At 43.1% G+C, this 288,358-nt stretch overlaps 1 protein-coding gene across 1 annotated transcript; it reads right to left on the reverse strand.

Moving 5' to 3' along the window:
- Positions 20,985 to 225,065, reverse strand: CLNK (cytokine dependent hematopoietic cell linker). The gene is made up of 19 exons (XM_018049927.1): positions 224,902 to 225,065; positions 209,145 to 209,197; positions 134,079 to 134,150; positions 119,547 to 119,575; positions 107,805 to 107,842; positions 102,588 to 102,729; positions 100,281 to 100,378; positions 91,315 to 91,357; positions 74,245 to 74,270; positions 74,018 to 74,037; positions 72,040 to 72,150; positions 64,668 to 64,695; positions 56,548 to 56,566; positions 54,285 to 54,366; positions 50,174 to 50,214; positions 42,793 to 42,926; positions 37,424 to 37,501; positions 32,763 to 32,918; positions 20,985 to 21,760 (listed from the first exon to the last, which is right to left on the reverse strand). Exons 1-19 carry the CDS (start codon positions 224,950 to 224,952, stop codon positions 21,614 to 21,616), a joined length of 1,368 nt encoding a protein of 455 aa, XP_017905416.1. The 5' UTR covers positions 224,953 to 225,065; the 3' UTR covers positions 20,985 to 21,613.

The following is a 288,358-nucleotide window of genomic DNA, read 5'->3' on the forward strand; positions in this document are numbered from 1 at the left end:
ATTATAGGTATCTGTGGAAAGTTAATAAAATGACATCATGTTTTATTTACTGATTAAAAAGATGATAAAACCATTAGTACATAAAAGATGCTCAATGTGTTATTTTAGTTTATTGTTAAAGAAGAATGCTATTTATTTTTCTACATACAAACTTCAATTTTGGCTATTGTTTTAAATGTGATTGTTATAAGGAATATGGGTAATGTATATTTTAACTTCAGTTTCAAAATGAAGTTGAGTTTCTCCAAATTCATAATAACAACTCTGTAAAAATGCTAAGTGTGTTTGGCAGAAGAGACTGGATGGTAGGGTGGGGAGGGAGAGCAAGCATTTTAGGTTTTAGAGTTTTTTTTTTTTTTTTTTAAGAGACAATAGGGGATTTACATCATGTGCAGATTTGAAAAGAGATTCAGAAAGTGAAAAATGGTGATTACTTGCAAATATCATGAGACATTGCCGAGAGGTGTTGCTGACAGTAAATTGAGGAAATAGATAACACCATATTTTTTGTTTTTTGACCACACCGCATGGCATGTAGGATCTTAGTTCCCCAACCAGGTATTGAACCCAGGTCCCCTACAGTGGAAGAGCAGAATCTTAACCACTAGACTACCAGGGAAGTCCTTTTTTCCGTTTTTGTTATCAATCAAGATAGTGTTCCCATTTTTCCTGGTTACCTTCTAGCCTTGTCCACGTACATATTTAGTTTTACACATTTGCTGTTATAGAATTTTCTACTTTACTCTTTGTCTTGCACAATACCAGAGTTTTGTTTTGTTTTGTTTTTTGATGCCAGAGAATTTCTTATGTTATAGTCTCTTTCTTCCTCATCTGTCTCAAAACCATCTCTCCTTTCTCAAACATGTTCCTATCTCACCTCTAACAGATCTTAATAACTTCTAGTGCATTCTTATATAACCATACTATGAAAAGATAGTCAGATACATGCTGTGGGATGTAGTTGTTTTATAGACATAGAATAATTCTATTCATTTCTCTGCAAGAGTTTTGATCCCTTACAATCTATAATAAATATTCTAGTAGAAAAATTGATGCAGTGCTAAAGCAATCTTTTAAATAGTTGCATAATACTCCACAGCCTAGATACACTTCAGTTAATCTACCATTCTTTGATTAATGAATTTTATTTTATTTTTGTTTTGTTACTTGGCAGCAGTGTTTCAATAAATACCCTTTATACTTTCTACTTGGGTAAATACACTTTTCATTTTCTAAAATCTAATTGTATAGGATAAATTACCAGAACTTGAACTGGTGAATAAAAGGATACATATATTTTTAATTTAACAATTTACCAAATTAATTTTCAAAAATATTGGCAGTAATTCCAGTGGCTATTGTTTTAACAATTTATAGAATCTCCAGCTTGTCCCATTCACCCCCGGCTCATCCCTCCAACTAGCACCGTAACATTCTTCTGCACTTTTTGCCACCTGTTGGCAAAATGTTAGGTCACTGTTAGCTTTAATTAGAATGTCCCTGATAACTGTGAAGTTGAACTTCTTTTTAATGTATCTATGTGCATCAGAATTTCTCCTTTTATAAAATGACTATTTTAAATCCCTTGACTATTTTTAGGTGGGCTATTTGTCCTTGTATTGTTAATTTATGGGAACTATAATATTAACATATTTATATAGAATATATACACAGGAATTATTTATCTGATTGATGTGCTTCAAAAAAATTTTTTTGCAGTCTATTCCTTGTTGTCTGACTTTGCTTATTGTCTTTTTGTTATATTTAAAATATTTGCATAGTGAAATGTTTCTTCATTTCCTTTTTTTTTTTTTTTTTTTGAGTTTTACACAGAGGCTCCCCAGCACAACCCTGTCATAAATGCCAAGGATGTGCAAATATTTTCACAGGTTTTCTTCTAAATAGTTATTGTTATATATTTTTATATTTAAGTATTTTAATCCTCATGAAAATTCTTTACTTTTTATGTAGGTAAAAGGAAGAATCTACCTTTCCTCCCTGTTTGACTGGCATTGTTCTAGCAATCTTTATGTAAACAAACCACCCTTTTCCCACCAACTTGTAATACCATCCTTATCACATCTCAATTTTCCTATGTATGAGCTTCTAACTTGTTTTAGTTACAATGGCTTTATGTTTTTAGAAAACCTGGTAAAGCAAGATTGCCTCCTCACTCCCTCCCCACTACTTTTTTTTTTTCCTGCTAGAGTTTTCTTGGATATTCTTTGAGATTTATCATCTATATGAAATGTATCCTCCCTCCCCCCGCCCCTTTTTTTTTTTTTTTGCTGGTCCTAAGTGATATAGAATTGGACTGATTTGATCAATCATCTTCTTTTTTTTGTTTTTTCTTTTTTTTTTTTTTTAGTTATCCTCTTTTTGTTTATTTTTAATTGAAGGATAATTACAATATTGTGTTGGTTTCTCCATACATCAACATGAGTCAGCCATAGGTATAAATGTGTCCCCTACCGCTTGAGCCTCCCTCCCACTTCTTCTCACCCCTCTAGGTCAGCATCCTCTTTAAGGACTGGTGCATCAGCATCCTGATGGCTTGCTCTTCCCAGCACTGCCAGGAAGTAACCATCAGGACATGCTTGATGCAGGGCTGAGACAAAGGAACTGCTGGGGCAGCAGGGAGGGCATGGTGTGAAATTAGCTGTCGTCTGACATCCGTTGGATCATCAAAAAGCAAGAGAGTTCCAGAAAAGCATCTGTTGCTACTGCTAAGTCGCTTCAATAGTGTCCAACTCTGTGCCACTCCATAGACGGCAGCCCACCAGGCTCCCCCATCCCTGGGATTCTCCAGGCGAGAACACTGGAGTGGGTTGCCATTTCCTTCTCCAATGCATGAAAGGAAAAGTGAGAGTGAAGTCACTCAGTCGTGTCTGACTCTTCGCGACCCCATGGACTGCAGCCTACCAGGCTCCTCCATCCATGGGATTTTCCAGGCAAGAGTACTGGAGTGGGTCACCATTTCCTTCTCCAACAACAAACTCTGGAAAATTCTTAAGGAGAAGGGAATACCACCTGACCTGCCTCTTGAGAAACCTATATGCAGGTCAGGAAGCAACAGTTAGAACTGGACATGGAACAACAGCCTGGTTCCAAATAGGGAAAGGAGTATGTCAAGGCTGTATATTGTCACCCTGCTTATTTAACTTCTATGCAGAGTACATCTTGAGAAACAGTGGGCTGGAATAAGCACAAGCTGGAATCAAGATTGCCGGGAGAAATATCAATAACCTCAGAAATGCGGATGACACCACCTTTATGGCAGAAAGTGAAGAACTAAAGAGCCTCTTGATGAAAGTGAAAGAGGAGAGTGAAAAAAGTTGGCTTAAAGCCAACTTCAGAAAACTAAGATCATGGCATCCGGTCCCATCACTTCATGGCAAATAGATGGAGAAACAGTGGAAACAGTGACAGTCTTTATTTTTGGGGGGCTCCAAAATCACTGCAGATGGTAACTGCAGCCATGAATTAAAAGACGCTTGCTCCTTGGAAGAAAAGTTATGACCAACTTAGAAAGCATATTAAAAAGCAGAGACATTACTTTGCCAACAGAAGTCCGTCTAGTCAAAGCTATGGTTTTTCACTTTCACCCAGAGGCTCTTTAGTAAGTTTTTTAAAATGTAGGTTATTATTGTTTGCTTTTCAATGTCACATATTTAACATGTACATGCAACATCCTTGATTCATACTTTTATTTTTTATATGTACCCATGAACAATACATGGCATTATTTTATGAACTCTCAAAACTTACTGAAATATTATATGCTTGTCTTTGAGACCCATTGACATTGAAAGATAACACGTAGCTCTTTCCTCTTCAGAGCTGCATAGTGTTCTGCCAAGGGGACATAATATTTTGCTAATATAAATAATACTAAAGAGAACATCTTCATGCATATCTTTTTGTGTACATCTCATCCCAAGTGTGCAAGCATTTTGCAAGGAGGTGCCTGAGATGTGGAGCTGCTGGTTTGCTGGTTGTCCTCTCACCCAGCCTCCCTCCTTGTGTGGCCGCTCGGTCCTGAGATGCTGATCCCTGTGGACTGCACTGCCTAGTGCCTTCTCACTGGGTATGGCCAACGGGGGTGCTGGCAGGAGGCTAGAGGGCGGCACAGAGGGGTCTGGATAGTCTCCCTCTTGCTTCAGTGTTGCATGTCCTAGCAGTTGCCCCACTTTTCAGTGACTGCAGCTCCCCCTCCTCTGTCCCAGCAATGACAACTCCCCCCTCTGTTTCCTCATCCAAACGGCCCTATGCAAAGTAGCAGATTCCCAGTATTGCTGGTTTCTGAGTATCTCAACATCCGTTATCTCCTTCAAGCTGTCCATTCCTATTCTTTCCACGAAGAGCTCTTGGTTTGAACATTTGGCTCAAGTTCTATTTCCTGTAATGACCAAGCCAATGACTTATTGGCTTCATAGGACATGCTTATCTTAAAAAAATTAATGTTTGCTTTGGATGCTTCCCTGGTGGCTCAGACAGTAAAGAGTCTGCCTGCAATGCAGGAGGCCCCGGGTTCAAACCCTGGGTCAGGAAGATTTCCTGGAAAAGAAATGGCAACCCCCTCCAGTATTCTTGCCTGGAAAAATCCCATGGACAGAGGAGCATGGTGGGCTCTACAGCCCATGGGGTCACTAAGAGTCAGACAGTTCTCAGCTTTAAAAAGTTTTGCTTTAACAATGTTTGCTTTAAAAAGTTCCTCAGTCTTGGAAAATGAAATAGTACTAAAAATTTATGATGGAAAACAACAATCACCTTCCTTTTTCTTTATCTCCATCTAATTTGGATCTTCAGAGGCAACTTTCCTCAACTGTTCTTATTTCTCTGTTGACTCAGTGTGGAGCATCTTTTCTTGCATTTATATATCTTTTATATATTTATATATCTTATATATATATATATCTTTATATATCTTTCTTATTTTGTGAATTGTTTATACAAGTCTTTTTAAAATTGATTTTTATAAGTTCTTTATATTTCTTGGATATGAAATATGTGTCAAATATATGTTCAATATTTCCTCCCAACCTGAGATTTGCCTCTTCTTTTATTTTGTTCTGGTAAAATTAATAATTCAAGGAAAAAATACTTTTGCTTTCACTCTGTGACAGTTTCAAGCCTAAATATCTGTTTTTAATTTTTAAAAACATTTATTTATTGAAATACAGTTTATTTATAATGTTGTATTAGTTTCAGTTGTAGAGCAAAGCGATTCAGTTATATATTTATACATATATACCTATTCTTTTACATTCTCTTCCATTGTAGGTTATTACATGTTATTAAGTAGAATTCTCTGTGCTGTATAATAGGTAAAGTTTGATTATCTATTTTATATATAATAATGTGTATGTTTTAGTCTCAAGCTCCTAATTTATCCCTCCCCACCTTCCCTTTGACAATGGTAAGTTTGTCTTCTGTGTCTGTAAGTCTATTTCTGTTTCATGAATAAATTCATTTGTATAATTTTTTTCTTTTAGACTTCACATATAAGAGCTATCATATGATGCTTGTCTTTCTCCGCCTGACTTACTTAGTGTGATTATCTCCATGTCCATCCATGTTGTTACAAGTGGCATTCTTCCTTTCTTTCTTTTTATACCCTACCTCTTCTTTGTCTATTCATCTGTCAGTGAGCACTTAAGTTGCTTCCATGTCTTGGCTATTGTAAATCGTGCTGCAATGAACTTGGGTGCATATATCCTTTCAAATTATGTTTTCTCCAGATATATACTCAGGAGTTACAGGATCGTATGATAGTTCTATTTTTATTATTTTAAGGAAACTCCCACCTTTTATTTTCTTAACAGTCTCTCTTAAAGAGCAGAAAGTTTTGATTATGATAAAATCTAACTAATATTTTATTGGAATCCAGTTTATTAAGACTTTTCCTTTATGGCTGTTTGCTTTTCGTATCACAGCCAAGAATCATTGCCTACCCAAGGTAAAAAGGATATTATTGCTTTCTTTTAGCAGTTTTATAGTTTTAGCTTTTGCGTTTATATCTGTGATTCATTTCTATTGTTTTTGTTTTGTTTTATATGGTTTGAGATTTTTTCTTTTTTTCTTTTGTATGGATATGGGTATCTAGTATTTCCAGCAACGTTTATGGAAAGAACTGGTCTTTTCTCAGTGAATGACTTTAGTGCTTTGCCAGAAATCAATTGACCATACAAGTGAGACTGTTTATGGGTTTTGGGTTTGATTTAATTGATTGATTGATCTATCTTCATGGCAATACTGCACTGCTCTAGTTACTGTAGCTTTAATGTAATGTCTTGAAATCAAGTAGTGTAAGTCCTTCAGTTTGCTTCTTCTCTTTTGAGACTATTTTAGTTAGGTTTAATTCTTTGCAGTTTTATGTGAATTTAAACTTTTTAATGATATCTGTTTATCTGGGCTGTGCTGGGTCTTTTGTTGCCGCACGGGCTTTTTCTCTAGTTGTGGCGAGTGGGAGCTGCTCCTTAGTTACGGCGTGTGGGCTTTTCCCTGGGGTGGCCCCTCTTATTGCAGATCACAGGTTCAGGAGGATGCGCACTTCAGTAGCTGCAGCTCATGGGCTCAGCAGCCGCAGCGCCTGGGCTCTAGAGCACCGGCTCAGTAGCTGTAGTGCACAGGCTTCGCTGCTTCATGGCACGTGGGGTCGTCCCACTTGAGGGGTTGAACCTGTGTTTCCTGCACTGGCAGGTGGATTCATTACCGCTGAGCCACCAGGGAAGCTCCTCGTATGAATTTTAGAATTACATTTTCAACTTCTACGGAGCTCTGCTAGGCTTTTTATATAGATATGGGGGAGAGTGATGTGTTAACAGTATAGTCTTCTAGTCCGCGAATATGGCACCTCTCTCCATTTATTTAGGTCTTCTTTAATTTCTCTCAGCAATTATTTTAGTTTTTAGTGGATATATACTGTATATTTTTATTTAACTTTATTGTTAAATATATTAATACTATTCAAAATGGAATTAAAATTTGTTTTCCAACCAAAAGTTTATATGATATAGAAATACAATTACTTTTTGTAGAGACCTTCTATCCTTTGGTATTGCTAAAGTTGTTATTCTGGTAGTTTGTTTTATAGATCTTAGGTTTTTTTGAAATATAGGAACATGTTATCTTTGAATAAAGACAATTTTACTGTCTCCTTTCTTATCTCTATGCCTTGTATATATTATTTTTTCTTGTCTTATTACACATTTAGGTTCTAGCTAGAACCTCCAGTACAATGATGAAAAGAAGTTGTAAAAGTACATATCTTTACCTATTTCTGATTTTAGTGTCAACATATTTGAGATAACACACAGATCAGGTTATCAAAGCAGACATACCAAATCAGAAATGTTAAAAAGTATTAAGCTTTATTAATAAATTAAAGGCTGTGCAAAGTCACTTCAGTCATGTCCACCTCTTTGCAATTCCATAGACTGTCGCCTGCCAGACTCCTCTATCCATGGGATTTCCCAGACAAGAATACTGGAGTGGGTTGCCATTTCTAGAAGTAGTCAAATTACAAGAATGAAGCAAGAACAGATTCAGAAACGTTGACAGAATTCTCTAGGTCTTTTCTTGCCATACCAGATTTTCTCCTATGTTTTTTAAAGTAATAAGTGCCCTTCACGTTACTTACACATAAGTGAGCCATTTAAGTTGCAAAACATTTGCAAATACTTTTTCCCATTCTGTGGATTATCTTTTTATTTTGTTTATGGTTTCTTTTGCTGTGCAAATTGTTTTTTGCCCCCTTTGTTTCTTCTTCTTTTGTTTTTTTGGCCTTATAGTTTATGGGATCCTAATTAAGTAAAATCGCTCAGTCGTGTCTGACTCTTTGCGACTCCATGGACTGTAGCCTACCAGGCTCTTCCCTCCATGGGACTCTCCAGGCAAGAGTACTGGAGTGGGTTGCCATTTACCTTCTCCAGGGGATCTTCCCAACCCAGGGATCGAACCCAGGTCTACCGCATTCCAGGCAGACGCTTTAACCTCTGAGCCACCAGAGAAGCCCTATGGGATCCTAGTTCCCTGATAAAGGGATTAAACCTGGGCCCTTGACGATGAAAGCATGGAGTCCTAACCACTGGACCACCAGGACATTCTCTGCTGTGCAAAAGCTTTTAAATTTAACTGTGGGAGACTCAGATTCAATTGTGGAGTTGCAAAGAGTCAGGCATGACTGAGTGACTAATACTCTTCTTTAACTGAAGGATTTTGGCTCAAGTGGTAAAGAACCTGTCTTGAAGGATTTTGGCTCAAGTGGTAAAGAACTTGCCTACAGATACAGGAGATGCAGGCTCAATCCCTGGGTCGCGAAGATCCCCTGGAGGAGGTAATGGCAATGACTCTAGTATTCTTGTCTGGAAAATTCCATGGACAGAGGAGCCTGGTGGACTATGGTCCATTGGGTCACAAAGAGTCAGACATGACTGAGCATGCATGCACACAGTAGTTTAATTATGAATTGTGGTGAATTGTTTCCAAATACTTTTTGTGCAGTTGTTGATATGATCAAGTAATTTTCTCACTTAATTTGTTAATGTGGCAAATTATATTGGTTTTCAAATATTGCATCAGCATTGCATTCCTAGGGTAAATCCTACTGATTCATGAGATACTTACCATTATATCTATCTATTTATCTAGCTATATGTCAATTTTGTTAATCGTTTTTTTGTCACACATTTTGTCAATTGTTTTTTCATTTATTTAAAATTGTGATAAATGCACATAACATAAAATTCACTATCATAACTACTTTTAAATATACAGTACAGTGATGTAACTATTAACACATTTTTGTGCAACAGATATCTAGAACTTTTTCATCTTGCAAAACTGAAAGTCTGTACTCATTAAAAATCAGCTCCTCAGCTCCTGGTAACCGCATTCTACTTTTTGTTTCTATGTATTTGACTACTTTAGATATATTTCTTACCAGTGGGATCATGAATTATTTTATTTGTATTTTTTTGACTGGCTTATTTCACTTAGCATTAAGTTCTCAAGATTCATCCATGTCATACAGTGTGACAGAATTTCATGACTTTAATAAAGCTGAATAATATTCCATTGTATGGATATACCACATTTTCTTTATCTCTTCATTTACTGATGGGCATTTAGATTACTTCCACCTCTTGACTATTGTATACAGTGCTGCAATGAATATGGATGTGCAAATATCTCTTCAAGGTCCTGTTTTCAATTATTTTGTGTCTATACCAAGAAATGAGTTTGCTGGATCATATGTGTGCTCAGTGCCTCAGTTTGCAACCCTATGGATTGTCACCCTCCAGACTCCTCTGTCCATGGAATTTTTCAGGCAAGAATACTGGAATGGGTTGCCATTTCCTTCTCCAGGGGATGTTCCCAACCCAGGGATTGAACTTGTGTCTCCAAGGTCTCATGTATTGGCAGGCAGATTCTTTACCACTGAGCCACCTGGGAAGCTCCGGATCATATGGTAACTCTACTTTTAATTATTGGAGCAAACCCCATACTGTTTACCATACCAGCCAAACTTTTTTTCAGTTCAGTTCAGCCGCTCAGTTGTGTCTGACTCTTTGTGACCTCATGGACTACAGCACTCCAGGCTTCCCTATCAATCATTAACTTTCAGAGCTTGTTCAAACTGATGTCCATTGAGTCGGTGATGCCATGCAACCATCTCATCCCCTGTTGTCCCCTTCTCCTCCTGCCTTCACTCTTTGCCAGCATTAGAGTCTTTTCCAATGAGTCAGTTTTTCACATCATGCGGCCAAAGTATTGGAGCTTCAGTTTCAGCATCAGTCCTTCCAATGAATATTCAGGACTGATTTCCTTGAGGATTGACTGGTTGGATCTCCTTGCAGTCCAAGGGACTCTCAAGAGTCTTTTCCAACACCACAATTCAAGAGCATCAATATTTCAGTGCTCAGCTTTCTTTATGGTCCAAACCTTTTTACATTCCCACAAACAGTGCACAGTGTTTCAATTCCTTTACATTCTCACCAGCATTTGTTATTTCTATGTTTTAGATAGTGAGTGTAGTAATGGGTGTGAGATTTTGACTTGGATCTCTGTGATGATTAGTGATATTGATGATTAGTGATATTCCCATATGCTTGTTGACCTTTTATATATATTCTTTGTAGAAATGTCTATTCACGTCCCATGCCCATTTAAAAATCAGGTTATTTGTTTGCTGTTGTTATTACTGTTGCATTGTAGGAGTTTTATAATAATCTGGATGTTTGCTTCTGACCAGGTACACATGGTTTGCAAATATTTTCTCCCATTCTGTAGGTTCCCCTTTCACTCTGTTTATTCCTTCCTTTGTTGCATAGGACTTTTTAGGTTTGATGTAGTCACATTTGTTTTTGCTTTTGTTACTGTTTATGGTGTCATATCCAAGAAACCATTGTCAAATCCAATGTCATGAAGCTTTTCTATTATGTTTTCTTCCAGGAATTTTATAGTTTTAGATCTTATGTTTAGTTCTATAATCTGTTTTGAGTTACTTTTTTTATTTGGTCTAAGATGAGGGTCCAACTTCATTCTTCTCTGTCTGAATACCCAGTTTTCCAAACACCAGTTGTGTTTTTATACAGTAACAATGAAAAATTGAAAAGGAAACTAGGAAAGCAATCTCATTTACAATAGTATCAAAAAGAGTAAAATACTTAAGATAAATCTTAGCCAAAGATGTAAAAGACCTGTACAATGAAAATGACAAAATATTGCTAACAAAAATCAAATAAGATACAAATAAATAGAAAGACATCTTGTATCTTATGAATTGGATGACACAATACTGTTAAAATGTCCATACTACTCATAATGATCTACAGATTCAATAAATACAATCTCTGCAAAATCCCAATGGCATTTTTTGCAGAAGTAGGAAAAAAAAAGCTAAAATTCATAAGAAATCTCAAGGGATCCCAAATAGTTGAAAGAATCTTGAAAAAGAACAAAAGTTGGAGGCCCCACTCTTCCTGATTTCAAAACATACTACAAAGTAACAGTAATTAAAACAGTGTGGTACTGGCGTAAAGACGGATATACAGACCAGTGTAGCAGAATTGAGAGCCCACCAATAAAGCTTTGCAGAGATAATCAAATGACCTTCAAAAAGAAAACCAAGACTATACACTGGAGAAGGGACATTTACATGAAAGGTCATTTTCATGAAATATCTTTTTCTAATATTTCACTTTTAGCTGGTGTGTTTACTTGGATCTAAAGTAAGTCTGTTATAGAAAGTGTAGAAATAGATCTTGTTTTTTAATCCAGCCAATCTATATATTAATTGCCTTTTTTAAATTAATTTTTTTTGCTTTAAAATAGTTTCTGGCTTATAGAAAATACACAAAGATAGTAAAGAGAATTCTCCTATATTCCACTCTCAGTTACTTCTGTTGCTAAGAACTTACATTAATACAATTTATATATTTCAAATATATTTGTACAAAGAATGAACCAATATTAGTATACATTATTAGTAAATAATGTTCATATCCATTTAAATTTCTTCAGGTTTTACCTTTTGTAAGTTTTCAGTCCCAGGATCCCATCCAGGATTCCTAATCCCTCATGTGTTCTTAAACTCTTATAGGCTGTGACAGTTTCTCAGACTTTCTTGTTGTTGTTGTTTTGTTTTTAAAATTTTTATTGGAGTATAGTTGCTTTACAATGTTGTATTCATTTTTACTGTATAGTTTTGTGTACTGGTCAGGTATTTTTCAGAATGTTACTTTGAATTTGTCTGATATTTTTCTCCTGATTAGACTGTGGTTGCTGGCTTTTGGAAAGAATACCATAAAGTGCCATTCTTAGTATGTGATATCAAGGGTGAGTGCTATCAATCAATAGGACTTGTCATGGATGATGATAAACTTGATCACCTGGCTAAGGTAGTATTTATCAGATTTCTCCATTGTAAATTACTCATTCCACCACCCACACTTTCCATAAAGTACTCTTAGAATGGAAGTTAACCATGTACAGTCCAAACTTAAGTAGTGATGAGTTGTGATGAACCTTTTTTGAGGGTGGAGTATCTATATAAATTATCGGGAATTCTTCTGTATGTGAAATTTATTCTCTATTATATATTTATATCAATGTGTACTTGTGAATATTTATCTTATACTTTTGATTGTATTTTCTTGTTAAAATTGTTATATTCAGTTGGCTTTTATGTCCCTTTAACATATCTCCACTGTTGTTGTGGTTCAGTTGCTAAGTTGTATCTCACTCTTTGCGACCCCATGGACTGCAGAACGCCAGGCTTACCTGTCAATCACCAACTCCCAGAGCTTACTCAAACTCATGTCCATCAAGTTGGTGATGCCACCCAATCATCTCATCCTCTGTCACCCCCCTCTCCTCTTGCCTTCAATCTTTCCCAGCATCAGGGTCTTTTCCAGTGAATCAGTTCTTCACATCAGGTGGCCAAAGTATTAGAGCTTTAGCTTCAGCATCAGTCCTTCCAACGAATACTCAGGACTGATTTCCTTTAGGGTTGACTGGTTTGATCTCCTTGCAGCCTAAGGGACTCTCAAGAGTCTTCTCTAATACTACAATTCAAAAGCATCAATTTTCAAGTGCTCAGCTTTCTTTATGGTCCAGCTCTCACATCCATACATGACTACTGGAAAAACCCCATAGCTTTGACTAGATGGACCTTTGTCAGCAAAGTGATGTCTCTGCCTTTTAATATGCTGTCTAGGTTGGTCATAGCTTTTCTTCCAAGGAGCAAGCATCTTTTAATTTCATGGCTGCAGTCACCATATGCAGTGATTCTGAAGCCCAAGAAGATAAAGTCTGTCATTGTTTCCATATCTATTTGCTGTGAAGTGATGGGACTGGATGCCATGATCTTAGTTTTCTGAGTGTTAAGTTTTAAGCCAACTTTTTCACTCTCCTCTTTCACTTTCATCAAGAGGCTTTTTAATTTCTCTTCACTTTCTGCTATAAGGGTGGTGTCATCTGCATATCTGAGGTTATTGATATTTCTCCTGGCAATCTTGATTCCAGCTTGTGCTTCATCCAGCCTGGCACTTTGCATGATGTACTCTGCATATAAGTTAAATAAGCAAGGTGACAGTATACAGCCTTGATGTATTCCTTTCCCAATTTGGAATCAGTTTGTTGTTCTATGTCGGGTTCTAACTCTTGCTTCTTGACCTGCATACAGATTTCTCAAGAGGTAGGTAAGGGGTTTTGGTATTCCCATCTCTTTCAGAATTTTCCACAGTTTGTTGTGATCCACACAGTCAAAGGCTTTGGCATAGTCAATAAAGCAGAAGGAGAGGTTTTACTGGAACTGTCTTGCTTTTTCGATGCAGATGTTGGCAATTTGATCTCTGGTTCCTCTGCCTTTTCTATAACCAGCTTGAATATCTGGAAGTTCACAGTTCACATACTGTTGAAGCCTGGCTTGGAGAATTTTGAGCATAACTTTGCTAGCATGTGAGATGAGTGCAATTGTGCGGTAGTTTGAGCATTCTTTGGCATTACCTTTCTTTGGGATTGGAATGAAAACTGACCTTTTCCAGTCCTGTGGCCACTGCTGAATTTTACAAATTTGCTGGCTTATTGAGTGCAGCACTTTCATAGCATCACCTCTTAGGACTTGAAATAGCTCCACTGGAATTCCATCACTTCTACTAGCTTTGTTCATAGTGATGCTTCCTAAGGCCCACTTGACTTCAGACTCCAGGATGTCTTAACTTTTAGGTTGTGCATTTTTTTCACTTGACAGAAACAAGCTTGTTTGTTGTTGAATTTCCTCTTAGCATGCTTACATTTCCGTTTGCTGTTGTTAACTCAGTTACTATTTGTCCATTTAATTTCTCTCATCTGAAATTTTGTTGACATCCTCTTCTCTCATATTTTTTTCTGTTCTTTTTATCCTATTTTTTTGTCTTTTCAATTCCCTCATTGTTATTATAGTAGAGTTTCCAGAGGAATCAAATATAAGTTCCTGTTTAGCCATGTTTTAATTGGAAGTCTTATTTCAGTGGTACGTATATTTTGTATTTTTACTAAGTATTGTGAAATTGCTTTACAAAATGCTGCACTGATGTTCCTGTTGGGTTGATCTCAGCCTATCCATAGTGATGATACTTTCTAGAAATGGCAGGGGGCACTCCTCTGGGCTACTTGTGGTAAGCCTCACAGACATTTCCCCAACTGAAGCCAATGCTGAGACTGTACCAGGGCTTGTGATTCTTATGATTGCAAGACATACCTTAGCAACCACTGTAAGAGAACTTTGAAAAAGCAAGGTTTATTACTCATATGTCCTGGAGGTACGAGCCATACCCTGGACCAGTTAGCAAGGTCCTGGGGGTGGGGAGAGAGAGAATGAATGTGTTGGTCTGGGACTCTCTCTGCTTTTATTGGGATTGATGAGGTGGTGCATGGGGCTTTGAGGGTTCACTCCTTATTGGTGAAATTAAAACAGAAGAGCAGAATTAAAGCACAGGAAGGGAAAAGCAAGCAATGGGTCAAAGAGTCAGTTATCTAGGTCCACCAGAACTTTCCAGAAAGGGGTACATGTTGGTGGGGCAGCCTGGCTCTTTATCTAGTGGTGTAGATGGCAATGTGCTTTTTTCTGACATGGATGTCTTTGAAATGGGTGCCTCAGCAATCAAAAACTTAATGTTAGGCATAAATATTACAGTAAAAAAGCTAACTGTCGGGTACCTGTACTACAGGGTTCCAACTAATAGTTGAAACTTCCCCAAACCCACTTAATAAGTCATCTGTCCTTTCCCAGGGAAACTGCCTCTATTTCTACTGTGTTCACTTACCCATTCAACAGGTTAGTTACTGTTTGTTTCACTACTACATGAATAACCTAGAATAGCATCCTAAAGAAAAGGGTCTCCTGAGACACCTGTATGTGGGTTAAGAAGCACCAGTCAGATCCAAACACAGAACAACAGACTGGTTCAGAATTGGGAGAGGAGTATGTGAAGGCTATACACTGTCACCCTGCTTATTTAATTATATGCAGAGAGCATCATGTGAAATGCCATGCTGGATGAATCACAAGCTAGAATCAAGATTGCTGGGAGAATTAACAACCTCGGATATGCAGATGATACCACCCTAATGGCAGAAAGCAAAGAGGAACTAAAGAGCCTCTTGATGAGAGTGAAAGAGGAGAGTGAAGAAGTCGACTGGGAACTCAACATTCAAAAAACTCAGATCATGGCATCTGGTCCCATCACTTCATGGCAAATAGAATGGGAAAAAGTGTAAACAGTGGCAGATTTTCTTTTCTTGGACTCAAAAATCACTGTGGACAAGGATTGCAGCCATGAAATTAAGGAACACTTGATCCTTGAAAGGAAAGCTGTGATGAAACTAGACAGCATATTAAAAAGCAGAGACATCAGTTTGCCAACAGAAGTCCATATAGTCAAAACTGTCGTTTTTCCAGTAGTCACATACTGATGTGAGAGTTGGACCACAGATAAGGCTGAGTGCCAAAGAATGGATGCTTTTGAATTGTGGTGTTGGACTCTTGAGAATCCCTTTGCAAGGAAATCGAACCAGTCAATCCTAAAGGAAGTTGACCCTGAATAGTCATTGGAAAGACTGATGCTGAAGCTGAACCTGCAATACTTTGGCCACCTGATGAGAAGAGCTGACTCGTTGGAAAAGACCCTGATGCTAGGAAAGATTGAAGACAGGAGGAAAAGTGGGTGGTGGAGGATGAGATAGTTGGATGGTATCATTGACTTGATGGACATGAATTTGAGCAAACTCCTGGAGATAGTGAAGGACAAGGAAGCTTTGCATGCTACAGTCTGTGTGGTCTCAAAGAGTCCAACATGACTGAGTGACTGAACAACAACAAAGATAAGAATACTCAAAAATCAACTGATGAGGTTTTTGTAATTCTAAAACTTGCAGTTTAGGCCATCATTTTTTAACTCTCTGCTTGGACATCTCTCCTGGGCAGTTTTCCTTGATTACACCCAGGCCTACCAGTGCAGTGGTTCAAGGAAGACAATGACCAAATCTACTCTGCACTGCATGATTTTAACTATGCTGTGTATCTTGCCTGCCAGGCTTTTAACCCTCCAGCACAGAGATTAGGTCTTTTTGGCCTTTATCTCTCAAATCTAACATGTCAAAAATTGTTCTAGAAAATTTCTCATAAATTAACTCTAACTATGATTTCAAAAGGGCTTTGAGAGATAATAGAGCATGAATCAAACAAAATTAAACTATATTTTGAACTTAATACCCAGTTACAGATATGACACTTAATTACATATTTGCTTTCATTTACTTTAGGAGGCCTTACAAATAGCTGTGAAAAGAAGAGAAGTGAAAAGTGAAGGAGGAAAGGAAAAATATAAGCATCTGAATGCAGAGTTCCAAAGAATAGCAAGAAGAGATAAGAAAGCCTTCCTCAGCGATCAGTGCAAAGAAATAGAGGAAAGCAACAGAATGGGAAAGACTAGAGATCTCTTCAAGAAAATTGGAGACACCAAGGGAACATTTCATGCAACGATGGGCTTGATAAAGGACAGAAATGATATGGACCTAACAGAAGCAGAAGATATTAAGAAGAGGTGGCAAGAATACATAGAACTATACAAAAAAGATCTTCAAGACCAAGATAATCACGATGGTGTGATCACTCACCTAGAGCCAGACATCCTGCAATGTGAAGTCAAGTGGGCCTTAGAAAGCATCACTACAAACAAAGCTAGTAGAAGTGATGGAATTCCAGTGGAGCTATTTCAAATCCTGAAAGATGATGCTGTGAAAGTGCTGCACTCAATATGCAAGCAAATTTGGAAAACTCAGCAGTGGCCACAGGACTGGAAAAGGTCAGTTTTCATTCCAATCCCAAAGAAAGGCAATGCCAAAGAATGCTGAAACTACCGCACAATTGCACTCATCTCACACGCTAGCTAAGTGTAATGCTCAAAATTCTCCAAGCCAGGCTTCAGCAATACGTGAACCATGAACTCCCAGATGTTCAAGCTGGTTTAGTAAAGGCAGAGGAACCAGAGATCAAATTGCCAACATCCGCTGGATCATGGAAAAAGCAAGAGAGTTCCAGAAAAACATCTATTTCTGCTTTATTGACTATGCCAAAGCCTTTGATTGTGTGGATCACAATTAACTGTGGAAAATTCTGAAAGAGATGGAAATACCAGACCACCTGACCTGCCTCTTGAGAAACCTATATGCAGGTCAGGAAGCAACAGTTAGAACCAGACATGGAACAACAGACTGGTTCCGAATAGGAAAAGGTGTGCGTCAAGGTTGTATATTGTCACTCTGCTTATTTAGCTTCTTTGCAGAGTACATCATGAGAAACGCTGGGCTGGAAGAAGCACAAGCTGGAATCAAGATTGTCAGGAGAAATATCAATAACCTCAGATACGCAGATGACACCACCCTTATGGCAGAAAGTGAAGAGGACCTAAAAAGCCTCTTGATGCAAGTGAAAGTGAAGAGTGAAAAAGTTGGCTTAAAGCTCAACATTCAGAAAACTAGGATCATGGCATCTGGTCCCATCACTTCATGGGAAATAGGTGAGGAAACAGTGGAAACAGTGTCAGACTTTATTTTTTTGGGCTCCAAAATCACTGCAGATGGTGACTGCAGCCATGAAATTAAAAGACGCTTACTCCTTGGAAGAAAAGTTATGACCAACCTAGATAGCATATTAAAAAGCAGAGACATTACTTTGCCAACAAAGGTCCATCTAGTCAAGGCTATGGTTTTTCCAGTGGTCATGTATGGATGTGAGAGTTGGACTGTGAAGAAGGCTGAGTGCTGAAGAATTGATGCTTTTGAAGTGTGGTGTTGGAGAAGACTCTTGAGAGTCCCTTGGACTGCAAGGAGATCCAACCAGTCCATTCTGAATGAGATCAGCCCTGGGATTTCTTTGGAGGGAATGATGCTATAGCTGAAACTCCAGTACTTTGGCCACCTCATGCGAAGAGTTGACTCATTGGAAAAGACTCTGATGCTGGGAAGGATTGGGGGCAGGAGGAGAGGGGATGACAGAGGATGAGATGGCTGGGTGGCATCACTGACTCGATGGACGTGAGTCTGAGTGAACTCTGGGAGTTGGTGATGGACAGGGAGGCCTGGCGTGCTGCGATTCATGGGGTCACAAAGAGTCGGACACGACTGAATGACTGAACTGAACTGAACGTTAGTACTGTTGTAATGTGAAAAAAAAAAGACCCAAAAATATGCTTAACTAGAACAAATATTACTCGATAGAAAAGTCTATGCAGAAATACTGTGCCCATCATTTATTTTATAGACTATCTTATAAAAAATGTATGTACACACACACACACACACACACACACACACACACACACACACACACACACACACCCCCAGCAATGTACTAAATTTGACAGTGGGTTAAAATTTCATTCCTCTATAGTAATTTGAGCAGAAGAGTTAATCTATAACATGGTTACAAGGGTATACACACATATCAAGAGGAGGAGTTTTCTTTGGGAAATGTTAAGAATTTCTGGTTCAATACTTTTAAAATCTAATTCAATGAGTTTCATCAAAATATCTAATATTGGCCTCACTCACAAGCACTTAGTGAAAAGTGTCAAGAAAACACATCAAAGAAATGGGAAACTAACTTAAGGTTGTCTTATTCATCGTATACTTATTTATTGTCTGTTTCTCCCACTTAATTCACTACTATTATTCCAACATCTGTAAGAATGCCTAGTAACAAATATACATGCAATACACAAACAAGTGCTTTTAACAAGATATTATTAAATATGAGGAAGATATAAATTGATCCAGAATGGAAATTATTTACTCAAAAAGAAATATCTTGAATGAATAGTTGCTATGATCAGATAAAGCTAAAATTCCCCTACTGTGTTGAAGCTAGGTTTCAAATGATACTTGACAACTGAAAAAATGGTTGAAAAGGGATTAAAACTCTGAAATTTGGGCATGCTAAGCCCAAATCATTGAACTTTCAATTACAGATCCAACAAATATGTAGACACTGAATAGGAAAATTGTGTATGAAGACTTTGGTTCTAGCCACAAGTAGGTCATTCTAAGATTTTGGCCAAGGAGATATAGTTTCCTTAATTATAATATGGATAAGAATACCTGCCCTTGCCTTCTTTACAAACTGTTGTAAAAATGAAGTACCTTTGACATTTGTATATTCTTATTCTTTAGTCATCTACTACAAGCAAAATGTCCTTATTACAATCAACACTGAAAATCAGAATGTCACTGTGGCAGGCATGGAGGCGAGCCCCTTGAATTGCTCTTGAAAGAAGTTGCTGAGTAAAAAGTTATTTGTTGGCCTCTCGTGATATCACCTTCTGGGTCTCCCAGAGCATGTGAAGATCGTGTTTTCCTGGGTAGCCTCCGGCCATGACTTCGCATGGTGTTTACTGAGACATGGCCATTTCTGCACAACACAAGCTCTGTCCTCTGTGGGCAGTCTTTGCTCTGATCTTGCCAACAGGCTGACCAAGCGCCTCCCAGAGCTGCGTTTCAATCTGATGCCTCTTCTGCCTCTTCCTCTCTTCTTCCCTCATCCTCTCACAGGTGTCTAGCCTGAAGTCTTTCCCACCTACTCCTGTCCCTCCTCCTTTCAATCTCTCTTAGTCATTATTTCCAATAAATGTTTGCACATCTAACTCCTCTCTTGGCATCTGAGTTCTGGAAGACTCAACTAGCATGGTCCCCTAATCCCACTCCTTTGAAGTAACCTCTGTCACTACTAAGAAAGTTATTTCTTTCCAGAAAATGTTCATATGTATGAGCATTGTGAGCATTTTAAGATGGTTCTTTTATTTTAGCTTCATCACATACATTTATGAATAAGAAAAAATAAAGAATTTTTTAAAACATAAGCCTATACAATAGCAACCGCCACCTGATGTTCTTGGACTTTGACAACAATGCTTGAGGAGACTCCGAAACATTTTTTGAGAACACAACATGGAATGGCACGGCCCCAGTAAGAAGTGAATCAGTTATCTGGAATCTTTCAATAGCTTTTCAAGGTGAGGGTAAGATTCTTTCTGCCCCCAAGCCCGTGTCCTCTCTGCAGAGTCTGTTTCCATGCTGCCCAGGAAATGTCACTTGTATTGTTTCCTTTGATATCTCTTCCCTTCTCATTCTTTCTGGCTTTACTTCTGCCTTAAAACTAAACTACAGTTACATAAATATTCCATGTATTTCACATGTAGGTTTTGAAAACTTTTGAAGTTCATGGTGTTCTATTAATTTCAATCAGCACTTTTTTTTTATAAACTTTACACTGCTACAAGAGTTTATTTATATATTTTAACATGAGTAAATCTGCATTTTCAAATTGTTCCTGTCTCTCTTAAAATTTTCAACCTGATTATAAAATTGCCTAGGGCAGAGAATGTACCTGGGGAGATATGCTTGGATGAAACTAGGCACAATGATAATAAAAATCTGGGATCTATTATATGGAGTAACATCAATGACGTCTTTGAGCCTATTTCTTCATCTGTGTTATGAAACAGGAATAAAATGTAATCCTTTTAGTATTGAGAGGGGAACTATATCATGATATGTACAAAGTTCCTGTAAGACACTGGCACTAATTTGAAAACAGTTCTTTCCCTTTGAATGGAAGTCCACAATCCAAATTATAAAAATTCTACTTTCCCTCAGCCTTTCCCTTACTCCCTTACTATGAATTTGTTAATTCCATTGGGCTTAAAGCTACTCTAAACAGAGTAGGCTGGTAATGGTACTGTGGTCATTTCATACCTGTATGCGCCAGTCACTCAGCTGTGTCTGACTCTTTGCGACCCCACAGACTATAGCCTGCTCTGTTCATGGAATTCTCCAGGCGAGAATACTGGAGTGGGTTGCCAATTTCCTCCTCCAGGGGATCTTCCTGACCCAGGGATCGAACCCATGTTTCCTGTGTCTCCTGCACTGCAGGAGGATTCTTTACCTGTTGAGCTATGCTGAAAGCCATATCACACCATATTAATAACATTTCTGATTTCTGTCCTTCAAGTGGTATTCACAAGTGATCTCTTTTTCCATACCACATCCTGACCTATAATTAAATTTCTAGAATTACAAATAAAGGAGAGCTAACATTCACCTACATCTTTAACATAAGGGGTCACAAAGACATTCTGAATTCACAAGTCCAAACAGTTTTGAAATCAAGAGGACAGCACCAGGTACTAGAAGGATCATGGATTTCGGGACTCTCACCCAGACTTGTCAAGTGCCAGCCAGTTGCAAACCCTGAAGCGACAGGTTCTTCTAGCCTTGGCTGGTCATCTGTAACATGAGCATAATGACCATGTTTGTAGTTCTTTTCTTTGGAAGATATTTTTTTAAAAACCAGTTTTTTATTTTTACATCCATCTTATACATGTTTCTTCTGTGATGTGAGCTTTCAAAACCATGATGATTTTCCAGTTTCCATGATAGAATGCTTTTTTTTTTCTTCTACAAAATCAAAGAAGTAATCCCTTGAAGCCACAGAAAATAATCTTTTCTGAAACAAAGGAAAAAATGATAGAAGCACTGGATCCACTGATCTGAAGACGAAACAATGACCAGGCTACCTAGGTGAGAAGTGTCTGTTGACAGGGAGGGCCTGAGTTAGGTAACACTGCTCTCTGTGGGTCCCAGTTTTATCTTTCCCGTCAATAAGTATAATAGGAAAATACTTGTAGTGTTCAATGATGGCTTCCACCGAGTCAAACTTCTGAAACACAGAAGAGAAAGTTAGTGAAAATTTAGGACCTTTGTGTGTGTAGGTTAAAGTACAGCCTAAGATGCTTCATTTTACTTAGGAAAGAGGGTAACTCACTTGACTTTTTTTTTTTTTCTTTAAGATTGTAAAGGTATATCAGGAAGCAATTTTAAAAAAATTATTGGAGTATAGTTGATTTAGAATATAGTTGATTGGAGTATAGGAGATAAAGATCTTAATGCTGGGAAAGATTGAAAGCAAAAGCAGATTGGGGCAACAGAGGATAAAATGGTTAGATAGCATCTCTGACTCAATGGACATGAATCTGAGCAAACTCCAGGAGATAGAGGAGGACAGTGGAGACTGGCATGCTATAGTCCATGGGGTTGCAGAGTCGGACACGACTGAGTGACTGAATAATAACAATGATAGCAACAAATAGTTGATTTGCAATGCTGTGTAAGCCTCAGGTATATATCAAAGTGAATCGGTTATAGCCATTCTTCTAGATTCTTTTCCCATATAGGTCATTACAGAGGACGGAGTAGAGTTCCCTGTGCTCTGCAGTGCATCCTTATTAGTTATACATTTCATGTATAGTAGTAAGGTCCGTCTAGTCAAGGCTATGGTTTTTCCTGTGGTCATGTATGGATGTGAGAGTTGGACTGTGAAGAAGGCTGAGCGCCGAAGAATTGATGCTTTTGAACTGTGGTGTTGGAGAAGACTCTTGAGAGTCCCTTGGACTGCAAGGAGATCCAACCAGTCCATTCTGAAGGAGATCAACCATGGGTGTTCACTGGAAGGACTGATGCTAAAGCTGAAACTCCAGTACTTTGGTCACCTCATGTGAAGAGTTGACTCATTGGAAAAGACTCTGATGCTGGGAGGGATTGGGGGCAGGAGGAGAAGGGGACAACAGAGGATGAGATGGCTGGATAGCATCACTGACTCGATGGACGTGAGTCTGAGTGAAGTCTGGGAGTTGGTGATGGACAGGGAGGCCTGGCGTGCTGCGATTCATGGGGTCACAGAGTCGGACACGACTGAGCGACTGAACTGAACAGAGCTGAAGTGTGTACGTGTCAACTCCAGTCTTCCAGTTTGTCCCTCCTCTCTCGCATTTTCCCCCTGGAGAAAGCTGATCTTTTTTTTTTGTTTTTTCTTTAAAAGGATGTAGCAAAGAATCTCTTGAATGATAAATAGTAAGATTAAGACAAGGCGGGTGACCAGAAGTGAGCCCTCCGCAGTTCTCAAAGCTTCCCACCCACGAACTGTTCACCAGAATCAGGTCATACTGGTCAGTTTCCACTCTGTGGTTATGTGTTCCTATGATAAGCAGTGCAAATGGGTTAATTACACTGCAGTCAGCCATGGAGACTCCCTGGTGCCTCCCTTACCTGTCCCCCAACTGTGACAAATTAAAATGTGGACGATCACGTCTTGACTTCACTTTGTAAATTGATGGGAACATCTGTGGTAAAGCCTCTCTCCTGTACACCCCTCTTGTTCTGACGCATTCTAGACTAATCAGGAAGAATACTGATGACCACAGGGCTTGGCCTTGTAGTTCTTGGTGTTCTTACCTGGATTTCTTATGCAATAAACAGGTACTAGCAGAATGTTGCACTTCTATGTTTCCAGAGATGTACAGATAAAGTGATGGGGTGACTTAATGGAAGGGAAGGTGGTTTCAAATATAGAGGAATCAGGAAGTGCTTTGTGGAAGATACAGACTTGAGATGGGCTATTTAGTGTGGGTGAGTTAAGTGGACAAGGTGGATTTAAAGATACTAAGAGCAGAGGAAGATGCGTGTGCAAAGACAGGTGTTGAGCACATGTGAACACAGACAGGAAGTCCTGCTTTTTGTAACTTTTTGTGAAGTGAGCAGGGCAGGAATGGACCTTCCCTGAAGAGCTAAGGAAACTAGCTCAGAGTGGGGAGTGACTTCCTCAGAGGTCACACAGTGGGGGCAGGACCAGGAATGCAAACTGGTTCTTCTGGATGTGTATCAGTTTCTTCCCTGATGCAACTTTACCTATGGCCTATGAACCCAGTGTTCCAACAGAGCTGGGTCCAGATGGTGCTGAGTGAAGGAGGGACCTGTGTTGGGGGACAACTTTGATTCTCTTGGGCTTCCCTGGTGGCTCAGACGGTAAAGGATCTGCCTGCAATGTGGGAGACCCAGTTTCGATCCCTGTGGTGGGAAGATCCTCTGAAAAAAGGAATGGCGAAGTGACTAACACTTTTGATTCTCTGTACATCCTTCCTCTGCCCAGCACAGGAATGTTTGCAGGCCTGAGGGACATTCAAGAGGGAATGACATTGTCAAGGTCTCTGTCCTCATGGAGACTCATGCATTGCATTCAGGTTGGGGCAGATGGAAAAGAATTCCCTCTCCAAATAGATCTTTTCATGTAGGGATAAAGTGCTATAGAAATAATCTCCAGACTTGAATTTTTGTCAACGTTACAAAGCCATTACTTACATTCAAATTCTGTCGGGGATTGGTATAGACATCTAGTATTTTGGTTCCATATTATAAGAATATCTTGGCGTGAATACATTCTTATACGTATTCACAGAGATAATCTGTTCCCCTATTTTGGCTCTTTTTTCTCTGGAATTAATCTTTAGAGGGAAAAATGCCTGCTTTGTAATCTCACTCCTATTTTCTCTAGGATAGTCCCCAAATAATGAATTCAATACTAATTATTTATAATCTACTCCATGGATGATATTTGATATGAAATAGTAGTTTTAACAAGTAGTAGGAAGCAAGCTGGGCATAGTAAGTTATTCTGTCATCTCATTACTGACTTCCAGAGATAGGCCAACAACTGACATATTACTCTAAAGATAATTTTTAGAAAGATTATAATTGAGCTCTTAAAACTTTTATATTAAATTCCCTTTTTCAGGAGGACAGTAAATACCATCCTAATATTAGATATTAAAATTTGTTTAAACCTTTTGCAATTGCCCTAAATACCAACCATAGGCAATGTTTCTCTTCCAGAAAGGTTAACCATTCTGTTTGGATCCACACATGGGCATAATAGAAGAAAAGAGAAAAAGAGGAAGAGAGAGAGAGGTGCAGAGAGAGAATGATGAGAAACAGACCTGAGAAGTGAAAAATCAACTCATTGATTAATTATCTCTGTTTCTTAGTCTTTAAACTTTATCAAGTAAATGTCTATCATAATTTTCAGCAATTTAGCATGAGCGTTTGCAGATCACTTCTTTTTACTAGACTCCACAGCAATGTTGACAGATGTGAGTTCTAAACCTTGGCAGCAAGTAGAGCTCTGCAGGTTATTAACAAGTAGGCATCTCACTGGTGGGTCCAGGGCCAGTGTTCTATCAGGTGCTAAATATTTCAAATCATAGCCCTGCTTAGGTGCAGGCATTGATGGGCACAGATTAACAGAGTTTCCCCCTGGATGGCAGAGACCTGTCTTCCTCTGCTATCTGTCCCCAGAATGAAGCATCAGATCTAGCATAACGTAGACATAAAATGAAGACGTGGCCCAATACTGAACAAATGAGAGATGTGGGCTGAAAAGTGGCCTCCATGAGATATCCTGTGTCCTAGTTCCTGAAATCTGTGAATATTTCTAAGCAAAAGTATTACTTTGCATGACAAAAGTTGGGACTATGTTAAGGATCTTGAGAGGAAGGTCTTTTAAAAAATAATTAATTATTTTCGGCTTTCCTAGGTCTGCATTGCTGCACACAGCCTTTCTTGAGTTGTGGTGAGTGGGGCTGCTCTCTAGTTGCTGTGTGCTGGCTTCTCTTTGCAGTGGCTTCTTTTGTTGTGAAGCATGAGATCTGGGATGTGGGCTTTAATAGTTGCAACTCTTGAGCTTAGTTTCCCCTCTGCATGTAGAGTCTTCCCGGGCCAGGGATTGAACCCATGTCCCCTGCATGGGCAGGAGGATGTTTAACCACTGGACCACCAGGGAAGTCCTGAGAGGAAGACCTTGAGAGAGGAGTTCAACCTAGGCTCTCCCTAAAGGCGATCACATGTATTCCCATGAGATAGAACCAGAGGAAGAGTCGCTTGGAGAAGACGAGGAGGCAGTGTGACGTCAGAGGCAGCGATCAGAGTGATGTGGCCACCAGCCAAGGAAGCCAAGGTTTGCTGACAACTGCCAAAAGCTGGAAGAGGCAGAAAGGATCTTCCCCCAGAGCCTCCGGAAGCAGCGTAACCTGCCAATACCTTGGTTGCAAAATTCTGGACTTTGGAGCTTCAAAAGAATACGTATTTGTTGTTTTATGCTACCAATTTTGTGGTCTTTTGTTACAGCAGCCACAGGAAGCTCCCGGTGCTCCCTAAATCTAAATTCAGACATGAATTGCTAGTCACATGGCTAACAGAATGACCCAACTTTATAATATGCTGCAACTGGGACCCTCCTACGCTCATTCTTTGCAGGCCTATGTGGATTTGCTTACCTCTGTGCTTGTGACAGGTGTCGACAAGCCGTGCCTTCCTGGGGGACCAGACCAGGCTGCTGCAACTGTTATGGCCCTTTGTGAGCTTTCCATTCAAACTCAGGGTGCACAGATCCAGTGAAAGGACTTTAGGGAATCATTGAAGGCAGAAGCGGTACTTACTAACCACCTGCCTCCCTCTATGTGTCTAGAACCCTGTTTACATCATCTCATCTTACTCTCAAAATAGCTCCCCTGTTAGAGGTGACCCTGCACTGTATGCAGAGTTAAAGTCTACAGTTTGCAAAACAGCCGACAAGCCACAGGAAATCAAAATGATCCTTGAAAACCCTGTGCCTCATTACAGTTCTCCTGCAGAGTCAGCTAAGATGCTACTTTATTCAAGCACCGGATAAAACAGCTAGTAGCTGATTTTCATTGAGCAAAGCCTTGCTGCAGGAAATTCTTTCATCTTTTCTTAGCAATGGGAGATTCTTTCTCCTAAAGGCAAAGGGCTCAATAGAACGATGATAAATGTGGTGGAACTGAGAGCAATCTAGGTCATCCCCCCTTTACAGGCAGGAAGAACCACCTGTAAATTGTGATTCTTCACCCAGCGTCTGGCTCACACTAAGCTCCAGGTAGGTGTTAACTAATTTTCAACTGAATTTCTAGGTCATTTTCAAACGGGTTGGGGATCATTTGCATTTGTTATGATGCTGCCTGAGGCTATGTGAGACAGGCAATATTTTTGCAGACTATATTGAACCCCAGCTGTGTCTGTGGGCCCTGGTTCCCAGGTGGTTCAGTGGTAAAGAATCTGCCTGCCAAATGCAGGAGACTTGGATTTGATCCCTGGGTGGGGAAGATCCCCTGGGGAAGGAAATGGCAAAACACTCCAATATTCTTGCCTAGAAAATCCCATGGACAGAGGAGCCTGAAAGGCTACAGTCCATGGGGTTGAAAATAGTGGGACAGTGGCTGTGCGATTTAGTATGGATGCACGCACACGTCTGTGGGCCAGTGACTTCACGCTTCTGCGCCTCAGTTTCCCTGTCGGTTACCTGGTGCTATTGATAGCACCTACCTTAAGGGTTGCTATGAGGATCCAATTGATCAAGTTAATTAATAATTGTTAACTGCACAGTATAGTGTCTGTGCATAATAAATGATGTAAGTGTGAAATAAACATGAAAAGGAGACTTGTATGGGAGATGCATGAGAGGAGAAAATTCCATTATAACACAAAAAGAGTCCTCTTAAGCATTTGCATTTTTTAGGTTCTACAAATGAAAATTTTCATAAATTGAGAAAAAAATTCAAAATATTATAAGATTTTAGGCCTAAAAGTACTATAAATATTGTAAAAATCTAGGAAAATGATATATTATTCTGATTTTATGTAATTATTTTTCATTGAAGTATAGTTGACTTACAGTGTTTCAGATGTAAGAAAAGTGAGTCATTTATACTGGCTTGGCCAAAAATTTCATTTGGGTTTTTCCATAGATGGGATGGAAAAACCTGAACGAACTTTTTGGCCAACCCAACGCATTTGCATTCTTAAGGGGTCCTTGGTAGCGATAATTAGAGCCGTTCATCTGGAAGCTGATGGTCTAATCCAAGGGTGGTCAGGATGACAACTGTTCACCTGCTGAGGCCGGCAGTGAACTGGCTGGCAACCTGATTCAACACTATTAGGAAGTTATCATAGGGTCATTGTTTCCTCTTTCACAGGCAGACCAAAGTTAGCTTGGAAAAAGCTGTGCCCTCACTGGTAAAAGGGGTTCAATAACACATCCTTTCCAGAGTGTTTTCAAAGGTGAGAGCAAATGAAAACAGCAGCTCAGAAAGAGCCCAGGACATTTTAGGGAACGTGATTTCCATTTCTTGTATTCTCTAAGGAAAAGGAATCCCAAGCACTTAAAGTCAGAGTCAGATAAGTCATTTTTTTTTTTCGTAAATGAGAAATTCTATGCGCTGGCATAAGACACAGAAGAATAAAGGGAAATTGAACTGGGAAATTCCATTAACCATAGGTATCTGGACCCAGGGGCTTCCCAGGTAGTACAGTGGTATAGAATCTTGTGTCTGCCTGCCAGTTCAGGAGACACAAGAGACGTGGGTTCAATCCCTGGCTCAAGAAGATCCTCTGGAGTAGGAAATGAAAACTCACTCCAGTATTCCTGCCTGGAAAATTCCATGGACAGAGGAGCCTAGTTGGCTATACAGTCCATAAGGTCACAAAGAGTCAGACATGGCTGAGCAGGCACACACTCTCTGGACCTAAGGGGAACTATGTCCTAGTTATCACCATGACCCAGTCAGAATAATAAAAAAATAATAATGACTAACATTTATTGATATGTCCCAGGTAGTGTTCTTAGTGTTCGACATTCATTTACTCACTAATCCTCATCACAAAAGGAAATAGCTGCAACTCCTCTTTTTAGTTTTGCTGAAACCCTTTGTTTTTGTTGCTGTTCAGTCTCTAAGGGTGGCTTCCAAGTCATGTCCAACCCTGTGAGCCCATGGCCTGCAGCATGCCACTTTCCTCTGCCTTCCACTATCTCCAGGAGTTTGCTCAAATTCAAGTTCATTGGGTCAATGATTCTATCTAACCATCTCATCCTCTACCACCCCCTTCTCCTTTAGCCTTCAGTCTTTCCCAGCATCAGGATTTTTTGTTTGTTTGTTTGTTTGTTTTTTACAGTGAATCAGCTAGTCAAAGTATTGGAGCTTTAGTCTCAGTCCTTCCAATGAATATTCAGGGTTGACTTCCTTTAGGATTGACTGGTTTGATCTCCTTGTAGTCTGAGAAACTCTCAAGAGTCTTCTAGTAGCACAGTTTAAAAGCATCAATTCTCCAGCACTCAGCCTTCTTTATGATCCAGCTCTCACATCTGTACACGACTACTGGAAAAACCATAGGCTTTGAGTGTACAGACTTTTGTCAGCAAAGTGATGTCCCTCTATTTATTATGCTGTCTAGATTTGTCATAACTTTCCTTCCAAGGAACAAGCATCTTTTAATGTCATGGCTGCAGTGACCGTCTGCAGTGATTTTGGAGCCTGAGAAAATAAAATCTGTTACTGTGCCACTTTTCCCCCTTCTATTTGCCATGAAGTGATGCAGCCAAATACCACGATCTTAGTCTTTTCAATGTTGAGTTTCAAGCCAGCTTTTCCACTCTCCTCTTTTACCCTCATCAAGAGGCTCTTTAGTTCCTCTTCACTTTCTGCCATTAAAGTAGTTTCATCTGCATATCTCAGGTTGTTGATATTTCTCCTGGCAATCTTGATTCCAGCTTGTGATTCATCCAGCCTGGCATTTCACATGATGTACTTGCAGTGTGACAATATAAAGCCTTGTCATACTCCTTTCTCAACTTTGAACCAGTCAGTTGTTTCATATCTGGTTCTAAGTGTTGCTTCTTGACCTTCATACAGATTTCTCAGGAGAGAGGTAAGGTGGTCTGGTATGCCCATGAATTTTCCTCAGTTCATTGTGATCCACACAGTCAAAAGCTTTCACATAGTCAATGAAGCAGAAGTAGATGTTTTTCTGGAACTCCTTTGCTTTCTCCATGATCTATTGAATGTTGGCAATTTAACCTTTTGATCCCTTTCTTACTTGGCAATATTTGGAAGATTTATTTATGTATTTATTTATTCACTCATGTTCTCCTTTATGCCGAAACTTTCCCAGGCTGGAGCAGAGTCTGGTGAACTGACCCCACGGTGGCCTGGCCAGTGCTGACCACCCTCTCCAGCCACGTGTGATTCTCAGAAAAGGACTCTGGGTCAGGCCCTGGGTTTAAGCTGGGATGTCCACACTCATGCCTTCCTGAAGCATTTTGGCAGCTGTGGCATCAGTCGTTCTGATACCTATTGGAGAACAATAGGTGTCTGTGTGACAGTTCTGGTTTCTTACTGTGGCAGTTTTCTTGGGCTTCCACAACAAAGCACCACCCACTAGGGTGGGAGGGAACTTAAATGATGGAAATTAATTTCCTCACAGACCTGGAGGTCAGAATTCCAAGATCAAGATGTTGGCAGGGTTGGTTCCTTTTAAGGCCTCTCTCCTTGGCTTGAAAATGTCCCCTTTCTCTCTGTGACTGCGTATCTGTGTGTTTCTATGTCTTAATCTCCTCTTCTCATAAGGACACAGGCCTATGGGGTCAGAGGCCACTCTAGTGACCTCGCTTTATCTTAGTCACCTCTTTAAAGACCTCATCTCTAAGGGACTTCCTTGGTGGACCAGTGGTTAAGAAACCTCCTTGCAATGCAGGGGACGTGGGTTTGATCCCTTGTCAGGATACCATGAAGTGACTTAGCACGCATGCATACAGGCTACTAAGATCCCACATGCCATGGGGCAACTAAGCCCGATGACCACAACTACTGACTCTGCATGCGCTGGAGCTCATGTGCCCCAGCTAGAGAGTCCATGTGCCGCAACAAAAGATCCCACAGGCCTCAACTAAGACCTGATGCAGCCAAAATAAATAAAGAAAGCAGAAACAAACAAAAAGACCCTGTCTGCAAATTCAGTCGCATTCTGAGGTGCTGGGGGCTAGAATTTTCACATAGGAGTTTGGGAGGGGGCCACAATTCAGCCTATAACATACACCGACAGATAAACAAAGGGGGTACATGAGAATTACTGAATTACAGAAGTCCAGACTTGCAAAGAACATTTATATTTGAAGAACCTAAAGCCCACAGAAACAGTGGAAACAGTGGCTGACTATTTTTGGGGGGCACCAAAATCACTGCAGATGGTGATTGCAGCCATTAAATTAAAAGATGCTTACTCCTTGGAAGGAAAGTTATGACCAACCTAGACAGCATTGGAGAAGGAAATGGCAACCCACTCCAGTGTTCTTGCCTGGAGAATCCTAGGAATGGGGGAGCCTTTTGGGCTGCCGTCTATGGGGTCGCACAGAGTCGGACACGACTAAGGTGACTTAGCAGCAGCAGACAGCATATTAAAAAGCAGAGACATTACTTTGTCAACAAAGGTCCATCTAGTCAAAGCTATGGTTTTTCCAGTAGTCATGTATGGATGTGAGAGTTGGGCTATAAAGAAAGCTGAGTGCAGAAGGATTGATGCTTTTGAACTGTGGTGTTGGAGAAGAGTCTTGAGAGTCCCTTGGACTGCAAGGAGATCCAACCAGTCCATCCTAAAGGAGATCAGTTCTGAGTATTCATTGCAAGGACTAATGTTGAAGCTGAATGAAGCTGATATTGAAGCTGGCCAATACTTTGGCCACCGTGATGCTAAGAGCTTACTCATTTGAAAAGGCCCTGATGCTGGGAAAGATTGAGGGCAGGAGGAGAAGGGGATGCCAGAGGATGAGATGGTTGGATGGTATCACCGACTCGATGGACATGAATGTGAGTGGACTCCAGGAGTTGGTGATGGGCAGAGAAGCCTGGTGTGCTGTGGTTCATGGGGTCACAAAGAGTCGGACACGACTGAACAACTGAACTGAACTGAAAGCCCAGAGAAGTGAAGTGACTGGCCTGAGTTCACACACTTAGTAAATGGGGATAGAACTTGAACCCTATCTTGCCTTCTCTTTCCTCCCTCCCTCCTTCCTACCTTCCTTCTAGAAGAGTTGAAAGAACGACCTCTCTCTGCCCTCTCACCACCTGTGCATCTCTAGCCCTCGACTTAATTTCCTAAGCTTCAGTTTCCCTACATCTAAGATAGGAACCACTGTTCTATCAAAGAGCTGCTGAGGGTTAGAATAAGATAATGCAGACAGACCAGGCCTAGCATAAACATAGCAGAAATCAATCTCCTCTCCCTTTTCTCTCTGATCTATTTATTCAGTCACTAATGAATGCTTTAATTGAGTCATTCTTGCACCTTGCTGCCTCTCAGCAGACATGTACCGAGGTTGGTCACGCTCAGCGTAGCACTGGATGCAGTGACTGAGCCCACGGTCAATGTGGGGACACACACCTACTGATTCCTAATGCCAGTACTGCTGATGTCGCCAGAGATGGCTGCAGTGTGAGTTCAGCACTGGGTGGGGAAGGAGTGTGGCATTAACATGGGTCTCAGGCAAGGCTTCCTGGCAGGCAGGATGGAGATGTGTGTTACAGAATGAGTTTTCTTTAATGGGCCAAGCAGGAGAGAGGGTGTATGGAAAGGTCAGGATTGGCTGTGGGTCCTGTGAGCTAAGACATGGGCGAGGATGGTTGTGGAAGGAATTGGAAGGATTAGATTACATTCTGTACCTCCAGGGCGGCTCTTCTCTGATCTGCAGTCATGGGGATTTGGGAGTGACTCAGCCAGCATCTCCCAAAGTGAAGTTGCTCAGTTGTTTCCAAATCTTTGCGACCCTGTGGACTGCAGCTAACCAGGCCCCTCCATCCATGGGATTTTCCAGGCAAGAATACTGGAGGGGGTTGCCATTTCCTTCTCCAGGGATCGAACCTGGGTCTCCCACATTGCAGGCAGACTCTTTGTAGTCTGAGCCACTAGAGAATCCCTATGAACGCCTTCAAAGCTCCCCTTATTGCTGTCCTTTGCTTGCAAAAGGGAAGCCATCGGGTTATACTCACCTCATCTCCTCTGAGTCCTGTCCCCAGGGCAAACTGCTGATTCCTCTCCAAGAAGCGGATTTTCACATTGTAGACCTTGTTCCCATAAAACACCGCCAACACATAGGGCTCCGCCCTGGATTTTGCAGAGCAATCTCGGACCAAGAAGGTACCATCCTGAAGCAAAAGGAAGAACAATGATCCTTCCAGCCCCTTTCACAATGATCTTCATAACCAGAATCCACCCTCCCAACAGGCACAGCAGTGAAGCCTGCGTGCCTGAGATCCCCAAGAAGCCGTAGTTTCTGGCAACCCAGTTTTTTATTCAATTTAATTCAATAGGTGTTTACTGAGGGATACAATCCTAAAGGAAATCAACCCTGGATATTCATTGGAAGGACTGATGCTGAAGCTGAAGCTGCAATATTTTGGCCACCTGGTGCAAACAGCTAACTCATTGGAAAAGACCCTGATGCTGGTAAAGATTGAGGGCAGGAGGAGAAGGGCACAACAGAGGATAAGAGGGTTGGATGGCATCATTGTCTTGATGGACATGAGTTTGAGCAAACTCCAGGAAATAGTGAAGGACAGGAAATCCTGGAGGGCTGCAGTCCGTGGTGTTGCAAAGAGACATGACTAAGTGACTGAACAACAACGTGTCTAGGGGTTGTTGTCATTTTGTGAGAAGTGGACCATTCAGATCACAACACCCTCCTCTTCCAAATCTTCCAATATCTCCCTCTGTCCTCAGTGCCATGGCTACAACTATCACATGATCTTCATGGACCAAGGTACCAGACTCTCCTGCAGTTTTATCTTGGTCACTCCTGCAGCCTCCAGCCCTGGGATGATGGTGCTGGTCAAGCTACCATTTCCCAGGGGCACCATCTTGCTTTCAGGTTCTTAGCATTTGCACAAGCCACCCCCTCTGACTTCCCTTTCCTCCCCTCTCTAGGGGTGCTTTCCTCCATCTGCCAGGGTTCACGCATTTCCTGTTTTGTTAATGTTCCGGGTATTATTCTAGAGACAGTAGGAACCACCGCAGGCTTTGAGTAGGAGAGGATTTGAGCATTGACGCTGATCCTCCACATGGGGAGATGGCTTCAGTCACTGATGTCAAAGTAAGTGGAAAGACTTTATGAAGGAGAAATAGAAAATAGAGCATGGGATGAGGTGACAGGAAGTGCAGGGCAAAGCAGAGGAGACAAAAAATGTTCCAAGTTGATGTCTCAGAGATGGACTGAAACTCAGAAGCTTCAGTGTCACAGAAGCCAAGGGGGGACAGCGGAGGTTTCCAAAAGAAAGCCCACAGAGTGAAATGGTCTGAAGGCTGTAACTAGACAAGCTATACATATAATATCAAATAATCAGGCACACCCTGGGGAGTAGCTCAGGATGAAGATCTGGTCATAAAAGGCTAAGAAATGGAGCAATCTTCCTGAACAGGTACACATATAAGGCTTAGTTCTGTGGCTACATCATGTCAGTTATATGAGGAAAAATACTGAAAAATCTTTAACTGTAATTGCATTGATTGTTGGATATGTAGTTATAAATATGTAGAGTAGATCTAGTTAATATATACAGTACAATGTATTCTTTATGTGATAGGTGTTATATATGTAATTTATATTTGTAATTATCTCCTCTGTTGACTATATTTCATTTCTATATGTTTATAGATATTATATACATGCATATATAATAATGATTATAATACTCTATAATATCACTATAAGTATATTAAATTTATAAATAATACTATAAAACTATAGTGATGTCATGATGATGCTGGCAGCTAAGGTTTACTGAAAACTGCTCTCAAGATGCCAAGCACTTTATACAGATTTTATTTGATCCTTATATAAGGTTTGAGGAGATATTTTATCCCCATTTTACAGGTAAGGGAATTAGGTTCTAGTTATCTAAGTGGATCCCCTGACACATTACAGCTAATCAACGGAATACTAAAAAGCCAAGGCCATATTCTTGCTATAAATACACCAATCTCCAAGTGCATAATGTGAGTTTAAGGAATTTTCTGGAACCTGTTCTGCCAAAAACATTTGGCCATAATTAAAGCCTTAAGACTCAAGCATAGAACATTGCCAAAGATTAGAAAGTGAGAGGAGGCCAAGACATGTGGCTGGTTTGGGGGTTTATCATTTAACACTCGGCAATGAGTTTGTCACAGTGAATTTGGGCAACCCTGCAATTTGAATTAAATTATCTTACATAAATGGGAAACATGTTTTGACAAAACTGAGACAAACCAAATAGGAAAATATGAAGTCATTCAACTGAGATTCTGTTTTCTCAAAGCTTTTTGGGAAACAGGCACACAGAAGGGGAGGAAAGGGAGCCTTGAAAATGCCCAAATGTAGTGGGAAGGACATTATATGGCATGTACATTGCCCTTCTAGCACCATCCACACAAGGGGCTCCTGGAAGTAGGTCTTCTAAGAGCTATTTTTCCCTTGGGAAAGAGACTCAGGGAGTGTCATGGTTGATTAGCCAAGAAGAGACAGGGTTGGAGCGGGCACGACCGTGCCACCATTAGACGCAGCAGAGGTCAGCCGTGTGTGGGATTCCTCGGGGAGAGGGAAGGGAGAGTCCTCGAGGCAAGCACCACCCAGCCACCTATGAGTCCTTTGTAGTCCCTTCTAGAAAATAAAGAACTACAGTGGCTCCTAGAGGCTGCTGTGATCTTTTGAAAACAGCACTGATCTTTAATACAGGTTCTGGCACTTTCTCCACCTTGTAATTGAAACCTTAGCCTTGGCTGCCTTATCTAGAGAATGAGATAGTTTTGCTAATTCCTAATACGTTCAATACATTCAAGATACTTTGTTATCAGATGTATTAATTTCCTACTATTACTATAACAAATTTGAATGAACTCAATGGACTAACACACACATATGTTCTCTTACAGTTCTGGGGATTGAAGTCTGGTATGGTACTCACTGGATTTAAATCAAGGTGCCAGCAGGGCTGTGTTCCTTCTAGAGATTCTAGGGGAGAATGTATTTTCTTGCCTTTGCCAGCTTCTAGAAGCTGCCACCAGTGCTTGCCTTATGGCTCTGTAAGGCTGACTCTGAGCCTCCTGTCTCCCTCTTATGAGGAGCCTTGTGATTATAGTCAACCTTCCCTGATAATCCAGAATAATTTCCCTATCTCAAGATTCCAAACTTAATTCCATCTGCAATTTTTTTTCCACATAAAGTGACAGAGACACAGATATTGGGGATTAGAAAGTGGCTATATTGTGGTGGAAGGAGCATTATTCTGTTTACCCTAGCAACTTACATATAATTAACTTAGTAATTTGATAGCAACATATTATAATATAATTATATATAATGTGTATTAATAATTTAATGATATCAATTTTGAGAGCTAAGTTTTATTAAAATTTATTGGGGACCTGTCATTTATTCACCCATCCACTAATTAAATAACTCATCCATTTTTGTATTTCCTCACTCAACAATGATTAGCTGAGGATAAGTTTTGATATTCCATTGGTCCTGAGAGCCTTCCTGTCACTTCTAAACAATCTATTCTAATTCTTGGCACATAGTAGAGTTAGTTGCTTAACCACTCTTTTCTATTTGTGATGATTGTTATAGTAGTGATTTGATCTGGTCACAGTTATCCCAGGTCCTCTCTTGTTTTGATCCCATGTAGCTTTGGAACTTTTTTTTCCCACACATTTCCACTTCTTTTGAAGTTGAGTCTGGTCATGTGGTTCAGTCTGGCCAATGAAATGTGAGCAGAGATGCAGCATACTATGTTTGAGAGAATGTGCTGAAAGCCAGTGTGTGATTGGTGTGAGCATACACTCAGATGGAGCCTCTAGCAGTCTGGGTCTACCCACCCAAACCTGTCTTGAGCATGAAGCTCAAGAAACATACAGTTCTGTTGTGCTAAATCTTGGGGCTGTTTGTTACTACAGCATGATCTATCACATCCTGACTATTTCAGCATTTATCATCCCTGTTATTTCTTAAAGCAGTGAGATGTAAAAAGCCGACCATACCTTGGGCAGACCTATAGAAAGGACATGAATCTTGAACAAAGCAGAAGGAAAGCACCTTCCACTGCAGCCTCCGTTCCTACCCTAGCCTCCACATTTGGTCTCCAAAATAGATCCTTAGGGTTGATTTTACTATTTTCACTCAACAAATAAAGAAACCTGCATTTACAGATGTTAAGGCAATGGCAACCCACTCCAGTACTCTTGCCTGGAAAATCCCATGGACAGAGGAGCCTGGTAGGCTGCAGTCCATGGGGTTGCTAGGAGTCGGACACGACTGAGCGACTTCACTTTCACTTTTCACTTTTCACTTTCATGCACTGGAGAAGGAAATGGCAACCCACTCCAGTGTTCTTGCCTGGAGAATCCCAGGGACAGCGGAGCCTGTTGGGCTACTGTCTATGGGGTTGCACAGAGTCGGACACGACTGAAGCGACTTAGCAGCAGTAGAGCAGCAGCAGGAACTTGAGAAAGTCACACAGCTGATAAGTGGCACAACCAAGTCTCAAATCTAAAACTATTTGAAAACCCGTTTTCAGTGACAACCTCCCCAGCAGCAAGAAATTACAGCCTGTGACCTATGGGCAGAAAACTCTGGGATGACTAAAGAAACAATGCCAACATGCCCTGGAGAAGCCATTACCTTGTGCTCCTTCAGTAACGCCTCTTCCACTGCCTGGCGACTGTATTCTCCGATGTACCATTCATTGTGCTGGACATCCTGCAATACACGTGAAATGGTGAGTGTTTCCGGGTCAAAGGGAAGGATTGTTAATTAAAGCTTGCTTTTGTTCCACTAGTGCCAAATCATGGGGCTTCCCAGGTGGCACAGTGGTAAAGAAGCTGCCTGCCAATGCAGGAGATGTAAGTGATGTGGTTTCTATCCCTGGGTTGGGAAGAGCCCCTAGAGTAGGAAATGGTAACCCACTTCAGTTTTGTCTGGAAAATTCCACGGACAGAGGAGCTTGGTGAGTTACAGTCTACACAGCTGCAAAGAGTCGGATATGGCTGAGTGACTGAACACACACTCAGTGACTGATCACAGTTGAATTTATAGCAAATATGCAGTAAAAACTGCCTATCCTTGATCTTGAGATGGACACAGACAAAGTAACAGCAGTTTAGGAACTGTAAAATTGAAATGACAGATCTTTCATTGAAAGTAACCAGAAACGTTACTCCATCTACTGAGAAACGTGTTTTGGCACCAAACTCAAAATGGATAATGAACCCTTAATCATCAATGCTTTCTGAACCTGTACTTGAGGTGGGATGTATGTTATTTTTGATGCCTGTGAGGCCCTAGTCACCATAAAAACAGGAGGGGAGTGAAAGATAATTAAATAAAAGGGAAAGGGAAAGATAATTAAAAATTTTTTTAAATTAATTTTTAAATTTTTATTTAAAATGGCTTATTCATTTGTTTACTTATTTTTGGCTGCACTGGGTCTTTGTTGCTGCGTGGACTTCCTCTAGCTACAGCGTGCAGAGACTACTCTCTAGTTGCAGTTTGAAAGCTTCTCATTGCGGCGGCTTCTCTTGTTGCAGAGCGTAGGCTCCAGGGCACGCTGGCTTCCGTAGCTGTGGCACATGGACTTACTGCCCTGTGGCATGTGGAATCCTCCCGGACCAGGGATCAAACCCATGTCTCCTGCATCGGCAGGTGGACTCTCAACCCCTCGACTTCCGGGGACGTCCTGAGAGCATCTTTATGTCAGTTGCCTAAACTCACCTGTGGTAGGACTGGAATTTGAACCCTAAGTCTGTCTGGCTTTCTCTCTGTGCCATGGTATCATATTTATACAAATTTATTTCTTTTGATTATAAAATCCACCACATCAGAGAGGAGGTAGGGCAGTCAGGGAGATGCGCCATGGATCTGCAATTCCTTTACTGAGTTCCAAGGATAATAATTCTAAATAACCCTTTCCATGAGGCCAGCATCTCCAAGGCCCTCCCTCATTCTTATCCCAGTCCGTGGCCACAAGAATCCTGCAAGGCAGACGCTGTTAGGACAGTGGAGGCTCAGGAAGTCAACTTCTGTTCCATGTGGCAAGAACTAGGGATGTGCCATCAAATCTTTGGTCTTCAAAATCCCTGGTCCTCCCAGCAACAAGCCTGATCTTGCAATGATGGGTTCACCAAGCACATGTGAGCACCACTGGGAAAGCCATGGGCTAGCTTCCCCCCAACTCTCCCCCCTCACTTCTTGCCCCCACCAGATCTGAGGACGAGGGCCTGGCCAGCCAGCTGTGCTTGCTCTTTTCTGGACACACATGGTTTCAGGGCTTGACATGAGTAGCCCCGCTGCGTGGAATCTGTTTAGGCTCCTCACTCCCCCTCCTCTCTGGGTCTGCCATTGTCTTCCATCAAGCTTGGGGGCAGAGTCACCTCTTACTTGAGGCATCCTTTGGAATGAATCCCTTTACCTAGTCCCTACTGCCAGGGGCGGGTGTGTGCTGGGATGTCCAGAGGTAGGACCTGCTCCCCTCCATCAAAGTCAAGTACCAGGTTCCAGAACAAAGGGCAGCCCAGAACCCCACTGCCCTGTGGAAGAGGGAGCTCTCTGTGCTGAGACATGTCTGTTGCTTCTGGGGAGCTTCTCTGCCAGTCTGGGAGCCTGGCAAGGCTCAGTCATGCTGTGCTGCTTCTACTCTGATTTTATTTGTTAGTTGAAGCTGGAGCTACTTCTTCCCTGGTGGCTCAGTTGGTAAAGAGTCTGCCTGCAATGCAGGAAACCCCAGTTCAATCCCTGGGTTGGGAAGATCCCCGGAGAAGGATAGGCTAACCCACTCCAGTGTTCTTGGGGTTCCCTGGTGGCTCAGTTGGTAAAGAATCCTCCTGCAATGTGGGAGACCTGGGTTTGAGGAGACTCCTGGGTTGGGAAGATCCCCTGGAGAAGGGAATGGCTATTAGAGATTTCATAACTCTGTAGTTCTCCAGGTGTGATCATGAGTGTGAGCTGGTGTGTTTAGGTGCTGTTCAAACAGTGTGAGGCAATTCTGAATGACCTGGAGGGAGAGATGGGCCCCTTTCACTTTTCTTTTTAGCCCTCTGAATAATCCAACAGGGATGCTTCATTTTGGTGCTTAATATTACTATGACATTTCTTTTATTTTTTTTTAATATCTAGACTTTTTAAATGGATGGATTGTGTTTATTTATTTTTCATGTATCTATTTATCTTTTGGCCATGCTGCACAGCATATGGGACCCTAGTTCACCAACCAGAGATCAAACTGGAAGTGCAGTCTTAAACCCTGGACCACCAGGGAAGTCTCTTGTTTTGGCATCCCTAATCTCTCCTTATGCTGAGGTCCATTAGTGAGTGTTGGCATCCGACTACAATGTAATAGCCTTGTTTTGTTTGAGCTAAAATGAATTTTTTTAAAGGATGTGATAAAATATACACACCATATGTGTGCGCTCAGTTGTTTCTGACTCTTTGTGACCCCATGGACAGAGGAGCCTGGTGGGCTACAGTCCATGGGATCTCATGGGCAAGAATACTGGAGTGAGTTGTCGCTTCCTACTTCAGGGGATCTTCCCGACGCAGGGATGGAACCCAAGTCTCCCGCATCTCCTGCACTGGGAGGTAGATTCTTTACCACTGTGCCACCTGGAAAGCCCCTATACACAACATATGATTTGCCATGCAGCCACTTTCAAGTGTACAATGCAATAACATTGAGCAGATTCACATGGCTTGGCAGCCATCACACTATCCTGCTCCAAAACGTTTCCATCATACCGAACTGAAACACTCCACACATTCAACAATAACTCCGCTGGCAACCACCATGCTGCTTTCTGGCTCTATGAACTTACTTATTCTATAAGTAGACTCTATACTGGTCTTTTTGTGTCTGGCTTATTTCACTTAGTGTTATGTTTTTAAGGTTCATCTATTTTGTAACGCGTCAGGATTTCATTCCGTTTTACAACTGAATAATGTTACTTTATTTCATTTATCCATTTATTTGTTAATAAACATTTGGGCTATTTATGCTTCACAGCTATTGTAAATAATGCTGCTGTCAACATGAATGTACAAAAAATTTTTCGAGTCCCTGCTTTCATTTCTTTGGGTGTATACCTAGAAGTAGAAAGCCATGGTTAGTTTTATGATTACCTTCTATGTATGTATGTAATACTGGTTTAATAGAGCAGTGATGTAAAATGAAAAGAAAAGTTAAAAGATATTACTAAGTATAACATTATTATAAATAATATACGGATAGGCCACAGATCATAAACATGCATTTAAATAGTTGAAATCAGGGAAATCCTGGTTTAGTGCAAGCCTCTCCCATGCCTGAAGAATCCAGGTTCTGGGGGGGTGTAATTTTTGGTTGGATACCTAGGTAGGACTCTGGGATTCCAGTGCTTATGAAGGAGATGATGAAAAGGAAGCCAAGTATGTAAGATGGGGCAATAGAAGAGCCATGCACACACATTTCTATGTGCATACCACGTGCAAACTATGTGCAAAGTCAAACTTAAGAATATGAGACTTCTTTTAGAATTAAGGTCAAAATTAACACTAAGTATAAGGACAACCAGTGGCACTTGGAACATTGCAGGAACATGAGCAATTGTTCCAGTAGTCACGTGTGGATGTGAGAGTTGGACTGTGAAGAAGGCTGAGCACCGAAGAACTGATGTTTTTCAACTGTGGTGTTGGAGAAGACACTTGAGAGTCCCTTGGACAGCAAGCAGATCAAACCAGTCCATCCTAAAGGAAATCAGTCCTGAATATTCATTGGAAGGACAGATGTGGAAGCTGAAACTCCAATACTTTGGCCATCTGATGCAAAGAACTGACTCTTTAGAAAAGACTCTGATGCTGGGAAAGATCTTCAATCTTCCTCAGGAAGATTGGTCCCCAGGAGAAGAGAACGACAGGAGATGAGATGAGTGGATGGCATCACCAATTCGATGGACATGAGTCTGAGTGATCTCCGGGAGCTGGTGATGGACAGGGAAGCCTGCTGCAGTCCATGAGGTCACAAAGAGTAGGACATGACTGAGCGACTGAACTGAAGTGAACTGACTAGAGATATTCTATTTGCTCTGCTCCTGTTTAAAATCTTTTGCAAGCTCTGTAGCAGAACTCTTAGCCTATGAAGCTCTGGAATGGAGACCCAGAAGGAACATGTCCTTCTGTGCCTTATCATGAAAGAAACTTTAATTTAATGTTGCAATGTGATGGAGGGAAGAGGGTAGAAACTAAAAGAATGTTTTATCCCCCCATATAGGTGAGTATAAGTGTAGCATGGCTTGAGAAGAACTGGTTGTGGGAATGGAGAATATTTTAGAAAGAAAGCAGGAAATAGATGAAGGACAAGCAAGAATTCATCTACTATTGCATCTGTTTGCATCTCTGCCCCTTTTTATATCTCTCCTGGGGCAGAGACCATAACTTCTAGCACGTTGTCTGGTATAGAATAAGTGTTCAGTAAATGCTTGCTGAACTGTTCAAATGAAATGAGCATACAACTTGTGAATCTTTTGTTGAAAAAACAGTTGCAATATGTAAATCTTCATCAATTGTAAAACACTACTGAACAACCAATACGCATACAACACAGTTCTAAATATCGCTCCTTTTTGGATTAAATTTTTAAAAAGCACTTTTAGAATATGGAAATATGCAAGTTGAAAATTTTAGTGAAATGGCAAGATGCAGTGCTATACAGCAAAATATTTTTTAAAATATTAACCCCCAATAATATATAGCCAGAAGAGGGAAATCTCAGAGTCAATTGTAATGATCTCCTTTTTAGGCATTGTTCAAGAAAGCTCTCTTTAGGTGCTGTGTGCATGCTCAGTTAGTTCAGTCATGTCCAACTCTTTGTGATCCCATGGACTGTAGCCCACCAGGCTCCTCTGTCCTTGGGATTCTCCAGGCAAGAGTACTGGAGAGGGTTGCCATTCCATTCTCCAGGGGATCTTCCTCTCTTTAGGTGCTAAGGTCATCTAGAAAAGTGCCGTAGGAAGTGTCTGTTTTACCTTGCCATCAGACCTTGCAGGGAAAGGTTTCTTCCTGCTCGTGATTTTATGAAGTAGTGGATTTTCCTGAGGGCCAGAGCCGGCTGGAGACTGACATCTCTGAGGAGCATAGGATGGCATGCTTTCTTTATGATCTGGGAAAAGTAAATTCACATTTAAATATGACTATGCTGGAACCCATCACTCCCTCCGGTGTCTATGGCAACTTAGCCTCTACTACCATCATCTCACTCTTAAGAGCAATCTCCTCTGGACTGTTCTCTTGCTTCAGATTTTGTCCCTGTTTCCCTAGGACATCTGGAGTCACCTTCAAAAAATGTAATTCTGACTTTACTACACCCGTGGTACACGTCCTTCCATGATGACCTGGAAGAAAACCCAAATATTTAAACTTCTGTCAATAAGATTCTATATAATCTTCCTCTTCTATTTCTTCATCCATCCTCTACTGTCCATGCTGTCCTGGGTGTAATGAACTTTGCTTAGTTTCTTAAACAAGCCAAGCTTGTTTCCAACTCAGAAAGCACCATTTGTTTTAAAATGCAAAAGAATAACTTTTTGTTTTAATGGATCATCTTTTATAACCTGAAAGAATGACTAATAGACAAATTACAGTTATTCAGATTGAGCACTTGGCAGATGCTTTACTAAAAATGAACAAAGTAAGCCTGTCACTTCATGGAAAACAACTGGCAGTATTTGTGGCCAAGTTTAAAATTAGACTTTTCAAGCGCAAACTGGAGTTTGGAAAAACTTGTATCTGCCACAGTGACATAATAGCATAGCCACAGTTGGACTTTTCTGATGAGATTGGAGGTATTACTTACAAATGTGATTTTAAAAAATATTATGTAATAAAATATGTTAATGTGGGAAAGATCTGCTCAGGTCTGTGAATCACTGTTTTCCAAGTGACTAATATATGATGCTACAAAATCATGTCTGGGTAAGAGTTTTTAAAAGGGAAGATAGACCAATGGATTTCATAGTAACAGAATACAAAAGATTCATGGAAAGGGTTTTGATTTCACATGGCACCTAAGCTTTAAGATATTACCACTTTGTCAAGTTTTGATGTGGTATATTCTCTACTGCAATAAAAATAACATATTTTCACTGTGTCATTCCAGTAAACCTAATAGAAACAAATTTCAAGAAATTAAGGTCACAAGGCAATATCAATAACCTCAGATATGCAGATGACACCACACTTAAAGCAGAAAGCGAAGAAGAACTAAAGAGCCTCTTGATGAAAGTGAAAGAGGGAGTGAAAAAGTTGGCTTAAAACTCAGCATTCAGAAAACTAAGATCATAGCATCTGGTTCCATCACTTCATGGAATATAGATGGGGAAACAGTGGAAACAGTGACAGACTTTATTTTGAGGGGCTCCAAAATCATTGCAAATTGTGACTGCAGCCATGAAATTAAAAGATGCTTGCTCCTTGGAAGAAAAGTTATGACCAACCTAGACTGCATATTAAAAAGCAGAGACATTACTTTGCCAACAAAGGACCGTCTAGTCAAAGCTATGGATTTTCCAGTAGTCATGTATGGATGTGAGAGTTGGACTATAAAGAAAGCTGAGCGCAGAAGAATTGATGCTTTTGAACTGTGGTGTTGGAGAAGAGTCTTGAGAGTCTCTTGGACTGCAAGGAGATCCAACCAGTCCATCCTAAAGGAGATCAGTCCTGAGCGTTCATTGGAAGGACTGGTGTTGAAGCAGAAACTTCAATACTTTGGCCACTTGATGCAAAGAGCTGATTCATTGGAAAAGACCCTGATGCTGGGAAAGACTGAAGGCAGGAGTGGGGGATGACAGAGGATGAGATGGTTGGATGGCATCACTGACTCAATGGACATGAGTTTGAGTAAGCCCCAGGAGTTGGTGATGGACGGGGAGGCCTGGCGTGCTGCAATCCATGTGGTCGTAAAGAGTCGGACGTGACTGAGTTACTGAACTGAATTGGCTGAAGGTCACAAGGAAGAAGTCAGTTGTTAGAAGGAATGCTTAACAAAGATATTTATAAATATGTTAGTAATTTTAAGCAAGAATTAACTGTATAAAAATGACAAATCATTGAGAGCATGAAAACAGCATCATAATAAAATAAAATTCTGGACAATGATAACATATAAAATGGAAAAGGAGTTATTAATGTGAAGGCAGAATTATAAGTTATTGAGTCTTAATTCAGTCTAGAGAACAAAGAAGTTATAATTCTGGTCAGTAGCTTAATAAGAACTTTGAAAGAATGGAATACTTTTCACACTATGTTTTTTAAGGCAAGGTGCTAAATAAAACATTAGCAAACATTTATATGCCAGTTACCATAACATTTAAGTTATATGTGTATTTATTCCGTTTCTTTTTTGTCATCAAAATGCCGGATTTCTCTGTAAGTTTACTAAGAAGAGCAGAGTACTCCTGAAACATTAAAAGTTCTATTTTGAGGATTCCAAGGATTGTGACTTTTAATGTGGAGTCTGAGAATATAGGGAATGCATGTGTCAAATGTTTGTTGTAGGAAAGTGTTTGGTCACTTAAATTTTAATGAAGCAGTACAAGAAGACTTATTATTTAAATAGCCATAACTATCTTTTCAACATGGATCGAAACAGTGAGAACATTCTTAAGAGAAGGAAATAACTGTTATCAGCATTTCCTATCAGTTTGCGTAGCATACATGTGTTCAGTGATTATGAATTTTTCATGATATTGTGGCAACTGATTTATTGTATTTCAACTCTGAGTGCCTTGCTTGAATATTTAAGAATCCTAGTTGAAAAAGAGCGTTTGGAAACAGCTCTGTGCACCTGTCGTCTATTCAGAGAATGAGTTAAACAAAACAAACAAAAAAAACAACTTTGCCATGTAATTTCACCGGAAGTCCTGGATGGATCTTTGCTTAATAAACAAGTGAAATTCCCAGTATGTAGTTCCACTACAAGAATTTAGTTGACTTTGTTCTAAAGTAATGGTGGTAATCTTTGGAAAGTTTTACATAAAGCACTGCATTTGAGTTTTATAATCCCAGGAAATAGGACTCTCCTACCTGGAGAATGGAGAGTCGCATTAATAAAGAGATTGAGGACTTCTCTGATGGTCCAATGGCTAAGAGTCTGCTCCCAATACACAAGACCAGGGTTCCATCCCTGGTCAGGAAACTATGTGCTGCAACTAAGAGTTCAGTGTGTGTGTGTGTGCGTGTGCGCGTGTGCGTGCGTGTGTGTGTGTGTGTGTGTGCGTGCGCGCGCGCGCACATGCGTGCTCAGTCATGTCCAACTCTCCTCTCTACAACCCATGGACTATAGCCTGCCAGGCTCCTCTGTTTACGAGATTTCCCAGGCAAGAATACTGGAGTGGGTTGCCATTTCCTTCTCTAGGGGATCTTCCTGACCCAGGGATCAAACCCAAGTCCCCTGTGTCCCCTGCAAGAGTTGACATGCCCCTACTAAAGATCCTGCCTGCCACAAGAAGACTGAAGATTCTGTGTGCCACAGCTAAGACCACAACAATTTGTGCAACCAAATAAATAAGTAAATATATATATATATATTTAATAAAGAGGTTGACACAGAGTAAATGGAAGAACATTGGGGATAATATGTGTAAGTGGTCAAGAAAATTAGGATAGTCTAATGAAAATGGTATGGATAAAACATACTGTTATCATACTGATATCAATAATTACTTATATTTAAAAGCTGATATCAATAGAACCATACTGATATCAACACTTACTGATGGAACCATATTGATATGAATAATTACTAATATTTAAAAATGCTTATGTATATAAATCTCTTATATAGCACAGAGCCTGACCCATCCTAGTCACTCAATGAATGCTGCTACTAATGTTACAGTGTTAATCAAGAAACAGCTCTAGAGCTTTTCTTGAAACTTAAAACCATTTTATTTTAAGCAGCTCTTCACACCTATTTATTAGCAAATTTTAACTTTCAGTTCAGTTCAGTCACTCAGTCCTATCAGACTCTTTGCAACGCCATGAACTGCAGCACGCCAGGCCTCCCCGTCCATCACCAACTCCTGGAGTTCACCCAAACTCATGTCCATCGAGTCAGTGATGCCATCCAACCATCTCATCCTCTGTTGTCCCCTTCTCCTGCCTTCAATCTTTCCCAACATCAGGGTCTTTTCAAATGAGTCAGCTCTTTGCATCAGGTGGCCAAAGTATTGGAGTTTCAGCTTCAACATCAGTCCTTCCAATGAACACCCAGGACTAATTTCCTTTAGGATGGACTGGTTGGATCTCCTTGCAGTCCAAGGGATTCTCAAGAGTCTTCTCCAACACCACAGTTCAAAAGCATCAATTCTTCTGCACTCAGCTTTTTTTTATATTCCAACACTCACATCCATACATGACTACTGGAAAAACCATAGTCTTGACTAGACAGACCTTTGTTGACAAAGTAATATCTCTATTTTAACTTTACCCTTTATAAAATTCAACAAAAAATTTCTAAGAAAACAGTCATGTATGACAAAAAATTTATAAAATGCAAATAGAAAAAGAAAACTTTAGTGGACAAAAACTGAAATAAAGAAGAAAAGAAATCATCCAACATCTCAAAAGTTAATATTTTTAATTATAACCCAAACTTTGTGGTTTTTCTTCCAATATATCAAGATAATTTTCTTTTTTGTCCAGAGATCCATCTACTTAGTCTCCCAGTAGTTTAGCTTGACTTTATTTATCAGAAAATTGAGAAAAACCTATTTATTAACATTAACTGAACAGTCAAGAATAACTGTAATTGGGCATATGGTAGAATTGATATATATACGCTACCATGTATGAAATAGACAGCTAATGGGAAGCTGCTGTATAGCACAGGAGCTCAGCTCAGTGCTCTGTGGTGGTATAGAGGAGTGGGATGGGGGGTGGAGGGGAAGTCCAGGAGGGAGGGAATGTATGTATACATATAGCTGATCCACATTGTTGTATAGCAGAAAGTAACACAAAGTTGTAAAGCAATTATACTCCTTAAAAGTAAATAAATAAAGTACCATCCTTAAAAAGAAGTATAACTGAATATTTTCAAAGTCTTTTCTCATTTGTTAAATTGAGATGATGATACCTACATTGATGGAGAAGTAAGTTTCCCTCTTCTACCTGTGGAACACTGGCCCCCTCACATGAGACATCCAACTTAAAACTAGCAAACTTTAGAGAGCCCGCTAGACTCAGAGCTCTACACATGCCTGGATTGTGTCCTGTTTTCTGTGCACCTAATTTCTGCCAGGCACTGGTGACCCAAGGGTGTATTTTTACCCAGGAGAATGAATCTCTGAATAAATTGATGGAAAAGTTCAAGCACTGGTCAGTTAAAGGATGAGGCTGTTTCTGTTCTGTATTCTTAAGGCCCAGCCCAATTTGGGGCATAAACCACATGCGTGGTGGATATTTGTTGCCCAAAAGAGGAATTAATGATGTTTGAAGGCACTGGAGATAAAAACATCTTCCCTGTCCATCCCAGGATGTTTCTTTATGCAAACCTGTTTCTTCGATGAGTAGAGAACAGTCTACATGACCCCAGTATGAATGATACACTCCCAGTCAGAGGATGCTTGACTGGACTCATGTCTTTGAAGGCTTTCCACTTCACTAACACCACTGTTCCATTCTTCAACTGCTCTTTATTTCTTTATGTGTTCAAGATTTTGTCTTTTAAGTCAAGACTCTGGATTCCTTTTTAATCTGTGATTCTGCTTCTCCATCTCTGCAATAATTCCAGTTTCAAAACCCCCATCCGAAAAGCCTTTCCTGGCCCATTCAGCCCCTGGACCTTCCACCTGGATCTTCCAGGTCCTTTTCTTTTCATACACCAAGATCTGGCCTCAAAGACTGCTGTTTCTGTCATTCAATTTCTAGCAATTGAGCCATGTGGCCACCCTCCTTTAGAAAAGGAGTCCTCTCTTGGGAAACTCTTATTAGGGATGCATACATCTGGGGATATGAGTTTTCTATATTGGTTTCCCCATGTAAGGTCCAGATGGCGCAGGGCACAGAGAAATAAGGACATGATGGAGGTGACGGAGGAATCTCTTGGTCTCACTGGATCAGTTAGGGAGAGAATCACTGGAGAAGGAAAGGAAATGCAAAAAAAGAAGGAAGGATATTAAAATGTGTCAGTTGCCTACAATGTGCTAAGCAGAGGGCTGTGTGTGTGTGTGTGCGTGTGTGTGTATTAACCCTGTTAGTTAATAGTATTTGAATTTTCAAAGAGACAGAAGTGGGACCCTGTGAGTTAATATCATTATTTTAATTTTATGGATGGAGGAGTGTGAAGCTCAAAGAGGCAGAAGTGGGATCAAGGTCAGCAGAGCCCTCAGTCTTTCCACTCTATCCCATGGAGTCCAGCCACCATTCTGTGGCTCAGCAGGGAAAGATTGAAAGATTAGGCCTGAACACAGAATCTCTATGGCATAGGGAGTGAAGAAAGAAAGACAAAAGAACATGGTATATCTAGTTTGGGCCAAATAATACTAACAATATGAAAACCCATCACCAAGAGTGATATAACACCATATTTATAGGCTACTTTTGACATCTCCATAGACATGGTATCCTTCTGATTTTTATCTTTTCAATGAATTAGTAAGAGGTTGGTTTTTATTTTCTCTATTTCACAGACTCTTTTTATGATAAATATATTTTACAACCAGTGGAATGGCAAAAACTAAAAGTTTGCCAGGAAACAACTGCTGGAGAGGATAGGAAACAATGGGCTCTCATAAGCTGTTGGTCAAAGTGATATGTCTAATTTGGAAACTACATCTAGGGTTGGGCTTCCCTGATTGTTCAGTGGTAAAGAATCCTCCTTCAATGCAGGAGATATCGTTTGATCCCTGGATCAGGAAGATCCCCTGGAGAAGAAAGTGGAAAGCCACTCCAGTGTTCTTACTTGAGAAATTCCTGGTGGGCTATAGCCCATAGGATTGCAAGAGTTGGAGATGACTTAGCAACTAAGCTACCAGAATCTAGTGTCACTGAAGAGAGGAATATTCTAAGACGTGGCCATTTCCCTCTTAAAAAGAGAACTTATCCTATTATGTACTTGGAAAAATATGTACATATTATGTACAAGGGAAGACATCTACTATATTTCTCACAACTAATGTCCATAAGAGGAAAAAACTGGAATCACCTAAGTGATCATATTTAATTGTGGATAAAATTTATGTGATATTAACACAATACAATGGCACTTATCAATGAAAACCAGAGAATTAACATCTACATGCATCAGCTGAGGGACTCTTAGTTTCACAAAGGCTAATTCATGGTGCAGGAATATCAATAGTGTCATGACTTACCCTCTTATTTTATAATTCTCAGGTAAAGTGTTCTTACCTCGGTTTTGCATAGTCGGGTTGCGTGTCATGAATGAAGAGCTAAAGGAAATATTACAATTGAAAGAATGTTAGTATTTTCTACTTTAGCTGGGTCAGTACTCATGGTCTAAGTCATATGTACAGAGCACTTTATAGTTTACTGGATGAGTTAGAAGAATCATCTGTTTTGTAAGGTGTAGGAGGCTGGTTCCTTCCTTTCTCAAGACAGACTGACATTAGATGTGGAACAAATTGACTGACTCATATATGTTCTTTCCATGTCCCTTCGGTGAGCATGCATTATAATCCTTTACTTTTGGAAGCCATGACTTCAGACTTGCCTTGTAGATATGGTCACTGTAGAAAACACTACAGCTCCTACTCTGTAGTATTAATAACTGCTTACCAATTGAGGGTGCGTCATGCATAGCAAGGAAGAAGGGCAAAGAAATTATTTCATTTCCTCTTAAAATGTGAGCTAGGTAAGAAAACTATGTGTAAAGGAAGGAACTCCATAAAGGAAAAAAGGATTATAAAAATATAATAAAGACAATAAAATAATATGCATTTCTAAATACAGTAACAATGTTACCAAGACTGTTTATCAACAGCTTTAGTTTAGCACTTAATGTTTAGCTTTGGGTAACAGCGCTAATTTTCTGGTTCATTTTGTATTGTGGTCAGCACCATCATTATAAACTCTAGGTGTTGCTGAAGCTAAATCTAATTACGTGGAGCATGCTCTATGCCATGATTGTGCAATTGAACAAAACCTCTGGGTTAATTTAGCGAAATTCATCCCTTTACCAGCAGCAATGAAATCAACTGAATACATATCTGATTTTCGTCATTTCCATGGAAGCCTGGAGTCTTACGACTCGCTTTGCAAACAGCAATGCCCTTGGATCATTGAATCGCCGCATTGTGCAGTCATCACTGGTCAGGCTTCTTTTGCTATCTAAGCCTTCAATTCACGGTCCCTTTACTATGAGTCAGTGTAAAGTTTTGTTAAATGTCTAGGGAAAAAATCATAGAGGGCTTCCCCGATTCTTATCCAGGCAGTGGATAAGAATCTGCCCGTCAGTGCTGGGGACACAGATTCCATCTTTGGTCCAAGAAGATTCTCTCTGCCTCCCAGGGCAACTAAGGCCCTTGTACTGCAACTATTGAGCCTGTGCTCTGGAGCCTGGGAGTCGGAACTACTGAAGCCTAGAGCCCACGCCCCACAAGGAGAGAAGCTGTTATGCGAAGCCCACGCAGCGCAACAGAGAGTAGCCTCTGCTCCCGGCAACTAGAGAAAGCCCGCACACAGCAACAGAGACCCAGTGCAGTCAGAAGTTAGAGCTATCGGCTTCCTTGGTGGCTCAGAGGCAAAGAATCCTCCTGCCAATGCAGGAGACACAGGTTTGATCCCTGGGCCAGCAAGATCCTCTGAAGAAGGAAACGGCAACCTGCTCCAGTATTCTTGCCTGGGAAATCTGAGAAACAGAAGAGCCTGGTGGGCTACAGTCCATGGGGTTGCAAAAATGCTGGGCTGGGCTCAGCAACTATATGTACTATATTAATTTAAAAATCTTGGATAGCAAAATTTCACTGCCCTAATTTTTCAAGATTTTTAGAAAACATTGAGAGAAGAGTAATATCCTCTGAAGATATTCTAGGTTTCAAGTACAAAGTTTATAAAAATAGAAGAAAAGGCACCTGAACTAAAACAGAAACGATAATTCTTTCATTTTATAAACACTGATTGAGTGCTTACTAAGTACATTGTATGTTTTGGGAGATAGCGAATGAATAAGACATGACTTCTGCCCTGAAGCAGCTTAGTTTTTGAAGGGAAGACATAATTATACCACAATCACAATATGGGGTAAACACCACCATAGAGGTGAGCACAGAAAAAGAATGTCACTTAATCTAGACAAAATTGATTTGGTTCTCAAGTTTTCCTGGGAGCTAAGGAAATGGACAGATTCAAGACCTGTTATGAGTTGAGATTTGAGAATTTAGGGGGCTGTTAATAAACAGGATGGGAAGAGTGAAGATGGGAAAGAGAGTATACCATTTGTTGAGGTGAGAAAGTTTGTAAGAGGGTAGTGTGCGTCTGGAAATGAAGGTATAATTCAGGAGTTCAGTTTCCAACATTGAGTTTGAGATGCCTGTTACTGATTCAAGGAAAACCACTCACTGGTTAACTGGACATGGGTCTGGTAGAAGACAGAGATTTAGTAATGATCAATATAGAGCTGACATTTGACCCCATGAGGATGGATAAACTGCTTACACTCTTACCAAGAGAAAAAAGGTCCTCAGAAAGATCTGAGGAATACCAATATTTAGAGGTCAGTTTGGGAAAAAGGAGCCTTAGAAGATGCAGTCATTTAAGAGAGAAAGAAAAATCAGGAGTGAGTAAGTGAGTGAAAGTCACTCAGTCATGTCCGACTCTTGCAACCCCATGGACTGTAGCCTGCCAGACTCCTCTGTCCATGGGATTCAAAGAATACTGGACTGGGTTGCCATTTCCTTCTCCAGGGGATCTTCCCTACCCAGGAATCGAACCCAAGTCTCCTGCATTGCAGGCAGATTCTTTACCGAGCGATGAGGGAAGCCCCCCAAATCAGGAGATGTTGTTCAGTTAATTAAACAAACACACAAAAGCATCCAAGCTGCATTAAACAACAACTACTGCAGATGTGGGTCCAACTGAAATCTCATGATCTTTTCTCTATAATGTGATGATTTTTTGTTTCCTTTTAGACAAGTACATTAGAAAGGGTATCTGTGTGTTGTATGGGCAAGGGTTTTGTGTCAGATTGGGCCTTAAACAGAAAACAGTCTAATAAGAGAATGAAGCTGTAGAACTAATGTCCACACACCAAAGAGTGAGAACAAAGTCACCAAAGGTGTGAAATAGCACAAGAAGGTGATGGCGGGGAAGGGAACGGAGGGTGGAGACAATGCCCCTGATATACACGGCCTGGCAATGGCATTGAGAGCTGGTGGTTAGTGGGCGCGTGGGCATGTTGAATAGGTCTGCCCCTGCTCTCAACTTCACATGGAAGATGAGAGATGATGCCCAAGGCCACATGGTTTGTTAGTTCTTCCCCATTCCCCAGAGGGAATACATGAGGCCTGGGGAGGCCAAGTCCCTTACTGCTGAAATCAAGTCCAGCTCCACTCTTCAGTAACCCATCACATCTACATGCAGAAGTGAAGTGGATTGAAGTTGAATTTCACAAACCAGTGTAGATGCGATGGGTTGAGCTGGGCTTGATTTCAGCAGTAATGGACCCGGCCTCCCTGGGCCTCATGTATTCCCTCTGGGGAATGGGGAAGAACTACTTCCTGGATTCAGGGTGGCTTTGAGCTGGGGTCTACTGAACAAAGAGAAATTTCCCAAATAGGGAGATGGCAGAGAGAGGGAAATGTGAGGGGTGGTAGCGAAGTGTTGTAGGAAGAGGAATAGCCCTTGCAAATGTCCTTTGTTAGCAGTCGTGGAGAGTGGCCTGGATGGAGCTGGAGCCACTGGCCAGACTGCGGACAGGAGGGCCTGGGAGGACTAATTTTAGAGACTCGGGATGTTAAGGAAGCTACTACTAATGTGACCTCAGCCAATGAATCACCAGCCTTATTAGCCTCCTCGACTTTTCTGTTGGGATGCCAGTTGTCACAATAACCTAATCAGGCAAGTATTTACTCAGATAATGGCATTTTCAACCCCTGCTCATTTATAAAGTGCTGTTCCAAAGTGACTGTCAGCTTCTGTGCAGTCATCCACTGAGACTGGTTAGAAATGTCAACTTTTCTTCCCAGGTTGATTAGCTGCCATTCCGGTTAATCCTACCTAGTGAATACCTGTGTCTTCAAATATTGTCTCTAATGCAAAATCAGTCACTTATAAAGTCAAGAACAATGCCTGTAGCTGAAAAAAGACTTCTACCCCATGGTCAATTTAAATCCTATTAACTTCAACAACAACTGTGATTCACTGGTTTCTTTAGGACCTTGTCACTGGGCTTCATTATCGAAGGCCAGAGAGTCTTTTTCAGGAGACCCCGTGAGTCATTATCCCAGGCAACACAGGGCTGATCCCCAAGCTGGGACCCAGCCAGGAATTCCTGGCTCCTTACCTGGCAATGGCAAGAGGAATCTCTTGAGGACTTTGGTTTTGTGCCAGATGAGGTGCTTCAGGCTTCATCTGGTGATAAGGAACTGTGTAACGGCATCACAGAATTTGGTCAGGTTGTAAAAGGAAAATGATTGGGGGCCATTAGAGATCTTTTGAAATGGCTGTAATTTCATCCAAGTAATCTCTGTTGTTAAGAGTGAGCAGTTGGTGGTTAGTGGAAAATGTAACCCATATATTCTGGAAAACCCTGAGTCCTGGGAGTAGATTGTCCTTGAGGCTATACAAATTGCTTTAATGTTGAATAATCAATATTTTCAAAAATATTAAATCTAGAACTAATTCTTAAACTTCCACCAAATATATAATATTGCATTAGAAGGCATTTGGTATTGGACAGGCTTGAAGTGGAAGTGGGTTGAAGTTGAATTCTGCATTCAGATGAAATTTTACATAGAAACATAAGCAAGCATGTTGAACTAAGAACCGTTTAGAGAAATGTAGGTTATGGGGATGCTGGATGCTTGCCCATGCACACCTGAATTCTCCTGTCTCCTGTGATAAGGCAGGAGAGCTCCCAGGATTCTGGTGTAGACCAGTGGTTCCTGCCTGGTTCCCACCAGACATGCATTTTCTCAGTTATTCATCTTTGATCTTCAAGTTTTGAAAAGTTGTGCCAACCATAGGAACTGGACTTATTTAGTAATTACATATGTCATTTGTATTACTGGGCTTCCCTGATAGCTCAGTTGATAAAGAATCTGCCTGCAATGCAGGAGACCCCGGTTTGATTCTTTGGTTAGGAAGATCCACTGGAGAAGGGATGGATTACCCACTCCAGTATTCTTGGGCTTTCCTTGTGGCTCAGCTGGTAAAGAATCCACCTGCAATGTGGGAGACCTGGATTTGAACCCTGGGTTGGGAAGATCCCCTGGAGGAGGGAAAGGCTACCCACTCCAGTATTCTGGCCTGGAGTATTCTGTGGACTGTATAGTTCATGAGGTCACAAAGAGTCAGACATGACTGAGCGACTTTCACTTCATTGGTATTATCACTTTTTATTTCCTTTTAATCCTGGATAGATTTTAACCAGCCATCCAGAATTACCAAGGTCACATAATAAAACGATGATAGGAAAGCCCATAAAACACTCTTCTAGTTGCAGTTGTAAGTAATAAAGTTAAGGAAGCATAAACACTGACTTGTCTTAATTTTGGTTGTTCCTCTGTGCTGTGTCCAAGGTTGATTACAATCTGGACACCTTTGATTGAAGGACCGTGATTACTTAAAATGTGATTGGAGTCAGTGACTGGTCCACTGGTCACACATCCATAAAATCATTTCAGGTCATCAACAGCTACCCCTGTGAGTTGGCCAATGTCACATTGCTGCACTGATAATCACTGAAGTCTGAGGCAACAACTCCTGAATGTTTCAGTTAGAATGCTGAGCTTTATTGAGGAAATAGGCACAGTTTCCTTTAGGTTTTAAAATTATTTAGCATTCCCAACAGACCCCTACTCTTCCATCAGAAACTCTTCGTTCGGACCCACTCAAGTGTAACTTCCTCAGTGTAAAATGAGAAGACTTGGGACTCACAGAAGCAATGCAACTTGTCCAAAACAAAACAGCTGGTGCTGAGTCTCTGAAATCTTAACCCAATGTTGGTTTGTCAAACTAGGCTGGCTGTGTTAACTCTGGGCCACAGTTCAGGCCCTTCGGCTCTGGACATAACTCATCATTCTAAGTGAATGGTGAACAGTATCTCAAAGGTAGGCGTGAAGGTATCACCAGATTAGCATCTTCCCAGCTAGCATGTGAGTATTGAATTCCATGCTTCCACAATAGTGACACCAGCAGTGTGTATACATGTGTACATGTGCACGTATGAGGGCTGACATGTGTGTGAGTGACTGACATCACAGATGGAGAGACCCAGAGCTTCTGTGGAGCAGCAGGCTAGCAATATCCTTCCAAAATGTTAGGGGGTGACAGCGTGCCTCCTTGTCACTGGCCTGTAGCTGAAGAAAGAACTCTACCCCATACCCAATTTTAATCATGCTGTTTAGATCACAAGACTCTTGAATAGACTCTGAGTTCCTGAATCCATCTGGATCATGTCATCATGTACACACACACGTGCCCATATATCCTAAGGCCTGAAACAAGCAATCCTTTTTAAAAAAAAAAAAAACTAATGCTATTAACCTGGAAATAGGACTTAGCTTAATAGTGTTAGAATAAGAAAACAAATATAAACAGTTCACCTTTCTCTGTTCCAAGGACCTGTATTGAATTAAAAAGAGAATATTACTGAGTGACTCTTAGTGATCTAGAATTTTATATTACACTCTGTGTGTATTGGTTAGTAGAATTTGGGCAACATTTCTGTTAGTATAGACTTTTAAAAATCAGTGAATATGCCTCCAAAAGACTAGGCAAAAATAAAAATTTTATACTGTGTTTTATACTCCGAAGTAACAGGCAAATATACAGTCTGCTAATGGGACTATAAATTGCTTTGACTATTTTTGAAACCAATTTAACCATAGCTATTAGGAGCCTTAGAAATGCTCTCATTCTTATCCCAATAATTCCATTGATAAGTTTCTTTTTCTAAGACAACAACCTGAAATCTGGATCAAGTTCCATGTATAAAGATGTCCAGTACATAATTACTTATAAAAACACTGGAAACAGTCTATATGACCCTCTAAGTGGGACATATTAAATAAATTTTGGTGCTATATTCACTATTGCAGAATTAGAAGTTCATTGCAATTATTTATATACAGTATGGCATAAAATTATATTTTATCAATGTCTCAAAGTTACATAAAAACTTCAGGATAAAAATGGGGCTTATGATATATTTAAAAGCAGTGTGTGTGTGTGTGAGTGTGTGGTTGTATTATAGAAAACAGGATTTTAAGAGAGATGATAACATTTTAATAGAGTTTGTGTTAAGTGATGAAGTAGAGTTGCTCAGTTGTGTCCGACTCTTTGCAACCCCATGGACTGTAGCCTACAATGCTCCTCCAGCCATGGGATTTTCCAGGCAAGAGTATTGGAGTGGGTTGCCATTCGGTTATTTTTTTTTTATACCTGCTTTGGAATTTTTATTTTTAAAGATGAGCATGAAAATATTCACAATATTCTTTTTAATGCAACAAATTTTCTTTCCAAACATTTTCTTTCTCTTTCTTTCCTTAATAGTGAATTCCTGATCATTCTTCATTATGAAAGTCTATGTGCTTATTTTGATTTCATCCTGGAGTCCTATTATACTCTTGAAGAATTAAAATGCCTTGCAAGAAGTACAGTATTTGCTGAAGTATTTACTTAACTGCAAATAATTCTCTAAAGTCCATTTCATGCATTACAGCAGTTGAGGAGGCCTAAAATATCATTTGGACAAGAGCTTCTTAACCTGGGGGATGGAAGAGGTTCTTGAATGGCCTAGTGGGGTCATTTATGAACCTTCTGAAATTAAAACTCAATTTTTTTTTCTTCTGTAAAAACATGCATTTTCCTCTGGGGTTGGAAAGGTTTATCATACTTTACATCAAATTTTCAAAGTGGTCTGAGGTCTGTGAAAAGTTAAAGCCGGTAGATTGCAGATGAGGTCCAAGGAGGTGGTGCCATTTGCCCAGAGTCCTAGAATTATCTTGTCACTGAGCAGGCTCTGGAGCCCAGGTCTTCTGACTCACACTGGCTTCATAGACAAGAAACCTGTATCAACAAATATCTCAGAGAGGCATTGTATGTCTTGCCTAAGGCTGGCCAACAGACAAGCCCTTTTACCTTAAGGAACTTGGCATCCCCTAGGATTCTGAAAAGAGGACATACATTTCCTCATGGCCAGCAAATCAAGGCAAAACTATAGACTGAAGGCAGGAGGAGAAGTGGACGACAGAGAAGGAGAAGGGGACGACAGAGGATGAGATGGTTGGATGACATCACCGGCTCAATGGACATGAGTTTGAGCAAGCTCCGGGCGATGGTGAAGGACAGGGAAGCCTGGTGTGCTGCCGTCCATGGGGCCACAAAGAGCTGGACAACTGAGCGACTGAGCAGCAACAACAATAGGCTACATAAATAGGGTAATGAATGAACCGATTCTCACAAGTGGTCTGGAAGTCTCCACACCGAGTCCTCTCCAGGACTTTGAACCAGGCAGTTCAAAGTGCACAGTCTTCTGTGCTGTGGTTCTCAGGCTTGTCAAAGTGGAGGGAAAGCCTTGCTGTAAACACAGCTGAGAAGCCATCTGTCTGAGAGAACCCTTGTTTTATTTAATTGAGACCCAGCCAACTTTTTGCTTGAGGGCTCTGAATTTAAAATCAAATGCAATTAGAGAAGTAGAGAGATATTTTCTTTACTCTGACTTCACTTAATATAATAATCTCTAGGTCCAAACATAATATAATAATAATATCACTTATATGTGGAATATAAAAAAAAATGATACAAATGAGCTTATGTACAAAACAGAAACACACTCACAGATATAGAAAACAAACTTATGGTGACCAAAGGGCAAAGTGGTGGTGGGGAAGTACTAGACTATATAAGACAGATAATCATTAAGGACCTATTGTATAGCACAGTGAACTCTACTCAATATTCTGTAATAACCTATATGGGAAAAGGATCTGAAAAAGAACAGATGTGTGTGTATGGATAACTGAGTCACTTTGCTGTACACCTGAAACTAACCCAATATTGTAAGTCAGTGATGAAGTGAAAGTTGCTCAGTCATGGCTGACTCCTTGCCACCCCACGGTCTATACAGTCCATGGAATTCTCCAGGCCAGAATACTGGAGTGGGTAGCCTTTCCCTTCTTCAGGAGATCTTCCCAACCCAGGGTTCGAACTCAGATCTCCCACATTGCAGGTGTATTCTTTACCAGCTGAGCCACAAGGGAAGCCCTATAGTCAACTATACTCCAATATTAAATAAAGTTAAGGAAAAAAAAAAAAGAATCCAGCTGTCTCTGTTCAGCCAGACATTAAAGAGGATTGCAAAAGGTAAAAAAATAAAATAAATAGAAAAAGGTAGAGTGAAATCTAGGTTTTTTTGTTAGAAAATTAACATATTCAAGTTAAATAGTAATGCCTTCTTTTTCATTTCTCACCTTCTTCTCATCACATCCTTTTAGCTGTTTCTTTCTTCTCTTTTTTCACTCTTTCATTTCAGGCGAGTCGCATATTTCCTAGGGCAGAACTATGGACCTGGAGAGTAGATTGAGACTTCAGGCTTCAGCACTGGCTCCATCTTTCTGCCAGCTGGCAATTCTTGCCACTTTTCTGAGGCTCCTTTTGCTCTTATGTGTATGTGTTAGTCATTCAGTCGCATCTGACTCTTTGCAACCCCACAGATTCCTCTGTCCATTGCAACCTTTGCAACAGCCGGGCTCCTCTGTCCGTGGAATCCTCCAGGCAAGAATCCTCCAGGAGTGGGTTTCCATTTTCTTCTCCAGGGGATCTTTCTGGCTCAGGGATCAAACACTGGTCTCCTGCACTGCAGCCAGATTCTTTACTGCCTGAGCCATCAGGGGAAGCCCTTTTTTTTTTTTTTTTTTTTTCTCTTAGTTGTTTTTTTTGTGGGAGGGGGCAGTGGCAGGTGGCACATCACTTCTGCTGGAATGAATTCTGGTCCTCAAGATGTAATTTAAGCAAGAATTTAACACACAAGCATGGCATGTGTTCTGTGAGATGGGTTTTTGGAATAGAGAAATGACCTTGACTCTCAAACAATGAGGAAGTGTCTTGGCAAGAGCAATGAGGAAGTGTCTTGGCAAGAGATAAAGAAGAAAAATGTGCTCTTCCACTAGGCCTTGTTGTTCTTTAGATGTTATCAATTTCCAGCAGAATGCCAATGAAGGTTGCGAGAAAAACAAACTGTCCTGCAGGATCCCTGCTGTCCAAGGCAGACATTCCCATTTCCTTCTTGTTCGTGATTGGTGGGCCTATTGTCCTTTCATACTGAGCAGTGAATAATAGTCATCTTGAGTGACAGCCTACTTGGGACACATTAGCAGATCTGCAGGAAGAAAAGGGTGGAGTCCCTTTAGATGTGTGAGTTCCTTCAGCTGCAGAGGACCACCCCTACTTTCTCCCTCCTGGTGGCACTTGGAAAGTCCAACAACTTGCAAAAGAGGGTAAGCAAGGAGTGGAGTCTTGAATATAACCTCTCATGCAGCAGTCATGTGTTCTCCTCCTTGACATTCTTGTCTTATGGACTGGAGGTCATAACTATCTTGCTTCAGGGGCAAGCTAGAAATGTGACTCAATTCTAACATTCTCATAATACTAGAAAGAAAGGAAGGAAGGAAAGAGAGAAAGAAGGAAGAAAGGAGAAAGAAATAGAGAGAAAATGAACCTGAGCAGGACCTGTGGGGCTCCCAGGGACAGAAGCCTTTCTGTGACCCCTGTTCCTCGTTTTTATAGGGAACAGACTCCGGACTCCATGACCTTCCCTGAGTCCTAAATGGCAGACTCAAATAGTTGCTAATCAGGGAAGGGAGGGGATGCAGAGACAAAGGAGGAGCAGCCAAGAAACAATAGTGCAGTCTTGGGGCAGAGTCCTGGTTCTGCCTCAAGAGATAAACATAACAATATCTTTGAGCTCTTCTATATCAATATCAGTTCAGTTGTTCAGTCCTGTCCCTCAGACTCTTTGCGACCCCACGGACTGCAGCATGCCAGGATTCCCTGTCCATCACCAACTCCCAGAGTTTACCCAAACTCATGTCCGTTGAGTCAGTGATGCCATCCCACCATCTCATCCTCTGTCGTCCCCTTCTCCTCCCATCTTCAATCTTTCTCAGCATCTGGGTCTTTTCAAATGAGTCAGTTCTTCGCATCAGGTGGCCAAAGTATTGGAGTTTCAGCTTCAGCATCAGTCCTTCCAATGAATATTCAGTCCTTTCATAGTAAAGAAATGATTTCCTTTACAATGGACTGGTTGGATCTCCTTACGGTCCAAGTGACTCTCAAGAGTCGTCTCCAACACCACAGTTTGAAAGCATCAATTCTTCGGCGCTCAGCTTTCTTTATAGTCCAACTCCCACATCCATACATGGCTACTAGAAAAACCATAGCTTTGACTAGACGGACCTTTGTAGGCAATGTCTCTGCTTTTGAATATGCTGTCTAGGTTGGTCATAACTTTTCTTCCAAGAAGCAAGTGTCTTTTCATTTCATGGCTGCAGCCACCATCTGCAGTGATTTTGCCCCCCCCCCCCAAATAAAGTCTGACACTGTTTCCACTGTTTCCCCATCTATTTCCCATGAAGTGATGGGACCAGATGCCATGATCTTTGTTTTCTGAATGTTGAGTTTTAAGCCAACTTTTTAACTCTCCTCTTTCACTTTCATCAAGAGGCTATTTAGTTCTTCTTTGCTTTCTCCTGTAAGTGTGGTGTCATTTGTATATCTGAGATTATTGATATTTCTCCTGATAATCTTTATTCCAGCTTGTGCTTCCAGCTCAGCATTTCTGCATATAAGTTAAATAAGCAGGGTGACAATATACAGCCTTGACATATTCCTTTCCCAATTTGGAACCAGTCTGTTGTTCCAAGTCCAGTTCTAACTGTTGCTTCCTAACCTGCATACAGATTTCTCAGAAGGCAGGTCAGGTGGTCTGGTATTCCCTTCTCTTTAAGAATTTTCCACAGTTTGTTGTGATCCACTGTGAAGAAGGCTGAGCACCGAAGAACTGATGCTTTTGAACTGTGGTGTTGGAGAAGACTCTTGAGAGTCCCTTGGACTGCAAGGAGATCCAACCAGTCCATTCTGAAGGAAATCAGCCCTGGGATTTCTTTGGAAGGAATGATGCTGAAGCTGAAACTCCAGTACTTTGGCCACCTCATGCGAAGAGTTGACTCATTGGAAAAGACTCTGATGCTGGGAGGGATTGGGGGCAGGAGGAGAAGGGGATGACCGAGGATGAGATGGCTGGATGGCATCACTGACTCAATGGACGTGGGTCTGAGTGAACTCTGGGAGATGGTGATGAACAGGGAGGCCTGGTGTGCTGCGATTCATGGGGTCACAAAGAGTCGGACACGACTGAGCGACTGAACTGAACTGAACAGTCAAAGGCTTTGGCATAGTCTATAAAGCAGAAGTAGATGTTTTTCTGGAACTCTCTTGCTTTTTCCATGATCCAGAGGGTGTTGGCAATTTGATCTCTTGTCCTCTGCCTTTTCTAAAGCCAGCTTGAACATCTGAAAGTTCACGGTTCACATACTGTTGAAGCCTGGCTTGGAGAATTTTGAGCATTACTTTGCTAGTGTGTGAGATGAGTGCAATTGTGTGGTAGTTTGTGCATTCTTTGGCATTGCCTTTCTTTGGGATTGGGATGAAAACTGACCTTTTCCAGTCCTGTGGCCACTGCTGAGTTTTCCAAATTTGCTGGCATACTGAGTGCAGCACTTTCACAGCATCATCTTTCAGGATTTGAAATAGCTCAACTGGAATTCCATCACCTCCACTAGCTTTGTTTGTAGTAATGCTTCCTAAGGCCCACTTGACTTCGCATTCCAGGATGTCTGGTTCTAGGTGAGTGATCACACCATTGTGATTATCTGGGTCATGAAGATCTTTTTTGTATAGTTTTGTATAGTACTTGCTACCTCTTCTTAATATCTTTTGCTTCTGTTAGGTCCATTTCTGTCCTTTATTGAGCCTATCTTTGCATGAAATGTTCTCTTGTTGTCTCTAATTTTCTTGAAGAGATCTCTAGTCTTTCCCATTCTATTATTTTCCTCTATTTCTTTGCAATGATCACTGAGGAAGGCTTTCTTATCTTTCCTTGCTATTCTCTGGAACTCTGCATTCACATGGGTATGTCTTTCCTTTTCTCCTTTGCTTTTCACTGCTCTTCTTTTCATGGCTGCTTGTAAGGCCTCCTCAGACAACCATTTTGCCTTTTTGCATTTCTTTTTCTTGCGGGTGGTCTTCTGAAGTACTACTAAAACCCCCAATAAGTGAAAATGTTAACTACCTGATACAGTTCTTCATTCCAGAGAGAGGTCACAGTTTGATGACCTCAGGAACCGTAGAAACTCATCAGGGGACCACTTGGAGCCAGATTAGATGATCGTAGGCCCTGCACACACGCTAATCTTATCAGCAACCTCACCCTTGAACTATTGCTATAAAAAACTCCTCACCATATCCTCTAGTGGTGACACACAGCTTTCAGGGGCAGGAACCTGTTGTGACAGCCTTTGCCTGGCAAAGCAATAAAGCTATTCCTTTCTGCTTCACCCAAAACTCTGTCTCTGAGATTCCATTCAGCTTCAGTGCATGGAGGCCAAGTTTTTGACATCAAAAGAATGAAAGAAGGGGATCAACCTTCAAGTTCTATATGTAAAGGCATAGGTTAAAAATTAAGATAAGAACCAAATCCCTTAGGAGGCCAGTGGGGAGTGAAATGAGGGCCTACCACTGGCTTAAAGACCTTCTTCTTTGGGGCTTAAAGAAGTCAATATCTAAGGGACTCTAAGATAGCTCCCTCTGGCCTGACCTTCATGCCACTTAGGGAGCCTCTACTGCTCACCTGGACATTTATGCGCTAACTTTGACTGACTTTGACTTTGCCAAGTTGAGGATACCTGACTCTATTTTCTGGTTGGGAAAACAGAACAGAACAGGAGTAGGGTGAGGGCAGGAGAGTTTGCTCAAGTTCACAAAGTCGTTGGTGGCAGAGTGGGATTCTAAATCAGGTCTGTGTGACTCTGTATCTCCTATATACTCCTCTTTGCACGCCTGTCTTTCTTGTGAGCAACTAATAATCAGGAAAGTGTATCACAATTTCCAACATATACTTCTGAAATGCTGAGGAATGGAAGTCATTGGTGGAGACCTCATGTCTTCCAATAAACACTGAATGTGGTGGCAAATAAGAATTTCATTTTAAAATCTCAGGCTTACCTTATTTTGCTTTAGTTTTATCACCTTTAAAATAGGGTACGTTATAATTGTATAAAACAGACAGCTAGTGGGAAGTTGTTATATAGCTCAGGAAGCTCCCCTGGTGCTCTGTGACCACCTAGAGGGTGGGATTGGATCTGGGAAGGGAGGAAAGCTCAAGAGGGAGGGGATATATGTATATTCACTGCTAGTTTACAGTGTTTACATTGCAAAAACCAATACAACATTGTAAAGCAATTCAGTTCAGTTCAGTCACTCAGTCGTGTCTGATTCTTAGTGACCCCATGGACTACAGCCTCCAATTAAAAGTTATTAAAAAGAATAGGCTATTAATACATATTGAGCATAGCTGTTATGATAATTAAGCATCTTGCCCATCACACACAGTTAATGCAAAAAAAAAATTCCCTTTTTTGTTTCCTAGGACAGAATTGCTACTTACCTCACTTAAGTTCTTTAAGCTTATCTGTCTGTAAGGGAAAGAAATATGATGTTACATAAAATACAGTTCATAATGATCAAGATAAAATCATTCTGAGCCTTTAAAGCTCTTTGATTACATTTTCATTGCCAAATTAATAGCCCATAGTCCAGTGTGATATTTATCACTGTTCTATAAAATTAAAGCCAGGTTATTTTTCTCATAATTTTCTAAGCAGAAGAAGTTACGAGCCAATATAAAAGGTGGTGATGGAAAGAACATGAATAAACTTGCCTCTCATTTTAGAAGAATTTAAATAACATCATCATTCCTAGTGACATTTGGTTTTCCATGTCAAATTTCATTAGCACAGAAGGACCTGCTATTATTACCTTGATTTTAAAACTGCTCCCCCCCCCTTTTTTTTTTTTTTAACTTTGAGGCTGTATAAAGAATTTTAGGTGTGAAGCTGTGGTCCAGGAAGGCCTGTGTGAGAGAAAGGATGCTGATAATGAGAGGAGATCTGAGACAAGAAAGAACATGAAACTGAATGGTGGGAGAAGAATTTGAGAGGGACTTTGATAAAGTGGACTTTGGCCCATTGGATGGTCTCAGAAGAAACTCAAAGCCGTCCATTTATATTGACAGTTGAGTTCATTAGCTTCTCTAAACCTCATCATTTCTCATCTGAAAGTGGCCACAAGGATGTTTATCCTAGAGGCTTATTGTGAAAATTGTTGTTATTGTTTAGTCGCTCAGCTGTGTCCAACTCTTTGCCACTCGATAGAGTGCAGCCTACCAGCTCCTCTGTCTGTGGGATTTCCCAGGGAAGAGTACTGGAGTGGGTAGCCACTTCCTTCTCCAGGGGATCTTCCCGACCCCAGGGTGGAACCCAGGTCACCTGCATCTGCGGGCAGATTCTTTACCAAGGAGCCACCAGGGAAGCCTCATTGTGAGCATTGCTGGAGATAAAAAGGAAAATGTTGGGCATCCAGTGGGCACTCTTGTGAGAATGTGGGCAAAGCCAGAAGATGCGGCTATGAAGGGAGTTGGGGTGATGTGTACCTCTGTCCACCTCCGTCTGTGAGAAGACTGGGACAGAAGAGGCGTTGAGAGATTAAGGCTGCGACACCAATCCCAGTTTAAGGCTGTGGAGCTGGGGTGATAAAGGTCTGTGTGTGTCAGGTACGACGGTGCAGCACGCAGTGCTCGGAACCTGGTCTTAGATCGCCAAGCAAGAGGCGAGTATGCCGAGGTCCCATGCTTTTTTAACCTGTTTCATCAGCCCATCTCAGATGATGCATCTGTACCCTGCCTCTCCCTCTTAACAGGGCAAGTGAAAGATAAAGAGGTGTGAATAGAAGTAATAAAGTAGAACAGACACCCAAAGTATTAATTTGTTTGGGGTTAAAATGAGGCCAATCTCAGTGTTTTTAATGTTTGAGAAACTCTGGCATCTTAGAAATACTGACAGATTGGCCATGTGGCTTCAATTTAAAATGGGTAATTGCTTTTAGACTTGTGATTTTAAGTTAATAAGAGTCAAGCTATGTTCAACTTCATTTCTAAACCATTCCAACTTTTTAAGACGACTCGAATTTTTCTATAATTATACATTCACTTTATTAGATTTATAAAAATGAGATGTTAAAGTTTGGCTTGTTAGGGTTTAAACCTGCTCTGTCAGCATTTGAAGTACTTAAAAAATCAATTACATGAAGCGAATAAAAGCGTTTCAAAAATTTAAGGATATTTAACTGTGTTCCTCAAGGTCTTACGTTTTAAACTAAGTAATGTGACAGGCAGAGGGATTGTCTTTCTGTTTAGATAAAAGGACTCCATTTGTAAATGGAGCAATATATTTATAGATGGAGAAGGAAATAGCATCCCACCCCAGTATTCTTGCCTGGAAAATCCCATGGACAGAGGAGGCTGGTGGGCTCCAGTCCATGGGGTCGCAAAGAGTTGGATATGACTGAAGCAACTTAGCACAGCACGTATTTATAGATGGAAATTTAAGACTTTGGGAAAATTGGCCTTTGAAATTGATAATTTCAAAACCTGGATTTTTAAGTGAGAATCCACTTAGGAAGTAAGATGTCCTCTCTCGGAGCAACAAACGTCCTTGGGCATTGAAATGCCTGTGGTGACAAGACTCCCACGAGTTGGTTGACCCCCTCACATGTGAAATGAAGGTAGTGGGCTTTCTGGGAGTCCTTTCAATGAGATTTATGAAGACAGAGAGACCCACACAAAGTGACAGAATGGAGGAGCAGGGAAGGCGAGGGGTACTCTGGCCTCCCCCACTAGTCCCAACATGCCTGTCTGAGAGCATCTTTCCACTCACAAATTGTCCCATGGTTGGCTGCTGGAGATGGTCAATAAATAAAACGTGGTCCTTGACTACACAATATGTTTTGCACACTCTTTCCTGTGCATAACTGGTGCTCATTGTGTATTTGAGGATAACACTATTTTTAATGTAAAAATAGTCCTTCCTGAACCTCTCTTCGTTTCTGGCTTAGTTTCAAATGAATTGGATTTGAGTCCTTGCTCTTTTATCTCTGAGCTCCATCACACTCAATACGTAAAGTTTCCTCTCTGAAGCTTCATTTTCCCACCTGTGAAATGGGTAAATGGAGACAGAAATGAAAAGGGTTGGTTAAGGTTCTCATGAGATAATACATGTGAAAGCTATTCGGAGAAGAAGAACACCTTACTTCTGCAAGAAGCTTTTAACAGCCACACCCTCCTAACTTAAACTTTTAATTCTGACATAATTGTAGTTCTCACACAGTGGTAGGGAATCATACAGAAATATCCCATGTGCCCTTAACCCAGTTTTCCTCAAAGGCAATATCCATAATGATAGATTATATCATTATAGGCAATACCTATCATTATATATCTATATTGTAAAACTATAACAATAATTAAAGTTCACACTTTAAAATACATAGTTTCCGTTCATGAATGTGAATTCACGTATCTTCTTTATAATACATACTTTCTCTCTCTTTATGGTTTCTCAATATGTATAAGGATTTTTTTTTCCATCTCCCAAATTATCAGAACGTACATACTAAGATTGCCTGAGCTGATGTGGTGTCTGCAAGGTTGAAGAGGGAAAAACATAGTTAGGCAAATGAGAGCTTTATTGATAAAAATATCACACACTTCCATTGTATATATGCACTACAACTTCTTTATCCATTCATCTGTCATTATATAGAGTGGAGAAAGTCAGAAGAGAAAAACAAATATCGCATATTAAAGCATATATATGGAATCTAGAAAAACGGTACTGATGAACCTATTTGCAGGGCAGGAATAGAGACACAGACAGAGATCAAACTTCCGGATACAGCGATGGAAGGAGGGGGGGGACGAGGGTAGCACTGAAACATAAACATTGCCACGTGCAAAATAGATAGCTCATGGGAAGTTGCTGTGTTCAACACACGGAGCTCAACCCAGGGCTCTGTGACAGACCTAGAGGGGTGGGATGGAATAGAGGGTGGGAGGGAGGTTTAAGAAGGAAGGGACATAGATTCACATTGTCCCTGGTGGCTCAGACAGTAAAGAATCTGCCTACAATGCGGGAGACCCGGGTTTGATTCCTAGTTGGGAAGATCCTCTGGAGGAAGAAATGGCAACTGACTCTAGTATTCTTGCCTGAAGAATCTCATGGACAGAGGAGTCTGGTGGGCTGCAGTCCATGGGGTTGCAAAGAGTTGGACATGACTGAGTGACAAACACACTCATACTCACATGGCAGAAACCAACACAACATTGCAAAGCAATTATCTTCCAATTAAAAGTAAATTTTTGAAAAGTAGCACACACATTATTTAAATTATATTTTGGCTGAACCCTGCACCCTGGGCCACTGAGTTGGCTAAAGCTTAAAGGAAATTTCAGAGCTCAATGACCAGTCTGCAGTTCTGTGTCCTTATCAGAAAACTGCGGACTGAAGCATTGCTTTTTGCAGAGTGCTGAGGACTCCAAAGTGGCCCATGTGCAGCTAGAGCTGCAGCAAGCAATGATTATGCTCCTGACTTCTCAGGCTGATTTTTATTTGGTGCATGTATCATGGCTTTCAAATTACAATGGATACAGAGTGGGAAAGTTTTCTTTTCCTCTTTCAAATTATATCAAGGAGAGAGTTTCCACTCAGCGGTTAGTATATCTTAAAAGTGTTTGTTGCTCAGTCATGTCCAACTGTTTGCAACCCCATGGACTGTAGCCTGCCAGGCACCTGTGTCCATGGGATGCTCCAGGCAAGAATACTGGAGTGGGTTGCCATGCCCTCCTCCAGGGGATCTTACCAACCCAGGGATCGAACCCAGGCCTTCTGTGTTGCAGGCAGATTCTTTACCATCTGAGCCACCAGGAAAGCCCATATATCTTGAACATTACTCTAACATTATTTTTCTTCCCCTTTAACAGAAAAAACCTCCTCCAGACTGAAAGTTTTGCTCAGAAACTGTGCTGTGGTTACTTATGGTAGAGCTATGTTTCCCTTTTAAATACATCTATTTAAATTAAAAAAAAGAGAGAGAGCTGAGCAAAAGCTATGAAGCGCATGGGTATTGCAAAAATCATAATGATGACCCACAAGTAGTTGAGAATGTCTAACCAGCATTCTCCAAACTTCAGCGTTCCCGCGTGGCTTCGGGCTGTCAGTGACTGATCTAAACGGCATTTTCCTGAACTGAAGGGCTCTAGTTCAGCAATCATTTTGTGAAGCCAAGTTTGTTGTTGTTGTTGTTCATTGTCCAACTCTTTGTGACTCCATGGACTACAGTGCGCCTGGCAGAGAAGGGCAGAGCAAACAGAGACCAAGGGGAGCTTGAAACACAGACTTAGGACCGCCCCACCACCTGGGGTGAGCAAGGCCAACTGGAAGGGCTGCAGCTGTTGGCTGCCTTCACTGGGCAGTTGATCCCCAGATGTAAACACAGTCGCTCCAGAGGGTGATTCAGCCCACGGGACCCAGGGAGCAGCTGTCAGGAAGGCAGAGAGCCTGCGCTGGCCAAAGACACTCAGATCTCCAGCCTTCCTTCTGTTTTCAGATAAAGTGAACCTCACAACAGCCTCACGTGGTCTTTCCCACGTGGTCATTAGCAATGGCCGTCTGATGACATAGCTGGGCACAGCTATAAATAAATCCAAAGCTCTCTTTCTAAAGCAAGGCTCTCGGTCATTTCTTTTGCAAATATTTTCTCTCATTCTGTGGGTTGTCTTTTCATTTTGTTTATGGTTTCCTTTGCTGTGCAAAAGCTTTTAAGTTTAATTAGGTCCCATTTGTTTATTTTTGTTTTTATTTACTTTAGGAGCTGGATTAATCTCCAAAACATACGAACAACTAATGCAGCTCAATAACAACAACAACAACAATAACAAAAATCCAAAGAGTAGGCAGAAGATCTAAAGAGACATTTCTCCAAAGAAGACATATGGATGGCCAAAAAGCATGTGAAAAGATACTCAATGTCACTAATTATTAGAGAAATGCAAATGAAAAGTACAGGGTGTCACCCCACACCAGTCAGAATGGCCGTAATCAAAAAATCTACAAACAATAAATGCTGAAGTGGGTGTGGAGAAAAAAGGGAACCCTTCTATATTGTTGGTGGGAATGTAAATTGGTACAACCACTATGGAGAACAGCGTGGAGCTGCCTTAAAAATCTAAAAATAGATCCAGCAATCCAACTCCTGGACATAAACGCAGAGAAAACCATAATTGAAAAAGATACAAGTACCCTGATATTTATTGTAGCACTACTTACAATAGCCAAGCAACCTAAATGTCCATCAACAGAAGAATGTATAAAGATGTACATATATACAGTGGGATATTACTCAGCCACAAAAAGGAATGAAATCGTCCCATTTGCAGCAACATGGATGGACCTAGAGACTGTCATTCTGAGTGAAGTAAGTCATTCAGAGAAGGACAAATATCCTATGATATCATTTCTATGTGGAATCTAAAAAGTTGGTACAAATAAACTTATTTACAAAACAGAAATAGAGCCACAGGTGTAGAAAACAATTTTATGATTAGCAGAGAGGAAAGAGGAGGAAAAATGCACTGGGAGACTGGGGTTGACATATATACACTGCTATATAGAAAACAGTTTACTGAAGAGGATCTACTGTATAGTACAGGGACCTCTACTCAGGACTCTGTAATGATCTATATGGGAAAAGAATCCAAAAAAAGAGTGCATATATGTATACGAATAACTGATTCACTTTGCTGTACACCTGAAAACAACACATTGTAAATCAACTATACTTCAGTAAAAAAAAAAGAAAAAAAGTAAGACAAAGCTCTCTTAGTTCTGGTGGCATTCCCAACGTCCTGCAGTGGACTTTGCATATTTTGGAAATGGCAACCCACTCCAGTACTCTTGCCTGGAGAATCCCATGGAGGGAGGAGCCTGGTAGGCTGCAGTCCATGGGGTCGCAAAGAGTCGGACACGACTGAGCGACTTCAATTTCACTTTCACTAACAGTCATTTACCAACCCTATAACTTTGGCAAGTCACCTAACTTCTCTGAATCTTAGTCACTTTTTGTGCCCTGTGGGTAGGGAACCCTTTTACCAGGCATCTATTATATGCCTCTACTGGGATGGGTTCTTTGGCCTTTTCAAGCCTTAGAAAATCAAACTTTACTGGGCTGCAGGCGTGTATGCTCAGTTGCTTCAGCCGTGTCTGACTCTCTGCGACCCCATGGACTGTAGCCCACCAGGCTCCTCTGTCTACAGGATTCTCCAGGCAAGAATACTGGAGTGGGTTGCCATGCCCTCCTCCAGGGGATCTTCCCGACCCAGGGATTGAACCTGAGTCTCTTGCGTCTCCTGTGTTGGCAGGCAGGTTCTTTACCACCAGTGGTACTTGGGAAGCCCCCAGATAGGGTTATGGCTGTCTAATTCTGTTAGGTACAGATAGGAGATGCTGTTTAAGTGATTGTTCTTTCTTCTTTCCTATTCTGTGACAGATGTTACCCTAGAGCTTGACAAAACTTAGCTCCTCACCACAATTCTACCTCTTGAGGATGGTTATTTTCTCCTTATAAATATGCAGGATTCAGAGAGATTTAAGATATCCTGAAATTTTGCAGCCAGAAGTGGCTCAACTGGGATCCAAACCCCATCCTGCTGGGTCCCCACAACCTGTTCTTTGCAATGCAAGGAAGAAGGACATTAAAAGAAAGTGTATTTTCCATGAAGGAGTCAAACTACAGGCTTTTGAGATGCTTTCCCTCAAGGTGGGGGTGGCTCTCCCTACCAGGCTGGGGAGTCTACTTCAAGAGGTGGCCGCTCTCCCCCTCCCCTCATCCCTTGGTCACCTCATCATCAGCAACAGCAAGCCTCTCACCTGGCCCCTTTCTGCGCTTCGGGGAAGGTGTGCCGCTGGGGGAATGGTGGCCTGTTGCTCGGCGGCTCCGGGGGGAGGGGCTGGTACTTCTTTGGAAGCTTGACGGGCGGCCTGTGTGAAGAGTCAGAGTGACATGGAAGCAACCTAGATGTCTATCGGCAGACGAATGGATAAGAAAGCTGTGGTATGTGTATACAGTGAAATATTACTCAGTCATTAGAAAGAATGCATTTGAATCAGTTCTAATGAGGTGGATGAAACTGGAGTCTATTATACAGAGTGAAGTAACTCAGAAAGAAAAAACACTGATTCAGTATAGTAATGCATATATAGGAAATTCAGAAAGATGGTAACAATGACCCTATATGTGAGACAGCAAAAGAGACACAGATGTGAAGAACAGACTTTTGGACTCCGTGGGAGAAGGCGAGGGTGGGATGATTTGAGAGAATAGCATTGAAACATGTATATTACCATATGTGAAATAGATCGCCAGTCCAGGTTCAGTGCATGAGACAGGGTGCTCAGAGCTGGTGTACTGGGATGACCCTGAGGGATGGGATGGGGAGGGAGGTGGGAGGGGATTCAGGATGGGGAACACATGTACACCCATGGCTGATTCATGTGAATGTATGGCAAAAACCACTACAATATTGTAAATAGCCTTCAATTAAAATAAATAAATAAATTTTTTTAAAAAAGAAGAGTCAGAGTGAGGAGCTGAGAAGGTCTGATATACATATGGCTCCTCAGACCCAGAATTCAGACAGCTCTGCCTTCTGTGTCCCCCGATTTGTTTGGAAATGGCAGTTTGGGGGATGGCTCACTACTTTACAGGGAGCTTTGAAAGTCAGAATACTCATTCTTCTAACGAGTCTCAGTCTCTCTCCCTGCAGCTTGCCCTCCGGTCTGTTTCTGCTTTTTTCCAGAGTGTGATGTAATTTGCTACAGGGTGTCACAGGTCTATGCCAGCTTTTGACATTTTAGGTGGCCTGGGGGTGAAACTACGATTGTAGCCTTTCACTTGCCGCAGATTGAAAGACCTGAGCTTTTTAATTTCTCCAATGAAATGGGACAATGTTCCACAGCCAATCACACCCCAGTTTATTCCCCTAGGCCCTCACTAGTTCACAGAGTGGGTCAGGCCCTGTTGGTGATGCTGGGGACACAGAGGGAGAAAAAGACACAGACCTTGGCTCAAAAAGCCGCCCTCTGGGAGGGCAAAGAGAGGAGCAGTGAGAAGGCGGCCCACCACGGTAGGAAGTGCTGTAATGGAGGACCTCATGGGCCCAAGTAGGACAACACAGTGACCAACTCAGGGCCTGAGAAATCAGATCGGTTGGTTTCACCCCCCACCCCCCTTATATATATATGTAGGTATGTATGTGTGTGCGTACTTAGTCAGTCAGTTATGTCTGAATCTTTGTGACTCCATGGACTGAAGTTCACCAGGCTCCTCTGTCCAAGGGATTCTCCAGGCAAGAATACTGGAGTGGGTTGCCATGCCCTTCTCCAGGGGATCTTCCCAACCCAAGGGTCAAACTCAGGTTGTTTGCATTGCAGGAAGATTCTTTACTGTCTGAGCCACCAGGGAAGTACATAAAACACATGTGCTTATGTATAAAGACATAAGTACTGATATAAATATATGCTTATATATTGTTGGTCCCTTGAAGGCATTTCCCAATGCCAGGACTCTGGTAGACTTCTGTACTTAGAGGAGGGAGAGACTTCTATACTAAGTGAAGGGAAAGAAACAGGAAGCAGGGAAGCAAGGCATTCATTGAAAGTGAATGCGTGAAGGGATAATATGACTGTGAATGAATGAATGATTAAATGGATGAATGAGGCTTGTTTACTCTTGTTCATTGACCAACTCTTTAGTTTTTCAGTGTCAGATGTCTGTGTATCTCTTCAGATTCTGGAATTAATCATGTAAGTATATTGTGAAACAAAATTCTCTTTTTCAGTGTCTTACCGAGGAGGTGGTAAAGGTGTCTGCAAAAGGAAAGAGAACCAGAAATTACAGTTATTCTTCTAGCAGAGCTAATGGTTAACAATTTTTTTTTTGTTTACAAACAACAAAGCCCAACCAAACTTTTAGGGTATATTTTTCAAGTGCCATCTAAGCCTTCACATTGTCCATATTCCTATGCTTCTAAAATAAACAGTGGGTAACAAATGCATTTTAATACCTTTTCTTACCTTGTTCCCCTTTGTGGGTTTGTCTCCTAAAACATAAGAAGAAAAAATAGTGAGTTTATGGCAAATGTCATCAAGGTATCTTTTAGTCAGTCAGTCAGTTCAGTCGCTCAGTCGTGTCCGACTCTTTGTGACCCCATGAAGCGCAGCACGCCAGGCCTCCCTGTCAATCACCAACTCCTGGAGTTTACTCAAACTCACGTCCATTGAGTCAGTGATGCCATCCAGCCATCTCATCCTCGGTCGTTCCCTTCTCCTCCTGCCCCTATCCCTCCCAGCATCAGGGTCTTTTTCAATGAGTCAACTGTTCACATCAGGTGGCCAAAGTATTGGAGTTTCAGCTTTAGCATCAGTCCTTCCAATGAACACTCAGGATTGATCTTCTTTAGGGTGGACTGGTTGGACCTCCTTGCAGTCCAAGGGACTCTCAAGATTCTTCTCCAACACCACAGTTCAAAAGCATCAATTCTTCAGTGCTCAGCTTTCTTCACAGTCCAACTCTCACATCCATACATGACCACTGGAAAAACCATAGCCTTGACTAAACGGACCTTTGTTGGCAAAGTAATGTTTCTGCTTTTTAATTAGCTATCTAGGTTGGTCATAACTTTCCTTCCAAGGAGTAAGCATCTTTTAATTTCATGGCTGCAATCACCACCTGCAGTGATTTTGGAGCCCCCAAAAATAAAGTCTGACACTGTTTCCACTGTTTCCCCATCTATTTGCCACGAAGTGATGGGACCAGATGCCATGATCTTTGTTTTCTGAATGTTGAGCTTTAAGCCAACTTTTTCACTCTCCTCTTTCACGTTCATCAAGAGGCTTTTTAGTTCCTCTTCACTTTCTGCCATAAGGGTGGTGTCATCTGCATATCTGAGGTTATTGATATTTCTCCTGGCAATCTTGATTCCAGCTTGTGCTTCCTCCAACCCAGCATTTCTCATGATGTACTCTGCATATAAGTTATCTTTACATATGTTTAAATGGAAATCATTCCCATTTGAATAATTCTGGTGCAATACCAATGAACATTTGTTGCCGTCTTATGAATATCCAATACCATGCTAAATACTTTCGTTATGTGATCTCATTTAATCCTCGCCTTTGCTCTGGATGAAGAAACTGGAGCATGGGGAAGTTAAGTACCTCACCTCCAATCCCCCGGTTAGTAAACAGTAGAATGAAGATCTCATCGTATGTGGTGTGACCCCTGAGGTCCTCTCTTAACCATTAGCTGTTGATTGATATCCTTTTATATATGTTCATCTTATTGAAGTTCTTGCCTCCCACTTTCATCAGGCATATCTAAGAAGAGAAAAACTGCATCACAGAACATTTCAGATGAAAGGGTTTTATAAGACCCAGAATCCAATTACTTTATTTGATGAAAGACAAAGCTAGGGAGGACAATTACCTAAGACCACCTGACCCTAGAAAAAGCCTGAATGGGGCCTGGAAAGGATTCTCCTGACTTCGGTGTAGTTTTATGGGCTCCTCCAATGGCTCAGCGGTAAAGAATACACCTGCCATACAGGAAACCCAGATTCCATCCTTGGATTGGGAAGATCCCCTGGAGGAAGAAATGGCAATGTCCTGGAGGATCCCATGGACAGAGGAGCCTGACTGGCTACAGTCCATGGGGTCTCAAAGAGTCAAACGACTGAACCCTCATTCTTAAGTATTCTTTATTTCCACAGTGCCATTTAACTCAATTATTGAGCTGCTACTCTGAGCTAAGCCCAGGGCCAAGATCTGGAGTTAAAGACAAATGCAACACAATCCTTCCCCTCAAGGTGTTTCCAGTTATTGTGTTTACAGGCCAAGTTCTAGCTTCTGGGGACATAAGGGGGAAGATGAGAGACACTGTCCCTGCCGCCATAGCGCTTATACCTAAAGGGTAGTCGTGCACTACCTTTCCTGTAGAAAACACTTCAGGAAGAGAAGGGTGTGGCATTGAAGGGACACATGGGAGATAAGTTGGTCTGGGGTGTCAGAGAGAGCTCTTTGAGTAAGCAGTGTTCACTAATCTGTAAAAATGGATGTGACCTGATAAATGCTGTTTTATAGGGGGTGAGAGGAGTCAGTGAGATGACTGCATCTCATCAAGGCTGTTGTTCAGTAGCTCAGTCGTGTCTGACTCTTTGTGACCCCATGGACTGCAGCAGGCCAGCCTTCCCTGTCCTTCATCATCCCCCAGAACTTGCTCAAACTCAAGTCCACTGAGTCGGTGACACTATCCTACCACTTTGCCCTCTGTCGTCCCCTTCTCCTCCTGCTTTCAATCCTTCCCAGCATCAGGGTCTTTTCCAATGACTTGGCTCTTCGCATCAGTTGGCCAAAGTATAGGAGCTTCAGCATCAGTCCTTTCAAAAATGAATATTCAGTGTTTATTTCCTTTAGGATTGACTGGTTGAATTTCCTTGCAGTCCAAGGGACTCTCAAGAGTCTTCTCCAACACCACAGTTCAAAACCATCAATTCTTTGGTGTTCAGCCTTCTTTATGGTCCAACTCTTACATCCATACATGACTGCTGGAAAAACCATAGGTTTGAGTATATTGATCTTTGTTGGCAAAGTAATGTCTCTGCTTTTTAATATGCTGTCTATGTTGGTCATAGCTTTTCTTTCAAGGAGCAAGCATCTTTTAATTTCATGGTTGCAGTCACCATCTTCAGTGATTTTGGAGCCCAAGAAAATAAAGTCTGACACTGTTTCCATTGATTCCCCATCTATTTGCCTTGAATCAAGTATCTTATCATAGGAGACTTAAAAGGGGGAAGGAGCTCGGGCTGAGCACTGCCCGAGTCTCCTTTCCTTATTTGTGAGATGACACAATTGGAATGAAAGCAAAGTCGCTCAGTCGTGTCCAACTCTTTGTGACCCCATGGACTGTAGCCCACCAGGCTTCTCTGTCCATGGAATTCTCCAGGCAAGAATACTGGAGTGGATTGCCATTCCCTTCTCCAGAGGAACTTCCCAACCCAGGAATCGAACCCTGGTCTCCTGCGTGGCCGGCAGATTCTTTACCGTTTTAGCTACAGGGAAGTCACAATTGGAATAAATCATTGTTTTAAAACTTTTCTGTGAAGAGTCCCCTGGGTTCCCCTGGGGACACCTAAGGAAACTGTAAGGCTGAGAGGCTGGGTTTCTAGCTCATCATCCCTTGTCACTGTGGAGGCTCCATCTCTGTCTACTTCCCATTGGATCTCCTTTAAGATTTCTTTTGGGAAAATGTCTAGCTGGTCAAAAAGAACACAACACAACACAACACAACACACACTAATCTGGATGATTTTAAAGGCTCTTCTAGGCCTAAGTGAGGGAAGGAGGAGTAGAGTGAGATAAGTGCCTTCTTCTTCATTTCAGCTCTTCTGAGAGGGCTCCGTACCTCTCCAGAGAAGCCAGATAATGGATTTTATTTCACAGGCACAAGATCTATCGGTCTGACCTCCGACATTACAATGGATTCCCCTTCCCAATAAAACTCAAAGACACCAAAATAAAATAAAATAAACAAAAACCCAAATAACAGAAAAACTACCTCATTGGACAAAATTACCATTCTCCTTATTTTGTTTTTGGAAAATGCATTATAGATAATATAGACTTCTCTGCATGAATTCAAACACTAATGGGAGACAAAATTTGCAGATGTTCTGAAACTGTAAAAATAAAAAAATATGACCCAGGTTGTATTTCAACAACAGCAACAATCTGGTTAATGGTAAGTCATTGACTATCTTGATGTGATTACTAAAAAGTTTAGGCCACAGGCTGCTTCCTTAAGGCACTAAATCAGAAAGCAGGAAACTAATTTGCCCTCATTTTATTGTGTATTGGCTTCAGCAGCAGAGCTCCCTGAGAAACTATCTTATATCAGCTTATGCTGATGACTTTCCCTGTGAAGCTAGATGTCGGGTGTCCAAGACACCTTTTTTCATACCTACTACTGTATCTATTGGGGATCAATTCAATTCACTGAAAACAAACTTCAATAAAAAGACCGAGTATCTGGAATTCAGTAGGAACATTCCATTTATTGCTTCAGAGATATGCATCTCATTTGATTCAGTGATTGTGAGTTTAGAAAAGGATATCTATCTTGCTTTTATTCATTTGCTTGTTCTTGAGCCCATAGTGTATGTCAGGCATGGATTCATTTTTAATAGATTTATTGATGTAGGTGTTGGGGAATATAATACCAGAAAAAAAATTTCTATTGTCATGTAAACTCACATTCCAGTAGCAGGAGATAGAAAACAAACAAAGGCATATGATAGCAGGTGGTGATAAACGCTACAAAGAAAAGTGAAGGTCTGGTGTGTGAGAGACAGGTGACGGGGCTACTGTTTTTCATGCAGATGCCAGAAGACCTCTGTGGAGCGGGGATGACAACAGAAGCTTGAAGAGAGTGAAGGCACACACCATGCGAACACCTGGGCAAGCGTCCCTGACAGAGGGAGCAGCAAGTACTAAGGCCCGGGGGTGGGATGAGAACCAAGGAGTTTACTCTCTGGGCTTCCCTGGTGGTGCAGACGGTAAAGAATCTGCCTGCAGCACGGGAGACCTGGGTTCAGTCCCTGGGTCAGGAAGATCCCCTGGAGGAGGGCATGGCAACCCACTCCAGTATTCTTGGCTGGCGAATCCCCATGGACAGAGGAGCCTGGCAGGCTATAGTACATGGGGTCTCAAAGAGTTGGGCGTGACTGAGTGACTAAGCACAACCGACAACACTCTGCAGGCAGCGGTGGCAGAGGTGAGAATGTGCACGGGGTCGCATGGGTCATTCAGGCTGTGATAGCTCTGCCTTAACCACGGTGCCTCTTTGCTGTATGGGCTTCCCCTGGTGGCTCAATGGTAAAGACTCCGCCTGCGGTGCAGGAGATGCAGGAGACTCGAGTTCGGTTCCTGGGTCAGGAAGGTCCCCTGGAGGAGGAAATGCCAACCCACTCCAGTATTCTTGCCTGGAAACTTCCATGGACAGAGGAGCCTGGTGGGCTACAGTTCATAGGGTTCCAAAGAGTCGGACACAACTGAGCGCACACGCTGCCTCCAGGCCTCTTTTCTGTACACTGTAAGCTGTGTACCCCCATTATAATGGAAGTTTTCCCGGGCATCAGTTAGTATCCTCCTCGTTTAAAACACGTGTGTGTGCAGAGCTACTGCATGGTATAGTAATTCCTCTCCTGGGTGTATATTCTGGGCTTCCCGGGTGGCGCTGATGGCCAAGAACCCGCCTGCCAATGCAGGAGACGTAAGAGACCTGAGGCCGATCCCTGGGTTGGGAAGATCCCCAGAGAAGGAAATGGCAACCCACTCCAGTATTCTTGCCTGGAGAATCCCAGGCACGGGGGAGACTGGTGGGCTGCCGTCTATGGGGTCGCATAGAGTCGGACACGACTGAAGCGATTTAGCAGCGGCAGCAGCAGGGCTTGTTTACGAAGTAATAACAACTTAGGTATACACTGGGAGAGGATGAGATTTGGAGCTGGACATCTTGAGTTTGCATTTTGATTGTGCTACTTACTATTGGTAGGGTCATAGCAGGTGCTCAAAAAATACTTATGACATAAACAAATGGATTGAGAAACAGTTGAAATTTTTATTCTGGAAAAGTGAGACTTGGTTACTCATACTTCATGGGAACTCATGTGTGGAATAAATGAGTTAATGCATTTCAAGTAATGACTGTTATTGCATACCCACTGTTAGGAAATTATTGCATAATGGAAAATTACTGAGAAAACGGCAATCTACCTTCCTGATGAGGTACACAAATAACTCAAATGCTACAAAAAGTTCCCTGTCGCATCAGAAGACCCAAACAGGTGTTCTTTGGGGTCTTTTCCCATCTTGAAATTTAATCAGGCAGTTTTCTCTAGGAGGAGGCTGGCGTGCTCGCCATCTGGTGGCTACATGTGTAATCAGCAACATCTGCTCGACTGTCATTTTGCTCCTGAGTTTGCGACAAGATGAAACTCACTTCCGCTGCAAAAAGTGTTGCTTCTTGGGAGACCATGTGGTGAGTTGAACATAGCATGGAGGTAGAATCTATTGGACCCGGTTTGATTATCTCCATAATTTATTAGAGTGGAGTCATGAAGTTGTCAACCTCACAGGGGTCTGTGAAGTTAAAGCAAAGCCTCTGGGAGAAGGTCCATATGGTCAAAGCTATGGTTTTTCCAGTAGTTATGTATGGATGTGAGAGCTGGACAATAATGGCTGAGTGCTGAAGAACTGATGGCTTCAGACTTGGTGCTGGAGAAGACTCTTGAGAGTCCCTTGAACTGAAAGGAGATCAAACCAATATATTCACTGGAAGGACTGATGCTGAAACTGAAGCTCCAATACTTTGGCCACCTGATGTGAAGAGCCAACTCATTGGAAAAGACCCTGATGCTGGGAAAGATTGAAGGCAGGCGAAGGGAACAACAGAGGATGAGATAGTTGGTTGAATGGTATCACTGACTCGATAGATGTGAGTTTGAGCAAGCTCTGGGGGATGGTGAAGGACAGGGAAGCCTGGCGTGCAGCAGTCCACGGGGCTGCAAAGAGTCAGACCTGACTGAGCGACTGAACAACAACCGGGAGAAGGAGAAAGTACCGTGAGACTTGTTTGTCCATTTTGGGGCAGGGGTGGTGTGCCTGGTGCCTGTTTATAAGAGCTGGTTGTTAAGTTTTCAGGGTTCTGCAATGCAGGTGTTAAACGCAGCCATTATGAAAAAAAATTATGTAAATGTACACTGAAGTTATGAAAAAGGTAGCATTTGCCCGAAACTCACGACTTCCTGATTATTCTACCCCATCTGTCTATGCTGTTGATGTTCTTCACCTCTATCGTGTCTATGGTGGAAATCACTAAAATATGGCATGTCTTCCCATCTTCCTGTTCAGTGGTCCTGAAATCTGCCATAGCGGAAGTATTTGCACCGTAGGAACTGACGGAAGCTACAAATCAGGGTTTGCTCTATTGTTTGGTATTTTCATCTGTGATTTAAACGGTTGGACAAGAAGATAGACATTCAAGAATTTGTTTCTTGATGGAAGGGATGATGACGCAGATGAGATTTTTGAAATCATACAAGTTGGGTTCTAATCTCACTCCTCCCTGCCATCACTGACTGAGTAATCTTGGGCAAATTATTTAAATGTTCCGGGCTTGTTTTCATGTCTATAAAGCACAGATTATGAAGTGTAGTTCCTTGGATGGTTGGGAGTAAATAAAATACACTTGTTTTCAATTAGCTCCTAGTCAGTTTGTGTTAAATATATGCAATAATCTTTGTTTATGAAATATGGTCATGACAATCAACACTTTTGGAAACAAAGCATCAGTGTAATGTTATGTAATTAAAACATAGACTCTGGAAAAAACTGGATAAAACCTGGCCTCTTTGCAGTATTTATGATGTCTAAGAGTTTTATAATATTAATACATGAAAGTGAACCACTGGAATTTCATGCCCTCATGATTAATTATAGAAGCATCCAAAGAAGAAAAGATCCAAGTGGCTAGTGTATATTTCATAAGGCTTATTCTGAGAAACCTTTTTGAGTTTCTTGAGAAAGTCTATGGAAACTTTCAGAAATTAATTTCAGCAGTAAATTGCTGACACCACTCTTGGGGTTGAGTGGGGAGGGATTAAGTTAGGCAAAGCCTGGGATGTGGGAGGGACCTGCTGACTTTAACAGCTCCTCAAGTAATGTTCGAAAGTGCAATTTCTTAGGAACTTCTATGTCAACAGCTGCACCCTGGGGCTTAGTAATGGGTGTTGGATAGAAGTCTCTTTCTAAACAAGCCTGGGAGACATCTCTTTGGCAGACCTCAGTGTCTCAGGGAGTGGAAGCAAGGTGGGTAGGCAGGGTGAAGGGAAGGACCAAGGCTTCAGAGGCGATGGGGTGGGTGAGCAGTGGAGTGGGTGGGTTTGTATGTATGAACCATATCCATGGATTCACAAAATGCTAGGGGCCATTGTATTCTACCGTATTTCTACAGATGGGATATTAAGGACGCATGCGTGTGCACACGCACGCGTGTGTGTGCGCACGCGCGCGCGTGTGTGCTCAATCACCTGATCGTGTCCTACTCTTCACGACCCCATGGAGCCTGCCAGGCTCCTCTGTCCTTGGAATTTTCTAGGCAAGAATACTGGAGTGGGTTGCCATTTCCTACTCCAGGGGATCTTCCCAACCCAGGGATCAAACCTGCATCTCTTGCGTCTCCTGCATTGGCAGGTGGATTCTTTACCACTGTGCCACCTGGGAAGCCCCAGGAAAATCATTTGCCTAGATTGATAACTGAGCAGGACCTTATGGGACCTTCCATCATATCCTCTGCTTTAGCTCCTCTCTGAAGGCCCTGGATAGCAGTATCTGATGCATGTTTCCTGAGTTGTTTTATCGATGCTAAAACCCCCACCAAAGAGAAGATGTTAACTGCTTGATGATCATGAGCACAGCCTCAGGCTTCATCAGGACTGATGATGTGAACCCTTGCGACACCACCCTGTTCCCTCAGGTACCCTGTCGCCCACCTCCCTCACCTGGCTTTTGAAAATGCTTTGCCAAAACCCTTCGGGGAGCTCAGGCTTTTTTAGATCGTGAGCCGCCCAGCTCCTTTCATGGCCCTGCAATAAACCTTTCTCTGCTCCAAACACCACCATTTCAGTTTGTGAGGCCTCACTGTGCATTGGGCACATGAACTTTCACTAACAAGTTCACATCGCAAACAGAGATGGCTCCAGCAGCAGGTGGGTTTCTTGGCTTGCCTCTTGCAGGCCCTCACATAATGGGAACTCGTGGCTAAGCATCACAGGCTGATCTCTCGGTGGTCCTGTGACCCCCGACAATGTTTATACACTTTTATTAACATGGGTTAATTTTTACAGTTACTGTAGGGTTTACTATGCATCCACTATGTGCTCCGCACGGCGCTATGTGTTAGCTGCGGGGAAAACAACGTCCAGTCAAGTTTGATCTTTAAGGTTAAGGAATTTATTTTTATATTCATCAGTAACAGATTTACTGTGTTTGCTCAGCAAGGGGCAAACTAGATCAAGCAAGGTTTCAGCCTACACAGAGAGGCAGAGAGATATTCCAGGGCGGGGAGAAGGGCAAGAATAAGTGAGGGAGGAAAGAGTTGTGGAAGTCATTAGTTCGGTCCAGTATCCCTTGGTCGAGGGTCCATCATGTGTCAACAACTGTGCTATAGAATTTGCATCAGTTAGTACCTTAGGAGAGACAGGTATCTGATAACGTGGGAGCATTTCCTCCCTTTCAGAGGTATGGGAACTTCGAGAGGCTAAGTTCTTTGTAAAAGAAAAGTCGTAAAACTGGGATTTGAACCCAGGGATCCTTGTCCCCAGATCCAGCCTTCATGCAACCACATTTTGGCTGCTGCTGCATTTCAGACATAATATTTAACTTTCCCTGAGGTCCCTGTCTCCTGCCTCAGCTCTATGTGCCCTGCTATGTGAATCAGTCCTAGGACTCACAGTTCTCCTGTTGGGGCACAATTACGGATTGCAGAGGCCTGACCAGACTGTGGGCTCCTCGCGGTCCAAGGTCTTCTGTGCCCCGGCGCAAAGTGATTTTGGATAAAGTGCACGTCTACCCTGGCAGTTATCACATGGCGTTGTAACTGCCTTGTGGCTTCCCTATTGCTCTCTGTTGAAATGTGTGTTTGTTACATGAGCGGTTATCTAACACTTTTCTTTTTCTCTGTGTGACAGTGAGACAAAATATTGTCCTATAGTTCAACGTCTATAACATTACAACATGTATAACATTAGCTTTGAACTGATCTTGTATCAATGTGTCTATCACTTTTTTTTTTTTTTTTTTTTTGCGCCTGAACAGGAACATGACTTCTATTACTTTTGAGCCACTGTTTGTGTCTGAAATAAACTTAAATCGAAAATGGTGGTAGGAGGATAATCTTACATTTATTTCTGACTGTTTCTAGGTCTGTGGCCTAAAGCTGCAATTTTTGTTAAGGATATAATCTGCTGCTGCTTGCTGCTAAGTCGCTTCAGTCGTGTCTGACTCTGTGTGACCCCAGAGATGGCAGCTTACCAGGCTCTTCTGTCCTTGGGATTCTCCAGGCAAGAACACTGGAGTGGGTTGCCATTTCCTTCTCCAATGCATGAGAGTGAAAAGTGAAAGTGAAGTTGCTAAATTGTATAATCTACAGGAAGGCAAATTCCGTCCTTTTTGTGGTGTTTTGTGTCGCCGTGTTCTGCCACTAGAGGGCAGTATCATCCATCAGTTCCTGTCTTTTGCGCTAAAACCTTGCATGCCGCTGCTACTGCCAAGCCGCTTCAGTCGTGTCCGACTCTGTGCGACCCCACAGACGGCAGCCCACCACGCTCCTCCGTCTACAGGATTCTCCAGGCAAGAATACTGGAGTGGGTTGCCATTTCCTTCTCCAATGCATGCATGCAGGCTAAGTCGCTTCAGTCGTGTCCGACTCTGTGCGACTCTATGGACAGCAGCCCACCAGGCTCCTCCGTCTACAGGATTCTACAGGCAAGAATACTGGAGTGGGCTGCCATTTCCTTCTCCGAAAACCTTGCATAGATTGTCCTAAGTGCTGTGCTGAGTCACTTCAGCTGTGTCCAACCCTGCGCATCCCCGTGGACTGTAGCCTTTCAGGCTCCTCTGTCCATGGGATTCTCCAGGCAAGAATACTGGAGTTCAGTGAGTGTGAAATCATTTAGGGAGTTTGCAGAAAAAAATTCTAGATACTAGCAAATATAGTTCAGTTCAGTTCAGTCGCTCAGTCGTGTCCGACTCTTTGCGACCCCATGAATCTCAGAATGCCAGGCCTCCTTGTCCATCACCAACTCCCGTAGTTCACTCAGACTCACGTCCATCGAGTCCGTGATGCCATCCAGCCATCTCATCCTCGGTCATCCCCTTTTCCTCCTGCCCCATATCCCTTCCAGCATCAGAGTCTTTTCCAATGAGTCATCTCTTCGCATGAGGTGGCCAAAGTACTGGAACTTCAGCTTTAGCATCATTCTTTCCAAAGAAACCCCAGGGCTGATCTCCCTGGAAACACTACCATATTGACAAAAAACTGGGCTCTGGTCTAGGCTTGGACTGCTTGCTCTGTGACCTATGTGAGCCCCTTCTTTTGCGAAGCCTCTTGGCATAAGATAAGGGGGTTGATTCAGATTAACTCAAAACTCTTTGGCATCTAAATTTGATAAAAAGCAAACTGGTAGAAAGGTCTTATGATGGCATTACATGGAATTCTATTGTACTTCTTTTTAACCAAGCTCATGTTTCTGGATATACAGGTTCAGCCACCTGTATGTAATTCCCTCTTTCTTTTCATGGATAGTTTATCGTATTTTGTTATAAATTCATTCTTATATATGAGGTGCTTTTCCCCTTTAAGGAAGTTGGTTTAGAGTTTGTGCTTGGTTCATATGGAAGGCAAAGAGAAACTCATTTGAGCCTCCTTTCTGCTCAGCGTTAAGAAGCTCAGCCACTTAGAGTTGATCCATGTTGCTGTGCAGCAGAAACCAACACAACATTGTAAAGCAATTATCCTCCAATTTAAAAAAAGAAAAAAAGAGAGAGAGATGCTAAGCCACACCACTTTTGAATGTTACAGCTATCCTCATCTAAAAAAGAGAGAGTTTCTTCTGCACTGATGGTTCATGCTAATTAATGGTTCATCACAACCCCCTGAGAAGGGAATGGTTACCCACTCCAGTATTTGTGCCTGGAAAAGTCCAGGGGCAGAGCAGCTTGGTGGGGTTCAGTCCATGGGGTCACAAAGGGTCAAACACGACTAAGCGACTAACACTTTCAAAACCAACTTACACTGTATGAATACTTTGCCTCCAAATAAACTTTTATCCATTTTTAGGAGTGAATAAAAGAAGCCAAGCTTCAGGGAAGATATCTGACAGTTTCCAGATAATGTCAGAATATGATTTCAAGAAAAATAATATGAAATGTACATTAACATAAATCTATAACTGCTCAACTTGATGAAAAATATTACCATAAAACTCTGCCATGGCTGAACCACCCAATATGTTTTTCTTGATGACATTTTGTGAGAATGAATAAATTATCTGAGAATGTGTTTGCATCAAACATACAGAATTTTGTAATAAACACATAAATCATTCAAGCATTTTCCAGAAAGATGCCTGATCCAAAAAATGAGGATATTCATATTACTTTTCTCCCTTCCAGCTTCTTTCTCAGTACAGTCCCTTAGAGCTCTGGATAGTAATACAAAACCATCAATTATGGAAGTGTAGGAAGAGAAGACACAAAGAAAATTACTCTCACTGAAGAAGTTTTCCATGCAACTTACAAGCTGAACTTCTGTGAGCTTTGTTTTCACTGAGGTTCCCTCTGCAGTTTACACCGGGGTCTGCTTTTAAAAGGGGCTTCCCAGGTGGTGCTAGTGGTAAAGAGCTCACCTGCCAATGCAGGAGACGTTAAGAGGCATGGATTCGATCCCCGGGTTGGGAAGATCCTCTGGAGGAGGGCATGGCAACCCACTCCAGTATTCTTGCCTGGAGAATCCCATGGACAGAGGAGCCTGGCGGGCTACAGCCCATGGGGTAATAAAGAGTTGGATATGACTGAAGTGACTTAGCATGCATGTACTAGTTTTACAAAAACAGCTATATTTTTCGGCCATGGTACCTGGATGCCAGCCATCATCCCCTATAAAACTGGCAGGACTAATTTAACTCTGAAAGATGTGTTCTTCTTGTACTCCTTGAGGAATTGCTTTACTCTTTTCTCACCTGGGGCAATTAATGCTTTTTCACATGAAAAAGCAGGCTCTTCCTTTTTGCATAGACTACTGGGAAGATTGAGGCAAACTAGTAGTTTAATTTTAATAGAATGGAATGATTTGTGCCTTACGATCCCGAATTTCATATTTACCTTTGTCTGTCTCTATATTTCCTATGATTTAAAACTTTTTCTGCTATACCACGCAAGCTTTTGTTAACTACTCCAACAGTTGAGAGCTAAGGTGAAGTATAAATAAATAGATGAATGAGTTGTGATTTATGATTTATAATGAGAAATGTATATTTAGTCTTCATCTCTGTGTCTGGCACAGAACTCCTAAATCCGTTGGAATTTCCTAAGTGATGAGAGCTATCTAAGCATCTTTTGTTATGTTAAGGAGATGACTTTTAGATCCTACCTAAGGATGGGGGCCGGCAGCCAGTGGAGCTGACCTTGTGATTGGAGGGTTGAAACTTACAGTCCCCCAAATCTAAACCTACCCCTACTTCTAGGAAGGGGGAGTGGCTTGAGATTGAGTTCAGTCGCCAACGGCCAATGATGTAATCAGCCGTGCCTACATAATGAAGCCTCCACAAACTCCCAAGAGTTTGGAGCTTCCAGGTCGGTGAACACACAGAGATTCAAGAACCATGGAAGCTCCCCGCCTTTTCCCAATGCCTCCCTTCTGTGTCACTTCCATCTGACTGTTCCTGGGTTACATCCTTTTAATGATACATTGGCGATTTAGTAAGTAAGATGTTTCTTTGAGTTATGTGAGCCACTCTAACAAAGTAATTGAACCCACGGAAGGGGTGGATGGAGCCTTTAATCTATAGAGGCACAGGTGACAACCGGTTCATGACAGCATCTGCCGTGGTGGTGAGGTGCAGTCTGGTAGGACCGAACGCTTAACTTGTTCATCTGATGCTGCCTCTGGGTGGACAGTGCCAGAACTTGATGGAATTGTAGGACACCCAGCTGGTGTCCAGAGAATTGCTTGATGACGTGTGGGTGGGAGAACTGTCCCCTATGCATGTTGGAGTTGGTATTAGAACCATCTGGATTGTCACACAGACGTATTAATATATGTAGAATGGTGGTCAAAGAAGATTCTGCCATCAAAGAAATGAAGCTTCATGTCTACAGTGAACTATTAGAAAAGGAGAAGAATTGTGAAACCCATTTCTTACCTTTCTCCCCAGGACTCAGGGCTTCCCTTGTGGCTCAGCTGGTAAAGAGTCTGCCTGTGATACGGGAGATCTGGGTTCGATCCCTGGGAAGATCCCCTGGAGAAGGAAAAGGCTACCCACTCCAGTATTCTGGCCTGGAGAATTCCATGGACTGTATAGTCCATGGGATTGCAAAGAGTCGGACACGACTGAACGACTTTCACTTTCACTTTCCAGGACTCATTTCTCCATAAATGGCTATGAAGGTTCTATTATGACTTAGGACCTCTGTATATATCAAATGATTATGGTCTGCTTTGGGGTCCCTCTGTGCTCTGGGCCCCTTCTCTGTCAGGCAGGAAAAAACTGCTATACAATTCATGCGGTCTTCTAAGGGCTAGCGATACTAGTACATCAGTTACTGAAGGAACGCTCTAAATCAAGGGCTGTGTACATCAAAGGCATGTCCATGTTCTTGGACTCAACAGGAATAGGAAAGCTTCCCTCTTTGGGACGGTTTAAAGGGGTCAGTCATGGCAACCCACTCCAGTATTCTTGCCTGGTGAATTCCATGGACTGTAGCTTATCAGGCTGCAGGCTACAGTCCATGGGATCGCAAAGAGTCGGACACGACTGAGCGACTTCACTTCACTTCACTTCACTTCAGAGGGCAGATAGACAGGGATCAGTCAGGCTATGGAAGATGGAGAGGAGAGATGGGGCAGGGAGCAGCCCTTGTCCCCTGGTTCTGCTTATGCAGTTCAACTGAAGCGTCATAAAAGCCCTGGCGACTTCACATTTCAAGAGGAGGAAAGTAAAGGCTCAGAAAGGTTAGGAGCCTCACTTAAGGTCACGCAGCGAGGGCGTGGCAGAGCCAGGGCGTCAGCCGCTCTCCTTGCTCCCTCCGCCTCGCTTCCCTTTGTGGGCATCTTCTCTTGTGCCTCCAGGTCCACTGTTTGTCTGGTCCACTCTGCTCCACCTACTCTCAATCCTCCGGGACCAGCCAGCACAGGAAAACTGGCCCTGTGGTTTCTGGTTGGGTTTGGCCACTGGGAAGTCCCAGCAGGAGACAAGAGGGAGTTTGGAGAGGGAGGCTGGGGCGTGTATTCCACTCATTCCCACCCTGGGAGGAAAGGGAGGAAAGTGAAGTCGCTTAGTTGTGTCTGACTCTTTGAGACCCCATGGACTGTAGCTTCCCAGGCTCCTCTGTCCATGGGATTTTCCAGGCAAGAGTACTGGAGTGGGGTGCCATTGCCTTCTCCAGGTGATCTTCTGACCCAGGGATCGAACCTGGATCTCCTGGCGCTTAACTGTCTGAGCCACCAGGGAAGTCCCTGTGGGCTGGCGATGTCCCTCCTCTCAAGGTGCTGAGCGCCTCCTTGTTTGCTGCGGCCATCCTCTCATCTCTGGGTTTAGGAGTGGTAATGATGCCACTGCTATAGGCCCTCGGGCCCGCATCGTCCCACATTCTTCCCCAACACCTCACGTACCTTAGTAAACAGCTCCTTTATAAATAAACCTCTTTAAATGATCCTAAGGCTGTATAATGTCACCCTGCTTATTTAACTTCTATGCAGAGTACATCATGAGAAACGCTGGACTGGAAGAAGCACAAGCTGGAATCAAGATCGCCGGGAGAAATATCAATAACCTCAGATATGCAGATGACACCACCCTTATGGCAGAAAGTGAAGAGGAGCTAAAAAGCCTCTTGATGAAAGTGAAAGAGGAGAGTGAAAAAGTTGGCTTAAAGCTCAACATTCAGAAAACGAAGATCATGGCATCCGGTCCCAACACTTCATGGCAAATAGATGGGGAAACTGTGGAAACAGTGTCAGACTTTATTTTTTGGGCTCCAAAATCACTGCAGATGGTGATTGCAGCCATGAAATTAAAAGACGCTTACTCCTTGGAAGAAAAGTTATGACCAACCTAGATAGTATATTCAAAAGCAGAGACATTACTTTGCCAACAAAGGTCCATCTAGTCAAGGCTATGGTTTTTCCTGTGGTCATGTATGGATGTGAGAGTTGGACTGTGAAGAAGGCTGAGCGCCGAAGAATTGATGCTTTTGAAGTGTGGTGTTGGAGAAGACTCTTGAGAGTCCCTTGGACTGCAAGGAGATCCAACCAGTCCATTCTGAAGGAGATCAGCCCTGGGATTTCCTTGGAAGGAAAGATGCTAAAGCTGAAACTCCAGTACTTTGGCCACCTCATGCGAAGAGTTGACTCATTGGAAAATACTCTGATGCTGGGAGAGATTGGGGGCAGGAGGAGAAGGGGACGACCGAGGATGAGATGGCTGGATGGCATCACGGACTCGATGGACGTGAGTCTGAGTGAACTCCGGGAGATGGTGATGGACAGGGAGGCCTGGTGTGCTGCGACTCATGGGGTCGCAAAGAGTCGGACGCGACTGAGCGACTGAACTGAACTGAATTTGGGCGTGCCATCTCCTCCCTCTTAGGACTCTTAACGAATACACTTTCCCATTAATGAAAATTTGATGTTAGTAATATGTTATAGAATATAGCATAAGACACATAAAAGATGAATTTGATATGTTTCAGTTACTAGGAAACGTAGATCATGGGGCTGTCATCTTTTCCAAGTGGACATTGTAGAAAGAAGAAGGGGACACTGGGGAAAGTGATGACAGAAGCTATAATGTATAGGATTCGATTAAATTTCTGTGGCTGCCCTCCGCCTGTGCTTCCAGCACTACTGAAATTGATTGTTTCCTTTCAGTTTCTTACCTGTATCTTCATCTCCAAATTGAGTTGCTTTGCCTAAAGCTTTAAAATCTGTTTTCATATTAATTAATCAACATTTTAGAATTAGATGTCTATCTTTCAATTTTACAAGGGTATGCTTAGAGAAATAACTTAGCTATGTATTTGAGGCAAGAAATCTATGTTTCAAAACAATTTCTTTCCAGATTGTACAACATGGAATATGACTTTTCACAGTCAACTTCCTCATTAGTACGGTAAGGTGGTAAAAAGGCAGAAAATGTGAGTCTTTCCAAAATTAGAAAACCTTATTAGATGAAGGTTAATTTAATAGATAACCTCATTGAGAAAAATCTAAAAATATACAGATATATTTCAAACTTCGTGATTTGACTTTACCTTTATCATGTTTTCTGATATCCTTGGAAATGGGTTTTTCCACCTGTAGAAGACAATGAATTACAATTATCTCTTAAACTGTGACTATTTTTTTCATGACCTGCCACTCAGTATGGACTCATCACTTAGGTTATGAGTCCAGGACTCATCATTCTTACAGATCACCCTGTGTGCATGGCTGGCAACTACTCAACGTGTGTAAACACCACCATGCCAGTGATGAGTGTAGGGGCCTCAGGTGGTAATTTGGCATAAAAAATATTTGGTCTGAGAATCAATCCTGCCTCTTATTGCTGTGAAACTTTGGAAAGGCATTTACCATATTAGGAGCCTTCGATTTTTTTTTTCATCTTTTTTAATAGGGAAAATTTTGTTCATGTCAATTCATGTCATTGAGTTATTGTGAAGATCAATATACATGATCAAGTCCATGACAGGGATTGAGCAGGCAGATCAAAGTGTAGCCTCATGTAAATGCCCTTGTTGGGATTTCACCTTCATCATGTGCTGGCTATGAGAAGGTGGCCATTTAACTTTCTAAACTTCAGTTTCCTCAGCTGTGAAATGGGGGTAATAGAACTGATACTTCACCAGGCTGGCAGAACTACCTGAGATAGGCTGTGAGCCTAGAACAGGAAATAACACCAATCAAGCTGAAGAATTGTGAGCTGTCTTTGTTGATTGTATTAAAGACACTGATAGGACTTCCCTGGTGGTCCAGTGGTCAAGACTCTATCTTCCAGTGCAGGGGGTGTGGGTTTGATCCCTGGTAGAGGATCAGATCTCACATGCCTCATGGCCATAACACAGAAGCAATACCGTAACAAACTCAATAAAGACTCAGAAAAGAGGCCCACATAATAAAAAGAGAAATCACCACTTAAAAAAGCTAAAGGCAGAGTTGAACTCTTAAGGGCTTGCTGAATAATCTTTAGATATGAGGGTGAAGGAGGTGATGTGTGTTAGTAGCTCAATCTTGTCTGACTCTTTGTGACCCCAGGGACTGTAGCCTGCTAGGCTCCTCTGTCCATGGGATTCTCCAGGCAAGAATACTGGAGTGGATTGCCATTCTCTTCTCTAGAGGATCTTCCCGAACAAGGGATTGAGCCCAGGTCTCCTATACTGCGGGCGCATTCTTTACCATTTGAGCTACAGGGAATCCTGAAGAAGGTGATGGAGACATGCTAATGATGCCCAATGCCTTGGAAAGCCTTTAAGCCTAGGTGAGTATTGGGGTCTATGATGTTTATTTTTATGTGTCAAATTCACAGGGTCACAGGGTATCCAGATATTTGGTGAAACCTTATTTCTGGGTGTGTCTGTGAAAATGATTCTGGATGCGATTATAATTTGGATCAGTGGACTGAGTAAGGCCGATTGCCTTCTGCAAAGCCAGTAGGCATCTTTCAGTCCATGGAGGGCCTGAATAAAATAAAAAGGGAGGGAAAAGGAGAATTTGCTCTCTCTGCCTGACTGTTGACTCGGGTCATTGCTCTTCTCCTGCCCTTGATGACTGAGATTTACATCACTGGTTCTCTTCGTGCTCATGCCTTTAGACTTGAGCTGGAAGTTAGAGGCCACCGGCATTCCTGGTTTTCAGCTTTCCGGTGGCAGATTGTGGAACTTGAGCCTCCATAATCACTAATTTATTTATATGTATATGTCTATATGCCTTATGTCTCAAGCTTTCTATCCTATCTATCTATCCATCTGTGTACCTATTTTATCAATCTACTGGGGGCTTTCCAGGTGTCTCAGTAGTAAAGAACCCACCCACAATGCGGGAGACAGGAGATGGGGGCTCGCTCCCTGGGTGGGAAGATACCCTGGGGAAGGAAATAGCAACCTGGGAAATAGCATTCTTGCCTGGGAAATCCCATGGACAGAGAATCCTTGTGGGATACAGTCCAGAAAGTCACAAAGAGTCAGACATGATTGAGTATACACACATCCATCTATTAGTATCTATCTATTACCTATCTACCTATTGCTTATGCTTCTAGAGAACCCTGACTAATACAGAGTTTTTGCAGGATACTTTATTGGTGCCAAGTTGAGGTGGTCAAGGTGAAGGGGAGGGAGGGTCATTGAACCCCCTGTTACCTGTTAGGTCTTGATGTTCAAAGTCCACCTGTTTTCCTCTGTGGAACACTGGACCACATAATTCTGCCTACACATGATGTGGCTCTTCTGCTGGTCAATATACTTGCTGCTGGTCAAGCATCAAGTATGGTTTCGGTTTTGTTATTGCTGTGGCTTCCTTCATCACACCCTCAGCTTCCAGTTCCTCCAGGGAGACCCCAGGGAGGCTGGTGTGCTGGAGGGCTTCTGTTAAGTTCTTGTTGCATCCTCAGCTTTCAATCTTCCCTGTGCACCTGCCAATGCTCTGCCTACCTCCCACTGCTAGCCTGGAGCAGGGGAGAGTCTTGCTGGGCCAAGACCATGATTAGGGGGTTAGGGATCAGGCTTCCTTAGTGCCTGCTATTCTCCTCTTTGCTGGCCAAATTCTATTTTTAAAAATTAATTAATTTTTAAGTGAAGTATCAATCTTAAAGGATATCAACCTTGAATACTCATTGGAAGGACTGATGTTGAAGCTGAAGCTCTAATACTTTGGCCACCTGATGCGAAGTGCTGACTCACAGGAAAAAACCCTGATGCTGGGAAAGATTGAAGGTAGGAGGAGAAGGGGATGACAGAGGATGAGATGGTTGGAAGGCATCACCAATTCAATGGACATGAATTGGGCAAACTCTGGGAGATGGTGAAGGACAGGGAAACTTGGCGTGCTGCAGTCCATGGGGTTGCAAAGAGTTGGACACGACTGAGCGACTGAACAACAATAGCAATAGGTAATTTACAATGCTGTGCCAATCTCTGCTGTATGGCAAAGACTCAGTTACACACCTATATGCATTCTGTTTCAGTATTCCTTTCCATTCTGGTTTATAACAGGAAAGAAAGTGAAGTCGCTCAGTCGTGTCTGACTCTTTGCGACCCCATGGAGTGTAGCCTACCAGACTCCTCCGTGCATGGGTTTTTCCAGGCAAGAATACTAGAGTGGGTTGCCATTTCCTTCCCCAGGAGATCTTCCTGACCCAGGGATTGAACCCGGGTCTCCCACATTGTAGGCACACGCTTTACCATCTGAGCCACTAGTCCTTATAACAGGATGTTGACTTATTTCCCTGTGCTATACATTAGGACCTTGTTGCTGATCCATTCTAAATGTAATAGCTTGCATCTACCAATCCCAAACTCCCAGTCCATCCCTCTCTCTCCCCTCACCCGCCTTGGCAACCACAAGTCTGATCTCTATGTCTGTGAGTCTATTTCTGTTTTGTAGATAGGTTCATTGTATCCTATTTTAGATTCCACATACAAGTGATATCATATGGTATTTCTCTTTCTCTTTCTGACTTATTTCACTTAGGATGATAACCCCTAGTTGTAGCTGGCCATATTCCATTTTGCATCTTTGGACATTTGGATACATTTGGCTCTTTGGCACAAGAGAGTTTTTTGGCTGCATCTTCTCCAGAGGGACCTACACTTTGATGGTATTGGCATAGGATCCCAGGCCTAGAAGTATTTTATGCCCCTCCCCAGGGCTATTCTCATTTTCTATCAAATACAGATTTTCTAATGTCTACTATATACCTGTAACAATGCTAGATTATGAGGGAACGAAGAATAATAGGTTAGATGCAAAAGGTGGAATCATATGGATGCAGTTCTGAGTTTACAGCATATTACAACACAGGTTTCATTATAACAGAAGTTTTTCAACCTCGGTGCCATTGAGAGTTGGGGCCGGGCAATTTGCTGTGGGAGGCTGCCCTGTGCATCTACAGCGTGCTTACTGGCATTCCTGCCCTCTGCCCACTAGATGTCAGCAGCGTTCCCCAAGTCTTAACAACCAAAAATGTCGCCAGTCATTGCAAATATCCACTAGGGGGCAAAATGTTCCCAGGAGAGAGCCACTGATAACAATGCATTGTGTTACTGGTGTAGAAAACTGCTTTGCATTGCTTCCTGCAGAAGGCTTCTCAGAAGCCTCTGGTTGGCCTAAATGATGCAGCTCCCTGCTCTTTGTATCTTGTGTCACCTCAGTCTTAACACCTTGTACTATTATTTCAAAACTGCCTCCTCCATTAGACTGTGGACACTGGCTCCTTCTTTTTTTCTTTAATCCCCATTGTTGAGCATAGTGCTTTGTACACGGCAAGTGCTCAATAAATGAAACGATGGACAATGGTTTAGTGCTTTAAGATCGTTGTAACCAGTCAAACGGGGCTTCCCAGATGGTGTTAGTGGCAAAGAATCCGTGTGCCAATGCCGGAGACATAATTATAGACCTGGGTCTGATCCCTGAGTCAGGAAGAACCCCTGGAGAAGGGCATGGCAACCCACTCCAGTATTCTTGCCTGGAGAATTCCATGGACAGAGGAGCCGGATGGGCTACAGTCCACAGGGTTGCAAAGAATTAGACACAACTGAAGCGATGTAGCATGCACGCACGCAGTCAGTCTAGGGAATCAACATAAGAACTGGTTCCTGTAAGGACTGTTGAAGATCCAGTTCACAGATAGTTTAATCACCATGTAAATGTGCAAAACTAATTGGAATTAACTCCTGAGAACAAGGTTATAATAATAAAAAAAAGTCTGCTTACCATAAAAACTGGATTATTCAAACATTGGTTATAAAAGCAAAACTCCCTTTTTTATTTGAATTGAGGCCAAGTCCTTATCGAATTAATTTATAAGACAACTTGCCTCCTGGCCAAAACTGTACTCATCTCCCACCTCCTATTTCTCACAAGATTTCACTTGATTTAATATGTTTAAATTTTAGTTCCACTTGTAAAGTGACCTAGCTGAAAGAAGAAATTTGTAACAAAAACTACAAAGATAGTATGAAAGGGTATAAAGTAATAACAATGGGGACTTAAATTCTGGCATAGTCGTTTAAGAAAAATCAAATGAGAATCATCATCTTTTAAGAAAGGATTCTTCTCATGAAGGTTTACTTCCATGCAAAGAGGAATTATCAGTGGTTTTTCGGGAAAGAAAAGCTTAACTTTTTAGGTCAGAATTTTCTACTTTTTATTATCATACAAGAACTTGTGACTTTAGCCTCTGGCCCAGTGACTCTGAAATTCCTATTGTTGCCTCACTATGTTTCGTGCTTTAGAGATGAGGCTCCTGAAATGCCCTCTTCCCTGTCTAACAGTGCTGTGTTGGGCCCTGCCCCAGTTGTACATCTTGGAGATAATTGCAAGTATCCACATGAATGGATGTGAGAGTTAGACTATAAAGAAAGCTGAGTGCTGAAGAATTGATGCTTTTGAACTGTGGTGTTGGAGAAGACTCTTGAGAGTCCCTTGGACTGCAAGGAGATCCAACCAGTCCATCCTAAAGGAGATCAGTCCTGAATATTCATTGGAAGGACTGATGCTAAAGCTGAAGCTCCAGTACTTTGGCCACCTCATGCAAAGAGTTGACCCATTGGAAAAGACCCTGATGCTGGGAGGGATTGGGGGCAGGAGGAGAAGGGGACCACAGAGGATGAGATGGCTGGATGGTATCACTGACTCAATGGATGTGAGTTTGGGTAAACTCCGGGAGTTGGTGATGGACAGGAAGGCCTGGTGGGCTGCAGTCATGGGGTCGCAGAGTTGGACACGACTGAGCAGCTGAACTGGCTGAATATGCCAGCTCTCTAGGACAGACTAGAGAAAGTGTCCATGTGGACAGAGATCAAGCTGGGTCTTTTTGAATTAGGTATTTTCCCCAGGATACGACATCACTGACTCAGTGGACGTGAGTTTGAGCAAGCTCCAGGACGTGGTGAAGGACAGGGGGAGCGTGCTGCCATCCAAGGGGTCACAAAGAGTCAGACAGGACTGAGCAACTGAACAGCTACAACACGATATAAGCCTGGTAGTGGAATTTCCAGGTCACACGGTAGGTAGTTCCATTTTAAGTTTTTCAAGAAAAATCCTCACTGTTCTGCATAGTGGCTGTATCGATTTACATTCCCGCCAACAGTGCAAGAGGGTCCCAGCTTGGTGCCCTGTGGTAGCATTTAGATTGGTGGGATTGGGGTGGGGAGGGGGAGGGGTCTATGTGTACACGGAGCTGATTCACTTAGTCGTACGGCAGAAACTAACACAATGCTGTAAAACAACTATACCCAGTTAAAAAAACAAAGAAATCAAACGGGGGAAAGGAGACTGGGTTTCTTTTCCTGTTAATATTTCAAGCTGTGGAGGTGATTTAGTTGCTAAGTTGTGTCTGACTCTTTGCGACCCCATGGGCTAGAGCCTGCCAGGCTCTTCTGTCCATGGGACTTCCCAGGCAAGAATATTGGAGTGGGTAACCATTTCCTTCTCTGGGGATCTTCCCAACCCAGGAATCGAATCTGGGTCTCCTCCATTGCAGGTGGATTCTTTTTACCAGCTGGGCCACCAGGGAAGCCCTCATATTTCAAGCTAGTCATATATCCAATTTCAGTTCAAATAACTGAGTTTGTTTGTCCATTTCCATTCATGTGCTGTGTGCTGTGCTGAGTCATTTCAGCCATGTCCGACTCTGTGTGACCCCGTGGACTGTAGCCCACCAAGCTCCTCTGTCCATGGGATTCTCCAGGCAAGGCGACTGGAGTGGGTTGCCATGCCCTCCTCCAGGGGATTTTCCAGACCAAGGGACTGAAGCTGAGTCTCCTGTGTCTCCTCACTGATAGGCAGGTTCTTTACCACTAGCACCACCTAGAAGCTCTTCCATCCATGTGACCAGTATCTACTGAGAACCTTTGACATAAAGCCACTGTGCTCGATGCTGGGGCTAAAACAGTCCCTGTGCTCAGGGAGGTGTCATCTGGTGGCTGACTGCTCTGTGCCAGGCACGGTACTCTGTACGGATTATCATGAAAGCTATGAGATTGTATAGCTTAGACTGTAAAGGCTCAGAGAAGGCAAATAACTGGCCCAAAGAGGCAGAGCTCAAAAGTTGGAGCCATTAAAATGAGAATTATAACATTCATCTTGCAAGGTTTTTAAGGATTAAATCCCATTCATTCATTCATTCATTCATTCCCATCTTTCCTGACTGCCTTGCTTTCATTCTATTTTCAAAGCTCATCACTTGATACATCATCTTTGTATCTATTCTTTATCCATTCACATATCATAGGTCTCCACCCACTAGATGTAAGTTTCATGAGAGCAGGGCCTTGGTGGTTTACTGCTGCATACCAGAGTGGATAATTGTGTCTGGTCCATGGCACGCACCCAACATACGTTTCGTAAACGAATTTGTTGAGTGAATGATTAAAATGTGTAGCTTAGTATCTGTGTAAAGAGGAAGTATTCAATATTTCATCCCTTATCTTGCTCTCCCAACCTCTATTGGCTGTGTTCTGTGTGAACGACTTGGTAAAAATTGTAGTTTCCTCTTCTTGTCAATATTTAAAATAAACCCTCTAGTTAAATGAGTAAACCATTTACATAGATAATGCACAAAGATGAATGTGCTATAAATATTTAAGTGTGTTCACAGTCACTAATAAATGTGAAACAAATTTTAAAGAAAGAACAGCAAAATCTCTTTCTCTTTTTTTAAAATTATAATTAAAAAGTAATGCACAGTTTTGGAGAGAATTCTATGAGGTGCAAATTCTAATACAGGGTTTCTGGCGGGGGTGGTAAATTGAAATGATTTTTCAGGGAGAAATTTCACAATATGTACCGAAAGCCTTTAAAATGTTTTCACTCAATGGTTAAATAAAATAATTAAAAACCTTATATGAGGAGTGAAGTATCTGTAAAGATTATGCTTATTGATGCTTGTTTTATGACATGGGAGATAGTTGCATGACTGAAACAAATGTGCAAAGGAGGGAAAACCAGTATATACCATACAACAAAGACTTCCTTACATGAAATACATTAGCATAGAAAATATTGACATGAAATTTACCCAAATGTTATGACTGATAGCCTTGCAACCTCAGGGATGACTAATTTGTATTTTGTGCAATGTTATTAAAAACAAAATATTATATGTGTTTAGAGCACTTACATTTACAAGATATATTCAACAGCTTTTTGAAGTAAGCATGGCAGAGATTGTTACTCCTGTTTGGCCAATGGGTTTTTAAAGAAAGAGGTTCAGAGAGGTTGACCTACAGTTGTCCCTTCATATCTGCCAGGGATTACTTTCAGCACGCTCCTTGAATATCCAAATCTGTGGATGCTCAAGTCTTTCATATGAAATTGCAGAATATTTGTAAATAACCTATGCATATCCTTCTGTAGACAGTGAAACCCTTAATGGCATGGGTTTGAACTGTGTGGGTCTGCTTATACTCAGATTTTTTCATCAAGTACATATTCAGGAACCACAAAATCCTTGGTTGGTTGGATTATCTCTAGATTACTTGTAATATCTAATACAATGTCAGTGCTATGTAAATAGTTGCTGGCATGTGGTAAATTCAAGTTTTGCTTCTTGAAATTTAATGGAATTTTTTTTTTAATCCTTGATTGAATCTACAGATGGGGAACTGACAGATATGGAGGGCTGACTGTGCTTATTACCATACCATTAGCAGTTGGAATCACTGGGCCTAAATTTGGACAAAATGATATGTTATTATCAAAGAGATTTGAGTTTAAATTCTGCTCCTAGAGAACAGGATAAGTATTAAGTGAGATGCAGGTGAAAGTCCTTAGCCTGATGTCTGGCTCTCAGAAAATCTCTCACAAATGTTAGTTCTCTTCCCTTCTAGTTACCTATTCAAAGGACCACGATCCTTCCAGCTGAATTACTCTGCACCTCACTGAGCCTGACCTGCTCATCACCAAGGCATTCCAACAAGACACCTTGGAAATGAGAGACGGTAAAGCTCTTGGTTGCTAGGCAGTGCCCATGTTTGGTTCATGCAGTCAAGCTTTTACTTACTTTTTCCAGCTTCATCCAGGTTTGCCTGTCTGTGGGGAGAGAGGTCTTGGAATCTAAAGACAGTGGTGTGTCCATCATACCCTTGAAATAGCGTGTATCTGTGAAAAAAGAGAAAAATTTTAAAGTCATGCTTTACATGACTCTGCACACTGTAATGGACAAAATATTTGCACATCTACAAACTTAATGAACCATCACAGTATAGGCTGCTGCTGCTGCTAAGTCACGGCAGTCGTGTCCGACTCTGTGTGACCCCATAGACAGCAGCCCACGAGGCTCCCATCCCTGGGATTCTCCAGGCAAGAATACTGGATTGGGTTGCCATTTCCTTCTCCAGTGCATAAAAATGAAAAGTGAAAGTGAAGTCGCTCAGTCGTGTCCGGCTCGTTTTAACCCCATGGACTGTAGCCTACCAGGCTCCTCCATCCATGGGATTTCCCAGGCAAGAGTACTGGAGTGAGTTGCCATTGCCTTCTCCATACAATATAGGCATGAGCATGTAATTCTACTTCCACTTAACAGACGAAGAGACTGAGGCTCAAAGAGGAGAAATCACTTCTCTTGGTCCATATACATAAATGCCAAAGTCTGGACCCGAACCTTCTTCATTCTCTTAACCACCTGGGAAATTCTACTCATCCTTCAAGGCTTGGACGGTGTCATGCCCTTCAAAAATCTTCCTAGACCCCACCCACCTGCACACCACCCTGGATCTCTTTTCTATGTTACACACTGGTCTGTGTTTAGTCACTCAGTCATGTCTGACTCTTTGTGACCCCATGAACTGTAGGACCCCACCAGGCTCCTCTGTCCATTGGGGTTCTCCAGGCAAGAATAGTGAAGTGGGTTGCTATGCCCTCCTCCAGGGGATCTTCCCAACCCAGGGATTGAACCCAGGTCTCTCACATTGCAGGCAGATTCTTTACCATCTGAGCCACCAGGGAAGCCCATGAATACTGGATTGAGTAGCCTGTCCCTTCACCAGGGGATCTTCCCAACCCAGGAATAGTACCAGGGTCTCCTGCTTTGCAGGTGGATTCTTTACCAGCTTACAGGGAAGCCCACATTACATACTTAACATACATATTTTATACTTAACATATATTTCTATATACTTGTGCTTCCTTGGTGGATTTGTGGTAAAGAATCCACCTGCCAATGCAGGAGACATGGGTTAGATCCCTGGTCCAGGAAGATCCCCTGGAGAAGGAAATGGCAACCCACTCCAGTATTCTTGCCTGGAGAATCCCATGGACAGAGGAGCCTGGCGGGCTATAGTGCACGGGATTGCAAAGAGTGAGACATGACTGAATGACTCAACAACAACAACCGCTATATAATTAACATAGTTGTATACATTATATGCCAAACTTATTCTATCATACTTACCTTTATATCTCTTGATCAATTCTAACATGATAACTGGCATACAATAGGTATTAATTAATGCATATTGAGTGGATGAACAAAGGGATATCATTATTATTTACAAGGTGATTGTCCTCACAGGGACTTCTGTAGATTCATTTCAGTAGGTCAGGCTCTCAAATCGCAAATGCTTCCTCTTTTCCCTCACAACACTTTGCTTTATTTAAGGTTCAGAGACCTTGCTGAAGCTGTGTAAGGTGCCCCAGTTACAAAGAAGAAAAGATGGTGTATAATAAGCTTTTCTTTCTCTTCAAAGCTTGGCTTTGCTGCCATGCTCTTGTGCTTAGATGCTGGCTATGAGCAAGACAGACCAGCCCTATTAAAAGCCTTCCCTTTTGTTCTGCTCTCTTCTCTGCAACGCTGTCTTAACAGGGATGTTGCCCACATCTCTGCTTGTCCATCTTCTGCCATGTTCATCCGTTGTATCTCAGACTCAAGGTATCATCATGGGGATTCTCTAGGCAAGAATAGCGGAGTGGGTTGCCATGCCCTCCTCCAGGGGACCTTTCCCAACCCAGGGGTCGAACCCAGGTCTCCCACATTGCAGGTGGATTCTTTATCATCTGAGCCGCCAGGGAAGCCATCATGATAATAATAAATAGCCACAGAGCTCTGACTCTGCACCGAGTCCTCCTCTGAGAACTCAACACGCATCTTCCATGTAACTATCTGGGTTACGTGGGGTAAGCTCTATCTTCAGATATCTTGAACCCTGTCTTAGAAAATGGTTTTCAGGTGCTTGCTCCAGGTCTCACAGGTAATAAGCTGTGGAAGCAGGATTTTAACCTAGAGTTGCTAATTCAGAACCTGCACCTTTAGTCAGTCTACAGTATTGCGGCACGGGCATGTGATTTTCAGATTTCAGGCCCTAAACATTACCTGCATATTCAGATTCCTTAATAGGCCTGGCTGGTAAGATTTTCACTGATTGCCAGTCTTCTCCCATGTGCAGCTCAGGGTCTTCATAGTCACCATCTGTGTGGCCTTTTGCTCCAGCCACGACTGCTATGGAATTCCTTTCCTAAGGAAGGGACATTTCAGTAAGTCAACGGAAGGTACAACAAAGACAAAGATTACAGGCTACAGTGCTGGCCAGGGGAGTAATAGAGATTCCCTTGGCTGTGAGTTAAAGATTTAAGAGTCTGGCGTCTAGGGGAGTTAACCTCTCATGGCGGCAGAATTGTAACGATATCCTTAGAAAGCATCATGGTGGTGTGAGACACTCCCTTTGTCTCTCCCCTTCAATCTACAACAATTAAGACGTCCATAACTCAACAAAGAATTGATGCTTTTGAACTGTGGAGTTGGGAGAAGACTCTTGAGAGTCCCTTGGACTGCAAGGAGATCAAACCAGTCAATCCTAAAGGAAATCAATACTGAATATTCATTGAAGGACTGATGATGAAGCTGAAACTCCAATACTTTGGCCACCTGATGCAAAGAACTGACTCCTTCAAGATTCTGATGCTGGGAAAGACTGATGGCAGGAGGAGCAGGGGATGACAGAGGATGAGATGGTTGGATGGCATCACCAACTCTATTCCTATGAGTTTGAGCAAGCTCCGGGAGTTAGTGATGGACAGGGAAGCCTAGTGTGCTGCAGTCCATGGGGTCTCAAAGAGTCGGACATGACTGAGTGACTGAACTGAACTGAACTCAACAAAGGTTCCTCTGCCCAAGACAATGGGACTCCAGAGAGCCCCACGTGTCTGTTCATCTGAAGAAGGCTAGATTGGAATATATAGAGTGGGTAGAACTGGGGGAAGAGTAGCAGTGGTGCCCCTAACCCTGAGCCCCAGAAAGCCTGGCGGCAGCAGCAGGGGTGGCGCCATGACTCTAGGTCATGGCTACAGTGGTGCCTATGAGCACAGGGCACTGGGCAGCAACCCCCAGGCACACCTGTGACTCTGTCACCTCCTGCCCATGGCAGTCTCACCTGGCTCCCCATCCCTTGCTACGGGGGCAGTTCCAATGTGCCAAGCAACACTGGACACAAAGATGTCAATGGCAGCGGTGACATTGGCATTAGAAAGGCACCTGCAGTGACCCTAGAGACATACGCAGAAATGACAAGGGCACCAGAGGCCACTCTGGTAGAAGCAGTGGAGGGTGGAAAGTGCCAATTCTCAAATGGAGCTGAGGTAAGAAAAAAAAACAAAAAACAAAAACTTGTGCTTTAGCAGTGTGTACTGAAAATCAGAAGAAAGGTCTCTAATTGACAAAGTGTGGATCTTTCAGGGTCAAAGTAAACAAAGCTTTATGTAAACAAGAGGGATGTTTTCTACTTCAAATGCATTAGCAGAGGAACTGCTCATCAAGCACCACGGAAACCATGGTAACCGAGTCTCACATCATGGACATAACAATTACCCAGCAACCAAACTTAAAGTCACGGCAGACGATGATCTAATTGATGGAGAAGTCAAAAGAGCTGTCCTGAGGAAACTCAGAGTTACAAGAAAACTCAGAGAGCAATTCAGTGAGCTCAGGAGTAAATCCAGTGAACAGAAGCAATACTTACCAAAGAGACTGAAACTCTAAAATAGAAGAACCAAACAGAGATTCTGGAGCTTGAGAACTCAATACATGAGATGATTAGAAAGCACTGGAAACAGGGCAGACCACATGGAAGAGAGAATCAGTGAGCTCAAAGAAAGAAATCTAAGAATGAGTCTCAGGTAGAAGAGGAGGAGAAACTGAGATTTTAAACCAATGAAAAAATTCTATGAGAACTATCTGATTCCATCAGAAAGAAGCAACATGAGAAGAGTGGATACGCCAGAAAGGGAAGAGAGGGGGAAGGGAGCGTTTGTTTAAAAACGTAATAGCTGAGAACTTTCCAAACCTGAGGAAGGAACTGGATATAAAGTTCATGAAACTCATAGAACACCTAATTATCATAATGCAAAAAGATCTTCTGCAAGATACGTTACATCAAAACTGTCAAAGGTCAGTGATGAAGGTTTTAAAAACAGTCAGGGAAAAAAGATAGTCACCTACACATGTACTCCCATTAGGCCATCAGCAGATATCTAAGAGAACCTCTACAGGCCAGGGGAGAGAGGAATGATATATTCAAGATTTGCTGTTTAATCACTAAGTCATGTCTGACTCCATGAGACCGCATGGACTATAGCCCACCAGGCTCCTCTGTCCATGGAATTCTCCAGGCAAGAATACTGGAGTGGGTGGGTAGCCATTCCCTTTGCCAGGGGATGTTCCCAACCCGGGGATCGAATCCTCATCTCCTGCATTACAGGATTCTTTATCACTGAGCTACCACGGAAGAGTCAAAAATGCTGAAAGATAAAAGATGTCAGTCAAGAATCCTCTACCCAGCAAAGTTACCTTTCAGATATAAAGGAGAAATAAAGGCTCTCCCAGACAAACACACCTGAGGGAGTGTATTACCACTAGAGCAGCCTTACAAGAAATGTTGAGAAGAGCTCTTCTGCCTGAAATAAAAATGGTAGAAGTACACTATACTTTGAGTAAGTGATAAACAGACTACCCGAAGTGTCTTAATGAGACAACGTATGTAAAATGTTGAGAATATTGCCTGATGGTCAGCACTCAATAAATACTAGCTGTAAATATTATGACTGCTACTATGATAACAGCTACTATTAAAGAAAGTCTGAGATAAAGGAAGCCGACCCATCATGCTTTGTTCACCTCCCTTTAAAGCCTCTCTAACACTTGTTAAGAAGTTTATATGTCCTAGGTGCTTTCTGTACTTTATTTCATTGTATAAGCAGAAAAATCTCTGAGGTGATTTTACTATAGTGTAGGAAACTAGAATTATATAGGTTTAAATTTAAATTCTAAGTCTGCCTTATTCTCATCCTTTAATATGTATATTCTCTCTCTATATGTATATTCTCTAATATATATAATATATTATTATTATTATATATAATACCATTATATATTATTATATAATATGTATTAATAATCTAATATGTATTATTCTTATTGTTTTATATATATAAATAATATATTTTCTATATATATTAGAGAACAAGAATAATGCAGAACATATATTATAAATATATATTTATATAGGGCTTACTAGTCCTTAGCCTCCAAGTGTTTGCCTTTTTCTATCATCACTCTATCAAAGCAGTTTGGTAAAGGTAAAGACTAGTTATAGGATGAGTCTGGTTTCCAGGTAAGCAATAGCACAGCGGGGACTCACCAGGCCCCTATCGGGAAAATTTTTTGGGCTTCATTTTGGCTCATGGCAACTCTGATCATTCAACACAAAAGGTGGAATGCAATTTAGTAAGTCTGTGTTCTCCATGAGATAGCATGAACCTTTTTAGTATCTGTCTACTGTTAATATTGGGGGTTCTTACTAAAAGCTCAGTATGTATAAGCCTTCCACTTTATAAAATATTTTGGGATTGATTGATTGTGTGTGCATGCATGTATGTGTGTGTGTGTGTGTCCTAGGGTGAGAATTCATAGCTTTAATTCTTAAAGAAGTCTTGCAAAAAGTAAAGAACCAAAGGTTTTACAGGTAAATTCTATCTCATATATCTATCATCTATCTCTATCATTTCTATCTATTCCATTTATCATCTATAGATATGTTAAAGCTATTTAAATTATGTACACATAATTGTTAATAATTAAATTATTTATAATATTAGCTAGCTGATTTCACATTATAAATTTAAATTTTTCTTTTAGTCGTTAAAATTCTTTGTAAATATTATTAATAGAAGATGGCTAAAACTCAACATTCAAAAAACAAAGATCATGGCATCCAGTCCCTTCACTTCATGGCAAATAGATGGGAAAAAATGGAAAGTGTCAGATTTCGTATTGTTGGGCTCCAAAATCAATGTGGATGGTGACTGCTGCCAAGAAATTAAAAGATGCTTGCTCCTTGGAAGAAAAGCTATGATAAACCTAGACAGCATATTAAAAAGCAGAGACATCACTTTGCTGACAAAGGTCTGTCTAGTCAAAGCTTTGGTTTTTCCAGCAGCATGTGTGGACTTGACAGATGGACCATGAAGAAGACTGAGCACTGAAGAATGATGCTTTTGGACTGTGGTGCTGGAGAAGACTCCTGAGAGTCCCTGGGACTGCATGGAGATCCAACCAGTCCATCCTAAAGATCAGTCGGGAATACTCATGGGAAGGACTGATGTTGAAGCTGAAGCTCCAATACTTTGGCCACTTGATGTGAAGATCCAACTCATTGGAAGAGACTCTGATGCTGGAAAAGATTGAAGGCAGGAGGAGAAGGGGACAACAGAGGATGAGATAGCTGGATGGCATCACCGACGCAATGGACATGGGTCTGAGCAAGCTCCAGGAGGTGGTGAAGGACAGGGAGGCCTGGTGTGCTGCAGCCCACGGGGTCGCAAAGAGTCGGACATGACTGAGTGGCTGAACCACAGAACAATATGAATATATCATAATATATTCAATGATTTTTCTATTATTGAATATATAACATGATTCCAGTGTGTTGCCATTTAAAATATATTATAAAACATAAATGAGTGTTTAATTATTCATCCAAATTTTAGGTTAATTCTTTAATTTGTCCCATAGAATTATGGGATTGAAGGAAATAAATATTTTTATATTTGTTAATCTTATAAAATTGCTTTCCAAAGAATTTCTTGTTATTTAAAATTTCACTGTGAGTGTTGGGAAGTGCTTTTCTCACCACACACTTGCCAGCATCACGTGTTGGTATCTTCACTTTAATTAGTCATCGCAATGACCATTATGAGTTTATTTTTATCTCCATTTTATAGCTGAGGAATTGAAGTATGTTTTTCTTTGTATTTTTCTGTATTAATGCCTCAATATATTTATTTATCTAGCCTTACCAAGAAATAATTGACATACATAACCGTGTAAGTTTCAGGCATACAGCACAATGATTTGACTTACATGCATTGTAGGAATACCGTGTTCTACCCACGACTTGAAATGCACTTTTCTCTGCCAGGAAATCATGCCATTTGGAAAAGTTTAATGTTTTACAATTCACCAAGTACATAGAAAAAAGCCACTTACTTTGTAAATCTCAAAGACTGACAAAATAGGTAAAGAAAGCAGCTGACTTACACTATCAAGAGGAGGCTCGTTAATAGTCTGGTACTGTCCTGCCAACAGAAACAGCAAAATGTTATTGCAAAACATTGGAAAGACTGGGCCCTTGTTTTTCTCCAGAAATCTTGTGCTCATTTCACTTAATTGTTCTTGACTGTAATTGCTCAAAATGAAGTGCACATTTTCATGCTTCTCGCTCTATCAGCTGCTCTTGCCTAACAGGGGCAATTGGAAAAGGAGGAAAGAAAATAAAATCCCAACTCAGAGGGCTGGCTTTTTCTACAGCAGGTAAGTGTTCCCACTGAAAGAGAAGCAAAGTTAGAAGGAACTCCTTCCCAAAATTTGTTGCACCCAAGTGATGACTCAGCAGCATCTCAGCCAAGGACCTGGGGTGCTGTCCCCTCCCCCTCTGACACACATGTTGCATTTGCCTAATCTATCCACACACTGTTATCTATCCAGACATTGCTTTCTTGAACAGACTACATGATTTGAGCTTCAGTTCAGTTCAGTCACTCAGTCGTGTCCGACTCTTTGTGACCCCATCAACTGCAGCATGCCAGGCCTCCCTGTCCATCACCAACTCCTGGAGTTTACCCAAACTCATGTCCATTGAGTCGGTGATGCCATCCAAACATCTCATCCTCTGTCGTCCCCTTCTAGTTTGAGCTTAGGGACCGTATCTACGTATTCATCTGTCCCTGGCTTCAGGTGCAGGGCCCAAATGGATCACATGAGTTCTTGATAGGCATTTGCTGAATAAATATTGCTCAGCCGGGGGTGCTTCAACGCTCAACTGCTTCCTTTGAACTTGATCAATGAAAGATTGCCCAAAGGTTATCTAGTGCAGTCAGGGTAAATGTTTCACATTTCATCCTCAGATTATGCAAAGCCACCAAAGAATTGCTCACATAGCCTACAGGTCTTTTTGCTTCCTCATAGACTTAATTTTCCTAAATTACAGTATGGGTTCATGCTGTTCGTCTGAATTTAGGAACACCGTAGGCAGAAAATGTTCTTATCATGTTCTGTTTATTAGCACATTTGTGAGAAGCTTCTAGCAGGTCTCAGGATTGGAAGCTGCACACAGCTTAGCTTTTCGTTTGCTTTGAGTGAAGGAAAAGCATCAGTCCTAGAAAAGAGCGTATTTCCCTTCCTCCTTTGGCTGATGAGACTCTCAGGACAAATTTCTGGCCTGTGTCCAAATAGGGTAGAGGACTATGGTACGATATGTATTGCTACCTTTTGGTCCGGTTTCATCATGTTCTATAACTTTTGTCCATTCACCCTAAATTCTCTTCCCACGTGTGTGTGCTAACTTGCTTCAGTTGTGTACGACTGTTTGCGACGCTGTGGACTCTAGCCCGCCAGGCTCCTCCATCCATGGGATTCCCCAGATGAGAATATTGCAGTGGGTTGCCATGCCCTCCTCCAGGGGATCTTCTTGACCCAGAGATCGACCTGGCAGCCCTTACGTTTCCTGCATTGGCAGGCGGGTTCTTTACCACTAGTGCCACCTGGGAAGCCTCTCTTCCCATACTGAAATTCAAAATTAATAGTTGTGAATTTGTGTCAGTATGCCCAAGTCTTTTGTAAGGTATAATGTGTAAATTCATGGAACTTGGGCTCAGTGGAAACGCAGTTCTCTGGAATTTGCCTGGGACTCAAGCATGGGGCCAGTGTCAAGTAGTCAAAGCGAATCTCCTTGAGACAGTGAGCCAGGAGGAGCAGAATCCTGTCTGCACCTGTCCACTGTCCATCCTGGTGGTAGGACCAGCAGTGACCACCCCCCTGGGGCACTAATACCATCTTCCTGTCCCAGTACAGTTACGCCCTCTACTGAGATCCCTGGCAGAGAAACCCACAGGTTTTTCAGCCCTTTTGCAATTTGCACTCTCTCATGAGGAGAAGGAAATGGCAACCCACTCCAGTATTCTTGCCTGGAGAATCCCATGGACAGAGGAGCCTGGAGGGCTGCAGTCAGTGGGGTCAGAGAGTCGGACATGACTGAGTGACTAACACACACACACACACACACACACACACACACACTCTCTCTCTCATGAATTAAGTGAATAAAGTCACCTGTTACACCAGCCAGTCTGGCAGGAACAAATGAGCATAGAATTATTGGGGAATTTCTCTGATGTTCATGATCCAGGACAGCAATGCCACTAAGTCCAGGTTCAATATCATTTCATTTTAGGAGACTGGCCTCCTTGAGTGTAGTCATTGTAACCACGTCTTCATGGAGAACGGAGAAGTTTCTTCTTTCAGCAGCCTGGCAGTCTGAGCCCCTCCTGGATTCCCCACGTACGATACACGCCCCTTCTGAGTCCTTGCTTGTGTTGATTCCACCTGGAGTCCCTGCCTCCTCCGTTTTGTTTTCCAATATGCTCAGTGTCCTTTGAGATTCTCCTGGGGCTTCCCTTTCTGACCCCTCCATGTTACTTTAATCTCGCGAAATCGTTAGAGCTGTTGTTTTCTGTCTCACTCACCACGACACTTAAATAAAGAGGCAGCATCTGATTGCTTCTTTGTTGTATACACACGCCGTCCTCCTGTAGGGAAGGGAGTGGATTATCTTTTATCTCTGTGACCCTCAGCACCTCTCTGTGTTATGAACAAAGCAGAGTTTTGGAAATATAGTTTTAAAAGCACAGTTTTGAACCTGTAAATCAGCTCCCGTCACTCATGGCCCATGAAACAGAGTCTGATTTCCTGCTGTGGCTCCCGGAGCCCAGCACAGCCCAGCACAACCCAGCTCCTGCCCCGTCTCTGGTCTCATCTCTTTCCAGTTTCTTCCTCCTCTGAACTCCAGGCACATCAGCCTCTTCTCAAGTCCATGCTGTATGCTAAGCTCCTCTGCCTCCGAGACATTGCATGCGCTGTCCGCCAGTCCAGAATGTTCTTGTCTCAGCTCTGCCCAGGCCTGGATCCTTCTCATCCATCACTGTTGTTTTGTTATTGCTGTTTAGTCGTGCCCAACTCTTTTCGACTCTGTGGACCATGGGGACCAGTACACCAGGCTTCCCTATCATTCACCATCTCCTGGAGTTTGCTCAAATTCATGTCCATTGAGTCAGTGATGCCATCTAATCATCTCATCCTCTTTCACCCCCTTCTCCTCCTGCCCTCAGTCTTTCCCAGCATCAGGGTCTTTTCCGATGCGTCAGGTCTTCACACCAGGTGGCCATAGTATTGGAGCTTCAACTTCAGCATCAGTCCTTCCAGTGAATATTCAAGGTTGAGTTCCTTTAGGATTGATGGGTTTGATCTCCTTGCATTCCAAGGGACACTCAAGAGTCTTCTCCAGCACCACAGTTCGAAAGCATCATCCATCATACTATATTTTAAATGTCATCTGCCCTGGGGGACCATCCCTGACTATCAACATCAGGTGAAAATTAGGAGCATCCTCCAGCTGTGGTCCTCACTATCTTAGCAGCCGGCATGGCGGTGAGAATGCTGTGTGCTCATCAAACCCCATTTGCTTGGGCACACAGTTCCTGGTGTTTCTTCCACTGATGGCCTTGGCTTGGTGCTATGGCCACTGGGACACAGCAGGTGTGGGAGATTCCACTCCAGGCCATCCCACTTGACCTTCCATCTCTCACTCTTGCCCCAGTGGCTGACCAGAGAAGGAGGACCCCAAGGTCCTCGGGGATAGTGCAAGTCACTGGGAAAAAGCAGAGTGAATCCTGAATGAGTGTTTGGAAGAAGTATGAGTGTTACTCAGTCATGTCTGACTCTTTGTGACCCCATGGACTGTAGCCCACCAGGCCCATCAGTCCGTGGGACTTTCTAGGCAAGAATACTGGAGTGGGTTGCCATTCCCTTCAATTTCCATTGGATTGTGATGTGAGCAAGAAATAAACCTTTATTTTATTAAACTACTAAGTGAAAGTGAAGTCACTCAGTCGTGTCTGACTCTTTGCAACCCCATGGACTGTAGCCTACCAGGCTCCTCCATCCATGGGATTTTCTAAGCAAGAATACTGGAGCGGGTTGCCATTTCCTTCTCCAGGAGATCTTCCCAACCCAGGGATTGAACCCGGGTCTCCTGCATTGTAGGCAGGCGCTTTACTGTCTGAGCCACCAGGGAAACAGAACTACTAAGCTCTGAAGTTTATGCATTATAGATGTTAGTCCTCCCTGATTAATATAATCTGCTCAACTTCTCCATAGTGTGTAGGAACAAAGCAAGCCAAAGAATATATTACACAGTTACAGACGGTGGTGCTTGCCTCCTCCGAGGCAGTGGTGAGACCCCAGGCTCTGATTGCTCCTTAACTCTGTGTATGGTAAGTGACAATAAATGACCAGTCTGCTGCAGAAACACCCGGGACATGGAACCAGTGATGGAACTTCAAGATGAACTTGATCCTCTCCCTTGCTGAGTGAACTTGACTTTGGCACTCTCTCTTGCTGGACCCAGATCCTCACCCTAGTGACTTCCTCCCAATTCTTCCAGGTCTTTGAGTCTCCCTGGGACTGACAGGTAGGTTGGCTTCTCAGAGAGAGAGAGGTTTTCTAGAAAGATGAGGAAGCTGCTCAGTAGCTTTCCACATCATCATCCTGAAAGAGTGATGGTGATGCCGTGTCAGTGGAGGGTCCCCCATCACCCACTGGCACCCCACAGCCGCAGAGAACTGACTGACTTCTGTGTGACCCTCAAGGAGACATTTTTTTTTTTTTTTTACAAAAGACAACATTTCCCTAAAAGTTATTTTTAAGAGGGAAGTGAAGATGAATATGTGCCATGTAAACTCAGGGGGATTTCCTCACTGGCAGGGACAATTGCCCCAGACTTTGGTCTTGAACGTGGACATCTCATGACTACAGATGTGTGGCAAGAGTGTCCAATATACCCACCAAGTTTTGGCCCCCTGACCAGTCGCATCTTGGTTGCTTTATAAAACAGAAGAAAGCAAACTTGGGTCCATGAGCAGACCAACTGCTTTTTACACAAGCTCCCACGGTGGTATTTACTCTGGCCTCAGAAATCTGGGAATTACTGACATAGATACTCCAACTCTCATGCCGTGGAAGGTGGGCCATCCCAGGTGGCTCAGAGGTAAAGAACCTGCCTGCCAATGCAGGAGATGCGGGTTTGATGACTGGGTTGGAAATCCCCTGGAGAAGGGAATGGCAACCCACTCTAGAGTATTCTTGCCTGGAGAATTCCATTCACAGAGAAATCTGGCAGGCTACACAGTATACAGTGTTGCAAAGAGTCAGACACGACTGAGCGACTAACACTTCAGAGAGACTCAGACTATTTTCACTAATAAACAGGTCCATGAACTTAAGCCCCTGGAGGTGCAAGCTTGCTGCCTGATCTATGACCCCTTTCCAGGGACGGGGTGGCTGTCCAAGCATCTCAGTGCTGCTACTGGGAGGTGGTCACAGGAGAAGGAAATCCTGGGCTGGTTCCGGGAAGAGAATATGCTTCTCTGGTATGAGAAGGGGAGCCGAAGTAGGTAAACGCAGAGTCCTCGAACTTTCTGTTTCTCTACGAAGTGAAGTCAGTTCACAGGCCCTTCAGATGACTGTATTCCCAAAGCAGACAGGTTCCCCAAGCAAAATGAGCTTCTGCTTTCATTTCAGTCACAAGGTTTCAGAGAGAGAGACACAGGGGAGAGAAGTATGGTGAGGGCGAGGGCTGTTGTCCAGCCGCCCAGTCATGTCCGACCCTTGGCCACGCCATGGACTGCAGCCGGCCAGGCCTCCCAGTCCCTCACCATCTCCCGAAGCTTGCCCAAGATCATGTCTGTTAAGTCAATGATGCCATCCAGCCATCTCATCCTCTGGCGCCCTCTTCCCCTCTGCCCTCAATCTTTCCCAGCATCAGGGACTTTTCCAGTGAGTCAGCTGTTCGCATCGGATGGCCCAAGTACTGGAACTCACTCATAAATATCTGGTAAAAGCAAGAGGCTGGTGAATCCCAACTTCCCGTCACTAAGTGCCCAGAGCCAAGACTGTGTCCCCCACATATTTCCCTCGCTTCTCCGCATTAGAACCCCTCATGGGTAGCAGGGTCTGCGGCCACCTAGAGCAAGTCCTTATTGCATGTCCTTATCATCACTTGGCCATGGGTCCAAGTCTTGGTTGATAGAAGAGATGGAAAATCAACTCACAGTCTCCAGGAGACTTTCTCGAGGAAAATTTTTGCGTGCTGTTCATTCCGTCTTTTCCTTCCCTTCCTCGCTCCTGCAGACATCACTATTTCAGACGACGAGAGTGAGCAAGGCAGGAGGGGCAGGGTTTCTGAGAACTTCAAGGAACAGAGCCGCCAAACAGCCTTGAACTGTGTACCTCTGGACTTGACTTACGTAGAAAATAAACATTTGTCATGTCTAAGCTCCACGATTTCATTTTAAAAGTGTCTTGCTGCCTTAAATTTTGTTCTCAGCTGTGGGATTCTCCATTAACAAACACAGTAGAGCCTCTGATCAAAGGCACGGGCCCATGTTTCCCAGAAGTGTAATGAGAAGTTCTAGGTTCGAATCTTGGCCATGTGACCTCAGGCAAGCCTGGTAGGAATAAGAGTGTGCACCTACACGCTTAGCCGTTCAGTCGTGTTGGACTCATTGTGACCCTATGGACCGTAGCCCGCCAGGCTCCTCTGTCCATAGCAAGAACACTGGAGTGGGTTGCCATGCCCTCCTCCAGGGGATCTCCTGACCCAGAAGTTGAACCCGAGTCTCTTACATCACTTGCATTGGTAGGAGGGTTCTTTGTCACTAGCGCCACCTGGGAAGCCCAGGAATAAGAGTATCTACCCCAAATAACTGTTGAGAAGCTTAAATAAATAACTCTCCGGCTCAGTGCCCCCCTAAGGAATTGCTCCGTTCTGCATTTCATGTCTTTTCAAGGTCAACTTCAAGGCCAAATCTTTTTTCACTCAGTCCAGATCTTTAGATCTTCAGATCTATATTAGGAATTTGTTCATTAGTTAGTGCCCATTTTCAGACAAAATATGTGCCTTCCAGCATTCAACCATTTACAAGCACCTGTCAGTTATTCAGAAGGATTCTTCAAGCAGAGCTTCCTTCTAGCCAAGAGGCTCTGGGGGTCAATGACTGAGAAACCAAGGCTGACACTGTTTGGGGCCCAGCTTAACACGTGTGCTGTGATGAAGCTGAGTTCTATGCTATTGGTGTCTATGTCTATTGGCGTCTCCACAAGTTCCCTAGTTTCGCTTGGGCCCTGTTTGGCTAATCATGCATCGAAGAGAATAAACTGTGTACCCTACAGCTAAATTAGACAAGTTTATAAAAGCTCTGGCACATACTAGGCACCCCACCTGATAGGTTAATTTCTTTCCATTTTCTCTCATTCTCAGAACTCACTGATATTGGAATTCCATACTCACATCCCAGGTTCTTTCTCCCACATGAGGATGCCTTTCTCTATTTTTATCCTTTAAAAACTTGAAGGTATTTGGGGATAGAAGGCATCAGCCTGCTCTTCTTCTTGGTCTGTGAAGATGGGGGTCATTTACACTCTGCACCCTGGCTGGTCCCAAACTTTAGAACCTCTTCTCTTTGGCATCCATCCATGGCTATGGGGAAAGGCAGGAAGGGACTTCCTAGAGTTGCTTTCAGTCTCTGAGTCAAGGTTTATGATGTTGAATAAATCTTGACTATATGACTTATATAGTCAAGAGGAGAAGGAAGAAGGAAGAAAGGAGGGAAGCAGGCAGGGAAAGAAAGAATAGAAACAGAATATATAGACATAGGTAATTTATGTACGAGGATGAGATGGACAGATAACACCTCTGACTCAACGGAAATGAAATTGAGCAAACTTTGGGAGATAGTGAAGGACAGGGAAGACTGGTGTGCTGCCTTCCATGGGGCCTCAAAGAGCTGGACCCACCTTAGCAACTGAACAGCAATTTTATGTATGTTATATATCTCATACATATTAAATCTCTGTCTATCTATCCATTTATTAATTATCTATCTATCTATCTATCTATCTATCTATCTATCTATCTACCTGCTCAGTCATCTAGCTCTTTTGGCTAGATTTCAGTTTTCAGTGAATGAATTTCAGTTTTATTCACTGACTCATAGTCTCCTGATCTGAAGGTTATGATCTGTGAATTTCAAGTCACAAATAGTCTAAACTTGTAGATATAGCTATATGGGAAATGTTTACTGGGAGTTGGGAGAACAGGCTCAAGGTTCTCACCAGATAGCTCTGGGAAATTCACTTCTCTTTTCTAGCTCTTAGTTTCCTCATCTGTAAAGTGCGGTATGAGAATCTTAGACAAGCCAAGTCCTGGGAAACTTTCACTTTTATTTCCCTTTTCAAAAACTTGTGGTCAAGACATCTCATTGAATTGTGATGGCATCTTGTGTTTTTAAGAGTATTTTAGTGTACTGATGTTACATGTGCTTTGATAACTGCATGAAGTAGAATTATTATCAATTACAACAAACAGACAAAAACTCGTGGCCAAAGCTGCTTAGAGTATCTGACATATTAAGAAACTGCCTCAGTTGGCTGAATGAAATGGATAAATGGATGAATGAATGGTGATAGTTAAACAGGCAGCTGCCTCTTGGTGGAGGCAGACTTGATAAGTTTCCATCCACCTGTCTATATTTTTTTCTTCAGCCAGTGATTCTCAAAAGACTATCCTAGCACTACCTGAATTAGAATTATCCTTCTCGCCTCACTATAGCTCTGCCAAAGAACAAACCCTGGCGTAGGCTTGTGATAAGCATTTTTCGCTGCTGAGATTCTGATACATACTGGATTTTAAAGGCAATTGTAAATCCGTGGGCTTATCAGCCTTGGATGATTGGAATCCTGGCTTGTGTTTATGAAAACTGGGTGGAGAGCTTTTTCCTGCAATTTGATTGTTAACGTTTCAATTTGTTTCTGTTCACCAGCTTCCCCAGCATTATAGGGGAGAAGGAGCCTCTGCTATATTAATACAGATATTGCACTACCTAGAAATGGCCAGCAGGCGGCAGTGGATGCTCACATATTCCTTACCTACCATTTTCTCCCCCTGCCAAGTCTTAAAATTTGTATAAGGGTAAAAAAAAAAAAAACCACCACAACCTTTAAGATTGATTTTCCTTAGGAAAAACAAAAAAAAACAAGTATTCCTGTAAAAATGAAATTTGTTGTCTGTTTAATTGAGTCAACCAACAAACATCTTTATCAGAGTTTTTATTGTGTACTGTGACTAAGGCGGAAGGACGCACTTTCTAAGTGGGCTGTCCTCTCCAATATTGATCTTTATTCAGTGAAAGGAGATAATCTCCTGAGTTTCTTTTGTGGAAAAACTTGACACTGTTTTCTATGTATCACAAAAGATGTTGGTATTGACAGGTTTTCCAAGTTTGGATATGTGTCTGTCTTCTCCCAGGCCTAGAGAATTTTTTTTGTTTTTGATAGATTGTTTTGAGCATAAAAAATATGCTGCTGTAGGAAAATCATAAGATACAGATGAGCAAAAAGGAGAAGTAAAGTCACAATAATATCCCCATACCAAGATATAGTGGTTTGATCGCTAAGTTGTGTGACCCCATTGTGATCCCACGGACTGTAGCCTGCCAGGCTCCTCCGTTCATGAGATTTCCCAGGCAAGAACGCTGGAGTGGGTTGCAATTTCCTTCTCCAGGGGATCTTCCTGACCCAGGGATCGAACCTGGGTCTCCTGCATGGCAGGCAGTTTCTTTCCCAACTGAGAGATAGCCACTATAAATGTTTAAGTAGAGCAAAATCACTAACACACATACAAGCACCCATATACAGACATGATATAAATTATGTGTGTATGATCACAGTGTGTGTGTGTGTGTTTTCTTGCCTGCTCTTTCATATAATATCTTGCTATAATATACCCCTCAGTGACTATGCTTCAAGATCATCATTTTTAATGTCTATATAGTATTCTTTCATATAGACGTTCTTTTAATTTCAACTGTATTTTTACCATATTTTCAATGGGTCGCATGATTCAAAATTGCAAGCACCTTTAAACTACCCGGGAATGTTATAAATATCACAGTGATAAACTGTCTTTTATATAAATCTTCACATGTGTCTTTAATTATATCAGCTTTATTCTAGTTCAGTAGACAGGCCATAGTGTGTAAGCTTGCAGAGGCTGGGGTGGTCTGGTTCACTAAGTATTTTTGTTAGGGTGTAGATTCAAGTTCTCTGGGCAAGTCTGGGCAGCTTCATCTCTATCAGCTTTGGAGGCTGGGTTGATTTGTTTCCGTTTCGTTGCTTGTGTCTCTAGAATGCTGTTATTGAAACGGAATCTGTTTGTCAGTTTTCCTCTCCCTTAAGGCAGGTGGAGAACAAGTCCCAAGGGAGAGAATACAGGTCACACTTAACATTCACTGGCCGCCGAATCAGATTAGCAACCTCATTTGAGGCACCATCCCCTTTAGAATTTTCTACAGCCCCTCCGCTGCTGCTCCCCAAACTCTAAGTGGATGGTAGAAGGTGTTGAGAGGTGGCAAGCATGTGGGGAGAATATGCTGGACAACAGAGACTTAGTACGATTTAGGAACAACAGCCTTGAGAGAACCGGAGAAGGAAATGGACACCCGCCCCAGTGTTCTTGCCTGCAGAATCCCACGGGCAGAGGAGCCTGGCGGCCTACAGCCCATGGGGTGCCAAAGAGTTGGACACGACTGAGCGGCTGAGTCAGGGCAACCTCTCTTAGGACCTGACTGAGAAGCTTTTGTAAGAAGGATTAGACCTGGGTGTTCTTTTGTTTCCTATTTATATTCATACTTGCAAAGTTGATTTTGCTTTTTCCTCCTTCTCGCTGCTGTGCGGGGCACATCGGGTGCTGGTTATACTCTCCAACGTATGTTATATGAATATAACACATCATAAGTAATATAAAGAATAATTCATTATATATAATATAATACAATGAATCCTGTGAATTCATTTGTGATGACATCACTCCCAAAGCCTCTATTGCTTCTTTGCACACTCCCTCTGGTCAATTTCTCATTTCCTTTCTTTCTTTTTTTTTTTTTTTTTTGGCCATGCCTTGTGGAATCTTCGTTCCCTGACTAGAAATGAAACCCAGGCCCTTGGCAGTGGAGGCTTGCAGTCCTAACCACCGGAAAGCCAGGGAATTCCCAATTTCTCTCTTTTATTTAAAAGTCTCGTTTCAGTCATCATTTCTAGCCACCAGTGTTCTAGGAAATTTTATGGGATCTTCCTTGATATAACAATACTCTAAGATGAATAACTATATGTAATACTTTATTCAAACTTTAACAGGGTCTTAACTAAGTGTCTACTAATAGGAACCAGGCCCTTTTAAAAGAGATCTAGGAGAAACACAAAAAGTGGTTTCTGGCTTATTCATTCGCCCAACACGTGTTTTAGAAGGAGCCCATTATGTACCGTCTAGCTGAACAAACAATAACGACCGGCCACAAATACTGGCACTCTGGCAGAGTTCTACCCATTTTGCAGATGAAGAAACTGGGGCCCGCAGGGATCTGTGCTACATCCAAGGCTACACAGCTAGTAAATGGAGAGCCCGGATCTCCACCTAGCTGGCAGCCTCCAAAGCTGTGGACATCATAGACTTCCAGCCTGGGAGCAACCAGAGGTTGCTTGAACAGGCCACTAAAGTCACCTTGAACAGGCCGATAGCTTTATCCAAGGAAAAATGGAGAAGGGTGGAAGGAGGAATAACAGACTCCTGCTGACATTCCCACTGCTTCGGTGCCTGGGGGGGCCCTGACTTACCTGTGGCACTGTCGATTCCGGGCCATGACCTAGGACAGAAAAGAGAACCAAGGTAAGCATCTGCTGCATTCAGTTCATTGTCCTCCCCAGAGGAGCAGGTAGTCACCGAAGGCAGGTCACAGATCAAGTTATAGAGCACTTCCTTTGTGCTTGTGCTGTTCTAGACCCAAAGGAACAGCTCATTACAGAGAATTTAGAAAAATAGAGACGTGCATCTAGGGAAAAAAATGGTCAACACCACAGGTAATATTTCGGCGAGGCTCAGGCATATGTGCGCATGTGCGTATGAGGATGTCTGCGTGCATTGTGATATATAGATGCCTAAAAATGATATGAAAGAATATGTAGGCTCCTGCAGATATAGAGAACAGACGTGTGAACCCGTGCTGGAGGGAGGGGAGGGAGGGATGAATTGGGAGATTAGGACTGACATGTATACACTACCATGGGTAAAGTATACTGACCCTGCTATAAAGAACAGGAAACTCAAACTCAGGGCTTCGTGATGACCTAGAGGAGACGGATGGGGGAGGTGGGACGGGGGGACCAAGAGGGAGGGGATATATGTATATATACAGCTGATTCCCTTCATTGTACAGAAGAAACTAACATGACATTGTACAGCAATTGTACCCCGATAAAAACTGCGTTGTAGATCTTTAACTGTTACTAAAAAAACATGCTGTTTATCTGGTGTGTGATTTCTGGAGGGGGAATTAGGTTCTTGCTCCCTTTTGCAGCTGTACATCATGTTGCATTGTGGACCCCTGATTGCATTTTGAATCTGATCGCTGAGTATTTCCTTGGAGAGACTCCATCAAGTGCAGTAGAAGTGTCTGACAATGATAATGTGAGTCTTCTTAGCTCCTTGTTTCATATCACTCACATGCCTTCTGGACGGTTTGCATCAATCTTTCAATCTATATTCTTGTTTAGAGTGAGGGGTGATTATCTCATCACATCTTACCACTGTTAAATCCACGACCATTTAAAACCATTTAAAACAACTTTTCCTTCTTGCTACTTGATTCTTTTTATCTGTTTCACTTCCTTGATGACTAGTGAGGATGAATTGTTATTTATTTTTTCCAAATACTTTCAGGCCTTTGCATGTCTTCAGTGGTGAAGTTATCTCGGAAGACCAACGAGGTCTTCTCCTGGCCACCACATTCTCCCTTGGGCAGTGTGCTTTTGGAAGCTCCTCTTCCCTAGATTTCGGGCAATGATCTGAAAGGCCCTGGGGTAATGAAAGCTCTGAAGGATGAGCCTGCTGTGAGCTTAGTTGTTTGTGCCTTTAATAACCCTTGGTCTTTGCCGGGTACCTATCCTCCGAGGCTCTCGAAGTGCGTCACAGGAGCAATTAATTGAGCATCATAACACATGCCGGGTGTAAATATTTATGAGGTCTCATTGGTGGTGGCTGGGACACCGGGCACAGAAGAGTTAAGCTGGGAGATCATAGTCACCAGGAGATCATAGCCCACGAGTCCCACTTCCAGCTCAGCCTGTTGCCCTCTTCTCATAAGGTTCATGCCCCAAACGATTCTGTGAGGTCGCTACCACTGTTCCAAGTTCATGGAGGAAATGTGGGGTTCACAGGGCTCCATGGCTCATCCCATCCTGCCAAGATTGAAGGAGTTGCCACCAGCCTGTGGGACAACCCACTTCGCCCCCCCGCCCCGATATCCTTGCCACCTACCCTGGCCCTTGTCTGCAGGTGCTGGCCAGTCATGCTTTGGAAAGACTGTGAGCTGCCCTGAGGTACCCTGTGGTTCACTCTTGGCTCTCTTTCAAGTTGCTCAAGATCCTGCAGAAATTAACAGTAAATCAGCCAGGAAGGAGCAGATCATTTATCTGGGGCCTGAGAGCTCTCTCTTGACACTTTCCACACATGGCCTCTTCCCTGACATCTTGGTCTTTGATTAATGCCACGAAAGGCTCCCCAGAGTCGCAACTCCTGACGTGTGACATGGAGATGATATATTCCTGCGACGGTACAGGCAGCTTGATGCGGGCGTGGCAGGCTATGGACAGAAAGCAGCGTGTGAGCACAGGCAGGAAGTGGTCCTGACCCTGGGACTTTGAGGACGAGGCACCCTCTTCCTGGGACTGGAGGAGGAGCTTCAGGTTTTAAATTAAGATTTCGTTCTCTGTCTAATCTTGGCCTCACTCCCATTTTTACTTTATTTTTAAAAATTTATTTATTTACTTATTTCTTTTTTGGCTGAGTTGGATCTTTGTCACTAAGCGAGTGTTTCTGTAGTTGTGGCGAGCGGGGCTTTCACTGTAGTTGCCGTGCCCAGCCTTTTCATTGCGGTAGCTTCTCTTGGTGCACAGCCCTGGCTCTAGGCATGTGGACTTCAGTAGCGGCGGCTCCCGGCTCCAGAGCGCAGTCACAGCAGTTGTGGTGTACGGGCTTGGCTGCTCCGTGGCAGGTGGGATCTTCTCAGATTAGGGATCGAACCCGTGTCTCCCGCATTGGCAGGCGGACTCTTTCCCACTGAGCCACCAGGGAAGCCCTCGCCCACCCAGTTTTTAGACCCAAAGACCATCAACGTCTGAAAGCACGTTGGAAATAATGCCCAATTTGTGGTTGCAGGCTTCAGATTCTTGGAGGCTGGACTGAGGTCTTGGGATGCTTAAAAGGGCATATCTGAAGGGAAAAACACCTGTTCAGCCATTGAGCAGGGCTCAGCTCTGGCCTGTGGGCTTTCCCTGCTTTGCAGATGCAACTAAAACTTAGAAGTCACGTGTCTAAAGTGACACAAAAGCCATCGGCAGTGACAGGAATGGCCTTATTATTCACCAGGCGAGGCAACAACAGCCCACCAGGCTCCCTGCCTCTGGAAGCTTCCTCCCAATTGTAAAACCATCTGCAAGTGGTTTATCTGCTGACTCCTCTTGGTGGGGCCCCAAAGCCACGGTGCTCATTCATATGTCATATCCTCTGGGACTGTGCACCCCAGGGTCCTCTGTGCGTCAATGCAAGCCAGATGAATTAGCAGAGGAAGCGGCAGCCAGGCAGGAATGATGTTGTTATTCCAGCTGAGCCCAAAAGCCCAGGGTGGGGGTGGGGTGGGGAAGGGGAGGGAGGCTGCAAGGAGGGGTCTGGGGAGGCGTCCTGGACTCCAGCGGTATGTCTGGCTGGAGTGCAGACCAGGTCTCAACACTGGGAGCTGACAAGCGCTCTGAAAAGGCTCCTGTGTTAACACTCTTCACAGCCTGACAGCCCAGGGTGATTAATGAAGGATGCCGCTCGCAGACTTCCTGGAGATTTGATGCATTCTCTCTGTGCTCAGGCAAGGCCCATGGTTAGCAAGCTGCCTCTTGCCAGGGAATGACAAGGATACTCCCTGGCTTGCTTTCGTCAACAGCATTCATCACGTGGCCACGTGTGAACAGGCTGCAGCTGAATGGTGTGTCGCTTGGCAGCCGCCCCTCTGCCCTCCTGACCCTTCTGCTCCTTTGGTATCTTGGCCCCGAGGAAAGCAGCTGTCCCTCTCTATTTCTGCTTGGACAGGCAGGTGTCCACATGGTGGGCAGGGCAGTTCACGGGGTGTGGAGTGAACAAAGCTGGCCTTCAGAGGTTGGTGGTTTTCAATATTTAAGGCTCATTACAAATGAAGATGTTTAATTTCTGAGTTAGTTTGAATTTTTAATACTTCTTAATAATTTAAAAGGTTTAATCATTTTTAACTTTTCGAGGGTCCTAGATTAAACTCCCCTGCCTTGCTGCTTGGGAGAACTGGGTCTGATGGAGTGGGCAGGGTACACGCATGTTGTCTTATCCATGGGAACAAAGTTTGGATGGTGTGTTATTCCGGTCCCATAGAGACGGGACTTAATCCTGTCTCCAGGGTCAGGCTCCTGGCTTGGAGATTAATTCCTCATCACCCTCTTGAGTCTGGTGGGTCCCGCTGGGTCTCCCCAGGCACCTGCTGCTGGTCCAGAATGCGGCAGCAAAACCCCTGGGAAGTGGTTGGGGTGATTTCATCCCCTCTCCCAAACCTCCAGGATTAACTGGCTCAGCTCCATACCTCATTGAAAGCTCTGCTTCTGAAATAGAAGGATTACTTTAGAATAAAGTTCTCTGATTTTGGGGAAAATGACTGATCTTTTTAATAGTCACTACCTCTAGTAGCCCCACTGGTAAAGAATCTGCCTGCAATGCAGGAGATCCTGGTTCAATTCCTGGGTCAAGAAGATCCGCTGGAGAAGGGTTAGGCTACCCACTCCAGTATTCTTGGGATTCCCTGGTGGTTTAGCTGGTAAAGACTCCACCTCCAAGGTGGGTAGACCTGGGTTTGATCCCTGGGTTGGGAAGATCCCCTCCAGTATTCTGGCCTGGAGAATTTCATGGACTGTATAGTCCATGGGGTTGCAAACAGTCAGACATGACTGAGCAACTTTCAGTTTTCAAACTCATTTTAGGAGCTTCCTGGTAGCTCAGTGGTAAAAAAAATCCGTCTGCCAATGCAGGAGATGCAGGTTTGATCACTGGGTCGGAAAGATCCCCTGGAGAAGAAAATGGCAACCCCCTCCAGTATTCTTGCTTGGAGAATCCCATGGACAGAGGAGCCTTGTGGGCTACAGTCCATGGGGTCACAAAAGAACTGGACACAATTTAATGAGTAAAAACAACAGCAAAACTCCTTTTAAATATAAAACAAAAAGGAGTGAAGGCGGAGGTCAAGTTTCTAAATTCATTCCCTTCTTCCTGCTCTATCTGCAGCATGTCGGGAGCTCATTTCACTCACACTTCATTGCAGTTCTTGTTGGACAGTATCTTGGTATCAGCATCAGGGCTACGATGGGATATTAGTGCCGCATTTCCCACCTGATGGGCCCAGCCTCTTCTCTCCACCTCCCTGAGGGATGGGGAGGGTTTGCATCAGGGAGACACTCGGGCAGAGGTGTGGAAACGCACAGGGAGCTTGGAGGCAGGGAACCTGAGGGATAAGCTGGAAGGACTGTGTTGACCTCTAGATGGTGTGATGCGTCTCAACGCAGAGGATAAAGGATGCTCAGAGCCGCATCTCAGGAAAGTGATGCCAGAGCACACATGTCCGAGTGGAGAGGGAAGGACAGGTGTGTAACAGTTTCAGGAAGAGGTGTGACAGCCTCAGCAGGGTGGGTTTTTATTTTTCTCCGACATGGGCACCCAAACCCTGCTCTGATCAGCTGGCACCTGGAACCCACACTCGTATTACTAGAGCGGAGCCCAGCTCCCCTTCTCACACTTCCTACCCCAGGCCCTTAGCTCCTAAAGGGGAGACCAGGTACCTAACACAGTGCCTTGAATGCGGCGTATGCTCACAAGCATGTTGTTGAATGAGCACAGAGGAGGGAAGGGGCTAGTGGATGGCGGCGAGGCAGGCGCAGGGAAACACAGGTGAGAGAACAACCCCGGAGTGAGACAGCCTCGAGCCCCACCACAGCCCATGTCTGGGTTCACACGCAGACTCGGCCTCCCCCAGAGAGGCCTGCAGGGTGTCTACCACGTAGGAACCTGGTCCATGGGTGGGCATGCAAGTCCCCCCTGGGGACTGGTTCCAGTTTTCATTACAAATTTGACGTTGGAGAATAAGGAATGACTCCTTATTCCTTTGAAGCTGATGAAATTCACACCAAGGTGGAATCAGATCAAGTCTCGTATTTAATAAGTGAATAATGGTTCCTTCCTTTTTTGGGGAAGGTGATGGAAATGTTCTTTTAAAAATGGAAGTCTAATTGATTTACAATGATCCAGGTGTACAGCAACAGGCTTCATTTATATATATATATATATATATATATATATATATATATATATATATATATATATTCTTTTCCAGAGTCTTTTCCACTATAGGTTATTATAAGATATTGAGTATAGTTCCCAGTGCTATACAGTAGGTCGTATTGTTAATCTACGTACATCTGCTAATACCCAATTCCCAATTCATCCCCCTTCCTTTCTTCTTAGTGGGGCTTCCCTGGTGCCTCAGATGGTAAAGAATCCACCTACAATGCAGGAGACCCATGTTTGACCCCTGAGTCAGGAAGATCCCTTGGAGAAGGGAATGACTACCCACTCCTGTATTCTTGCCTGGAAAATTCCATGGACAGAGGAGCCTGGCGGGCTATAGTCCATGGGGTCTCAAAAGAGTCAGACACGACGGAGCAACTAACACTACCCCCTTGGTGAACATAATAAGTTTGTTTTCCACGTCTGTGAGTCTATTTCTGTTTCATAAATAAGTTCACTGTATCATTTTTTTCAGATCCCACATATTAGTCAATATCATATAATATTTGTCCTTCTCCATCTGACTTACTTCACTTAATACGATAATCTCCAGCTTCATCCATGTTGCTGCGAATGCATTGCTTCATTCTTTTTTACGGCTAAGTGATATTCCATTCTGGGTATATATCACATCTTCTTTATCCATTCATCTGTGGATGGACACGTAGGTCGCTTCCAAGTCTTGGCTGTTGTGAATAGTAAGCAGTACTGCAGTGAACTTTGGGGTGGACGTATCTTTTTGAAATAGAGTTTTTGTCTTTTCTGGTTGTATGCCCAGGAGTAGGATTTCTGGATCATATGGTAGCTCTAATTTTAGTTTTTAAGGAACGTCCACACGGTTCTCCATAGTGGCTGCACAAATTTACATTTGCTCCAACAGCATAGGATTATGGATTCATATTTTTGTGAAAGATTTCCTTGACTAGGTCTAAGAATCTTCTCTTTTCTATTTTGTTTTTACAGAGAAATATTTGGGAGGATGCAACTCCCTGAAGTGATCCCGAGAAAGACACCACCAGGGTTTGATCTCATTCTGAACCATGAAACGCTCATACCCCCCACCACACTCTTGGCTGGGGCCAGCCTAGTCTGACTCTCACCTCCTCGGCATCCTACCCTACCAGGGTCCCAGAGCCTTCCCTCCCCTGAGCTTCTATGTCAGCCCTTCCAGCTCTAATTGTGCACTTCGTGTAGCTCAAAGCAATGTATAGTTATTAACTTCTTACATAAATCTCATATTAAATTACGCTTTTCCTTCTTTCCTCAACTAGACTGTAAGTTTTTGGGGGACAGAAAGCATGCCCTGTGAGCTACAATCTCTTCCATATATGTTATCTAAGCTCCTGACAAATATTGAAAGAGGAAAACAAATTCATTTGGCAGTTTGATGGTCATACAGCAGACTAGTGAGCGGTGCAGAGCGCGGTGCTTTGCCAGGACAACTCTAGCTCCTGTGGGCAGAGCAACACCCGGATCTACTGTCCCCTCCACCCTCCACATGCTCTCTGTCCCTCTCCCGTTTGTTCTGCCATCTCTCCCTGTTTCTCTCTCCCTTATTCGGATGTGCAGCCTAGCTTGTGGGATCTCAGTTCCTCGACCAGGGATAGAACCTAGGCCCTCGGCAGCAAAAGTGCCAAGTCCTAGCCACTGAACTGCCAGGCAGTTCCCTTCTCTTTCTTTTCGTTTTTCCATCCTTCTTGCTCTGTGAAAAGTTTCTTTTATCACCTATTTCAGGATCCAGTCTCTGCCAGGTGCTGGGAGGAGTACAAGCTCATAGCATCCTGGGGTACCCTGACTTTATCTACTTCCTTCTCACTCTTCTTATTCCCTTCAGCCGTGTTTATTGAGCATCTTCCCCATAGGAGCTTACGCAGGAGCTCCTTGCAGAACACCACAGAGAGCTGGCGGGACAGCACGCTCTCCCATGCATCCTCTGAAAGCACCTGGCACCCTCCGTAAAGCTCTCAGCTTGGGGGAATCTTTAGGAAGGACACTTTCTGCACAGTGAGGGGACCAGAGGGAACAGAAGTGATTCTTAACATCTCTCTCAGCGCCGCAGATCCTCAGAGCGGTTGAAGAACAGGAAGGGCAAAACCAGGGAAGCCAAGCGCAGACCTACTGCAGCGGCGGCCCACCCCGAGTTGAGCTGTGGTGCCTGGCAAGGACCGGCAGGGGGCCTCCCAGTGCACTGAATAGAACAGGGAAGCCGTCTCCCTGAGGACCGGCCTCCTGGGACCTGAGAATTGACAGCCAGCTCCACCTGGTCCCCTGGAGTTAGCTATTGCTGCAGGTATTAATTGGAGAAGGCAATGGCAACCCACTCCAGTACTCTTGCCTGGAAAATCCCATGGATGGAGGAGCCTGGTAGGTTGTAGTCCATGAGGTCTCTGAGGGTTGGACACGACTGAGCTACTTCACTTTCACTTTTCACTTTCATGCACTGGAGAAGGAAATGGCAACCCACTCCAGTGTTCTTGCCTGGAGAATCCCAGGGACGGGGGAGCCTGGTGGGCTGCCGTCTGTGGGGTGGCACAGAGTCGGACATGACTGAAGCGACTTAGCAGCAGCAGCAGGTATTATTGGCAGGAGAGAAAAATCTCTAGACAATGAGGTGATGCGTTGGGCAGAGTATGAATGTGGGAAACGTGAGCGATGCTGTTAGGAATGGCCTCGTCAGGAATGGGGACGGAAACAGAGCCCTGCACTTGGAGTGTGAACCTTGGCTTCGCTTCTCCCTAGAAAGTGGGCTTGAGAAAGCCCTCTGGCTCCCGAGCCTGACCACCTCCCGAGCTCACGGGGCCCGAGTCTGCTTCAGTCCCCGCATGTGGCACAGTGGCCCATGTTCTGTTACAAGTGATCTCTCACAGGTGAGGACAGCGTTCTCTCCCATTTCCACCCCACCCTCCTGCACCCGTCTTACATCTTCTTCTTTCCATCTCATTTACCTAGTTGAGAGCGCTGAGCCCAGAGGCCTCTTACTCCAGCTCCAAAGCTTGCACTCTTGGTAACAATGTTTGATGCCAAGGTTCTCAAATGTGCCCAGCAATCATCATCACTGGGAGGCCTTGTTTAATCCAGGTGCTCAGACTCTAAAACCCAAGTGTCTGATTCAGCGGTGGGGCTGAGGACCTACACTTCCAAGCAGTTCCCAGATATGCTGATACTGCTGGTCCAGGGACCAGCTCTAAGAATCGCCGCTAGGAATCTTCGTGATTGGGGATGTCCTTCTCAGGACATGTCAGCTCGAAGAATTGCCACTGGAGGCTTCGTGATTGTGGGTATGGATGTCCTTTCCCAGGACATGTACTCCTTCTTCATAGTGGAGTCTTGACAAGGGTGGGTTTGAGACCACAGGAACAGAAGACTTAGAACCCAGAACAGGCCCTGGATTTGAAGTCAGACTCTGAATCCAGATCCAGCTCTTACTAGTTACCGGCTCTGTGGCTGTGACCAAGACGCGGCGCCTCTCTCGGGCTTTCTTTCCTCATCTGTTAAATGGGAGTGATCACAATGGGTTGGCAAAAAAGTTCATTGGGGTTTTTCTGTGACATCTTCCCAAACTTTCTGGCCAACTCAATACCTGTTTCAGAGGATTAAATGCCGAAGTTTCTTTTATGGAGAGTCTGGCACTTGTTAGGCATTCAGCTATTGATTCAAGTTTGGACTCCATTGGAAAACATTAGTGATGGTGCTTCTGTTTCTGCCCACATGGGGGTGTGGTGGGTGTTGAGGACTCCGCCAGGTAGATTCCATGGGCTGTTCTAAAAAACATTTGTCTGTCTTGTGGACGGGTCATGGGTAATGGACAGGTATGTGATCTGGGGTTTTTCTTGGATAGTCTCCTGGGCGGTATCACCTTTGTGAAACCCCAGCACTGAGCTTTGCATTTTACCTTGCATGTTACCAGGAGGTCCGTGCATGTTTGAGTTTGGGGTGGGTGGGGGAGGACAGCCCTTCTGTACCTGTCGCTGGAGTTGACCCCTACACCTAACTGAGGGATGGCAGTCATGAGGTCAGTGACGCAGAGCCAGGGTTGCTTCAGAGATTGATAATATTTATCCTCCTCAGGCCTATTGTTTGCTATACACCTCAGCCTCAGGGAAGTTATTCGCCATCTCCAGCCTGTGTTCTTCTCTTAGTGAGAATGTGACTGCTAGGCTGCAGTGAGACACTACCTATTGAGATTTTTTATTCTCATTTTAAAAAACTGGAGTATAATTGTTTTACAATGTTACTGGCAAGGACTCATTGCTTAGTCAGTGAAGAGTCTCCCTGCATTGCAGGAGACCTGGGTTTGATCCCTGGGCCTGGAAGATCCTCTGGAGAAGGAAATGGCAACCCACTCCAGTATTCTTGCCTGGAGAACCCCATGGACAGAGTGGCCTGGCAGGCTATAGTTTATGGGATTGCAGAGTTGGACACGACTTAGCGACTAAAGCACCAACCACCACCACTGAGTCAGTTATACACATATATACATCCAATCTCTTTTTAAGATTCTGCTCCTGTACAGACCATTACAGAGCACTGAGTAGAGTTCCCTGTGCTAAACAGTAGGTCCTTATTAGCTATCTCTGGTTCCTCTGCCTTTTCTAAAACCAGCTTGAACATCAGGAAGTTCATGGTTCACGTATTGCTGAAGCCTGGCTTGGAGAATTTTGAGCATTACTTTACTAGCATGTGAGATGAGTGCAATTGTGCAGTAGTTTGAGCATTCTTTGGCATTGCCTTCCTGACTTGCCTCTTGAGAAATCTGTATGCAGGTCAGGAGTAACAGTTAGAACTGGACATGGAACAACAGACTGGTTCCAAATAGGAAAAGGAGTACGTCAAGGCTGTATATTGTCACCCTGCTTATTTAACTTCTATGCAGAGTACATCATGAGAAACACTGGACTGGAAGAAACACAAGCTGGAATCAAGATTGCCGGGAGAAATATCAATCACCTCAGATATGCAGCTGACACCACCCTTACGGCAGAAAGTGAAGAGGAACTAAAAAGCCTCTTGATGAAAGTGAAAGAGGAGAGTGAAAAAGTTGGCTTAAAGCTCAACATTCAGAAAACTAAGATCATGGCATCTGGTCCCATCAGTTCATGGGAAATAGATGGGGAAACAGTGGGAACGGTGTTAGACTTTATTTTTTTGGGCTCCAAAATCACTGCAGATGGTGATTGCAGCCAAGAAATTAAAAGATGCTTACTCCTTGGAAGAAAAGTTATGACCAACCTAGATAGCATATTCAAAAGCAGAGACATTACTTTGCCAACAAAGGTCCGTCTAGTCAAGGCTATGGTTTTTCCTGTGGTCATGTATGGATGTGAGAGTTGGACTGTGAAGAAGGCTGAGCGCCAAAGAATTGATGCTTTTGAACTGTGGTGTTGGAGAAGACTCTTGAGAGTCCCTTGGACTGCAAGGAGATCCAACCAGTCCATTTTGAAGGAGATCAGCCCTGGGATTTCTTTGGAAGGAATGATGCTAAAGCTGAAACTCCAGTACTATGGCCACCTCATGTGAAGAGTTGACTCATTGGAAAAGACTCTGATGCTGGGAGGGATTGGGGGCAGGAGGAGAAGGGGACGACTGAGGATGAGATGGCTGGATGGCATCACTGACTGGATGGACGTGAATCTGAGTAAACTCCAGGAGTTGGTGATGGACAGGGAGGCCTGGTGTGCTGCGATTCATGGGGTTGCAAAGAGTCGGACATGACTGAGCGACTGAGCTGAACTGAACTATTAGCTATCTATTTATATATGTGCTGTGAGTGCCATGCTAAGTTGTTTCAGTTGTGTCCGACTCTTTGAGACCCTATGGACTGTAGTCCCCCAGGCTCCTCTGTCCATGGGATTCTCCAGGCAAGAATCCTGGAGTGGGTTGCCATGCCCTCCTTCAGGGGCTCTTCCCAATCCAGGGATCAAACCCAGGTCTCTTAGGTCTCCTGCATTGGCAGGCAGGTTCTTTACCACCAGCGCCGCCTAGAAAGCCCCTCTTTATGTATAATAGTGTGTATATGTCGATCCCAATCTCCCAGCTTATCTCCCCCTCTTTCCCCCTTGGTAACCATTAGCGTGTTTTCTACATCTGTGCCTCGATTTCTGTTTTACAAATAGGTTCAGTTGTACCACTTTTTTAGATTCCACTTACAAGCGATTTCATATGATATTTACCTTTCTCGGCATATAAGCTCTTAAAATAGCACCTAGCCCGTGGCAAGCACTCAGCACCTGTTGGCCTTTGTTATTTATTGAGAACCTACTGTGTTCCAGGCATGCTGCAGAGGTCAGGCATTTATTCCCCAAACACAAGCACTACTTTACATCCGGGGGATTGATGGTGGGTAAGACAGTGTACTCTTGCTTTTCTTTTCTGTTTTTTCATGTTGCTTGTGGGATCTTATTTCCCCAGCCATGGACTGAACTGGGCCCTCAGCAGTGACAGTGTGGGAGTTCTAAGCACCTGACTGCCAGTTAATTCAGTCTGCTCTTGTTTCCAAGAACCATTTGTAAGAGAAGCAAGGCATTGGAATGGGGCTTGTCCGAGCGAGGCCACTCAGCGGGGGAGCAGAGCCTATTCTGGCCTTTGGTCCTGCCCATGTGGGGCGCTGCCCTTACTGCTTCATCACCAGACGCTGATAATTATCACTTGAGAGGAGAATGAAAGCATCCATTTACTAGTTCTGAAAGTATGGTGGTAGATCCAAATCTGTAGTTTTTAGACATTTTGATTTGATTTGTAGATCTCAGATACTAATTTATATTCATATAATACTTTCATTATAAAATATGTAGTGGTACAAAGATTTGTATGTATATAGGAGTTTTTTTTTTCTTTTTAATTTGGGTTTATAAATGGTTTGGAAGAGGTTGCAGAAACATCGTCTGTTGCTCTTTTTAATATATCTCAAGCATGCTATGACACATCCTGAAATAATTTGCTTTGGAAAAAAGCACTGCTCTCTCTCTTTTGCAGATGTAACTGTAAGTATTACTTTGAGGTATGTAATTGCTGCAACCGTCTCCATTTGAAGGAAGACTTCTAACCCGTCCATCTCCCATCTCTTGCTATTATCAAGAAATAAGAAATATTGACTTAAAAGGCATTATTCAAATGTGTTGAATGTAAACACTGAAGAAGTCTGAGAACAGCCACAAATTTTCCTTTGCTTAATGCAGCCTTGAAAATATTTCAAGTATTCTGTTTTACAGGCATGCATTCACTCTGCTTAGGGAAAATATTACTTCAAGCACATCTTAGCATGCCAAGAACGCTTCTGGTGCCTGGCACTTAGTAGGAACTGAACGGATGGTTGAAGGTTGACTTGAGTTGAAGTTCGCTGGGATGCAAGTCTTGCTATGACACCTGGAAACTCTTGGGTTCCTTTAGGTATACAGACAGCTCTGGCAGGACTTGGTGAGGGGCTCTGGCTAGGGGCAGGCAGGCCTACAACCCTTCTGGGCAACGGGGCATTGCTCAGAACCAGACCTGGCTCAACGCAGAGCTAGAGCTGGCTTCACAATTGGTCCCTTGTCACTCATTTCATCGAGTGGCCCTCCTTCTGAGCTCTCAGATTTGGCTGTGAGCCCCTTGGAGACAGGACTCTGCCTCTCATTTCAGCATTTTCAAGAGCCTGTCCTAATGCCATAATTGCTCGTAAATGTTTCGCTCAACTGAAAGAAAAAGGAAAGAAACTAAGTGGGCACATGGCTCCCTCTAGTCTCCTCACTTCTGAGACCTGGCTGTGAACTCATGGCCAGATCCTCCCATGATTCATCACTTAAATCATTCAGCAGCTGAAGGATGCAAGCTTTCCCCTCAAAGGGTGTCTCCTGGGCTGTTTAGAGACCCGGGTGGGTGGTGGAAATAGCCCTGGTCTGAAATGCTATGGATGACTGGGTGGTGCTTTTTAAAAATTTTTAATTTTTTTATTGTCTGTTTTACCTTACACATAATCTGTGAATTTTTTTTTAATGGAAGTATAGTTGAATTACAATGTTTGTAAATTACTGCTGTACAACAAAGTGAGTCAGTTATATATGTGTGTGTGTGTATGTGTGTGTGTGTGTGTGTGTGTGTGTGTGTGTGTGTATAGGGGGGTTCCCACGTAGCTCTAGTGGTAAAGAACTCGCCTGCCAATGAAGGTGTAAGACATGTGGGTTTGATCCCTGGGTTGGGAAGATCCCCTGGAGTAGGAAACAGCAACCCACTCCAGTATTCTTGCCAGGAGAATCCATATGGACAGAGAAGTCTGGTGGGCTACAGTCTATGGGGCCACAAAGAGTCAGACATGACTGAAGTGACTTATCACATACTCATGCATATATATATATATATATATATATATAATTCTTTTTTATATTCCTTTCCATTATGGTTTATCACAGGATAGTGACTCTACTTCCTTGTGCTGTACAGTGGGACCTTGTCTATCCATCCTATATATAATAGCTTACCTCTGCTAACCCCAGCACCCACTGCATACCTCTCCCATAACCAACACTTGCATCACGCACGTACTGGCAGTCTGGAAGTTCAACCTACGTCAAGTCCCTTCTTGTTCTAGATCTCGGTCTCCCTGTGACGTCTAAGATCACTGAGAGCAATATGTGTCTATCCCATTAACGATATGTGAGTGTGTGTGTGTGTGTGTGTGTGTGTGTGTGTGTGTGTGTGTGCTGGTCAGCTCACTTGCCACAGCATCAAAAGTTTCACTCCTTTATTCATGAACAAAGAAATATTCTGACCTATTTTTCGGCAGAGCGAAGTTCTGGAATTTCAAATCACTGGATCCTTCTTTGGCTATTTTTCTATTGCCCCTGTGATGAAAGAAAATAGATTATCGTCAGGAAATAGCAAGAAGTGAGGGGAAAAATTAATTAAGTGCATTCATTCATAGAAATAACCACTCAGTGAGACGTAAGTAATTAACGTCTCACATGTAATTTCAAATCTGTCTTTGCATTTTCAGTGGAGTTAAACAAAATCTGGACTTAAGATAATCCAATTACTTGAAAATGTACCTTTTTTTTTTTTTTTAATGTAAGAGCTTTATTTTACAAGGAGCAATAGCCTGGGGTAGAATAAGTGCCCCTAACTGGTTGAAGACATGGGCTTTCTCACATCAGCGTGGTCAAGTGGTGTCCTCCCTAAGGTCCCTGAATTTCCATGACATTGCTCTGTACAGCAAAAAGAATCACACACGTGCCACCCGGTTAAGGGGAGGCTGTCAAACAAGGACAGTGCCTGCAGGCCAGGAAATGTCCTACATGCTTTCCTCTGTTGGCTGAATCCAGCCAAAACTAGCAAACATCATCCGGGGTAGGGAGGAAGATGACTTAGGAATAGCAACTCAGATCCAAATAATATGTATTGAACTCCTGTATAATTTAGGGACTTTGCGATGCTATTTTCTATGAAGAGATTAACTAATTTTAAATTGAGTTAATTTGTTCAAATTCAGTAAGGCATTCTCTATCATAAAGAATCTCTAGTTCATTTCATTAGCCAAGTTTAATATACTTTCATTTTTCTTGCAGGCATTTTGTGAGCTCTATTAGACGTTAACGGATGATCCCTTCCTCCATGAATGCTCCTTGGCAGCTACCAGGGTAGCTCCTCTGACCTGCTTGCCCTCCTGGTTCTCTCTACTTGGGCCATACCTGCTTCTTCTAGGACCTTAGATTTTCCTCTCCTCCCTCCCCCTGGGGCTCTTCCAGGGACTGGTCCCTCTTTCTTAAATGCTTGCTTGTCTTTCTTCTTCCCCTGCATCAAACTCAAGCTTCTGAGTTCAGTTCACCTGTCATTTCATCAGAGAAACCTCCTTTCTCCTCTGAGACAGACCCCTTCTAGCACTTGTCTGAGTTTTAGTTGTCCTTCGACTTAACGTGTAGGTTGTATTCATAACTGCGATGCTGAGGAACCGCCATCTCCATGAGGGCAGAGACTGCAGGAGACTGCATGTCCAGGGCTTGGGACGGTGCCTGATGGTGCAGGACATGCTGAAAGATGACCTGAAGCTCTCTCTCCAGCCAGGAGTTTTTAGAACTTTATTTCTATATTGGAGTATGGTCGATTAACAGTGTTGTAATAATTTTAGGCGCACAGCAGAGTGACTCAGCCATACATGTGTATGTATCCATTCTCCCCAAGACTCCCCTCCCATCCAGGCTGTCACATAACATTAAGCAGAGTTCCCTGTACTATGGATGGAACTAGAGATTGTTATACTGAGTAAAGTCAGACAGAGAGAAATATCCATCTAGGATTTTTTGTATAGCCTATTAACTGCAACACAATAAATTTAAAACGTAGTGAGTTGTTTGGATATATTTTGTCACCGTGTAAATTGATCATCTAGAAAGATGATGCATGATTCCATTATTTTTCAGTTTTTGTTATTCCACAGTTACACAGTTGTTTCATTACTGTATTATCTTATATTTGATACATTTTATTATTTCATTTTTTAAAATTTATCTAGGTGAAAGCTCGATTCATAAATCTTTATCTGCATTCCGACTTCATTTCTAACCTCTGGACACAAACATCTACCTTCTGGAATTTTTTAACTGGTCACCCCCAGCTGACTCAGGCCCTTTCCTAGTGAAAGGCCCCATTGTTCACACAACTTCCAAACAATTATTTGTGCACTCACCTTGAGTCTTCCCTCCCTTGTCCTCTCCATCCTCACATTTTGTTACCAGATCCTAGAAACTGAGTCCCAGATATCTCTCTTCAATCCTTTAAATGATACCTAGTCTTAGCTCTGCCTTCATTCTCTCCAGCCTGGACTCCGGTGTCAGCCCCCTAGCTTCCTGGGCTCCAATCCACCCACCAAACTACAATGAGAACAACCATCTTTTTAGCTGGCAGAATATAACCAAGTCACCTCTACTTGAAATCCCCACCCCTCCTCCATTTCCACAGGACAGAGTCCACAGTCTTTACCAGGATCCCTGCTCCAGGGGCCTTGGATACAATTTGTATTATTTGTATTCTTATTTCCTGCTAGCCCTGCTCTCTGACCAGGCCCTTCACATTGTCCCTGCTTGCCACATGACAGGCCAGTGGATCAGAGACTAGGTGTTGAGGCAAGGAATGCTTCATCTGGAGAGCTTACTGCCGAGAAGATGGCAGACTAGTGTCTCAAAATAACCATCTTATTGCAGTCTGGATGCCAGTTTCTTTTATAGAACAGAGATGGGGGGCAGTGAGGAAACGAAGTTAAAAGGCCATTAATCTTGCAAATATCTCTTAGAAAGGCAACCCTAGGACAGGGGGTGTGATAATTCTTCCTTCCTGACATCCACAGGTGGACAGGGTCCTGAACAAAGACACTTTAGTTAACAATCAGGCGGAGGGGCAGGATTTTCTGAGGCAGGATACCATGGATGATGACAATAACAAAAGCAATGAAAAGCAAGTCGAACAGTTCCAATAGCAAGAAACAGTTCCTGTATGGAGTCAGAACTGGCTCTTTCCTGCAATAATAGTTTCCATTCTTCAAGGCTTAGTTCAAACATTAGTTCCTTGTGAGGTCTTCTGTGCTGCTTCCTCTTAGGACATTTTAGTATTTTTGGTATGTCTCTGTTCTACCATTCATTCATTTGCTCATGAATCCATTTATTCATTAACTCAACACAATCTTAGAGATATTATAGATATCAGATCTATTTTGTGCCCGGCAATGGGATGAAGTTGTAAAGAAGACACATGAAGCCTTCCTGGTGAATCTTTTATGGTTGTCGGGAGACAGGCCATGGACAAGCAGATAAACAATCATATTTTTATCATATTGCTGTGTATGTGTGCCTGTTCAGGTGTTCTTGTTCCCCTAGAGTAGAGGATTTTTGTGAGAAGACACATATCGTGGGAATATTTTCTCTCCCAGCACAAGGACTAGGTGACCTCAGGTGTGACCTCCGGAATATTTTTAAGGTATGAAATGATGCATTAATGATAAATAGATAAATGAATGCCCTGTCCACCTGGGCTCTTACACAATAGTGAACCACTCACTCTATTGCGTAGGGTCCTTTAGGTCTCTCTGATACCAGGCAACTTCTGATGTGTCCCTGCACTGAGAAGGAGACCCTTGGTTTCATTACATCTCTAAGGTATGGCAACATTTCTGTGCTCTGACAGCCAGGGTAACATTTGCTGAAAAGGCTTTAACCAGTTCAATTTTAGGAGAATATGGGGGGGTTCTGGGAACTTTCTCAACCTCTTCCTGGGATCCCCAAGAACCCAACAGCCTGGGAGCTTCCTCTGACCTTTCCAGAGAATCGACTTTTGCTTCTTTATCTTTAGGAAGAGAGTTTAACTCAAGCTCCTTTTCTATTTTATATTTACAGTAACCCTCAGCAGGGTAGTTAACTTAACTAACCTAAGTTGGGCGGGCATCCTTCTCAGCTTTTTGCTACAGATGAGGGAACAGGGACCTTGAGAGTGGAGGGGATCTGATTCAAGGTCACCAAGCTGGTTGATGGCCCAGCCAGTGCTCCACACCAGGTCTCTAATCTGCCAGGTATGTGCTACATGCACGCTCCCCCTGGGGGAGCCAGGGTGTGAGGCTGGCTGATACTCAGGGTCAGGCCCCTCTGAGACCCGCTAAGGAACAGGAGCGAGAATGAGTGGGCGTGCTACTGCTGCTAAGTCGCTTCAGTCGTGTCCGACTCTGTGCGACCCCATAGACAGCAACCCACCAGGCTCCCCCGCCCGTCCCTGGGATTCTCCAGGCAAGAACACTGAAGTGGGTTGCCATTTCCTTCTCCAATACATGAAAGTGAAAAGTGAAAGTGAAGTTGCTCAGTCATGTCTGACTCTTAGCAACCCCATGGACTGCAGCCTGACAGGCTCCTCTGTCCATAGGATTTTCCAGGCAAGAGTACTGGAGTAGGGTGCCATTGCCTTCTCCAATGGGCGTGGCGGGGTACAAAGAATGAGGAGGTGGTGCTGTTCTTCCCACAAAAGATTATTTAACAGATGAACAAAGCTGGCCAGTTAACAGCCATCAAAGGTCCATCTAGTCAAGGCTATATTTCCAGTAGTCATATATGGATGTGAGAGTTGGACTATAAAGGAAGCTGAGCACTGAAGTATTGATGTTTTTTGAACCGTAGTGTTGGAGAAGACTCTCGAGAGTACTTTGGACTGCAAGAAGATCCAACCAATCCATCCGAAAGGAAATCAGTCCTAAATATTCATCAGAAGCACTGATGTTGAAGCTGAAACTCCAGTACTTCGGCCACTTGATGCAAAGAACTGACTCATTTGAAAAGACCCTGATGCTGGGAAAGATTGAAGGTGGAAGGAGAAGGGGATGACAGAGGATGAGGTGGTTTGATAGCATTACCGACTCAATGGACATGAGTTTGAGTGAACTCCGGGAGTTGGTGAAGGACAGGGAGGCCTGGTGTCCCGCAGTCCATGGGGACGCAAAGAGTTGGACACGACTGAGCGACTGAACTGAGCTGAACTGAACCTGGACAGTGAGCAGTTAAGTTTATTTGTTTTTAAAACACATGAAAAGAACAGAGAACAGTAGAAGGTTTAACATTAGAAGAGGTTCTCTCCCTTGCTCCCCCTCCCTTTCCAGTTATTCGGAATGGAGTTTTGCTTGCTAATCATAAGGAACATCACAGTCTGCCCACCCCACAGTCTTCCTCTCCACCAGCTCGTTCTGGCTCAAATCATTCCTTAGGGTTCCAGGTTTTAGGAACACATTAAAAAAAAAGTACCATGATGAAAGAGTTATAAAGTCTCAGTATATCACAGAAAATATTATTTAAGAATGTTTATCATACCAGGTCAAAACTGTTTGCGTTGCATTAAACTGGTAACTGACCTTGGAAGGAGATGGTCAATGTTTCCACAAACTGGTCTTGGCATTTGTGAGCCTGCATTGATGATTCTGTATATGGCCCTAGTATAGGTAGTTATGCACCATTTTCAAGACCTCAAACATCTAAGACCAGCTGTCCTTCCTATGGGCCATTCAGCCTGCCTCATCCACATAGTAAAAGAAATCCAATGAGCAAGTTTAAACGGCTGCTCTATTGCTTATCTCTGATCCTCATCAAGTGCCCCCAGGGAAGCAACACAGGTTAGTTTACTTAACAGTGAACTCAGCACATAACAAAAAAAGGGGAAGTGCCATAGGCTGGTGGGGAAACTGAGGCACAGAGTGCCAGTGGGGGAGCCAATTAATTGTTCTTGTAATCATCTTGTCCTCTGCTGAGAAAGAGCATGTCACCTTGCAGGAGCCAGGTTCTCTACTTAACTATCCACTTATCACTTCTGGTTTTATAATTTTTGGCTATTTTTGCTTTCCTTTTCCTCCTTAGCACCTCCCTCCTGAGTGGTCAGCTGACAAAACTCGTTCAGTCCTCCTTCACATGTCTTCTTGTTCCATCCCTTTCTTACACTCTCTCTTCTCAGGACCAAGGACTTTTCAGGTAGCTCTAACAGAAGTCAGTTCTGCATAGCTGAATCAGTATATACTGGCTGTAGTATGTTGAAGGGTGACTACAGAAAGATGTATCTATCAAAACTGAATTATTTGAGAAGAGGGTCTTTGAAAATGTAATTAAGGTGAGATCTTGAGATGAAATTGTTCTGGATTAGGGTTGCCTTGTATTCAAAGTTGGGCTTCCCAGCTGGCTCAGTGGGTAAAGAATCTGCCTGCAATGCAAGAGCTGCAGGAGACTTCGGTTTGATCCCTGGGTCATGAGGATCCCCTGGAGGAGTGCATGGCAGCCCACTCCAGTATTCTTGCCTGGAGAATCCCATGGACAGAGGAGCCTGGCGGGCTACAGTGCATGGGGTCACAAAGAGTTGGACACGAGTGAAGCTACTAAGCATGCACACACATACCATATCTAAGGACAGGTTTTCTAAGAAAAGAAGACCATAGGAGAAGACACACAGAGAAGGGCATGTGCCATCCCACGGGAAGATGGAGACAGAGTTTGGGGTGATGGTGCCACAAGCCAAGGAGCTTCTGGAGCACCTGAAGCTGGAGGAAGAAAGGAAGGATCCTACGCTAGAGGCTTCAGAGGAGACACAGCCCTCGGGATTGATTTCAGTCTTCTGGGCTCCAGAACAGTGAGAGAATACCTTTCCGTTGTTTTAAACCCCATGGTTGGTTTAAGCCACTATAGCCCTGCTGCTGTTGCTGCTAAGTCGCTTCAGTCATGTCCGACTCTGTGCGACCCCATAGATGGCAGCCCACCGGCTCTGCCTTCCCTGGGATTCTCCAGGCAATAACACTGGAGTGGGTTGCCATTTCCTTCTCCAATGCATGAAAGTGAAAAGTGAAAGTGAAGTCACTCAGTTGTGTCCGACTCTTCACAGCTCCATGGACTGCAGCCTACCAGGCTCCTCCATCCATGGCATTTTCCAGGTAAGAGTACTGGAGTGGGGTGCCATTGCCTTTTAGAGGACCCAATACACAGAACATCTAACCCAACCCATCCTAAAGTACAGAAAATAAATAAGACCCAAATCTCCAGCAGGACAAAACCAGAAGTATAAAGACAAAAATGCATATAGTCTAGAAGGAAAAAGAAATAAATGGGAACATCTTTAAGTGAGGGGGTAGTCAAGGAAGGCTTCCACAGACTGATGGATGAGGTGCATGCAAAGTCGCTTCAGTTGTGTCCACCTCCTTGTGACCCCGTAAACTGTAGCCTGCCAGGCTCCTCTGTCCATGGGATTCTCCAGGCAAGAATACTGGAGTGGGTTGCCATTTCCATTTCCAGGGGATCTTCCTGATCTACAGATAGAACCCGGATCTCTTACATCTCCTGCATTGGTAGGTAGGTTCTTTACCACTAGTACCACCTGGTAAGCCCAATGAATGAGGATGTGCAGCATTTTCCAGACTGATGACAAGGTGAGCTGGAAGGTGGACAGTGAGGTGGGGCAACCTATTTTGGGGCAGATGCCTGCCCCAAGCTTTCCTGGCCATTTTCCTCTAATTTTTCACCTTTACCAGTATTCCCAGGTACACCCAAGATGTCAGGTACAGTCTGACCAGCACAGATGAAAAGCTACCATTTCTTCTGCTGTGAAATGACACTTCTCTTAATAAGCACTGAGAACAAGTTCAGCTTCTTCCAGAAGCTTCTCATTACACTCCCAATGAGCGTGCAGATCCCTGAGAAATCACACAATTTTCCCTATGCCTTAATTCTCTTTCAAGGGCAATGCAGCTGGATTGCTGACTCCAAGATCATGAATAATAATAATGTGTAATGCTATAACTACAACTTACTGGTCATTGTTTGCCAGTTCATACAAATTAGTCCAGCAAATGCTCACCACAACCCTAAGAGTCGAGTCCAAGCCTATCCCCAACTCTGTTAAATTTCTTCATCTTGTGTTCAGCTCATGTTCCTTCTCCTCAGGAACTGCCACATATTAGGCTTCTGAGGGGGCTTCCCAAGTGGTCAGTTCAGTCAGTTCAGTCACTCCGTTGTGTCCGACTTTTTTTGACCCCATGAATCGCAGCACGCCAGGCCTCCCTGTCCATCACCAACTCCTGGAGTTTACTCAAACTCATGTCCATCGAGTCGGTGATGCCATCCAGCCATCTCATCCTCTGTCATCCCCTTCTCCTCCTGCCCCCAATCCCTCCAAGCATCAGGGTCTTTTCCAATGAGTCAACTCCTCTCATGTGGTGGCCAAAATATTGGAGTTTCAGCTTTAGCATCATTCCCTCCAAAAAACACCCAGGACTGATGTCCTTTAGGATGGACTGGTTGGATCTCCTTGCAGTCCAAGGAACTCTCAAGAGTCTTCTCCAACACCACAGTTCAAAAGCATCAATTCTTTGGCGCTCATCTTTCTTCACAGTCCAACTCTCACATCCATACATGATCACTGGAAAAACCATAGCCTTGACTAGACGGACCTTTGTTGGCAAAGTAATGTCTCTGCTTTTGAATATGCTATCTAGGTTGGTCATAACTTTTCTTCCAAGGAGTAAGCATCTTTTAATTTCTTGGCTGCAGTCACCATCTGCAGTGATTTGGGAGCCCCCCAAAATAAAGTCTAACACCGTTTCCACTGTTTCCCCATCTATTTCCCATGAACTGATGGGACCAGATGCCATGATCTTAGTTTTCTGAATGTTGAGCTTTAAACCAACTTTTTTGCTCTCCTCTTTCACTTTCATCAAGAGGCTTTTAGTTCCTTTTCACTTTCTGCTATAAGGGTGGTGTCATCTGCATATCTGAGGTTATTGATATTTTTCCTGGCAATCTTGATTCCAGCTTGTGTTTCTTCCAGTCCAGTGTTTCTCATGATGTACTCTGCATAAAAGTTAAATAAGTAGGGTGACAATATACAGCCTTGACGTACTCCTTTTCCTATTGGGAACCAGTCTGTTGTTCCATGTCCAGTTCTAACTGTTGCTTCCTGACCTGCATACAGGTTCCTCAAGAGGCAGGTCAGGTGGTCTGGTATTCCCATATCTTTCAGAATTTTCCAGTTTATTTTGATCCACACAGTCAAAGGCTTTGGCATAGTCAATAAAGCAGAAATAGATGTTTTTATGGAACATCTTCCTTTTTTGATGGTCCAACGGATGTTGACAACTTGATCTCTGGTTCCTCTGCCTTTTCTAAAACCAGCTTGAGCATCTGGAAGTTCATGGTTCACGTATTGCTAAAGCCTGGCTTGGAGAATACTAGTGGTAAATAACCTGCCTGCCAATGCAGGAGACACAAGAGATGCAGGTTTGATCCTGAGGTTGGGAAGATCCCCTGGAGGAGGGCATGGCAACCCACTCCAGTATTCTAGCCTGGAGAATCCCATGGACAGAAGAGCCTAGTGGCTATAATCCATGGGGTTGCACAGAGTCAGACACGACTGAAGTGACTTAGTACGCATACATGCATGCACAGGCTCCTGAGGAAACACTGAGATGGAGAGGATGATGTAGGAAGTCCATTAGGGTGAGATCTTGGCATCAGTCACTGTGGAGGGCAGGGAAGGAAGCAGAATTTGGAAGGGGGAAGAGTTGGGCTGTGCTCTGAGATTGGCACCAGGGTCCTTCAGAACTACCCTGAGTTGCGGCGGCAGGGCCGTGCCTTTGTGCTCCTGGATGAACCAGATAGTGGATGCAGGCTGCCCCAGGTGAGGCAACTCTATTCAACTGAGACAATTCCCAAAGGAAGTTGAGCGGGAGAGACTCCAAAAGGCTAGTACAGTGTCACATTGGATTCAGACTCTAGAGAGTGTGAGATCTCAAGCTCAACATAGGTCTTACTGTAGCTTTCATTAGAATGAGAGAATGGAAGGAGCGGGGAAGGAAGGATGGGGCCCAGGGCAGGATGATCCTGAGGGTAGGGCATCCCCTAGGAAGGAGTGGGGCAGCGAGTCAGAGAGATACTGGTCTCCACAGGATGTGGTGTGGTGTGGAAACAGAAGTTAAGAGCACTCATTTGTACTCCATCAGAATTTGAATCTGGTTCTGCCAACAGAATAGGTCACCAGTTTATCTCATCATCCCCATTTTACACTCAAGGAAGGGGGAGTTATAATAACTCCCTCACATATTGATTGCATGTTGGTGATCACTTTATTATCTAGGGTTCAATTCTTACTCCAATAAGCAAGGAATAGCAGAGGTGGACAACCAGGAGGCCCCAGAAGGGCAGTTGATAATGAACATTTTCATCCAGGCCCAAATGCTATTATCTCAGAACTTCTGTGGGTCAGGAATCCAGGCGTGACTTTGTTGGGTCCTCTGTTTCATGCTCTCTGCTGAGGCTGCAGTCAAAGTATCAGCCAGAAATGGGGTCTCCTCTGAAAGCTCAACTGGGAAAGGCTCTACGTGGTTCTAAGCACATGGGATTGTTGGCAGGTTCAACAGTTTCTTAATGGCCTGTTGGACTGAGAGCCCTGCTTCTTCGGTGTATGTGGGTAAGAAGATGCCTCCAGTTCTTGCCACCTGGGCCTCCCTCATATAGCCACGTGCTTTATCAAAATGTGTAAATCAAGCTGACAAGAGGGAAGTTGAGATCACACGTAATGTCATCACAGAAATGACACCTTGTCAATTTTGCCATCTCCTTTTGTTTACAGGCGATCACAGGCCTTGCTCACAATTAAGAGGGAGTGGATTACACAGGGAGGGATGCAAGTACCAGGTGAAGAGGTAACTGGGGGCCACTTTAGTGTCTGTCTGCCCCATATACTAGTTGACTCATTGGAAAAGACTCTGATGCTCGGAGGGATTGGGGGCAGGAGGAGAAGGGGACGACAGAGGATGAGATGGCTGGATGGCATCACTGACTCGATGGACATGAGTCTGGGTGAACTCCGGGAGTTGGTGTTGGACAGGGAGGCCTGGCGTGCTGCGATTCATGGGGTCACAAAGAGTCGGACACGACTGAGCAACTGAAGTGAACTGAACTGAGTGTGCAAGTGTGAGTAGACGTGACACTAGTTTCTAGCATCCAGAAGGTATTTGACAAACCTACAAGCTAAGTCAACTAGACTCTTCCTGCTGCCTGTTTTATAACCTTCTGTGACTCCTGAAAATGTCAGGCCTGTTCTCAAAAGTTCTTCAGCTAATTCCAGAAGACGCCAGCAAGTCAGAACAGACTGGTTCTCTGAATCTTTGCTCTTGCATGTGAGGGGCCATTGTAATTATTTTTTTGCAGCAGAATGCTATACTTCTAATTTTCTTAAAATAGTCACTGCGTGAGTCATCACAAACAACTTTTCTGAACTAGAGTTTCCTATTTTGTTCATTCGATTTGGTCTTCAGGCCACATGGGTGATATGCACAAACTTCCGTTGAGTTGTATATTCCTGTGCATAGCTTCTTCTAAACCTAGGAAATGTTCAACACTGCCTTGCCCCACCCCCCACCAGTCCCAAGCATCTGAGCAAAGCCCAGGCTCTTACAAATTTGATATGTCATAGCTGGGATGATGGATACCTTTTATGCGCTTGCACTGCTGAACCCAGAAAAGCTGAAGGACATACAGACTTTTTTTCTTTTATTTATTTATTTTTAAAAAATATAAATTCATTTATTTTAATTGGAGGTTAATTACTTTACAATATTGTATTGATTTTGCCATACATCAACATGAATCTGCCATAGTTATACACGTGTTCCCCATCCTGAACCCCCTCCCTCCTCCTTCCCCATACCATCCCTCTGGGTCATCCCAGTGCACCAGCCCAAAGCATCCTGTATCCTGCACCAAACCTGGACTGGCGATTTGTTTCATATATGATATTATACATGTTTCAATGCCATTCTCCCATATCATCCTACCTTCTCCCTCCCCCACAGAGTCCAAAAGACTGTTTTATACATCTGTGTCTCTTTTGCTGTCTCGCATACAGGGTTATCATTACCATTCTTCTAAATTCCATATATATGTGTTAGTATACTGTATTGGTGTTTTTCTTTCTGGCTTACTTCACTCTGTATAATAGGCTTCAGTTTCATCCACTTCATTAGAACTGATTCAAATGTATTCTTTTTAATGGCTGAGTAATATTCCATTGTATATATGTACCACAGCTTTCTTATCCATTCATCTGCTGATGGACATCTAGGTTGCTTCCATGTTCTGGCTATTATAAACAGTGCTGTGATAAGCATTGGGGTGCATGTGTCTCTTTCAATTCTGGTTTCCTCGGTGTGTATGCCCAGCAGTGGGATTGCTGGGTCATAAGGCAGTCCTATTTCCAGTTTTTTAAGGAATCTCCACACTGTTCTACATTAAAGTTTGAATTTGAATCTATTTACCTAGGGCCGATTTTCTCAAGCTCACGCAGCCTCCCCATTCAAAACCGGCAAAAGATCTTGGAGAAGAAGATCACATACACACACTAGCTTCTCGCAGGAGGCTACAGTTGCTGGGAAGCAGGTACTAATGATAAGGCACTGTTTCAAACACTGCTCAGAGACAGGGATGCAGTAAGGTCCCGTATCTCCTTCTGTCTGTGCACACCAGGAGATCACAGTACACAATTTGGAGGTATCTCTGCCCTGCCTGACAGTACGTGTGTAGCAGAAAGTGAGGGAAGAGCCCAGATACAAGACAGACTTATATTTCAAAGCAGCTTCAGCACTGAGGGCATTGCCTTCTGTCTGTCCTATCCAGTGTCTTCCATTTATGAAGTTTTAGCTGCAATTTTGGATGATAATTCTGGGGACAGACAGCTGGAGTGGAAAGAGAGTTTGGTCCTGTGACTTTAGGGTTAGGGTTCAGGCCCTAACTATTTTTACTGCTTCATTGAGTTATCTCAGCCATGTTACTTAACCATAGCCCGGTTATGGTTGTGCCATGTGTACAATCAGAGTAGATGGGTTGGTATGTTTCCTGAAGCATCATTACTGGATATATTCTGCACACTTTGCTGTTCTTACATTAAACTGAAGGGGATAAGAGTCTTGCAGCTGAAAGTCTATGGAAAAGTCCTAAAAACCATGAGCATACCTAACAGAACTTGAGAACTTGGTGGCAGAGTGAATTAACTTAAGGGTCCTGTGCTCATGGAATCTCCCTTGATCTTTCATCTGGACCTGAGAGCTTCTTAACTGTTCTCCTGGATATCTGTCCCTTTCTACTCGAAGAACCTCTGTCAATTTTGTCTCAGCTATCATTTCAACTCTCTGTTTTGTTTTACAAACCAACATTCCAGGCAAACCAAACCTCTGGCTAGGCTGAAAGACAGCACATTGAAATTTCCTCCATTCATGTGGTCTCCCCTGCCTGTGATTCATTTCTCCCTCTTTCTCTTCTCTTTCTAACATCTCCACAACCTCAAATTCTTGATCTGCTGGGTCCAGCACAGATGCCATCTTTTCTGCTCATCTTTCCCCAAAGGATCTGGACAGATGTGCTATGTGCTTCATGAGCTAGAATGGAGCTCGCTTTCCATCTTGGCCTATGGCAGCCATGTTCCCTAAGCCCTCACTCTATCCTGAACCTGGTCCCTCTCCTCCTGTATCCTCTTTGATAGTTCACCGTCTTGGAAACTAAATCCTCTCAGACTCAAGTCCTTTACTGAAACTGAATTGAAATTGAGCAGTGGACCCTGGTACCATCCTCCAGTCATATATTTATTGAGTAGCTACTATGTGCTGGTTATTGTCTTATGCCTGGGAATATAGACAAGACACAAAAGGTCCTACGCTCATGAAGCTGGCAGCCCATGAGTGGGAACCAACCTAGTGAACAAGAAGCTTACCTCCTCTGTTCTTCTTTCCCCCCATGGCTTCCTGTTTCATTTACTCCTGATTTGAATGGCTACCTGGTTTCAGGACAGTCCACCTGGCTCTGACCGGAGTTTCCCTTGGTACGCAGCTCTGACAGCTGCCTGTGGATTCACACCTGGCCAGGAGGTAGCCTTGGTCCTCCTTCAGGCCACGTGGGCTGCCCTTCCTCCTCTCAATTCTCCAGACTCAGGGAGAGGCTTTGGATTCTCTGATGAAATGGATCAGACCTCAGTTTTCAGAGGTGGCCACCCATGTGGTCATGATTGGTGTGTGCACCTCTCATCAAAGCTCTGAACTCCTGTCACTCCCTCTTGCAGACCAGCAGCAGAAAAAACATTTGCTCTTGAGAAGATCCATAGAATCTCTGGAAGGAATTACTAATTTTTGTTCATTAAGGCAGGACAAGTCTTCCCTGTAGCTCAAATGGTAAAGAATCTGCCTGCGGCGTAGGAGACATGGGTTCAGTCCCTGAGTTGGGATGATCCTCTGGAGAAAGGAATGGCAATCTACTCTAGTATTCTTGCCTGGAGAATCCCAAGGACAGAGGAGCCTGGCGGGCTATAGTCCATGGGGTCGCAAAGAGCTGGACATGACTGAGTGACTAACACTACTCCTACTAAGGGAAGAAATGGAGTTGGAATATTCTAGAACAGACCAGCTCTGCCTGTGGGTTGCAGGTGCAGAGTAGAGGGTGGTGTCTGAATGCTGCTGTTTGCTTTCCCCGAGTTACAGCTTCAGAGGGTCCCAGAGTGTGGGTCTCCATGGAAAGATAAATGCGTATCATCTTGAAGCTGCTTGAACCTGTTAATTTTTAATTAAAAAACCTTGATTTTGTATTGGGGAATAGCCAATTAGGGCCTCCCAGGTGGCACCAGTGGTAAAGAAACCACCTGCCAAATTCAGGAGAAATAAGAGATGCAACTTTGATCCTTGGGTCGGGAAGGTCCCCTGGCAAACAAAACGTCAATCCACTCCAGTATTCTTGCCTGGAGAATCCCATGGACAGAGGAGCCTGGCGGGCTCCATAGGGTTATGAAGAGTCAGACACGACTGAAGTGACTTAGCGGGCACATAGCCGATTAACAGTGCTGTGATAGTTTCAGGTGGACAGCGAAGGGACTAAGCTATGCACACACATATATCCACTCTCCCCCAGGCTCGCCTCCCACTTAGGCTGCCACATAACATTGAGCAGAGTTCCATGTGCCATGCGGTGGGTTGGTTATCCATGTTAAATATAGCAGTGTGTACAAGTCTACCCCAAACTCCCTAACTGCCCCTCCCCGCCCAGCAACCATATGTTGAACCTGTTAATTGTACAAATGAGACAACTTGGGTCCAGACAAGTGGAATGACTTGCCCACACTAACCAGATGCTAATACAGAAAGTTCTGGATCAGCTCCTGGCTCCCGTGTGGTGCCTGAGGTCCCTTTCATTTCCCCAGTGCTTGTCTTCCAATTAAGCCTCTTTGCATGCCTTCTAAATAAATTCTCTTTTTTCTTTTTAATCTCCTTGAGGACGGAAAGACAAAAGAAAGATAACCTAATTTAGAAAACAAGAAAGTAATTCTGAATCCTTTTATGTCCAGGTTTCAAGAAATCCTATAAAACCTTTTCTCCTGCCTTTTTTTTAGTTGTTTAAATTTTGATTTAGGGAGAGGAAACAAATGAGCTAAAGAATAGAAGTCTTACCTATTTTCAAATGCTTTCTCCAACAACCCCCCCTCCCCGCCCCCCCCGCAACCCCCATCTCATCTTGATTGTCAGGGATGTAACTTCTAATAGGCCATCAATGTATGTAATAAGCAAATACAAAAACAACACTGAATTACCCTTTTTATAGGTCCATAGATGTATTCAGAGTGGAATTTAATTTATAGATGGTCATGCCTGAAAGATTCTGCATGCATGATAGAAAACAACAAGAGAAAAGAAATATGTTTATCTTTTAAAAACCCTCAAAACAAAAACTTGATTTGTGCCTGGTTATACACAATCCATTAAAGCCCAAGAGTAAAGGGTCATAAAGGACCTTCTTTGGTGGTCTGCAGGAGTGCCAGGAGGGACCTCATGCTTAGAATGTAGAGAATGAAGCTCCCTAAGACAATATCCTTTCCTCCATCTCCTGGGCCAACACTTCCTGACTCCAGAAGGCCCAAAAGAAAGGAATGGGAGGGACTTCCTTGGTGGTGCAGTGGATAGGAATCCGCCTGCCAATGCAGGGGACACAAGTTTGATCCCTGGTCCAGGAAGATTCCGCAGGCCATGGAGCAGCTAAGCCTGCAGCCACATGCAGTTATTGAGCCACGTGCCTAGAGCCTGTGCTTCACAACAAGAGGAGCCACCTCCACGAGAAGCTCAAGCATCGCAACTAGAGAAAGGCTATGTACAACAGGGAAGACCCAGTGCAACCAAAAATAAAACAAACAAAAAAATAATAAAGTATAAGAAAAAAAGGAAGAGAAATCCAGGTGGGCGAGGGAAAATGGGATGAGAAAGGAGAAAGTTCTATATCATGCCAGCTCCTGGGCTTGGTGCCCCCTCTCTGCCTTGGAATCTGCAGCCCTTCTCAGTAATCCCTCTACTTAACATCTCATTTTCTTCAATCCATCTGCCATGTTGCGGCTGGGGTCTTCATTCTAAAATCTGTCATTTCCACTGCCTGTGGTGATGGTCCATGTTCTGTTAAGGTCCGTGTTCTGAGCATGACACAGCCGCCCCATCTGGTCCCTGACATCTCTCCACAATTCTTTCTCCACAGCACCCACTTGACCCTAAGGCGGCCATCATGAGCCACTGGCCTGTCCCTGAATGGGCCCGACCCCTGAAATCTCTGTCAGTACGTAGAGAAACAGCATAAATAACACGCCCAACTTCCTACAAGAGGTCCACAGATAAACAATTAAGGCAAGTTCTCTTGTTTCAGACCCGTCTTGTTTTATCCTCTCAGCAACTGATTCTTGATACAACTCAAGGAACATGCCCACATCCCTCAGAGAAGAGACGGCATTCCTGTCTTTTTTAGCTCTTAGTACAGAGCCCCACCCAGAGGAAGGGTTCAACACAGCTTGGGGGGACGTGACGAAACAGCTTTAATGCCAGATCTGTCTGATATGGTCGCAATGAAGAAGCATGAGCTAGAAGTCAGGGATAATGGATAAACTGACCCAAAATACTACTTAAAGTGTCAACCACTCTTCTCAATTATTTCTGTTGCCTTATTATACTTTGAAGTGTGAAAATTGCTCAGTCGTGTCCGATTCCTTGTGACTCCATGGACTGTAGCCCACCAGGCTCCTCTGTCCCTGGAGTTCTCCAGGCAAGAATACTAGAGTGGGTGGCCATTTCCTTCTCCATTATTATACTTTGCAAATGGGACAAAAGAAGCCCAGAGAGGCCAAACACATTGCTCATGGCCACACAGCACCAAGTATCCAGGCTAGGCTTGTCCTTGGGGTTGGGAGAAATCAGTGAACAGAGTAAAGATACCTCACCCCCATGGAGCAACACAGAAAAGGAGCTCTGCCCTTAGGGAGAGAAGGCCAACAATCACCACACACAGAATGATGTGCAGACAGGTGCGACTTCCCATGAGGTGGTCAAGGTGGGCCTCCTTGAGGAGGAGTGAGCACGGACAAGGCGCTGCAGGTGTCAGTTGTGGGGAGTCTGCAGGAAGAGCATCCAGCCCCAGGGATGGCTGGGGGGAGAGCCTGAAGGCAGAATCCTGGCTGGGTGGTGGGGTCAAGGTGAGGGGGTCAGCATGGTTGAATTGGACCGAGTGTGGGGATGGGTTGGGAAGACCATCCAAGTGCTTTTGGGGGCATGACAGCATACGGGGTGAGACATGATGGAATTGAGAGGGTGAGACCGAGGCTTCGAGTAAACATGAAGCCACGGTAGGGTCTCTGACAGAGGAACACAGTGATATCAGTCATGTTCCTGTAGGATCTCCCTGACTGCTGTGTGGAGTTATCCTTATCCTTGGTGAATAAGGTAGAAACTGGGAGAACTTTGGGGAAGTTACTATGGTAACATGGGCAGAAATTGATACCCCAGGGTCCCAGGAATAGTGGGAGTCAGGGATCAAGGGAGTGTTATTACTTGAATAACAAAGCTTAAAACTCCGTAACATTCTGCATCACCTCTCCCAACTCTGCCCATAGGATTAATCTTTCTTCAATGATGGTTCCTCCAAAAACCATTTTAAAAAGCAAGTTTTCATGCATTTCATAATTTCCTGTGGAGAAGGCAATGACACCCCACTCCAGTACTCTTGTCTTGAAAATCCCATGGATGGAGGAGCCTGGTGGGCTGCAGTCCATGGGGTCGCAAAGAGTCGGACATGACTGAGCGACTTCACTTTTCACTTTCATGCATTGGAGGAGGAAATGGCAACCCACTCCAGTGTTCTTGCCTGGAGAATCCCAGGGATGGGGGAGCCTGGTGGGCTGCTGGCTATGGGGTCGCACAGCGTCGGACACGATTGAAGCGACTTAGCAGCAGCAGGAGCAGCATAATTTCCTCTGTTCTGTCTCACATTGTTCATTTATTTGACGTTGTCTATGACAGCCTCCTGGAGATATTCTGTTCCACCTGGAGCACAGACCAAGCTGCATGTAGGACTCCAGAGGAAGCAGAGACCAGGGGGCTGACCACGTGCCCTGAACGCCCAGGCCACCCTCCCTGGCTAGAGACTGCCACTCTGGCTGGAGAATGATGGGGCGAGACTAGGGTGATCACCTAGCCTGTACCTCATGGAGTGTTTGCCATTTCTGGACCTTAATTTCTCCAGCTATAGAGTAAGAACTCAGATTATTTGAGCAGTGAGGTTCTTTCGGCTCAAACGTCAGTGGGTTCAGTGATTAAATTTTCTCTGCAATACATGCCTTGGTGGGATGTTGGCAGGGGCTTAGTGGTAGGGAATTTTTTAGGGAATTTTTGTGGGGCATTAGTAGAACTGATCTGTGAGAGTTGGACTGTGAAGAAAGCTGAGCTCCAAAGAATTGATGCTTTTGAACGCTGGTGTTGGAGAAGACTCTCGAGAGTCCCTTGGACTGCATGGACATCCAACCAGCCCATCCTAAAGGAGATCAGTCCTGGGTGTTCATTGGAAGGACTGATGCTGAAGCTGAAACTCCAGTACTTTGGCCACCTCATGCAAAGAGTTGACTCACTGGAAAAGACCCTGATGCTGGGAGGGATTGGGGGCAGGAGGAGAAGCGGATGACAGAGGATGGGATGGCTGGATGGCATCACTGACTCAATGGACATGAGTCTGAGTGAACTCCGGGAGTTGGTGATGGACAGGGAGGCTGCTGCTGTCCCTGGGGTCCCTAAGAGTCGGACACGACTGAGTGAACTGAACTGAGTCATCCTGGGTGTATGGTGTGTAGCACATTGTTGAGTGACTTGAATAATGGTAAACACGATCCTTATGGAGAAGCCAGGCTCCCTGGGTATGTGAAGCTTATTCACATAGGGTCCTGGATCTGTGTTGTCTTTCTTGTTCTGCAGACATTTCTGATACTGTGGTGTCTCCAGGTGTCCCCATCAGAAGACTCCTGCTTGGTACAGAGTTCTTACTTCCCAGAAGAGAACATGAACTTTGGAATCAGCTAAGGGGCATTGTCTGGGGCTCCCCTGGTGGCTCAGTGGTAAAGAATCTGCCTGCCAAAGCAGGAGATGCAAGAGACTCAGGTTCAGTCCCTCGGTAAGGAAGATCCCCTGGAGTAGGAAATGGCGACTCACTCGAGTATTCTTGCCTGGACAATTTCATGGGCAGAGAAGCCTGGCAGGCTACAGTCCATGGAGCTGCAAAGAGTTGGACAGCCCTGAGCGACTGAGCATGCATGCACGCAGGAGGCGTGGTCTGCTCTTTAGCCTGCCAATCCAGTTCTTCCCCAGTCAGAGAGTGGTGCCCGGACCAGCATCTACTCCCAAGAGCTGGCCAGAAATGCAGAATCCCAGGTACCACCCCGGCCCTACAGAACCAGAATCTGCCTTGTAACTAGAGGCCATGCGATCAAGTAGGAAAGGTGTAATGTGACTTTGGGTAAGTGACCTGTTCCCTCTGGACTTCATTTTCCCCATCTGCAAAACAGAGCGAAGAAAAACACTTCCTTCATAGAACTGTCAAGAGAATCAATTGAGTTAATACATGAAAAGCCTTGTTACTACTGCTTTTTATGTGTATGCATTCTCCTAGTCAGAGAGGTCACGTGGTCAGTTATCTCTGGGCACAGAAATCGGAAATGATAATGACAGAGACGAGAAGAGTGAATGGAGGTCAGTGTAGCTCTCTGTGCACCTACTTAGGTATGGAGCCCCAGGACATAGGGAGGGGCAGACTGGGGTGCAAACTCTTAGTTACTGAGCAGGTGTGCGGTCTTGTCTCTGTGCTGGTTGCCTTATCAGTCCTCACAGTGATACCGTGATGAAAGTATGAACTTCCCCACTTTACAATGAAAGGAATGAGTCTCAAGGTCAAACAACTTTCCCAAGGTCAACTAATAACTGTCAGTGTTCAGAGAAAGCCCTGAGTCTTTAAACAAAAGATCAGTAATGACTGAGGACTGCAACACTGGACTTGCATGGGAGCGGGGGGTGGGGGGGCGTCTTCCCTGGGTAAATACTGGAGTGGGTTGCCATGCTCTCTTCCAGGGGATCTTCCTGACCCAGGGATCAAACCTGCATGTCCTACACTGGCAGGCAGGTTCTTTACCACTCTGCCATGCATTACTTCCTACTTATTTTACCATAGTTTACTGTTACCTGTGGTCTTGGTGCTGTTTCTGTCTGTCATACCTGTGTGATGTATGAGTGTACATATGCTGATGTATGATGGAAACGTACCGCAGTGCATGTCATGACTTCACATTGGCACTGACTTTTTCCACACTAGGAGCACTTACCCGCAGGCATCAGCACATGCTACAGATCAGAGTTTGATTTAATGATGGAAGAAATGTTAGTAAAGCAGGTTTAATTTAAACGTGAGTCATGTCTCGAGTTGAGCCACTGTGAATAGCACAAAAACCGAGAAGGTATTTTCCAGAAGGTATTTTCAGATTCAGCAAAGAGGTTGTTCACGTTGCTGACAAACCAGTGAAGTTCTGGCATTCTTCTCTGTGGTTTCATTTCTGTTTTACTCATTCGTGTAAAGGAAAATATTAATCAAAATTGATGTCAGAACTGTCATCCCTTGTCAATTGCAACCAGAGGTTGGCTAAGGCTATGAGTTTAGCAAAAATCAATAAAATAATTCTGTGAGAATCAACTGGCTATGTGGGATGGATGATAAAGAACACTGTATATTTCATTATTCTTTGTAAATGGTATGTGATAGATGTTTATATCACTAAAATTTGTATCAAACTTGTGTACTTATATAAGCATACATTTCCCCCTACTCAAGGAGTTGTTTGACAAACATTTATTAAAATTTACTGGAACACCACTGGCTAACCCACCCTGAACATTTACAGTTTCCTAAAGGCAGAATGAGTTCTGTTTAGGTGCCAGAAATAGCTGGCACGTTTACGTCTGTGATTAGACCCTGGGTTTCAGCCTGAGGCATTGATTTTACTGTTCTGAGTCACACGCTTCTCACGTCGACATGGGAACAATAAGAATGCCTTGGCAGATGGGATGTGAAGCTGGGTGCCCAGTAAAAGTTAATTCTATTCTCCTTTCAAGTGTAGGAGCACAAAGGGAACAGAATCCCATAGAATCATGCTGCCTTCCTCCCCTCTGCTCTTCCAGGGTGAATGTAAATCAGTGGGCTTTTGTATCCCCTTCCTAACACACTGATGACTTTAATACTCGTCTTGCTGTACTTCTGGATCAGTCCCCCAGCATCTATTATTTCATAGCTGGAGGAGCTATAAACTCAGGGTAGATCTAAGTTCAAATACCTTTTTCTTTTTTTCACCTAAAATTTTTTTTTGTCAACTGACTTGGGAGCAAAACAGGAGAAAAGATTCAAAATTCCCTTGTGATCTGCAACCTGATTACAAAGAAATTACAAGGCATGGGCTTCCTATTGGTGGGATCACAACCTATTGAATTGGGGAGGCTGCTCATTGGAAATGAGAGAAGTAATTTCTATGCTAGGTACTTGGTAGGTACATACAGCTCTCCAGTAAATTAAATTCTAATTAGGTAACAGTTAATGTGTGCTCAGAGCATTACAAATAAAGACTCTAGCTAGTGATTCAGGAACCACACCAACCTTTTGAAGGGGAAGGTTTGATTTCCCAGTACCTTCTAATGTGTTTTCAGTTTTTCCCTGCACCATGTAGGCAGAAAAAAAGAGAGAGAAAAAATAGATTTCATACTTCTCTGGCAGGCTCATGTTGTGGTTCAAACCCTTCACCTCTCTTCCACTAAGTGTCTAACCAAGAGATAAAGAATGGCTTTTGTTTTTGTTTTTAATCCTAGGCTGTAAGGAGTGGTGTGAGCAGAGAGGGAGAATGAACTGGGTGTGCTCCTCAGGGTGGAATCACTAGCTTTTTAGTTGTGAAGGGAAGAATAAACGGTTTATTGAAAAGAATCAAGATTCTCAAGATAGTTTCTAAAACATTTCAACCAAATTTATAATATGTCTCAGCAATTCCACGGTTAAATATCTATACAAGGTTTGCACAAAAATGTTCTCAGCAGTATTTTTCATAAGAGCCAAATATGGAAAAAAATAAGACAAACCTAAAAGCTCATGTACGAATAAGAAAGTTGGACTATAAAGAAAGATGAGCACCAAAGAATTGAAGCTTTTGAACTGTGGTGTTGGAGAACAGTCTTGAGAGTCCCTTGGACAGCAAGGAGATCCAATCAGTCCATCCTAAAGGAAATCAAACGACCCAATCTAAAAGTGGGCCAAAGAACTAAACAGACATTTCTCCAAAGATGACATACAGATGGCTAACAAACATATGAAAAGATGCTCAACATCACTCATTATCAGAGAAATGCAAATAGAAACCACAATGAAATACCATTTCATGCCAGCCAGAATGGCTGCTATCCAAAAGTCTACAAACAATAAATGCTGGAGAGGGTGTGGAGAAAAGGGAACCCTCCTACACTGTTGCGGGGAATGTAAACTAGTACAGCCACTCTGGAGAACAGTGTGGAGATTCCTTAAAATACTGAAAATAGAACTGCCATACAACCCAGCAATCCCACTGCTGGGCATACGCACTGAGGAAACCAGAATTGAAAGAGACACATGTACCCCAATGTTCATTGCAGCACTGTTTATAATAGTCAGGACATGGAAGCAACCTAGATGTCCATCAGCAGACGAATGGATAAGAAAGCTGTGGTACATATATATAATGGAATATTACTCGGTCATTAAAAAGAATACATTTGAATCAGTTCTAATGAGGTGGGTGAAACTGGAGCCTATTATACAGAGTGAAGTAAGCCAGAAAGAAAAACACCAATACAGTATACTAACACATATATATGGAATTTAGAAGGATGGTAATGATAACCCTGTATGCGAGACAGCAAAAGAGACACAAATGTATAGAACAGTCTTTTGGACTCTGTGGGAGAGGGCGAGGGTGGGGTGATATGGGAGAATGGCACTGAAACATGTAAATTATCATATGTGAAATGAATCGCCAGTCCAGGTTCGATGCAGGATACAGGGTGCTCAGGGCTGGTGCACTGGGATGACCCAGAGGGATGGGATGGGGAGGGAGGTGGGAGGGGAGTTCAGGATGGGGAACACATGTACACCCATGGCGGATTCATGTCAGTGTATGGCAAAACCAATACAATATTGTAAAGTAAAGAAATAAATAAAACTGAAGAAAAAAAAAAAAAAGGAAATCAGTCCTGAATATTCTTTGGAAGGACTGATGTTGAAGCTGAAACTCCAATACTTTACCACTAGATGTGAAGAACTGACTCATTTGAAAAGACCCTGATACTGGGAAAGATTGAAGATGGGAAGAGAAGAGGATGAGATGGTTGGATGGCATCACTGACTCAGTGGGCATGCGTTTAAGTAAATTCTGGGAGTGGGTGATGGACAGGGAAACCTGGCATGCTGCAGTCCACGGGGTCGCAAAGAGTTGGACACGACTGAACGACTGAACTGAACTGAACTGAACAAGCTCATGAGTCAGGGAATGGATAGACTAAATGGGGTACATTCATGCAACGGAATATTACTGAGCAATAGAAAGGAATGAACTATTTTACACGCTGCCGCTTGGGCGAACTTCAAACACATGCCAAGTGAGAGAGGACAGAAACAAGAGACTGCGTGTTGTAAATTCCATTTACATGAAATGTCCAGAAAAGATAAATCTGCAGAGTCAGGAGGTAGATGAGAAGTTGCCTCGGGCAGAGGGTGGGGGTTGGGAGACAGGGATTAATAGTAAGTGGGGATGATGGAAATGTGAAAGTGTTTTATGGTGATGGCCATACAGCTCGATAATTCTGCTAAACAGCTGAAACTCCCTAAAGGCTTAGCCTCTGTGGCCGTACTGGCGAGCACCCAGGGACCAAGTGCTGTAATTCACTCTAATGACACCCAGCTATCTCTGAAAGCAATTGCCCTTTCATGTTAAATTAGAGTTAAGCATAGTAATCACATGTTAGGAAAATGAATTCCCTCTGTTTTTAGAAGCTTTGTGTTTTCTAAACAGTCAGAGTCTTCAGGCTGCTGCCAGTAAGCCAGGGATAGGTATCAAGTCTAGACAGATGGCCTCTTTAGGACCATGTCTAGGTAATAAGGATGTGGGCAACACCTTGTTGGAATAAAATTCAATGTTATGGGTTGCTGTCCTTCTCAGAGCACCTTGGCTGGTCTCTGTGTGACCGTGACCTCACTAGTTATTAAAATTGGGTTCATTTCTGACGGAAACACAGACATGTGCACGTGTGAGAGAGAGAGAGAGAGACGTGAGGGTAGGGAGTAAAATGGGAAAAGAAAAGAAATAAAAATGCAAGGAAAGAGGACAGTCAGCATTATAAATGGGTTCGAATAGATTTGCACAATATTAAAAAGGACTCTACAAAAAGTCAAAGCACAAAAAAGTAAAAAGAGCCCTGAATATTCACTGGAAGGACTGATGCTAAAGCTGAAGCTTCAGTGCGTTGTTCACCTGAATCAAAGAGACAACTCATGAGAAAAGACCCTGATACTGGGAAAGACTGAAAGCAGGAGGAGAAGAGGGTGGCGGAGGATGAGATGGCTAGCATCACTGACTCGATGGACATGAATGTGAACCACCTCCAGGAGATAGTGAAGAACAGGGGAGCCTGACATGCTACAGTCAGTGGTATCAGAAAGAGTCGGATACAACTTAGTGACTGGAAAACTGCAGCTCAGGGAGTCCTTTGAGATGACTCTATGGATATGAGATGCAACATTCCATGGGTGAGGAATATGGTGCCTTTACGGGAAAAAGAAGGGAGACAGACACTGAGGTGCTCTCCTTCTAAGAGGACTGGTGTTCTTGTTCCCGTTTTGCAGATGCAGAAACTGAGGCCAAGGGGCATGTAACACCCTGTCCCCTAGTGATGAGTGGCAGGGCCATCTAAACTGATTCCTCTTAGACTCAAAGCCCAAGACTCTTTCCACAGTGCTCTGACTTAGTATTCACTGAGAGTTTCCAAGTGGCATAGAAAGAAGGCACCTAGATAACAGGCCCCGGTTTTCTTTGCACAAAAGAATGTGGGCAATCTATAGCCTGGACACTCCTTCTTGGATACCCCTTGGGCATCCAAGCTATGAGGGAAATTCTATATATCAAGATAAAGGGAGGCATGCATCCATCTCCTTGAATCTACCCCCCATCCCTTGGAGCTCACACCTCCTCACTGTAAAAATGAGAGACTTAAAGCTCAGAAGTGGAAACAGTACATTCAACCCACACAAGCCAGAGCAACTTCCATTCCCAAGGGTACCATTTTACTGGGCACCTGAGCCTTTTTTGGGGGGAGGGACCAGTGATTTTATCCTTTTCAGTGGGGTTTTGTACCCAGAGTATCCATGTTAACATTGATGCCAGAAACCCAGGTATTACAGAATCACCTCACTTAGACGCTAACTTAACTGTTTCAGGATCCTCGCTGATTACATCTGGAGCTGCTCAGTGGGGTTCTCTCTAACCTCAGGGTCTGCCTTCCTTCATTTTCCCTTAAAGGCACCGTGCCCACACCCATGGAATATTGCATCTCATACCCATAGAGTTTCTTCTGCCCAGATTGTAAGGCAGTTGGCTGATTCTTACTTTCACATCTTTCAAAACCGAGATCCAGTCTAGCTTGCCGGCCTGCCCTGTTAAGCGGTCTCTCTCCTGGATCTCATGGTCTGTGTTTGTCTCCTCATCATGTTCTGCATGTCAGATTATAAGCACTAACTTCCTTGTCTGTCTGTCCTTTGAGAGAGAGTATAAACGTCTTTCTGGAAAGGGCAGAAGAGTAGCAGTGTATCTGAGTTAGGGAGATTCTTCGGGGCAGGGACTGGATCTCATTTGGCTTCTAATTCCTATCTGGTTACTGGTAGATAACTGATATTCATTAAACATTTGTGAAATAAGAAATGGATGGATAATATAAACACTACCATATACAAAATAGATAACCAACAAGGACCTACAGTATGGCATAGGCAGCTGTATAAGGGAAAAGAGGGCTTTCCTGGCAGCTCAGTGGTAAAGAATCCACCTGCCAATGCAAGAGACATGGGTTCAGTCCCTGGATTGGGAAGATCCCCTGGAGAAGGAAATGGTAACCCACTTCAATATTCTTGCCTGAGAAATTCTATGGACAGAAGAGCCTGGCAGGCTGCAGTCCATGGGGCCTCAAAAGAGTTGGACATGACTTAGCAACTAAACAACAATAATAGGAGGGAAATGAATCTGAAAAAGAATATGTATACATATTCACACACACACACACACATATGTATAACTGAATTACTTTGCTGTACACCTGAAACTAACACAGCATTGTAAATCAACTATTCTTCAATAAAACACACTAAATTTAAATAGGGAAATGGGTGAATAAATCTCTAACTCAGTATAAGGTTAAGTGTCATTGGGGCCTTTCCACATAGGGGTCCTTGGAGTCAGGGGCATAAAGCTTTGCTAGATAGACTTGCTTCTAGAAACGTGGCTCGTGTCTGAAACAGACTACATCCACTGAAGACCCACAAATGGTAGCCCCTGGAACTTCTACTCCTTGAGTTCTTTCCATCCTGAAATTCCCTATAGTGACATCAGATTCACTGTTATTCTGTCCTCTCAGGAAGACGTTAGGAACAAAATGCCAAGAGAAGGATGATGCAGGTTTGAAAATGGACAACTTGTTTTGCACTGGGGAGGCCTAGAGCCAGTGGCTTCTCACTGAACTGCCTTTGTGTGCAGCAAACAACTTCCCAACTGCAGCCTCTTGTTCCATAATTAGACGCTGGGGCTCCACAGGTAAGAGATGAACAATTCTAAGGGTAATTGAACACTCCACAAGTTTTCACTGTGGATCAGCACTGAGCTCTTTAGTGCAGGTATTTCTGTGACTGCGATGCTGAGAAATGTACAACTGTTGAATGGTTCTCATCTGGGCCAAACAGGACTTGGTATTTGCAGTCTAGGTCATCAAGGCAAGTGGTTTGGGAACAAAGGTTGCTTAGAGACCAGAAAAAATTTTTGTTTGGACATTTGAGTCCTTAAATTCTAGGCCTTGGAAGATTTTAAGGAGTAGAAAATACTTCAATGTCTTTGAGTACTAACCCTTTGTTTGCATAGATTGTTTGGCTGCCTGTTGTGAAGAGCCGATGCCTTAGAAAATACCCTGATGCTGGGAGATCAAACCAGTCAATTGTAGAGGAAATCAGTCATGAATATTCACTAGAAGGACTGATGCTGAAACTGAAGCTCCAATGCTTCGGCCACCTGATGCGAAGAACTGACTCACTGGAAAAGACCCTGATGCTGGGAGAGACTGAAGCAGGAGGAGAAGGGGATCACTGAGGATGAGATGGTTGGATGGCATCACTAAGTTGATGGATGTGAGTTTGAGCAAACTTGGGGAGACAATGAAGGAGGACAGGGAGGCCTGGTGTGCTGTAGTCCACGGAGTCTGAACGACTGAACTGAACTCTCTCTTCCCCACTCCAAGTGGAAAAGTATGGAGCCAGAGGAGTTTAGGTCATATTTAAACAGTCCAGAGTGTTAGAACTGAGGGAGGGCAGTGATACTGAGACAGGTAAACACCAATGTGCTTTGCTAGACCTTAATCTCAAGATGTCTTTTAAAAAATATTTTATTGGAGTAGAGTTGATTTACCATGTTGAGTTAGTTTCAGATGTACATCTGTAGCTGCTGACCTTCAACACCCCCAGAGGGATTTCAGGGTGGAGCGAGGCACTCTGAGCTCCAGGGAATCTTGTGGGACAGGTCTTTATACAGTTGGATATTTTCAGGAACAGATTTTATGATCCCAATCCTTGCATCTCCTCATATCTAGAAAAACACTAGATCTCTTCATGATGACATCAGATCCTCAAGACTAGTAGAAAACCTTTTGTAAAATGAATGCTTAATTGTATTGAACTTTTCCTTCACCAAAATCTTATATATTGACCTTCCCCCACTGCCTATTGGGAGCAGTCTCTCAGAGCTTTCTGAGGGGCTGCCTCCTGGGCTGCAGTCCTTTTGGCCCCCAATAAAACTTAACTCGCAGTTCTCACATTGTGCCTCTTTTTAGTCAGCAATGATCTGTTTTATATGTAGTCCTGTGTATGTTAATCCCAAGCTTCCAATTTATTCCTCTCATCCTCTGTTGCCCTCTTCTTTTGTCTTCAGTCTTTCTCAGTATTAGGATCTTTTCCAGTGAGTCAGCTCTTCACATCAGGAGGCCAAATTCCTGGAGCTTCAGCTTCAGCGTTAGTCCTTCCAGTGACCATTCAGGACTGATTTCCTTTAGGGTTAATGGAATGAAAGGGGGGGGCACTTATTGTGCTAAGGGTGTGTGTGTGTGTTGCTCGTGCAGTAGGCCTCCGTGAAATCATACTAGATGGCTGCACAATATTTCAGAATATGGCTTTTAGACTACATTATAACAATGTCCCAAATGCATGGTGTGTGCTTTCAAAAGTGACTTAATCTTGACACTCACTACCTATGGGATTTTGAGGAGGCTTTTTTTGCCTCTGTGTTCCTCAGTTTCCTCACCTGCACCGCAGGCAGGGAGAGCTTTTTGCCCACTTTCTTTCACAGATCTAGCTCTAAAACCCAGCTTTCCTAGTTTCCGGTTTACTTATGCTGGGTAGACATCACCTAATGTCAGAGGCATGGCCACGTCAGCTGTGCCTTCCTCTTCCAAGGGTTTAAACTTTATTTTTCCCTCTCTCCATGGTTGGCAGGAAGGTTGACAGTCACAGAGAATGGATCTGTTTTACTGGTGAAAACTGTGAGTTTTTCAGCCCCAGAACTGTGGACCCAGACTCAGCTCCAGACATTGGAGCATAAATACCTCTTTTATGTAGAAGATGAGGCTCATCACACACACTTCCCAAGCTTGGCCTTGTAGCCGAAGGCCTGTGAGTACTGGTGTTCTGACTGACCTTCTGAGCCTGGACGAAAGAATTCTTTCACAAGAGTCACATATGACTTAGCGACCAAACCACACCACAATATTTTTTAAGATTAATTTTCTTTGGAATATAGTTGATTTACAATGTTGTGTTTGTTTTGGGTGTGCAGCAAAGTCAATTAGTTATGCTCAGTTGTTCAGTCTTGTCTGACTGTTTGCGACTGCATAGACTGTAGCCCACTACAGGCCTCAGTCCAGGGAATTTTCCAGGCAAGAAGACTGGAGTGGGTGGCCATTTCATATGCATAAATCCACTCTTCTTTAGATTCGTTTCCCATATAGGTCACTACAGAGTATTGAGTAGAATTCACTATGCCATACCATTGATCCCTATTACATATGTATATAATAGTATGTATGTATCAGTCCCAATCTCCCAATATACCCCTCCTCTTCTCTCTTATGCCCTTGTAACCATAAGTTTGCTTTATATTGACTCATTTATTCAAACAATATGACCACTTGGGTCCACGGGTAGAAGTGAAGCAGATGATACTGGTGACCCCCTGGGTCCCCTTTACTGGACTGGCATACCCCTCCTCTGCTGCTGGGGGGTAACTGTTAAGATTTGCACCCTTTTCACTGACTGGAGCCCTCTGGCCTGGTGATGCCTGAGAAGAGGGATTGTTCGCTCTCACCCCCAAGGGCATCCTGAGCTGCTGACTCAGCTCCCTGCCTCTTTATTCAACAATCTCTGTGACACTCAGGCCCAGGAGCCTCCTACAGGGTCAGGAAAACCTTTTTTATAACTCTCCAGCCCCTCCTGGTGCCTTCCCCCCTGCAGGATGCTCCTGCCAGCACGAGTTCCGTAAGTCAATCGCACATGAATCCCTGTTGCAGCCTCTGCTTCTGTAGATGCTGATGTTGGGCATGAGGTTTAGTGGACAATGAGGTGGACTTCAGCACCATCTGGCACTTGGAGGGGAGCCTCTTAGGGACTTGCCACACTCTCTCTTTCTTGTCCCGCTCCAGTCTGTTTCCAGAAAGCAGCCTACGGATACTCTAAAATGTATCTGTTTATGTTCATCCCACTGGCAACCCACTCCAGTATTCTTGCCTGGAGAATTCCATGGACAGAAGAGCCTGGCAAGCCTGGTCCATGGGGTTGCAAAGAATCAGACATGACTGAGCAACTAACACTTCACTTCCACGCCTGACACTTTCGGCATCTCCTTGTTCTCAGAGCAAAGACCACATGGCTTGTCTTTTGTTGATCTTTGTAGGTTGACTCCAAGCCTCCTCTCTAACTCAGGTCTTCCTGACCTTTCATTTCCTCAAAAAGGCCATTATCCCTTCAAATTCAAAGTCTTTCTGCACGTGGTTCCCCCAGGTGGGATGTTTGTTTATTTTTCTTCATTCTTTGCTTTGTTTTCCAGTTGTCCTTTGGATTTCAATGCCAGGTAACATTCTAACTCAGATGACATCAATGACCCCTCTTATACATCATACCTGGACTTCATGGAGTTTGCAAATATCTATTTCTGAGACGCTACCTAACCATCTCATCATCTGCCCGTTAGAGATGGTTAGATAGCATCACTGATTCCATGGACATGAATTTGAGCAAGTTTTGGGCAATAACGGAGGACAGGGAAGCCTGGGGTGCTGCAGCACATGGGGTCACAAATAGTTGGACACGACTAAGTGACTGAATAATAACAATGACTTCTGAGATATTACTCCTTTTTTCTCTCTGAAGTAATGTTCATTTTCTAAAAGGTAGGGATTGTTTCTACCTTACTCACCGGGATATGGCAGCCCCTAGAAAGGTGTCAGCATCATTGCAGAATGGAGTAGAGGGGTTGGGAGGTAAGGGTTGGAGGCAGGGAGAGGTGAACTCAGCTCTTAGCTGCCTGGGACACACAGAATGGTGTTAGCCTCTGTCTTGACACCTTCAGTGAAGATAGCAAAACCAGCCTCCCTCGTGGGCTTGTATAAAGGACTTTGCTCAGTAACTAGTGGTTATAACCACTAGTGGTTTAACTAGAACTAAACTGGTCTGGACTTAAGGAGGAGGGATGAGAGAGGCCTTGACTTCCCAAAACATATGGACAGTTGAGATTCAAGGCAATAGAGTGTTCGCTTGGAAGATCCCCTGACAGTTCACTCATTCTGGGAACCAGAAGTAAACTCTGACCCAGCCAGGGTGAGGAGATGCTAACATCTCTCAAGGCTGGAGAGAGGATGGCCAGAACTTAATCCAAGATTTGGAGTTCCAGCTAATGTCACAGAACATGCAGGTCTACCTGTGAGGAGCTCCTTGCCCCTACCCCCCAGACCAATGTCTCATAAACCTAAGCAGGTCTCATGGCAACATCTTCCCAGCAGCAAGGCACATGGTAGTAAGGCAACACGGTGGTAAGCAGGACAGTGGTCCCCACTGTGACTGCTCCTTGGGGGCCTGTTTTAAGTAAACAGTCACAGTCTCTCTAGAGACTTATGGAATTAGAGCCTCCACAAGCCCAAACATCTATTTTTTTCAAAGCTTCAGAAACATTTAATAAAAAATTGGAAAATTAAAAAAAGCCATGCCTGGTGTTTCTGCTGCTTCTAGCCAACCCCAGTCGATGCACGGTGTCTGAGAACCTCTGAGGCCCGCAGGAGTCCGAAGTAATGGGAGATGGATGGTACTTAAGGGATGCACCAGAGAACTGCCTTCCTAAGCTCCTGCTCTGAGAATCAGGTTATTTTCTCTGAAAATTCTCCAGCCCTTTGACTGCTGTTTCAGTATTGTATCATGAGTTCAGCTGGGCTTGTTTTCTGTCATTTCACTCCTGAGCCTGCTGAAGTCTTGTTCACAAGTCTGCCTCTAAATAGCGATTGATGGTTGACAACTTACTGGGACACGTATTTGTCCCCCTCTGGGCTCTTTGAGATACTCTGAGAGAGGCTCTCATGACCTTTATTATGTGGAAGTGAAGTTAAGTGAAAGTCATTCAGTCATGTCCGACTCTTTGCGACCTCAAGGACTATGGGAATTCTCCAGGCCAGAATGCTGGAGTGGGTAGCCTTTCCCTTCTCCAGGGGATTATCCCCAACCCAGGGATCGAACCCAGGTCTCCCACATTGCAGGTGGATTCTTATGTGGAGGAGAAAACAAAGAGCCCAGAGCTCCAGGGACCAGCCTGAGCTCTCACAGGTAGCATGTGGCTGAACCGGGATTCTAACCTGCATCTCCTCATCCAGGTACATACCCCTTTTCTTCTCATTCTTTGCAGAGCCCTGCACTACATGTTGGGAATTCAGAAATGATGGTGGCACACTCTCTCCAAATGAAGTATGAACTCTGAGAAGGCAGGAGCCAATAAAATTAATTACACCAACACAGCTTGAGTGAGAAAGCTTATCTTTCTTTGTTCTAGTTCACCTCATTCTTATTCCTAACACGATCTCATAGGCTGGGCTGAGCATCCTTCCTTTCCTTCTCATTCATTCATTGACTCATTCATCCATTGATCCATCCTTCCATTCATTCATAAGTTCATAGGCTTCTTTAGTAATCACACCAGTAAATCCTTATTTATGGGAAGCTTACCGCAAGCCAGGCAGGCACTGTTGTTGTATGTATGCCATAGTGGGCAGTCCCGTACAATATGTCAGTAGAATTGAGGGTGAAGTTTATGCCCATACACAGTTATCTCCATGCACATTTGCTGAATAAACGGATGGGAAACGAACAAGGGCTGTGAGGAAGGTATTTGCAGAAAGTGTAGAGGAGAAAAACACAAAAAGATGCCCTCTCCTCACTCCTGTTTCAGAGCAATCTTGCCAAATGCCAGAGCCGCTTTGGGAACCAACATTTCCTGATCCACTCTCACTTCCCATAACAGCTTAATGAAAACCTCCTCTTCTGGGCCTCCGTTTCCTTCCTGCTCCTCCTGGTGTCTACTCAGCTTTGGGTCAACATGACAAGCTCAGCTCCTGAAGAACTCTAAAGGATCTAAGTACCCTCTGAGTGACCCCTGCCTGGAGCATATTGATTGAAAAGCATTTCCAAGCTGTCAAAGATGCGTATTGTCTCTCATGAAGGCTGAGCTCCAGCTGCCTTCTGAAGTCCTTTAATTGCGTTCTGCTCTAGCATGGGCAGCAGCGGGTAAAGCAGAAGGCTGCAGAGTGGAGACAGGTGAGAAAGAATACAGATACTGCCTCTGCCTCAGATGCTCAGATGAAGGCAAAGAAGACAAAACAGTTGGAGAGTGGAGATCACAATTACAGGGAGCTAGAAAGTGTTCAGACCATTGTGGTGTTGGAAAATAAGATGCTGAGGCTGCTGCTTCTAAGGCACTTCAGTCGTGTCCGACTCTGTGTGACCCCATAGACGGCAGCCCACCAGGCTCTGCTGTCCCTGGGATTCTCCAGGCAAGAACACTGGAGTGGGTTGCCATTTCCTTCTCCAATGCATGAAAGAGAAAAGTGAAAGTGAAGTCGCTCAGTTGTGGCCGAGTATTAGAGACACCATGAACTGCAGCCTACGAGGCTCCTCCGTCCATGGGATTTTCCAGGCAAGAGTACTGGAGTGGGGTGCCATTGCCTTCTCCAAAATAAGATGAGGACACTTGATATATCTATATCTCTTGGATATACAGATCTATATAATTCTATCTATCTAATCTATCGTCTATCTATGTCTGTCTGAACTGGTCAGGAACTTGGGGTAAGGCAAAAAATTTTCTAGCATTCCCAAACAGTTTCAACAGTCTTTCACTACACACCTGATAATAACTCACTCCAGTTCTACCACCAAGGAACAGGGCAATAGAAGAAAGAAAGAGAAATGGAAAAGTGAACAGGGACATTATAGTGTCTGGCTATAAAACAACGTCTCTCTCTTTTTATTCTCAGAATCACTTGATGACGTGGGGATTATTCCTAGATTTCAGTGAAGCTTGAACCACAAAAGGATTTTCCCGGTTTTCCTCCAGATGTCACACAGTTAACGACAATGGAATAAAAGCTCCAATATATTTGGTTAGAGATCTTTTATTTTGAACCCCAGCTTTCTTTCTGAATAGAGGGCTTGATATGTATATTACCTGTTTCAAAGTTTGTGTTACAGTATTAAATGGTGGTTGACAGCAAGAACAGCCCTTGTGTAGGGGGGCCCCCTGATATCTACAATTATATGGGTGACAAGCATCTAAATATTAAAAAATTCAAAATGTGACTCTTATCTTTCAGACCTCCATCTCTGCAGCCGTCCTTGGTTCTGTAAATGGAAACTTCTGTATTCCAGTTGTGAAATAAAAGAGTTCAGAAATCATCTTCAACCATCTAATACCTCCAGATCAAGCCATCATAGTCTTGGAAAGTTTCTCTTCAAACCACCTCCTGATTCAGTCCACTTCTTTCTCTTTGACCTCCTCCACATCCACCATCATTTTTGCTGGCTTCCTGGTCCATGAAGTGTGCAGACGGCCTCCTTAGCACTTATCAGAGCTCCGTGTAAAGGAGTACCAAAGAAGAAATTAGGGGACTTCTGTTTTGTCCTTGCAATCTGCAGAGCATTTCAGACATATCCAAACATACAACTTTGAGCATATCTGACCTTTGTGTGACTCTTTGTGGAACATTTGTTTCTTCCACCATATTGTAATACTACAAGAGCACGGGTTGGCTCTCTTTGTTTACCATGAATCCTGTTAGACCCAGTCCAGCCCAGGGTCTGACAATCATTCTCCTCTTTTTTTGATATATATTGTTGGTGCATATTGACCACACTTTTCAAACACAACAGATTCAGTTTGTCTTCCAGAATGTTCCTACTATTGAAAAAGTCATGGCAAATAAACCATAGGACATTCATCATTTTTATTCATTTTCTCACATAAAAATTCTCCATTTTTATTTCCACCACTTTCAATGTTCCTACTGCTCCTGAATTCATCACATATCTTTAACTAAGCACTATTTTAAAAATACCTCAAACTTAGACCCAGGTAAGCAAATATGGAGAGGCTACTTGTAACGGAAACATTTAAGATCTGGAACTTCTTTTCATTTATAGAATGAAAGCTAAGTTAAATGTTCTTAACTTAAGCCATGCAGATTTTGAATGCAGAGTTCCAAAGAATAGCAAGGAGAGATAAGAAAACCGTCCTCAGTGATCAGTGCAAAGAAATAGAGGAAAACAATAGAATGGGAAAGACTAGAGGTCTCTTCAAGAAAATTAGAGATACCAAGGGAACATTTCATGCAAAGATGGGCTCAATGAAGGACAGAAATGGTGTGGACCTAACAGAAGCAGAAAATATTAAGAAGAGGTGGCAAGAGTACACAGAAGACCTATACAAAAAAGATCTTCATGACCCAGATAATCATGATGGTGTGATCACTCACCTAGAGCCAGACATCCTGGAATGTGAAGTCAAGTGGGCCTTAGGAAGCATCACTACAAACAAAGCTGGTGGAGGTGATGGAATTCCAGTTGAGGTATTTCAAATCCTAAAAAAGATGCTGTGAAAGTGCTGCACTCAATATGCCAGCAAATTTGGAAAACTCAGCAGTGGCCACAGGACTGGAAAAGGTCAGTTTTCATTCCAGTCCCAAAGAAAAGCAATGCCAAATAATGCTCAAACTACCACACAATTGCACTCATCTCACATGCTAGTAAAGTAATGCTCAAAATTCTCCAAGCCAGGCTTCAGCAATACGTGAACTTCCAGATGTTCAAGCTGGTTTTAGAAAAGGCAGAGGAACCAGAGATCAAACTGCCAACATCTGCTGGATCATGGAAAAAGCAAGAGAGTCCCATAAAGACATCTATTTCTGCTTTATTTACTATGCCAAAGCCTTTGACTGTGTGGATCACAATAAACTGTGGAAAACTCTTCAAGAGATGGGAATGCAAGACTACCTGACCTGCCTCTTGAGAAATCTGTATGCAGGTCAGGAAGCAGCAGTTAGAACTGGGCATGGAACAACAAACTGGTCCCAAATAGAAAAAGGAGTACATCATGGCTGTATAAAATCACCCTGTTTATTTAACTTATATGCAGAGTACATCATGCGAAGTGCTGGGCTGGATAAAGCACAAGCTGGAATCAAAATTGCTGGGAGAAATATCAATAACCTCAGGTATGCAGATGTCACTACCCTTATGGCAGAAAGTGAAGAACTAAAGAGCCTCTTGATGAAAGTGAAAGAGGAGAGTGAAAAAGTTGGCTTAAAACTCAACATTCAGAAAACTAAGATCATGGCATCTGGTCACATCGTTTCATGGCAAATAGATGGGGAAACAGTGGATACAGTGACAGACTTTATTTTGGGGGGCTTCAAAATCACTGCAGATGTTGACTGCAGCCATTAAATTAAAAGATACTTGCTCCTTGAAAGGAAAGTTATGACCAACCTAGATAACATATTAAAAAGCAAAGACATTACTTTGCCAACAAAGGTCCGTCTAGTAAAGGCTATGGTTTTTCCAGTAGTCATGTATGGATGTGAGAGTTGAACTATAAAGAAAGCTGAGTGCTGAAGAATTGATGCTTTTGAACTGTGGTGTTGGAGAAGACTCTTGAGAGTCCCTTGGACTGCAAGGAGATTCAACCAGTCAATCCTAAAGGATTGGAATATTCATTGGAAGGACTGATGTTGAAGCTGAAACTCCAATACTTTGGCTACCTGATGCCAAGAGCTGATGTATGTGAAAAGTCTCTAATGCTGGGAAAGATTGAAGGCAGGAGGAGAAGGGGTAGACAGAGGATTAGATGGTTGGATGGCATCACCAACTCAATGGACATGAGTTTGAGTAAACTCAGGAGTTGGTGAAGGACAGGGAAGCCTGGAGTGCTGGCTGTCCATGTGGTAGCAAAGAGTCGGACACGACTGAGTGACTGAACTGAACTGAACTGAACATTAATTCAGCTTGAGAGCACCATCATTTGTGCTGTTAATTGTGATTATCTTCCTCACCGTTTTTAGTGGTTTTTGGCTTTCTCAGAGGATCTGACGAGAGTGCCTGTTTACTTAGTACTTACTATATTCAGAGTGGCATGTTAACACTCCTTTGGATTAGCTGAAAAGTTTTCTTGGGCCTGAATGAACTTTTTGGCCAACTCAATACATTCTCTCATTTTATCATTATTCTCTATATAGGAAGTTCAATTTTGACCACAGTTTGTAAGTGAGGAAAAGGAGATGAGCAATTTGAAGGAGATGGCACACCTTAAGCAAGGTATATCTGATCCCAGAACTAATGCTCTTTCCTCTTGACCACGACGCCTTCTTGGATCTCTACAAGTTCTCTTAAGATCCAGAGTTTGGTCATCTTTCTACCACAAGCCCTTATAATTGTTCCACACCATACTGAGCAGTGGAGATGGAGTCGGGCTGAAAGCTGTGCATATAAGAGGTAGACATAATTGCAATAGGCCCAGCAATTGCAACATAAAAGGTGCTAGACTTTGTGATGTGCCTTCAGATGCAATAATTCCTTGACTCCCCGTGGCAGCCCTGTGAGGTGGGTTGAAACGGGACAGGGAAAACCACGTTGGGTCCCATCATGAAAAGATGATGGTCATGCCTTGCGTTTGCATTCTCCCACGCATACTTAGGAAACCAGTGACGTTGCATTAGAATTTCCACTTTACAGACAAGGAAAATGAGATCCAGGGTGGTTCAGTTGCCTGCTAAGATCACACAGGCTGAGCTGCGGCCAGACAGACAGGCCTGTCCTGAAGCCTGCCTGTAACCTTGCGTCACACTCCCTCTCCTTGGTCAGCACTGGACTCTGGCTGAGAGCTCAGAGAACGGGGACAGAAGCCAGTGGGGATTTAAGAGAAGGCTTCTGAGGAAAGAGGAGACAATGAAGAAAGATGAAGGAGGAAGGGTGAATATTTGGCTCAAAAAAAAAAACATTCCACTGGACACTCTGGATATAAAAGGAGACACCTGGGCAGACACTTTGGGAGGTGTCTTACAAGTTATCTTTGGGTCAATAGGCAAAGCCAGAGACCCCACTGTTACCCCGCCAGCTTGCTGTGCCTACTCGGCCCTTTGTAACCTGGAAATGAAGCTAAAGTTAATTAGTTCTGTTTACTGCATTTGCCTGTCATTTCCCCTTGCAACTCAAGCTTCACGCTGTCTACCTTTTTGCATTTGATCTAACAGAAGAGAAAATAATGCCGAAGCCCCAATCCCGCCTGGTGGGCTTATGCCGCTCTCTGCCAGCCTGTGCGCTGGCAGCGCTAATTACTTTGTGTGTGAGTTGCCCCACTGCTTCTCAGAGACACCTCCATGCTTCCAGCGTTCCCAGTCAAGCTTTGGTTTTTTGAAATCTCTGTCACTGCTCAAGCCTCCTGAAGCTCTTTAGCTTCCTACCTGGGCAGAGCTCAGGAGAACAATCTGATTTTTCCCTTCGGGTCCATTCAGATTAGTGAAAGTCATCAGAGATGAGGAAGGTCCAGAGAGTATACTCGCTAGAGGGGACTTTGGTAAGGTGAGGTTGGACTGGGTCTTCTTCAGGAAAGGATGAATTCCTTTTGTGGCTTCAGCTGGCTTGGTTGGGTTAGGGCTCTCAACTTAAAAGAAGGAGAAACTGAAAGTCTTATAGGTTAAATATTTTCTTCCAACTATGTGGCTAGGACGTGGCAAGATTGGAATTCAAGGGAATACCCGTCGCCAAAACCCCTCCTTTGTTCTAGACAAGACTACAGCATCAGGCATTACGAGAAATGCTCCTAGAAAGATGTCAAGGATACCAAGCCATCATCCCTGTCTACAAAATGGGAAAGAAGTGTGCAAACCAGTAACTCCTACGCTGGAACAAAGCCATCCTGTGGTGTATGGCATATGACCCACGAGAACACAGAGGCAGAAGGCGGAAATTCTGCTCCAGGGCACCTGAGGAGGCTTCTCAAACAGTGACTTGGGTTGGACTGTGTTCACTAAAACATGTGCAGAAGTTCCAACCCCTGGTACCTGTGAATATGACCTTATTTAGAAATAAGGTCTTTGCAGGTGTGATTAAAATATAAGTTGAGTTCATACTGGAGTAGGGTGGGCTCTTAATCCAATGTGACTCAGGACCTTATAGGAAGAGAAAAAAAGAGTCAGACGCAGAGTGGAACATCATGTGAAGACACAGATGCACAGAGGGAAGATGGCCACGGAATGATGGAGGCAGAGATGGAGGAGGCAGCTGCAAGTGAAGAAGCGCCAGGAATTGCCAGCAACCAGAAGCTAGGAGAGAGTGCACCGTCTGCAGACAACCCTGGCTTCAGAATTCTGATTTCCAGAACTGTTAGAGAACACATTTCTATTGCTTTGAGCTATCTATAAAATTGTGGTCATTTGTTGTAGCATCTTTAGGAAATGGATACAAGCAGATATCACTTAGGTGTTGGGCTGAGGGACAGGGAGGTTAAGAAAGGCAGGAAGGGACAGTAGAAACCTAAGGCATGGGGACGACTTCTGTGTTATCCATTGAGAGTTTGTCTGGAGCTGGGGAGGCAGACAGGAAAGTGAAGGCCACAGGGTTGAAATGCTAGCTGGGGACTGAAATTCAAAGGGTGGGGTTTAGCAGGTAACCCACTTCCTAGGCAGGGCCAGGCAACTAGTTCTTGTCAATGGAGTGTGAGCAAAACAGGAAGGGTGTCATCACTGCCTGGCTCTCGGTGTCCTTGCCTCGGGTACTTTCTCCAAAGGGTGAAGCTACCAGATGTGAGGCTACATCCCTGAACCACTGGAAGGGGTCCACCCTGGGCACCACGGGAATCACCACACACTTTGCATGAACAAAATGATAAACTCTTCTATGGTTAGCCACTGATCTTTCTGGGGTTCGTTTGCTATTGTAACCAATTAATGAATGCAGATTTAAGATGTCTGGGTGCAAATCATCATCATCACTATATGTCCTCCTTCCCTCAAAGGCCCCAGAACACCCTGATCATTCCTGTTTCACTGCCCACTCCCATTCACAGTCCATTAAACACATTGAAAATGAAAGTGAAAAATGAAAGTCACTCAGTCTTGTCCAACTCTTTGAAACCCCATGGACTGTAGCCCGCCAGGCTCCTCTGTCCATGGGATTCTCCAGGCAAGAATACTGGAGTGGATTACCAATCCCTTCTCCAGGGGATCTTCCTGACCCAGCAATCGAACCAGGGTCTCCTCCATTGCAGGCAGATTCTTTACTGTCTGAGCCAGTAGGGATGGTGCTTAAACACACTAAGTACTCATCAAATTAACCAGAGAATTCAAGCTGAATTGAACTAAGGTTCATCTGGCTGAATTCCTTCTTCTTTATCTAAATTCCCACTGCAAGCCTGAAGCAGGTCAAATCAGGGTCCTGGTCTCTTGAGTTGGGCCCTTGGGTGTGCTTTGTTCTCTATAAAACAGCCCACTGTTCAGTCTATGTTTTACCCAATAGATGTGCCTGTGAGACCATGAACTGCACAAAGACATTCCCTTACCATGGGCTTCCCAGGTGGCTCAGTGCCGCCAGTGTGGGAGACATGGGTTCAATCCTTGGGTCAAGAAGATCCCCTGGAGAAAGAAATGGCAACCCACGCCAGTATTCCTGCCTGTGAAATTCCATGGACAGAGGAGCCTGGAGGGCTATAGTCCATGGAGTCACAAAGAGTCAGACATGACTTAGCAACTAAACAGCAACCACCACAACCACCACAGGAAACCTTTTACTGGGAAAAGTGCCTTGTCTGTAAGTTGACCATAAGATAAATTGTGTAAACACAGATGCTTCTGAGAGTGAAAGAGGGTGTTATTCATAATTATTTTGGGAAAATGCAGTAGACACGCAGTGCATTGGGCAAACTGGGATACACATTCACCCTGCTGAAAGACGGTTTTGGCGAAAAGCAGATAAAGTGATGAAATGAATTTGTCCAGGATTGAGTAGTCCAGGAAGTAGTGTGGGTAATCTGGCTTTATTAATTACAGACTCTGTGAATTGAAACAAGATTCCAGAGGCTCTTCTATAAATTGGGAAGATGATTAATTCTCACAACAACATTGTAAAAACGTATATGAAAGTGCTGTATTAATTCTAAAAAGCTATAATGCTTTAAGTTATTATTATCATCCTTGCTGTTGACATCTATGTAATGAGTGTTGTCCCTTGGTGAATTAAAGCTGAGGTTCTTCACCTGTGGTGCTTCTAGAATCATCTGGGAAGACTGATCAAATAAATGTTGCATGGTCCGTCCTCTGTATCTGCAGGCTTTGCATCTATGGATTCAACTAACCATTGATAGAAGATATTTGGAAAAAAATTACAGAAAGTCCCAAGAAGAAAAACTTCTATTTGCTGCGCAACAGCAACCATTTACGTAGCATTTCCATTGTATTTACAATTGTGTGTGTCCTCAGTGGTGTCTGACTCTCCCATGGGCTGTAGCCCACCAGGCTCCTCAGTCCATGGGATTTTCCCAGAAAGAATACTGGAGTGGGTTGCCATGCCCTCCTCCAGGGGATCTTCCCAACCCAGAGACAGAACCCTCGTTTCTCGTGTCTCCTGTATTGGCAGTGGATTCCTTATCACTGTGCCACTTGGTAAGCTGTCTTACATAGTATTTACATTCTACTAGGTATTAAACCAGACAATGTGTGTAGTTTATATGCAAATACTATACTCTTATATAAGGGACCTGAGCATCCATGGATTTGGTATCTATGGGAGGCCTGGAAACAAGCCTCCATAGAAACCCAAGGATGACAGTGTACGTTTGCTTGGATTGGTCTTCCTCTGCACATCTGTATCCATATTTCCTCTTTTTACAGGGGTACTGACTATACTGGATTATGATCCATTTCAATGACCTCATTTTACCTTGTGGGCATGCTCAGTCATATCTGACTCTTTGCAACCCCATAGACTGTAGTCTGCCAAGTTCTTCTGTCCATACGATTTTTCAGGCAAGAATACTGGAGTGGGTTACTATTTCCGTCCCTAGGGGATCTTCCCAACACAGGGATCGAATTTATGTCTCCTGGTTCTCCTGCATTGCAAATGGATTCGTTACTGCTGGGCCATCGGGGAAGGCCCTTTTTAACCTTAATGACCTCTTTAAAGAGATTATCTTCAAATACTGTGACATTCTGTGGTACTGCGGGTTAGGGCCTCAACATATGAACTTGGTGGGTGTGGACGACACACTTTATCCCATAATAGATGCCTTTCTCCTCAAGGAATGTTGGTATATATCAAGGCCCAAACCCACTGTATTGAAGGAATTTTAAGAATACTGTTCATCTGGAGTTAGAACCATTTCTGGCTAATGCAAAACGTAGTCTAGAATCAAATTTTAAGCCCTTTCTTGCCCTGCTGAGTGAGGCTGCGTGAAACTGATTGCGTGAAACTCCGACCTTTTCCCAGCCAACTCTTCCCTATCAGTGATGGAAAATGGTTTAGACAGAATGCCTTAACACTGACACAATGAATAATACTTAGTCAGTGGCTTTGGCGCTCTCGGCAAAACACTTTCTCTGCTCAGGCCATGCCTGGCTGGCCTTGGGGCTTGCGTGTGCCTGCTGAGCTGGGCGGGTGGGGACAATTTACAGCTCCCAAACTTAGGAGCCCACTGATGACATGAGGTGCCCATATGAGATTTCAGCAGGGTCTCCTTTGAGACTCAACTTCCTCATTAATAAAATGCATCATCTCTGCATCATATAAGTCACAGTGTTGTCACAGAGGACAAATAGGGTCATGGATTCGTAGTTTCCAGATCTGCACATGCTCATGTGGTTACTCAAGATTAACTCAAGAAATCAGTTTCTCGGTTGCACTTGTCACATTTTAAGCTTTCAATATTCATGTGTAACATGTGGCTACCATATTGGAGAGTCCGCATTTAGAACATTTCCCATCATTACAGAAAGTTCTCCTGGAAAGTTCTCGGAGCTTTACATAGCTTTCCTCATGAAGGACATTATTACTACTGTGTGGTGAAGCATCCAAGATGCAGCAATATTAAGCTCTTCTTCTGTGTAACATATCCACTCCAGTATTCTTCCCTGGAGAATTCCATGGGCAGAGGAGCCTGGTGGGCTACAGTCCATGGAGTCACAAAGAGTCAGACATGACTGAGCAGTTAACACGTTTACTTTTTGGTGTCACGTGCAAAGTAGAATGGCTGAGACTCAGCTCCAGAACTGCCCATCGTTTAGAGTCTGTGTTTTGTTTCACTACCTCCTATTTTCAGTTTAATATCCTGGGTTGGGAAGATCTCCTTAAGAAGGGTATGGCAACCCACTACAGTATTCTCGCCTGGAGAATGCCATGGACAGAGGAGGCTGGCAGGCTACAGTCCATGGGGTCCCAAAGAGTCAGACACAACTGAGTGACTAACATTTTCACTTCTTTAGTCTTTGGAGTCAACAACACTGGAGTCTAACTTGAGAGGCAATGAGTAAGCTTTTTGGTTTTTGGCATCTATCCAGGACATTCCGGCACTGGTCAGGGACAGGACTGAAATTTTTGGAAGAGATCTGAAAGGTTTCTCTCTGATTCTGCCTCTGCACCTGTGTCACTCATTCTTCGCCTCTCTCTGCAACACACATACACACACCCACACCCCTTGAGTATCACAATTCTTCCTTGAGTGCTCAATGTCGTGCAGTCTTAACCAAGCTGCATAAACACTCTTCACTTCCAATCCCTAAGTAAAACAGGGATGCTATGGCTGGGCCATTAGCTCTTGTCGGGAGACTGAAGATGCAGTCTACAGACTACACAGCGCTCTACAAAGATGACCTGCTACGAGACTATTCTTACTCTCCCATCATCACGCTTCTGCTTTCTCTCCAGCGCTGCGGGTGTCTGCTTCCCCGCCCAAGAGCTGTCCTTGTAGCAAGAACTAAAAACAGCAACGTGAAACCTACTTAGAGGCAGATGAAAGGCAGATGCCTGAAGCCAGCAGGCAGCGCCCGCCTGGGAGCCCGTGCTTGGAGCTTCAGAGGCAGACCTTTGCTACAGCTGGAAGTGAAGCCACAGCTAAGACGGGCTCAAGGCAGCTGCCTCTGGAAGCTCGCCCAGTCCCCAGCCTCTGAGCATGGTGGGGCTGTTTCTCATATGAAAAAAAAAAAAAAAAATCAAGTGTTAGATCAGAATGTGTGATTTTTGCCCTAATGTCTTAAAGCTATAGGGGAGTAAGATTGTGCTTTGAAGCCTGCTTTAGACCTCTACGTAGAAAGGAATTGGCTTTCCAGGGACAGCTGGGTTGTGTGTGGCAGGTCACATGGAGTGGAGCGGGGTGTCACAGGCCCCCTGGAGTGGATGGCATGCTTGGGGGGGATGGGTACCTGCAGGGGCATGACTGGAATAATGCTGCTCAGAGCAGAGGCCTCAAGGGAGGCAGAAACAGTCCAGTGCTTCCCATAGTCTGGGTCGCTGATTCAATCTGGGTCTGCACCAAGGGCTCAGCATCACGTCAGCAGAAAACAAGAGTTGACAGGGAGTGACGAGTCAATTGCAAATACCAGGCTCGCTCCACGGGCTTCCCCATAGTGCCTGAGAGAGAATCCAAATTACACCAAGGCTCTCTGGATGGTGTGATGCACCAGCCAGATTGCGCTGTGGGGCGGAAGGAGCCCCCCTCCCCCAGATGTTGGGCAGGATACTTGTGGACAACTGTCAGACCTCTTCATCGGAGAGAATGAACTCGTGAGAGAAGGAATGAATGACGAAAGGGCATCCTTCCAATACAGCGCCCATTCATATGGCTCTCTCAGTTATGGAGAAGGCAATGGCAGCCCCCTCCAGTCCTCTTGCCTGGAGAACCCCATGGACGGAGGAGCCTGGTGGGCTACAGTCCATGGGGTCGCTAAGAGTCAGACACGACTGAGTGACTTCACTTTCAGTTTCTCAAGAATACAACTGCAGTCACGAATACATGAAAAACGTCTTTTAGCATCAGTTTTGGGGGAAAAAAAGCGAAGTATACGTAAGAGTAAAAATGAATCAATGAATCTGACATATATATAGCTCGTTGCATTTTCAGCTTGTAGTGCCGTATACATTCGGACTTCATGTTCAGTGCCCCTTGCCATGTACCTGGCGCCCATCCCAGAGTTTCTCTGGGATATGGAGAGATGGCCAAGACATTGCACTTGCCTTCAGAGAGCTTCGGATTAAGATGCAGGGGCAAAATGGACAAATGCAAAGTCAGGGCGAGCGGGTACTGATAGGGTGTTCGGTAAGGTCTGAAGGAATAAGGGACACATTTTTTTGCCAGACAGTGATGTGATTTACATCATAAAGGTGAACCTATTGGGAAAGGGGGGTCATTCCAGACAGGACAGAGGCAGGGGACTGAGAATGAAGAAGGAGAAGACGAATGTTAGAATGAAAACCCAGGTCATCTGACTTTGCTGGCCTGCCTCCTGGTACTGACACCAATGACACCTGAGTGAATTCGGGTGAGCCAAGCAATCTTGGAGCTTCTGTATCCCCATCTACTTAACAGAAATGGAAAACAAATAAAGCAAAAACCATAATCTATCTCACTGGGTTGCACTGTCATTTAATAACTGAATGGCTCTGGGAAAGTCATCTAACTTTAAATCATCAGTTACCTTAAACCCTGAAGTGGGAATAATTGTATATGCCTTGATATTCCTATAGAGCTCCTGGGAAGACTAGGTAAAACAGTAGACTTTGAAGGACATTCAAAATGTTAAGCACTGCAAAACTCTAAGTCACACTTAAAAATTAGTTTAGTATGTACCTGGCAAATCCACACTGATGGATGGTCAATAGATCTGTCAAGTACAGAACAGGCTATATGCCCACAGGAAGGGGGACAGAGAGACAGACATGGTATTTTAAAGTGGCTGGTCCAACTTTAGGAAGTAAGTTTTCAGGATCTGGGCTATTATCACGGTTTTCTTTGGTGCTGGATTTCTAACTTATGTCACCTGCATAAGAATGGCTTTTCCTGAAAGAGGTAAATGCAGGTTTCTCCTCCCCGGGATGACGGTAGAGGGAAGAGCTCCTATGACATCAGTCATGAGATTCCATCGTTAGTTTCCTTTTTTTCAGCTGCACTGGCAGTAACTTTCGTCCATCAATGTCTATGGAAAGTACCATATACCATTTATATGTGGAACCTAAAAGTGAGACAGATGAACTTCTCTACAAGGCAGAAATGTACTGGCAGAACACAGACTTGTGGTTGGCAAAGGGGCATGGAGTGGAGGAAGGATGGGCCGGAAGTTTGGGGTTAGAAGATGCAAACCATCACATTTAGAATGCATAGGCAATAAGGTCCTGCTGTAAAGCCCAGGAAACTACATTCGATATCCTGTGATAAACCATGATGGAAAAGAAAATGAAAAAGAATGTGTATACACACGTACAACTGAATCACTTCTCTGTGCAGCCGAAATTAATTGAAAATAAACTATGCTTCAATAAAATAAATGAAACAAATTGCTACTGAAAGACTTCTCTGTGCCAGGGTCTAGCTGCATACTGAGGATAGAGCAGTGACCCAGAGAGATGGTGTCCTTATCTTGATGGTGCTCACTGTCCAGAAGCAACAAGATAGCCTTTGGTGGTTGCCTGATAATGACTGATTTCCTTTCTCTTATCGATCGCTACCATCTCAGAATTTCCTGCTGCCACCAGGGTAGATGCTGATGCAACAAAAGATAGCACATTAAGAAAAGATACTTCTACACGGTGCCATGCGTAGGAGTGTAATAGTCTAGGAGGGTCTGGCTGGGGGGAGGAGTGGCTGTACTGGTATCTGTCTGGGTGTTAAGTCACTTCAGTTGTGTCTGGTTGTTTGCGACCCCATGGACAGTAGGCTGCTAGGCTCCTCTGTCCATGGAATTCTCTAGGCAGGAATACTAGAGTGTCATTCCCTTTTCCGGGGCATCTCCCCAACCCAGGAATTGAATCTTGGTCTCCTGCAATGCAGGCAGATTTTTTAACATCCGAGCCACCAGGGAATCCCCAAAGTTACATATACCGCCTAGGACTTGGTCTTTGCTTGTATGCTAAGTCAGTTCAGTAGTGTCTGACTCTTTGCGGTCCCATGGACTGTAACTCACTCGGCTCCTCCGACTATTGGATTCTCCAGGCAGAAATACTGGAGTGGGTTACTGTGCCCTCCTCCAGGGGATCTTCCTGACGCAGGGATCAAATCTAAGTCTCTTATGTCTCCTGCATTGGGAAGCAGATTCTTTACCACCAGCACCACCTGGGAAGCCCACTAGTATCCCTACATCCTCAAAATCCCTCCACTTTCTAACATGCCCCCAACAGCTTTCAAAATTAGGACTTCACATTCCATAGTAACAACACGAGGGTAAACTCTCAGCATCACTATTGAAAGTCCAAATGTCCCAGAGGGAAATTCCTCTGATACGTTGCTGGGAATCACCGACACCAGGTATCTTGTGGTTGGTGTCACCAAAATCACCAAAATCTCAGTTCTTCGACTTCCCTGGTGGCACAGTGCTAAAGAATCCACCTACCAGCGCAAGATATGTGTGTTCAGTTCCTGGGTTGGAGAGATCCCCTGGAGAAGGAAGTGACAACCCACTCCAGTAGTCTTGCCTGGGAAAGCTCATGGACAGAGGAACCTGTGGGCCACCGTCCATGGGGTCACAAAGAGTCAGACATGACTTAGCAACTAAACAACAAACAGCAAGTTCTCGGACGCTCTTATATTTATCATCATAGGTCCCTACATCATCATCATACATGGAAATCCCCCCCGCTTTTTTTTTTTTTTTTTTTGGTCAACATCAATGAAAATCTCAACCTCAATACAACTTTAGGGTTTGCATTTAATCCTAAAGTGTTCATCTCCTTTTATGTCTATTTGCACTATATTCCTATTTACAAAGTGAAGAGGGGGCTTTCTTATGTAGTGGTTCTTTGTTAATAACTTAAAACCTCTTCTGTTTCTGGGATGTTCTTTTTGCACATTAAAAAAAAAAAAAAGGTTACATTAGCTGGCTTGAACCTGAGCTTGTCTGCTGAGAAAATAGTCATTTTGAGTTACTGCCCAGGCATCTCACACTGTGACTACCTGCTCCCAACTAGAGTCTGGACATTCAGATAAGGACCTGAGCTTGGGGTTCCTGCTACAGGTTCCTGCTTTCCTGGCTCAGGGCACCTTCTAAAATAACCACTTCGAGTTGAGTCTGTGCAAAGTTAGTGACCTCTGCCCTGACCACCTTGTAAATAACAGGTGCTTGCTACCCTACTGTCTGTCTCCTGCTCCCTTGTGACCCGGGACAGAGGATTGCCCTTTCCCTCGTTCATTGCACACCTATTCTGGGAACTCTAAGCAAGAGATCCAGTGACTCTACTTCCTTTGTGTGGATGCATTGGAACTGTGTCTCCAATCAAAACCACCCCGGGGTGGGAAATCAGATACCGAGGCAGCTCCCTGCAGACTCCTTGTGGGTGGCTTGTGTCTCTCTGTTGTGCAGCAAGTCATCATTTACATAGTCTTTTTTAAAAAAATATCAATAATATATCATTTTAATAGTGATATGTAGGGAAGGACAAGTAGTGAAGGCTATCCCAGTAGCCGCAGTCCATGGGGTCACAAAGAGTCAGACACGACTTAGCGACTGAACACATGATGATAATAAATAATAAAACAGTAGGATTTACTGAGTTCTTTTTATGCATCAGGCACTGTGCTAAACACTTTCTCTTTTAATTGGAGGATAACTGCTTTACAGTGCTATGTTGCTAAGTCACTTCAGTTGTGTCCGACTCTGTGTGACCCCATAGACGGCAGCCAACCAGGCTCCCCCATCCCTGGGATTCTCCAGGCGAGAACACTGGAGTGGGTTGCCATTTCCTTCTCCAATGCATGAAAGTGAAAGGTGAAAGTGAAGTCGCTCAGTCATGTCCAACTTAGTGACCCCATGGACTGCAGCCCACCAGGCTCTTCCATTCATGGGATTTTCCAGGCAGGAGTACTGGAGTGGGGTGCCATTGCCTTCTCCAATGCTGTGTTAGTCTCTGCCATACAACAACTTGCATCAACTCAGTGTTTGCATATATACCCCCCTCTTGGATCTCCTTCCCACTAATATCCCCATCCCACCCCTGAGGTCATCACAGAACACTGAGCTGAGCTCTCTGTGCTGTACAGCGGCTTCCCACGGTGCTAAGTCACTTCAGTCGTGCCCAGTTCTATGCTACCGTGTGGACTGTAGCCCGCCAGCCTCCTCCGTCCATGGGATTCTCCAGGCAAGAATACTGGAGGGGGCAGCCATGCCCTTCTCCAGGGGCTCTTCCCGACCCAGGGATTGAACCCACCTCCGTTACGTCTAACCTGCACGGATAGGCAGGTTCTTGACCACCAGCGCCACCTGGAAAACTTCCCACTAGCTATCCGTTTTACACATGGTAACGTATATTTTGGAGAAGGAAATGGCAACCCACTCTGGTATTCTTGCCCGGGAAATCCCAAGGGCAGAGGAGTCTGGTGAGCTAAGTCCCTGGTGTCACGGAGAGTGAGGCGTGACTTAGTGACTGAAGAGCAGCCGCCATGTATATGAGTCAATGCTGCCCTCTCCTCCCCCTCTGTGCCCACAAGTTCATCCCCTATGTCTGCATCTCTATTAAACACACGGGCCTCAGGTTTTACTCACACAGGAAGACGGGACTGGAGAAGGCCGCCGTATTCTGTACAGATCGACAAGAACTTGGACCACACAGGAGCAAGAAGGTGAGAAGGAGACACAGAGCAGGACAGAGGGAGGCGTCAAGAGGAGGGCAGGAAGCTGAGCATCTCGAGGGCTGGAGCCCTCCTGAAAAGAGGCCCCAGGGGACGAACGTCTGCTGTGAGATTTAAGCTGCATGTGGCGGAGGCCATGAAGTTTCCGTTCTCTTTCGCTTTTCAATCTTCAGCCACATGCCTTGCTTCACACGCCAGAGCTGTCTTGGTCGTTGCTATGGTAAGAAATGGGGATGAGCAGGATGACGATGGCTCACACTTATGATGTGTCCTTGTTATAACTTAATGCTGTAGTTGCCAGGGGGCCAGCCACCTTCTATCACAGCCCAGGTATTAACTCAGTTTAAACCTCACAACTCAGTGAGAGGTGCTCCCATTCTCCCCACTTTACAGATAAGGGCGCTGAGGCACAGTGAGGTTTCATCACTAGTAGCAGGAGGCAGAGCCCACTTTTGGGTCTACGCACTACAACCCAGAATGTACCAGAGGCTTAGGATGGAGATCAGGGGGAGGCAGGTGAGGCATTCACCTTGGAAGCAAAATATAAAGGGGCACCAAAAAACTCAGTAATCAAGCCAAGCATAGTTTGAGTGCGACTTTTAAAAATTAATGCAAAATACCCACTATGAGGAAATATAAAATCTCAAAGACAGGATCAGTATTTCAGATTTTTCTTTTCTCACTTGTTCCAACGTGACTCAGCACGATTCTAAGTGGAGCTAAATTTTCCTGCTGCTTCTTAATTCTTGTTCTCCATTCTGAACCAGAGAGAGCTCTGAGCAGTTACTTATGCTGAGATTTGTGAAATTCTTAGGTAGAGCTTTCCGCTTCTGCATAGCATGGAGAGGGTGTTCGTGTTGATTCTTGCTAGCTGGCAACAGCTAGAAGATGCCAGTTGATGGCTGGGTGCCTGTCATGGGTCTCCCTGAATTTGTAGGTAATGTTTTCCCTGCTATGACTCCTGAGTTGGTTCTTTTTTTTTTTTTAATTATTTGATCATAGTAAGCACATGAGATCTATAGTCAACACATTTTTAAATGGATGGTACAGTGTTAACTGTAAGGATCATGTTGGACAAAACATTTCTAGAACTTACTCATCCTGCTTAATTGAAGTTTTATGTCCATTGATTAATATCTCCCCATTTCTTCCTCTCCCCTGTCCCCAGAAACCACCATTCCACTCTTTGATTCCATGAATTTAACTGTTTTAGATACTTCAGAGAAGTAGAATGACACAGTATGTCTTGCTGTGGCTGTCTTAATTCATTTAGCTTACTGTCCTCCAGGTTCACTCGTTATTGCAGAATGCAAAATTTCCTTTCATTTCTAGGCTGAAAAATATTCTAGCACATGCATGTATCACGTTTTCTTTATCCATCCATTGATGGATGTTTAGGTGGTTTTCACATCTTGACTACCGTGAACCATTCTGCAAGACCTCAAACCATAAAAGGGAGTAGTGCTTAGCTGCTCAGTCGTGTCCGACTCTCTGCGATTCCATGGACTGTAGCCACCAGGCTCCTCTGTCCATGGGATTATCCAGGCGAGAATACTGGAGTGGGTTGCCATTTCCTACTCCAAGGGATGCCATTTTCTGACCCAAGGATTGAACCCATATCTCTTGTATCTCCTGAATTGGTAGGAAGATTTTTTTTTTAACCACTAGTGCCACCTGGGAAGCCCCCAAAAGAGAGTAGGGTGAATAGTAAAACAGAAAACTTTCTCCAAAAGACTTTCCTTGATGCTGCTCATCTCTGGGCTCCTGCCCCAGCCTGAGGTGGATGCTCCTCTCTGAAATGTCAAGCATCTTGCGTTATCCTTTGTCACAGCACGTGTTGCCTCTAACAGCTAATGACAGGGTGTGATGACACACCGGAAGGGATGACTGACAATACATCCACGTGGCTGTGCTTAGTGTCTATTCGGTGCCCAAGCTGTAACAGACAGTTCACTCGATGCCTGAAATGTGAGTAAATGTGCTTCAAGGAAGCTTTTAACTCTATTGTTCTGAGATTCTGCGTGGCTCTTGAAATACCAATTCCTCTCCTTTTGAGGGTAAGAACCTTATAAATCAGCATGGATAAGTAGAAGTGACACAGTGTTAAAATCAGATAGATTTGAGTGTACATATTTTGTCTTGCTTGGGCTTCCCTGGTGGCTCAGGTGGTGGAGAATCTGCCTGCAATGTGGGAGACCTGGATTCGATCCCTGGGTTGGGAAGATCTCCTGGAGAAGAGCATGGAAATTCTCTCTAATATTCTTGCCTGGAGAATCCCCATGGACAGAGGAGCCTGATGGGCTACAGTTCATGGCATTGCAAAGAGTCTGACATGACTGAGCAACTAAGCACACCGCACAGCACTTTGTCTAGCTTACTTTTGAAGACAATAATACGTGTGTTGTTGCTGTTGTTGAGTGGCCAAGTCATGTTCAACTCTTTGTGACCCCATGGACTGCAGCATGCCAGGCTTCCCTGTCTTTCACTATCTCCTGGAATTTGCTCAAACTCAGACCCTTTGAGTGGGTAATACTATCCAACCATCTCATCCTCTGTTGTCCCCATCTCCTTGTGCCTTCAATCTTTCCCAGCATCAGGGTCTTTTCCAATGAGTCGGCTCTTTGTATCAGGTGGCCAAAGTATTGTCACTTTAGCTTTAGCATCAGTCCTTCCAATGATTATTCAGGGCTGACTTCTTTTAGGATTGACTGGTTTGACCTCCTTGCAGTCCAAGGGACTCTCAGAGGTCTTCTCCAATATCACAGTTCAAAAGCACCAATTCTTTGGCACTGAGCCTTCTTTACGGTCCAACTCTCACACCCGTACGTGACTACTAAGAAAACCATAGCTTTGACTGTATGGACCTTTGTCAGTAAGGTGACATCTCTGCTTTTAAATGCACTGTCTAGGTTTATCATAGCTTCCCATCCAGGGAGCCAGCATCTTTTAATTTCATGGCTGCAATCACTGTCTGCAGTGTTTTGGAGCCAAGAGAAATAAAATATGTCATTATTTCCCCTTTTTTTCCTTTCTATTTGCCATGAAGTGATGGCAAATATATAATAATACATATAATCTTTAGGATCCTGCTATGACATAATGCTTGTATCAGGTACACATTGGTAATTTAGAAATGGCACACTTGTGCACGCACACACATGTACACATTCCAACACACGTATTATGGTTGTATCTATAGATATTCATTTTGAAATTTTAAAATTCTGATTGCAGTTCTGCTAACTTTAATATTTCTTTTAAACAAAACTAAAGCAAAGGTGAATCACAGACTGAGCTTTGCAAGGTTAAGATTTATTTTTAGACCCAGAGAGATTTGGAAGAAGAGACAGTCTATGTCGCTTATGTTTCAGTTCTGGAAATAGACCCAAGACTTGAAGCGCAAAATGACACAGCCCAGTGAGGTGTTTCTAGGACATATTATCAGCTCTGGAGCAGATTAGCCCAAGCAAATCTATTTTGCAAGGACAAAATTTTTCACTGCCAGTGAACCTGGCCCATGGAAGACAGAGCGGAGGAGACAGAAGTGGGCAACTAAGCCATGTGTTTCTTGGCAGAAAAACATGGCTCTCTCGACACACTGCTTTGATAAAATCCCATCTCTCTGAGCCATGCTGATGTGATGGGGGCAGACTGTCTCCTTTTACCTGTTCCTTTCTTTTTCTTATATGTAAAACTCTGGGTGTTTCCATGGGCAAATGAAACTTTCTATGACTCACAGGAACTCAAATAGTCCAGCATTCAAACCATTATTCCTATCTGTTTATTGCCCACTAGGACCCACTTTACACAGGTGTAGTGATAGAAGCTTGGTTAATCCCAGCATTATTTTCAAAGCTATGAGTCTGGCAATATGAAGACTTTGCTGAGCTAAGAATCTTATTGTTAAGACTACACTGAAGAAAATACTCTCGAGACAGCCTTTCTGGACCTTTCTCCCTATCTTCAGGCAGCGTTTTCTAGTCTTTTTCCTGCCATCACTGAACATTGTATACATTTGACCCCAGCATTTCCTGTGCAGTGTTGCCATTTCTCCACCTCCCAGGCTTTTTATATGTCAGGTCCTTGGCCCAGGGACAAGGCCTCACTTCTCACCTGGGTCCAGGTTCTGTATGATGCACAGAGGACATGACTTATCCCAGACTAACCTTGAGTTTACTTCCAAGAACTTACTGTCTTTCAAGAAATCATTCCTTTTCTCAGTGGTTTCCCTCTATAGCTCTGGTGAAAACTGGGGACTTAGCAACTGCAGTTATAATCTAAGGCTTATTAGGGAACCTTCAAAATCTTCCACCCTTTCTCTTATCTGATTATTTTATATGAGGCTTCCAAGATGCTGGATTACGAATTTGAATATTTTTAAGGATGGGGAATAGCCAGATATCTGTCCTTTTTGTATCTTGAGTGTTATTACCAGAAACGATTTCTTTTGTTTATCATTAATTCCAATGAAGAAGGCAACTTAGGATAGAGCCGTTTGGAAGTTGTAAGCGCACTTAACTTCTGGACATATGAAGAGATCTCTGGTGGAACTTGTAGGAAAAGGCCGGATTAAATCCTCCTACAAGATAGGACAGAGCCTCTCATCAGTGCAGGAGAGACGTGCTCTATGTCAAGCACCTACTGTGTCCTAGACGAAACCTCTTTTGTTTATCCCAGTAATTCTAACAGACAGCTATTATAATCTCCATTGCATAGGGGAGAAAATTAATTGTAAAAAGGGCTTCATTTATTCATTCAGCTGACTCATAAAAGATACTTTTCTAGGTGATGGTAACGAACACACTATTTGCATGTAGGCAAGGCCTATGTGTCCATTAACAGAAGGATGAATGAAGAAGATATGGTGCGTGTAGACAATGGAACAGTACTCAACTGTAAAGTGAATGAAATAACACCATTTGCAGCAACTTGGGTGGACCTAGAGATTATAGTATTAGGTGAAATAAACCAGAAAGAGAAAGAAATATATCATACTATATCACTTTATATGTGAAATCTTAAAAAAAAAAAAAGATACAAATGAACCAACTTACAAAACAGAAACAGACTCATAGACTTTAAAAGCAAACTTGGAGTTACCAAAAGGGAAACATGGGAGAGAGGCATAAATTTGGAGTTTGGGACTAACATATATGCACTACTATAGATAAGACAGATAATCAATAAGGACCTACTGTATAGCACAGGGAATTCAATATTCTGTAACCTATATGGGGAAGGAATCTGAAAAAGAAAGGACGCATGTAAATGAATCACTAGCTGTGCACCTGAAACTAACGCAACATTGTGAATCAACTATTCTCCAAGATAAAATAACAATTGCCTGATAAACACAGGCAAGTTGTCTGTTCTACAGTCCAAAGATGCTCCCGCTCTGATCTTCAAAAGGTCAGCATGGGTGAGAATCTAAAAAGAAATCTGGGCTCTGGATTCTAAATTAGTGTCTGTTTCATCACATCCAACTATACTGAATCTGCTTGCTCTGCTGTGGCCTCTCTGTGCTTTGCTGTCCTTTAGTCACTAAGTCGTGTCTGACTCTTTAGACCCCATGGACTGTAGCCTGCCAGGCTTCTTTGTGGGTTTTCCCAGGCAAGAATAGTAGAGTGGGTTGCCATTTCCTCCTCCAGGGTGTCTTCCCAACCCCGGAAGCAATCCCACGTCTCCTTCATTGGCAGGTGGATTCTTTACCCCTGAGCCATCTGGGAAGCCCTTTTCTGGACATTAGATTCTGGCAATTCACCTTCTTCATAGATCAGAAAGCAGGAGAAACATCATTATGTTTCATTTCTCACTCTCATTCTGGTACTGTAGGACAGGACCCTCACCATGTTACTCATCTTCTCAGCAATATATCTCGTTGTACAAGTTACCATGTAATGAGTAGTCACATCCTTTCGGTACCATTGAGCTGATTAAGACGTTCCCCACATATTACCTAAAGTGACATCACGGGGCCAAAATCTTGTGAGACATCTCTATTTATAGATGAGGTAACAGGGAAATTTACCTTAGTCTCAAAATGTCACTAAGTGCTGGAGGTGTTACTGTCTTATGACTCCAAGTTCAAAGAACCAACAGTGAAGAGGATTTGATGATGGGCATTTCCCAGGTGCTTTACATACTGTATCTCATGTAACCCTTATCTAGCAAGTGGCAGAGCAAACATTGGGACTGCAGTCTGGTTGATTTCAAAGCTTAATCTCTTTTTGCATAACCTCTTTTTACAGTAGCTGCAGTCATTTATCTTCACAATCAAACATGTTGCCATTTTAAACGTCCAGCAAAGGAAAGATGGTGGAGAAAATCGATGCTATTGTATCTTTTTAGTTAAGGAAGTCCAAGACTCATTGAATAAACATCTTGCTTGGGTTCAAACACCTTGTGAATGGCAGACAGGGGATGTAGGCTCAGGCTTTCTGGTTCTGAGCCGATGGCTGTCCTCTTGTTCTAGCCTTCTAAACCTTGGTGCCCAAACCTTGAGAAAACAAAGAAACTCAGTTTTACTTACTAATAATCCATTCAATGGCTTCCCAGGAGGCTCCGTGGTAAAGAATCTGTATGCCAAGCAGGAGATACAAGTTTGACCCCTGGGTTGGGAAGATCCCTTGGAAAAGGAAATAGCAACCCATTCCAATATTCTTGCCTGAGAAATCCCATGGACAGAAGAGCCTGGTGGGCTACAGCCCATTGAGTTGCAATGAGTCAGACTTGACTGAGCGAATAAAACACCACCACCACCACCACCAATCCATTTCTTCCAGATAACCACAATGTGCAATCGCTCACCTCGAGCCAGACATCCTGAAATGCAAATTCAAGTGGGCCTTAGGAAGCATCATTACAAACAAAACTAGTGAACATGATGCAATTCCAGTTGAGCTACTTGAAATCCTAAAAGATGATGCTGTTAAAGTGCTGCACTCAATATTCCAGCAAATATGGAAAACTCAGCAGTGGTCACAGGACTGGAAAAAAGTTAGTTTTCCTTCCAATCCCAAAAGAAGGCAATGCCAAAAATGTTCAAACTACCGCACAATTGCACTCATCTCATACGCTAGCAAAGTAATGCTCAAAATTCTCCAAGCCAGGTTTCAACAGTACATGAACCATGAAATTCCAGATGGTCAAGCTGGATTTAGAAAAGGCAGAGGAACCAGAGATCATTTGTCAAAATCCATTGGATCATAGAAAAGGCAAGAGAATTCCAGAAAAAATCTACCTCTGCTTTATTGACTATGCCAAAGCTTTTAACTGTGTAGATCACAACAAACTGTGGAAAATCCTTCAAGAGATGGGAATACCTGACCACCTTACCTACTTCCTGAGAAATATGTACGCAGGTGAAGAAGCAACAGTTAGAACTAGACATGGAACAATGGTCTGGTTCTAAATTGGGAAAGAAGTACATCACGGCTATATATTGTCACCGTGCTTATGTAACTTATATGCAGAATACATCATGCAAAATGCCAGGCTGGATGAAGCACAAGCTGGAATCAAGATTGCCAGGAGAAATATCAATAACCTCAGATACACAGATGACACCACCCTTGTGGCAGAAAGCGAAGAGGAAATAAAGAACCTCTTGATGAAAGTGAAAGAGGAGAGTGAAAAGCTGGCTTAAAACTCAACATTCAAAAAATGAAGATCATGGCATCTGGTCCCATCACTTCATGGCAAATAGATGGGGAAACAATGGAATCAATGTCAGACTTCATTTTTGGGGGCTCCAAAATCACTGCAGATGGTGACTGCAGCCATGAAATTAAAAGATGCTTGCTCCTTAGAATTAAAACTATGACCAGCCTAGACAGCATATTAAAAAGCAGAAACATTACTTTGCCAACAAAAGTCTGTCTAGTCATGGCTATGGTTTTTCCAGTGGTCATGTATGGATGTGAGAGTTGGACTATAAAGAAAGCTGAGCACCAAAGAACTGATGCTTTTGAACTATGGTGTTGGAGAAGACTCTTGAGAGTCCCTTGGACGGCAAGGAGATCAAACCAGTCAATTCTAAAGGAAATAAATCCTGAATATTCATTGGAAGACTGATGTTGAAGCTGAAACTCCAATACTCTGGCCACCTGATGTGAAGAACTGACTCATTGGAAAAGCCGCTGATTCTGGGAAAGATTGAAGGCAGGAGGAGAAGGGGATGACAGAAGATGAGATGGTTGGCATCACTGACTCGAGGGATATGAGACTGAGCAGGTTCCTGGAGTTTGTGATGGACAGATAAGCCTAACCTGCTGCAGTCCATGGGGTTGCAAAGAGTCGGACAGGACTGAGCAACTGGACTGAATGCCCTTACTTTTAGCTCTCAAGGGAGATTTGGTCTTCCTGGGAGGACAGAACCAGCAGTCTTCATTGGCTTAGAAGGAAGCAGGTTTTTCAGACATCACTAAGCATTCTCATCCAAGGAATGCATTTCTCATCCGTGTGTACCTGGCAAACTCCTGAAAGTGAAAGTTAGTCACTCTGTCCTGTCCGACTCCTTGAAACCCCATGGACAGTAAGCCCGCCAGGCTCTTCTGTCTGTGGAATTCTCCAGGCAAGAATCCTGGGGTGGGTAGCCATTTCCTCCTCCAGGGTATTTCCCTGACCCAGGGACTGAACTCAGGTCTCCTTCATCGCAGGCGGATTATTTACTGCTGAGCTGCCAGGGACTTGTCTTCAATACAAGCTCTGAAGAAGACTTTCTGTGAGTCTCATGTAGGTCTCCGCAGCTCTGCACCTCTCAGTTACCCCTCTGGGGTGGATGCAGGTGCCCTTACTTCTGAGTTCCTGCACTACCCTGCACTTTCATCTGGCATATAATATATGTCACTGTTTGGAAACTCCTTGCTCACTGATCCATTGTCCTACTGGCGCCACTGGATTGTTAAATGTGGGACTGAGACATCTCCCGCTATTTGTCCCTAAGAGCCAGCACAGAGCCTTGCACATAGGAAATAAATGGATGAATGGATGCACAAATGAATATAGATGCTGGATTGAATTGACATATGGATGAAGAAAGAAGAGAATAGAGGACTGAATCAATTAAAGTCTTAATTTAGACACTGCTGCTGCTGCTACTGCTGCTAAGTCGCTTCAGTAGTGTCCGACTCTGTGCGAGCCCATAGATGGCAGCCCACCAGGTCCCCCGTCCCTGGGATTCTCCAGGCAAGAACACTGGAGTGGGTTGCCATTTCCTCCTCCAATGCATGAAAGTGAAAAGTGAAAGTGAGGTCGCTCAGTCGTGCCCGACTCTAGCGACCTCATGGACTGCAGCCTACCAGGCTTCTCCGTCCATGGGATTTTCAACTGGCCCTATTTCAGTGACTGAATTATAAAGAGACAATTAGATATGTCTACATATGTATATAGGTTTCCAGGTGGCTCGGTGGTAAAGAATCCACCTGCTAAGCTGGAGACATGGGTTTGATCCCTGGATTGGGAAGATCCCCTGGAGAAGGAGATGGCAACCCACTCCTGTATTCTTGCCTGGGAAATCCCGTGGACAAAGGAGCCTGTAAAAGTCGGATACAATTTAGCTACTAAACAACAACATGTGCATATATTGCTTGAATATGCTGTAGTTATACTTATATCAACATTATGTACCTACTACATAAAGTTAAAAACCACCCTGCTCCCACATGCAGAGACCTACCACTACTAACATTTTAGTATACATTCTTCCAGAATTTTCTGAACCTGAAATGTTATAGCAATCTTTAACAAGAGTGCCATTTTTGGCTGCTTTTACTTTTTTAAAAAAATGCTTTTCTGATTTATCTTTGTGTGTCATATGAATGTGTTCCTATTTTACAATTAGAGGAAATAAATTTTTTAAAAGTGTTATTTCTTATGTTGAAAAAGCTAGTACAATTTAGAGTTTCTCTTAAATTGAGACCATAACTGCTGAGGATAGCTAAAATCTGTGAAGGTTTAAACCATGTTCAAGATAATGTTCTAAGCACTCATATATTAAGTCATTTAGTAATCAGGACGATGTAATAAAATAATAATATAATTATTATATTGATGATAAAATAATTATATTAATTATTATTATTATTTACATTCATAGATTAAGAAATTGAGGTGCACAGAGGTTTAGTAACCTGTCCAAGATCACACAACTGATAAGTTATCAAAGATAACTTGATTAAGAGGAAAGAGATACCTAGTATTGGTGTTTTTTACAGTTTATTTATTTAATCCGTCTTTTTACTACATTGTTGTTGTTTAGTCACTAAATCATGTCCAACTCTTTGTGACCACATGGACTCTAGCCTGCCAGGCTCCCCTGTCCCTGGCATTTTCCAGGCAAGAATGCTGGAGTGGGTGGCCATTTCCTTCTCCAAGGGATCTTCCTGGCCCGGGGGTCGAACCCGGGTCTCCTACATTGGCAGGTGGATTCTTTACTACCGAGCCATTGGGGATGCCTTTTATTACATTAGATGGAGTATTACTATCTCCTACTGATCTAGGGCACTGTGGGACAGAGAAATGACATGAGCAGTACAGCCATCCAGTCTTAAGAATTGTCATAGCTGGTATTAGAGCCCAAACTCCATAACCATTCTTTCACAGCATTAAGGTCATTCATGTGTTTTGGATTTATTTATTGCTATGTTTATTTGTTTGCTCATTTATGCATACAAGGATTAACTGGTAGAACACATATAGACCTATTAATACAGGCACATAACAAGCAATAATAGCTTTGTACAGACTTCTATCTGATACTGTTTTTCCTTTTTAATATATAGGGCAGCCCTAGAATCCTCTATCTCTGATGAGTACATGGAATGAGATACTGTATACAAATATGAATAACACAAGTCTAGCAAGTAGTAAGAACTTAATTCATGTTCATTGAATGAGCATTTGCAAAGCTGTGATGAATCATATTGAGTAAAGAACACATCAATCCCAGGGATGTGTTACTTTATATAAAAATAAGATAATCATTGATAAAACTGAAAACATGGAAATTCTTTTATTCTATTTTTAATTAAAAAATTTCCAAAATAAATTAAAAAGTTGAATTCCATAGGGTGAAATGAAGAACTTTACTTCTTGTGGCATAATGAACAAGATACTCTGACTAAAACTTCCATAGAAAATAGTTGAAAAAAATTTTTGCAATTGATTGCTGGCAACAGTAAGAACTGCTCTGAGAGAGCTCAGATTTAAAAGAAGTGAGAACTCAGAGATGGAAACGGAACTCTAAAAACAGCCCTCTCCTTGATGGCATTGCTAAAAGGCGGGTGGGGATGGGCTTTGATTTTTACGGCCTCATAGAACACTGAGAATTTGAAATATTGAGAATTTAAGATATTCTGTGCTCAGGGACTAATAGGAGACCCTGCCCCGACATAAGTGCTAGTGTTAGTTGCTCAGTCATGTCTGACTCTTTGCAACCCCATGGACTGTAGCCCACCAGGCTCCTCTGTCCATGGGACACACAGTCAGTGTGTCCAAAATGAGACAAATAAATAAGTTTCACTGGGTTCATCATAGTGAAAGTGCAGAAAAACAAAGACAAAGAGAAGACCCTCGAAGCATCCAGATGGAAAAGAAATATTACCTCCAAAAAAAAATGACAATTATACTGATAATTAATTTTTCAGTCCCAACAGTGGTTGGAAGCAGAGTGTAGAAAAATAACTTTATAGTTCAGAGGGAAAATAACTATCAATTTGGAATTTTTGTCCAATGAAGATATCATTTTAAGAATGAGGGAAAAGTAAAGACATTTTAATATTCTTATGAGGGGCCTTGACATGAAAGAAAATTCCAAATTGTGCTCTACCAAGAGGAAGTGATCTTCACAAGAATATTTGAGAAATAAAAAGAAAAAAAAATGACCAAATATTACATTAAATATTTGGATAAATATTCTAAAGCGCCGACTGTTTAAAGCAATACTACAGTCTTAAGAACCAACTCATTGGAAAAATCCCTGATGCTGGGAAAGATTGAAGGCAGGAGGAGAAGGGGATGACAGAGGTTGAGATAGTTGGACAGCATCACCGACTCGATGGACATGAGTTTGAATAAGCTCTGGGAGTTGGTGAAGGACAGGGAAGCTGGCATGCTGCAGTCCATGGGGTCCCAAAGAGTCAGACAGGACTGAGCAAGAGAACTGAACTGAATGGTTTCAGGGGTTAACAAATAATATAGAATTAAAATACATGACTGCAGTAGCATATAAATTGTGAATGGATGATTAGAAATAAAGTATTGAAAAATGCATATATTGTTCTAAAAGAGGGTCAAATAACCTTGAAAATAAGTGTTAGTTGCTCAGTCATGTCCAGCTGAGCCATTTCCTCCTCCAGGAGATCTTCCTGACTCAAGGACTGAACCTAGGTCTGAGCCATCTGGGGAGTCCCTTAGATGTTCGTAATTTAATTGTATATTAAAGATGTCTAAGGAGATCACAGAAAGAGAATTATAACTCACACCTAATAAACTAGTAGAGGCATAATGGAGTGAGAAAAATATACACACATGCATGCACATGTGTATAAAACCAGAAAAAAGAAAAACTGAACACCAAAAAGAAAAAAAAAACAAAGAAAAAAGGACAAGGAAATGGAAAGGCAATATAAAGTATAGTAACAAATTGAGAAATTATGCAAATTATAACTTGGGTAAATTATTTCAAGTCAATTTTATTTTATTAGATCAAGCAAATCCCAAAACATTTACTTCAGCTTTATTAACTATGCCAAAGCCTTTGACGGTGTGGATCACAACAAACTATGGAAAATTCTTCAAGAGATGGGGATACCAGACCACCTTACCTGCCTCCTGAGAAATCTGTATGCAGGTCAAGAAGCCACAGTTAGAACTGGACATGGAACAACGGACTGGTTCCAAATTGGGAAAGGAGTATCTCAAGGCTGTATAAAATCACCCTGCTTATTTAGCATACAGAGTGCGTCATGCAAAATGTTGGGCTGAATCAAGCACAAGCTGGCATCAAGATTTCCAGGAGAAATATCAATAACCTCAGATATGCAGATGACACCACCCTTATAGCAGAAAGTGAAGAGGAACTAAAGAGACTCATGATGAAAGTGATAGGACAGTGAAAAAGTTGGCTTAAAACTCAACATTCAAAAAATGAAGATCATGGCATCTGGTCCCATCACTTCAAGGCAAATAGATGGGGAAACAATGGAAACAGTGACAGACTTTATTTTTTTCACTACAGATGGTGACTGCAGCTGTGAAATTAAAAGATGCTTGCTCCAGGGAAGAAAAGCTTTGACCAACCTATATAGCATATTAAAAAGTAGAAACATTACATTGCCAACAAAAGTCCATCTTGTCAAGGCTATGGTTTTTCTAGTAATCACGTATGGATGTGAGAGTTGGACAGTGAAGAAAGCTGAGCACCGAAGAACTGATGCTTTTGGACTGTGGTGTTGGAGAAGACTCTTGAGAGTCCCTTGAACTGCAAGGAGATCCAACCAGTCCATCCTAAAGGAGATCAGTCCTGGGTGTTCATTGGAAGGACTGATGTTGAAGCTTAAACTCCAATACTTTGGTAATTTGATGTGAATAGCTGACTCATTGGAAAAGACACTGATGCTGGGAAAGGCAGGGGGAGATTGAAGGCAGGAGGAAAAGGGGACGACAGAGGATGAGATGGTTGGATGGCATCACTGACTCGATGGAGATGAGTTTGGCTGAACTCTGGGAGTTGGTGATGGACAGGGAGGCCTGGCGTGCTGTGGTCCATGGGGTCGTGAAGAGTCGGACATGACTGAGTAACTGAACTGAACTGAACTGAAAGAATACATATTCAAGAGCCAATTCATTGATAAAGTGCAAACTAGGGTTTGTAAATTTCTAGATACCATGAGTTACTACAAAGTTATAGTAATTAGAACTTGTGTAATTGACATGGGGAAGCATGGCACAGTAGAGAATGGCCAGAAAATGGTCCACCTGTATAAGAAAATTTGGTTATGATGTTGCAAATCAGTGTAGAAGGGGTAGGTAGGCCTTTTTATTATATGTTGCTGAGTAAATTATCTGTATGAAAAACAACAATTCTCCTCTACTTCACTTTGTTGTTCAATCACCAAGTAGTGTCTGACTCTTTGCAACCTCACAGACTATAGCACTCAAGCTCCCCTGTCCTTCGCTATCTCCTGGAGTTTGCTCAGATATATGTCCATTGGGTTGATAATGCTACCTAACCATCTCAGCTTCTACTGCCCCCTTCTCCTTTTGCCTTCAGTCTTTCTCAGGACCAGGGTCTCTCCCAATGAGTCAGCTGTTTGCATCAGGTGACCGAAATATTGGAGTTTCGGCTTCAGCTTCAGGACTTTCAGTGTATATTCAAGGTTGATTTCCTTTAGGATTTCATGTTACACTCAAAGTAATCAATTGCAGGCTGATTAAAAGCAAATTTTATGATTTTGGAATTCAATCTAGGGAACTACTTTACTGATCTCAGGATAAGGAAAGTTTTTTCAAACAATACTAAGATTGAATAAAAAAAGAAAAGTTGGTGATGCTTGACTGCCTCAAAATTATGCAAAAGAAAACATCAAAAGAGTATGAAACTAAGTCACAAACTGGGAAAATGTACAGAACAAAGAAATAACTCACATAATTCAATATGAAAAAGACAAAAAGCCTTACAGAGGAGTGAGCAAATGATTTCAACTAGTACTGTGGGCAAAAAAGAAAAGCATAATGGCTGATAGGTATCTGAAATGATGTTTAACCATATCTGTGGTCAACAAAAGGCAAATTAAAACCATCTACCAGTTCGGTGAACAAGAGAACTGTCAGCATGGACGATTGATGAGATGGGATAACCAACAGGCCACGTACACACTCTTGTGGGAGTGCAAACTGGCCTGCTGACTTTGGAAACTGTGGCATGACCTGTTGGAATTTAGAGCTGTGCATACCTTGTGATCCAGAAATTTCCATCCTGAAAATGTACCTTTCTATACAGATGTGTGTGTGCTTATTTGCTCAGTCATGTTCGAGTCTTTGCCACCCCATGAAACGTAGCCTATAAGCTTCCTCTGTCCATGGAGGATTTCCCAGGCAAGAATATTGAAGTGGGTTGCCATTTCCTTCTCCGGGGGACCTTGCAGACCCAGGGAATTAACCTGTGTCTTCTGTGTCTCCTGCCTTGCAGGCAGATTCTTCACCTGCTGAGCCATTAGGGAAGCCGTTATATACAGATACTCTTGAGTATAAACTCCAAGACATAAGCAAGAGTGTTCTGAGCAGCACTGACAAAAGGGGAATCTGGAAAACAATCCAAATGTCTATTGATCAGACAGCAATAAATAGTATTTTATGCACTTAAAAAAAATCTTACATAGGCATGAAACTGAAGGAATTATGATTAGCCACAATAGCAAAGGATTACCTCTGAAATGTAAGCTGGGATAGTCATAAACCAGATTGTAGAATGATGATGGCTATTACGTACAGAACCCAGATTATGCTCCATTTACGTATAAATGTCTTATTATATCAATCAGCTCATTTACTGGTCATAAGACCACTACAAAGAAAGCACTGCTATTATTTTCATTTCGTAGCTGAGAAAACAGACACAGTAATGTTTATTAACACTCAAGATCTCAAGAGTTGGACACGACTGAGGGACAATCGCTTTAACTTTCAAGATCTCATAATGGAACCAAAGGAAACAGTTATTAAAAACCAGGCAGTCTGGGTGCACAATAGACCCTCTGGTGTGATTTTCTGATCTGAAGTTCAAAAACAAGCAAAACCAAAATATTTTTAATGATATAGCCGTATATTGTAAAATTAAAAATAAAAGTGAGTGAATGATTAACACAAAATTCAGGACAGTTGCTCCCCTGTGTGTGTGAAGGGCTGGAGGTAAGGAGTTGTGATCACAGAAAAGTGAATGAAAACTGCAAAAATAATAGTAATTAAAAATAACTGAGAACGAGTAAACATATCGACTGTTTTATTGTTCTTTATACCTCATGCATACTTTATGGCCATTCTTTTGTTCCTATTCAATATTTAAAGCCATTGCAGATAATAAAGGAAGAGAATGAATCCTTGCGAAATGACAGAAAAAAATCTTCAAGATTGCTCCTCAAGAAGTTTCTTGTATCTTCGCTGACAGAATCCTTAGAAAAGTCTACAGAAACTGACCTGGGTAGAATTTTCATTATTCAAAGTATTTTTGTTTAAACAAACAAAATGGCACCAAATGGTAGGATAAATGCTCTAATTGCAGCCTATTTACAAAGACCATGGCAGGGCAGCAAACATCCATCCCTCCAACATGAGATTTTAAGCATTGTAACCGAGATTCAGGCCTTTATCCTCCTTCTGGTTATGGATTGAAGGGCCTTCTTTTCCCATCGTTAAAGAGATATGGGAACTAGAATTCCACCAGCCATCATAAATTGCCAAGAAATTCTCTCTTCAATTACTTAGATTCAGTTCTGAAGCAACAAAATTCAAGTTATCAGTCAATGTAACACTACCCTTTATATTAAATCCTAATTGAGCTTTTCCAGCTGCAGTGATTTCTTAAGTCTATCCCTACTCTTCCTCCATTTGCTACTTGGTAAATTCCCATCATTCCCCTAGCTCAGCTCAACTATCACCTCCTCTGAGGGTCTTTTCTAAAACCACCATACCCTTTCCCAAGGTATGCTCTCTCACAGAATAACCGGAACCTCTTCTGTGTGCCCTTGGCAATTCGCACATACATGGAACAAAGAACTCCTTAACTGGCCCTCTGCTTGCCCGCAAGGAGCTGTTTGTTTATGTCATTCTCCTCTGGAATGGATGTTTTTCCAAGTCCTACAGATATCTAAGTTGAATCCTGAATATCCAACAGCAAAGAGTCTAGCTTGTGGTAATAACTGCAATGATGATAAAAATATCAGACAAAGGACTTTCTTGGTGGTCCAGTGGTTAAGAATCTGTTTGCTAATGCAAGGTGTGTGGGTTCGATGCCTGGTTCAGAAAGATCCCATGTGCCACAGGGCAATGAAGCCCGTGTGCCGCAACCTCTGAGCCCCTGCTCTAGGGCTCAAGCACCACAATGAACGGCACCCCTGCTTGCCACAACTAGAGAAAGCCTGTGCACAGCAAAGAAAAACCCAAGTAGCCAAGCAAATAGAAATATGTAAATAAAAAGGACAATATCTGTCCTAGTCACCTCTTGCTACCTCAGACCCTCCTCCAAAGCAGCGCCTTAGAAACAGTTTACTTTGTTCTCTCTTGGCTTTTAGCTGGATGGCTTCCTCTCAGGTTCTATCGTGCAGTTGTGTTCTCAAAACTGGACTGAGCTGAATGCCCCAGAAGGCTTCCTGATCTTAAGCCTGGTGCCCAGTGACCCTCAGCCCCTTGCCTCTCCATGGGATCTCTCTCCCCAGGACTTCACAGATTGGAGCTCCTCACAGCCTGACGGTCATAGCATGTGACAGGTGGACGTGGTCTTCCAAAGGGAGAAAGCAGAGTTGCCTGGTGTTAAAGCCTCTGCCCAGACTGGGTAGTGTCCCCTCTGCCATATACCACTGGTCAACACTGCCACAGGTCCTCACAAGCTAAGGGAAGTGGAGGAATTGATTGACTTCTGAATAGGGAGTGGTCAGGTCACGCACTAGAGCAAGTGTGGTGGGCGATGTTACTGCTGCCTTGTTTAGAAAGTACCATCTGCTACTATTGGCTTCTGGTGTGCCAGACAGGGTGCTACACCTATTGCGTACATTGTTGCTTAACTGTCTCAAAACCCCTTTTAGATGTCAGGTGTGTGTGAAGGAGAATACGCAAGCAACTGGCAACTTGATCTTTATGGAGTATCCAACCATAAATGCTCGTTCTTATTTCTGATTTCTCTGCACCTTTATATAATAAAATCCTTCTGATTTCTCTGCACCTTTATATAATAAAATACTATGTGATCATTATAACCTATCATTGGGGGTCGGTTTCTCCGGACACTGGCCAGACTTGTAAGTTTCCCTGGGTGTGCTGGATTTGCTCATTGCAGGTAACGAAACAGAGCATTTTAACATTTGGACATGGTTAGATGAATAGAGTTTGTCAAATTTGTCTGTGGGTTGTGTTATTTTTTAGCAGTGGAAGAATATGAAATATGAGCTGCTTAAATGATGGAAGGTTCTATGGCTATGAAAATGACTTTAGTAACATTTGAAAATATTTATACTACATTCAAATTAAAAAAATAAAATAGGATGCATAGTTGTATGAAAAAGCCATAAAATAAAAATCCAGTAATGTTGACTCCTTTTCAGAGGTTTGATTAGTGGTATTTTTCTTTATGTAAATATATTTTGTATTTAGCAGTGAATATATATTACTTGAATGAGAACAATAAACTCAAAGATGAAAATAAGTCACAACCTTCTTTACTTTTTGTGATGTTTTTAAAGGCCACCCATACAAAGAAAAGTCCAGCCTTATGGCTAGTTAGCAGGAGACTAAGTTTGTTCATCTGGAAGCTTCCCAAGTGGTGGTAGGTGAGTTCAGTCAGCTAGTTCCATCCCCAGCTGGCAGTTCAGCCATTAAGAGAGAAGAAAGTCTATCTTCACACCCCCTGTTGCCCCATCACCACCCATGTTCATACGTCTCAGGACTAACCACATCTGCTACTCTTGCAATAGTGTCTTTGGCCTTGTCTGCAGCCTCGGTCAAGCTCTCGCCCTGTATCTCAGCTATATTCTCTCACAGCTTGTAGCTTTTTAATTGCCAGCCAACCACGAAGCTGAATCCTAGCTCCATGACTTTGATAGCACCAGTGGGCGAGCCTGGTTGCCCCGAGAGTTGGTTCGTAATTACTACTGAGTAACTGGGAAGCCAGCCACATTGATTCTCCTGCTGGATGCAAGGCTCTGATCTCAGGATGCCCAAATAGCTGCTTCTCATTTCCCCAAGGTTCAGTGGGATTTACACTTATTAATTCCTGCAAATCAAAACTCAGTTGCTCCCTGAGGTCAAAGGCAGTGGTGTTCACATGTATCGGGAAGGGAAATAATGACCTGGGGTCCACACAAGATTTTATCATTTCATCGTAAAACTGATTATGCCACATCCAATACATATAGAGAGAAATATTTATTGGGACTTCCTGTGTACTAAACTTTGAACTGGACCCTTTCGAGAGAAGCTGATAGCCATTGCCACCCAGTGACGCAGAGAATTTCATCAGGAGAATTCTGAAAGAGAAAATATGCCCATACAAGGAAAGCAGTCATTCAGGTTGGGAATGTGTCCTTGGTGAGATTACACAGGATTATTTTCCTAATCATTGTGTAGCAGCTCAATTTGGCACAAAGATCATGGACTTTGGAGTCAGAGAGATGTGGCTTCAACTGACTCCGAACTGGGTGGTTATCCAAGGTGGCAGATCTTATGTGGCGACATGGGAAGCATGTGTTAGTGCTGGACAGTCAGCATGGCAGAGATCCGCCTGCACATTGACTAGTAGGGTGCCCTACTGGCCTGTAGGAATTTTTCTTTCTACCCTTTCATTTTCATAACTGGGCTTCCCTGGTGGCTCAGTTGGTAAAGAATCTGCCTGTGATGCGGGAGACCTGGGTTCGATCCCTGGGTTGGGAAGATTCCCTGGAGGAGGGCTTGGCAACCCACTCCAGTATTCTTGCCTGGAGAATCCAATAGACAGAGGACCTGATGGGCTGCAGTTCATGAGGTCACAAAGAGTTGGATACGACTGAATGACTAAGCACATATTTTCATAACTAGATGCTGAATTCCAGTGAGTAAATTACTGTGGGAAAGAATCATTATTTTGCTTAATGATTAATGATTGGCGTTGACCTGAAGCTGGCTTTGCTGATGTCAGTACAAAGAAACCCTTTCTTACAATTTTTAAACTCACTGTATCAGAAGGTAGTGAGCCTTTTATCCTAAGACTATTCAAGAAGAGTTTCTAATTGGATTTCTTTTGGAGTTGATGAAAATGTTCAGGTATCTGATAAAGGACTTGTATCTATAATGTATAAAGAATATGAAAACACTAAAATTGATTTAGGATGATGGTTGTACAATTCTGTGAATATACTAAAAACCACTGAACACTGTACAGAAAGGAAGAAGCTTTCAAGTGGGAACAATCTAACCAGTCATTCCTGTTCTATTTGTGTATAGAGTCCACTCATCTAAAATGTATTTCCAGAACAGCAACCCTGAACACTCATTGGAAGGACTGATGCTGGAACTGAAGCTCCAATACTTTGGCCACCTGATGCATAGAGCCCACTCATTGAAAAAGGCCCTGATGCTGGGAAAGATTGAAGGCAGGAGGAGAAGGGAACGGCAGAGGATGAGATGGTTGGATGGCATCACCGACTCAATGGACTTGAGTTTGGGCAAACTCCGGGAGACAGTGAAGGACAGGGAAGCCTGGCATGCTGCAGTCCATGGGGTTGCAGAGTTGGACATGACTTAGTGACTGAACAACAACAATGGTACAGAACAGAAATAGGTAGAAAAGTTTTGGAGGTAAAGTGATCTTGAATTAACTAAAAGCTGAAATAGGCTTGGTGGTTGGTTTTAAACACAGTATACAGTTCCTAATGGGGGCTTGCTTGGTGGCTCAGGTGGTAAAAAATCTGCCTGCAATGCAGGAGACCTGAGTTTGATCTCCGGGCCGGGAAGATTCCCTGGAGAAGAGAAAGGCTACCCACTCCGGTATTCTTGCCTGGAAAATCCCATGGACAGAGGAGCCTGACATGCCATAGTCCGTGGGATCACAAAGAGCTGGACACAACTGAGTGACTAACACTTTCACTTTTCACAGGTTCTAATAAAGATTATGTGTGCATGCCGAAGAAAAAAGGAGAGTCTTAATTCTATCTCTTAGAGCTATTACTAATGGGGTTACAACCATATGTGGAAACTTGAGTTCCATACCATTAAGACTCTCTATTTTAGAGACAAACTTTTTTTAGCCATCAAAACTCATTCCAAAATGGACATGAGAGACAAGTTCCCCAAAGCAAGAAAAAAAAAATGTAGTAAGTTTCGTTAGCTGATTTGATTGAGCCTGTGTTCTTATGTAATACTAGACTATCACAGAATAATTGTATTACCTGTGATAAGACACCCAATGTCGCATGCTGGGGATCATAGTGAAACAGTCTATTACTCCTAGAGTATAAAGTATTAAGTTAGATCTCAGCAATAAAACTGCCTCATAAAACTTTATAGGTAACCAGTGATATGTCCAAAGCCAAGGTCAAGATAAAACAAACCACCAGATAAAATACAGATCCACCATTTGCTTTCTAAATTCCTTAGGGCTAGCGATTCCAGATATTTTGAAATTTAGAAAAGTAACATTGTGCCTGTATTGAATACTATGTAATATTTACAGTAAGTTCTGGAGCAACAGGTAGTCATTAAACACGAAGTGTGTGGGTTTTCACACTAAGTGGGATAAATGAAGAATGTCCATAACTTCACTTCATCGAGGATCAAATTTTGTTCTCACTCTAGTTACCAAAAATTTTCAGTATTTGGAAGCCTCTTGACTTTGGAATTATGGCTATGGGATTGTTGATCTTATTTCAACACAAGCCTTTAAAACACTCTGCTTTTGAAGAGAACTTACTAACGTGGGACAATGATTATAACATAAAATAGTATTATTGAACGAATAACTGAAAACAATACAAGTTTTAAAAATAAACTTCCTGAAATTTCCAAATATTTCACAAGACATAGAACAATGAGAAAGATTGGTAACAAAACACGGTTATTTCTGGGTCCTAGGATAATTGGTGATTTTTGTTTTCTTCTTGGTATATTTGTATATTTTCTGAAATTTCCATGGAACTAAGAATCATTTTAAGGGTAAACAAAGTGAGCTTACTGTTACACCCTCTCAGCACATTTCAAAGGGGGCACATTGGGGCTGATTATTCCCTCATTAGTCCCTGATCTGAGTGTTTGAGTTCCCAAAGGAGCTGGGCCAGGGAGGGCATTTTCTTACTGGAAAGGCCTAGAAGTGATCGCTCTAATGGTCTTTTCCAGAATATCCAGAACCGCAGCACCACAATTCTTATCTGTTCTGTCCAGAATGATGGAGAGATACTGGAAACCAAATCGGGGACTCCCATATCCAGCCCCAAGGGTGTCATGAGCAGTGGGCCAATGTGATCAGTCTGCCCTAACTCCACCAGTTTGTTCCAAGGAATGAGGCTTTATGTAGCTTGATTGATTACTAAGGAGTCTGGTTGCAGAGACAGTAAGTGTAGAATAGCTTGCTAATTTCAGAAGCAATTTTGAATCAGGACAGCTGGACTCTGTAGCATTTGTGGAGCGTTCCCACCACTTTTACCTAACACTAAAATGCTTTGCTTAATGTACGACTAATGCTCTTGAGGGCAGGGGCTAGACCTTATTCATCTTCATAAGGGAGGGGCCTGGCTCAGTGCCCGGCATAGGATATACTATTCAGTAAATGTTTTTTTTTTTTTTCCTTTAAACTTTTAATTTTATATTGGAGTACAGCTGATTAACAATGTTGTGATAGTTTCAGGTGAACGATGAAGTGACTCAGCCATAGACATACATGTAACCACTCTCCCACAAACTACCCATCCAGGCTGCCACACAACACCGAGGGGAGTTCCCTGTGCCACACAGTAGATTGCCCATTTTAAATACAGCAGACTGTACACGTCCATCCCAAAGGAGCCTCATGTTAAATAGCAGAAAAGCAATATAAAGCTTAAATTTACTATCTCAACCATTTGTATACTGTCCAGTCGGTAAGTATATTCATGCTATTGTGCAACCAAACTTCACAACATTTTGCCAAAGCAAACTCTATATACTTTAAACAGCTACTTATTTGCCCTGCCCCAGTCACTGGCAATGGCCGTTCTACCTTCTACAAGGAGCTCAGCCCAGTGTCCTGTGACACCCTGGGGGGGTGGGATGGTGGGGAAGATGGGAGAACAGTTCAGGAGGGATGGGACATAGGTATACCTGTGGCTGATTCGTGTTGATGTGTGGCAGAGGCCAGCACAATATTGCAGAGCAGTTGTCCTCCAATAATTGTGTTTTGTTCTGTACTTATCAAAAACAAATGAGCCAAAAAAATAAATAAACTCACCGAAGGAATTAAAAAAAAAGGGAGAGAAATTGACATTAGATGGATGATGCTTGAAGAGATTATGTTAAGTGAAACAAGCAATAAAAATCAAGTACAGTAAATGCCTTTGACCCAGCTGATATATTTGAAGGGGAAAGCGTGTGCATATATTTGCACTGTGCATGTACCCACATGTGTGTGGATGTGCATAAATATATAATCTATTTCTATATCATCCTTTCATTTATGTTTATTCATTCTTTGTAAAAATGCCCAGTGGCTCAGAGTAAATAGCTGTAGTTACAAAGGCCATTTAGAATTTCACATTAGAAAATCAGAATTCTAGATTATGGAATCGTAAGATATCTTAGACCAAAATTTTGCAAGCTTAGCTGCAGGTTAGACTCAGTTATGCATTAATGGAACGGCCCACTGTTCAGGTATTCTGATTTCTTTGGTCTGGGGAAAGTTGCTGAAATTTTGTTTGGAGCTTCCTTGATGATTTTAATGGTCAGTCAGATTTAAAATCTACTGCCTTGAACTAACTGGGTTAATGATTTTCACAGAGGAAGGCGTGCTCCCGCCAAGGCGCAGCAGACCAAAATCTTGTGTGTATATACAGTGTGTATATGTGTGTGTGTGTGTGTGTGTGTGTGTGGAGGGAGAGAAGAAAATTTCCATTTTACACTCATGTAACCTTTGATACATAACTGCCTTCCCCGAGTTGACAAATATTCGAGATACTTCTGCAGGGTACTGCGATAGAGACAGCTCTGTGAACCATTCCTCTACAGTCAGATGCTGCTCAGACTTTAACAAGGTTATATAAATCAACTGGGGATCTTGTGAAAGCACAGATTCAGATTCAACATCCTCAGATGAGAAAACTCATGATTATGATGTTATGATGATTTGATCTGTTTTCTGGCCTGTGTATGGGCAGCTTCACATCCAATATGACTCTACAGCTGAACTCAAAAAAACTACCCTTTGGGAAGGTTGATGAGAGCAACTGCTGAGGGACCAAGATCTGGCTAAAAACAAAGCCATCTCAAGTCATGAAAGGGAGACACCTCTCCTATTTAGGAAGGAGATTATTGGCACAGAGCAGAATTGCAGAGAGAAACAGAAGCAAGGACTAAAGGGGAGGGACTCATGACCTCCAAGCCAGATAGATGTCCATAGCAAATATTGCTGAGACTGTCAAAGTAACCCTACTTTGCCACCCAAGAGGGGTCTAAGTCTCTTGTTCGGCTGTGCTTCTGTGTCACCCTGGTGTCAACCACGTGTCCAGTGCCCACCTGTGATACCCAGGCATCATCTGGTTACGGGCTACCCCTGGGCAGTCTTCCTCTCCAGGACAGATCCTTCTTCCCAGGGGAAGGGTTAATATATCCAGGGAGTTATTAACAGGTAAAACTTTCTGAATATTGTATAGCTATAAAACGACAGGGCAAAGCAACGGGTTGATACTAGGTCTCCCTGACCCTGTAATCCTTGTGTTTTCTCACATGACTGCTCTTTTCACACAGAGGAGAAAAACAGTGCTGCCTCTCCAAAGGCAAAATAAAGCCCGTAAATAAACAAGCAGGTTGATTTTAAAATCAGGGCACCCAATACCCCAATTTAAAGGACTTTTGTTTTTCATCATAAATATTTCTTACACTTTGAAGGCCTGCTATCTTTTTTACTACCTCCAAAATGGGATGACTTTTTGCTGATGCAGATACACATTGAGACAGTATCCTAAACCAGCCGCAGCATCCGCTCTGGGTGTTCCACAGACAGAAAGTTGAATTCCAGGCTCTCTGCTGTGGGAATAAGTGTGCATACTGCGGTTCTGTTAATTCTCATTTCACACCCTGGTGGGAGGTGGATGGGTGGTATTTCTGGATGCCCTCCTGGCATTCTGATGCTGGGTATCTAGTCTCTGCCTAACCCCACATCCCCAACTGCACTAGGGAAGAACAAGGAACCTCCTGCAGAAATCGCTGAGCACCCACACATCCTCAAGCCCGGCCTTTCCACGTGGGCACACTGCATCCTTCCGGTAGCTCTCCCCAGCACCCTACTCGTGTCCCCGCGGAGGAAACGCTAGATGCGCGCTCGCGGTACTTACGGTCTGTTCATCTTTCTTGGCACCCGGCAAATGAGAGGGATCTTCAACTCAGCCTGTGGAAACAAAAGCAAGCTCATTACTGGGCCTTCCCCATCATGTTTTAATTCTGGTGAACAGGCTCCTGTCGCTTCCTGTTAAAACGGGATACAGGTGGCAGCTTAGAGGAAACGACAGAGAGAGAATCAATCCAGGTTGATAATTGGTTTATTTCAGGAGGGGATGGGGGAGAGGACGTCTTCCCTGACATGCTGTCCTCTTACTGTCAGTATTCATCCAATTTGCCCCCCGGGGAGCTGGGCTATCCTATCCCGAGCAAGCCTGGTTTTGCCTGACGAGCCATTGCCTGCTTCCCCTGGGCGCCCAGGGCGCATTAGCCCGAGCTCTGCTCTGGGGGCCCATGTGCGTGCAGAAAGGATGCTTTTTCTTTCAGAGTGTGACTTCGCCATGAAATATTTATTGGGAGCTACATTTATACACTGCTTCACGTAGGACACCACAGTTTATTTGTGGCTTGTATTTGCTTGGGTTGGAGAGATCATTAGTCCCACTTACCATATAAATCAGCAGCAGAGACCCTGAAAGTATTCAACAACGACTTTACATCCATGATCCCCATTTAGCTGCACAGAGACTCTGGGAGGTATAAAGGATATTACCCATGGGATCAGTTGGGGTTCCAGCAAGAAACAGATGGCACCCTCAAATTGGGTAATTTGAGAACAGTTTAATAAAGAGACGGTTTAAAAGGTCTGGGCAGATTGTAGGGGATCCCAAAGGACCGTGAAGGACCTGAGGGGCTGTGACTGGGCATGGCCAGGAGGGGTCGAGGGAGCCAGTGACCATGGGGATCCAGAAGCAGGGCTGATGGGAAAAGAACTGTGACTTTCCGGTGAGGGACTCGCAGGGACTGAGCTGTGGTGGGTGGAATAAAAATCTACATCTCATGGGTCTCCTGCCCTGAATCTCTTCCACTGACCAAACTCAACAGGAAGCCAAATGTGAGGAGCCATTGGTATGACTTCTATCCATCAGCCTCCTAGGGCTCCCAGCTAGTGCAGTGGGGTAGAGAGTGGATTTTACTTTTAAAGAGAATGAGATCCTTGGAGATTAAATTATGCGCCCAAGGTCACCCATCTGCTCTGTAAGAGCCCAAATCTACAGGACTCAAGCATTCCATTTCCTAGCAATTCAACCATATTGCCCACTGAGCTTTAGGTACCCCTAGATCATTCTGCCACCCATATGTCCATCTGTCCATCCACCCATCCATTCATTCATCTATCCAATAGCCATTTACTGAAAACTAACTTTATTCAAATATTGTGCCTTCGCTCCAGGCATGCCTAAAACTCAATATAAGGTAGATTCTATTCTAACTCCCCCTATGATTGTTGTTAGCAAAGTGCTTTGTAAAAACAGGTGCAGATAAAACGGAGTGAATTCTGACTCTGTCTTGGACAGCCCAGGGGATCTTCATAAAGGAGATCATACTTGATCTGGATTTTGCAGATTAAGTCAGCATCTTCTTGATTTACAGAAGTTGTTCTGGGTAAGTGGGGTGCCATGTGCAAGGGTGTGAAGGTGTAAGAATATATAGTGTGACACAGAGACTTTGCACAGCTTGATGGGATCACAGAGGCCAGCAGCTTGGATGTTGGTAGCATGTGGAAGAGAACCTGGGAAGGTCTACTGGGTTTTGATTGTCAAGGACCATGCACAACAAAGGATGGGATTTGGACTTGAGCTGTGTGATCTTGGACCACTGACTTCAAGAAAGTTACTAAAAAACTGGGACTAAACTCCAGTTCCCCAGATACCCTATGTCTTACCCCACAGCAACCCTCATCCTGTGCTTCTAGGTCAACAAAGGACACAGAGAAAGGGGGGTTGGCCATTAGGTACTCTGGCCATTCTCTCTGGATGAGTGTGGAGTGTCTAGTTCATGGCTTCTTTGTAAGTAGTTTTGTCCAGTGAGGAAGAGGACTTCATCAATGTAACACAAACAGTGGACGTCAGTTACTGGAAGAGTCCTGGACTGAAAACTGACTTCCAGTGCTGTTGTTAACCAGTGCATGACCTTGTAGGAGCACTTGGCCTCTCCTCCTTTATAAATGGGGATGTCCATGTCATCCCTTTCCGGTATTAAGTGTGAAATAAGCTGATGCCTCTGAAAATATCCTACAAACTATAAACATTATGGAAATATGGATGTGCATTCCCTTGCATAACAAAGTAAAGCTTGCAAGTTGTTTTAACATTGGTCATATTATATTTGGATGTGTATGGTTATGGACAGGCTTCCTTGGTAGCGCAGCTGGTAAAGAATATGCCTGCAATTCAGGAGACCCTGGTTTGATTCCTGGGTTGGGAAGATCCCTGGAGAAGGGATAAGCTACCCACTCCAGTATTCTTGGGCTTCCCTGGTGGCTCAGATAGTAAAGAATCTCCCTGAAATGTGGGAGACCTGGGTACAATCCCTGGGTTGCTAAGATTCCCTGGAGGAGGGCATAGCAACCCAGTCCAGTATTCTTGCTGGAGAATCCCCATGGACAGAGGATCCTGGTGGGATACAGTCCATGGGGTAACAAAGAGTCAGACACGACTGAGTTACTAAGCACAGAGCATGGTTATAGACATTGATTTTTGGATATTACTATTTAGAGGAATTCAGTGACTTGATTACAGTAATGCACATCAAATTTGTAACCCCTTTTCCACTTTGGGAGCATTTATGATTTTGAATGTCTTGCTTATAATTCCTTCATTCCTTTGAGTATATTAACCAGGAGTTCTAAGTTATGCTGAAATGAGTCAAAATAAGGCTATCTTTGTGGAGGGTTCCCTACCCCTGTGCCTAGCTTATGTACAGTGTGAAGGAATCACAGATACAGGGTATTTTCCTCTAAAGCCTATAACCTAGGATCAGAGGCCTTGGGGAGGTGGTCAGGAAAGCTCTTTTCCAGCCGTCCCCGGTGTAGCCTTGAACAAAGCATTGGAATGTTCTGGACCTCATTGTTGTTTCATCTGAATAATGAAAATGTTGGGCCCAATAGATCTCTTCCAGCTCAAAGATTCCTTTAAAAAATCCATTAAAAAACTGCAATCCCTCCATACTTGGTGACAAAGAATGGTTTTAAAAAGTTGGAAGTATGTTGTTATGTTTCTCACGTTTTATTGTCTTCTTTAATAGAGCTCCTTGCAGAGCAAAATCGCAGAAAGACTTCTGACAAAGTGCTAACACTTAGGGCATCAGCGGTGGACAGAGGAGCGGCTGCGGAAGGAATTCTTAGCTTTTGCTTTGTACCTAAACCTTTGAAAATTATGCAGTCTGTAACATCAGTGCTTATTAGGTTTGTATTTTAAAATCTTAGTAAAAGTTTAAAAGAGAGATTTTTACTAGCAGCTTTTAAGAAATGTGAGCAATCCATTGTACAAAAAGAATTTTAAAATGTTTCGAAGGGAGCCCAACTTCTCTGGCATTTCAAAAGCAAAACTGGGGTCTTACTGACCCATATCAGAGGACGAGCCAGCCAAGTGGTGCTGTCCACAAGACAGAGTGGATGGCACTCCGTGAGGTGTACAGGGCTGGGCTCTACTCAGAATGTCTAAGCCCCATCTGAGAGCGCTGAGGTCTTACCTGACCTGAGTCATTTTTGTAAAGGATGTGGTGAGAATGGGATGTGGTGAATCAGACAGAGTTTCATGTCTGTCAGTTCTACAAATGTGACCTATTAAAGACCATGCCCATCCCTTCCCGACATATATAGTTTTTAAAAAGATGGAATGACCACTGAGCATCTACTGTGTGTCCCCAGTTGCTGTCACAGTAACCCCATATGATCTGTATTATCATCCTTATTTTATACAAAACCAAACCAAACATTCATAGGTGGTAGGTAGCCTGCTCTATAAGATAGTTTTGCAAACCATTGGCCTTCAAATGTTTCAGTTAGGTGTTGGGACACCTTGTCTACCTGCTCTGAGCCTCAGTTTGCCTATCTGTAAAATGGGGGTAACATAATAGCTGTCAATAAGACTATTGTCAGGAAGACACGAGAACAGAAGGTAGCTAAGACATGGAGAAATGGTGATTCACATTAACTTGAACTTTTATAATTAAATGCCCTATGTCACTTTTGGGTTTTAGTCTCCAGAAATAAGAAGTGCTTACCTGCAAATCATGACCACCAGATGAGGGAGGTATGGATTCTTTCTTGGGTTGGCCAAAAAGTTCATTTGGATTTTTCTGTAACATGTTATGGAGACCTGAACAAACTTTTTGGCCAAGGCAATATATTGATGCCTCCAAAAGTCTGAGTCAGTTTTACCAGGCTGGAGTCCAGATATTGGTATTTTTTAAATACCCCAGGCATGTTACCGGGCAGTGAGGCAGAGGAAGTGGATGTAGGATCCTCAGTCCACTCATTCCCATCTGCTCAGCACCCACCACTCGCTAACACTTCTCACTCTTACAGAAAGTACAGTCACCACACTTGATTCTCCTAGGTCCTGCATGCACGCTCAGTCACTGCAGTCGTGTCTAACTCTTTGTGACCCCATGGACTGCCTGCCAGACTCCTCTGTCCATGGGATCCTTCAGGCAAGAACACTAGAGTGATTTGCCATGCCCTTCTCCAAGGGACCTTCCCTGACCCAGGGATCAAACCTGTATCTCCTTCACTGTAGGCAGATTCTTTACCCCTGAGCCACAAGGGAAGCCCCCACCCCACCCCCCACCCCCAGCAGTCCTAAGCTCATCCTAAATGGAAACTCAGTAACTCACCGCTCAGCAAGAATCCTCCATATGTTTAGAGTTATTTCTGAGTTAATTTCCAGTGAAATGTTGAAAGGAAATCTACTTCTATCTCAACATTTACGACACCGGTCAGCGTGGTAAAGGCCGCCAGGCAGCAACTTCTAGGTCAGGTCTTGTCTGTAGGCAAAGAGGAAGTAAAATCCAAGTCCATACGACCATGGTGTGCTTAGTCACTTGGTCGTGTCTGACTCTTGAGACCCCATGGACTGCAGCCCGCCAGGCTCCTCTATCCATGGGGATTCTCCACGCAAGAATACTGGAGTGGGTTGCCATGCCCTCCTCAGAATTTACTCATGTATTCAGCAAACATGTACTGAGGTCTGCTAAGTGCTGGACCTGGTCCAGATACTAGGGATTAGACACCACAGAGCAAGGCTCTGCCCTCATAGCATTTGTCTGCTTTTTCCATAGTACTTCGTTTTATTTTTTATTATTGCTTTATCGAGGGATAGTTGCTTTACAATATCGTGCCAGTTTCTGCTGAACAATGAGGTGAATCAGCTGTATGTACTCATCCACGTCCTCCCTTCCCCCCGCACCTCTCGGTCCTCACAGAGCACTGAGCTGAGCTTCCTGGGCTGTAACAGCAGGTTCCCACTGGGTACCTGTTGGCACATTGTGGTGCGCATAGGTCAACCCCAATCTCCCAGATCATCCCTCCTACCTCCCACCATGTCCACGTCTGTTTTCTATGCCTGTGTCTCTATTCCTTCCTTGCAAATAGGTTTATCTGTACTACGTTTCTAGGTTCCACATACGTGCATTAATATACATTATTTGTTTTTCTCTCTGTGACTTCACTCTGTCTGACAGTCTCGAGGTCCATCCATGTCTCCACAAATGACCCAGTTTTGTTCCTTTTTAACAGCTGAGTAATATTGCATTGCATATAAATGCCGCATCTTCCTTTTCATTCCTCTGCGGATGGACATTTAGGCTGTTTCCGTGTCCTGGCTATTGCGACTAGTGCTGCCATGAACACGTGCGTGCATGTGTCGTTTTGAATTATGGTTTTGTCGGGGTACACGGTCAGCAGTGAAATTGCTTCTGGGTTATACGGTTGTTTTATTTTTACTCTTTAGGAAACCGCCATACTGTTCTCCATAGTGCCATAAATAACTGTAAGGGAGTGAGATTAAAGATGTATATTTATAAATAATAGAGGAACATAAGGAGCTAGTGGGATACAGTGGAGGCATGCCCAGAGGGGATCCACCAGTTCCCTGTGAGTCAGGAACTTCTTCCCAAGGCCCCTAAAATTTTCCTTAGAAATAACCCTGACCCCTACTTGGGACATGATAATGGGAGTGGGGAAGGGTCTCTAGGCTGAGGAACCTTTCCCCACACCCCCCACTGCCACCCCCAGGTCTGCAGATCTTTCTCCAGGAATCTCCAGGATCTAGAGGTGATCTGAGATTCTGAGATAAAATAGTATCATTAGATACTTGCCTTCATTCAGGCACCTTGAGAGGCTGCAGCATCCCAGAAATGAGGAAATTTCATCGCATTTTGTGCATTCATTTTCTATAGGAACTGGGGCATTGATTTCAGTTTCTCTTCCCAGTTAGCCACAGAAATAAAGCCAAAGCGTGGCTCTTGCTGAAAGGGAAGTGATGCTCCAGTGCCATCTGTCAGTCACAGCAGGGCGCTTATTACAAATGGTGCTAACATGTCCAGGGTTGGTTCTGCCACGGGGTTGCTGCCTGCATCCTGCCTGCGCCAAGAGACTCTACCCGGCTTCCTAGGTCCCATGGTCAGAAACGGTCTGAGCAGGAAGAGACCCTAGGCCCTCTGGGAATCCACAGGAGGAAGATACCTTTTTCCTTTTTCATGATGCCTGTTTATTTCTCTAACAAGGGAAAATACCAACTGCATTAAGAGGTAGAGGCCAATACAGGGCTAATCATAATAAATGCCACGCCAAGTGCTAGAATTGCCTGAATGTACACCAGGCTCCAAAGCCTAAGAGAAAGGGCTGGAATATGCTCGTCATTAATTTATTTTGCCATGTGCATCTATGCTTTCATTTCAGTAATACAGTTCCCCTGGGGTTTTCAGACCCCTAGGCTTCTGGGGTGCCCTGGTAGTCCAAAATGAACCTGTTTGAGAAATAGCTGTTCCATCTTACCCTGCCCTCCCTATAAGTCTCTTTCACCTCCCTCAAGGTATAAAGAGGGCCATGTCAAGAGAGGTGCATGGCTTGACTGGGATTCTGAGAGTAAAGGGGTTCCTACCCTAGTCATCCATTTGGGCCATTAATTCCACCATTTTGGAGATGATCCCAAAGATTTGCTCACTTTGTAGGTTGAAAAGTATTTTGTAAAGGTAATGGATTTGATGGTTAAAACACATCAATATTTCAGAAAAAACTGAAATTAAAGAAACAAGATTCTATAGATTGGGAGCATGCTTAAGACCTCCAAAAGAATGTACATTAAATTTGGGCATTAAAACCAGAAAAGCTACTTCTGAGCTCGTAACCCACCTGGGGTCTCAGTGGATGTGTTAGGAAGGAAAGAATTGCTTTATAAATAGATGGAATTTGGAGGAGAATCTTAATCCCAAAATAATTAATACCCTTATGGTATCATAAGCAGTTTAAACAATTGGAAACATGTAAAGTAACAAATCACATTTCCTTGTTATCCAGGAGAACTCTTGTTCTCCACTGGGAGTTCACCCATGCTACCAAACTGAGACATTTTTATCATAAATATTTCTGCTGCATTTCAACCAGATCTGAAATTAATATTTCATGAAGGGAAAACAATGCTTTTGCAGTAAGGACATTTTTTTTTTATTTGCTCTCAAGTATTTCTCAGTTATTCCTCAAAGATGAAGCTTATAAAAATACTGGCCTCTGTTTATTGCAAAGTTTAAGAAACATAGTTGTAATAATGATAAGGTACTTAAATAGATATAGGAAATGACCAGAAGCAAGCTAAGAATTGCTGAAGAGGATGTTAGAATCAGTCACAAAGGTAAGGTGCGTAACTGCAACCAAAACTGGGTCAAGGCTGGAGGAATAGGTCTAAATTAAAAGTGGATGTTTTTTCTCATTAAAGCAAGAAAAGAAATGAATATAAAATAAATGCAACCTTCATCTAATTCCCTATACGATCACACCCCAAATACATAAAGTGATGGCTGTTATTTGGAGTTGAAGGAGGGTGTGACATGTGGACATTTGTATATTTTGTGAAGAGGGGCAGGAAGTGTGTGTGTGTGTGTGTGCGCATGGTGCACAAATTTTGAGCAAACATATTGAAATCAAGATGTCTCAGATGCAGATATTCATTTATTTGGTCCCAACCATATGTAATTTTCCTCTATTTTCGTATCACAAATGAGAAAGTTACATTTTAAAGGTACACGTAGTTAGAGAAAGATATATGCTGATTGGATTTCTAATTCTATGTCCTGGTCAGGACAATCAGCTAAATTTAATTTAACTTTTAATTTTATTGGATTTTCGATGAATGGAGGCATTTGAAGTCAAGTGGATTGCTATTATAGATTTTTTTTAAAAAAGAGTATGGGAGATTGCTTTCCTAGTTTTTCTATTAAGTATGGACATATTTTTAAAAAGATTTTGCAACTGTCTTGATAACAAATAATTCCCTTCAATATCTTAAGGCCATGTTCATGTGCACCCATTTTTTATTTTAAGTGATTTTGAAAACACCCTTAATGAACTGGGTGCAGTCTATTGCTTTGGAATTTATTCCTGTTAGTGCTTTTGGTTTTCAAAGCCATCTCTTTTTCTCTTCTGCGGAGAGAGTTCCTTTTTTTTCCAGTGGCAAAATTAGTAAGATTTTCCCCTGCCCCCCTTTCCCTTACTTTGTAATAAATGGCCTCTCTATCCTCTCTTCTCCTCATTCACTCATTTTGCTTTTCCCCTCTCCCCTTTGTCCTCCCTTCTTCCTCAACTTCCTCCTCCTTTCCCTCCACCCTTCCCCTTTCTGCTCTTTTCTCCTTAATATTATTTTACTGTTCAGATAAAATGGAACTAGAGCAAAATAAAATGCAGATTATCAGGAGCCTAGTTTGGTGTTTCCTTGTTTTTTCTAAGTTTACTTGTTGACCCCGCTCCTTTTCTCATTTGGCACTCAGAGATGATGCTGGAAGCACACTGACCAGGGGCAGGCCCTGCCAGACCTGGGTTCCCGGGTGGCTCAGTGAAAAACAATCCCCCTGCAACGCAGGAAGCACGAGGAAATGGCAACGCACTCCAGTATTCTGGCGTGGAAAATCCCATGGGCAGAGGAGCCTGGTGGGATACAGTCTTTGAGGTTGCAAAGGAGTCTGACATGTTGTTTAGTGACTAAACAACAACTGCAGGCCCAGATTAATCCCAGCTGTGATGAATTCTCCACTGATCAATTAATGCACTAGGGCAGAACCAAAGGCAAGTTTTGGGAAAAAGGAAGATGTAAGAAAATAAACTGAGGTTTAGGGATGGGCCTATCTATTTATCTGCCAATCAGAACATACAGGACAGCAGACCTCCCAGGGATGCTTCATGTCCGATGGTGAAAGCTTGTTATTCTGCAAGCAGTCATTTGTTAGGCACCTGCTGTATGCTAGTCATCTCTGAGGACCTGTTTCACCATAAGGACTTCAAAGAAGTTTGAAGGAAACCTAAAAATACATGAAGAGGCCTGAAAAGCCAGTATTCCCTGATGGCTCAGGCAGTAAAGACTCTGCCTGCAATGTGGGAGACCTGCCTTCAATCCCTGGTTGGGAAGATCCCCTGGAGAAGGAAATGGCAACCCACTCCAGTATTCTAGCCTGGAGAATTCCCTGGACAGAGGAGCCTGGCGGGCTACCGTCCATGGGGTTGCAAAGAGTTGGACAGGACTGAGTGACTTTCACTTTCACTTTCAAGAGTAATATAATCTAACAATAATGATAATGTTGATGATGATACTATTTACTGAATGCCAGAACCCTATTCAGGACATCCTGTGTAATTTAGACTCCATTGTAAGGCAACAATCTGAGTGACCCAGATTTTTCAGTATTGAACCATTCTGTCATTGTGTTCAGCACGAGTCCTCTTGAGCCAAATCTGTCCAGCAGACACATTCACAGTATGGATTCAGATGAGACCATCACTTAATTTGTGACTTCAAATGCATTTAGAACTTAACTCCTGAACTGAACTTCCTCCATGTAATTAAGGTTTTCTTTATCCCCTTTTCTATTCAGGATTACTTCCCTAGCCAGGGGCAAGTCAGGTCTCTAAGTCCAGGTCTGCCAGATAGTATGGTGAATTGTACAACTTGAGCTTCTATATCTCTCTTCTGAAAAAAATGGGGATATAAGACCTCATGATCATGGAAGTGAAAGTATTTTGTAAACTATTGACTGTTAGGCAAATCTAGTTCAACAAGTAACTACTGAGCAATTTCTATGTACCATGAAGAATACTGAGGATATAAAATTGACAAGGAAAGTATTCTAAAGGAATTGGCATCATTTTTTCATTAAACCTTTGTGTTTTCAGGGGATAAGTACATTTGGGGAGTTGGAAGATACTCCTAAGGCTTTGATAAATGGCTGATTAAAATAAATGCAAAAATGACGAGATTACCTTTCTGTAGAAATCAGCTGATAATAAGACTTCTTTAGGTCAACATTCTTAGAGACCCAAACTCCCAAAGATTCTAATGACAGTTTGCCCGAATATAAAATAACTCATGATAACAGTGCTAAAAATGATAATGTAGCCACTCTCATTTATATTTCACTTCATACTTGTTAGACACTATAAATGTAAATTTTACATACTACATCTCATTTCTCTCCACACATTCAGAAGTTAGGTATTGCCAATTCCAATTTGTAAATAATAGCCTAAGTTTCTGAGAAGTTAAATAGCTTGTCTAAAATCATCCTGCTAGGAAGGAAAGGTTTGAACTAAAACCCAACAGATGGATGGGGTGGTTTAGTAGGGAGAACTTGGGAACAGAAATAGGAGTCTGGGATGAGCAGAGTGTGGAGGGACTCTGGGAGGGTACCAGAGAGAGATGGAGCTGGCCAGCAGATCCCTAGACTTGCCCAGCTCTATGAATATTCATAAGTAGCCATGGGGTGGGGGGTAGGGCACAGACTGACTCCTAGGTGCCTATCAAGTCATTAGATCATCAGTAGCTGGGCAAATCCACCTACTGTAATGACACAGCTCGGACTCTGTGCTCATCAAGCTAGCTCCTGACAGTTATTTGATATCTCGTGTAGATTTACCTGCTGGGAGGGAACTTACAACTTGAATACACCCTTCACACTTGAACAAAGTCACAGAAGATGGATGTATGGGCCAGAATACCAGAGTGAGACAATGCCCTCAAGTCCTGTTAACTCAGAGTGCCTTGTATAAAATTAGTCTTCTGAATCTGCTGATTTGATGATGAAACATGGGGCCTTGGGTGCCCTGTAAAGGCAGATGTTGGGCTTGACTACTGGCCACCCTTCATCTTTACCTCTTGCTAGAATCAACAGAGAAGACATCACAATAAGGGCTGTGCCCTCAAACACATGGCTACTGAATTGCCATGTTATGTCCAGACCTTTTGGCTCATCTTATTTCATAGGGCAAATAGCTATTCACAGAGCCATCTAAACTGGTGGGGTTCTAATTCTCAGGCTTAGGTGTTTGGAAAGCAATGTTTCAGTGAGCATCACCAATGAAGTATAAAAATCCAAACTCACACACATATTTTACTATTGCTAAAGGTATATCTGGGAGTCCTAAAATGCTCCTGGTTAGTTGGAAGGAAAGTGATGCCATGATCATGACCCTGAACACATTCAGCAGGGCCCTGATGGCATGCAATGCAAAGAGCAGGAGCTTGGGATTTCAACAGACGTGGTTCCTCTTTCTGCTGTGAAATGGACAATGTATGGAGTCTCTCTGAACCTTGGCATCCTCTTGTACAGAGTGAGAACTAATTTATCTACTAAAACAGTGGAAAACAATGAGTATTCATTGCCCAGAACACAGCAGGCATTCAAATGGCAATTTTTCTGGTCACTGGTATTTGGAGAACACGGTTAAAATTAAACTGATTAACCTTAATTTTGAATAAACACGGTGATGATTCCCAAAGTATTCTGTCTGCAAAAGTAACAAAAATAGCAAAATTTCTATGACCGCTGTTTCCCATAGTTCTGGTTTTCATGATCATTTTTCTTTATCAAGTCACTCCTATCTAACCTGTATAATCTGATGTTTCTCAGCCTTATTGGTAAGTTACTTCGCCAAATTGCTGAAAGTTTTGTTCAATCTGTTAAAAATCTTAAATCTGACTTAGATTTAACTATTTATCTCTATTCAATAATTTAACTCCATTGAACATTTTTCTTATGCTAGGAAGCGTAGGCACAGCCTGGAGCAACTGTCCAGAACTCAAGTCTTGGTGGACCTTGGTGATTGCCTACGAGGGTGAGCCTGACTGCTTTGTGTGATGGCATTCGTAAAATGGTACTTCCAGCACTAGCTCAGCTACCTGTTGTGATGTGGCAGCAACACTATACAGATGCCATTTGTCTGTTTCCTGAATGTCTCCTCTGTGTCAGACACAATATATGCCTTCACTTTCATCCTCATAGCAACCTCTAGTGTGTACTAACCCACACTGTTTCAAACTACATAATACAAACAACAGCTAACCAAAACTCAGAGAAATTGAGTCATTTACCCCCAAACACATATTTAAATCACACACCGCATTCATATTCACTTTGGCTGATCTCAAAGCCTCTTTTCTATATCACCATACTGTCCATCCTCATCAACTTTTTGAGCCTCAGTTTCAACATCTAACATTGCCCTGCCTACTTTGTTAAGTTGTTAAGATCATTAAATTAAAAAAAAAGTGCCCAAGGACTCTGCTGATTCTATGAGGCTATGCAACTGTGGTATATTACTATTCTCTAATGAGATTATTAAAATAAAATATTCATAAAATTTTCTATATTAATAAATTTCATGCTGATTGTGAGCATGTTTTAAGCATAAGGCCAGAGCTGATGTGGCGTAAGGATAAGAGAGTAATGGAAGAAAAAAAAACCATTTATTGAGCACATACTTAATCGTCATTACTTAGTTGCTCAGTCATGTCTGACTCTTTGCAACCCCATGAACTACAACATGCCAGGCTTCCCTTTCACTATCTCCCAGAATTTGCTCAAACTAGTGCATTGAGTCAATGATCCCATTCAATCTCTTATCCTCTGTTGTCTCCTTCTCCTCCTGCCCTCAATTTTCAACATCCGAGTCTTTTCCAATGAGAAAGAGAAAACAACAACAACATTTATTGAGCACATACTAAGCATTGTTTGCCAAAATGTTTGGGTTTTTCAGTTACATCTTACGGAAACACTCAAATGAACTTCTTGGCCAACCCAATATTAATATATGCTGTATGTTATTTAATATTCATATCATATTATAGAGGCTAAAAAACGTTGTCAGTACTAGTGATGTGCTCTTGCTACATTATAAAGATGTAGGACTGGAGGGAATAAAGTAGCATATCTGGTCAAGCTGTGGAATTTGGATCCTGATCAACTTACTCAGAAGTAAAATCCTACAGTCTTTTCAAGAGAGCACCTGACTTATGGCAAAGTGAGCTAGAGACAGGTTCCTGGGCATTAAGCCAGGGTTGGCCAGGTGGTACAGAAAACCACAATCTTTGGTTTTAGAATGGAGTTGTTCATAAAATCATCTGAAAGAGCTCCTTGGAGAAAAGAAAAGCAATGTCACCATTAAGAGGGCTGGGGTAAGGATGTCCCAGGTGGTTAAGAATCTACCTGTCAATGCCAAGGACATGAGCTTGGTCCTTGGTCTGGGAAGATTCCACATGCCATGGGGCACCTGAGCCTGTATGCCACAACTATTGAACATGCAGTCCTACTGAGGCTGTGCTCCCCAGCAAGAGGGGCCCCTGTAATGAGAAGCCTGCACACTGCAATGAAGAGTGGCCACTTGCTGCAACTAGAGAAAGCCTGTGCACAGCAACAAAGGCCCAGTAGAGACAAAAATAATAATAACTAATTAATTAATTAAAAAGAGGGCTTAAAAAACCACTCTAGGAATGCACTCAGAGTGAGCTCTATGATGCTGCAAAGGAACAGTGGCCACCTTTTATATCAGCCAGAATCAGGTGCAAATCAGGGTAGTTTTCTATTCTGTTACCGATATTAGTGATGGGACAACTTTGGATATTAACTTGGCCACTCAAGTTCTTCATCTGTAGACCAGGCAAAACAATATCTAACTCTCAAGTTTGGGTGTAAGGATTAAGTGAGTTAATGCATATAGACTGGTTCACTTAGTTGCTACGTCACGTCCGATTCTTTATGACCCCGTGGACTGTAGCCCACCAGGCTTCTCTGTCCAAGGGATTCTCCAGGTAAGAATACTGGAGTGGATTGCCATAGACTGGTTGGTAAGAGATAAATAAACCCCACTTAACCTTCTTGCTTCTCTAGGGCATATTTTATCTAAAGTTTCTCGGATAATTTCTGAGACTTTGTTCTTTCTCTGCTGACCTTTGCCTAACTTACAACTGACTTTCTGACTTTTGAGGTAACTGTTCCTAGCCTACAACTGACTTTCTGATTTTTGACATAACTGTTCCCTGTGGTCTGGGTGGTTCTTGAAGATCCAAAGGAACAGCATTGAGAGGTCATGCTGCAATAGTGGGGCTTCCCAGCTGGCGTTAAAGGATCCACCTGCCAACGCAGGAGAGATGTAAGAGAGGACAATTTGATCCCTGGGTGGGAAAGATCCCTGGAGGAGGGCATGGGAACCCAGTCCAGTATTCTTACCTGGAGAATCCCATGGACAGAAGAGCCTGGTGGGCTATGGTCCATAGCGTTGCAAAGAGTTGAACATGACTGAAACAATTTAGCATGCACACACACCACAATAAAGAGAGATAATTAGGTAAGTAAATGGGTACATCCTAGTGAAATCAGTACTGATGGAGTCCAGCTACATCAGTATCCTTTAAAGTATAGACACTTTGATGACACATTCTCTTTTCTGTCTTATTCTAACTCTATCATTTGTTTATCTCTAAGAAGAAGAAACATCTAGAAGAGATGCCTCCTGGCACCCATAGAGGGTGGGCATTTCACTCCAACTTCACTCTCCCTCTTGAGCTCCTTGCCCCTGGAGAGGGAAGACAATGAGCATGATTGCAAAGTCCACACTCCTTGAGCCCAACACAGAAACAAAACAAAACAAAACAAAACAAAACTTCAATTTAGAACATTTAAGAAATATTCACCCACAGAGGCTCCAGGAGTTAACTTCTACTTTCAATGGTCTACTTTGAATGGAGGTTGCCTTTCCAGGTGGCTGTTGTCATGAACATCAGTCAAGAAAGCTGGTGACCAGCCTGACCTTAAATCTGAGTCGCCAACAGTCAGGAGAAGATTGAAAACGTTTCATCTTTAAATTTTTGTGGGTCAGTATCTCGATTCTCTCTTCCAGCAAAGAAAGGGATCTTTAAAAACCGATCAAGGGAGCTGGTTTCTTTTCTCCCTTTCTATGCTTTATAGATGGCCCAGCATTCATGTTAGAAAACACCTTTTATTCTTGCTGTCAGCTCTCTCTCTCTTTTAATTTTTATTTTTACTTTATTTTACTTTACAGTACTGTATTGGTTTTGCCATACATTGACATGAATCCACCACGGGTGTACATGAGTTCCCAAATATGAACCCCCCCCTCCCACCTCTCACCCCATATCATCTCTCTGGATCATCCCCGTGCACCAGCCCCAAGCATCCTGTATCCTGCATCAAACATAGACTGGCGATTCGTTTCTTACATGATAGTATACATGTTTCAATGCCATTCTCCCAGTCAGCTCTCTCTTAATGGTCCTCTATGACAGTGAGATGAGGCTGGCCTACAAGGTTTACCTGAGCAGTGTTGGGAGTGCAAACAGCCTTGTGCTGAGATGTCCCTTGCATGAGGGGTCCGTGAGGGCATTACGGAGAACTCCAGGAGCCAGTAATCCAGGAGGCAGGGGGTTGAAATATTCTCAATGTTCAGCAGTGTCCTTCAGCAGAACTCTCTTCCTACGTCCGTTTAGGTTTGGTTTCCTGTGAAATGCAGCCGCAGAGCTTGGGTGGTGTGACCTGTGTAGGGCTGGGACTTCCTTTTCTTGAGTTCAGTGCAGTAAATGAAGCTATAGGAGGCTGAGGTCTCCAACCCGAAGGGTGTCCTTAAAGACTCATGAGGTCCTCATGTGGCACTTTGAAATTACCAGAACATCTGGAAACATTGCTGAGTAACATGGAAGCATGTGGGTTTATATGTACATGAAACGCTGATTTGGCATCCCTAGTAGCTCAGCTGGTAAAGAATCCGCCTGCAATGCAGACCCCAGTTCAATTCCTGGGTCAGGAAGATCCGCTGGAGAAGGGATAGGCTACCCACTCCAGTATTCTTGGGCTTCCCTGGTGGCTCAGATGGAAAAGAATCTGCCAGTAATGCGGGAGATGTGGGTTTGATCCGGGGTTGGCAAGATCCCCTGGAGGAGGGCATGGCCATCCACTCCAGTATTCCTGCCTGAAGAATCCCCAGGGACAGAGGAGCCTGGCTGGCTTCAGTCCATGAGGTCACAAAGAGTCGGACATGACTGAGTGACTAAGCACTCAGCTCAGTAACACTGATTTATCTTGTGACATGATGTTGCTGATGGCTTCCTGAGACATCCCCTCTTCCCCAGGCAAGGCATATGGACCGAATCCTTCAGGTATGATGTAGAGAAAGAGGAGTCTGGTCTTTTTCTTGCTGTACTAAATATTAGCTATGTGATCTTGGACAAGTCACAGTTTTTTTCTCAACCAGTTTCCCTGTCTATGATTGAGGAATAGTAATGTTTATCTTTTAGAGATATTCCAAGAAATGAATGGAATGATGTTCATTTGTTCAATAAATGCATGGGGAAAAGTTTGGGGAACATATTAGTTGCTTAGTATATTTTGATTTTGTTCTACTGTAATCTGAGTTCATTTAGACTGACAACAAGTCCTTGTAAAGTGCCTGCTGTTCGCTTGGTGCTCACACTCGATACTCTAGTTTTATAGAAATTGATGTTTTATATAAAATGATGTTGAATTCCATCATTATTTAAAATATACTCAAAGGTATAGAAGTTTATATTTTCAGAGATACATAACTCTGATTTTGACTTGCCATACACTCCAAAGGTGATGCTAAGGTAAGTCCTTATCATGTGTCATGCTCAGTCATGTCCAGCTCTTTGAGGGCCCATGGACTGTAGCTCACCAGGCTCCTCTGCCCAGGGAATTCTCCAGGCAAGAATACTGGCGTGAGGTGCCACTTTTTACTCCAGGGGACCTTCCCAATCCAGGGATCAAACCCACGTCTCTTGCATCTTCAGCACTGGCAGGCAGGTTCTTTCCCACTAGCATCACTTGGGAGGCCCCAAGCACTGGTTAGTGTTACTCATATGCCAGGTACTGTCCTGAGCAATTTGGAGACATTATTCTACTAAATCTTCCTGATAGTCAGGTAAGGAAAATCTGTTTAAATCCCTTTATAATCATGAAAACTGAAGCCTAGAGAGATTCCATAATCTATCCACCTAATCAGTTACCTTTTGCTGCATTAGGGGCTCCAAGCAATACCCATTCATTTAGTTTGCTCTTGTGTGGGTTGCTTTGTCGGTAGTTTGGGCTGGACCTGCGTTCACTTCCTGCGACTGTGATAACAAAGTTCCCCGAAGTGGGTGCTAAAACAATGGAAATGCATTGTCTCCCAGTTTTGGAGGCTAGAATCAGAATCCAGGTGTTGGCAGAGCTGGTTTCTTCCATGGGATGTGAGGTAAGGATAAATGATCGTCATGTGTATACAGAACTCTTCCTGTGTCCATGTCCACATATTTCCTTTTTTTTAAGTGCACCAGTCATGTCTAATTAAATCCCATCCTGATGACCTCATTTTAAGAGCCTGCTCATTGGAAAAGACCCTGATGCTGGGAAAGATTGAAGGCAGGAGGAGAAGGGGACATTAGAGGATGAAATGGTTGGATGGCATTATTGACTCAGTGGACATGAGTTTAAGCAAACTCTGGGAGAGGATGAAGGACAGGGAAGCCTGGAGCTCTGCAGTCCATGGGGTCACAAAGAATTGTGATTTAGCAACTGAACAGCAGCACTTCTGTAAAGACCTTTTTCCAGGTAAGGTTATATTCTGAGACACTGGAAGTTAGGACTTTAATATACAAATTTGGGGAGGCGGACACAACCAGGACAATCTGACCATGAGGTGTCTGCTGGTGGGTTGGCAGGCAGCTGGGTGATGTAGAAATGTCCCCTTTGTGTTTCTGTCAGTTGTCAGGAGGTCATCCAGTTGCCCGAGTTCTCCTTTTCAGGGCTTCTCATCATCCAGCAGGCTAGCTAGGACTCATCCACCCCCCATGCGCCCTGGGCCCCAAGTGCAGCAAGAATGGGAAAGTCTCAGTAATCAAGCCTTTTCTAAGATGCTGCTTGCATCCTGCTTACTATGGCTTCATTAGCCAAAGCTAAATGCACAGCCAAATCCAAAGGAGTGTGGGAGAAGATCACACAAGGGGTAGAAACAGAAAGGAGAGCATTGTGCCTATATTTGCATCGTTAGTGGCTGGACTGCAATGGGAACCCATGTCTATGAAACTCCCTGCTTCATGTCAAACAATAGAAAACAGTTTGTTACAGTGAAAATATGGCTAATACTGGAGGTGATATTTATAGCTATTCAGCAATTTCATTTATTCATTCGTTAGCTCATCATCCATCCCTTAGCTATTGAATGTTTACTATGTGCCAAACAGTCCATTAGGTGCTGAAAATAGTTTGGTGAAAGACAAGCTAATCTTGTCCTCCTGGAACTTTCAGGTCAGAGGAAGAGAAAATAAATGAGTCCACTTCACAAATATCTATAAAACTGCAACTTGTGATAAATGCAATGAAATGACCTAATCAGACATCCATTCAGGTAGCAACACTCCTTGACCTCCCCTACCTGCTATTTGCCAGACACTGGCTAGATGTGGGATACAGAGGTGAAAAAGAAAAATCTTGTTCCTACCCTTATGGAGCTTAAAATCCAATGGATTAGAGACACATTGAACACAAAATAAAGATCAGGGTGATGCCCCTCTGAGACAGAAACAAAGAAAGCCCCTTGGTGCACTAGAAGAAAATATGCTCTAGTCTGGATTCAGGAATGACTTTCCTTGGGAGGAGGAGTGATGCTAAAGTCAGGGCCTCTAAGATGAGTTGGATTTGCTAGAACAAAAGGGAAAAGGAGGAGGGGAGAGGGAGGGAAGGAAGCAGGAAGGAAGAAAGAATGGAAGTCGGAAGGGAAGAGGAGGGGAGGGAGGAAGAGCAAATCTAATGTCAGGAAGAAGAGTCAAGGTCAAAAGAATTGTATGACTAAATGCCTGGGTGGGAGAGACAGAGGAGCTCAGTGGGGGAACCCGGAAAAGCAAAAGGGGCTTGGAATGCTAAGAACAAAGTGTGATACAGACTTAGCTGGGTGAACAAGGAAAATTCTCTCTGAGCCTGAGCCCAGCTACCCACAAGTTCCAACCCATCTCCCCCTCTTTCCTGTTATCTGTATCCTACATTCCATGGTCAAAAGAATCTCTCATATTAATTTTCTTCTTTCTAAATTAACTAATTTTAAATTTAAGCTTTTTGTTTTATATTGGGGTATAACCACTTAGCAATGTTGTGATAGCTTCAGGTGCACGGTGAAGGGACTCAGCCATATATACACATGTATCTATTATCCTCCAAACTCCGCTCCCATCCAGACTGCAACATAACATTGAACAGAGTTCCCTGTGCTATGCAGCAGGTCCTTGTTGGTTATCCATTTTAAATCTAGCAGTGTGTATGTGCAACTCCCTAACGACACCTTCCCCCTGGCCTTCCCATCTGGTAACCATAAGTCGTGGTACATATACACCATGGAATATTACTCAACCATTAAAAACGATGAAATAATGTCATTTGAAGCAACATGGATGGGTCTAGAGATTGTCATACTGAGTAAAGTGAACCAGACAGAAAAAGAGAAATATCATATGACATCCCTTGCATGGGGAATCTAAAAAAGAAATGATACAAACGAAATTTATTTACAAAACAGAACCATTTAGAGAATGACTCTTCTTCTGTTTGGATAAGAGTTGCTTTTGTATTAATTTCTTTCTGAATCCTTATCTCTTGTCCACCACACTCTTCCCCTCAACCAGTTTATTGGGTCCATGGTCCCTGAGGGTATTAGGAAAATCTAGAGGAGTTTGGGTTTGACAGCCAGATCACAATTACCCAGATGCACCCCTGAAAGACTAGCTGGCTTGGGGCAAAGACTTGACAGTTCTGAGTCTCACATGTAAAATGAGGGTGGTCATGCTTACCTGGAGGGATGATGCGAGTGCAGATTACTTATTTCCTGTGTGCGGTACTGCACCTGGCATCTAATTAACCTTGGGTGTTTTGGTTTCACCTGGGGTCTCTCACAGTGCCACTAAAGCAGAACACGGGGCCAGCAATGGATAGCTGATGGATAAGTGGCCCCCGATGGATAAGTGGCCCCCGATGTGTGCAAGTAGAGAATCCAGGATGGGTGCAGAGTCGCCTGTAAGTCTGAGTAGGACAATCCTATGTCAGCACTTGATAAGGTGAGTTTGTGTATGCTCAGTCGCTTCAGTGAAGTCTGACTCTTCACAACCCCATGGACTATAACCCATCAGCCTCCTCCATCCACAGGATTCTCCAGGCAAGAATACTGGAGCAGGTTGCCATGCCCTCCTCCAGGGGATCTTCCTGACCCAGGGATCAAACCCGTGTCTCGTGTGTCTAATGCATTGAAGGCAGATTCTTCACCCACTGAGCCAGCAGGGAAGCCCACTGTGAGTTTATCCAGTCTTTACTTTCTAGGCAGTCCATTCAAGCTATGATGCCTTTGGGTAGATCACAAGAAAGACTTACAGAAAAAAACAAAACAAAATCCTACAAAAAAAAGCAGGATTTTTTTTTTGCATATTAATTTTTAAATTTTTATATTTTTTACTTTGCAATATTGTACTGGTTTTGCCATACATCAACATGAATCTGCCACAGGTATACACGTGTTCCCCATCCTGAACCTCCCTCCCTCCTCCTTCCCCATACCATCCCTCTGGGTTGTCTCAGTGTACCAGCCCCAAGCATCCAGTATCATGCATCGAACCTGGACTGGCGATTCGTTTCATATATGACGACAGCAAAAGAGACACAGATGTATAGAACAGTCTTCTGTACTCTGTGGGAGAGGGAGAGGGTGGGATGATTTGGGAGAACGGCAAAAAAAGCAGGAATTTTAAAGTCCAATCATATTCAAGTCAGACTATGGATTCTGAGATGGAGAGAAAGAAGGTCTTTACTGGCTCTTGCAACCCCCTGGGAGGCAGAGCTCCAAGACTGTCAGGCTTTGGAGTTACACTAGCTTAGCTCAAATCCCTCCTGGCTCCACTAATTGAATGGATTTCAGCAAGTTATCTAATTTAACCAATTTTCTTGTTTCTTGCCTGTGAAAGGGAGTGGGACACTCCTAACCTCGTAGCATTTTTTTCAGTGCATGAAATGATAAAATTATCTCACAAATACATGTAGATCAGAAAATATGTCAACAACATGGAACCCGTTCAGACAGATTTTAAGATATTTTTCAACTTCTATGAATTTAATGCTTATGAAGAGATACTGAAGTTTTCATCTCTACTTTAAAAATAATTTTATTTTTAAACTTTTCATTTTAGAATAAATATAGACTCATAAGAAAATGCCAAAATAGTATAGAGTTCAAAAAGTACTCAATTTTTCTAGAGAAATTATTTCTTTTGTTTTTCTTGCTCAATCTCATTTATAATTAGGAAAATGGAAAGTTAATCAGAATGAGATACCATTTTAGAGCCCCCAAACTGATATTTTAATTTATCTTTATTTACTTTTTGAAATCAATTTTTGTTTATTTTTATTTTATAACATATGGTTAAATTTAATTTTGTTAATTTTTTTTGGAGTATAATTGCTTTACAATGTTGTGTTGCTTTCTGCTGTACAATAAAGTGAATTAGCTATAGGTATACATGCATCTTCTCCCTCTTAGAACACCATCCCTATACCCACCCCTGATAGCTTATGGTGAACAATATTGGATTTGAGCAGTGGCTGTGCTGGCGCAGGAGGGCCTAGAGGAGCTATCCCACGTTGAAGGTCTGGAAGGGTGGCAGTGAGGAGATACTCTTTGTCCAAGGTAAAGAGCAGTGGCTGCACTTTGCTGGAGCAGCCGTGAAGAGATACCCAACGCCTAAGGTAAGAGAAACCCAAGTAAGATGGTAGGTATTGCAAGAGGGCATCAGAGGGCAGACACACTGAAACCATACTCACAGAAAACTATACAATCTAATCACACTAGGACCACAGTTTTGTCTAACTCAATGAAACTAAGCCATGCCTGCGGGGCAACCCAAGACGGGTGGGTCATGGTGGAGAGGTCTGACAGAATGTGGTCCACTGGAGAAGGGAATGGCAAACCACTTCAGTATTCTTGCCTTGAGAACCCCATGAACAGTATGAAAAGGCAAAATGATAGGATACTGAACGAGGAACTCCCCAGGTCATTAGGTGTCCAATATGCTACTGGAGATCAGTGGAAAAATAACTCCAGAAAGAATGAAGGGATGGAACCAAAGCAAAAACAATACCCAGCTGTGGATGTGACTGGTGATAGAAACAAGGCCTGAGGCTGTAAAGAGCAATATTGCATAGGAACCTGGAATGTCATGTCCATGAATCAAGGCAAATTGGAAGTGGTCAAACAAGAGATGGCAAGAGTGAACATTGACATTCTAGGAATCAGCAAACTAAAATGGACTGGAATGGGTGAATTTAACTCAGGTGACCATAATATGTACTACTGCGGGCAGGAATCCCTCAGAAGAAATGGAATAGCCATCATGGTCAACGAAAGAGTCCAAAATGCAGTACTTGGGTGCAATCTCAAAAACGACAGAATGATCTCTGCTCATTTCCAAGGCAAACCATTTAATATCACAGTAATCCAAGTCTATGCCACAACGAGTAATGCAGAAGAAGCTGAAGTTGAATGGTTCTATGAAGACCTACAAGTCCTTGTAGAACTAACACCCCAAAAATGTCCTCTTCATTATAGGGGACTGGAATGCAAAAGTAGGAAGTCAAGAAACACCTGGAGTAACAGGCAAATTTGGCCTTGGAATGTGGAATGAAGCAGGGCAAAGACTAATAGAGTTTTGCCAAGAAAATGCACTGGTCATAGCAAACACCCTATTCCAACAACACAAGAGAAGACTCTACACATGGACATCATCAGATGGTCAACACCGAAATCAGATTGATTATATTCTTTGCAGCCATAGATGGAGAAGCTCTATACAGTCAGCAAAAAGAGACCAGGAGCTGACTGTGGCTCAGATCAGGAACTCCTTATTGCCAAATTCAGACTTAAGTTGAAGAAAGTAGGGAAAACCACTAGACCATTCAGGTATGACCTAAATCAAATCCCTTATGATTATACAGTGGAAGTGAGAAATAGATTTAAGGGACTAGATCTGATAGATAGAGTGCCTGATGAACTATGGAATGAGGTTCGTGACATTGTACAGGAGACAGGGATCAAGACCATCCCTACGGAAAAGAAATGCAAAAAAGCAAAATGGCTGTCTGGGGAAGCCTTACAAATAGCTGTGAAAAGAGGAGAAGTGAAAAGCAAAGGAGGAAAGGAAAGATATAAGCATCTGAATGTAGAGTTCCAAAGAATAGCAAGAAGAGATAAAAAAGCCTTCCTTAGTCTTCTTCAATGCAAAGAAATAGAGGAAAACAACAGAATGGGAAAGACTAGAGATCTCTTCAAGAAAATTAGAGATACGTTTCATGCAAAGGGAACATTTCATGCAAAGATGGGCTCGATAAAAGACAGAAATGGTATGGACCTAACAGAAGCAGAAGATATTAAGAAGAGGTGGCAAGAATACACAGAAGAACTGTACAAAAAAGATCTTCATGACCTAGATAATCACGATGGTGTGATCACTCATCTAGAGCCAGACATCCTGGAATGTGAAGTCAAGTGGGCCTTAGAAAGCATCACTACGAACAAAGCTAGTGGAGGTGATGGAATTCCAGTTGAGCTATTTCAAGTCCCAAAAGATGATGCTGTGAAAGTGCTGCACTCAATATGTCAGCAAACTTGGAAAAGTCAGCAGTGGCCACAGGACTGGAAAAGGTCAGTTTTGATTCCAATCCCAAAGAAAGGCAATGCCAAAGAATGCTCAAACTACCGCACAATTGCACTCATCTCACACGCTAATAAAGTAATGCTCAAAACTCTCCAAGCCAGGCTTCAACAATACGTGAACCGTGAATTCCTGATGTTTAAGCTTTAGAAAAGGCAGAGGAACCAGAGATCAAATTGTCAACATCTGCTGGATCGTGGAAAAAGCAATAGAATTTTAGAAAAACATCGATTTCTGCTTTATTTACTATGCCAAAGCCTTTGACTGTGTGGATCACAATCTACTGTGGAAAATTCTGAGAGAGATGGGAATACCAGACCACCTGATTTGCCTCTTGAGAAATCTGTATGCAGGTCAGGAAGCAACAGTTAGAACTGGACATGGAACAACAGACTGGTTCCAAATAGGAAAAGGAGTACATCAAGGCTGTATATTGTCACCGTGCTTATTTAACTTCTATGCAGAGTACATCATGAGAAATGCTGGACTGGAAGAAACAAGCTGGAATCAAGATTGCTGGGAGAAACATCAATCGCCTCAGATATGCAGCTGACACCACCTTTATGGCAGAAAGTGAAGAGGAACTAAAAAGTCTCTTGATGAAAGTGAAAGAGGAGAGTGAAAAAGTTGGCTTAAAGCTCAACATTCAGAAAACGAAGATCATGGCATCTGGTCCCATCAGTTCATGGGAAATAGATGGGGAAACAGTGGAAACAGTGACAGACTATTTTTTTGGGCTCCCAAATCACTGCAGATGGTGACTGCAGCCATGAAATTAAAAGACGCTTACTCCTTGGAAGAAAAGTTACGACCAACCTAGATATCATATTCAAAAGCAGAGACATTACTTTGCCAACTAAGGTCCGTTTAGTCAAGGCTATGGTTTTTCCTGTGGTCATGTATGGATGTGAGTTGGACTGTGAAGAAGGCTGAGCGCTGAAGAATTGATGCTTTTGAAGTGTGGTGTTGGAGAAGACTCTTGAGAGTCCTTTGGACTGCAAGGAGATCCAACCAGTCCATTCTGAAGAAGATCAGCTCTGGGATTTCTTTGGAAGGAATGATGCTAAAGCTGAAACTCCAGTACTTTGGCCTGCTCATAAGAGCTGAGTCATTGGAAAAGACTCTGATGCTGGGAGGGATTGGGGGCAGGAGGAGAAGGGGATGACAGGGGATGAGAAGGCTGGATGGCATCACTGACTCTACGGACGTGAGTTTGAGTGAACTCCGGGAGTTGGTGATGGACAGGGAGGCCTGGTGTGCTGCGATTCATGGGGTCGCAAAGAGTCGGACACAACTGAGCGACTGAACTGAACTGAAAGAAGGTTTATCTTTGAGATCAGGGCCCGGGCTTGAATACTCAGAGTTCTTGTGTGGCAGTAGTTTTATCACAGTGAAAACGACACAGAAAGCTTCTAACATAAATATTAGAGTGTGCCCCACTTATCAAGTCTCATTCAGGCCTTTTATACTTTCACCAGACCCACTCCCACAGCACACACCTTAAATTAATAAGATTAGAACAAACAATAGAAAGTTTTACAGACCCACTGCCACAACATAAGATAACAAGATTAGTCCGGAGATTCTTGTTCAGTTCAGTTCACAGTGGCTCATTCCTGTCACAGTCTTTGCAACCCCATGGACTGCAGCACACCAGGCTTCCCTGTCCATCACCACCTCCCAGAGCTTACTCACACTCATGTCCATTGAGCTGATGATGCCATCCAAACATCTGATCCTCTGTTGTCCCCTTCTCCTCCTGCCCTCAATCTTTCCCAGCATCAGGGTCTTTTCAAACAAGTCAGCTCTTCATATCAGGTGGCCAAAGTATTGGAGTTTCAACTTTAACATCAGTCCTTCCAATGATTATTCAGGACTGATTTCCTTTAGGATGGACTGGTTTGATTTTCTTGCAGTCCAAGGGACTCTCAAGAGTCTTCTCCAACACCACAGTTCAAAAGCATCAATTCTTTGGCACTCAGGTTTCTTTATAGTCTAACTCTCACATCCATACATGACTACTAGAAAAACCATAGCTTTGACTAGATGGACCTTTGTTGGCAAAGTAATGTCTCTGCTTTTTAATATGCTGTCTATGTTGGTCATAACTTTTCTTCCAAGGAGCAAGTGTCTTTTAATTTCATGGCTGCAGTCACAATTTGCAGTAATTTTGGAGTCCCGCCCCCCAAAAAAGAAAGTCTGTCACTGTTTCCATTGTTTACCCCTCTAGATGCCAGGAAGTGATGGGACCAGATGCCATGATCTTAAGCCAACTTTTTCTTTTTCAATCAGATGATCTTTTACTTTATTTATTTTTTAATATAAATTTATTTATTTTAATTGGAGGTTATTGTAAAGTAATTAAGCCAACTTTTTCACTCTCCTCTTTCACTTTCATCAAGAGGCTCTCTAGTTTTTCTTCGCTTTCTACCATAAGGGTGGTATCATGTGTATATATGAAGTTATTGATATTTCTCCTGGCAATCTTGATTCTAGCCTGTGCTTCATCCAGCCTGTCATTTTTCATGATGTACTCTGCATATAAGTTAAATAAGCAGGGTGACAATATATAGCCTTGATGTACTCCCTTCCCAATCTGGAACCAGTCTATTGCTCCATGTCCAGTTCTAACTGTTGCTTCTTGACCAGCATATAGATTTTTCAGAAGGCAGGTCAGGTGATTTGGTATTCCCATTTCTTTAAGAATTTCCCACAGTTTGCTGTGATCCACACAGTCAAAGGCTTTGGCATAGTCAATAAAGCAGAAGTAGGTAGAACTCTGGAACTCTCACCTTTTCGATGATCCAGCAGATGTTGGCAACTTGATCTCTGGTTGCTCAAACTACCACACAATCACACTCATCTCACACTGGCAAAGTAATGGTCAAAATTCTCCAAGCCAGGCTTTAACAGTACATAAACCATGAACTTCCAGATGTTCAAGCTGGATTTAGAAAAGGTTCTTGTTAAGGAGAAATACATCCTCTAGCAAGACACATTGTTTCTACATAATCTTTAGTACAGAGCTTAAGGAAAAACATACCCTTGAGCAAGATGAATTAATTGTTTATTGTGTAATCATCAGGCTTAAAGAAAATTTGTTGTTATAACAACTCAGAGTTTAAGAAAAAATGTCCTATGTGACTAAGACAGAGCAATGTAGAAAAATAATGTTTGTCCTCTTCTCCTCCTTGGGAGCCCCAGACCTCTTTCTCCTCCTCGAGAGTCCTGGACTCTTAAGAATCAATCTGCCTAAGAATTAACTCTCTCATAGCCATTTTATGCAGAAACAGATTTTATTCTTAGTTTACTTCTTCTCTTAAGGCCAAGATAAAGTGTTGCAGGAGAAAAAGAAGCGTTAAGGTCTGGCCTAACTTTACTACTTTCCTGTTACTCTTGCACTCTCCTCATGTTTCTCTTGAAAGTTTTTGAATAAAACAAATTTAGGTGATCAGTTTGTGGGTTCAGGGTGAGCATCGCAATATCCCCATGTGGTCTTGGGTTTCTTCCTTTCAGTAGGTGGTGACTGCCGAGTTCAGCTTCCTGTCACACAGCTGGTATCGGGTTTGCAACTTGCACGTAGAGATATCCTGGGAACATTAGAGACTGTCCAGCACCATCACGGTAGGTGCGTTATTTCATAAACTCCTGGTTGAGAGCACTGTTTCCTGCAATGGATCAAAATCTCTGGATTTCTTTTACCAATTGTATGGGAGTTACTGTGTAAAAACCTGGATTACTTAGCACTAGTATTTCTGATTTGGAAGAAAGACTCTGATGCTGGGAAACATTGAATGCAAAAGGAGAAGAGGACGATAGAGGATAAGATGGCAGATGACATCACTGACTCAGTGGACATGAACTTGAGCAAACTCCGGGAGATATGAAGGACAGGGAAGCCTGATGTGCTGCAGTCCATGGGGTTGTAAAGAGTTGGACATGACTTAGCAACTAAACAACAATAACAACAATATTTTTTGATTTATTACAGTTGGACACGACTGAGCAACTTCCCTTTCACTTTTCACTTGCATGCATTGGAGAAGGAAATGGCAACCCACTCCACTGTTCTTGCCTGGAGAATCCCAAGGATGGGGGAGCCGGGTGGGCTGCCATCTATGGGGTCGCACAGAGTCAGACATGACTGAAGTGACTTAGCAGCAGCAGTAGCAGCAGCAGCGGCAGCAGCAGCAGCATCTGTTTATGTGGGTGCCTTGGGTGGTCTGACCATGGGCCCCTGAATGGGACTTACCTCACACTGATTGCCTTTCCCTTCTCACCTCTAATACTAGCTTCTTTAAGACACATCCCATGAGGCCCCCATGTGTTCTCCCTCTTGTATCACTCTGACATCTTTGGATTGGGAAGAACCTCTGCTGAACTTAAGGCTTATCCTCTTCTGGATTTCTTATGTGCTCCACTTCACCTGCATCTGTGTTGCCCATAGGTCAGTTTTCCTGACTGCCAAGAAATAGATTCTTGGGGAAAATCTCAGGCATAAACACAGCTGACATTCAAACACATCTGATCATATCTGGGGAAATAGAGCCAGTGGATATTGTCCCATTGAAGTCTCTTCTTTCCAGAAAGGGTCTTCAGATTTTCCCTGATTCTTGGCCCAACCACTCTGACACATCTCACAGAAAGGCTGACCCCAAAAAAGGGAAATTCAGGACTCTGTCTTAGCTCATGGGTCAGAGGTAAACCATTATTTTGAATATAACATGTTCCTAATCTTTGCATTTATCTCCTGGCCTAGTTTTGCTGCTTCCATGCTAAGGTTCTTTAGCCATCAGAGAGGTGAAGGTGGTAAGTAAATGCAGAAAGAGATTTTCCTTAAAATCTCTGCCCAGGTTCCTAAGGCTCCTTAATTCATTGTTCACAGAATGTCAGGTGGTTTACCAATTAATAAATCTCCATTAAATTTGAATTTGTTGCCTAGCTCACATTAATTTTCCCCAGGAGAGCCTCATGGGACTAACATGAAAAGTTAAAACCTCAATATATACTAGATATTGTTCTTGGTACTTTGCATAAAGGCATAATTTAATCATCACAATAATGCCTCAATGTTGGTGTCATTTTTGCTATTACCAATTGTGAAAAGGGCTTCCCTCATAGCTCAGTTGGTAAAGAGTCTGCCTGCAATGCAGGAGACCCTGGTTCAACTCCTGGGTCGGGAAGATCTGCTGGAGAAGGGATAGGCTACCCACTCCAGTAATCTTGGGCTTCTCTTGTGGCTCAGCTGGTAAAGAATCTGCCTGCAATGTGGGAGACCTGGGTTCAATCCCTGGGTTGGGAAGATTCCCTGGAGAAGGGGATTCCCCTGAAAAATTCCTTTGGGGTCGCAAAGAGTTGGACACTACTGAGCGACTTTCACTGTTGTGAAAAAGTCCCTGGGCAGGGTAGATCCCCTGGAGGAGGGCATGGCAACCCACTCTGATATTCTTGCCTGGAGAATCCCATGGACAAAGGAGTCTGCTGGGTGTCAGTCCATAGGGCCTCAAAGAGTCTGGCATGACTGAAGTGTATACACTGTGAAAAAAGCAACCTCAGAATCATTAGGTTCTCACCACATTGGTGATAGATTCATTTGCCCCCTCGTCTCCAGGTGTCCCTCCTGGCTTTGGCACCATAACGCCTTCAGAATATTAGTTGCTTTGTTCTACCAGGACCATGGGACAGGTAGAGGTTACTCTGCCTGAAGAGATGCCAGTGATAAAGAAATTCTTAAAAGAAAGCACAGTGCAATGAATGAATGATGTAGGATAAGAGGACAAAGAGTGACAAAGGATGTATGGGTTAGGAGTTTCTTCATATCAGGTGATTTAGGGTTGAGTCTTTGCAGAGGTGACTTTTCAGTTGAGGCCTGGGTGTTGAAAAGAACCCAGCCAAGTATAATTTTGGAGAGAAGAGATTTTTGAGTAGAGGGAACCAAACGATGAGCTTTGGGAGTGTATATGTCTCAATAAATTAGTACATTTCTTGAGGGCGATTGTAGTTATTTCTCATCTTGGAATTCATCACAATACCAAAAACTGAACTTGCATCATCCAGTAATTGTTGGACTGAATTGGCTGTGGATTAAACCTCTCATTTTAAAATAGGGAAGCAGAGTTTTTTTGAGGTGAAGTGACCAAGCCACTGTGGTGACTTGGGGAAGAACCAACATAGTGGACCAAAGCCCAGTGTCTTAGTCAAATCTCCTGCCAGCCCAGTCCAGCTATGTCTCCTAATTTTACATGTAAATTGTGAGCAGAGCCTTGTTTAGACAAACCTAGCTGGGAATATGACATCATCCTCCCCACCCCAACCCTCCCCGACACACACACCAAATCTGCTTTAGGTTGTTTGCCAAACATTTTTCCCAGAGGTTAAAAACACTGTAGTATTTTTAGACCATGTAGGCAAAATTGCTATCTCTCCACAAAGGACCTGAATCATTGCCAGGGTTGCTGAATTGGCAGGGCAAAGGGCCTTATGCCATCTGTCTTCACATCAGTTGAATTTAGGTCTTGAAGTAAGAATTGAATTAAGAAAAAAAGAAAACAGCACAAACGCTGCCTTAGAATCCTTGACAGGCTTCGCTTAGCCTGTATGATTAACAGTTTGTGGAGGGTAGAAGAGAGGAATCAAGTCAAGTTCAACATTCAAAATGAAATTGGACCTTTGGTTTTTTAGTAGGGACAGGGCTTTTAATCTCTTCAATGCTCTCTTTTTAATATTTTCTAAGGGAAGGAGAAGGAAACCAATATTACTTTTCTCTCTAAGGAAAGAAGAATAACGATAGCTGACATCAGTAGAGTAACTACTATTTTCAGACTCTCTTCTAAACATTGGATCTCTTCATTTGACTCTTGGTCCACAACGTCTCTTTGAGACCCAAAGAAGTTCAGTTACAAGTCTTGCCTGGGATCCACAGGTGGCAAACCATTGAGCAAGGTCAAACTCCCATCTCTTAGCTTCAGGTTGCTTGTCCCAACTAGTAGTTTTTCCATGTTTTTTTTTTTTTTCTTTCTTATTTTTAATTGGAGGATAATTGCTTTACAATGTTGTACTTGTTTCTGCTGTACATCACAAATCAGTCATAGCTCTGTGTGTGTGTGTGTGTGTGTGTGTGTGTGTGTGTGTGAGTCACTTAGTTGTGTCCAACTCTTTGTGACTTTATGGACTATAGCCCACCAGGCTCCTCTGTCCATGGGATTCTCCAGGCATGAATACTGGAGGGGGTTGCCATGCCCTTCTCCAGGGGATCTTCCTGACCCAGAGACTGAACCCGAGTCTCCTGTGTCTTCTGCATTGTAGGTGACTTCTTTACTGCTGCGCCACCAGGGAAGCCCTCATGTATATAAATACCCCCCCCTCTTGAGACTCCATTCCACCTCCCCATGCTGCCCCTATAGGTCATCACAAAGTGCTAGGCTGAACTTCCTGTGTTTTATAGCAGCTTCCCACTAACTAGTTCCCACATGGTAGAGTGTATATGTCAATGTTATTTTCTCAGTTTGCCCCACCGTCTCCTTCCCACCATGTCCACAGTACATTCTGTCTGTTCGCTATTATGTATCTCTATTCTTCCCTGCAAATAGTTTCATCTGTACCACTTTTCTGGACTCCACATATATGGGTTATGCTGTGTGCTAAGTCACTTCAGTCGTGTCTGACACTCCGTGACCCTATGGACTGTAGCCCACCAGGCTCCTCTATCCATGGGATTCTCCAGACAAGAGTACTGGAGTGCATTGCCATGCCCTTCTTCAGGGGATCTTCCTGACCCAGGGATTGAATGTGTGTCTCTTACATCTCCTGCATTGGCAGATGGGTTCTTTACTACTAGTGTCACCTGGGAAGCCCATATATATATGAGTTGATATACAATATTTGTTTTTCTCTTTCTGATTTACTTTACTCTGTATGACAGAGTCTAGGTTCGTCAACGTCTCTACAAATGACCCAGTCTGTTCCTTTTTATGGCTGAGTAATATTCCATTGTATTTATGTACTACATCTCCTAAACATTTAATTAGAGGACAGGATTTTTATTATAAGTCTATTGTACATGTAACAGAGTTTCAGATGGGAAGTATTGCTATTCTGGGGTATCAGGGAAGCTACTGGGTTTTCAGAACTGCTGCTTTATTTGGGTCTCCTTTTTATTTTTTATTTTTAAGTATAAATTTATTTATTTTAATTGGAGGTTAATTACTTTACAATATTGTATTGGTTTTGCCATACATCAACACACAGAACTGTTTATAATAGCCAGGACATGGAAACAACCTAGATGTCCATCAGCAGATGAATGGATAACAAAGCTGTTGTACATATACACAATGGAGTATTACTCAGCCATTAAAAAGAAATACATTTGAGTCTCCTTTGTAAAATGTAATTATTTTTATATGAAGTATAGTTGATTTACAGTGTTATGTTAGTTTCAGATGTACTGCAAAGTGATTCAGTTATATATATTATGTGGCTCAGTGGTAAAGAATCCACTTGCCAATGCAGGAGACACAGGTTCAATTCCTGGGTTAGGAAGATCCCCTGGAGAAGGAAATGGCAACCCATTCCAGTCTTCTTGCCTGGGAAATCCCATGGACAGAGGAACCTGGCATCTTAAAGTCCATGGGGATGCAAAGAGTCAGACACAACTTAGCAATTAAACAACAACAACCAGTTACACACACACACAGACAGACACATGCACACACATATATATAATTTTTAGATTCTTTTCCATTATAGTTGTTATAGTGAAAGTGAAAGTGAAGTTGCTCAGTCATGTCTGACTCTTTATGACCCCGTGAACTGTAGCCTACCAGGCTCCTCTGTCCATGGGATTCCCTAGGCAAGAGTACTGGAGTGGGTTGCCATTTCCTTCTCCAGGGGATCTTCCCAACCCAGGGATCGAACCCAGGTCTCCAGCATTGGAGGCAGATGCTTTAACCTCTGAGCCACCAGGGAAGCCGACACTCTGTGATCCTATAGTGATTATAAGATATTGAATATAATTCTATGTGCTATCAAATAGGCCCCTGCTGATTATTTGTTATATATACATTAGTGTTACTATATTAGTGTTAATCCAAACTCCTAATTTATCCCAGCCCGCTTTACCCTTTGATAACCTTAAGTTTGCTTCATGTGTCTATAAGTCTATTTCTGTTTTTTAAATAGGTTCATTTGTATCACGTTTTTAAAGATTCCACATGGGGAAGTGATACTTTTGATATTTATCTTTCTCTGTCCTGGTGGCTCAGAGGTTAAAGCGTCTGCCTCCAATGCAGGAGACCCGGGTTCGATCCCTGGGTCAGGAAGATCCCTTGGAGAAGGAAATGGCAATCCACTCCAGTATTCTTGCCTGGAGAATCCCATGGGTGGAGAAGCCTGGTAGGTTACAGTCCATGGGGTCGCAAAGAGTTGGACACGACTGAGTGACTTCACCTTCACCTGTCTTACTTACTTTACTTACTATGATAATCACTCGATCCATCCATGCCATTGCAGATGGCATTATTTCACTCTTACTCATGGCTGAGTAATATTCCATTATTACATGACAGTTCTGCTTGGACCTAGTGTATCATCACAGTTGGTGTGAATGGAATGAGAGTGCATAAGAAGCAGTGTGACAGTGGTTCTGATGATGACGATGGAAGAAAAGATTCAGAAGGAAACATAAATGATGTAGTTAAAGACTATTTGTTTAGTTATGCTTTGTCTTTAAAGCCTGTTATGGGTTGAATTGAGTCCTAATTCCCAGTACGTGTGTGTGTATGTGTGCTCAGTTGCTTCAATCGGTCCAATTCTTTGTGACCCCATGGACTGTAGCCTTCCAGGCCTCTCTGTCCATGGAGATGCTCTAGGCAAGAATCCTGGAGTGGGTTGCCATTTCCATCTCCAGGGGAATCTTCCCGACCCAGGGATCAAATTGGCGTCTCTTACATCTCCTGCATTGGCAGGTTGGTTCTTTACTACTAGCACCACCTGGAAGATACAATCAACTTCAAATGAGGTCATTAGGTGACCCCTAGCCACGATGACTGGTGTTCTTAAAAGAAGAGGAGAGACACGCAGAAAAGAGAGCACCCTGAGAAGACACAGAGACACACAAGGAGAAGACAGTCACTTGAAGAAGGGGCAGAGATTGAGGCTCTGCTGCCACAAGCCAGGGAACACCTAGGCTCCGAGAAACTGGAAGATGCAAAGAAACAGTCACTGTGAGAGGCTTTGGAGGAAGGCTGACCCAGCTGACACCTTGGTTTAGGACTTCTGGCTTCCAGAACTGTAAGAGAACACGTTGCTGTTGTTGTAAGTCACACAGTTTGTGGCACTTACTCTGAAACATCATTTTGGAAATTCCTGTCTAAAAACAATCTTCATACTGTAAGACCATAAATCTCCAGTTCCAAATACATTTTTATTCCCATTGAAGCAATAGCTTTATAATGTAATTTTAAATAAATGATCTGAGGTCTTGTAGGAATACAAATATGATAGATTATAGCCATATATTATAGCGGGGGTGGGAAGGCCACAGCTTTTAAATCACCTTGTGGTGGTAGTGGTCAGACATCCTAGGAAGACCAGCTATAATCCCTGTTTAAATAGCTCTTGAGATGATGCATATGGGGCCTTTCAACATATAGACTGCCCCGTCTTCTCAATACGGTGCCCTGGCTTCCTCAGGTTTTTTGCTATTGGTTGTGATAGACGTAAGGGCACCATTTCTAGGGCCCACCCCCAAATTACCCATAAATACCCTATAATTGCCACATCAGTCTTTTGAGCAGCATAAACACCAATGTCATAAGCACAAGCAAATGCATTCTTCACTTTTTTTTTTTTTTTTCGCTGACTCATACAAGGTTCCCAAATTCTATTTAATTTCTATACAACTAGAAAGGGCCAAGGGCTTCCCAGGCAGCACTGGTGGCTAAAGAATCTGCCTGCCAATGCAGGAGGTGCCAGAGATGTGGGCTCAGTCCCTGAGTTGGAGAGATCGCCTGGAGGAGGAAATGGCTAACCACTCCAATATTCTTGCCTGGGAAATCCCATGGACAGAGGAGCCTGATGGGCTACAGTCCATGGGATCACGAAGAGTCAAACACAGCTGAGCATTCATGAACACACACACACACACACACACACACACACACACACACACACACACAGAGGAGGTACCAAGGGTGGGCCTTCAGCTTACATTTGCACGTTTACACTACACTTTGGGCCAGAAGGTGAGGAACAAGGGCACTCATACCAGCTGAGCACCTGTTTGGCCCCAGGCATTCTGTGTATATTATTGTGTGTGAGCACTACCCTTTATTTTAAAAGAAACAGATTGGACTTTAAGAGTTTGTGTTACAAAACCAGAAAGTGACTGAGTCTGGACTGAACCTAACTCTACCTGGCCAACTCCAAAGCCCTTCCTTGCTCCATTTTTCCTCCCAGACTAAACTCGAGGTCCTGTTGTACACCTGCTTCTCTTTATGGTCACCCTGACCCTGCAGGGCCATCTGGATCATATCAGGACAGAGGAGAGAGATACAAAGTGGGAATAAAACCTCCCCCCCACCAGGTGACACCCTCAATGCTTGCTTTCCTCTCCCCTCAGCTTGGTCCAGGTCAACTTTCCAGGCATACAGTTCTCCAGTCAAACTTGTTCAAAACAGGAGCATGTGGGGAAGAAAACAGAGGGGTTTCCAGTTCAGAGTTTCATAATTCATTCACAGAGAGCTCAGTCCTCGTGGTTTGCCTTTGTTTTTTTCCTGTCCACATTTAGAGTGTCTTCCCCAAGTAGATGGGATAAAGAGGCTCACCCTGGAATCTGTATCCAGTGGCTTTTAAGTGCCACTTCTGGTACCCTTTGCCATCTGTTTAGACCCAGATCCAGCTACAGTGACATTCTACAGGAGCTTCCTTAGCCATGTCCTCTGCATTTATCCCAGTCTACCTCCCAGCCTGCCAGCCCCCAGCCTCATAGCCACACCTTGAACCTCTCACCTGCTACACTGAGCAGCCCAGTTGCTGCTGAAGGATGAGATGCTATAGGATTCACCTAGGCCCAGGCAGAATAACTGGAAGTACAGGGGAATTTGAACTCTTTGGGGTTTATCTTTGACACTGGGCAATGCAGGCTATCAGATAAGCTCTTCTTCTTCATAACCCCAAAGAGACTGTCCAGAGCACAGGACTTGTGAAGACCGTTGGAAGGGAATATCATGAGAGTGAGATAGAATAATTTCTTGGAAGTGACATAAGGTGCTCAGCCAGCTTGGTGCCATCTTACCATATGGACATTCCCTTCTAACTTATCGGGTCTTCCCTGGTGATTCAGACAGTAAAGAATCCACCTGCAATACAGGTGACCTGGGTTCAATCCCTGGGTCAGGAAGATCCCCTGGAGGAGGAAATGGGAACCCACTGCAGTATTCTTGCCTGGGAAATCCCATGGATAGCCGAGCCTGGCAGGCTACAGTCCATGAGGTCACAAAGTCAGACATGACTGAGCGACTAACACTTTTCACTTTTTCACTTTCCTAACCCATCATGGAGAAGGCAATGGCACCCCATTCCAGTATTCTTGCTTGGAAAATCCCATGGACAGAGGAGCCTGGTAGGCTGCAGTCCATGGGGTCTCTAGGAGTTGGGCACGACTAAGTGACTTCAGTTTCACTTTTCACTTTCATGCATTGGAGAAGGAAATGGCAACCCACTCCAGTATTCTTGCCTGGAGAATCCCAGGGATGGGGGAGCCTGGTGGGCTGCCGTCTATGCGGTTGCACAGAGTTGGACACGACTGAAGCAACTTAGCAGCAGCAGCAGCAACCCATCATGGAACAACAGACTGGTTTCAAATAGGAAAAGGAGTATGTCAAGGCTGTATATAGTCACCCTGCTTATTTAACTTCTATGCAGAGTACATCATGAGAAACGCGGGGCTAGATGAAGCACAAGCTGGAATCAAGATTTCCAGGAGAAATATCAATAACCTCAGATATGCAGATAACACCATTCTTATGGCAGAAAGTGAAGAGGAACTAAAAAGCCTCTTGATGAAAGTGAAAGAGGAGAGTGAAAAGGTTGGCGTAAAGCTCCACATTCAGAAAAGGAAGATCATGGCCACCAGTCCCATTACTTCATGGCAAATAGATGGGGAAACAGTGGACACAGTGGCTGACTTAATTTTTCTGGGCTCCAAAATCACTGCAGATGGTGATTGCAGCCATGAAATTAAAAGATGCTTACTTCTTGAAAGTTATGACCAACCTAGACAGCATGTTAAAAAGCAGAAACATTACTTTGCCAACCAAATTCCGTCTAGTCAAGGCTATGGTTTTTCCAGTGGTCATGTATGGATGTGAGAGTTGGACTATAAAGAAAGCTGAGCCCTGAAGAATTGATGCTTTTGAACTGTGGTGTTGGAGAAGACTCTTGAGAGTCCCTTGGACTGCAAGGAGATCCAACCAGTCCATCCTAAAGGAGATCAGCCCTGGGTATTCATTGGAAGGACTGATGCTAAAGCTGAAACTCCAATACTTCGGCCACCTGATGAGAAGAGCTGACTCATTGGAAAAGACCCTGATGCTGGGAAAGATTGAGGGCAGGAGGAGAATGGGACGACAGAGGATGAGACGGTTGGATGACATCACCGACTGGATGGACGTGGGTTTGGGTGGACTCCGGGAGTTGGTGTTGGACAGGGAGGCCTGGCGTGCTACAGTTCATGGGGTCGCAAAGAGTTGGACACGACTGAGTGACTGAACTGAACTGAACATATCATATTCCCATTTGCCCTCATTCCAGCTTTGGAGATCAGTCCTGGGATGTTCTTTGGACGGACTGATGCTAAAGCTGAAACTCCAATACTTTGGCCACCTCATGCAAAGAGTTGACTCATTGGAAAAGACTGATGCTGGGAGGGATTGGGGTCAGGAGGAGCAGGGGACGACAGAGGATGAGATGGCTGGACGGGATCACTGACTCGATGGACGTGAGTTTGAGTGAACTCCGGGAGTTGGTGATGGACAGGGAGGCCTGGCGTGCTGCAATTTATGGGGTCACAAAGAGTCGGACACGACTGAGCGACTGAACTGAACTAAACTGAAAATCAGTTTCACCAATAAAGCCATCAACCATTAATACCTTAAGCTCTTGTGTTCTAGGAAACCAGGTTAATACAGATTCCCTCTATGGTAGGTGTTAAAAGTATTTTCTCTGGATCATTGAAGCACATTAAAATGCAGATTCCAAGGCCCCATCTAAGATCTATGATTCAGAATCTCTGGAATTCAGGCACCAGGTTGTGCATTCTAAACACGTTTTCTTGCTCGCATGCACATCACAGTCTAGTCTGAGAACCAGTGTACTAGTCTAGGGTAAACTGAAGAAGGGCAGGTTATGTGATCAGCACATGGCATCTTTTTATTTTTTTTATGAGAGTATAGTTGCTTTATGATGCAGTGTTAGTCTCTGCCGCAAAACACAGTGAATCAGTATATATACACACACACATACATATACTGCCCCACCTTGTGCACCTCCCCCATGATGCCCCACCCATCTAAGTCATCAGAGAGCACTGAACTGAGCTCCCTGTATGGCAGGTTCCAAGTAGCTATCTTACACATGTTGGCGGTTTAGTCGCTAAGTCGTGTCTGACTCTTGTGACCCCATGGACTGTAGCCTGCCAGGCTTCTCTGTCCATGAGATCCACCAGGCAAGAGTACTGGAGTGGGTTGCCACTTCCTTCTCCAGGGGATCTTCCCAACCCAGGAATCGAACCCCCCATCTCCTGCACTTCAGGCAGATTCTTTACCAACTTAGCTATGAGGGAAGCCCGATGGTGCATTTAATCCTTGGCATCTTATTTTCCTGGAACAACTGAGAAATCTCTATCTCTGATCTCTTACAAACCTATCATTCCCTCAACCTATACACTTCTTGCTACAGGTGAATGGTTACAGATGCCTGTGATAGAAAAAGAAATCTTAATTAAATCCCATTCAAGAAAAGTCAGTGGAATCCCCAGAGGGTACCAGAGACTTTCAGGGCAGTAATCTTATTGCCATTGGCCCTCTGCCTGCTCTCACCCCAATGTTACCCATGAGGAATTGCTGAGCTTTTGCACAGTTCGTTTAGCATCTGAAGTCTGGGGACGTGGCTGTTTGAATAGGTAGACTTCCTGAGAACCAAGACAATCTTATAAAAGTCTGCACAGCTGATATAATTAGAAAGGTTCCCTGCAGAATTAACCCTGGGGTAGCCAAGAAATTTCAACCGATCATCTCTCTTGGTAAGCAAAAGAAGCTACTGGTGGTATCTATAAGAGCAATGAAAATAAGATTACAGTGGTGAATAAACTTGTGAAGGAGAATATCATGACTGCCTCTTTTCCCCCAAATCATTCACTGTTTAAGTTCAAGGGTTCAACACGTGACTTCTTATACTAGAGAGCATTCTTCGTGCAGTTAGCAGGTCCACTGGATATGTAATGGATAAATTTGCTTTTGATTTTCTTTCTTTTGTCTACATTTGGCAAAGCTATCTAATGTGGTAGATGGAGAAGGGGCTAGGGAGTCACACAGAAATGACTTTCAAAACCCAACTGGGCTCTTCATTCTCTTGGGTACATTGAGCAGACTAGTCCCTGTATCTAAATTTTGGTCTGCGTAATTGAACAATGGGCAGTGTGCTTCAGCTTGTGTGAATGAAGTGAGGCAAATTATGAAAGGATTGTGATAAGTTGCAGGAATTAAAAAAAATCATAGTCAAGTGTTATCATCACTTTCACCATCATGATCATCAAACTGGGCCAAGAAGACAAGGACAGAATATGTGTCTATGGAAGAGCTGATTGCTTTGTGTTGATTTCTGTGATACAGATAGGACTCTGGTGGGAAAAGCTAAAAGAGACTTTTGAACAGCAGAGTGAATGGTAGGTAAAGGTAAAGCAGATGCCCTTTCCTGAGTGGGCTTTCTCTACTCATTTGAAGATTTGGGTATAAACAAAAGAGGGAACATTTTTTGCTTGATGGTCTGAGATGGGACATTGGGCTTGTCCCACCTTTGAACTCAGGACAGAAACACTGGCTCTTCTAGGGTCCTGAACCTATCGGTTTTCAAACTGAAACTTAAATCATTTCTCTTCTGAGTCTCAGGGTTCTGGACTCAGACTGGAAGTGTTAATAACCATTGACTTTTCTGGGTCTCCCTCAGCAGATCTTGGAACGTTTTTAGCCTCCACAATTTTATGATTCAATTTGTTTTCTATCTATCTATCTACATGGTTGTCTATCTATCTAGCTATCTATCTGTGGATAACCCTGGGTGTAAACTCATGTATAAAGTTTTTGAATTTCAATAGGAATTGTACAAGAAACAGGTTTGGTAAAGGGGAAAATATCTATGGGATTTAAAGCATGGGATAGAGATGAAGGTGCTGACTTTGGGAGTAAAGGAAGTGGAACTATAGTGATGATTAAATGACATAATCTATGCAATGCATCCAAAACTATAATTATTCAGTAAACCCCAAGACTTGATAGGATTACTCTACTGAAAACCAAAGGTCATTGTGAATAAAAAAGAAACCTAGTAAAGGGAACCTCTCTTGCTTTTTCCATGATCCAGTGGATGTTGGCAATTTTATCTCTGGTTCCTCTGCCTTTTATAAATCCAGCTTGAACATCTGGAAGTTCACATTTCACATATTGTTGAAGACTGGTTTGGAGAATTTTGAGCATTATTTTACTAGCCTGCGAGATGAGTGCAATTGTGCGGTAGCCTGAGCATTCTTTGGCACTGCCTTCTTTGGTATAGGAATGAACACTGACCTTTTCCAGTCCTGTGGCCACTGCTGAGTTTTTCAAATTTGTTGGCATATTGAGTGCAGCATTTTCACAGCATCATCTTCCAGGATTTGAAACAGATCAACTGGAATTCCATCACCTCCATTAACTTTGTTCATGGTGATGCTTCCTAAGGCCCACTTGACTTCACATTCCAGGATGTCTGGCTCTAGGTGAGTGATCACACCATCATGACTATCTGGGTCGTGAAGATCTTTTTTGTACAGTTCTTTTGTGTATTCTTGCCACTTCTTAATATTTTCTGCTTCTGTTAGGTCCATATCATCTCTGTCCTTTATTGAGCCCATCTTTGCATGAAATGTTCCCTTGGTATCTCTAATTTTCTTGAAGAGATCTCTAGTCTTTCCCATTTATTGTTTTTCTCTATTTCTTTGCACTGATCACTGAGGAAGGTTTTCTTATCTCTCCTTGCTACTCTTTGGAACTCTGCATTCAAATGGGCATATCTTTCCTTTTCTCCTTCGCCTTTCACTTCTCTTCTTTTCACAGCTGTTTGTGAGGCCTTCTCAGATGGCCATTTTGCCTTTTTGCATTTCTTTTTCTCGGGGATGTTCTTGGTCACTGTCTCCTGTGCAATGTCACGAACCTCCATCTATAGTTCTTCAGGCACTCTATCAGATCTAATCCCTTGAATCTATTTGTCACTTCCACAGTATAATCATAATGCATTTGATTTAGGTCATACCTAAATGGGCAAGTGGTTTTCCCTACTTTTTTCAATTTAATCTGAATTTGGCAATAAGGAGTTCATGATCTGACCGCAGTCAGCTCCTAGTCTTGTTTTTGCTGATTGTATAGAACTTCTCCATCTTTGGCTGCAAAGAATATAATCAGTCTGATTTCAGCATTGACCATCTGGTGATGTCCATGTGTAGAGTCTTCTCTTGTGTTGTTGGAAGAGGTGTTTGCTATGACCAATGTGTTCTCTTGGCAGAACTCTATTAGCCTTTGCCCTGCTTCATTCTGTATTCCGGCAAAATCTGCCTGTTACTCCAGATGTTTCTTGACTTCCTACATTTGCATTCCAGTCCCCTGCTGTAATGAAAAGGACATCTTTTTTCAGAGTTAGTTCTAGAAGGCCTTGTAGATCTTCACAGAACCATTCAACTTCAGCTTCTTCAGTGTTACTTGTCAGGGCATAGCCTTGGATTACTGTGGTATTGAATAATTTGCCTTGGAAAAGAACTGAGATCATTCCATTGTTTTTGAGATCGCATCCAAGTACTGCATTTTGGACACTTTTGTTGACTATGAAGGCTACTCCATTTCTTCTGAAGGATTCTTGCCCACAGTAGTAGATATATTGGTCATTTGAGTTACATTCATCTGCTTAGTCCTTTTTAGTTCGCTGACTCTTAAAATGTCAATGTTCACTCTTACCATCTCCTGTTTGACCATTTCCGATTTGCCTTGATTCATGGACCTAACATTCCAGGTTCCTATGCAATATTGCTCTTTATAGCATCGAACTTTACTCCCATCACCAGTCACATCCACAACTGGGTGTTGTTTTTGCTTTGGCTCCATCTCTTCATTCTTTCTGGAGTTATTTCTCCAGTGATCTTCAGTAGCATATTGGGCACCTACTGACCTGGGGCGTTCATCTTTCAGTGTCCTATCTTTTTGCCTTTTTATGTTGTCATCCTGCTTATTTAACTTATATGCAGAGTATATTATGAGAAATGCTGAACTGGATGAAGCACAGGCTGGAATCAAGATTGCTGGGTGAAATACCAATAACCTCAGATATTCATATGACACCACCCTTATGGTAGAAAGTAAAGAAGAACTAGAGAGCCTCTTAATGAAAGTGAAAGAGGAGAGTGAAAAAGTTGACTTAAAACTCAACATTCAGAAAACTAAGATCACAGCATTTGGTTCCATCACCTCATGGCAAATATATGGGGAAATAGTGGAAACAGTGAGAGACTTTATTTTTGGGGGCTTCAAAATCACTGCAGGTGGTGAGTGCAGCCATGAAATTAAAAGACGCTTGCTCCTTGGAAGAAAAGTTATGACTAACCTAGACAGAATATTATAAAGCAGAGACATTATTTTGCCAACAAACGTCTGTCTAATTTTGGTTCTAGTAGTCATGTATGGATGTGGGAGTTGGACTATATAGAAAGCTGAGTGCCAAAGAATTGATGCTTTTGAACTGTGGCGTTGGAGAAGACTCTTGAGAGTCCTTTGGACAGACAGGAGATCCAACCAGTCTATCTTAAAGGAAATCAGCTCTGAATATTCACTGGAAGGACTGATGCTGAAGCTGAAACTCCAATACTTTGGCCAACTGATCTGAAGAACTGACTCCTTGGAAAAGAACCTGATGCTGGGAAAAACTGAAGCCAGGAGGACAAGGGGACGACATAGGATGAGATAGTTGGATGGCATCACTAACTCAATGGACATGAGTTTGAGTAAGCTCTGGGAGTTGGTGATGGGCAGGAACGCCTGGCCTGCTGCAGTCCATGGGATCGTAAAGAGTCGGACACGTCTGAGTGACTGAACCAAACTGAACTGAAAGGAAGCTGGAAAAGGATCCCAAGCCTAATTCCAAATGCAAATAAATACCCATGATGATTTTACAGAGACCCTGGAATTATCCATTATTTTGCATGAGGGATGTAGGTGGGCTATTATTATGCATTCCCAGTGTTTCCCAGTGTTTCAAAGTCTCCAAAAACTTAACACTCATTACCTCAGTGAAACCTCAGAACCCAACTTGTGATGTAGGTACTATTTTTAGTTTTACTGATAAGGAAGCTCAAGAGTTAGAGAAGTGAGTTGTTAATCATGCAGCTTGAATGCAGTGGTGATATAGGGGCTCAGATCTCCTGACTCCAAGCCATGTATCTCATCTCTATTCAGAGGAGCTGGCTTCTATAAGAATTTAGGTTCTTATAGGAAATGAGAAGGCAATGATAATGAGTATGGAAAATTACCTACAAACATATCTCTGTTTATCACAAAGCAGAAGAAACACAGTTTTGGGTAGACTACAGCAAATAGGAACATGCTATTACCACAGCAAACTATGGGGCCTTCCCTAGTAACTCGGCTGGTAAAGAATCCGCCTGCAATGCAGGAAACCTCTGTTCGATTCCTGGGTTGGGACAATCCCCTGGAGAAGGGATAGGGTACCCACTCCAGTATTCTTGGGCTTCCCTGGGGGCTCCCCTGGGGGCTCAGATGGTAAAGAATCTGACTGCAATGCAGGAGACATGGGTTCAGTCCATGGGTTGGGAAGATCCCCTGGAGGAGGGCATGACAACTAACTCCATATACTTGCCTGGAGAACCCCCTCGGACAGAGAAGCCTGGCTGGCTATAGTCCCCGGTGTGGCTAAGAGTTGGACACGACTGAATGACTAAGCACAGCACAGATAGCAGACTATGTGCAATGATCTGCAATATGTATCTATCTCAGTGATATACCATAATATGATACTCATTAGTATATATACACGCGGGCTTCCCTGGTGGCTCAGACGGTAAAGAATCTGCCTGCAACGTGGGAGACCTAGATTCAAACCTTTGATTTGGAAGATCCCCTGGAGAAGAGTGTGGCAACCCACTCTAGCATTCCTGACTGGTGAATTCCATGGACAAAGGAGCCTGGTGGGCTACATTTCCGCATATATATATGTATATATATATATATATGTGCATATATATATGTGTGTGTAGTATATATATATATATATATATATATATATACACACACACACACACAGAATCTGCTTTTAGAAATTAAGTTATTTAACTGGTTTACTGCTTAAAACATGTTAGCAAACTGTAGTGATTTCAATTTGCTGAAAAATGGTGATCATTTTTGTGTCTGTAAAATGTTTGGCCAGCTTTAACCCTTGCCTAGTCAAGATTTCTTTAAGCCCTCAGTTAATTCTTCCATTTCTTCTATAAAGATGTCCATGAGGATACCGCCATCCAACTTTCCTAACCAAGAGTAAGATATATTTGTCTTATTTATTTTTCAGTATTTTGACCAGGACATGCTTAAAGTCATGCTGCAGACATTGCAAGCAGACATTAGCTATTTCAGGCTTGGTTGCATCTCTTGCCTGGAGACATAAACCGAAATGCTCTCTTTGAAAACATTCCCTTCCTTGCCTTTCTCCTAACTAGTGTGGTTAAATGTCCTACATTATAGGTGTGTGTACCAGCCCCTCTATACCAGGTTGAGAACACAGGTGAAAACAAGTATTATTCACCAGGACCACAGATGTTGGGACTTCCCAGATGGCGCTAGTGGTAAAGAACCTGCCTGTAAATGCTGGAGAAATAAGAGATGTGGGTTCGATCCCTGGGTCGGGAAGGTCCCCTGGAGGAGGGCATGGCAACCCGCTCCAGTATTCTTGCCTGGAGAATCCCATGGACAGAGGAGCCTGGTGGGCTACGGTCCATGACTGAAGTGACTTTGCACGCCTGCCTCTGTCATGGACCTTTACCAAATTCCTGGTCTTTGCCATCTTCTACACTAAATACTAGCAGGACAAATAAAACCCAGTCCCCATTGCTCTCAAGGAATTTGCTGTGAAGTAAGAGAGACTGAAAATAAGCAGACAAGTTGTTTGGTGAATGAGCAAACAGATGAATAAGGGCTCGGGAATGAACCTAGTAATATGTGGGAACTGATCATAATAAAAACGTACACAGTACCTGCCATGGGCCACCATAATAAGGGCTTCACATATAGGAGCTCATTTGGTCCTTGAAATAACTCAGTGAGGTAGGTTATGGTCATTTCTGTTTCATATCAATAGATGGGGAAACTGAGGCATGGGAAGGCGAGCAACCTGACGTCACACTGCAGGTACATGACCCGAGATTTGAATCCAGATAGACTGGTCCGTGGACTTCCTAGGTGGTGCTAGGGGTAAAGAACCTGTCTGCCAATGTAGGAGATGCAAGATATGCATTGACCCAGGGTTCAATCCCTGGGTCAGGAAGACCCCCTGGAGGAGGGCATGGCAACCCACTCCAGTATTCTTGCCTGGAGAATCCCATGGACAGAAGAACCTACAAGGTACAGTCTATAGGGTCCAAAAGAGTCAGACACAATTGAAGCAACTTAGAACTCACAGACTGGTCCACACTCTGTACACTTACCTGCTATCCTACACCATCTCAATTGTGGTCAGTAGGGAGGGAATGATTAACCAGTCAGAGGAAACACATTCCACATAGAGAGAGTTGCCTAATTTGGGGCAAAAGGGACCAGGTAAGCAAGGCAGGGATGGAAACCTGCATCTTGGGATACTTGTGACACACAGGGATTGAAGACACAATGCCATGGAGTGAGGCTAGACATTTCAGCGTGTTTATCTTGCCCCTTCCAGGCAAAGACTTCCCGGCATTTTTCTGAAGACAATAAAAAGCCATTGGATAATTTTAGGTAGAGGAGTAGCATGATCTGATTTCCATTAGCTGTGAGGTTATTTGGAGGAGATGCGAAGGGAAGTCTCTGTGAGTGGGGACCCAAAGGAGAGACCAGCGAGGAGACTCTTACAACTCTCCAGGTGCCAAGGGACAGAAAGAAGGTGCAGGGGGAAAGAGCAGAGAGCCCAAGATGGGCTGGGAAACAGGGGAGAAGTAGAATTAGAATCGATGTGCCGTGGAGAAGAGGAAGATTCCGAGGACTGTGGCCAAGTTAGACGGGTCTTCAGGAACATGTAAGATGGACCCTAGGTCCATCCACATCTCTACAAACGACCCAGTTTTGTGCTTTTTTATGGCTGAGTGATATTCCACTGTGTAGCTATGCTACATCATTATCCATGCATCTGTCAGTGGACACTTAGGTTGCTTCCATGTCCTGGCTATTGTGAATAGTGTCACAGTGAACACTGGTTGAATTGTAGTTTTCTCCGGCTACATGCCTAGGAGTGAGATTGCTGGATGATATGGTAGGTCAGAAAGAGAAAAACAGATACTGTGTATTAACACGTATATGTGGGACCTAGAAAAATGGTACAGATGAATCTAGTTCCAGGGCAGGAATAGAGACACAGATGTGTGGGCACAGGAGAGGGAGGGGGAGGTAGGGTGAATTGGAAGATTAGGCTTGACATAAACAAACTCCTAAGTGTAAAATAAATAGCTAGTGGGAACCTGCTGTGTAGCACAGGGAACTCAGCTGGGTTTCCTGTGATGACCTAGAAGGGTGCAATGGATGGCAGGGAGGGGATATATGTATACATATAACTGATTCACTTTATTGTACAGCAGGAGCTAATACAACATTTAAGTCAATTATACTCTGATTTAAAAAAAAAAAATGTAAGATGGAGCAAGGAGGCAGAGACAGTCCAATCTGAAATATTCAGGGCTGGCAGTACTTGGGTGATCTGCCTGGGATGATTCACATACAACAAGAATGGATACAGTGGGATTAGCATCAGGTTGGACGTGCTGAGAGAATACTATTTGGACAGAAGTGGTAACTGGGGGCTTTTGCAGCTGTGTTTATAGAACGGGGATACAGCCAACTGGCTATTTCTCAAGGAAGGAGGTGCTGGATGGAGGCTTGTGGGACAGCCAGACTCTCACTCTACTCCCTTGTGCCATCATTTCTTGGATGCGAGTCTAGAATTCTGCCACCAGCCAGCCCTTAATCCTATATGGTTAAGTTGTAACCCTAAATGAATTATTATTTATAAAGCACCTAAAACACTGCCTGGAATTTAGTCATTGCTGAACGAGTGCTTGTTAAGCAAACCAGATAAATGAAACCTCATCTAGACGGCAGCTGACCTGTGCCTTTCCACTTGATGCCTGTTGGCCTCGGGTGGGAGAAGAGAGAGAGAGGAGTCTAAGCAGAACCAGCATCTTAGTAAACCGGCTGAAGAAGATGGCAAGAAGGACCAGCCAGAGAGAGATGAAGAAAAGCCCGGCAGAAGCTCATGTCATTTCAGGTGCATTTTCTCCAGGTCATGTCAGCAGGACCCAACCCATTCCAGAGAAGAATGAAGTTAAAGCTGAAAAATGCTTCTTTAGATTTGGACTCCATGCCAAGGATGAGAGTTGGCATGTGTTTTGCAGGGTCATTAGTGATAATAGCCCACGTATTTGTCTGTTAGACCTGTTGGGTTCGCTTTGAACTCACAACCACAGGCAGTACCTACACCACTAACCTATGTGTCAGAAGCAGACAACTTTCCATTTCATTGAGTTTCACTAGCCATTTATTGAGCATCTAATATGTGCCTAACACTGGGTCAGTGGCTGGGGGGACATATATGGGGTGAACGTGTCTGGTAGGAGAGCTATACATCTTGATGTTTGTTTAACGTGTAAGTGCAGTCCTCTGCTATGTGTGCTCAGAGTTCTTGACTTAAAGACATTCATTTTTGGGAATTCTGCATCTCTTAGTGTTATTGATTGAGAGGGACACAGAACCTTTCTTGCTCCCCCTATTAAACCATAAGCTCTAAGACAGCAGGGCTGTGTCTGGGTTGACATACTTCATCACGTCGCAAGAGCCTGGCACGCGAACTCATACAGAATAATGAACACACGTTCAGGAGGTGCAATGAAGAAAAAGTACAATGTTCTCTGAGATTGTGTAATGGGGGGGACCTCATTTCAAAGGAGAGGGTGGCCAGAAATGGATTCTCTAAGAAAGTAACAGCTTAAATAAAATTTACGGAGAGAACCAGGAGTTAGCTAGAGAAGGGAGAACATTCCAGAGAAAGAGACCCTCGGTTGAAGAGAGTTAGCTGCATTCTATCTTCCTCATGTCAGAGTGTGGTTTCCTTTCAGCTTCTGAAAAACGCCATTTCAGGAAATCATGTTTTCTGTTTTGTAAAGTGACTCACATAAAAGAGCGATTTTATTGTCATTGGCATTAAAAATAAACTCAGAATAAAATAACTTGGAACCATTTTTATTTCCTTACTTGATTTTTTATAGGAAATAATGGACCCACAAGTTTAATTTTTCTTATGCTGTTTTAAAAATGGATACTTTTTTTTTCTCACTGGCTGATGTCAGCTGCCTACCCTGAGGCCCTGGGGATGGTGCCACCTGCAGCCCGTTCCCTCCCTCCTCCTTGATCAACCGTATGCTGGAGGAGGTCTGAGTCCGCCACCTCCTCCCCAGGCTGGGCAGGGTGGAGCTGCTAGGACAGCAGACCCTCCCCTGTATCCAGGATGCGACATCTCTGCCCAGGGCAGCTGGTGCAGGTGGAGCCTCTGTTCCCATAGGGTCCAGCCTCCCTGAGTCCGATGTTCTAAGCACATTGCTTCCTGATGGAGGGATGTGGGAAGGGTTAACTCTCTGAAGCTCAGAGCCCTGAACTGAGAAAAATAAACAACACGATTATATAAAGTGTCTGGTAGAAGGCCTGGCACACAGTGGATTTGCAGGGCATACAAATCAAAGCAGACTGGTTCCTGCTGGCCCTCGTGTGTGTGTGTGTGTGTGTGTGTGTGTGTGTGTGTGTGCGCGCTCTCAGCTGTGTCTGACTCTGCAAAACCATGGACTGTAGCCCACCAGGCTCCTCTGTCCGTGGGATTCTCCAGGCAAGAATACTGGAGTGGGTTGCCATTTCCTCCTCCTGGGGGATCTTCCCAACCCAGGGATCGAACTTGCATTGCAGGCAGTTTCGTGAGCACTGAGCCACCTGGGAAGCCAGCTGGCTTTCTTACTTTTCTTTTTTTCTTTTTTTTAAGATGCCTGAAATGTGTTTTATTTATTTTTTTTTTTTTTATTTTTTTTTTTTTTTTTTTTTTTATTTTTTAAATTTTAAATCCTTTAACATGGGGTCTATCTGGATTTGAGCCCCGTGAGCTTGATAAAGAAGGCAAGGAACTCCCAGTAAACTCAACCTGTTGGACACAGAGATCTTTGATCTACAGAAATGTTTCTGGAGTCAGAAAGCAGGGCTTCCTTAAATGAGATCGTATTTGGCCCTTGGATTTTTTCTGGGACACGAGTCCATGGGGAGCTGGGCGATAGATTTAGGGAGGAGGAGCTGGACCCAGTGGATGCCTGATTTGATGGGATAACATTTCTCTTGGTTGCATCAGGGGCTCACTCCTATGGCTCTGTGCGACCAGTGTGGTCAGAGTGGCGTCTGAACGCAGAGAGAACAGGGTAGTTTGGTTCAAGAACAGAGAGTGAGTGAAAAGAAGTGCCTTTGTGGAGCCAGGAAAGCTGTGGTGGACTTTGGAGTGGACATCGGTAAAGGGCTGAAGAGAGTAAGATTTTGTCTGGGCCTCTTTATAAGCATTTATAGGTCAACTCAGTTAAAACACTCCTGGGAATGACCAATGGTGACAAGATCAGAGGAACAGAGTCTGGAGGCTGAAGCTCCCTCTCCAGGAAGTGGAGAGAAAGGATGAACCAAATACACGGGTCTCCTGCCTTGCAGGATGATTCTTTACTATCTGATCCACCAGGGAAGCCCTGTGAGCTATGAGATTTGCTAATTCATTTTGTTTGATGGTTTCCTCTCCAGGAAGTAGAGAGACAGGATGAACAAACACACATTTATGTTGTGGGGACTCATTTGTCCTTCCCCAGCTGGTGTGACTCTGGGACATACTAGTTATTCTTAGACAGTATATTACTTTTTTATTTGCTACTATAACAAATTGCCAAACACTTACCGGCTTAAACAATGTATTTTTTTTCTATCTAATAGTTGTTGAGGTCAGAAGTGCAAAATGGGTCCAAGCTATAATTCAGATGTGGGCAGGGCTGTGTTCCCTTCTGGAAACTCTCAGGAAGAATCCTTTCTCTTACCTATTTGGCCTCTAGATGCTGCCTGCATTCTGGGGCTCATGGCCCCTCCTGTATCAAATCCAGCTAAGTTGACCTCATGTTGTTTTCATGTTGCATCATTCTGACTCTCACTCTTTTCTCCCTTTTTCTTTTTTCTCTTTCCTCCCTCTTTCCTACTTAAGGATCCCTCTAAGTACATTGCATGTGTGAAAGTCACTCAGTTGTGTCCAACTCTTTGGGAACCCCATGGACTATTCAGTCCATGGAATTCTCCAGGCCAGAATACTGGAGTGGGTAGCCTTTCCCTTCTCCAAGGGATCTTCCCAACCCAGGGATCAAATCCAGGTCTCCCACATTGCAGGGGAATTCCTTACCAGCTGAGCCACAAGGGATGCCCAAGAATACTAGCATGGGTAGCCTATCCCTTCTCCAGCAGGTCTTCCCATCCCAGGAATTGAACCAGGGTCTCCTGCATTGCAGGCAGATTCTTTACCAACTGAGCTATCAGGGAAGCCCTGATAATGTAATTACATTGGAAAGGAAAAGTGAAGTCGCTCAGTCATGTCCGGCTCTTTGCGACCCCATGGACTGTAGCCTACCAGGCTCCTCTGTCCATGGGATTTTCCAGGCAATAGTACTGGAGTGGATTGCCATTTCCTTCTCCAGGGGATCTTCCCAACCCAGGGATTGAACCCGGGTCTCCTGCATTGTAGACAGATGCTTTACTATCTGAGCCACCAGGGAAGTCCAATTGCATTGTAATTACATTGTAATTACATTGGGCCCATTCAAATCATCCAGGATAATTTCCCTATTTTAAGGTCGATTGCTTAACAGCCTTGATTTCATTTGCAACTTTCACTCTATCTTGTCATGTGATATGACATATTTACAGGCTCCAGGAATGAGGGCGTAGACATATTTGGGGGCTGTTCTTCTAGCTTCTATTGGCACTGTTGCACAACATCCAATGTGCTGTTTACATTGGATGAAGGGTGTGCAAAAAGTATAAGGTGCTAGACTAGTTTCAGAAGCCAAGGGCTTTGGTTTGTGTGTCACTGTTCACGTGTTAGTCACTCAGTTGTGCCTGACTCTTTGTGACCCCATCGACTGTAGCCTGCCAGGCTCCTCTGTCTGTGGAATTCTCCAGGCAATAATACTGGAGTGAGTAGCCATTCCCTTCTCCAGGGGATCTTACTGACTCAGGGATCGAAGCCGGGTCTCCTGCATTGCCGGCAGATTCTTTACCATCTGAGCCACCAGGGAAGCCCCACGATCTGTGTGATCTGCTAGTTCATCTTATTTGAGGGCTCCCTGTTTCTTCACTTGGGTATCAGCAGCCCTGTCTGGAGACAGAGCGAGTGCCATGTGAGAAGGAAGCAGGGGCAGGGTGTGTGTGTGTGTGCAAGCCTTGCTCTGTCCCCTGGCTGGGGCAACACATCTGCATGTTTACAAAGAGATTCCAGACATTATCCTCCAAGAGGAAGGAAAGTAGGAGACAGATGCAGTGGAGAGCCCGCCTGTCTCAGACTCTCCAAGCATCAGGCCAAGTGTGTCTTTCAGCAGTTCACCCCCTTTCTCTTTCTCAATTTGGCCCTCTATCAGTTCAGTCAGTTCAGTCGCTCAGTCGTGTCTGACTCTTTGAGACCCTGTGAACTGCAGCACACCAGGCCTCCCTGTCCATCACCAACTTCCGGAGTTCACTCAGACTCACGTCCATCGAGTTGGTGATGCCATCCAGCTATCTCATACTCTGTCATCCCCTTCTCTTCCTGCCCTCAATCCCTCCCAGCATCAGGGTCTTTTCCAGTGAGTCAGCTCCTCGCATGAGGTGGCCAAAGTACTGGAGTTTCAGCTTCAACATCAGTCCTTTCAATTAATACCCAGGACTGATCTCCTTTAGGATGGACTGGTTGGATCTCCTTGCAGTCCAAGGGACTCTCAAGAATTTTCTCCAACACGATGGTTCAAAAGCATCAATTCTTCAGCACTCAGCTTTCTTCATAGTCCAACTGTCACATCCATATATGACCACTGGAAAAACCATAGCCTTGACTAGATAGACCTTTGTTGGCAAAGTAATGTCTCTGCTTTTGAATATGCTGTCTAGGTTGGTCATAATTTTCCTTCCAAGGAGTAAGCATCTTTTAATTTCATGGCTGCAGTTACCATCTGCAGTGAATTTGGAGCCCCCAAAAGTAAAGTCTGACACTGTATCCACTGTTTCCCTGTCTATTTCCCATGAAGTGATGGGACCAGATGCCATGATCTTCATTTTCTGAATGTTGAGCTTTAAGCCAACTTTTTCACTCTCCTCTTTCACTTTCATCAAGAGGCTTTTGAGTTCCTCTTCACTTTCTGCCATAAGGGTGGTGTCATCTGCATATCTGAGGTTATTGATATTTCTCCCGGAAATCTTGATTCCAGCTTGTGCTTCCTCCAGCCCAGTGTTTCTCATGATGTACTCTGCATAGAAGTTAAATAAGCAGGGTGACAGCTTGACGTACTCCTTTTCAAGAGGGATGACCTCCTGGGTCTCCAGTGCCCTCCTCAGGGTGGTGCTTTTCTCACTGTAAGTTCAAAGCTAAAGAGGCCCATTTGGGGGAAACTTAGAGACATCCCCTGGGATTGTTTTTGTGTTGAACTGACTCCACAGGGAAGTTCCCTTCCGAGGGCCACATGCTGGGGCTCCCCAGTATAGATGCCAATATAAGCACTAGGGTTTCACTGGGCAAGGGACAAGCTTCAGTTACTCCTGAAGCATCTCTGAAAATATCAGGGTCTGATTTCAGCTGTGGGGACATGACTGGAGCAAGAGAATATACGTCCTTAGTGCACATCTCGCAAGGTTGTCGTGGGCTGTCGCATTCATTTCTCCCCCTTGATCCTCCTCCAAAATCTGTAAATGTACCAAGGCGAGGTTTTTATTATTGCTTTCATCCAGATAAAGAAGGTGGAGTCTGGACTCCCCTGGAGGTACAGTCGATGAGAATTCACCTGCCAATGCAGGGAACACAGGTTCGATTCCTGGTCCAGAAAGATCCCACGCACCCTGGAGCTACTCAGCCCATGGGCCACAACTACCGAGCCAGGGCTCTAGAGCCTGTGAGCTGCAACTGCTGAGCCCGTGTGCCCAGAGCCTGTGCTCCACGACCAGAGAAACCAGCACTGTGAGAAGCCCATGCACTGCAACAAACAGCAGCTCCCACTCGCTGCAACTAGAGAAAGCCAGCATACAGCAATGGAGACCCAGCACGACCAAGGATAAATAAACAGATAAATTTTAAAAGGTGGAGTCCAGGTTAGCCAGCTGGTCACTGATAAGGTCAATGCACCATGAATCTCCTTTCCTTCTGTGAGGTCTCTGAGTTACCCCTTCTAATACCTGGAGTCATAGGTTTCCTAAGGACCCAGCCAAGGTTCACTCATTTATGTATTCATTTAGGTGAGCTGGATGCCACTGTCAGCATCCGATAGCACAGAGGTAGAGATTTACAGTGATACAGGGTAGCATGTGTCCTGATGGCGCAAAGTGCAAGGTGTGTTCCAACTCAAGGGAGTCACCTGAGCCAGTGTAGAGATGGTTAGTCCCTTCCCAGGGAGGAAGATATACTTGCGCTAAATGCTGAAAGCAAAGGAAGCTTTTGCTGTACCAAGGCCTTGACCAAAGTGGGATGTGGGTTTTCTCGGCAATGGAACAGAAGTGAAAGATGCCCTGGCTCTTTCGGAGAAGAGTAGGTGGTTCCCTCTGATGGAGGGAGGTAGTGGGAGGAAAAGTGGCTTATCGGACAGTAGTCAATGCTTATGTCAGAGAGACCTGGGCTCACATCCGGTTTGCGTTAGCATCGCTTATTGCTGCTATTGAAATCTTTATGTCCACTGGGTTTTTACTTCTGGAAGCAGAAATATGTTTCTGCATCATTCTATGACTATTATTAATATAGCAGACAATAGTAAGAGAGCTAACGTCACACTTATTATCTCCAGACAGTATTCTATATGTGCTTTATATCTATTAATTCTTTAATATTCTCAACTCCCTGTTTTAGGCACCATCCTTCCCCTATTTTGGCTTCCATTGTGGCTCAGCTGGTAAAGAATCTGCCTGCAACGTGGGAGACCTGGGTTCGATTCCTGTGTTGGGAAGATCCCCTGGAGAAGGGACAGGCTACCAAGTCCAGTATTCTGGCCTGGAGAATTTCTAGGACTGTGTAGTCCATGGGGTCACAAAGAGTCAGACCTGACTGAGCGACTTTCACCTCACCTTCCCCTATTTTATAGATGAAGAATCGAATGCAAAAATAAAAGTATTAGCAACATGTCCAAAGTTACATGCTAATTAGCAGCAGAGCTGGGATTCAGATGCAGCCATGCTCTTAACCAGACCAGAACACTTATGGAAGGGAACAGAGGATAAATTAGGTCCACCAAGGTAATAAACAAAAGAGGGCCTACTCAGGTCTCCTCTCTGTGAGAGCTGTATTGAGGAAAGGGCATGGATCTAGGCTGTGGGAATAACACGTCCCTTGGATTTCTAGCAGTGGAGCGAGGCGTTGACAATGCTTGCTTCTCGTGCTCATCAGTCTGAAGGCAATGGGGGAGCAGGAGGGACAAGACTCAGAGAGACTGACCACAGTCAAGGTGGTTGTCCAGTTCCCTAAGAAGGGGGTGAATGTGGAGGTGGCCACAAATAAAAATAGAGGGAAAAGAAGTGGGCTAAGAAACACTCAATACAAAAATGAAAAGACACCAGCCTTCTCTGTATGTTTATTATTGGCACATGTTATCATAGTCCTTTCTAATAATCAGAGCTAATGTTTGTCTGATCCTAGTTGCCTGATGGACCCTATTCCAGGCCATCTGAAAGTATCAACTCATTTCAGCCTCACAACAGACCCTCGAGGCAAGCACGGCCCTGGTCCCCAGATGGCGGCAGAGGAAACAGTTGCTTTGGAGAGGAAGGTCCTTGATTGAAGAAATGGCATCACCATACTCCTGGCAACAGCTGTGATGTGTTCAACCCCGGAGTGCTTGGCTCTCTCCCAAACTACCTGGTGTGTCCCAGAGAGTTTTTTTGGTTATTATTGATACTATCAGAGGGATGGGCTTCCCAGGTGGCAAAGAGGTAAATAATCCACTTGCCAATGCAGGAGACTCAGGAGATGCAAGTTTGATCCCCAGGTTGAGAAGATCCCCTGGAGGAGGAAAGGGAAACCCACTCCAGTATTCTTGTCTGGGAAATCCCATGAACAGAGGAGCCTGGTGGGCTATAGTCCATGGGAATGCAAACAGCACATGACTGAGTGAGCACTCACGCACACGCAGGTACGTATTAGAGGGATGTGCAGCCGCTCTTGGTTTGTCTCCTTTCCATTGCCACCTTTTCAAACTCAGGGCCTGTCTTATTAGCAAGACAAGCAATTGTAAACATGTTCAGTTCAGTCCCTAAGTCGTGTCTGACTCTTTGCAAGCCCATGGATGGCAGCACGCCAGGCTTCCCTTTCCATCACCAACTCCTGGAGCTTGCTCAAACTCATGCCCATCGAGTCGGTGATGCCATCCAACCATCCCCCTTACATCGTCCCTTACATCTCCCTTGAATTGCAAGCATATTACCTACTCATTAAAAGCCAAATGAATGATTTGACGAGACAGCAACACAGAATAGATGAGCAGGACATCCTATTTGCTTTAGGAATGGGAAACCAGATGCTGGAAGCCTGCTTCCATGCTGAGGTCTTTGACTAGGAGAATGAGATGTGAGATATTTATAGCCCCGGGATCTGTCTTGACCTATTGGGCAGCTTCCAGCTCAAGGTGTGAAGGTCGTACCCCCTCATCAAAGAGGAGAATCTGTAGATAACATCACAGATTTAGACCTTGTAGCCCACATACTCATCTTTCTCTAAAGATGTGAGCCGGTGGCCAACCCTAGGTCTGGAGCAGCTGTGCTCTTAATTGCCTTGTGGCACCAACGTCATGGGCTTTGGGGGCAGGGAAGGATTGAGCTTTTTAATGCAGTGTGGGACCTGGTGTCCAACACAGGCTCAAACATCATCATTTTTTCTTAGCAAAAGTCAGTGCTCTCTGTCTTTGGTCTTTATCTCACAGAAGCCCTTCTAACCTAACACTGCTGGGTCACAGAACATTCTCTCCCAAAGAATAGCTGCCAAATAATTTTGAGACTTAAAAATATATACTAATCCATAAAACAAAATGTCTTGGAGAACCCTGGAACACAGTGTTTTGGAAACACATACTGTTCGTGTTTTCTTCACCAAATCTTTTTGTTTTGATAGCCTGGTTTAGTTGCATGTTACAAAAATGATATATTTTTATTATCTTTCTTTTTAAAAGATTTTTCAAATATTGAAATCTCTGTCTTTTTCCTAGTCCTTGGAGGAGTCTGCTCTTCAGGGCAGCTGGCCTGGTTCCAGCTTTCCCACTCGGAACCTGGGTGATTTTTCTTACCAGTTAACTTTCTTGGCCCTAGCTGTTGTTGTTGTTCAGTTGCTAAGCCATGTCTGACTCTTTGCAACCCAATGGACTGCAGCACGCCAGGCTCCCCTGTCCTTCACTATTTCCTGGAGATTGCTCAGATTCATGTCCATTGAGTTAGTGATCTATCTGACCATTTCTTCCTCTGCTGCCACCTTCTCCTTTTGCCTTCAACCTTTCTCAGCATCAGTCCAATTCTGTTCAGTTCAGTTCAGTTGCTCAGTCTTGTCTGACTCTTTGCAGCCCCATGAACTGCAGCATGCCAGGCTTCCCTGTCCATCACCAACTTCACTAACATCACCAACATCAGAGTTTTTTCCAATGAGCCAGTGGTGGCCAAAGTATCATAGCTTCAGCTTCAGTACCAGTCCTTCCAAAGAATATTCAGGGTTGACTTCTCTTAGACGTACCCATTTGCAACTTCTGTAGCCATTAGAGTTTGAGAAGCACTTTTCTAGGTAGCTGTGTTGTATTTAGCATGGGTTTTATCATCTGTGTGCTTAGCTAGACCTGTGACTCCTACCCTGATACCATCATCATGGCAAGGATAAGAGCAGAACTGGGTTTAATCTAGCTACTTTGTATGCAAGGTATGTGACTTCAGGCAATTGATCCACTTAATTTCAGCACCAGTTCTCTCCTTTTAAAAATGTGTATAATATGCTTTACTGTGACTCTTTAAAGTAGGACATATCCAGAATAATAATATCTGTAGTGGGTCCAGTGTACTATCTGGTTCATAACAACACTTCATATATTTCCAACAAGATAACAGCATACTCATCATTGTAAAAATGAGGGTCCCATGCTGCATTAAAAAGCTCAATGCTTCCCTGCCCCCAAAGCCCATGACGTTGGTGCCACAAGGCAATTAAGAGCACAGCTGCTCCAGACCTAGGGTTGGCCACTGGCTCACACCTTTAGAGAAAGATGAGTATGTGGGCTACAAGGTCTAAATCTGTGATGTTATCTACAGATTCTCCTCTTTGATGAGGGGGCACTTAGTTGCTCTTCTTTCTTTCCTTTCCCCTCCTCCTCTTCTTCTACTTGTTTGGCAATCTCAACCACCCAGAGCATAACTAAGAATATTGAATTAAGCTTACCTTTCTTCAGTTACACTACAATTATTATGAAACTCACCATGAGTCAATTACTTGCTTTATGGTAGGTGAGACCCTGTGTCCTTAGACCAAGCATTTGACTTTGTGTCTACCCATAGCTCTACCAGGAAAGGTTTTTTTTTTTTTTTTTAAATTCCAGTTCCCTAGGACATTATGAGCAGAAATTAGGGATGTGGGAAAGGCAGCTGCAGAAACGTGCATTAAGAGCTTGCAGTTGCCTGGCAGAGAGAGAGGAGAGCTGCCCCAGCAGCTTAGAATTGGGGTCTGAGTCATCAAGAAGAGATGAATTATTTTCCCGAGTCTCTACCGTGTGAAAGGGTAGGGAAGTTTTTAATGATATCTAACCAAAAGTTGAGCATGCAAGATTATTTTTAAAATTGGGATTTCTGAGTGAATGCCCCAGAACTGAGGCTTTAGCAATATTAAATCAAAATAAGCAATTTCTATCTGAATTAATTCTCAAGAGGCTTCTTTATAAGTGGCAACATTAGCACTCTCTGGCTCAGGAAAACTTCCACGATTTTGTTTTTTCCTCTTTTTATTTCACTTTTTTTTTCCTTTTTTTCTTTCCTTTTTTTTTTTTTTTTTTTGTGGGGTGGCTTTGAGGTTTAGAATTTTGGTAAAGCCAAGTAAATTGGTTAATAAGAAATACATGGATGTCTCTGTTGAGGCCAAGGATGTGGACAATTTAATATTTTTAATAGGAAAACCATGAAGAACACCTGGAAACTTCTACTTCTGGGAAAATGGGGTAATTGTACTTGGACCTAGTCTTTCCACTAAGTCCAACTAAACACCCTAGATGTTACATCAAGACTAATGTAAGAAAACTCTGCAGTGTGTGAAGAAGATGATGGACTGGCTAGAAATCTCTGGACCTAAAGAGAAACAAAGTTATGAGTTCCTTGAATTTTCTTTATCTTCACATATCCCAAACTTGGAGCTGAAGAAGCCAGCCACCTAGAGATGCCAACAGGCATAGATAAAAACCAAAAGCTGAAAAAAAAAACAAAAAACCACAAACCTTAACCAAAGACTGCCTTCTCTACCCAGAGGAGTAGGAAAGGGGTGTGTGCTAGACAACAAAAAACTTCTAGGAAATAACCACTTTATTGCAGCCAAACACCACATGAAAAACCATGGCCCACCCATAGCAGTGAAGGCTGAGTGAAGAACCTAGGCTTCTACCCTCCCAGGTGTAACAAGGGACCCCAAGTCCCTGCTGGGGCTGTGTCAAGGGGGGCCAAATGGGAAGCTGGGGTTTTCATCCCTACCAGGCAGTAATTAGCCTCTTCCCCATCTCTCTGTGGAGACAGCGTGGGTCTCCAAACTTTTGGGGCAGTAATGCATTTCTCTCCCCCACCCCCACACACGGGTATGCTGTCACAGAAGGGGAGTCATAATGAGACCTTCTTACTCCCCCAAACAAGGAAGTATGCATGAGGTATGGTGGGATGATGTCCCATCCTTATCCAGCAAAAACAAAGGGTAACATTGAGGTCATGTGGGGTATCTAGACTTTATACTATCCCTGGGATTAATGGTGTGGTATCATCCCATCTCAGGGTTGTATCAGAGGAGACAGTTAAAACATAGGTTTAAATAAGGAAATTAGTCTTGAATTTTCATTGAAGGACTGATGTTGAAGCTGAAACTCCTATACTATGGCCACCTGATGTGAAGAACTGACTCATTTGAAAAGACTCTGATGCTGGGAAAGGTTGAAGGCAGAAGGAGAAGGGGACGACAGAGGATGAGATAGTTGAATGACATCACTGACTCAATGGACATGAGTTTTGAGTAAACTCTGGGAGTTGGTGATGGACAGGGAGGCCTGTTGTGCTGCAGTCCATGGGGTCGCAAAGAGTTGGACACAATAGAGTGACTGAACTGAACTGAACTGAAGATCTAGAGTCTTAACATACTATCCAGGAATTATATATCATGACCAAATGAAGTTTATTCCAGGGACACAAGTCTGGTTCAATATTTAAAAATCAATTCATGTAATCTACTATATGACCAGGCTAAAGAAAAAAAATCACAAAAGCTTATCAATTGATGCAGAAAAACCATTTAACAGAATTCAATGCCCGTTCATTATAAAATCTCTGAAAAATAGGAGTTGAAGTATAAATTTCAGCTTGTTGAGAAGCATCTACAAAAGAAAAAAAAAAGAACTATAGCTAACATCATATTTGATGGTGAAAGAGTGAATGTTTTCTCCTTTCTCCTTAGATATGTTTTCAACACTCTTATTCAACATAATGCTGGGATTTCTAGCCAATGCAGTAAGTGAAGAAAAGAAAATACAAGTAAAACAGATCAGAAAGGAAGAAATAAAAGTGTTCTTATCAGTAGATGGTATAACTGCCTGTATAGAAAACACAAGGAATCTACCAATAATACTTCTAGAACTAAGAAATCAGTTCAGCAAGTTCCCAACATAAAAGATAAACATTAAAACATCAACTGTATTCAATACAGTGACATGTGGACAACAAAATAAAAAGAACTTTTACAATTATTATAAAAGCTTAGGCATAAATTTATGAAAATATGTGCAGAGTTTGTAAGATAAAAGCCACAAATGCTGATGAAAAAAATCAAAGATGATCTAAATATATATTTGGTTGATGGATTGAAAGACTCAGTATGGTAAAGGTCTCAATTCTTTTCAAGTTGATATATAGGTGTAACACAATTACTATCAAGATCCCAGCAAGATTTTTTGGGCATATATAGATAAAATTATCATAAATTCACATGAGAAGGCAAAGAAATTAGAGCAGCCAAACACAAGTTTTGAGCAAGAGAACAAAATGTAGGAATCAGTTTACCCAATTGCAAGACTTACATAGCTACTGTAATGAAGACTCTGTGATTTGTCTGTTTGTTTGATATTGAGCAGTATGAGCCATCTTTATATTTTGGAGATTAATCTATTGTCATTTGCATAATTTATAAAAAATGTATAAATGAACTTATTTCCAAAACAGAAAGAAACTCATAGAAAAAAATCTTACGGTTTAGTTCAGTTGAGTTCAGTTGATCAGTCATGTCTGACTCTTTGTGACCCCATGGACTGCTGCACGCCAGGCCTCCCTGTCCATCACCAACTCCTGGAGTTTACTCAAACTCATGTCCAAAACTGGAAAAGGTCAGTTTTCATTCCAATTCCAAAGAAAGGCAATGCCAAAGAATGCTCAAACTACCACACACGCTAGTAAAGTAATGCTCAAAATTCTCCAAGCCAGGCTTCAGCAATACGTGAACTGTGAACTTGCAGATGTTCAAGCTGGTTTTAGAAAAGGCAGAGGAACCAGAGATCAAATTGCCAACATCTGCTGGATCATCAAAACAGCAAGAGAATTCCAGAAAAACATCTATTTCTGCTTTATTGACTATGCCAAAGCCTTTGACTGTGTGGATCACAATAAACTGTGGAAAATTCTGAAAGAGATGGGAATACCAGACCCCCTGACCTGCCTCTTGAGAAACCTATAGGCAGGTCAGGAAGCAACAGTTAGAACTAGACATGGAACAGGAGACTGGCTCCAAATAGGAAAAAGAGTACATCAAGGCTATATATCGTCACCCTGCTTATTTAACTTCTATGCAGAGTACATCATGAGAAATGCCAGGCTGGATGAAGCACAAGCTGAAATTAAGATTGCTGGGAGAAGTATCAATAACCTCAGATATGCAGATGACACCACCCTTATAGCAGAAAGTGAAGAACTAAAGAGCCTCTTGATGACAGTGAAAGAGGAGAGTGAAAAAGTTGGCTTAAAGCTCGACATTCAGAAAACAAAGATCATGGCATCTAGTTACATCACTTCATGGCAAATAGATGGGGAAACAGTGGAAACAGTGGCTGATTTTTTTGTGGGGGGCTCCAAAATCTTATGGTTACCAACGAGGAAAGGGTGATGGGGGAAGAGAAAAATTAGGAGACTAAGATTAACAGATGCACAATTACTATATATAAAATAAATAAACAATAAGGGCCTAGAGTATAGCCTACTCAATATTTTGGGGGATTCCCTGATGGCTTAGCTGGTAAAGAATCCTCCTGAAATGTGGGAGATCTGGGTTTGATCCCTGGGTTGGAAAGATCCCTGGAGAAGAGAAAGGCTATCCACTCGAGTATTCTGACCTGGAAAATTCCATGGACTGCGTAGTCCATGGGTTTGCAAAGAGTTGGACATGATATTTTAAAAACCCTATAAAGGAAGAGAATCTAAAAGCTATCTATCATCTGTCTTTCTATCTGTCTGTCTGTCTGTCTAGCTTATCTATATATCTACCTATCTATATGTATGCACCAGCTCCCCTGTTGGCTCAGTGGTAAAGAATCCACCTTCCAAGCAAAAGACACAGGTTCAAGTCCTGGGTCAGGAAGAAAATGGCAACCTACTCCAGTATTTCTTGCCTGGGAAACCCATGGGCAGGGCAGGCTGGTGGGGCTATAGTCCATGGGATTGCAAAAGAGTCCGGCATAGCTTAGTGACTAAACTTCAGCAAATATATATGTATAACTGAACCACTGTGCTGTACACCTAAAAGTAGTGTGATATTGAAATTAACTATGCTTCAATTTAAAAAATATGAAGAGCTGAGAATATCAATATTCACTTTGAATTATCCTCATTTAAATAAGAGATTTGAAAAAAATTGAGATATGAGGCAATACTGAAAACACGAATGAAAGAATACAAATATTGAAAGAGACTATATGGTAATGGGAGAAGGGGAGCTGCACAGATTAGCGGAACAGAACAGAGCACCCAGAAATAGGTTCGGGAAAATATGCCCAACTGATTTTTGACAAAGGTGCTAAAGTGAAACCATAGATGAGACATGGCCTTTTTAACAAATGGTACTGGAATACTTAGACACCCAGAGGCAATTGGATGGCATCACCGACTCAAGGGGCATGAGTCTGAGGAAACTCTGGGAGATAGTGAAGTTCGGGAAGCCGGACATGCTGCAGTCCATGGGGTTGCAGAGAGCCAGACATGACTGAGCACATGAACAACAGAGGCAATGAAAAACAAAAAAAACTTAACCTAACCCGAGGCTCACACTTCATATAAATATTAACTCAAAATGGATCATAGGCTTAAATGTAAAACATAAGACTTTTTTGGAAAAAATAAGATAAAGTCTTTGAATCAAGGACTAAGCAAAGAGTTCTTAGACTTGACACCAGAAGCATAACTGATAAAAGGAAAATGGATAAATTTGACTTTATAAAACTGAAGAACTTCTGCTCTGTGAAAGATCCTGTTAAGAGGACGAAGTACAAACTATAGAGTGGGAGTAAACCTTTGTTAACCACATACCTGCAAAGAACTAATATCTAGACCATGTAAAATAGTTGCAAAAGTCAATGGAAGGAATTCAGTTAGGAAAAAAATGAACTAAATACGTGAACAGACATTTCACAGAAGAGGTTACGCAGATGGCAGATAAGTACATGAAAATATGTTCAACATCATTAGCTATTAGAAAAATGCAAATCAAAATCTCAGTGAGATAGCGTTACCTGTTAGATCAGGTAAAATAAAATATATGACTATGGACAGTGTCTGTAGCATTCCAGTGATGTTTGAGCAATCTAGTTTTTCCACATCCTGTATCACCCATACATTGCTAGTGGGAATGCTAAGTGGTATAGGTACTCTGGAAAATTGTTTACCACTTTTTGAAACACTAAGGTCTGACAATTGCACTCCTGGGCATTTATCCTCCCCAAATGAAAACGTATGCTCACACAACAATGTATACACAAATACAGGTTATTACTCATAACAGTAAAAACCTAGAAAGAATGCAAATGCCCTTCAATGGGTGAGCAGTTAAACAATCTGGTACTTTCATAACATTAAACACTACTTCAGTCAGCTCAGTTCAGTCGCTCAGCCACGTCCGACTCTTTGCGACCCCATGAATGAGAGCACGCCAGGTCTCCCTGTCCATCACCATCTCCCGGAGTTCACTCAGACTCACGTCCATCGAGTCAGTGATGCCATCCAGCCATCTCATCCTCTGTCGTCCCCTTCTCCTCCTGCCCCCAATCCCTCCAGCATCAGAGTCTTTTTCAGTGAGTCAACTCTTCATGAGATGGCCAAAGTACTGGAGTTTCAGCTTTAGCATCAGTCCTTCCAAAGAAATCCCAGGGCTGATCTCCTTTAGAATGGACTGGTTGGATCTTGCAGTCCAAGGGACTCTCAAGAGTCTTCTCCAACACCACACTTCAAAAGCATCAATTCTTCAGTGCTCAGTTTTCTTCACAGTCCAACTATCACATCCATACATGACCACTGGTAAAACCATAGCCTTGACTAGATGGACCTTTGTTGGCAAAGTAGTGTCTCTGCTTTTCAATATGCTATCTAGGTTGGTCATAACTTTTCTTCCAAGGAGTAAGCGTCTTTTAATTTCATGGCTGCAGTCACCATCTGCAGTGATTTTGGAGCCCCAAAAAGAAAGTCTGACACTGTTTCCACTGTTTCCCCATCTATTTCCCATGAAGTGATGGGACCAGATGCCACGATCTTAGTTTTCTGAATGTTGAGCTTTAAGCCAACTTTTTCACTCTCCTCTTTCATTTTCATCAAGAGGCTTTTTAGTTCCTCTTCACTTTCTGCCATAAGGGTAGTGTCATCTGCATATGCAAGTAAAAAGAAATAAACTCTTTTCACTTAGTAGTAAAAAAATAAACTGTGAATCGGCTATATCACAATAGAAACTATTTTTGGTGTTAAAAAATTATCTGTGGAAACAGCAAAAAAGAAACAAATTGTTGCTATATGCAACAACTTGGATGACTCCTCAGAGAATCATGATGAGTGAAAAAAGACAATTTCGAAAAAGTTTACTTCTCGCTTGATTCCGTTTATTTACCATTCTTGAAGTGAGAATATGATGGGAAAGGAGAACAGTTAAGTTATTGTCAAGGGTTGAGGAGGAAATGGGGCTTGGGGAGAAAGGGTATGGGGCAATAAAAGGGCAATGAGAGGGATCCATGTGATGGAAATCTCTGTGTCTTGCCTGTTATCTGTGTCCACATCCCAGTTGTGATGCTGTGCTATAGTTTCACAAATATTACCATTGGGAGGAACGGAGTGAAGGGCACACTATTTTTTGTTTTGTTTTGTTTTTATAACAACTGTATGAAAACCTATAGTAATCTTGCATTTTAAATGTTTAATTAAAAAAAATAAAATGAACACATTGACACATCCCTCTAACCAGGAATATAGGTTACTTCTGGGTTGTGTTTTGGGGAAAGAGGTTGAAATAAGTATAGAGATAATATGTTATGTGCTTGTAAAAGTCTGTTTCCTTGAGGGGAAGACAGAGATAGGGTAGAACATGGGCACACCTAATTATGCCTTCATTTCTTCATGCAATCAATTCCTCTAGTTATTTATATGCTCATACATTCCCTCGTTCATCATGGGTGAATACTTGTTCACCTTATCTTTCATTCAAACAGTAATTATTGAGGCCAACTATATATAAGGTACAGTACTAAGCACTAGGGGGATGCAAGAACGAGTTTGACATGGGCTTTGAATTTAGGGAGCTTTCAGTAATTCATTTATACATTCCATTCACCAAGTACATTACCAGCACAAACAACCAACCAACCAACTAAGCAAATAATCAGCCAATGTCCATAAATGCCTATTCTATCCCGAAAGCCTGCCTTACTGCTTGGCATAAAACTATGAGTATACACGCCATTAATTTCATAACTGCTTATTGACCACATATGAGGCTTATTCTCAGAGCTGGATGCCAAATTATTAGTCTTTGAATAAGCCAGGAAAAAAGGTGAATGAAAAATGGGAGGAATTCACCAATTCTGTGTAGAGGGATGAGGAAAATCGCTCATTCATCAGGATAGAATACCATTGTGTGCTCAGCCACTCAGTTGTGTCTAACTCTTTGCAACCCCACGGACTGTAGTCCACCAGGCTCCTGCATCCATGGGATTTTCCAGGCGAGAATACTGGAGTGGATTGCTATGTCCTTTTCCAGAGGATCTTCCCAACCCAGGGACATGAATCTCCTGTAAGTCTCCTGCTTTGCAGGCAGATTCTTTACCACTGCGCTTGCATAAAATTATTATTTTATTATTATTATTATGGATTATCCTCTGTATAAAATCCAAGCTCCTAAACAGGAATCACTAGGATCTCACAGCATGCCCCTAACCCCCCTTTCCTGCCTCATCTCCTTCTAATTCAGAATCTCTGTGTTTTTCATTCCCTTAGTTTATGTTTCCTCCACAGGTGTGTTCTTTTCCGTACTTGTAAACCCATTCTGTAGCGTTGGGTGGCTTTCTGGTTATTCCATGGAGGGAGAGTGGCTGACTTCGACTCTCTGTTCCCACAGCACTTGAGTATAGATGTTAAGGTTCTAATCATGTGCCAATGGAGTGTGTTAGGAGGCTCAGAGATCAAACGGGTAGAGCTGATAGAAACTGAACTTCACTTTTTCTATTTACCAATTGTTTTAACTCAGAGAAGCTTGTTAACCTCTCAGAATCTTTCTCCTTGTAACATAATGGATGCAAATACAATCATGTCTCAGAACTGATATGAGGTTAATAGAAATAACACATAGAATGTATTCAGAAAACTTCTCAGGATGTGCGTAGGATTCGGAAATGCTAGTTCTTATTATATTAAGGGAAATCTTTTCTTTGTTTGCATTTCTGGCCACTTCCTTTTTCTCTCCAGGCAAGGACTATTACTTGTTCATTTTAGTATTTTTGATTCTTGCACAGCAATGATAACATTACCCTCCCCCCTCCAAAAAAAAAGGGTGTGTGTCATTCAAAATCTTACTTACTGGTACAGAGTAGATAATGTTTATTGAAATAGCTTGTTTGGAAATCTTTAAATTGTAGGACTTCTTGTTTCTCTTCCAGTTATATCATGTTAATCTACATTGACTGAAATTCTAGTGTTCTCTGGAGCAGTCCAGAGAGGGCTTAGGAGCCTAGGGGCCAGAGAAAAACAGAGGGGGAAGGGAAGGCAGTGTGGCTTTGGTTATTTTTGACTGTGGATGGACATACGAGCTTGCCCAGAAATTATAGCATAGGATATTTTGTGAGATATTCGATGTGAAATAAAGGTGTTGAGTGGAGGAGGAAATGGCAACCCACTCCAGTATTCTTGCCTGGAGAGTCCAATGGACAGAGGAGCCTGGCAGGCTACAGTCCATGGGGTCACAAGAGTCAGACATGACTGAGTGACTAAACCACCACCAAGGTGTTGAAGGATACTCTCAGAATAATTATTATTAGGAAGAAGCACTGGATAAAGTTTCATATACATGATTCCATCACATAGGTCGTGTAGATATCTCTTTTTTGCTTATTCTACTACAGCTACACTGGCCTCTTTGCTTGTCCTTAAGTATTCCAACCATGATCCCATCTTTCCCGATATTCCCTCTTCCCAGATTTTCTGCCACATTATCTGCATGGATGACTTCCTCACCTCATTCTTCAAGTCTTGGCTAGAATGTCCCTCCTGGGAGAGGCCCAGGTGCATCCATATTTAATTCTACACTATCTACTTTCCATCCTCAGAATTTCATTCCTCCTCTTCCTTGTCTACCTTTCCTTGTTCTAACAGCTCAAATCACCTTCTGGAATGTTCTATGCCTCACCTGGTTGTTATATTCACAGTTAGTTTTCCATCTCTCCAGTTAGAACATAAACTTCACTAAGGCTTAATCTGTTTTGTTTACCATCATATACTGAGCATTTAGAACACAGAAGATGCTCAACATGGGGTGAATAAAAGAATAAATCAGATGGAGCTTTGCAGAGGAAATTGCCCCGATGAGGAAGAGATGAGTTTGCTTGGAGACTCTCCCAGGGAGAAGTAGATAGAGTCCAGGGATTCTTCCCCAAGTCACTGTGTGGGAAGAGAGCCTCCCCTTTCCCTGGTGACTCATCTGACTCATGGACAGAGCCCGTGATTTCTCTCTGAGGAGGCTTAGTAATGGGGATAAGAGAAAGGCCATGTGTACGTGCTGAGTCCTTTCACCTGTGTCTCCTTCCCACCTTGTGAACTGTAGCCGTCCAGGCTCCTGTCCGTGGGATTCTCCAGGCGAGACTACTGGAGTGGGTTGCCGTGCCCTTCCCCATGGGATCTTCTGACTCAGGGATCAACTCACAGCTCTCACATCTGCACTGGCAGGTGGTCTCTTTACCACTAGACCACCTGGGAAGCTCAAGAGAAAGGTCATTCAAATGCAATTGCTTGAAAATTTCTAAGACTCAAGAAAATGCTATGGGGAGAACTGACGTGCATTATTTCTGAGGCCAGTGTTTACTGAATCCTGGGGAAGAGGGTGGAGACAAGAACACACATGTGAAAACAGGACACCTGCAGAGGAAGGGTCCAGGGGAGAGACCTGCCGTTGGGATTTGAGAGGTGGGGGGCAACTGCACATGTGGGTTTCCTTGACCCTCTATCTATTGAGTTCAGAGCTTATTTAACTTGCAAAGTAGAAGAGCCAAAGCAATGAGACAAGGGGCATGATTCTCCTCCAGCTTTTTGTAACACCTTTGAGATGGCAAGGGGATCCTTTCGGCAAAGAGCTGCTTAAGCCAGAAGTGACTGCCTATAGCCTAAGGGATGAAATGCTCTTTAAAATTCATTTAATTGTGCCTGATCACTTTACACAGGCACTTAATCTCCATTTTGCTAGAATATCAATTTTTGGTGGTTTTATACCAGGTGAGGGACTCAGACTTCTATGTCACCATTTGGCAAGTTGGCAGCAGCTGCAGAGACAACTCTGCCTGCTCCTTGGTGACGAGCACCAGATGGGGCTGCCCCCTAGATGGGTCCTAGATGTAGAAAGAGAAAGCTCTACCCTCATGTCCCCGATCCCTCAGCTAAAGGGAAACCTGTGCCACAGGTAGGAACTAGAATGAAAAAGGAAGGGGTCTGCCAGTTGGGGTACTGTAAATATATTAGAGGGTGTCTTAGTTTCCCAAGGCTACCATAATGAAGTACTGTGTACTGGAAGGCCTCAGTTCAGTTCCGTTGCCCAGTCATGTTGTGTCTGACTCTTTGTGACCCCATGGACTGCAGCATGCCAGGCTTCCCTGTCCATAGCCAATGCCCGGAGCTTGCTCAAACTCATGTCCACTGAGTCAGTTATGCCATCCAACCATCTCATCCTCTGTCATCCCCTTCTCCTCCTGCCTTCAATCTTTCCCAGCATCAGGGTCTTTTCCAATAGTCAATTCTGCACATCAGGTGGCCAAAGTACTGGAGTTTCAGCTTCAGCATCAGACCTTCCAATGAATATTCAGGACTTATTTCATTTAGGATGGACTGGTTGAATCTCCTTGCAGTCCAAGGGACTCTCAGGAGTCTTCTCCAACACCACAGTTCAAAAGTATTAATTCTTCGGCACTCAGCTTTCTTTATGGTCCAACTCTCATATCCATACACAACTACTGGAAAAGCCATAGGTTTGACTAGATGCATCTTTATTGGCAAAGTAATGTCGCTGCTTTTCAATATACTGTCTAGGTTGGTCATAGCTTTTCTTCCAAGGTCATAATTTTTCTTCTAGACTGAAAGGTCTAGAACAATGGAAATTCATTCTCTCATAGTTCTGGGAACCAGAAGTCTGAAGTCAAGTGTTGGCAGGATTGGTTCCCTTGGAGGGGTGAAAGAGAAGTCTTCTCTCCCAGCTTCTGGTGGTTTGCAGGCAACACTTGGCTTCTGTTTTATGCTCTCGTGTGCTTTCACCTTACTCTGACAGGACCTCATCCTGACTAATTACAACAACCATATTTCCAAATAAGGTCACATTCTGAGATGCTAGTGGTTAGAAATTCAACACATGGATGTGTGCGTGTGCGGTGATAATGACACCCAAAAATGGTGTAACTAAGATATCTATTGGAAACTCATCGAAGTTGAGAAAGCAATAACTCCTTAAACTTCTTATTTATATAGGTGAAAGTTGAAGCTCAGAGATGTATCAGAGTGCTGTAGAATGGAAAGGACTTGCCTACTTCAGGATTTCAGCCCTTCCTTTTACATCCACGTGACCTAGAATCATCCACTGGAAGTTCCATCCCCTACTTGCATAAGACAATGCCTGCCTGGAATTACCTGGTATAGGGGATAAAGGTCAAATGGAACCATTGTCATGAAGCTGTTTTATCACCTCTAGCAGACGTAGAAGAGTAAGGGTAATTTCTCTAAGGTCACAAGCAATAGGTAGCTCTGAGCAGTACATCCAGTCTTGAATCTTTCCCTTAGACACAGCACGGTCCCGGCCACCCCACGCTGTGAAAGCCAAGGCAGAGGTCTGAGGCTCTCATGGGATCAAATGGGAAATATGCCACAGAGACAGACTCACACTGTAAAAAACTGGAATTTGACTGGGCGCAGCGGTCCCACCCAGCCCTGAGGAAAGTTCATATAGACCAAGTGCCTTTACTCTTTTAGCTGGTAAAACTCTCAACAGCAGGATTGTTTATTTGCCAGTTTAAGGCTGTGAGACCAGGGAGGGTAAATAAGCACACTTTAAGGGTGAGGTGAATAATAAAGGTCAGTTTGAGAGTCATGGAAAATTGTGTGGTGGAACTCAAAGCCACCGAAAGATTGTTTGGTAGGAAACTAGTGGGGTGGGGTGGAGTCAGATCACGGTTGTCACCAAGACTCTTCACTCGTTAGCTCTGTTCCTGATCGGGGAGGAGAGGGTCAGCTTCATTAACTTCCTCCTTCCCGGTTTCTCCTCTGTTGTGTGCGTGCTAAGTCACTTCAGTTATGCCCAGCTCTTTGTGACCCTATGGACTATAACCCACCAGGTTCCTCTGTCCAGGGGATTCTCCAGGCAAAAATACTGCAGTGGGTTGCTATTTCCTTCTCCAGGGGATCTTCCTGACCCAGGGATTGAAATGTGGATTCTTTATCTGCTGAGCCATTGGTGAAGCCCTCCTCTTGTATTAAATGGAGGAAAAGTTATTTAGTCACAATTGGTGGGGACTTAGCCCAGCTCAGCCATTCCAGAGTGATCGGGCAGTATCATGAACATAAAGCTTGTTCTTGTCCTATAGATTGGCAATGCTCTTCCTGGGGACAGACATAGAGACAGTCCCGCCCATGTGTACAGGGACAGATGTAAGGATGGTGCTGATGGCAGCCTTGTCTGTGGGCTCAGAGAAGTGGAGATGGCCAGGTCAGCCATCATGAAAGGAATGAATGAGTCAAACACTGAAGATGCAGTAATGGGGCTCTAGGTAGCAGCTAGAAGAAACGAACTTGAGCAGTGATCCTCAAACTGTGTACAGGGACCAGACACCTAGGCATCACTTGGTAACTCATTAGAAATGCAGATGAATGGCCCCACTGTAATTTTAATGAGTCAGAAAATCTGAGAGTGACCCCTCTGTGTTAACACACCCTCCAGGGAATTTTGATATGTGCTCAAGGTTAAGAACCACTGAAGTAGAGGTACACAGAGATATTGAAACATAGTCACATACAGATATTGAAAACCAACTTATGGTTACCAAAGAGGAAGTGTGATGGGGAGGAATAAATCAGGAGACTGGGACGAACATACACAGACTGCTACGTATAACATAGGTAACCAACAAGCAGCTGCGGAAGGAGCTCTACTCAACGTTCTGTGATAATTATACGAGAAAGTAACCTGAAAAAGAGAATGAATATATGCACATGGAAAACTGAGTCACTTTGCTGTACACCTGAATCTGACACAACATCGCAAACCCACTATACTCCAAAACTATACTCCAATAGAATTTAAATATGAAAACAAAACACAGTCGTAGGTTAAAAAGTAAGACAGAAAATGAGGTTATTGTTCAATGGACTGGTAAAACTGAAACCGTGCACATGTACAAAAAGTATCTGATGGTAGAATTGCCTGTTCTGATGAATTTCTTCCACTTGAGAAGTTAAATGTGAGAAGGAATGAGGGATAAAAGGAACAAAAGAAAGAAGCTTCGAGGCTTGTGTAAGCAAATGCTGATATTTTACCATGATCCAAGAAGCGATTTTGACTCAACTTTCTGTACATGAGATTCTACACAAATGAATAGATAAAATGGGAACGATAACTAACAATAAGCATCAGTTCAGTTCAATCGCTCAGTCGTGTCTGACTCTTTGCGACCCCATGAATTGCAGCACACCAGGCCTCCCTGTCCATCACCAACTTCTGGAGTTCACTCAGACTCACGTCCATCGAGTCAGTGATGCCATCCAGCCATCTCATCCTCTGTCGTCCCCTTCTCCTCCTGCCCCCAATTCCTCCCAGCATCAGAGTCTTTTCCAATGGGTTAACTCTTCACATGAGATGGCCAAAGTACTGGAGTTTCAGCTTTAGCATCAGTCCTTCCAAAGAAATCCCAGGGCTGATCTCCTTCAGAATGGACTGGTTGGATCTCCTTGCAGTCCAAGGGACTCTCAAGAGTCTTCTCCAACACCACACTTCAAAAGCATCAATTCTTTGGCACTCAGCCTTCTTCACAGCCCAACTCTCACATCCATACAGTAAGCATAGCGCTGCTCAAGACCTTCCCTTGTGTTCTGTTAGACGTGGTTCTCAGCCTTTTACATACACCACCTCACTGGATTTTCCCAGGAACCCCACGACACATCAAACATTGAACTCAGAAATGAGGAGACCAAGAAAGAAGGCTTAGGAAATTTTCCCCAGGTCACATGCTCAGAAACTTGCCGAGATGCCTCTTAAGTCCTTCCCCTCTTCAAATTTAGCTTGATTCTTGACAGATCTTGCTTCCCAGAGGAGAGCTGACTATGTCTGGAGACATGTGTCATTTTCACACCTGGGGAAGCACTTTTGGCATCTAGTAAACTGGCACCAAGGATCCTGCTCAACATCCTAGAATGCCCTGGACAGTCCCACACAATAGAGGGTTATTCAGCCCTGGGTGTCTGTGGTGAAGACATTGCAAAACCCTGATACCTCCTACACAGAGCCTCTCTCTTGTCTCCTCCAAACAATATTTGCCAAATTATGCTTAGAGGACTGTATGCATGCGATGAGTTTGGAATTATTTTAAATTATTAGATCTTGTGTTGAGAAGAAGCATCAATGAGGCAATATTTTATCTTTGTGCATGTGTGATATAATTGTTTTTGCATAGCTGACCTTAGCTTTTGGAGATAACTTGACTTAGTGACTAAAGCAGCCTTCCCTTAGTGGCTCAACAGTAAAGAATCTACCTGTCAATGCAGGAGATGTGGGTTTAATACCTGGATCAGGAAGATCCCCTGGAGAAGGAAATGGCAACCTGCTCCAGTATTCTTGCCTAGGAAGTCCTGTGGGCAGAGGAACCTGGTGGGATACAGTCCATGGGACCACAGAAGAGTTAGACACAACTTAGTGACTAAGCAACAACAAGTGCCTAAAGCAAGATATCCAGGCTTCACCTTGGTCAAGAGACACTTTACTAACAAATTGCTGCAGATTTTGCTACCTACTCAGTGGTCCTTATTCTGCAATGTATCCTTTCTCCTTATTTCAATATACATATACTGGCCAGTATACTGGCCTGGAGAATTCCATGGGCAGAGGAGCCAGGCAGGCTGCAGTCCATGAGGTCGCAAAGAGTTGGACATGACTGAGCAAATTTCACTTTCACTCTCTTTGATATTCTACTGTTTATACTATTTATACAAAGAGGACTTCCAGCCACAAATGACCATTTTCTGTTTTCTAAATTTAGAAACAGGATCACTACCAAGGTCAATGTTTCCCATCTTCTAACACCTTAAGATCCAAGGAAAAGCAATAACAACAACCAACCCCACATCTTATATGTCTTCTGAATTGGAAATCTGAAGCTGGCAAGGAGTCTTTCCTAAATTCCAAGTATTACTTTATTATAATCACCTCCAGTTCTCAAGTCCAGTATATGTCAAATCATTTCAGGTTATGAATTATCTTGCTGTCATACACCAGTTGAATTGTGGTATCAATTCAAGGACAAAATGTGGCCCTTCCTTTAATTTACACTCATAGGCACACACACAACTTCTGTGAATAGAAGACTTCATGCCATTGTCTAACCACAGTCAGAGAGGAAGACCAGCATTATCTCCATAATATCAACAAAACTTCAGATAAAATACCAGACATCCTTTTTCTTAAATACTCTCTGGCCAGTCAACCACAGGGGATTTCTCAGTGGGCACTTCACAGCTCCTAATCCTCTGGCCTTATGCCCTCAGTTTACCCATTCCTCTCCTCTCAGGCAAGTGGTTTAACCACATCCTTGTGCTTTAATTCCTGTTAACACCCAGTCCTAGGCATTCTCTTTAACCACAAATAACGTATTGATGTAACTTCAAAAGAAGGTAGTTTATTCTCAAAAGAAACTATCATTCATGTGTTAAGATAATAAATTATTATTCCCTTTTAAAAGGGGCTGAAGATTTCAACTCAAGCTAGAGATTTCTAATAACTTGAGTTTGATATTCACTCTGCAGCTATTTATTGAGAAATTCTGAGATAACACCATATACGAATTAGACCTAAACTGGAGATCCAGACAGGCGTCCATGGGAAGTGAGTGTGGAGGTGATTTTGAAGCAGTGGTGTGCTATTAAGGTTTAACAACCAGCTCTCTGGGGAAAGGAGAGGGGAGAAAAGCTCTACTGTTTATCATTTGTGAGTTTTCAAATGGTCTTTCTGCTTTCAGGCTTTCAATCGGGTATGTCTGAAGATGGAGTTGGAAAGCCAAGTATGGTAATTGCCATCATATAGACCACATTGAAAGGACTGATGCTGAAGCTGAAACTCCAATACTTTGGCCGCCTCATGCGAAGAGTTGACTCATTGGAAAAGACCCTGATGCTGGGAGGGATTGGGGGCGGGAGGAGAAGGGGACGACCGAGGATGAGATGGCTGGATGGCATCACCGACTCGATGCATGTGAGTTTGAGTGAACTCCGGGAGTTGGTGATGGACAGGGAGGTCTGGTGTGCTGCGGTTCATGGGGTCTCAGAGAGTCGGACATGACTGAGCAACTGAAGTGAACTGAACTGATCACACAGAATTGAACTTAAAAGAATAGATACTATGTGATATCACTTATACGTGAAATCTAAAAAGGTGAACTTGCAGAAACAGAGAGTTTGATGATGGCTGCCAGGGGCTGATGCTGATCAAAGGGCACAGACTTCCGGTTTTAAGGTGGATAAGTGCTGAGGACCTAAAAGGACAGCAAGGTGATTATAATTAATAACACTGTATGATATACTAGAAAGTCACTGAGAGTGGATCATAAATAGTCTCATCACAAAAAAAGAAACAGTAAATCTGTGGCATGATGGGGATACTGTAGCTAACACTATGGTGTAAGTATTTCACAATATATGAGCATCAAATCAACAGGCTGTGCAACTTACATACTGTTAAATGTTGATTGCATCTCCAATGAATCTGGAAAGAAAAATATAGGTGTAGGAAAGGGTAATAAAAGAATCAGGAGATGATTTTTTTGAGTATTTATTGTTGTTTTTGTTCAGTTGTTCAGTTGTATCTGACTCTTGGTGACCCCGTGGACTGCAGCACGCCAGGCTTCCCTGTCCTTCACCATTTCCCAGAGCTTGCTCAGACTCATGTCCGCTGAGTGATGCCATTCAAACATCTTGTTCTCTGTCGTCCCCTTCGCCTCCTGCCTTCTGTCTTTCACAGCATCAGGGTCTTTTCCAATGAGTATTTATTATATTTGTTTTAATATAATTTATTCATGAGTTTTCATAAGTTCATTTTTGAATAACAGTTCTGTTTAACAACCAGCATGAAGCATTCCTGGAAGTATGATAGTCAGCCCTTGTGAGTCCTTGCAAGCTATATCCAGCACAGGACTAAAGTTTGGATGAATTTGAATAAACATGGAAAATACACAGTAAATCAGCATGTGCACAAGTCCTGTGGTAAGAAGGAGCTTGAGATGGTTGCTAAGGCTTTTTGTTCTTTATCCTGATAATAAGTGTAGCCTCTGCAGGTTTATAGGCTGTTCTTGGGAAATTTTTGCTGTGGAAGGACTGTGTGTTGGGGCATGGTTCCTGCTGTCACTGAGTGATTTTGGCTAAGTTTAGCTAAACACAGAGAGAGAAGGGTTATAGCTCTGATTGGAGACTGGATGCTGTTTAAATTTCTTCCGATTCTGAAATGGCATGATGCTCAAACTGAGACTGAAGTTTCTGAGGACAGGTAGAAGATGTGAGAACTGGTGCATTAAGGACCTGGAAATGGTTTGCACATTATAAGTAGGTATATAAATATGCCAGAAACTTGAGGCCAGAAAAGTCTTATCTTTAAAATAAATAACCACAGGAAGCAAAGGGAGTCAGGTGTTTTCTCTCCCTCCCTCATTCTCCACGGGCTCCTATTTTTGAAACCTCACTTCCTCGAAGTGTCAGACAATTATATCAGCTAATATATTTTTGCCAGTGTGATCCTAAAAAGAATAATGTGAATTATTTATGCCATTCCCCTCTTGGGGGGAGTGAATAGGACCATGAACACTGCAACATTTCATTTTAGGAAATTCATTGTGCGAGAGATTTCAGAAAGTACAACCCAAGATTAGAAAAAAGCTGAGGAATAGCCTCAAATAGAAGAAAAAATAATCTGCCAGAGAGCTCCCTTTTATTTATGGCAGTAGCTATGGCGTTGTCTTCTGTGACTCCTACCGCCCTCCAAGTTTTAGACACAGGGCTTCCTGACTACACAGCTGCCTGTTCTGGGGTGCCTCTGAAGGATCTGCGGCACTCCCCACCCACCGCAGGAACCCCAAAGCCAGGACACCCCATGTCTGCCTCGACCCAGGGCTACAATCCATCCCCTGGGAACCATCCCCTTCAGGCCACTACTGTTGATACTCGAGAGAATATCCCACCTTCTCCCCCTCACTTTCCACTGAGAGTTTAAGTCTCTATTAGTCTCGGCTTGAGATAACCTTAAAAAAGATGGCTTTGAAGACTGTCAAATTCTTGCTTCATTATGTACTAATTATAGGACACTGGGTGAGCTAGGGAACTTTTCTGGGCTTCTGTTTTCCTCTCTATAAAATGAGGACTAGAATACTCCCTGTCTCCCAAGTTAGGTGTAGAAGGAATGAACATTTCAAAATTCCTAGCACAATCAACTCACCGAGCCAATGGACATGAGTTTGAGTAAACTCTGGGAGTTGGTAATGGACAGGGAAGCCTGGCGTGCTGCAGTCCATGGGGTCGCAAAGAGCCAGACACTACTGAGTGACTGAACTGAACTGACTGAACTGAGCACAATCAACAATTGATAATATGCTACCTTCTATGATTATTATTTTCATCTGCTACCCGCCCTGCCCTGCACCTATGTCCTTTTCCAAAGACTCATTAACTTGCTCATCCATTCTAAGTATCTGCTATGTGCCAGATACTTTACCTCGTGTTGTATTTACCTTGCTGGCCAGGTAATTTACAGAAGTTCTTTACCGGATGCCTGTTAGAATTTGCCCAGAGTTACTTTCATCATTTTTCAGAGAGTATTAGCCTTGTGTTATAGCTGAGCTAGCAGATCTATCAGAGGACGACTAGAGATGTCCCCTGCCCCAGAGAGTTGACCTTGACCACCACACATCAGTGTCATTCTCCTAAAGAGTCAATTCTGGATCATGTCACCCATGCTCACTTTCTTAAAGTACACATTTAAGGTTAGTCTATGGGTTTTTCTTTGTATGGCATTAGACAGACATACTCATTTCATTTTTAAAATTTTATTTTAAGGAGTGCTAATAAGAGGGGACAGACACTACTCCACAAGCATCTGTGTAGGCTTGTACTAATCTGGGGTTTCACAGGCATTAGATCATTTCCTCCTGACAGCAAACGTGTACAAAGACATCCTTCACTTGGTTTTATAATTGAGTTAGCTAAAGGTGAGAGCAGTTAAGGAACTTGCCCTCAATTCCAGCATTTGCAAAGCCTGAGCCTGGGTTCTTAGGCACCAAAGCCTAGCCATTTTGCTTCCTGCAGGGCCGTCAATCTGCCAATCATCTGACAGTTTTACCATTCTGGCTTTGAACCAAGACTCATCACCTCTCAGACATGATAGCAAAAGCACTGTATTGTCGGGTGAGGGAATCCTGACATCCCCCAGCTCAAGTTTCCCCTCCTGTTTATTCAGGTTTTCTACTACCCTGATCAGTGTGACAATTTCCCCCGCCCCCCCCACAGAGAAACTTAACAGCAAAAAAGTTGAATGGACTCACCATTGATGGCACAGAAATTTAGCAAGAAACACGGCTAAACAACTTGCAACTGCATCTGCTGTCTGTCTTCTTGATTATGACCAAATCCCAGTTGCCACAACAAAGAGAATCATCGGTCTTCACTGTTAAAATGTTTTTTGTCAGTGCTGGTTTGGAAGTCTGTTTCCTTTCTGGATCCCCTGTAAGGATCTTGGTCTGTAAATATCTTGGTTTATTTGATGGGTACAGTGATCAAGGAGAGCCAAGTTTAGGTTGAAGTCCCTGGTAGCTATTTACAAGGACACAAAGTTGCTCTTAGGAGTCTGGGTTTGGCTGGCTCTGGGACAAAGCAGGTGGGCAGAGCCAAGGAGGAGTCACAAGCCTGACTCACACCTGCTGTTGACATCAAACAATTTTGTGATCCCATAGTGCTCTTCTTCTCTGTGCACGAAGGCTAAGCTTAGGCAACTGGTCTCCCCACTGCTCTCAGGCC

Source organism: Capra hircus, chromosome 6 (assembly GCF_001704415.2).
Source record: "Capra hircus breed San Clemente chromosome 6, ASM170441v1, whole genome shotgun sequence".
Classification (NCBI taxonomy): domain Eukaryota; kingdom Metazoa; phylum Chordata; class Mammalia; order Artiodactyla; family Bovidae; genus Capra; species Capra hircus.

Excerpts from the sequence above, each read along its gene's own strand:
- CLNK (XM_018049927.1), bottom strand. The coding sequence starts at position 224,952 with ATGCAAGGGACATCTCAGCACAAGGCTGTTTGCACTCCCAACACTGCT. Across the intron at positions 72,151-74,017 it reads ACACCTTTACCACCTCCTCG|GCCGCCCGTCAAGCTTCCAA; the intron begins GTAAGACACTGA and ends CTCTTCACACAG. Across the intron at positions 42,927-50,173 it reads CCCGACTATGCAAAACCGAG|ATCATAAAGAAAGCATGCCA; the intron begins GTAAGAACACTT and ends TACTTTTCCCAG.